Raw genomic sequence first — 288,358 nt, forward strand, 5'->3', positions numbered from 1 at the left:
GTGGTATCAGGATATTTCACTTTTCTTAATTGTCCTCCTCTTTAGACAGAAGGGGAGAATGACTTTTGCCACTTCTTCAAGTGACACTCTTAGCAATGATAATATCCCAACATACAGGGATATCATGTTATTGAAAGTTCTTTGCTCCCACCTCTTCCAGAGTGGATTGTGCCCACCATTTCTAAACTCTGCCAAAATCCTTTTGGATACTAATTGTTATAGGGCAAATAATGGAGAGTTCCTAGTGCAGACAGCACTAGGGAAATAAGGTCAGAGCCAAAAGCTGTTCTGCTCTCTGTGGGCACACTGGTGTGACAATGGGAAGCAGGGTAACCAGGTCAGTGCCAGAAAACCAGCCTGATGACCACCTCTCCTACCAGGGTCTGGAGCTGGATCCTTGTGGTGCTATCATGGTGCCAAGGGCCTGGGTCAGGGGAGCCATGGAGCCAAAGTAAATATTTTAGCAAAGGCTGATGAGCACAGACTGCCTCTGTAACATCACAGGCTCCTCAGAAATTTGAGTGCTAAGACCTTTAGCTTTTTTCACTTCTGCCATAACAAAAAAGTTTGCTCAGGTGACCTCTTTCTTTCCTCTCTCTTTTCCCTCATCCCTTTTCTTTCAATCTTTCTTTTTTCCCCCCTTAGCTCCCAAATCACCATTATTAATTACTTACAAGGGATAAAAATGAAGATGAGAAATGGAAACAAGTTTTCTTGTTTCTTTTACTTTTCACATTCAGTTTCACTTTGGACTGGGGCACAAGGTAAACAACAGGCTTTGTGTCCTTGCTCTTGCAGTCAGTGCAGAGGACGTGCCAGCCATGGTGGCAGAGGAGAAGGTGGTGATAAAGCACAGCTCAATTGAGCCTGGATGTTGCTTCTCTAGATCTCTCTTCCTTTTGGCTCCCCAGTCTTCTTGCACAGAAGAGTAGGTCTGGCTTCTGCTTCCCAGCCAGCTGAAATGCCACAGGATGTGGCTTCTCATTTTTGCCTCTCTAGCCCTTTGGGAACAAAACCTTCATGTTCCAAGTACAGGCATTTCGGAGAGGAGGCACAGGCAGATTTCCCCACGCTCGCCTCTCTGTTTCCCCCCTTTGACCAAGCAGCACTGCACTGGGTTCTTTTCACAGCTTCTTGCTTAAGTTAACTGCCACAGGTTTACCTATCACTTGCCTTCTTTTCATTTCAAATTACTCACAGACTAAGACATACCTTTTAGTTCAAACCCCAGGAGTCCTCCTATTTTATAGTAAGTAGACACATGGTTATATTTCAGACTGCAGTTTTTAGAGGTCTGGAAACAAACATTTGGCTTTTCTCAATGCCAAGCTGCTTAATAACCTGTTATAGCCTACACCTACTAATGCTCTCAGACATTATGCCCCTTCATAGATGCTTTTTTCCCTGGCATGCCTTCTTGAGGTTGATTTTAAAAATTTTTTATTTTAGGCTTAGCAGATAAAAAGTGCAAGACCTTTTTTTGCAAGTAGCCACTTGAAACTTTCCACTTCAGCTTGTTATTGCCCAATTGCTAGGAATCTTATTTCCTGTTGTGTTTTTCTCTTTGTTGCCATTTGGTTTTGGGTACTTCCTGAGTTATGGTGTCTTCTCACAATAGCAGCAGACGTCAGCATGGCTTTTCTTGTGGCACAGACTGTATAGAGCAAAGCAGTATTGCCCACTGTGCCCATTCCTATGAGCTGGCAGTGCAACATGCAATTCCTTTAGTGCACAAAAGGTAAAGACAGGCTGATTTTCATGAGAGGAGCCTGATGGAACCTGTGTGTAGCTGTTGTGCAGTGGGCTTTACTGGTAGAATCAAGTGCATTTCAGAGATTGCAGCAAGATTAATTCCCACCCTTTTATGGGTGGGCAAACCAAAGCATACATAAAAGTTATTCAGCAGATCGGGTGCTGAACTGAGAATAAAACCAGAATATAACTCTCCAGCCTCTCAGACCTGTGGCTTTTCCTTCCCATGAGAGGAGAGGGTTCATGCACAAGCTTAATTAAAAATGCCAAAAAACTATGCCTTGACTAGGCTATTTCATGGCAACTAATGTTGGCATCTGTTGATTTCTTTCCAAGGCCCACACAGCAAATAGAGAGAAAGTAGAAAGGATTGGAATGTAATATTATTCCTCATCTAAACCCCAGGCCCCCATCTTACTGTGTTTTGATGCCTGTGCTTGAGCTGGTCACCAAGGGCAGGGAGGGTAGGTTATTCTTTTCCTCTTTACAGCAGCTAATACTGTTCTCACTTCTCCTCTCAGCCCTCCTTCCTTTAGCCTGCCAGTACTGCTGAACACTGCAGCTACTGATGCAGTTTTCACAATGAATACCCCAGTTACTCTGTAATATTTTCATCCAGACCATATTTTTCCTAGTTTATTTTTGCCAAGGTCACATGAAACACTGTTAAAGCCCTCAGCAAAGTCAAGGTTTTTGTGCTCGCCTGGTCTTTCTACAAGGTCTTTGTCACAGAAAGAAACACACTTCATTGGATCTGTTCATGTCAGATGAGGGTGGGATTTTAACTACTACCTCCCAAACACTGGGTAGATGCTCTCACATGGTTTGTCAGTTTTGTTTTCTCTGAATTGAAGTTTAACAAAGCAACCCATAATTCTGACTCCTCCCTTTCCCCTTTTCTAAGATGGTCATTGTCTCATTGTCTTTACAACTCTTCTGGAAACATCCTGGTCCTGCACAAGCTGTCAGGTGCCACATCTGATGGCTCTGAGGGTTTTTCTAAATTCTTCTGGATTTAATCCAACTAAAAGTTATATAGCTTATCTATTTTTGATAAATATGATCTTTATTAACTCTAACCTGAGGTTAAATATTACTGATATTACTGGTATTAATTTTGTTGACTGCCTGATCTGTAGTGGTTTTTTAAGAGACACTGAAGCAAAAGAAGCAACATTAAACACTTCCTTGCTTAGTAGTGTTTAATAAGAGATTGCAATGCCTCTGAATAGATCTGTTCATCACTTGTTTTCCTTTTACTAATATTTTATAAATGCAAGATTTAACATGTTTTTTTTTCTCTGTTAGTTGTATGTTACTTTCTGCCATGGCCTCTCAGATTTTCATCTCTGTACATCTGTACCATCATTGCTTGTAATTTTTATCTCTTTTTCCAGAATCTACATGCGTCCTCTCTGTGGAGGAGGTTGCTGAAGAACCATAAGATTTAGTCTCTTTGTCCATGCCATTTATGCATTATGGATGTTTGTGAGTTAGATGTGCTTTGTTTAAGGACTGGAGGCTCCTATGAACTTTTTACCTCACAGGAGATGAATCATTTTCATTTGATTTTGTATTCAACAACTTATTTTGCTCTTCCCACTTTTTCTTGTTCTAAGACTCTGAGACTTTATAGTTTGCTCCTTCTCTACCAATTTCCTTTCTTGCTTTCTGTTTCACTGCATTTCACTACTGTCAGCATCAAATACTCCTCTCAGTGATTTGAGAGATTTTGCATCTACAGTATTTCTTCTTGCATATGGCTGAACAACCTGTGGAGCAGCCTGTGCTCTTGTGTCAGCTCATTCCTTGCTTCCCCTGATTACAACAGGTAACCACTGTCATGTTTCAGTTTGGCTAAAGTTTCATAATTTGGTTTCTAAATTGTTTTCTTATGGCCTGAATTCACCCCAACCTTCTCTGCCCTCTCTGTCAGATCTTATTCCAATTTGCCAGCCACACTGAGGAGTTAAAATGCTTGTTTTACAAAATCCCTCAGGGAAGAGAGCAGCAAAGAAAACTCACAAATGGCGGATGTGTGTGTAGTGGAGGGTTGTGAAAATCAGTATAGCAAAGTTAACTTCAAGGCCAGCCTGTTTCTGAAGTGAAGTCAGTAAAGTGAAGACAGAGCTGATAGAAGTTTCTTGTTAAGACCCCATTTTGCCCTTGAGTGAAAAGGATGAAGACATTGACTCAGTCACATCCTCCTTGCCAGCAGTGTTCTGCAGTATTGGCTGAAACAATTGTTTTCATCTCATAGAAGTCCAACAAGTAATGAAACTTTAATCCTTCTGTTTCCTAAGCAGAACATCATGTGTTCTTTATTTTAATTGGATTGAGGCCATGCTGATACTTCATTAGTACAACTGTGAGCCTTACATAAATTCTTGTACGTAAGTTCTGATCTCCTGAATGGTATTTCAGCTCTGTGGTCCTGTGCCTGTGTGTGCCTGCTGTATTATTCTGTCAAAAATCCTACCTAATGTGTTAGGCAAATATGTATTTTTGACATGTACTTTTGTTATCAGATGAAGATGGGTGGAGGAAAACCATAAGGTTCAGAATGTTCCCAGTATCTGATCATAGAATTCTTTGGGTTGAAAGGGACTTTTTAAAGATCATAAAGTCCAATGCTCCTGCATTGAGAAGGGGCATCTTCATCAACATCAGGTTGTTTTGAGCCCTAAAAGGATCTGTTTGTTCCATGATCTTCCCAGGCACAGAGGTGAGGCTGACAGTTCACAGGATCTCCCTTTCTACTCTTTTTTAAGACGGGTGCAATGTTTCCCTTTTTCACCTGGGACTTCCCCTGACAGCCATGACTTTTCAGATATCATGGGGAGTGGCTTGACAACCACATCCACCAGGTCCCCTTGGGACTTTGGGATGCATCTTGTCAGGTCCCATAGACTTAGGCATGTTTCAGCTGGTTCTTCAGGTGGTCTCAAACCTGATCATCTCTCACAGTGCGAGGGACTTTGCTCCCTCGGTCCCTGCCTTGCTCCACTCAAGAGGTGTGGGAAGAGTGATGAGGCAAAAAATGGAGCACCTTGTCTGTTGTTCTCAGTTTGCCAGTCATGTTCATCAGACATAGTACAATTTTTTTACTCTTTTCTGGCAGATATACCTATGGAAGCCCTTCTTAGTATTCTTTGGGTCCCTTGCCAAGTTCAGCTCCAAGCACACCTTGGCTTTGCTGACCCCATCTCTACACAAGCAATATCCCTCTGTTCTTCCCAGGATACCTCTCCCTGTTTGCACTGGCTGTGCATTTCCTTCTTGCCCTTTTACTTTGACTACCAGGTCTTGAATCATCCATGAGTCAAGACCTTTCTGATTTCTCATGTTTGGTGATCGAGAATTCTTGTGCTCTGTGGAAAGGGTTCTTAAAGGCCTGTCAGTTCTGCTCTGCTCCTTTGTCCCCAAGGGCACTTTCCAGGGGGTCTTATTGAACTTAGAAAGCAAAACTTGGGAATTTTGCTTTCCTAAAATTCAGTGGCCTGACATTACTCTGCCTGACCCATATTTCTGAGGACTGTGAACTCCACCAATGCAGGATCACTGCAGCCCAGGCTGACTCCAGTCTTGACGTCACTGATTAGATCACTTATGCTGGTGAATAACAGGTCTGGTATCGCATCTCCTTTGGCAGGGATGTCTATTACCTGGCTTGTCTGGCTTAAGAATTTACTCTCAATGCATTCCAAGACCTTCCTGGATCACCCACAGCTTGCTCTGCTACTTTTCCAGCAGATGCCATTTGTTGAAGTCCCCCAGCAGGATGATAGCTCTGATCATGACTTTAAGTTTCTCTTCTGGATGCTAGGGGTTTATAAGGTGCAAACTATGTGAATAACTTAATAGATGGAGAAAATCCAGCCCCCAAACCAGTTTGTAAGAATTGATGCTTAGAGGGTAGAGAAACTCTCAGAAATAGTGTTGTTGTGTTTGCTTATCACTGTGCATGCAGTTCAACCTGTTCAGTTTCCAACAGAAATTGAACAGCCACCTGCTGGCACATGAGAGTTTGAACCTCAAATTAACTCTGAAGTGAGAACAGATTTTGTAGTTCTGTATGAAAAGTTTGTTAATTTTATAATTAATCCTGACTCTCTGTAAAAGAAAATGAACATTCTTTAACTATTGTTGACAGACCAACAGGAGCTCAGGTTTTCATCACTAGAATTATGACTCTTCCAGGAGTAGCAGCAATCCTTATTACAGCTGGATGCTGCCCATTGCAGTGAGTTCCTTGTCACTGACCGCAGTTCCCTCGAGCTGGGATGAGAGAGGAGAAACTAGTTATTAAAAAAAAAACCAAAACAACCACTAAAAAACCAAAAAACGGAGAAAAGCAAATTAATGATGAAAAGCCCCTGTGTTCCCCCAGTCCAAGCAGTACAGGCCGGGCTGTGCAGGCTCCGCGCGGTGCCGAGGCCGCCATCTGCAGGCGCTGGGCTGGGGCCGGCCCGCGGGCCCCTCACACCGCGGCACGGCCGGGCCCGGCTCCCTCGGGCCCTGCTCCGGCCACCGGAGCGCCACACGGCCATCGCAGGACAGGCACAGGGCACTCGCAGCCCGGACAACCGAACCACCCCTGAGCTGCATCCAAAGCAGCGAGGGAGAGAGGGGATTGTGCCGCTTTGCTCTGCTGTGGTGAGAGCCCAGCTGCAGCCGTGTCCAGCTCTGAGCTCCCCAGGACGGACGGGACAGCAGCCGGTGGGAGCTGTCCGGGGACGAGCCCCTGTCCTGTGAGGAAAGGCTGAGAGAATTGGGGTTTTTCAACCTGGACAAGAGAAGGCTCTGAAGTGACCTAATTCTGGCGTTCCAGTACCTGAGGGGAGCCTACAGGAAAGATGGAGAGGGATTTTTATGATAGCACATAGTAACAGGGCAAGGGGGAATGACTGCAAACTAAAAGAGAGTAGGTTTAGTTTAGATACTAGGAAAAAAAATTACTGTGAGAGTGATGAGGCACAGGAACAGGTTGTCCAGAGGAGCTGTGGATGCCCCGTCCCTGCCAGTGTTCAAGGCCAGGCTGGACAGGGCTCTGAGCAATCTGATCTGCTGGAAGGTGTTCTTGCCCGTAGCAGTGGGGGTGGTAGTAACTCTTCTTTAAGGTCCCTTCCAACCCCCATCATCCCATGATTCTATATACTTTCATTTGTTACAAAGTGCAGACCAGGTACTGTTCAAGAGAATGTTAAATGCAATGAATTTTCATGTGTATTGATATCTAGGAACACATAAATCTTGTAGGAAACTTTACCAGGGATTTTTTTCCCCTCTAGGTTACACTAGCCTGTGACTTTCCCCCACAGGTCACTTCTCTCTTTTTTTTTTTTTTTCTCCCTTAACTTCTACTTTTGCCTGGTTTGGCAGCCAGCAGGAGCATGCAGTGTAATCCCAGGAAGAAGTGCTCTCAGTGCTGTCAGGGAGCAGATGGCAGGTAGAACTGATGTAACTGCATTCAAGGCTGGTTTCGACACCCACCATTTTAATATCTAAATAGTCATGGCACTGAGCCATATCATAAGGGCCTTTCCCACTGCATACAGGGGAAAGATTTCTATCTTGCTGGGACAGAGCAAGTCTTGCCTGGCATCTTAACCACCCACAAAAATTAGTCAGATGATAACTAGCTTGGCTTTACCCCTACTTTACAAGATTTTTTTGTGTTTCAAAAAGTAAAAAGCACCTTTCAAAACTAAAAGAAATTTCCAATACTGAAAATGTCAAAAACCCTACCTCAGTCTGTGACCTTGTCAATAATCTATTTCAGGGAGCACATCACCACCAGGTTGTTCTGATGCTCTTTCTACATCTTCCAGTCCTACTTGGTTGATGATTTTAATGGTGGAAGTGAGCTTTGTCACTGAAGGTATGAATGGGTATGACAGTCATGTGTTTCTGTTATGCACTGCTATTTTACATGTGTGGATTAACTGCAGCTGGTTGGGGTGTAAAGTGAGGCAGAACCTGGCAGATATATGAATACAAATTGTGTTTATTCTTCCTTCAAAAAAAACCTCTTGTTGCCCTCCTCAGTATCCAGACACTTGTGAAGTGCAGACATGTTTGGAGCAGTGCAGGGGCATGCAAATATGCTACCCTAAATCACATAAATTTTCCATCACCCATTCAGCATCTGTTCTTGTATTCTCAAGGTGGTTTTGTCTGATGCCCACTGCATTTGGAGAAAGCTCCTCATGCTACCCTTTTTCCTGGGCTGTGGTAAGACTCCACCTGGGGTACTGCATCCAGCTCTGGGCTCCCAGGCACAGGAGAGGCTGTTGGACCTGCTGGAATCACTCCAGGGGAGGGCTGCAAAAATTATTAAAGGGCTGAAGCACCTCTGCTATGCGGAAAGACTGAGAGAATTGGAGTTGTTCAACCTGGAGAAGAAAAGACTGGGGAGACCTTGTTGTAGTCTTTGTTTGTTTTTAAAGGGGTCTTCTAAGAGACATGGGGCCAGACTGTTTAGCAGGGCCTGTTGCAATAGGACAAGGGGTAAAGGTTTTAAACTAACAGAGGGTAGATTCTGGCTAGTTATAAGCATCCCAATTTCAGCTGGCATAGAGTTCATTTTCTTCCTAGTAGCTGGTACAGGGCTCTGTTTTGGATTTATTATGAGAACAGTGTGATACCACTGTTATTTTAGTTAATGCCAAATAGTGTGACTCTAACTCAAGGACTTGCCGGTTTCCCATGCTCTGCCAGCGAGGAGGTGCACAAGAGAGGAGGGAGCATGGCCAGGAGAGCTGATCCAAACTGGCCAAAGGGATTATTCATATCTTAAAATGTCAGGTTCAGTATAGAAACTGGGAGAAGTTGGCCTGGAGCCACCAATCACTGCTGGAGGACAGGCTGGGCATTGGTCAGCAGGTGATGGGCAGTAGTATTGTGCTTCACCTGTGTTTCTTGGGGTTTACTCCTCTCCTTTTCATTGCTATTATTAGTGTCGTTATTGTTATTATAATTGTTATTATTGTTATGTTTTGTTTTAATTCACTTATTAAATTGTTCTTATCTCAGTCTATGAGTTTTGTTTGTGTTCTGATTCCCCTCCCCACAGGGTGGGGAGCAGCTGCATGATACTAGTTTCAGGCTGGGGTTAAACCACCACAATATAAGAAAGAAATGTTTTATATTGAGAGTAATAAAACACTGGGACAGGTTCCCCAGAGAGGTGGTTAGATACTCAATCCCTGGAACATTCAGGGTTGGTTGGACAGGGCTCTGAGCAGCCCGGTTTAGTTGAAGGTATCCCTGATTATTGCAGGGGTATTGGACTAGATACTTTTAAAAAGATTCCTTCCAGTCCAAAAAATTCTATGATTAATTTAGGGTTTTTCTCTCTCCCCTGCAATCAATTTCCATGTCCCTTCACAACATTTCCTCTTTCTGATACAGAACTTTGACTAATAGTTAATTTTGCAAGCAGCCTTGCAAATGTTGCTGTCATAGAGGTTTTAAAGAAAAACTTTAGCTCATACAGTGCAGGGAAATGCACTGACTGCTGTTCTGGTCGCTGTAGCAGGGAGTGTAGTTGTAACCAGAAAAGCATTCAGAAAAATGCCACCACCAAAAAAACCCACTGAACTATTTTTATGTTTTCAGGACTTTTTTTGGTGACATGTTTCCCAGGCAGTGTCAGCCCCTCTTTCCTGACAATGCCAGCCAGCAGGAGGTTTTGGGAACAGGCTCTTTACACTCATTGTCTCACTTAAATGTTCTTTAAGTTAGATAGCAGTGGAACCCCTGACAGACTTTTTTTAAATATTAGTTTTCCTCTTGCAAACCTATGTGAGCCATCTCTCTCCTTAAACTCACATCTGCCAGGAAGCCTCTGTCCTGAAGCACTCTGCTCCCTTGGCTTGCAGTGTCTCCTGATTTCCCTGTGTTTGAGTTATTGCCATGTGTGTCCCATTTATCCCTCTTGGAGCAGAAACTGCTGGCAGATGGGCCCTGGGTACTGCAGAAAATCTCAAGCAGTGGCAAACGCTAAGAGATTGCCATTCTCTGTCTTGTTCTTTCTGTGGTCCCACCTAAGTTTACCTGCAGCACTGTCTTCCCTTAAAAAAATGCCGTAACTATTTGAAAAAGACCCTTTTTTTTGTTGATCTCCCAGTTTCATTTGTGACTCCATAACCAAACTCTCTGGGATCACCACACTGGAAATGCTGGGGTTGCAATTCAGGTGTGGCACTGGAGCCCTCTCTGTGCAGGAAAGTTTTCCAGCTTACTATATGGTAAGATAATCATGTGCCTAATGCTCTCCAGTTATAGCTGTAATGCACCTGTGCTCTTTCACATGCTGCCTGAAAACTGTAGTTTTCTTCAATATTTAACTTTAATCTTTCACTGTGAATCATAAGAGTTTCATGCTTTTTCAATCCTAAAGATTTCCCAACAAGCATAAATAAGTTCTGTACAGACATTTTGAATGCTATAAAGTTTGACTTCCTTTTCATAGTTTCTTTTAGGACTGCCTTAAAAGGGCCCTACAACACACAGGTTGAAAGAGCATTGATTTTAATCTGTCTGCATGGCACACTGTGGTGGTTTAACTGTTAGTTCAGGTCAGAGTTGATCTGGGGAAGGGGAAGAAAACTCACACAAAGTTGTGTTGCTGAAATATTTCAGGGAATAATTAATTTGAAAAAAATTGTCTATTGTCCTTACACAGTGTCAGGGAAACTGCATGATGCAAAAAATGATACTGTCATTTTCTTTATGGATAAGAAAGTGGTGATGGTGACACTTTCCATCCCTTTCAGTCAACCTAACGAGTGGCAGTGCAGTCATTTAGGTTTAAATGTAAAGTATTATTTGGCACCTAAAACCCCACCCTTTCCAACACCTAAATGCTTCATGCAGGTTCAGAACCAAACCCAGCCCTTACCAAGACTACTTCAGATTTCTGCTTAGGAGGATTAATCTTAACTACAGCTGAATGCATAGATATGTTTTTCTCAGTGTGTCTATTTTTTGGAGAAGATGACGGAACCTGTATCCAGATAATACTTTCTGCTATAATTTCTGACTTGTTCTAGATTACCCGTAAACCTTTTCTCTTCTGATACAGGGTGATATAGAATAGAGGTCCCTACACACAATTTCTAACTGAAAGCTGGGAGTGAAAGGGTGAAGAAATGCATTTGGACGTGGGTAGAGGAAAATTATTTTGTCATATGGCCTAGGAAGTAAAGAAGAAAAATATTTTGATGATGCCTGTGTTTTTTACTGATCACTTTACCTTTCACTTGCAAAGCATGAAAGAGCAGCCTCAGTCTATCTGAGTTAAACTTGACTAAACTGCACTGCCCCAGAGGAACAAAGATGTGTGTCTTGGTACTGACATTCACCATGAAATAAACCTGGGTGTCAGTTGTAAAACAGTAGATTCACTTTAGTGCCTTCTGCAGTTGTCATTAAATGTTAGCTCCACAGGAGCCCAGACAGCTCTGGCAGCTGGGAGAGGAGGATACTGTAAACTGGGGTAGGAAGAAGAAATCCAGGAGGAGTAAACATGCAGAAACATCTGGAGCATTTCAGTCAAACCAAGTTTCCCAGCTGTGGTGCGATGGCTGCATTATCCTGGTGCTTAGACACAGCTCTTTGTTTTCCCTCCTTTATCTCTGTGTGCCCTTCCTTTCCCCACCAGGAATGGCGATGGAATAATGCAGGAACTGACCTGCTTTTACACCTTGGCAGGGGAGGGCTGGGCTCCCAGTCTGGATTTCCTCCCTTTCCTGCTTCCTACAATTGGGCTCCAAACTTGCTGCAGTTCATGTCAAACTGTAAACAGAAATTATGAAAGTTAGGAAAACTATTCCCTCTGCTCCTTTTATTGTAGGAAGAGAAACCAAGGAAATGTTGGACTGTGACTTGCCCTGAATCACACAAGAAATATTAGATGAAATGGGGCATTGGCTTTTTTGTTTTTGCATTCTTCGACACTGTGAGATGCAGCAGTATGAAAAGAGATCCCTCTTTCTTCAATTAAAATAAAGGATAGAATTATGCTTGTGCTATCCTGATACGTGGTTTTTGTTTGTTTATTTTCACACTGGTTTTTAATTTCTTGCAAAAATATGCACATTAGACATTTTGGGAATGTAACAGCTTTGCCTCCCCTAGTTTTGCTAAAAGGATTTTTGCAGGGCTGGAAAATAGATGGAAGGCAGCTTGCTCAGCTCATGACTTCAGATTTGCACAACTTTAGCTTCCTCCAAATTCCCCTTACAATATATTATCTAAATTTAAGATGGCATCTTCTGGGTTGGAGAAAGACTGTGTTCCCGGCTGTTACTGCATTTGCCATCACTTTAGATGAATGTTTTTAATGTTTTTTTAGCAGAGGTGTTGTGGTCAAAGCCCTAAAGATATGTTCTGGTAAGATTCTCTTCCCTAGTTGCCTGCCTCCATGGCCTGATCTCTCTTCTCATTTTGTTTTAGACAGTGAGTCAGTCTATTGCCCAATCTGTTCACATGCTGCTATCTCTCCCTTTTGGTATAAACTGCTGCCATTCCTAACTTGACCGTGCAGTTTGACAGGGTCAGATAGAGGGGTAATCAACTCTTGGATGGAGCAGAGATAGCAGCAGGATATCGCATCCTTGTATAGGACCTCAGGACCCAAGTTACCAAGTGCTGGGAGCAACTGCAGGCTGAAAGAGAACTTGCTGCTGCCCACCAGGAGCCTGTGGGCAGACTCACCCCCTCCACATGGCTTGGCAGTGGCATTGGAACAATGGATAGGTCATCTCAGCGGCTGATCCCTGATCTTGTTAGGGCCAGGGGCAGGAAGGGCAGGGAACCCTATTGCTCTGGTGCTGTTGAGGCCATCACAGGACAGCCTGGCTCTCCCTCCAGGCACACAAACCAGTTTTGTATATGGCCCCCAAGCTGATTAGGGTTTGGGATGGGAACCCCACTGTTCCCCACTGCCTGCTTCATGTGCCCTTTCTCTGCCTCTAACTTCAATTAACCCCACTTACTGTGATGCCAGGACTGCTGGGTAATTTCCACAATGCAGGAGGTTAGACCCATCAAAAGTAAAGTCCAATCACTGTCTTCAACAAAGAAATCTTTCTTCCAGTTACTTGTCTGGTCTTGGGAAATTTCTTTAAGCAGATGCAAAACAAAACCCTCATTCAGTTGGTGTTCACACAAAGTTTTTCCATTAATGATTTACAGCAGCCTAGATTTGGGTTCCAGTTTATTAGAGATCTACCACCAAAGACCAACTTCTGCTTTTCCTGCCTTCAAGGAAGTTGAGATTTTTCTAGGTTTTAAATGCCACCTAAAATGAGCCCTCTTTAAAATACATGTTCTCTATGTGTTAAACCAGAAGCAAGAGAGAGAAGAAAACCTTTTCTTCCCCCTTTATAGGTGATCTTTAATGTCAGCACTATAAGTCTTTTGTAATTCCTTGAATTTTAAAGTGCTTTCTGAGCTAAGTTGAGTATTGTTGACTTTAGAAACAAACCAAATCAAAACACTCGGCCTTTTCCCTTGCCAGGGAGGTCTGCAATGGAGTAACCAAGAGGACTTAAATAATTATTGAATATTTGATCTTGGTATTTGAGTTGGGCAGGGGTCCATGGGGACCGAGAAGAAATCTCAGCTGCTGCTCTAGCACCTACAGCAAAGCAGTGTGCAGCAACGGGTCAACCTGGAAGTCCCTAATTTCTGAAATGCAATGAAACTATTATAATGTGACATCCATTTGCTAAGTGTTTGCTTGTGATTTATGGCTTCTGCTCTGAGAATTGCAAAAACCGTTTAAAGGGCATGCTGGCAGACCCTTGTGATTTCCACCTCTATACAAGGCCATCCAGCAATCCTTTTTCTTATTGTCAAATCAGTGTCAGCACAAGGACACTGATGCCCAAAAATGGACACAACTGAAAATTCTGAACTTACGCCGTTTGGTTTTCTCCCTGGGAGAGAGACGGGGGCAGTATTCGGCCTGTGAAAGGTGCGGGATGTCTCAGTGTGAGCCGGGTGGTGTCAGCCCTCTGCACCTGGCCCCGGCACAAACCAAGCCCCATGTCACAGCGCAGTTTTTGCCTCTTTCCTGGTGGTAATGTGTTTATAGGAGCAGGTGGCATGCTTAACAGGGAGAGGGGGGGAAAGACGACAGAAGACTGTTGAATGCATTTTTCTTTGAAAACTAGTGTTTTGTGGAAGAGTGACTTAATAAAATGTTTGTTTTGGTGGGAGGAGAAAAGGAAAGAACGAACCTCCATTCGGGAAAAAAACAACCACTCTTTTTCCTGGAGACAGAAAAGGGGGCGGGCGTCCCCGCTGTTAACTTCCAAATCCACCAGCGAAAGGTTGCTTTTTGCACACGCAGCGTGCCATCTTCTGCAGCCTTCCCGGCTGGCTCTGGAGTGATAGCTGCAGCAGGAAGGAGTTAACAAGATAAAGCAGCGAGCTCCGGAGCCGCACCTCCTCCCCGCGCGGCCAGGTGTTCCCACGCGTGGGACGCGCCGCGGCGGGACGGTGCGCCCCCGCCCGCTCCCGGGATGCGGTGCGGGCCGGGATCCTCCGTCCCAGCCCCCTCCCTGGCGGCGGCCTGAGGAGGAGGAGGAGGAGGAGGGTCGGCTCCAGCGCCTCCCCCCTTCCCCGCCTCCCTCCTCGCCGAGCGCAGCGCCCCGAGCATGGAGCCTGCCTGAGACGCTCCGTGCGCTCCGGCAGCTGCTGCGGCGGCACAACATGGAGGCGGCGGCGGCCGCGCCGCTCCCGCTGCTGCTGCTGCTGCGGCTCCTCGCCGCCTCGGTGCTGCGCTGCGAGCCGGGCTCGGCCGGGGGTAAGCTCCTCGGGGCGTCGCGGGGCCCGAGCGGGCGGGGAGGCGAGCGCCGCTGTCCCTTTTGTTGTCGGACTTGGGCAAACTTTCCCCCGCGCTGCGCCGGGAGTGCGGCGGGGAGGGGCGGGAGCGGGGCCAGGCTCCCGCGGAGGCGCAGGACACGCACATGGACGAGACGGGCCGGGAGGAGCACGGGAGGCTGCCTGCGCCAGTTCCCCCCCAAAACTATCGCTCCTCTCCCCGCTTTCCTGCAGAAAGGGTGCGCAGGAAAAGGAGGCCTCTCCTCTCTGTTCCCTCGGGACATATCCCGCTTGGGGGCGAGGCGGTTTTCCCTCAGGGGTGGCTCAGGTAAACGCACAGAGTTGCAAAAAGAGAGACAAAAGTCGCCCACCCCCCTCGCCCCCCCCCCACTCCCGTCCTTCCGCGGTCTCAGGCAGGGATTTCTGTGGAGTTTGGAGGGGTCGGTGTCGGGTGTCGCTCAAACTCTTGGCCGGGCCGGGAAGGGGGTGGGGGGAAGGCGAGTTTGCTGTGTGTGCCCTGTGTTTCCCCCCTCGCCCCGGCTCCGGTGTGGGGCTGCGGGCGGGGGTCCGGTCCGGCCCGGCCCGGCCCCGCAGGCGATGCCGGAGCTGCAGTCCGGGTGCCCCGTCCCGGGCACGGAGCCTGCCCTCCGCTTTCCCTCGGCCGTTCCGTTTCTAAGCGAGTGTGCTAATCCTTCTAAATCACAAATAGACGGAGGCGGTGCAGTGTCTGCAGCATCCGTGGGGAGTGGGACGGTGTCCGTTCCTCCTGCGTGCGCCTTCGCTCCCGACTTTTGTCTCGCCCGAGACGGGGAGCTCGGGCTGCATGTGCGAGACTTCTTGGTTTTTGCTGCTGCATGTGGTCTGCCTGGATACATCACCCCGGTGCTTGAGCAAGCCGAAGCCTGGCTGTTGCGATTTCCTGGTAGTTTAGAAAACTCGGCAGTGTGGCCAAGGCTGTCAGAACATCACCTCAGGGCCTCTTTTTATTAGGCCACCCACCTTTTCAAACCTCCTGTAATTATTAGAACTGTCATTTAGAGCAAGAGAACAGACCATATTCTGCTGGCATCGTCATTCTGTATTTTTAGTTGGAGCTCTGTGTGGGTGTGTATTATGTATTGCTTATTCTGTCTAGATTATATCAAAAAGATACCCTTCATATCGCAGGGTCCACCTTCTCCATACACGCTGCCACAGTCTTTTGAAAATGTTTCTGAAAACCTGAAATTTGACTTGTTCCTTTCTGAACACTTATGTGTGTGTTCAGATGTTCACATTCCTGTTTGACTGAATGAAGCTAATGTAGCTTTTGGGGGGGTGGAGGGTGGAAATTGACTTCTAGGGTTCTTATATGAAGACTTCTTAAAGGATTTCCTTACATTTACTTAACAGGTTCTAATAGACAAGCCCCTTTTTAAAAAAGTGATAACTTTGTATTTGGAGTTCTTAGGAAAACAAGATTTCTTGACAAAACTAAGGAATAAGTTCTAGCTTGGAGTTGGGTTTTCTTTCACCTCGTTTGAGGGACTGATTAATTTAATATAGTGTATGTTTGATATGAGCAGTCACCTTCCTTAACATGCATGGAAGAACTGGGCTACAAATGTACAGTTTTTAATAATTAGTTAAGGAGTATTAGTTACAGATCTTAACGACATTGCCTTTGTTCTGCCTACTTATTAGGAAGGTTTTGTTGTGTTGATCTGGACAGTACTTTTAAGGACAGTTCATCCGTCCTTTTAGAAGGAGCGTGGTTGTACTATGAAAGGCTCTCCATGGATTTAATTCCCTTTCTGAGAATCCCTACTCTGAAAGGAGATGCTTGACTTTTAGCTATTAAAAGTAATTTGATGTGCTTATCTTAGAAATATGTAAATGCATCTCTGCATGATTTGGGATCTGCTGGGAGCTTCTGCAGCACTACAGCTTCACTGAAGTTTGGCATGTTGTAATAGATCTTGAATACTTTGGCTGTGAAATAATTTTGCTGTACAGCTCTTAAGTTCTTGCTTTGTATGTGGTGGTGTCACGAGTGGTTTTATTTATGTGGCTTGAAATGATGGTAAACCTGTTTCAGATATGGCTTGTACTTGACTCCTTTCACTGAAAAGACATAATGATTGTTGCATTTGGTCCTTCCTTGAAGGGAGGAATTTCTTGCTCATGCAAAGTATTTAATGCTTTTTCATTTTTGTGAAAATACCATAAGTTACGGATTCTTTCTATTGCACAGTGGGTATTTCATGTGGGGGTCTTAAAATGTTCAAGTAAGTTGAGGTAATTCTTGCTTAAGAGCTGTCTCAAGCCAAAATTATTTTTACTTAAACTCAAAAGTGCTTGCTTAACTGTGTCTTGTCATGCACGTGAATTTCCCAAAATAGTGAGATTGTATCTTAGTTTTCTTTAATGTAACAACTCTTTGCCTGATACCAACAAACACAGGCTACAGAAAGGTGAGAAGTGTGACCCAAGGAAGTGTGATGGTTACAGATACTTGAAACTAGGGGTGCAGCACAAAATAAAAAATGCTTTTGAGCACAACCAACCCTAAAATGACTTTTAATCCATACTGTTTACATGAGATAACCTACAGCTTGGGAAACCTGTTGCTGTGGTTAAATGTAGAAGGTAGCAGGAAAAATCACTTACTAATTTTATGACAGGGAAATGTGCTGTGTAGGAGTCCTCAAATGCATTTCAGTGCCATTTCAGTCAGTCTGTCATTGATTTAGGGGGCTAGTTACTATTTTCCTAATAACTATTACTAGCGTGATGTGAGGGTCTGTCACAAATTATGGTCATAAATCCTCTTGAAATAGTGAGGAAATAATGAAAGTTCAGGCTGACTGTGAAGTTTAGGTTCATGCTTAGACTCAAGCACTGAGTCTTCTTTCTCCAGGGAAAGTTAAATAGGTTTAACTGTCTTTAGGTATGTGAACTAATTTGTTACCATTTCATTTTAAATTAAATTATTTAGATTTATTTTAAAGCACACAGAGATGCTTTCAAATCACTCATACTATAGATGCCTGAAATCTGTAGATCAGCACGACACACAAAGTCAGTACTTAGAAGAACATGAATGTATTTCATCAATACCCCAGTGTAAGTTCCACCCTTGCCTCTTGCTGCTTTACCTTAAGAATTTTTATTTTAGTTGTTTATAATGTAGTTGTTGGTAAAACAGGCTATGGGTTTTGTCCCAGCTGTAAATTTTCTCAGTCCTGCATGTTTCTGGAATAAGGCAAGCCAAGGTAACTTTTTAGCAAACAGAGATTGTTTCTGGGAACTTGTTATCCTTTAGTGTTCGGGTAAGATTTGGCAGCGTAACAAGAAATAAAGGTTACAAAACCTCTCCTGGAATATAGACACACCTGACTTACTATATAAGACTGTCTACTGTAACTCTGCTTCTGGTTAAAAATTAACCAGCCCTGTACATTTCAAAGCATTTCTCTCTCTTTTTGTCAAAACAGAAATAAATTGCACTTGGTGAATTTCAATTGGTGGTGCTTAGAAACAGCTATAATAACAAGGTTTAGTTTCATGTTAGATCAGTATTTCTTGTGAGCTTACTGCATTGTATGAAAGCAGCCTGCCATCTTGAGACTAAGGACAATAATTTGGTTTAAATTCCTTCTTAGAATGAAGAGAAATAAAGCTACCTACAATACAATCTTGCTAAGAAATCCTCTTTTTTTTTTTCCTTATGTGTGTAACCCAAGGGTTATTAGACAGTCAAAATGGTTGGCTTTTGTAAGGTCAGAATTTCTCTTGAGAGTTGATGTCGCTGGAAAAAACCCCACAGCGCTGAGAACCCTTGAAAGAAATGGATGTTATTTTCTGCTCAAGACCTCACCTCTGTGGAGAACTCAAATAAGTACCAGCCTGAACTTCAGGGAGGAGTGACAGTAGAACAGTTATCCCCCCAAGTTTGTGGCATAGGCCAGCAACAATGCAGCTCTACTGTGCACAGTGGAAAACAGCATTTTCCTTAGATTTTGAGGCATGTGGATTGTTCTTTTTTTTTGGTATTCTTTCTGACAGGACATGTCTAACAACACTGCAAGCTCACCTAGGACAGGAGCAAAGAATTAAGATGATGGCTCGGGATGCTGGCTAGGCAAACCCATGTGCTGTTTGGACACTCAAGTCTTTCTGAAGGAGGCAAAGATGTGCCATCTCCTGATAGCTCACATCTAGGACTTCTAAACTGGAAAAAGTAGTTCTGGAGAGTCCTGCTGTTAAGTTAGGCTATGGAAAAGCTCATAGAGTCAAAGGATATTTTTAGCAATTCTTGAGATTTTGTGTGGTGAAACAGTTGTGGTGAGAACAGGAAAGAAAATGGGAACTATGTCCCACAAAGTATTGTTCAGTACAGTTGTTTGTTTGGAGCTTATGGGCCAACAATTCTTCTGGTTTCTTCTCTCTCAGAAAAATTGGAATGTGGAACTTAGCAGTGTCTAATCTTTGTGGTTTCTGTTTACTAAAGATTGAAACTATCTGTTAAGCCACCCAATTCGACTGAAAAGCTCCAAAGAGTGTAAGGAATGGGTGATGGGCTGGTAAGGATGTTGAGGGTCTATGTAATAAACAAGATTTTTAATTTAGCTCTTCTTTCCTTTATTCTTGCTTGACTCACACTTTGGCTGCCAGCACAGACAGATGTAAGGTGTCATTTTGTATTGATGTTAAATCCAGGGGTGATTTTTGCAAGGATGCCAATAAATTGACACATGCTTGATTTAAATTGGTGTGTTTGCTCTGGATGATAAAAGTGTTAAAGCAATTGAAACTGCTTTCAAACCAATAAATAATTTGTGGTGTGTTAGATTAACTTAATGGAAATAGCCTACTGGGAAAAGAGCTTTCTTGACTGTAAATCAGCTACAGAATTGTCTTCATTTCACAGTATGAAGGCTTTTTGCTATTGCAATAAACAGCACTGACAGCAGATGCAGTAGTAAGTTCTTGGTGAGATTGTCAGTGGTCTGAGGAGCTCAAATGTTGGCATGTGTGTTTAAAATGTGCCTGGTTAATAATATAATAATTGTCGAATTCTGTTTGGCACTTTTACTTTTTGAAATGCTGTATGCATTTTTAGCTAATTCTGAATGATCTGCAAGCGTGGCATCTGTTATTTATCATTATACATAAGGAAACTGAGCTTCCCCACTTAAAGTTCACTTACTTTAAACAGTAACAAAAGTTGTCTTTGTGGCAGGCAGAGTTTTTGAACTCTGGTCTTCCTGTTGAGACTATAGATGTAAACCAGGTAATTGTTCAATAAATCAAGTGTGGTGTTCCTGAGCTGTCATGAAAGGTGATGCAACTGGAGAAATGAAGTTGCAAGTGTGTTAGGGTAACTCTCCCCTCTATTATGGAAAATAGAAAGATGGGAAGTATATTTCTGGTTTTTATTTGGTTACACAAAGGTCTTGATTTTCATGTTTTTCTCATGAATTCTTGTTGAAGGGCATATGGTGTTCTGTGAAAGTGCAGTGTTTTTAATTTGGTAGTTCTGTCCTTACAAGACACCTGTTGGCTTGAGTTTTGTCTAAGAGGGAGAGAAATTACTGAGTTACTTATCTTGACATCTCTTCATGTGGCTTAGAATTTGATAACATTTTGTAATGGTGGTTCTCTCTTGCCCTTATTTAAATGCCATGACTGTACATTTTGTTTACATCACCATGTTGCATTAAATGTGATGCTTTATACATTTTTTAGTACAGGTTTTTGGAAGTGACTCGTTTCACATGATTGCTAAGATGATAAATTAACCCTGGGGGAATTCTTGATCCTCAGCCTTCAAGAATTAGACTGGAGGTAGGAGAGGGCAGTCAGTAGAGACAGAAGCTTGACCCCCCTTTCTGTGGTGTTTTCAAGAGTAAAGCAAGGCCAGAGAGTGTGTGTGAGTGTTGTCTGCCTTGTGCTTCTGCACCTCTGGGCAGATGAGGAGTAGGAGTGGATTGAATGAACCTGCCTAGTGAACTCTGGGCTTTGGGAATCAAATACTGTTACTATTATGTGATTTTGCAGATGTTCTTTTTCTTTTCTGCTGTTTAGTGCTGGTTTTAACTAAATTAAAAAATAAAGGAGTAGAGAATCTGAGAAGGTTCAGATGATGAAAGTGTACAGTGCTGCTATAATCTATCAGTTGTTGATACATCATTTGAGAACTTCTCTGGAATTCTGTATGTATTTATGGCTTAAGCCATATAGTCCAGGGCTTGAATTAGGCACAGATTATGCTTACCAGCAGTAATACGCTTAAATTCTGGTCAATAACTTCAGCATGCCTTCTGTGGAAATTGTGATTTCAGTTTCACGGATGCTTTTTCCAGTCCTTGTACTGCTTTTCATTAATTTTGCACAAAGACATTATTTTCTGTTCTTCCAGATTAAACTTGTACTAGCTGGGCTTAAAAAGGGGAAAAATATTTAGAACACAAGAAATCTAATTAAATGGTGTGATTTGGTTGATTTTTTTTCTTTGTTATTACACAACATCATGCTGTAGAGTATGGCAATCAAGAAAGTCAAGTTGCTTCCTTTTGGCCTTGCTGTAGGAGATGAAATTTTTTTTTAGTGGACTTTCCATGATCAGAAACTGATGAGAATTACCTTGTTTGTCCTTAGTATGTGGTCCTGAAGCAAACAGCTGGGCTGTGCATGGAGTTGGTGAAGATTTCATAGGGATCCCACCATGACACATCTCTGGGGGCTTTCTGGCTTATGCCACCTGTATCTTGATTTCTTCTAGTTGGGATTTTTTTCCTTGTTTCTCAGACTTCCTAAATAACACATCCTTTAAATCTGTTCCTTCAGGTAAGACTGAAGGGTATTTTTTGTGACATTGAGTGAGTGGTCTGCCAGCTGCGTTATTGTTTTGAGGTTTTGCTGTTCCTTGCACCCGGTGGGGTGCTTGGGGACTGTGTCATGTTGTTTTCCTGCAGCCCATCATTTCTAGGGTGTTGTGAAAGCTGTGGCATGTTCCTGTGTAACCAGACTTTGTCTGCAGAGGCTGTTGAGTGTTGAAATCTGTGTGTCAAGTTTAAGAAAGTCTTCCAAGCTGATTTCTCTAGTTTTAGTTCCATAAGTGGAGCAGAAATGATACTCAAGGCAATGTGAAAGGCCTTATGTCTTTACTGTAATTATTATTGTTCAAGGTTTATTTTCAAATAATTAATAAGGGACAGTTTCTACAAGTTTTTGTGCAGATACAAAAATAAGATTTTTGGGGCAAAAAGTGATTGCTTTAGAAGGACAATTGCAAAGCCGTGGTATTTGGAAATGTTTCTGCTGCATATTTGTTTTCACAATACTGTTTTTAGTTCTGTGGTGGTTTGACCTTGTCTGGATGCCAGGTGCTCACCATAGCTGCTCTGTCTCTCCCCTTTTCGACTGGACAGGGGAGAGAAAGTTTAACAAAAGGCTCACAGGTGGAGATAAAGACAGGCAGAGATCACTCACCAATTACTGTTATGGGCAAAACAAACTCAGCTTGGGGAAATTAGTTCAACTTATTGCCCATCAAATCAGAGTAGGATAATGAGAAGTAAAACAAAATCTTAAAAATACCTATCCCCCACCCCTCCTTTCCTCCCTGGTGTATTTAATTTTATTCCTGATTTTCTTCCTCCTCCCTGCCAGCAGTGCAGGGGGACAGGGGAAGGGGCTGCAGTCGGTTCACCACGTTGTTATCTACACAATAACTTGTTTTTCCTTGTTAATTTCCCTGGGGACACTCCCACCATCACCCATGGGCCTTGGTCAGCAGCGGGTCCATGCTGGAGCTGCCTGGCATTGGCTCCATGGCACATGGGGGAAACTTCCAGCAGCTTCTCACAGAAACCACCCCTGTAGCCCCGTCTATCACCAAAACATTGCCACACCAACCCAATACAGGCTCAGTCACTTAGACCAGTGTCTTGCTGATGCCAGGGAAATATATTCTGAAATAGAGCTGTCTTTTTATCTGTGTTACATTTCATTATAGAGGAAGAGAAAAAGAGGGAGTTTGCCTCTGGGATAACAAGCTATCTCTGGTGATGACAGTGAATTACTCAAGGAAGAAAAGGAACGAGAGGGTATGAGATTTATTCTCTGTAGTATAACAAGGCAATGTCTATATAACATAACATACTTGGTATTCTTTCTTAGCACTTGAAGCTAATACAAAAGTCAGTATGCTGTTTCTTGAACTTCTCAAAGCAGCAGAACTTAAAAACCAAACCCCTAATCCTTTGTTTTATAGAAGGTGTCACCTTTGGACACTGAATCATAAATTACCCAGTGTTAGATGTGTATTGGTCCCTACTTACATTGTGCATATTGGTCCAAGAGCTTTGGAGGCTTTGTGTAACTAGTTATTTCAAATAAAGGGTCACTTACGTATTGTGTCCCTTTTAAGGCATTTTACTCATGGCCGCCAAGTTTCCGATTTTCTCTGTCACCTTTTGCTTTTGTTTTCAGTTGTTGAAAACTTTCTGGTTTTAGAAAAAGCTCAGAGTAGAGCTGTCTGCCTTATAGGAATGAATTTTGACATTAAATATGATATAAATGACACAAATAGTTTTACTTTTGCTTTAGATTTTTTCCCTGATTGCTTCCCCTGCTTGAAATTCAGCAGCCTGAAGTATGAGGTGTTAAAGCATCTATGTTTTTTTTTTCCAAAGGGAAAATGTTTTAACCTCAGAAATCTGTATTGCTGACTTACCTGGATGTGTCTATCTCAAAAGATATAGAAGCAAATTAAACTGCTGAGTTATTTGTGTTCCCGAGTGAAAGCTAAGAGGATGAAAATGCACATGGGTGGCATTTTCCATTTAGAAAGTCTGCCCAGCTGTGGATGATTAAAAAAAAAATCTATACATTATCTGCATCTTCAAAAGCTGAGTGAAAGAAATAGGCAGTTAGGGGGAATTTTTTTCTGTCTGGGTTTTAACAGTGTGTTTTTTACTGTCTGAATGTGGTAGACTATTACTTATGTTCTAAATCTCCAGTTTGCAGGTGTTCAGTGATAGAAAGGGCATACTCAGATGCAGTTACACATCTGGACTTAGTTAGGCAAGCTGCATAGTGAGAGTAGGGAGGGTGTGGCTAATGCAGGCACAATTATTGTGGAGCCTCAATATATTGGAATTGAATCACTTGCAGTCCTTCCCTGCCCCTAAAAATAAATTTGGATTTTCATCTCATCTGACCTATCTTCAACAGCCCTCCCATCCTGAGCCACAAAACCCTTGACTCAATGTCAGCTGTGGCTTTGGAACCTGCACAGGAGGAGGAGGTTTTCTGTGATGCTGTTGAAAAGGTGCACTTTTCAATAGCAAAAGCACCTTTTTGTTCCTTCTGTTAGTCTCCTTATGGTTACTAACAGAAGGAATCATCCTCCAAAGAGTGAGGAAATATTCCTCGAGGCTTTTTGAATGGAGTAACTGAATTCTTAAGGGTTCTCCTAACTTAGTTTCTGTGAACATTGTAGCTAATGGTGAAATTTAGAGAAATGATTGGAGACCAGCAGAAATGTGAGTGTTGGATATACTTGCAGTGAATAAACCATGATCTACAGGTGTTCAGTGAGAGCCACAGGCAGCTCAAGTGAGTTCTGTAGCTTGTGTAGCTACCAGACCATTCAGTTCTCCTGGAGCAGAGACAGTTGCTCCTAGTTCAGAAAAATGCTGCCCTAAGCAGAAGTAATCTTCTGCAAGGTCCTGGCTAGTTTATGGTGAAGTATTTACACAGGGAAGGTTGTGAGACTCTGGGGGGACAGGGTGGTGGTGGTGGGGAGGTTTTCCACGTGTCTGTGTGTGAGCATGTATGCCATAAGTATCTATGTTCTCACATGCTTACACATCTGGCTAACTAGTTTCTCCTGCTCTGTTTTTCCCCCTTTCATTTTAATGGCTGTGTTATTGAATAACCTCCTGTTTCTGAAAAAAAATCTCCATAAGTCAGAAAACCACAACCATACTTTTTGTGTAAACTTGAACGCCTGATATTAGCTGTTGATACAGAATTTTAAGGAGGAGAATTTCACAGTTGGCAAGTATGGGACTGGAATTCAGAATACCTGGATTTGGTTTTGGTGGTGTTACCAAAGCATGCCTTGAAGTATGTGAACTCTTAGCATTTTGAGAACAGGTGACAGTGATACAGAAATATTCCCTGAGTGCATCTTGGAGTGATTTACACAAGAAGCACCTCAGAGCCATCTTCTCCTGTGCATTTGGTTTTTAAATAACCATCTAGGAGTGAACCTGCTTTGTTTGACTCCATTGCATTGTTCTCTTGATAGCTGTTGTTCCATTAGAGCGGAATGAAGCCTCAAACTAGCAGGATGATAGGTACGGTATTCCTTAAAAGGCAGGCAATGAATATTTATTAATCAAAATTTTATGCCTGATCAGTGTTCTGCACCTAAATATTTGACCTTGCATAACCACTTTCCTTCCCTTTTGCAGTCTTTACAATTTCTGCATGCAGTATCACTTTCCTATATTGGTAGTATTTCTTCTTAACTTGAAAGCTCTTCTAGGCAGAGATCTCGTATATTGTTTTTAAAACTTTCACCTGCTTTCTTTGTGTTGTTCCCCCCTCTCCCCCAGCTGTGTGAGGAACCAAGGCTGCTTAAGGCTGAAATGTCTGTAGGTGGGTAATCTTTATTATCCAGTGGTCAAGAGAACTCTTGGGAACTTGTTAGGTTACTTCCCTAAGTAGGATGATGAAGCAGCATCGTTGAATGAAAGGCAGAAAACCAAACCCTAAGCAAAACAAAAAAGCAGCCCCAAACCACCCTTCTATTTCTGGCAGTTTGGAAAAGCTGCCTGCTGTCCCTTTAGCATGTGGCTCCACTAACACTGTCTGCCCGTGACAGAATTGGTAAAACTGGAGAAGCTGCAGCTGAGTGTGTGTTTGAGGATTGCTGCTTTTCATTCAGTCTAGGGCACAATGGAGAGAAGATGCGCATGTGGAAATACTTTGCTTGTGATCTCCATTGATGTTATCTCTCAACTTGCATGGTCCAAATTAAGGTTTTCATTGTTACCTGCAAAAGATCTAAGTGATCTAGGATTCATTTACCTTGGGTGTTAATCACCTTGACACATCTGGTCCTTCACCATCCTGTGACAGTAATTAGTTCATGGAAAAGAACTCTGGTTTCTGATTCCCAGGTTGTGGAACTCCTGGCATATGGAGATAGAGCACATCTGGTGCTGGTCCTCAGAGGCAGAACACAGCCAGCCCAGAGCTTATTGCATGTGGGGAATGATGCAAGTGACTTGTTTTCTCTGAACAATGGCTATGGGATCTTTGTGAGTGTTGGCCTCTTGCCTGTTGGGTGTTTTGGTTTTGTTGCCTTTTTTTTTCCTCAGGAAGTCTGTGTGCAATGAGGGAGGATGTGGAGTGCTGTAAGGTCTTGATACAGCTGACTTGGTCCTCCAAGCAGTCTTTGCTTCTTGACAATGGTGCTCTTATATATGCAAAATGCCTGCTTCTGCCACTGTAGGAAACACTTGGTAGATACAGGTACAGGGGTCCTGTCTTTTGTGCTTTTCTGACTCCTGGGATTCTGTGCAGTCGGTGTTGCAGGGCCAGAGCAGGTGGTTTTCTTTCTAAAGGAGATGTTCTCAAGTGTTCAACTTTGAGCAACTTACTTGGGGCCTGTTAGAATCTCCTTCCTTGTACAGATTATAAGGCTTTTGTAGGGTAACAAAATTCACTTTGAGTTAGAATATGAATTCAAAATCTAACAGCTATTCCACAATTACTTCCCCTGGGGTGCTTGTATTTTGGAATGGTTTCCCCTCAAAGATTAGTTCTGGAATACTTTATTATGGTCTTATATTCGTCTTGGTCTTGGAACTCATTTCACACTGTGTGGATTGAGAGCGCGTTACAGGCTCGTGTTACTGAATCTGAGCATCTGCTGGTCACATCTTGATGGAAACTGGTTCATTGTCACGGTTGTTTATAACATGTCACATTTCAATCCACTTGTTGATAGCCACTTAGGACCCTTTTGTCCGCAAATGGTGGTTTGTGATGGGGGAAGCCTTCCAAGAATCTGTGGGAACACTGGGTCACAAGGCAAGAGTGTCCTTCAGACACATTTGGCCCTTGATTGGCAGTGAGGCAGAGGTGGGTGGGAGGACTTGTTTGAGTGGACAAGAGGAAAAATGTTGATTTGCTTGGGAAGCCAGGTGTAGGACAGGTACACTCAACTTGAATGTACTAATGTGAGGTAGGAATTTGTTTGGTTCCTTGTAAATTCTGCTGTTCTATTTTTAAATTACTGTTAAATTCTCCAGGTGTTTAGATCCCTGACCATTAGTTGTGAGGAAGCTGCTTTACATATTCTTTCCTGCTTATTTTGAATCTGTAGCAGCAGGTTTGTTTAGTTTTAGTTTTTTGTTGTGTGGGTTGGTGGTTTTTGGGGTTTATTTTTGGGTTGGGTAGGTTTTTTTGGTGTTTTTTTTTTTTTTTTACTCATTTAAATTTTATGAATAAAACCTTGGTCTCTGTTGGAAACTACAATGACTTCAGGTGTCTCTCTGTTGATGCACAAGTGCCATTGCTGTTGCAAACCACTGTGTTGGCAGGAAGTGATGAGTGGGTCAGTAAAGATTCACAGCATCCAGGGATGATGTTCCATTACTAATGAAAAGCTTTTGCTTGTTTTCTCAAGTCTTGGGCATCAACTGGAGATTGTGAGGAGGTTGCAGGGATAAAAATATAACTTGTCAGCTGCTGTGCTCTGAATTACAGCTGCAGTGCTTTCTCCTGTGCAACTTGTCTTCTGCTATATTGTGAGGCAGAAGCAGTACACCAAATTCTACAAAAACCTCTGATTTTCTTCAGGAACTAATACTGATTTTTTTTTTCCCTTTTTAATTTGAAGTGTTTTATATGCAAGAATAGAGCAGTCAAGCACAGTGGGGAATGTTTAAATGTTATGTGCGCACACTAAAAACTGCAAAAAGAAATTTTAGCACCAGTTTGTTATTCTAAAGTCTGAATTAATGTTGGCTGTTTATAAAAGGGAATGGACTTCACAGGGTTATTTTCGTACTTAATCTTCAGCAGGACACTGGGAACAGATTATTGTGAATATTTGAGTAACTTGTGTTTGTTCAGTGTGCTTGGCAACATTTCTTTTAATGAAAATTTAGCTTTTAAGCTATTCAAATTCAATCCCAAAACTTTGGCCTTCACCAGGAAGGTAAGATGACTGGGAAGAAAAATCGGTGTGGGGTTTTTTTGCTTGGTTGTTTTTTTTTTGTTTGGGTTTTTTTGGGGGGATTTTTTTTTGCAGTTATTGATGTGTATGATGTCAGTTGTAAGATCTCTCTTGTGTATGCGACCAGAAGTGACTGTGTTTTATTATCTTTATTCAGAAAGACTTTGAAACATGGAGTGTTAATTTATTCAAAGCCTTGTCATAAATATTGCTTAATCCTGAGAGGAGAATTTTTGCTGGGATGATCCCAAAACACTGACAAATAGATGAGTGTACAGCAGATAGGCAGGCAGAGAATGCCTTCTCCCACGTTTGGCTGAGCAAGTGCCGAGTGGATGGTCAGACTCTGCTGGATCCTACAGATCTCCCAACTTCATCTCCACCTGTTGCACTTGCCAAGCAGTAATGGTTTCAAAATTCTTCCCAGTATCTGAAATGGCACAAAACTTCCTAGTTCTGACAGCTGCGGGTTCATGTAACAAAAAAAAAAGATTTCCTGAAACTTGTCTATTGACTACCTCAAAGCACATCTCTCTATATCTTTGTAAGATTGGCACTACCAGAAAAGTAGTTTGATTTTGAATTTGATTTATTTGCAGTTTATTCTTTAGGTTTTACTTATTTTTACTCAACAACTGATTCCCTTACTGCTTCTAAATACTGGAGAATAGTTGTGTGGGGCTTTTTCCCCCTCTAATACAATATATAGGCACAGATCATGCAAGTGAAGTTGCAACAATGGAATACTGTTCAGTGAAGTTACCAATTTTATATATTTTAGATCCTACTGGGAACTTTTGGTAACTGATGGTGTTGCACAAAGCCAGAATGAGATTTTTGGCAACTGGTGTAGATTAAGACAAGGCTGTGTTGGAGTGTTTTGCCCAGTGGTTTCAGTTGAAGCAGCATTCTGCTTCAGTTCTGTGCTCCTTCTAGTGACAGCACAAAAATGTGTGGCCATGTAGTAAACTAGGCCTGAAAGTAACCTGCTTGGTTGTCTTCTGTTATGTGGGATGCCTTATTCTTACTCATTGTTTTAATTATCATTTTATTGTTTTAACTTCCTTTTCCCTTAAGTTCTTCTGGCACCAGTCTCCCCCCTCCGTCAAACACATTATTAATAAATCCCTGCATCAGAGAGGAGAAAGAGGGAGACTGATCAATGACATAGACTAAAATGGGACTTAAATCAAATTTTCTCTAGTCTAATAAAACTGTGATACTGAAAGATCAAGGATTTGATGGGTCTAACATATCCAGCTTTGAAGGAAGGATGATGCCACATGTTTCAATGCAATTCACATGTTGCACAGCCTGTGACGTTGGGGGTGTTGGGAGTTCTTTTCTAAATAAAAAAAAAAATCTAAGCTCTGTGTGTTATTTTTTGCAAGTCTTTAATTGTTTGTGCTGCACCTCATTAGTGACAAGAATAGCATCTTGGAGAATCTTCTGAGCAATAAAGAAACGGAGCATGTGTTCGCATTTATAGTGTGATGTGATGTGAAGGAGGGTTAATTGTATGGATTAACTGTTCTCTGGAGTAGATAGATGTTTTCTCCTTTGATGTTGTGGTGTCCTTGGACAATTAATGCATGAGCTGAAATTTTTTGGTTTGAAAATTTCGGCTTAAGTAGCCTTTAGAAATGTTTGGTGTCATTTGATGTCAAGTCTTATTATCTCATTAGCATATATATATATGTGTGTGTGTGTATGTGTATATCTATATAAAAATGTCCTCTGCATTATGAGGTTTTATAAAGGAAACGACTTAATGCTATAATCAGTGGAAAACATTCTTGAGAGGTTTTAGATGCCCTAACTTCCTCCGAGTAAAACTTAACAAAGCTGATGTTTCTCACATGTTGATAATAACATTGGGGAAATAAAGCATCTTCTCGTTACAGAGCTTGTTAAAGCACAACAGTGAATTGGTGATAATGACTTGTAGTTACTGGCCCCTGGGTGGCTTTTATAAAGTAAGTTGGTGGTTTTGAATCTCCTTGCTGCAGAGGTGATAACATGTATTGCACAGTACTGCTCTACATTGCAAGTACTGGTCACAGCAGAGACACAAACTTCTGAATTGTCCTCGAAAGTGAGTTACTTCCTTCACCCATATGAAGTCTGTTGATATCAAGTGTGACCCATGGTAATTAATAGAAGACTGCCATAAGTAGGGAGTTCTGGATTTTAGGTCCCCTTTTTAAAGGAGAAAAAGTTTTAATTTTCATTTGCATCTTAGTTCATCTCTGTACCAGATAAGCTTCATAAAAGACTTTCCTATTTCCACTTGGTGCTACTATTGTTGCAATATTACAGTATTTTCTGCAAGGACAAGTGATGGCTGCCTTAACTCTGAGCAATTATTTAGTTACAGGAGCTGCCTAAGTTTAGTATAGAAGCAAAGGGCTTTTGTCAACTGTGCTTCGAGTTAGTGTTTGTTTGGTGTGGCTTGGGATGGTGTTCTTGTTGGTAGGTGTTTTTTTGAGGAGAAAGCAGTTTTTCATAAAAAGTGAATGCTTTTGTGGTCTAGTTTACATCTAGTTTTTAGAGAAGGTAAGTTTTTCCTCTAGTTTAACAATACTCTGGCTGTTCAGCCTTCTCTTTCAGACAGTCCATCAAAGGTTAGGTGAATGCAGACAACATGTTCAATTTTCTTGCATTTGACAAATTAAATTTAAGGTGTCTTCTGTTTGCTTTTGAAACTATTCACATAAGTCTTACATTTGGGGCATAATATATTTTTAAACAAATGTTCCATCTTCATCAGTATGTAGGAAAAAAGCCCTTCTCTTTGCATGTAAATCTGTGGGTTAAATTTGGTTTATAAGCCCCTATTGTATTATAAGAGGACAGATGTTTGTTTTGTATTTAGTCATTGTCGTTCATACCTGGAGGGAGTTACTTAAATGCAAATGCTCATTTCTTGCATGCATTTCATGTTTATTAACAAACAGTCTGCTGCACAGTCTTGGTTATAAAAATTTAAAATGCAGTTGGTACTTGACAGTGTGCTGGTGTTTGACATTTCTGGATTGGAAACATGATTTTAGGCTGTGGGTCACACATAGCTTTTTGTATTAACAGTTGTATTTTGTGGAGTTTTTAATAAGTAAAAGGATATGCACTTGTCTAATAGGGAGGATGGGATCCAAGACATTTTAACTCCAAACCAGTCTGCAACAGCTGGACATAGAAGAGATGCAGAGCTGGTTGTAATAAGCTTACTGTGCTAAAAGGCTTTCACCAGACAGAGGACAAATGGCACTGCTCCTTAGTCCAGCTGTGAGTGTGTTCAGTGCTGGGCAGAGCATTGCAGTGGTGAGTGTGTTACTTGTGCTCTGCCTCAGACTCCCAGTCTGCTGTCTGAAGGACTGCAGTATTTGTTAGTTTTTCTCAACTGTTGTGTGTGGTTGAAATGGTTGTTTGGAATACCATTCTCTGAAATGCCCTGGATGTTTTCAAGAGAGAAGCGTTCCTGTTGTGAAAGTCCTGGGTCATGTCTTCATTGCTGAAACAGGTGTTGTTACTACACTGATACTGCGATCTTGATGGGAAATTCCTGATAGAGTCAGTGCAATCCTGTGCAGCTTATGAAATCTTGGGTGAGGAGTGAGATAATGCTGCTGGCTTTCTACTTGATGTAAAATTTCCAGTTCTCCTCAGGCACCTTTACATTAAAATAACTATCTCAATGGAAAATTTACATCTTCCTCTTTAGCAATGAAGGCACAGCCAAGCAGTGCAAATGAAGGCTGGAGAAAGGCAATATGGTGCATGAAACAGAATGGTCAGATGACTCATGGCCATACATTGCTGGAGTTAGTTTTGTTATAGAATAAACAAATGCATTTTTGTCTGCCCTCCATGATACTGCTTCCTTGTGTAATGCTAACAGGCTTGTGCCCTTCCTTCTGCAGAAATCCTGTTGCTGTTTATCAAAAATCCTGTTTCTTATTTGCAGTACACCTTGTCTAGCTGCAAAGGAATTGAAGATTTGAGGTGGCTGAGATCATTCCTAAACCATTCATCGTAGTAAAATCTATGCCTTTTTTACAAAAAGGATCGCAAGGTAGCTTGAGGTATGAGAAAATACAATTTACTCTGCCTGGAAGAAAACCACAGGCTGTAGTTCTACTGTGGTCCTGATTAGCACACTGGGCTCTTGCCTTGGATGTGCTGTGGACTGCATGACCCTTAATCCTGGTCCTCTGTGGGTTTCTTTTCATTCTTTGCCTTGTGTTTGTAGACAGCAGGTTTGTCAGCTGTGACAGTCCTTCCCAGTGTGTGCCCATGGAGTCCTTCAGGGTGCAAATAACAATTCTGGTTGTAGGTGTCTCCCTAGTAGGAATGACCACAGTTCATGTTGTGTAAAATTTGTTATTGCCTGTTTTTCCCAACCTTGTTTCTCTGCAGGGACAAATTTTACTTTCTTCTGATCCCCCCTTCCCCCCCTTTATAATGAATTTCAGGTTTTATTAGACATTCATTTCCTTTCTTGTTTGGGGAAAGGCAGATATGTGTTGGGTTAGAACAATAATTGGGCTTGACTGTTTATACAGGTGGGGAGATCATGTAGAAGGAAAAGGAAGAATTAAGTCTTGAAATGACCTGGGAAGAAAACAGTGATTTTTTTTTTCTTTTTATTTCTTAGCTCTTTTGCAGTTAACCTGCTGTCAAAGCTGAGGTGCACCACCATGCTTTTTTAGTTCCTCTCCTACTTTGTGTTTCTGTAATATGAGACAATCAACAACATTGTGGCAGCTTCCCTTGCTATGCAGTGCAGACAGTTAATTTCTTATGCCACTAAGATGTTATTGAGACTCGCATGAAAATTTCAAGAGACAAATAAGGCTAACTTGAAAAATAGGTTATAATTTATTGTAGCTCTACATGGAAATATTTAAAAATCTTTAGCTTGGGAGGTTGTTCATGGCTAGGTTTATGCCTAAAGCACAGCAGACCTGTGCATACCAATGTATTCTTTTTTATAAGCACAAAACCTCTTCTAAAGCTCCTTCCCCTGAGCACTGTGTGGACAAGACACAGCAGCACAAGCGAAGGTGCTCTGCAGGTCTGTCTGCTATATTCTGTCTGCAGCTGAGCTGGGCAAAGAAGTTGCCTTATTGCTTTTTATAAAAAATCTATATGCCTTTTGAAACCAAGATCTTTTGACAGGATCAGCTCAAGGAAAGCAACTGTGTGTGCAGTCAAATGGGCAGATTTCAGGGCACCAGAACATCTGTGGTGTGGTGGGAGCCTGGGGGATGGGGAGTAACATCCCACTGGAGAGGGGCAGGAATGGGTGGCCAATTCAATCGGACAGCAGAACAAAACCCTTCTGACCCAGCCCAATGCAAAGGGCATATTTAAATCAAGATCCCTCCTAACACAGTGTAGCTGCAGTTTGATTTGAACAGTTTCTGCTTTTTTGCAGTTTTACAGCTTTCTCTTTGTGCACCATGCCAGCACTTCTTTACTATTGTTTTTAGTCTCTTTTTTGGGTTCTTCATCCTTGGTTATACACCACAGTATCAATAGGTGCATGTCACACAATTCTGCAGACACCAAGGAGAGTGACCAGTTAATAACCTTAAGATGACACAGAGCAGTAATTAGCTGTAAAAACAACAAAACAAAAACGTTAAACAGCTCCTGTGTAACTTACCTTTTAAAGCCCCAAATTTCCATTGCCTCTCAGGTTTTCTTAATTTTTAAATAATTATCTAGGCTCAAAACCTTTTCCAAAATCCAAATGAAGCATCCTGGAGCTGAATTCTAAAACGTGTTTCCTGTCTTGCGCATACAAAGGACGAGTCTATAAATTTAGGTACAGAACTAATGCAATCTGCTTTCTTTTGAATATTATCAACACTTCTCTAAATGTGGAGACTCTTTTATTCTGGAGGATTTGAGCTGACAACTGTATTTTCTGGAAATGTCCTTAAATTCTACACTGTGGAGAGAAAAATAACATAGATGATTATTTTATGTTTCTTCACCTAAGCTACCAGAAGATAATTTTTTTTTTGTAGTTCCATCAGTACAAACACTTCACAAAACTTGCATGACAAATGCTGACCTTAAAAAGATAAAAGGAGCCATAAGGAATTGATTTGGTTGCATCAATGTTCTTGGCTAAAGCAGAGTCATCTTCTGCAAGGAGTGATCTGCAAAGCTTGGAACAGGTTGTTCTGTTTATTTGCTGCCTTCGAGGTGGTCAATTAGGTATTACCAGTGATATAAGTACAAGCACAAGGTTACAGATTTCGTTATCTGAAATAACCTTTTCCACTTCATACTCTTTTTTTCCTCCTTCCTAACAAGCTCTCACAAAGCCTAAATCTTGAATATTTGACTGGAACGTAGTCTGCACAAAAAACAGAAGTTGTGTCTACAACTTGGCACGAAAACCTTCTCTTAACTTTACACCCTCTAAAGCTCAGTATCATGTAGCAGGTTCCATTTAACAAGGTGGTTTTATTTGGGAATATTCTTAACTGTTAGAAGAAAACCATGACAAATTGTGGAACCTACATTTGAGACTTGACTGCATTTTTGTTCCAATGAGTAACATTTGTCAGCAGCTGAATCCAGCACATGCTATTTCTGAGTCTCTTTTTCTGCAATTTGCAAATACAGTACATATTGTACCTTTGGTGGAAATAGAAATAAAATATCTTTTTTTCAGCTTTCTAAAGATTTGTGTTTTTTGGAGTTAACACAACATCTGGAACTGGAACTAAAAATTGGAAACAATTCAGATCAGAAACAAGCATACCTTTGTCAAGCCTGTATTTGTTTAAGTCCTGGATAAAATTTGCAAGCCAAATTTTCCGAATTATGTAGAACCACTATTTTACCCATTAAAAGTTTGGAACCCTCTTCACTGTGTAATCTACTATTATTGGCCAGACAGCTGTCTGCCAAACCAAGGAGGAATACTGAAAAAGAAAAAACAACAGAAAAGAACCTTGCTCCGATTGACATCCAGAATCTAAAAAGGGGACATAGCACTGTTTTTTTCCATTCGTGGATTGACCTGAACTGTTGTTCCCAGAAAAAGTCATGTTTAGATGTTCAAGGAAGTCACCCTCTTGTCTACATTCTTCTAAACCAGTTTATGCAGAAGTAGGACAAATCTTCAGTTTCCTCTGCAGTTTTAAAATTGTGGAGCATATCATGGGGGTGGGGGGAAATCCACGCCTCTTGCATTTAGAATAACAACAGGAAAATTGTTGCCATGTACTCTACATCACAGAATGTGAAACATCCGAGTATATTTTTTTCCTGTCACATCCCCCAACCCTATTTTTAAGCACTGCCTTCGGCACTCACCCATTTTGGCAAAGCCCAACAGTAGTATCGTGTAAGAGACAACTTCAGTGCCACTTCTGCTTATTCTAAAATCAGAAAATACCAGAAATCTCAATGGACAGGCTGTATCCCACTTTTGTGGGTACAAACAGAGTGCCATATTAATATCTCACACAGACAACAGTCGTGAGTCCTGTGTGGAATATGGTGAACATTGTTCTGGAATTGGGAGCTATTGTTGGTGAAGGTAATGGTATTAGGCAAAATGCAGGTTTGTACTTTAAAGAGTCATTAGTCAAAATGTGAAACCTCACTGACGGAACAATGACCCTGCTGTTGAAGTGAATGTGCCTGTGATAAGAATCTCTCTTTCTATGATGATATCTTGTCAGTGCTGATATCATCAGCTGCGTGATTTGGCTCAGAAAGTGGTTGTCAGAGACTTCTGAACTGAGCTTCTGGCAGAGGTAGGGGCACTGTGGGCTTTTTCACGAGAAACAGTATAAAGCAATACTTCTCTTCCTTAAGTGCAAGTAATTTGTCATTAAAGGTTACCCATACCATTAGTTTTCTTGGCCCAGGGTTATAAACTGTAAAAGCTTACAGCATCTTCTACTCTTAGGGGCAGCAGCACACATAGCATAGCTCTGTACAGCTGGAGGAGTGAACATCCAGGGCAGTAGTCTGTGATGGCTCTGCAGACGTTGCCTGGTACATCTTGAAATAGCAGGTGGTGTGTGGGAACTGTGACAGCCTTCCTTGTTTCACACTGTTCTTGATTTAACACTGAGGAGGGCTGGAGGCTGGCTGTGGTGCCAGTGGATCACCCGTGTGTGTGCGATGGGTTTCTGCTTTCCCCTTCCTCTGTTTTGACACAGTGTTGGACTCAAACATCCCAATGCAGACTTGTGAAGTGCTGCTGCCTACCTGTTCTTAGAGAAGGGAAGTTTTCACCTTTCCTGTAGAGTTTACTGTCTTCATTTAGAGTGGGATTTTCGGTGTACCTTGGGCCCTTTGACCATCATCATTGAAGTTTGATGGAAATTGTCAGTTTAAGCTCCTTTGGAGTTCAGTGCAGGTTCCAATCTCCAACCAGCACCAAGCTCAGAAGCTGACTTATAAGACTGGGGAAGGCTCAGTTTAGCAGCCATTTTCAAAGTACCAGTTTCCAGGGCTCGTTGGCGGTGTCTGTCTGTAGCCAATTCCCTAATCCCCCGTAGATCGTATATTTGTATTTAAGCTGTCACGTGCGTTGTGGTTCTTGAATAGCAAATTGCAGCAGAAGTCTCAGAAGAACAAACAAGTGGTGGTGAACAGCATGCTGCTTTTGGGAAAATCTCATGTATATTTTAACCCCTGTAAAAAGCTCAGGTGAGAACTTTCCTGAGGTCAGGAAGATGTGGGGGTTCTGACTGCAGAGATTTTATCTGCTTAACATTAGCTAGTCGGGATTGCATGAGGCTGCAATCCTCAAAACTGTTTGGCTGAACACCAGTTGTGCATAGCACAGGGAGAGATTGCCAAGAACCAGTTTTGTAACAATGTTTAGAAATTTCCTCTAACAATACAGATCAAATAAAAATTGCTTTATGATCTAGTGAATCATGTTCTTCTCTAAATGTTTAAAGTGCTTGCAAGTCTTATCCGATGAGTATCTCATTGTAAGTTGATGTGTCCCCAAATCACTGCTGATATTTTAGGTTTTGTTTAGTTTTTCAGTGAATCTTTAAATATGTTCTGTATGCGGCTTGGTGGTCCTTGTTGTGTTGTCAGCTCACATAGGCTTGGCTGTCCTTTCCAGCTGCTAAAGCTGTGCTAGAAGATGAAATATGCTGTCCTATGTAACCAATGTCAGTATTTGGTACAGCAGTACTAAGGGCAGTCTGAGAGAGCCATTGCCTGGTGCACCACGAGAGGCATTTGTGTGGTGTGCTTAATGGGTGGTCTTGGGAAAAGAGAGAGAGTTTGAGAAACACTCCTTTAAAGTGATGTGTCCACATAAACGTGGCATTGAACACATGTAGCTTGCTTCCAGGAGCTGCAGAGATGCAAGTGTACTGAATTACACACACTAAATCCACTAACTTGGCTTTTTTGACGTGTGAATTTTTTTTACTTGAAGTAGGTGATATAACAGGACAGAAGAATAATGAATAAATTCAGAGCATGTTGTTGGGTATTTTAAAAATATTTAATTGCCACCCAGCTAAGTAGAACAAATCCTAAATTTCATAATTTAGAACACCTTTGGACTTGTTCAGAGCATGCCCTTCAAGGACATACTTTGGCATCTCTTGACCAAGGGAAATGAACTAATTTCGGCCAGTGGAAATGAAATGGTATATAATCAGGGCTATATTTTGTTGTTACTGCTAACATTATTATTTAAAAATTAGGCTGCCAAACAAAACCAGTGGTCTGAAGTAACTCTCATCCTCCTAAAACCCTGTCATTATTGTGTGTGTGGGAACCCTATGCAATGTGAAAAATATAGCAAGATCTTCAAAGACTTGCCGCTTGTTTATTTAAAAAATAAAACAAAAGTAGCTCGAAGTTTATTTAACAATATTTTAACATTACTATTTGATAAAGCTACTAAATTCATCTCTTTTGGGAGGGCAACAGAAAGAGTGATGTGAGTTACTAGGAAGTTCAAAACTATTTTGTGTAAAACCTGGCATAAACACAGTCAATCCCAGACCCCCTTAATAAAGATTTTTGGGGAAGCAGTATAGGGAGTGCAGTCCACTGAACTATTTTTAATTTTATTTTTTAAAATTTTTTTTTAATTAGCTTTTGATTTCAAGACACATAAAAGAAACTGCTGTCTTGAGGCAGGAATTGACTGTACAAAAACCATACCTAAGGAATGGTTATCCAACTGCTATTAAAATTCACCTTTTGCAAGCAATTTTGTGGCTTCTGTAGTGTGCTCCAGTATCTTCAGAGCATGTTCCTCTCTGCATTGTGTCTGCATTCTCTTCCCCATCAATGAAAGCTGCAAAAGCCTAACCTGATGCAGTTCCTTCAGTGTGTCCTTTCTCCACTGGCTGAGAAAAACTGAACTTCAGCCTATTGTAAAAGTCTTTGCTGTTGGTCTGTTTTACTATATTTTTATCTCACAGCTTTCCCAGCTCCTCTTCTTGATGAGAACAAGCTTCATATGTTTTCTAAACCCACTTAAACCTTTTTTATATACTTTCTGTGGACCCTTTCCAGCTTGCTGCTGCTGGTAAACCAGATGTCCTTTAAACTTGCGTAATTTATTTACATAACCCACTTCCAAATATGTTTGTGGCTAAAGCCATGTAACTTCTTGTAGGTACATTAGTGAATGAACAGGTCTGCTTCTGCCTTAGCCTGGTAGCAGACAGATCTGAGCACTGAGATCCTGTCTGTCTTGTGGTATCCAAGATAATACTTAGCATATATAAACAAAACTTTTACCAAATATGTTTTATAATATGCGGTAGTGGCGTGGACTGGATTACTGCACACTGTTGTATGCCTCGTGTGACCATGTGAATAATTTAAAATATAGGCTGGTAAAGAGGAAAGTTTACAAAAATTACTGACTGTACACAATGTGTGTAGATGTATGATATTCTTAGTGGTCTCATCCTGAATTTCAGACCTTGTTCCTGAGTAAAATCAGATAAAATGGAAATGAATCCTCATTATTTGATAACCAGAACACCTCATGGCTTGAAAAGCAAAATTCCTGTCAAATGGATTGAACAGGAAGGGTTGGAGGAATGGGATGTAATTTGGAGAGGGAGTGTATTTTCATCTTCAAGTAGTGGTATAAACCAGCCGTCACTGAGAGGATCAGCTCACAGAGAGAAGTCTTAGCCATTCAGGAATGAAAAGCTGAGTGCATCACTGAGCCTTTTGTTGGAATATCTTCAAGTGCCTTACTTGAGCATGAGTGGCTTCACTGCAGCCCTTTGAGATAATTAATAGCAGAAGGAAGGGTATATTTGTAGCAGGAGGAATGAGTTTTACAAATTGTTGGGCTGAGATTCCTGTTCAAGTTCTTTGCTAAAGGGGAAGAAATGTGTGGGAGTGAAACCAAGGAGTTTTTTTTAGTCTTGTGCCCTAAAACTGCTACCACCTACCTCTGTGTTGGAACAAGAATATTCTGTAATTTAGGTATTACACTGGGAATTCACTTTATTTTCAATACTATGTTTTGAGGATGACAGCCATAGCCCTGTGTTCTTCAGAGGACTCCAGCTGGCAGGCTGAAACTTGGGTTGAGTACGTGCAGTTAGGACAGGAAGATCAACATTCAGTCTTATCTTCTGGTGTTGATGATTTCCCAGCACAGGAAGGACATTGACCTGCTGCAGAGTCCAGAGGAGGGCACCAAGATGATTAGAGGGATGGAGGACCACTCCCTACAAGGACAGGCAGTGAGAATTGGCATTGTTCAATATGGAGAAAAGAAGGTATTGAGTTGACCTAGCTGTACCTGTAGGGGCCTACAAGCAGGATAGATAGAGACTTTTTATGAGAACATGTAGTGATGAAATAAAGAGGAATGGCTTCAAACTGAAAGAGAATGGGCTTGGATTGGATATTAAGCAGGAATTTCTTTACTGTGAGGGTGGTGAGACCTGCAGCAGGTTGCCCAGAGAAGCTGTGGGTGCCCCATCCCTGTCAGTGTTCAAGGCCAGGCTGGATGAGGCTTTGAGAGACCTATTCAAAGGTCACCCTGCCCATGGCAGGGGGAGTTGAAAATAGCTGATCTTTAGGTCCCTTCCAACCCAGACCGTTCTGTGATCCTATGACATCCAAGGTCTAAGCCTCCATATGCTCCAGAGAGTTAGAGCTGGACAAGAGGGATCACTTTCTGTTGTAGAAGTGGTTTCTCCAATTAATTTATGGCTTAGGACCCTACTTACACAGTCTTGTTTCTGCACAGCAGCTATTTTTGAGTGTAGAGAGCTGATGCATGCTAATTCCATATCCTGCCTAAGAGTTTCCATAACATGGTGCAGCCTTGGGTGCAAAAGTTTTGACATGTTTGTTTTTTACCATCTTGCATGCCTGTGGTAGGGGTGTGTGGGGTTTTTTTGCTCTTTGGTAATAAATGTTTTTGTGGTTTGGGACATTGACTGCTGCAAGAATTATGTTATTCTCTCTGTCCAGCCATACAGATGGCTTAACCACAGAGATCTCCATTGCAATTGTCTTGTTAAGGTTTGAAATAATATTTAAAATATAAGTTGGTGCACATGCTGTAATTTTGGATGGCTATTTTCGCTTGTATGCTTATTAAAATGAGACCCTTGTTTTGTGTTGTCTGCCAGGTTCCCAAGATCCTCAGTTGCTTTTCTTAAAATCACAGTTAAACCTTTCCATGAACTTCAGCCTAGTTAACCAGTTTAAGAGCTGGTAAGTTAGGCTTTTCTCCTGTGCTATACGTAGGATTTGTATTTGTTCTGTGCTTCTGGTGCTTTCAAGGGTAGAAATCATGCATGTGCCTCAGTATTCTCATGTCTTTCTATTTTGGCTTTAAGGGGAAGGAGACAAAATGTAGGCATGTCAACAAGTATGAAGCAGTAGTATAAATATAACTTTTCAAAACTGTTGCTCAGCTTCTCTTAGAAGTGTTGCAGCATTGCAAAAAACCAACAACTGATGACAAATACACTGTTGATTATCATTCATGATCATCTTAGTATTAATATGTATGTTGAGCCCTGTCAAACTGGTTTTTAGAAAGCTGTTACTGAAACTAATAGTAAAGACCATATAGTGCATTTTTTAGTTGTTTGTTCCATATCAGTTTACTGATGCTGACAGGTACCCCTGAAGCACTTAGTAAAATTCAAGTGCTCTAAAAGGGCACAATTAAAACAATGGAAGTTGATGACTGAATTCAGAAACTGATACTGTTTGTAGTGGTGAATGAAATAAATTATACAAAAGTGTACAAATCCTCCAGTCTTAAGTTATGTCTGCACAAAACAACTTTCCTGATGCAGGTGAAACAGTTAAAACTTAGTAAATGGCCACGGACAAGGAATGAGTATTTGAAGGATCAAAGGCAAAGCTGGAAATTGAACCCTTGCTTGATTCCTACTTTGCCTGATGAGGAGTGTTTCCTTTTCTGCGGTTAATGGACTGATGAGAAGCTCTGTTTTCACACATTTATACAATAGGCTTCTGTGTAGATACTCACTTCATTGTCGAATCAAGGGTGTTTTCTGCTTAGCAGGAAAACCACAGGAAAATTGGTGGGTTTTTGCACAGAAATAATGTGTCTTTCTAGAATGAAGTGGTTTTGATCAAGTACTGCACGATCCAAGTAAGATTGTAGACTTGGTGCAAGAAGAAATTCTGTAACTTTGTGTAGTTCAGGCGCTTATCTCTTTAGACTTTATTTGAAAAATTGTTATATTTCAGAGTTTTTTTTTTTGTCTTGTCCAAAGACTGTGAACTGCAGCTATGTACAGATGTTTTAAATATTTCCTATTATGGAAAAAATATGAACTGTTCTAATTTTACTGAAAAAGAATACTTTTTTTGTGACTACATTAAAATGTCGTTTCAATTGGGTGATAATAGACTGGATATAAACAGTTTATCCTCCACATTCAGCATTCATCCTTTCACTGTTTATTCTTCTGTTTTTGCAGAATAGAAATAGTGTTTCCCTTTCCAAGCAATTTGCAGTTGTCAAGAGTATTGCTGATCAAAATAGAGCATAACATTCCGTGTTCTTCTGAGTCTCTTAACCTTCTAAACATGGAGTACCTTCTCAAGGAAGGGATATTTCCACCTGTGATACAAATAAGCTCATTAGAAGGTTAATGGTAGTCAGTTGCTGCTGCTTTTTTTGGATCTCCCCCATCCCTCTCCTCAGAAACTCCTGTTAACTTGCTTTCCAGTTTGCTTTGCCTTGTCAAGAGCTGTGCAGTAAAGAATTAAATGCATTAAGTGTAAGAGTGTTCTGTGGACCATCAAGCCTAGTTCAGGAATGAGAAGACAGCATGATTTAGGAGGAGATTGATCTTCATATTCTTGAAATGAAGTTTTGATTCTCCCTTCATGTGGGATTCAAAATAAGCTTGTACCATGTATGGATGGGATGACCTTGAATCTCTAGCATGGTTTATTGATGGCACAGGAAATTAAGTGTTTTGTCAATGCCATTTTTTGGATGTTTTTTGAGCTTTGTTTCTCATTCTCATGCCTTAAAACCTCCGTTGGTTGTAATTTTGTAGAGTATGAATATATATTTTGAATTGCTAAATTGTTGAGTTTAGTAATTTTATGAAATGAAATGCTATGTGTCTATCTTTCTAGAAACACATTTGATGTCTTAGCTGCGTCTTTCAGATTTACTGCTTATGAACTGGGAAAGCTGAGAATTTGAAAAGTTCTGTGAACTTGGGACGTCTTGGAAATTGTATTTCCAAGCTGCAAAGTTACTAAAAGCTGCAGAGTTACAAGAACTAACTTTGCCTGCTCATGAGCCATCACATTCTGACCTGAAGTGATAAATACAAGACAGTGAAAGCAGAGCATTTAAGTACTTTTCTGGCTTTTGCTTTATTTTTTTTTTTATTTATATGAGAGACAATGGCGTTCTTCAGCAACGTCAGGCAAGAATTACTGTAGAGAAACAGATCACTGGTTTTTGTTGGAGTTTGGGTATTTTTTTTGTTTGTTTGCTTGTTTGTTTGTTTTCCCAACCAGTATTGCTCTAAAAGGGCTCTGTAACCATTTAAAAAACAAAATTAATTTAAATAATATAAAATATAATAAAAATTTAAATTATAATATATATTAAATAAAATTTATTAAAATAGGCTAGTGGGGAGGAGCAGAGAAGTTTTCAGAATCAGAGTTCTGCTTCTCTTTTTGTCTTTCCCAAAGGAAGTGGGCTACTTGTTCTTTAAGGGGATCAAACCTGGTCGTTTTCAATGATCAATCAGTTTACGGGAGTGTACAGTGCAGTGAGGTTCTGACAGAGTTGCAAGCAGGGCAGTGTGATTTCCCTGCTGGGTGCTCATGGCCAGCACAATGTGGCTGCACTTCAGTCAGGACATCTCTGAAGGACAGAAGTGACAGAGAACACAGCAGTTAATGCCTTATCTGCCTGCTGCTGCCCCACTGAGTACAGCAGCGGGGAAGAAATCTGTTGAAAGGGATGGGGAGCTGGGATAATGTTGATGCTGATTGGATTAGACATTTTTCATGTCTGATCTTTAGTTAAGAAGCTGTTGAGTTCCTCTGCTGTTGATTGGACTTGATATTTCAGGTTCGTTTTTCCTTTGTAGTAGCATTAATAATGCCTTCAGCATGGAAATGTCTAGATGAAAATCCATCTATTCAGATTCCTCTAAACATGTTTTTGAGACAATATTTAAAAAAAAAAAATCTACATAGGATTTCTACAGCTTTGATATTTGTCTGGATGTAGGGCTGGTTTTGTGAGGCAGTGTGCATAACTTAAGAAGGTCTCTAATCCAAAGAATTTGTGACTTAGAGCCCTCTAACATGAAACTTCCCAAGTGCTCAAATGGTTTGATGCAGTGCCACTTAAAACAGACGTGGCAATGGGGAACCAATGAGCTGCAGAGAAGAAAACAAGCACTTGGTATTTCAGACTTTTTTTGTCTGTTTGCAATAACTAACCTGTTGGATTTTCCTCATACTATTCCTAGTGTTTTTAAAGATGACTGAGAGAAGGACTTGGCAAGTCAGCAACATTAAATAGGAGGAATACTGAGATATCATTTCTTAACAAGTAATTCTCCTCAAGCTGTATAAACTTTCTTGAGTTAAATATTGTAGAGAAAAAAGACACTACATCTTCAGTGAAACATTAATGATAACAATTGGTTCTCTTTGCTGTCCAGGATGCTCACTAGAACCACCAGGTGATGTAAATTACATCAGCATACTCTTCCTTCAAAAAGCAAAATAAAACAATCTCTTTCCTGGCTTAGGGGGAAAAAAACCCCATGGAGAATAATAATAAAAACTCTGAATTTTATGCATGTTTTTGAGTTCATCTGAAGTTGAGTTGTATATTCTGACTGCTGTCCTTGGCCTGCACATAAACATGTTAGCTGTTGTCAGGATGTGCAGAGGCACACACTCATGTAGCCAGAGCCAGAATTCACGAGACTGGCAATAGCATCTGCAGGGCTGTCAGCATTGCAGACCTGCAATTCAGACACTGTATAAACTGTCTTCTTTTTTTGAAATGTGCAGGAGAAATTCAATCTGAAAGACAATTTCAAGAAGTAACTCTTACATGTTACATACAGTAACTTGAAATTAAAACTGAAGGTAATTATATGACAGGCCTGAACCATAGGAGATATAATATATGCTGGTATTCTGTGTGTTGTTCCATGAGTAGCAAGTGATTGGACGTGTGCTGACTGTGCATTGGAGGCAGCCTGTTGGATGCAGGGGTTGCCTGTGAAGCTGGGAGGCAGCAGGTGACTGGTGTAGAGCTCCAGCAGCCACTGCCTGAGTTAGAAAAATTGGGGTGAGATTGGGGAAGCTGGGAAACCTTCCTGCTTTTGCTCTTGCTCCCTCTTTCAGCTAACAGCATTCTTCACAAACACCCCCAGCCCATGCCATTGTCTGCCTTCAAACTCTGTCTTCAATTTCTCTTGCTATGGTGCAGGAGAGAAGACAGGAGTTCTGAAACTCTGTCACAGTTTTTGCAGTTTGGGAGGGCACTTTGTAGGAGCATTTCAGGGTGTTGTGTTTAGTGCTGTTGGCTTTCAGCCTGCTGCTAAAAGGCCTCAGAGCTTGCTTTCTGCGTGTTGTTACTAATTCAGCTGGCTGAACCAAGCTTTTAAACCATGAACACTTAATTTGTTCTAATTTGTCTGTTGTTAGAACACAGACAGAAGGGGTTGTTGAAGGTATTGTTGAAAGGTCTTGATGTGAACTCCTAACTATGTGGAAGATGCTTCTCACATCTAGATAAAGAATTGGGCCTGCCCTTCCATCTCTCTTTTACACCCCTGTCTGACGTAGGGAAGGAAGAGGTTTTTAGATGCAATGACACTTGTGTCCTCCCTGCCCTGCCAGCCTGGGAGAAGAAATCCTCCAGCGCCACATCCATAGTCAGCTCTTGAACGCCTGTAGGTGCCTGCAATGCTAACGTGTTTCCCTGTTTTCCCTCTGTAGCGTCTCCCTTTCTGCTGTTCGCCAACCGGCGGGACGTCCGGCTGGTGGACGCCGGGGGCACCAAGCTGGAGTCCACCGTGGTGGTCAGCGGCCTAGAGGATGCTGCTGCCGTCGACTTCCAGTATTCACAAGGCATCGTTTTCTGGACAGATGTGAGTGAAGAAGCCATCAAGCAAACTTACATTAACCAAACTGGGAATGTGGTGCAGAATGTCATCATTTCTGGTCTGGTTTCCCCGGACGGCCTGGCGTGTGATTGGATTGGGAAAAAACTTTATTGGACGGATTCAGAGACCAATAGGATAGAAGTAGCTAATCTCAATGGAACATCTAGAAAAGTCCTCTTCTGGCAAGACCTTGATCAGCCCAGGGCAATAGCTTTGGATCCGGCTCATGGGTAAATATTAATTTGGCTTAAATGCTTAAATGGATACTGTGGTGATTTATGTTGAGTTTTTACTTCTGAAAAGAAAAGGAACACATAGCCTTTTGTTTCACTTAACTTTTTCCTGAGGTATTTTTCTCAAGATGTGTAACTGAACATATGTTTGAGCTTAAATATTTTGTGGCAAGAGATGGCAACCCAGACCTTGAGCCAAAAAGAAAAATACAGCTGGTTCTCAGGTGCCAAGCCAAATATTCGACCAGTATAATTACCTGGCTCATCCTATTGCACTTTTGAAAAGTGATTAATTTTCCAAGCATTTTATTGTGATTATTTTCTCAGTGATCTTGTTTAGTAAGTTAACTTTGATTTTATATGTGATGTCTATTTAATGTAGACAGCAACATGTGCAAGTCTGCATGTGTTGAAACAGGAATTCTCACTTGCTATGCTCTGGTAAACAAAATCAGGGTATTTTTAAGTGATGATGTTAAATAATAATGTTTGTGCCAGCAAGGGAAAGAATCAGGTGAAACTGGATTCTCAATGCTGTGAAGCGACCATGTTAAGAAGCAGTAAGAGTGCAGGCTGCATGCCTCAGTTCTTAAAAATACTTGTGTATGTGCATAGTTCCTCCCTCTTCAGTCTTCCCCAGAGTTTTGCATGTGCTGTTTGCTCTCCCTATGCACAAGCATTGCTGGTGTTGTGTCCTTTGGGCCTGGAACTTATTGCAGTGATGACTGAAGATTTGCTGTGCTAGATGGACCCTCATAAAACGAGGAAAGAGAATCAAGTGCTTTTCTCTCGTGTGCAGGGATCCATACAGGTGGGCTGGTTTGCCACTGATCTGCTGCCATTTTCACAATACTTTTTCAGAGACCACTTTATCTTCCTCTAGGGTCTACATAGGTAGGTTTCTCATCTGTAGGAAAATCTGGTATTAACTGATATTTTCACTGAGTCTGTCCTCAGACAATGATGCCGAGTTAATTCAAGGGCATCCTTGTAGGGCATTTATGAACCATAAAAATAAAGTATTTGGTGGTTTATCCTGCTCTGGAAGATGGACAGTTTCGTGAGAAACTACCTGCTTCAAGTGTGGGAGCAGTGAAGATGGAAACTAGGCAAGAGAGGGCAGCTGAAGATCACAGGTCAGCACTTCCATGCCACAGACTGGAACTGTGGTTGTTTTTGCAGTGTTTCCTGCGTAAGATTTTCCAGATGAATGTGAGGTGTTACAGGTACATTTATGATTAATACATAAAGGGTATACAAAGGCTAAATGAAACTGTGCGTACCCAAAGAAACAACATCCTCAGTTTTGTTGACACGTCAAATGCTGGAGCTGCCTGTATCCTTCAGATAATGGCTGGAAAGGTACAGCCATTACCAGTGGAAGGGGCAGTGGAGTGACTTTGTTGGGCCAAAGGACTTTTCCAGAGGGGCCCTTATCCTCCTAATCCTGCCTTCCTTGCCGGTGCCTTTAGGTGAAAGGAATTCTCCCCACAGCAAATTGTTGTATAAAGGAGTTTTAAATAAATTAACATATCAGGGTACAATCCTGTTGTACCCTGACAGCAAGTAATCTATCCAGAATTAATTAATGTTGATAAATTAGATATTGAGTTCAGTAGTGTATTTAAAGAGAGGATATGATGTTAAATTGAGTATTTCATGGTGAGGTGGATTACAGAGGGTGATATGGCACTTTGCATGAAATGCCAATGCCAGGTTTGCTTCTCCAAAGTGGATGCAGTTCCTTGCCTTTTGACTGATTCTTTAAGTGTTGAATCAGACAGGTTTGTGTGAAAAACTAATATATTAAACTTAAAATATAATTTTAAAAATCAGACATCACATATATTTGTGGAATAAAACATGCAGGTTTGCTTTTACAACCACTTCATTTCACCTGGTAGTTCTGAAATATTTCCTAGGTGCATCTGTGAAACGGTGATCATGACATTTGATTTTGGCACAGCAGGCTCTGGGGTTGAGCTCACATGTGTTCCATTTTCCAGGTATTCTCTGGGGAAGACAAGTGGGTGACAGTAGGAGAAAAGAACCATTTAGTATTTTATCTATTAGAGATTTTGTCTTTTTGTCAAAAGTTTTCAAAATCAAGTGGCTGACACTGTTCCTACAACTGTCAGAACAGTATTAGATCAGAGCACCTGAGTAAGTTTGTGGGTTTTTTTCCTGGATCATGAATTGTGATGCAGTTCAGACTAGGGTTGTTAAAACTGGTTGAGGGAATCTGTCAGTGGTTAGTCATTTGCTTTCATTTTGGAAGAATTTCCATTCCGTAGATGTGAGTTTGTCCTTTTAGCAGTTTCTACTAGAGAAATGGGGTGGGAAGCTTAGAAAATGAGGAAGAAAACTTCATTAGTCAGCTTTGGTTTCCAGAGGCAAAATGGGACAAATAAGCAGTTTGCAAGTGCTTAGCTGATAGTATTAGTACCCAAACATGAGTTTGTCTAGAATGCTCCAAATCAAACAAATCTAATCTCTCTTGAGATAATAACATTTTGTTGGGCAGAATGGTGGCATCTTCTCTTGTCTTTTAGCCTTAGTAAGGCTGTTCTGCAGAGGTGGATGGAGGACTGTGTGTTGGGGTGTTTGCAGTGGGGTGTTATGCCCAGAGTGGTGTTTGCCTAATAAGTAGATTTTATTCCACTTTGAGTGTGATTCTTCAAGCCGTAGACTAGTTTGAGAGAATGGAGAAGAACATATTGAAAATACAGTCGTCATCTCTCAGGAACACCAGAAGTGTAATGACCAAGCCTTAGGAGAGGGATGGGAGAGGGGCGAAGTTGACTTCTGGAGTTTCCTTTTGAAACCTGTTTTTCTGTGATTTCCAATTGACATTCAGGAGTATCATTTTTCAGATGTTCTGATGGGATTCCTAAGTAGTAAGTCAGATGTTGTGGTGATTTTTAAAGAGAGTTGCATCTTTTGCACATTCAGCCTATCTTCCTTTTTTAAAGGCAGTGATTATCTCATGGTTATGACTGAGAGAGATTTCTCTCCCCTAACAATCATTCAGTGCATTCCTAAAATTTCATTTTTTAAGGCAAGCTATGGGACACTTAAAGCTTATCTGTGAGTCTCTCTTCTTCCCAGAGCTAGTGAAAGTCATTCATTGTACAGGGTCTTCTGATACTCTGAAAGAGTATCATAATTCACAAGAGTTGGCTTAATATGTAATGTCATTCTTTCCCATACACATTGAAATTTTCTTGCTGAATTCACTGTATATTCTAGGAATTAAAGGAAGCAGACTATGTGGCAATCCAGTTACTCTTCCCTGACATGAAGGATAAACTAAGAAGACAGAGGACAGTACAAAACATTTTTCTATAAATTTGCTGATGCTTTGTTTTAAACATTTAGATCCCAGTCCTGCTGTAGGGTGTGTTAACCTGAATTTATATAATGGAAGACATTAGGCTAAATTCTTGGTATTGTTTGTAGAAAATCAGCATTTATGTAAATTCTTGATAGGTAGACCACTGGTGGGGGATTCAGTAGTGTTGGTGTTATTAACTTTGAGCTTGATGCTGCTGCATAAATATGTACATGTTTTCAGGATAACAGCTTCTAACAAATCTGAATTTATTGTATGTAAAGATTTTACTCAAGCTCAGCTAAAAGAGGTAGCTCAAATTCCCTGCAATGCCATGCAAAAAACTTATGTGTCATGAACATTGTCTGAAGAAGGAGGAATGTATTTGAAAAACAAATTTTTATCACGTGTCGTGGCAAGCAAACTTCACTTTCCTGAAAAGAAGTCTTCAAAAGAATGCATGAATGAGTAGCCAAAACAAATTATTTAATTCTCAGTCCTGTAGGGAAAGTCTTAGATCAGAACACCCTAGAATGTGTGTTGACAAGGGTCATTAAATCTATGACATAAAAATCTCAATGCTTGCTACCTTCTCCGTTTTACACAGGGCTCTGATTCTGAGGGTCTGTGGCATATCCATAATCCTCATATCTGATTTTTACTAAGTGCTTAGTGAAGTAGTTAGTTCACATAATGAAAGTCTACAATGTGTTAGAGATCTTTACTTTGGTTAATATAAATCTTGAATTTGTTATTACTTGTGTGATGGCTGCTGTATTGCCTTTGGAGTGAGTTTCCTGTCCAGGTCCAGGCTGTATTTTCTGTAGCTTGCCTTGCTCAGCAGACAGTAATGCTTGAGAAATCTCTGCCCCCTCTGTTTGCTGAAAGCAAAGACAGACATCTGTGAAATGTTTGTGAAATCATTATTTTAGGGAAAGATGAAAATTGCTTGCCTCAAGAAAAGGTGTGCTGTCTTGTGGTTTTTTTGGTGTGGGTATAACCACAGTCATCACTTGGTGTAGTCACTGGGGGTGTTGAATTTGCCATACCTGAGCTGGCCTGCTGACCCTGGTGGGATCTGTAGGAATGGTGTATGTGAGAGAGGAGAATGAGGACCTTTGAACTGGTTTGACTGAAGAAAAGCTGCAAACTGCTGCCTACATTTCCTCCCTCATTTTAATTCTTAAAAAGTCTTCCATGGCATGGTGTGAGGCTGTTGGGCAGAGTCAGTGCTGGTGCCAGTGGACTGACTTCATTTATGGAGCAATCTTCTCCTTTTGGAAGAGCAAAGCTTCCGGGGAAGGAAATAAGATACAGATTAGAATGCAGCAATAAGAAAAAAATTACTGAGTACTGAAAATAAATCATCTGTTTTGGCATTCTGCAGAATGGCTATTAGTTCAGAGATTAAAACAAGCCTAATCATGTCTGAACTGCATTAAGGGATTGTATGCCATAGTCTGGCTTAGCCGTTGCCTCAGGTTGCTTATGGCAAATTAGCCAAAATCTGCAAGCAGTGGCTGTCATTGACCTAAAGTATATTTGGCACCAAATAAAGGATTAGATGGTAAATGCATCAAATGGGATACTAAAAAATGGATATAGAAGGGACAGCTATCACAATTAGAAAGCTTTCAGTTCAGAGTCTAAAACTAAAAGCCTCAGACCTGCCTAGTTGCTAATCCAGTATTTGCTCAGTGTCTCAGCAAGTCCATGAACAAGACCTGGAGCTGTTGTAACTCACAACTGTGTTTATGTCAGCCCTTCAAGCTGCACTGGTGTTTGCTGATGGTTCAGCAGGACCTTGGTCCCACACAGCACCATGGCAGGTACTAAAGGTTAAGCATGTTGGCCTGCTGGGTTGGAATTATTGGGATCTGTATGAGCTGCAGCCGACTGAGGCTTCTGGTACAAATAAGGGTGAATGATGACATCTTTTAAGCAGTGTATCTTCTGGTGTTAATCTCCTTTGGAATAGTTGAGAGGAGAGGGAATACTGAAGAAAAACTTGTGACTTGCAAGTGGTGGACAAGAAAAGCAAGAAACATCCTCTGAGTAAAGAAGGTTGTGCTTTTTAGAAACCCTAACTTGTGTCTGCTTGGTTAAAATGCAGAAGATGCCCAGGTTTTGAGTGAAACTTGCTTATTGCTGCCTGAAAGCTAGAGATTACTTTATATCCTGTGTGTTTCTAGTTAGTAATTAATTGCAAGTATAAAATTATTTTGAAGCTTTTGGTTAGTTATTTGAAACTCTGTAATATATGAGTAGCATAATTATTATCTTAAAATGAAAGAAAAGTACTCAACTGTAAAATTGGTTCACAGTCATATCCAGTATCTTGGTATGGCAGTAATTTCTGGGACTTGGAAAGCTTTTGATATGTGTCTCCAAATAGCTGCAAATAGTCTCATGCATAAGAAACTTGAGGTTTTTGTGGGAATTGTTATTTAATCTAATTTTCAGATTATTGTCCTTGATGGTGGCACCCTTGCTTTAAATAGTTCATTAGTCTCTTCTGCTTATTTCTCTCCTTTCCTGCTCATAGATATGACTGTTGTTCAAAGACCTTTTGCTTCATTTGAGAGCAGACCTGCCTGTTCAGAGAAGACCTTTTGTTTCATTTGAGAGTAGACCTGCCTGTTCAGAGATGATGGAAAAAAAGTAATTTACTTCTCCCCTACTCCCCAAAATTGCATGGGAAAGAGGTGGAAATGTGTAGACTTCCTTAAAAACCCCATTGACCTCCCTCCCCTATTTGCACTCTTCTTTTGCTGCAGTTTCTGTGACTCCTCCTATCCTGAGTCCTGGACACTGATACTTCTTTGCCCTGTACACATTTAGTCTTATTACATTTGGGAATTGTATTCTTCTCTTCTAAATTTCTACACTGTTTCTTGGGGGAAGAAAAGGAGCAGCAGGATGGCTTTAGTTGTCACAGTGCCAGTGTGTGTTGCAGTGGTTTCTTGGGTGAAGTCAGGAATGTACTGGCACCAGAGAGGTGGTGGAAGCTCTTTGATTAGATGATGTCATTGGGTGCATTTTATAGCTGCATCATGTGGAGATCATGGCATACACAACACGTTGGTCTGGATGGACTGGCACTATTCTGTCATGAATGAGTTGCTTTGGTTTAACTCAAAACATGTTTCTAATTTTTTTTTTTCCATGTAAAATTAAGCATTGGTATGAGCTGAAGTAAGCCTTTTTCCACTTAATCTGCTGAGGGTGTTCTCAGGGTTTGTTTATTACTGTGTTTGAAATTACAAGGGTGCAAATGAACATGCTTAAGTTCTGTGCCTTGACAAATTCCTGTCTTTAGTTGGTGTGTATCTTTCCCTAAACATTGAGTTAAAGTGTATCAGCACAGAGAAACATGAAATGCCTTGGTTTGAGCTAATCATTTGAGCAGTTGTGAGATGGGTGGGTTAGAGAGCCGCCAGCACCTGGCTTACCCAGTTGGGTTACTGTCGTTCAGTACATTTGCTGCAACCCATCTTCCATTAAGTCAGTCTAATGTGTAGATACAATTTGTTTTGACTGTTCCAATAGGTTTTCATTCAGTGTTTCCTTATGAAGAGAGAAAGAAATCTAGGTTTAACTTCAGGTAGATGTAGTTGAGTAATGACTGGGTCTAGCTCACACGCTGATGGAGAGTTCAGCAGTTCATTCTGCTCACTTTTTCATGTGAGGATACTGAATTTTGAGTGTCTGCAGTGTGTCTTAAAATGGGTTGAATGTATTGAGATTTGGACTATTTTTCCCATTCCTAAAGTAAATCACATTTTGTGAAAGAAGGGGACCTGGGGTCAGTGGACTGCCTGTGAGACAGCCCTTGCTGTCAAGAAACCAAGAGCACTCCCGGGCTTCATCAGGAGTGCTGCCATCAGATCAGGAACCTCCCTCTCCACTCATTTCAGAGCTGGTGAAAAGGATCCTTGAAGTGCTGTGCCCAGTTCTGGCTCCTCAGCAGGAGAGAAACATGGACACGCTGCTGTGAGCTGATCACAGCGCCCCAGAGATCATTAAGGACACCTTGCCAGTGTGTGTTTTCAAAGAATAAATCAGAATAAAAGACATTGTAGGAAAACTGTAGTGGAGAAGGCTGGTTCTCAAGGGTTTTGTTTGCTTTGTACACATTTTTTGAATACAATGTGATTAGTTGTAATGATTACTTGCTATGGCATATTTTTGGGTTTGTTGTAATGATTTTGTTGAGGACATCCACGTCTCAAAATTCAGTGCTTGAAAAAAAGAAAAGAAAATAAAAAGGTAATTTGAAAAAAAAGAAAGTAATTTGCAGCTTAATGCTATGTGAGATAGACATTCTTCTGTAAACAGTTGGGGATATTTAATTTCACAGTGGAGGTTTTGTAGCTTTAAAGGTGGGATGGGGGAAGTAAGTTTTAAATGTGCAGGAATCTAAACTTCATAGCAATTTCCTGTAAACTCCTGTTTTATGCCATGGGCTTGTATAAGTTCAAGAGCATTGTTGAAATTGGAGAAGTTTGTACTGATTTATATCATCTGTACAACTGGCCCCTTTTGTGTAAGCAGGTTATGTAAGGTTTGGCAGCTGTACTGCATTTTGGGAGATGGAAAAAGTGTTTGGGCAACGTTGGCTGCTTTTTATTATGTCTGTGATACCTTCCAGCTCAGATGGCTGATTGGCTGCTCTTGGAGGGCACAATCCTGATTTCTAATCTTTGTAAAAATAATGACAAGAAACATGAAGCACTGGGAAATAAGAAATAACCTGCAGCTTTAAGACTGAGGGGAAATATGGTCTTCATTCTGGTTTTGCTCCTGCACCTGGAATTTTAAAATGAGTTAAGCAGGGGAAAGAAAACAAACCAACCAAACAAACAAAAAAACTCACCCAAAAACAAAGCCAACAAAAACCCCCACTGGGATGCAGTTTGCCAACTTCAAAATCTGTTTGTTTTTGCAAGGTGGTTTTCAGTCCCATTCTTCTGATAGGAGGGAAGCACTATTTAAGCCCTGATTCAATGTGGTAGTTTATATCCCAAAACCCAGGGCCTTGTTGGCTGCAGTTGAATTGCATTTAATTAAGTTCTGATAGAAAGCTTGGTTGTGAAGCCTGAAGCTTACATATAGAGCTGACATATTTGTAATATATGTAACACATGACATGTATGTGCTTACATATAGAGCAGTAACTGAATTTTATGTGCTCTTTAGGGTCTGGTGCTTCTGGCTGCTGGACTGGATGGACTCTTGGTGGCTGTGTGTCCATGAGGAACTATGTACATTTATACAGTTTCCATGAGAAACTAAATGTACATTTACAGCATGGCTTTGGTGGAGCTTTGGCTTCTGCTCTGCTTTGTTCCAGCTCCTTTTTTTGGTGGAGCAAAGTGGTGCAGCAGATCAGTTTGGGGACAGAATTGGTGCAAGTGCTGTGAAATTATAATTTGTTGTTAGTCTCTTTTTCTGCCTGCCTCTTCTTCCTTTCTGCCTTGGAAGTCTGGAGTTAAGGTGTAAAACCAGTGACGGGGGGGGAGACACTTAAGCATCTCTGAAGAACTAAATAAAGTAACTCACAAATTTGTCCAAAGTCTGCTTTTTGTTTAGAGCATATGTAGTGCTGCTTGGTTACTTTTTTTTAAAGGGTATTGATTTGCAATAGCTGCTTGCAAGTGAATTTTGCTCACAAGGGCTTTTTTTTCCTCTCATTAGCTCTTTAGGAATTCATGTTTTCATTTTCTTTGACAGCCTCAGTGCTGTTAGACTTTTGTTGACCTGTTGCCATGCAAGGAGGATATAAAACTCCTCAGATGCCAGTCCTAAAATGTGATCGATCTAATGTGTACAGAGATACCGGGTTTAATATTTTTAGTTTCTTACAATTGTTATGGCGTGCCCTGGCCCAGGGGTATTTAAAACTCTGGAATTTACATTTGAAAACACTACCACCACCAAGAAAATCAACCAAACAAAAAAACCTACCCAAATGCTTGCCTTAGGCTCTTCATTGTTATTCAGTGTGCATCTTTTCAGCTGGCTTCAAAAACTGGGAGGCATAATAGCACAGGTAGTGCCAGACTGAGACTCTTTGCTTAGTCTAGTTATTTTTCTGAAATGTTATCTGGGCTAAATACTGGGTTTTTTTTTTAAATGGTGAAATGGAAATGATAGGGATTGTTAATATACTGGACACCTGCAAAATAGGTTCTATTTGAAAAACAAAAAACCCCAGTCCTGAACCATCATTTGTCCCAGATGTCTTGACTGTTTGCAAGTGCTTGTTTTATACTGAGGTCAATAATAGATGTGGATTCTTGAGCATTCTTTAAAAAATAAATTCAGGAAAGCCTTCCCCCTCCCCCCCCCCGAAATAATAGTTATCACTCCAGGCTCCTGAATGAAGGTTAATTTAAATCAGGATGAATCAAAATCAGTTCCTGCATATAAACGATTAAAGTATGCAGATTGATTCCTTTCTCTGAGAAGCCACTTGGAGCTTTTTGCCATATTCCCCCCCTGCCCATAAAGCTCCAACCAAAAGTGTCTGCTTTTGTGTAGGAATTGATGCTGTAGACTGGAGGCATTTGGAAGATGGAGGCTGTAAGGCCTAATTATTATTCAGGACATTACTAAAATCTTTAATTTCTCCACTGTTTTTCCTGTATTCCTCTTTCTCTGATAAACAAGCTAGTGCAAGCAGATTCCAGTACTTTTGACAGGAGGCTAATAATTTTAATCAGATCCATGGGTTATTTCACGGATAGTTAGCCTTTTTTTTTTTCTTCATGACAAATCATAGCAAGGAGGTTTTCCCCCTGCCCCCAAAAACTCTCTTATTACTGTTCCAGTTAAGTTTACAGTGCTGGTTTAGTTAAGCTTGTGTAATTCTTTCCGTAATAACCATGGATGTTTCTTTTCTTTAGGATTTATAACTTGTACAAAAAAATGTCTGTCTTCAGGTTGCTCTGTGTTCCAGCCAGAACACTGTATTTTTACCTTAATTTGAACTAGCTTTGTCACTCAAAATAGAGGAGGGCAAAAAAAGGAAAACTTGACATTTTGTGCATTCTTGAAAATCCCTTACAAGCATGCAGTTAAAACATGACATTTTATGGCTTGTTAGAGTCTCATGTCCAGTGCTCTGTTGTGCCTTGTGCTGCAAAAAAAAAAAAATGTCAGAAGAGCCTAGATGTTAGGCTAGAGAAAGGTGGAAGGGGAGGGATGGAAAGGGCTGCCCTAGCTAATTGCAGACTCAAAGGTGAGTGACTGGCCTAGGGGGAGGTGATGAGAAATGCCTCTTTCTCTGGGCAAGCTTCACAGGTGGCTTCAGCTGGCTGGTTGCTGCTGTTCTTTGCTCCCTCTGCTTAAGCACCCCTTGCTGCAGAAACATTGGTAACACTGATTTTTTGCTAAGGTAACTGAAAGGTTTTGAGTTTTCTCATTTTTTTTCCTTGTTAGAATGCTAATGTCAACACCAGGGTGGGCACCGGAGAAGAAGTGCTTCATTTGGCAGTGATATGGTTTTAAATGGGCTCACTTAGACCACAGAACATCAGTCCTGCTGTAGGAGCAGCGTCTTACATTGATTTCCAAACTCCCAATTCAGGATCTTGATGTGTTGAGAGATCCCCAAGCCAGAGCACATTTCCTAAAATTCTTGGCAATTCAGCACCTGCTGCCTGATAAAGGACAGAAACCTCTTTGAAAAGGATGCAAAAATTGTATTTGCTTTTCTGTGGCTTGGTGTCTGCTCCTGTAATGGACCATGGGATTCTGTGGGGCACACAGAGGGAAAAAAACCTTTACCTCTTCTGGTGTTCAGTATAGTCTGAAAAGTTCACTGAGAAGATCAGCTGTGTGATACTTGAGGGATTGCAGGGACAGCCTGTTGTCAGGACAAGGTGGTGACAGGCTGTGTTGCTTTAGAAAAGTCCAACCAAGAGAGAAGTGCTTTGAAGGAAGGCTGCCTGCATTCAGATTGTTCTCCATGTTGTCTAAGTGCATCTTCATCCTGCTGACCCTTCCTTTGTGGTGCAGCTACTTTGCTAATACCACACAGTATTAAACCTTTGAGTAACATTGAGCTTGGTGCCTGCTAATGAGCTGAAATGTAGAGAAGCAATTTTCCTGTGACAAGTTTGTGAATTTGAAAGTACTAGTTTTGTACAGCAGTCTCTGTGAGGCCAAGGGTAAACACACACCACCTATGAAATTAAATGACATTATTTTTTGGGAAGAGACTCTTGAGTTGGAGCTCCTTTAATATCATAGAAAAGTCATGAGGGCTCTTTGATTTACAGATATTTTTTTTTCCTTCATCTGAATGTATTGAGAGTGCAGGCTGAAATTTTAATGGAAGGCCTGAGGACAGGAATTTTGTTCCATGATAATTTAAGGGATGTTTTCTCATCCTTTTAACCTGCTTTGAGGGTTGAATAGGACTTAGCTAGTTTTGTCTCCTTTGTTTTTTCTTTTAAGTAACTTTCATGGTCTAATTGTCTAATGGTCTAATCTCCTTTTTAGTCTGCACTCACATATTTCAATAGCCACATGATATGCCCAAAGTCACTTCTAATAGCCACGTTTTTCTTCATTCAACAGGCTATCTTTTGTCTGTCTTTATTCCTGTAGAGCTGGATGCAGGTGGTGCAAGCTGAGCAGGATCAGATGAGCTGGATCAGACAACTGATTTGACCTGACCAAAAATGAGTATTTGGCCATATCAGTTTCAGAGTGTGATTCAGCATCTGGTTGTGCAGACAGGTTTTTTAAGGCTACTTTTCTCTGTCTTTAGTTGTTTGTCAATAGCTGCTTCCTCACACAGTCTGAGTTGCCACAAATTACAGCCTGACTTGTTAAGGAAAACCAAAATGAGTGGCAATTTACATTCATAGGTTGTCCTCTGAACTGGGGCAGCTCTCAGCTACTGCTTTTCCAGGAGCTGTCAGTCTGTCCTGGTTGCTGGAGCTGAGGAAGCTTTGGAAAGGCATCTGGGGACATGACTGTGCCTCAGCCACTCTCATGTGAGCTGTGTCAGAAACCTGTGGAGTCACCTGCATATGGAGTCTTTTATTTCACCTAGAAAACTTGTTGGACCTCACACTCAGGTGTATGTGGATTGTGATACAAGTGATCAATGTCTGTCTGTCTATATCTGCATGGTTATTATATTATTATATTCCCCTCTTTAGTGGGATAAACTGCTCATGATTATATATGCTGCTGTGTAGGTGCTGTGACTGCCCTGGAGCTGGAGATCTCCCTAAATTGGGGTGGAGGATGCACATGGAGATCTGAACATTTTAAGGTTAAGTGTGTTGTGAGGGATATTTGCTGGTGATAGCTGTAGAGCTGCCTGTTCCTCCTTGGCTGAAATGATGGCCCAGCTGCGGGTAAAGCAGCTCCAGAGCCTCTGCAGTTTGCTGGGGGGAGAGCAAGATCCCGCTGCAGAGGAACATGACAGCAATTACAAATGTAGTCCCTACATCATCCCTGAAGTGTGGACAGGAGTCTCTCTCATAAAATAAAGCATAAAGCTTAAGTGTGTTTTCACAATCCACATTCATTTACTTCCTTAGTGGCTCCTACTGTGGTTGCACAGCGAGTGCTGTCTTCTCAGGGGAGCTAAGGGTCTGAGATAAGCCAGGTTATGAAACATCTGGCCAAGCATTGTGCAGGACTGAATAGATGTCTCTTTACCATGCTTTTCTGGAGCTCCAGTGTTAGGAGGGCTTAGCTCAGATGCAGCTCAGTGCTCTTGCCCAGCTGGCGCCCATCTGGAGCTCCTGTTGATCTAATACTGTGCAGGGAGCCTGGGGAGGTGATGGGTCCAGGGCACAGATCCCTGGTTATGTTTGAGAGCTCCCTCAGGGCAAAGGCTTCCTCACACAGACCCATGGCCCAAAAGGCTTTCATGGCATTGGGAAGACAGTGTGTTTCTCTGAGAACCCTGAGGCAGCTGTGTTGTGTTTGCATGTGGAACTTGCAGGCTGCGTATGTGGTGCTGGGTAATGTTTACCAGCTGTGAACTGGCTGTCCTCTTCTCATCAGACCATTTCTCTTGTAACTGTACAATCTCAGCTTTTCATGCAGATGTTGTGTGATTTGCTACACTTTGATGTGGTCCTTTCCAATTGGTACGTGCTGTTAGCCTATTGTGAGTCTATTCAGGCTACTTACATTGCCCATAGGTGGAGTGATAGGGAAACTGGGACATGGATGGGAATGGGGAAAAAAATTCCAAAAATGTAATGTCTTTCTAAGACTTCATGGATTTGTGATTTATTTTTTTGACAGAAACAGATTTCAGGACACTTGACTTTATTCTTTTTTCTCTGTGGATTTGCAAAAGGAGGTGAAGCTGTGGTCATTGCAATATAGGGTATTAACTTGTAGTAACTGACCACACAGGGATGATACTCAGTTATAAATGCTTATAACAATCAGGTACTGCTCAGCTTTGGGAGACAATGGTAAATACACAAAACTTGTGAGATGGTTTCATGAAGGACTTACTTTGTGCCCTGTGGGCCTGGAGTTTGATTTGCTTTAATAAGTGTGTAAAAGTTTTGGGAGTAAACACTGGTGTCTATACCCTGCTGTATGTAATGTACCATTGTACCATTACAGGCTTTGCAAAGAGCTGCTGTCCCTGCGTGTCCTGTGGCCTCATTTGTGTGTGTGTCTCTTTCAGATACATGTACTGGACTGACTGGGGTGAAACGCCGCGGATAGAGCGGGCAGGGATGGACAGCAGCATGCGCAAGATCATTGTTGATTCCGACATTTACTGGCCAAACGGGCTCACGATAGATCTCGACGAGCAGAAACTTTACTGGGCTGATGCAAAACTGAGTTTCATTCATAGGGCAAATCTGGATGGTTCCTTTAGGTAAGCTCTCTGGTCTATAATAAGGTGTAAGTAATTTCTCACTTTCTGTGTTCATTTTGAAATGAGACTTTTTTCCCCCTAGTAATCTAGAATAATGCAAATACTTTCCCATTTTTTAAAAATGCAATTCTTAATTGCCTTGCAAAAAATAACCTCACATACTATAAAACTGGTTTTAAGAATAAGAGTGTTTGTACCAGTATTTCACTATAGACTGTTCACAGCCTTCTTGTACAGCAGGATTCTTCTTTCTTAGGCTCTTACTTGTCTTGAAAATAGTCGGAGATGCTTATTCTTGACCCTAGACAATATTACATTTAACTTGTGACTGGGATTTTACAGTATTGTTAATTTTTTTTTTACCAACAAGAAATACACATTGAGACACCCTTGTCCATGGCCCCATCCAGAGAAGTCCTTTATGTCATGCCTATTAATTAACCAATTTTGGGTTGTTTCAAACCACAAGCACTTAGGAAGCAGATTTCCTAAAGCTTGCTGGAAAGCACAGGGTGGAATTTGTTTGGTGGCTGCTGTCCAAGTGTGCTGTTAAGTTTTGGCTTCTGTAGACATGGAGAAATGACACTTCAGGCAGGGCAGACTTAGGCATTTGAGATTGCATCTTCAGTTCTGTGCAGTGCTCAGTGGGCAGGGTGTGTTGGTCCTGAAGGATGAGTGTCACATGCAGTAAAATGTCCTGCCAAAGTAATCTCTGCAGTGTTGTCTGGCTTTGGTCTTCAGGTAGTTTTAAATGACATTTTCATGATTTCGTAACATTTTAAATGCCTGTGTCAATAAAATTGCTTTGCCTTGGTGAAAAGTTGGAGGAGCTCTATTTTTCACATTTCTGTGTAATAGAATAATATGCCTTTCCAAAAAAAAATTTTCCATGGTGTTTCTCAATTTTTTTTTTTACTGAGTTGCATTCTATGCCTGATTTTCACAGTCATAAAAGAGCAATAGCAATATTGACATCCTTTATAAAACACTCTCAAGTTCCTTTGAGAGCACTGTGTAAGAGCTGGATAATGGTGGCATTGTAGTAAGTGACAAGTATTGACTGACAGTCCAGAGTGGAGACAGGGAAAAGGCCTTTGTGGAAGGCAGAGGTAGCTCCCACTCTGGCTGCAGGTTCCTAGACAGAAGGAAAGATTTTCATATGATTCAGCATAGAGTATGTTTCTCTGATTTGGGGGAGAGTGGCAGAGTTTGAGGTTTCCAGGCTCTTTCTGGGGTTTTCATGCACATATAAATTGTACACTTTACTTGCATGTGTGTGGAAATGTTGAAGTTGTAATTGGCAAGTAAAATCTATTCTGCTCATTTTAAGGTAGAGAAAAGCCACCCAAAAGGGAGCAAGGCTTTGAATGCACTAATTCCAGCAATCTATCCAAATTACTTTGTGATAGATCAATGCCCCACCTCCCAAACAGATTTCTGTTGGACCATAAATCAAATAGTGTTTTAGTAAATAATAATGTATTTTGCATTAAGAAAAATTTGGCTCTCTTGCATATTTTACTGAGGTGCTAGAGCATGAAAATGCACACTTGAGATCAGAATATCCCTGTACAGGGTGCATTCTGGACATTCTTGATGTCTGACTGCATGCAAACTTTTAGGTATTGTCCAGCATAATAACTCTGAAAGTGTTATGGATGTTGATAAAAGGCCATGAAGATTGATCTGAATCATAACTCCTTTTAAATGAAATTTTTATTTATTCCCTTTTCCTTTTCACTGTTCAATGTTGAAACAGATGTCTGTGAGGTTGGGACTCCTGGATTCTGGTGTTAAGGTGCATTTCAGTAAGGGCTCAGACTAGATGGTAACTTCTGAAGTTGTTTCTATTCCTTAAACATGGAGCAAGTTTCACTCATCCATGGCAGTAAAGAAATCTGTGATGTTTCAAATGCTTCCACCCCTCCCATCCCAGAATCCATTCAGGATTACCTCAAAATCTAAATAAAAAGGAAATTTGCATTTCATATGGTGGATTAATGTTACTGGACCAATCTGCCTCTTAGCAAGCTTCAATTTGCACCCACATTTTCTGGAACTATTTCAAGGGATGTAATTACAGGAGAAAGGGAGACTTGATATCTAAGAATGATGGAAATAGGGGCAATACACAGTGGAAAGCAGCTGTTATGATATTAGGATACAGCCACTGCTGTTATTAGTGAAGAGGAAAGAGCAATGGTGAGAGTGGAAAGAGAAAGTGAAATTAGTATTTGTATTTATTCTATTGTGTTTTATGGTAACAAGTAGTGGTAATTAGAGAGAATTTTTGGAACAGTTTCAATTTTATCTCTAGAAGAGAAATATTATGAATAATTTTGTTTTCTCATGTATATGCTGGTACTTTTGTGCATGTCTCAGTCTGTTTTAGACTTGTCCATGTCTGAATATATATCAAGAATTTTGGGGGTGTTTTTTATTCCCTTCTACCCTGGAAAATGCAGATAATCACCTGTGCTGCTCAAAATGAAGCAGAGTCCTTTCCCTGCCAAATGTTAGCTGGTTTTTGTTTTTCCTTAAACATCTTCAGTGGAAAAAAAATGAATGCAGATTTAATAGAGTTATAAGAAAATTAAGTTCCTTATTTTCCTTCAGGATGACTCTGAGACTTCAGCTTTCTCAAAGTCATATGATGAAAAATTTTGAATAGTGCTTTGCTGTGTCTCAGCACTGGTTTGAAAGGTGTGTGCATACCTTTGTGTATACGTAAAATGCATGGGTTTGTGAAAACTGAGTACCTGAGAGTTTTGACTGAGGAATTGTCCAGTGTCTTTTCTCTGGCTTAGTAAATATCTTCAAAACTATTAAATCTAAATTTATTGCAACTGGTATAAATTTTGGGATCCTGTGAAAACATGTTAGAAATGTCATGGGTTTTGTGGCTTCCAGTTCATCTAATTCTCAGAGGTGTGGCAGTATGTAATTGGAAAACCACCTCAAATGTTTCAGATTTGTATTAATTATAAATATTTAGTTTTAGGAAAAATATAACTGACCTTTGCTCTACATTAAAAAATAATCTGGAAAATACTTCCTTCTGCTGCAAAGTTAAGAGGGGGTCATTTAATGAGACTCATAGGTCATTTCTGCTTTTTCTCCTGGAAGAAAAGACTGAGTGCAAACTGAAGTTCTGGGCAAAGATGTCATATACTGCTATAATCAGAGGAGCACTCTTTGGACCTTATTTCCTTGGAAAGTCACTTGTGTTTGGGTATTTGCATGGCTCCTGAAGTTAAGGAACTTAAGGAGTCAGTGTAGAGCCTGAATCAGATAAATTTGATGTTCTGAAACCCAATATATTTGTGTCCTTATTGCTATGAAGGGGTAAAACCTTATTTTACTTTTTTCAGACTGCTTGTCACTTTTATCACCAGGTGAATCTCTTGGTCCCCTGAATTTGTTGAAAGACGACAGTTCCTACGTGAATTTCTACAGAGCCAAATCTTTTCATGTGTGTGTGGTAACGAGTGGAAGCAATAAATTTTTTAATCCTTACTCTTTCTCCCCAAAAGGCAAAAAGTTGTTGAAGGTAGCCTCACCCACCCCTTTGCCCTGACGCTGTCTGGGGACACTCTGTACTGGACGGACTGGCAGACGCGCTCCATCCACGCCTGCAACAAACGCACGGGAGAGAAGAGGAGGGAGATCCTGTCTGCCCTCTACTCACCCATGGACATCCAGGTCCTGAGCCCCGACCGACAGCCCTACTGTACGTCCTGCTTGCCCCCAAACCCCTGCTTGGCTGCTGCTTCTCTGGCAGGGAAAATGTCAATCAGCAAAGTGGTCAGTGTGGAGTTTCAAAGTTCTGCACACTTGTCAAGGGGTTGGTTGCTGAAGGTAGAAGTGCTTGAATCCTGTGCCTTGCTTTGAGTATTCCGGCCCCAATTGGTGTGAACTCACTCACTGCCCCAGCTGGCAGCAAAATCCAGTGCAGTATTCAGTGACTTGTTTTGGTTTGGAATATTTGAACGAGGATGATACCAACTTACCTGGCATCTTTTTAATGCCATTGCTTTAAAGACATCTGTAAGAAATGCTTATTATTACTTTTTTTTTTTTAAATAATTAAAATTGCCACAAAAGATATAATGTTCATGTTGTACTTATAAGTGCCATTTTTGCAGTCCAAACTAGATCGTGGTTATCTTCAATACATATCAAATAGTTTGTGCACATCTTAGTATGGAAGGATTTTAGTTTTGAACTTTCATGTAGACACACGTGCCTCTATTTTTCTATACATTCTCTGGTGCTACTTCAAAGGAAGTAGAGTATTGAAAATTGAGTAGAGCTGCATGTATTTTGTATGTTCACGTGATTCGATGTGGCAGCTGGTTTTGGAGTTTTTTAAGATTTGAGAATGGGACTTAAAATCAGTGTTGTGAAATGTATAGAATTGAGTAGCTCTGGGAAGAATCAAGTCTTGTCCAGAGGAAATACTCTTGCCATTTGGACTGGCTTCTTTCTTTATGCCAGCTGTAAAATCTGCTTCCCTAAAGATAGTATTTGTTATTCCAATGAAGTTAATAGGATGTGAGTAAACAGGCCTGAAAGTAAGCAAAAGGAGTTTGGAGCTCATCCTGGGGATGGAACATGTGCAAGTTTTCCTTGAGGTTGCTGGGTATGCACACCACCCTGGTCTATCTCACAGCTCCAGATAAGAGTTTGTCTGTGCTGAATTCTTGTCATTGCTTTTAGCTCCAGGAATGTCCCAGCCTTGGGTCATAGTATTTGAGTCAGTCACAAAGAAAATAGAGCACACAGAGAAAGAGCATATGCTGAAAATAGCTCAGATGCCATTGACTTCATTAAGATCAGGCTTGGATTCCTTCCTTACCAGTTTGGTTTTTTTTTCCTGTGAGTGTCAGTGGAAGTAACAAAAGTCAAATTAGCCAGACACTTTGCGCTTTTATATTAAAGTAGTTCAGATGATGATTGAAACTACAGTTCTGCAGAAATCTTGAAAAAGTTGCAAGTATTTTTTATAAAGGGCAATATTTATCCATAATTACCTATTCATATGGTTTCATGTCTTGCTGCCATTTTTTTCCCCATTAAAGGAGGAAGGAGCGGTCAGTTGTCATGTGTCCATCCTTGTCCTGTACATGCAACAGTAGGAATTTGTAATGTAGGAATTGTACAAATTCTTGTTTTCTTTCATAGAACTGATTGTCCCATCAGTTGCATACATCTCAATTTAGGTGCCCCTAGAGTTAAGATGCTGGGGAGGGGGGGAAATCAAGCATTTCATATTGTGATTCCTCTGTTTTTTAGCACTAAAGCTTATGCCAGTCATTTGGGGTCTGTAATTTCTCCCTCAAGGAGAAAACAGAGCTTATGGGCTTCTAGAAAACTTAGACTAAATCTGCTTTGTTTCTTGAAGTTCACACTCCATGTGAGGAAAACAACGGTGGATGCTCCCATCTGTGCCTGCTGTCTCCAAGGGACCCCTTCTACAGCTGTGCCTGTCCCACTGGTGTGCAGCTGGAGGATGATGGCAGGACGTGCAAAGCAGGTAGGAACTTGGCTTTTTTCTACAGTCACAGTGTTGCTGTGGTTTGGGTTCACTGCTTCAGAGCTGATCCTTGAATAATTGAGTTGAAAGGAGCTGCCTGATAAACTGAAATGTTATTTTGCATACAAACCTCCCACTAAGCTACCAAAGACAGAGGTTTTTATGAACTAAAGTAATCCCTTGTAGTCGAAATCAGAGATTTTTGCCTGTGTTTAGGGCTGACAGTTCTCTGGATTTTATTAGAAGTTAATGTAGGACATCTTTCCATTTGGACAGTTGAGAAACTTCTGCTCCCTCCCATTTATTCTCCAGAACAGGTCTGTGATAAAGCAGTAGGGGCCGAGTTGTTAACTGAGAAAATACTGCTCTAGATGGTGTCCCTGAGAAGTAGGAGAGGGTTGTGTGTCACCAATAAAAAGCTGTTTAGAGAAGAAGAGCTAGGGCATGTCTTTTAATCGAACAGTGTAACTAGATGCATATTTTGTATTCACAGGTTGAATGAGCCTTGTGGTATACTTTGAAATCTTATTTTTTTCACTGATTGATAAGTCTTTTTTAAAGATGCATCTTAGAAAAGCAGGCAACTAACACTGATGTGGTGATAGAACATAGGAGGGAAGGTTTTGGCGAGTGTTCTGCTGACTCTGCTGCCTGTCTCCAGTGTGCTTTTGAGTCTAGTCAAGTAATATAATAATTTTCTGATGTGGTTTGATTCCTCTGTGTACTAGAGCACGCATAAGAGATGCCTTTCAATTGTGAACCAGAAGCACAATTTGAACACTGAATCTCCAGGGTTTAAGGGCCGGTTTTATTCGCTCATCCTACTCTAATTGAAAGGCTTATAAGGTAGTTTTGCAGCTGCTAAGAGACTTTTCCCTTTACTCCTTCCAGCTTTGGAAACTTTCCCTTTCACAGCTTTTAAAAACCCCTCACTGAATGCTCAGGACAACCTTTTAGAGGTTCATATTGACCTCATGTTTCTGGCAGTGGGAATGAAGGTCAGCCTGCTTTTGGCATGTTGGCAGATAGCACAAGTAGGACCAACTGCTTATACTGTGCTTTCACCTTTCCATTGTCAGGCCAGACAGTTTGCCAAGGGTTTTCTGTCAAAGGAGGGCAAAAAAGTGGGATGAGAACAGGAAATCTGGTTTTGCATAAGAATGTAGCTTTTTCGTTCAGTTTTATGGATTATTTCTTTCCCAAGCTCCACATCTTTTGTTGCCCTGTCTGCCTTATGCCAACATCCATGTGCTTCTCTTTCCCATCTTGCTAATTAACTCCTTGGTTGCAAGGAGCTGACTTTTTGTTCTCCACACGAGCCCTTTGTAGTGGCGATGTAGCAGGAGCTGCAGACCCACGGGTGCTGACCACCTCTTCACTTTGTTCCCCTTGGCTTGGGCAGAGGTGCAAAAGCGCAGAGTCACTTGGGCATATGAGCTGCTTTGATTTCAGGCTGCTAAGTGAATCTCACAAAAGCTGCTGGGGGTTTACCTGCAGAAGGGAAAAGCATTCTATTCTCAAAATCCCTGTCCACATGGGGAGTTTACTGGTGCAAATGTAAATATACAGAATGTTATTTCTGTATATGTCTATCAGAAAGAATTCTTGAGCAGAAAAGCCCTGGGGTGCTTAGGTGATTTTTAGCTCTCTTGAATATTGAAGTAAACATACATTGGTAATGTTCAGATGAGAGCACTCTGTAGCTCTTTACAAATGGTAAAAGGCCTAGGTAATTAACAAAAAATATGAATTCAAGGACAGGCTGTGCCAGTATTTGTCTTGCTGAGTTACATCCGTATATAATGAAACTCTGGAACTCTGGATTTTTATGCTGTGACTAAACTAATCATTGATATGCTGGAACCTTAAGTATTGTGCCTGTGTTGAAATATAGTTCATTTTCCTGTAGTTTTATACTTTTGGTGTTCGTTCTTGCTTTCTCTCTGGTTCTAAAGAGTTCCTCTAAATGATTTTTTTTAAATTGCCTTTACAGTAAATATTCATCACTAATAATGGTTGATAGATAGATAGATAGATAGATACATACATACATACATAGCAACTGGCATCAAGTGTATGTTCTCCTCTGGGAATGTGTATATCTTTTGTGGAGGTAAATAGGTAAATTTATCGTTTTGCAGACCCGTGGTGCTAGGTCTGTTTTCTTCTGTTGGCTTGAAAATGTTCTGCACTACCTTGAAGTTCCCATAAGAACAAGCAAGGGAGCTATAACTTTGGAAAGTAAATCAGATGCTCCTAGCAAAGTGAACATTCAAGCTCTGGTCTTTGAAATGACTTAGGAGGTTGTGTTGGACCACTGTGGTCTTGTTGGATGCGTCAAATACATGGTTTTAGATGGGTGTCTGAACCTAATCTTGCTGGCATAGAAGGTAATGAAGTCACAGTTTGTAAAGGCTGTCAGAGTCTGATGGTTCTGGTTGTGCTTGTGGAGAGTGGCCTACTCAGTAGGAACTGGTAACACCTTGTAACTTTCAAGAATAACTGACTAGTGAAATTTCATGTCTCCAAATGAAGCTTCAGTTCTCAGACTAGGTAGTTTTCTTGATCTGTGTTTTGTTTGGTTGTTTGTTTGTTTTGTTCATTTGTTTGAAAGCCTTTCCTTAGCTAACCTGAGCAATTGCATGAATATTTGAGAAAGGAACCAAAATTTGGTTGCAGTCATTTAGAAGGGTTGTGTAATTCTACCAGCAAATAGGCCAGTTAAAAGCAGAGCAAAAGAGGGGAAATTTCACAATCTTGGGGACCTTCTTTTAGTAATTTTGCTGATTTAGGACCATCCTGAATTTTTTCTTGCTTTCATTGCTTAAGAATCACATTTATTTTCTTTATGAACAGAATTATTTTGATTCATGAGTCTCCTGTTTGCGTGCAATGTCTTTCAAGAAGCTGTTCTTTCTCCTCTCCTGGGGTTCCCTTCCTAGGATTTAGTGAGTTCTGTGGGTCAGTGGTAGTTTGTAGTGTTGTGAGAAAGACAAATGTATTGATGGCTGTGTTGTCTCCAGCAGCAAATTATTTGCTCCATTTTTACCTGGAAGATGCTTCAGGTGATACCTGTCACCTCTTTTGAGCAGATAGACTTTCCTCATGCTTCTCATTGTGCACAGTGAATGACATGAATTTATCTGTTTCTCACTCCAGCTCCGGTGCACCTTTGGTGTAACTTGTACCACTTGAAGTGAATGTTTCCAGATAAAATGGACCTGGGTGTTTGCACCCTGTTCTGCCTGTGTGGAGCAGGTTTTTTTGCTTTACTGGGCAAAGCTGCAGTCTCAGAATACTGGATGACTCCCTCTGCTTTTTCCTTCCTTCTGTGGCTTGACCATGTGGTTCAGGTCAGTCACATTCAGGGAAGTTCAGATGTTTTTTGTGTATCTTGCCAGCTAACTGTGATTAAACCCTGATCCCAGTCTCCTGTACAGCAGCTATGTGTCTGCATCCTTCCAGGAATGAGCTGGTTTTGTAAACAGCATTCAGCAGCATGTTTCTCTTATGTTTCTGGAAAATACATAATTTCTTTCTGCTGTGTTCAGTATCACTGGCATACAGCTATCACTGCAGGCCTTCTAAAGGAATGCCAAAACCCTCATCTTTTTTCTAAGTGGATATATTTCCTGTAAGCAGTCACTTGACTTCCTGAATTCCCTCTCCCTGTTGGTTGCATTCCCAAAGGTTCTTATTCTCATTGCACATAATTTTCTGATATCATAGTATCAAGTTAGTCAAAGTATATGAACTAGAATTAGTTGGATAGCATTTTAAAACCTATTATCCAGGGCTGATACCTGCAAAATATTTTCAATATTCCACACCTCACTCTCAAAAGTCTTTACTAGCTTGGCTCTCTGGCTATGAAGCTGTAATAGGTAGGATAAACTGGGACTTAAGCTAATGTTCTTTTTTTATTCTATTTTTTTAACTTCAGCAAGGACACTCAGAGCTACACAATGTCAGAATTAGTCCAGATTCATATCATTAATTCTTGATCCATTTTACATATTTAAATTCCTCTCTAACCAAATTTAAATCTCTGTTAAGAGGAACCCTTTTTTACTTGCTTCCACATAAAAACACAAACCAAAACAAGCCAAGCCTTTCTGTGACACTGGAATCTCTTTCTTGTAGATTTAGTTTTACTCTGATTTATTGTTTTTCCATTTGTGTTGGGAAAGGTCATGATTGTGTTGTCTCTCTTGTGTTTGAAAGCAATGTGAGAGGCCTCTTGGTAAGAAGTTCTAAGGGAGGTAGGCTGAGGTATAGATGTATTTGCATGCCATACAAGGAGTAGATGACAAATGCAACATCAAGTTTGCCATAGTTTTGGAGGAATGCTTTTGATATTTTGAATTTTGCACAAAGAAGTGATGCCTGGAAGGGCAGTGCCATGTAAAGTATGTTCCTTTAATACACTGGGCATTGGCTCAGTATAGCTCTAAGCCAGGCCGTGTCTGGACGATGTTCTTGATCACAGGGTTTAGTTTTAGGTGGCTGTGCAAAGAGCAGGGAGTTGGACTCAGTAGTTAAGTAATGCAACTTGAGATATTCTGTGATTCTAAGCAGACGAAGCAAAACTGTCTCCAGGAAGGGCTATAAAAGCATAAATGATCCTCTGCCATAGCTGAAGACAAAGAATTTGGCTGCAGAAGCAACCATATCCAAATGGTGCTTCAGCTTCTGCTCACACTGATGTTATTACTGAACTCAGACCATGTGCTGGGGCACAGATTTGTGAGCTGATGCTACCCATGCAATGCCTGGTAATGAATTGCTCCTATAAGGGGCCTTTCCTAAAGGCTGTACAAAAGATATATTAGGGATAAATTCCCACAATTGCATCAGTTCTTGCTAGTTGCTTGCCTTAAAGCTGAGGTAGCTGGCAGGTGAGTCAGGTACCTGAATTCACAGTTATCTTAGTGGCTTCTTTACCACAGCAAATCTACCCTTATAGAAAAAGGGGTTTGCGCTGCTTGAGATGTGGAAATTAAACTCTTGCTGTGCATCAGCATGAGCATTCCTTAAAGCCAGCATGAGAACTGCTGCTGTATATTGAGCTTCAAGCATAATGTGAGTCAGATGTAAAAGTTACTCATTTTTAGAACCTTGTATATATTCAGTGGCAGGAGTTTGGTTGTTTTAAAGTAGTAACAAGGATAATTTCTTCCCTCTTCTGCTCCCACTCCTCAAATGTACCTCAGTTGATGGGTCCTTTGTAGAAATCTGGCTCCTTTTAGGTATCTCAGTCTAGATGTTGTAGCTAACCAGTAGCTTTTTTACAATAATATTGTCCCTGGTATGTCAGAATGTCAGTGGCCATTTGAGACATGGTACATTGACCTCAACTCAGCAGAGGCATTTCTCCAGTGGAAGGCAACTGCTCTTTGCTTGAAAATGGGAGAGTTTGGCTGTGAGTTAGTCTTGTGTGGTGTTAGAAGTTGTGGGGTTTCTGTGAGCAAGGTGTGACAGCTGCAGTTTCTCAAATCAATGTGGAAATTCTGTTCTCCCAAATGAAAACCAGAAAAAAGCCCCCACATTTTCACAACTGGAAAAGAAAATACTTGCTTCAGGTATTTGAAGAGTCAGCTACCCTTTTCTATCCTGGATCCTGTTGTTGAGGCCGTTGATCAGGGTTGGCTGCCATTCCCAGTGTCTTATTTCTCTTTGCCATTCTGCACGTTGTGAAATAGAAAACTGTTTTTGGAACCTGCTGGCTAATACTGCATAATATGTACAGTGGTTTTTTAATATGCAGGAGACGTATTGAAGAATATTGAAGGAAGAAATGCTAAGGCACTTTCTTCTCATCTCCCGTGTATTTCTGGTGCACATCATATGTTTTAAAAGTTTTGTTCCTTGGTGAGCTATCAGGAATTTATTACAGCAACAAAGCCTCCAGGCAAGACAAGCTGGCAGACAAATGCCTTCATGGTGAAGTACTTATTTCATGCCATTTAACCACCAGAGAAGGTTTCTTTGCTAGTGTGTGTTCCTGATAAATAAGAGGAGCAGTATGGATTAATCCAGACTTTCTGATGAAGCAGATCAACCACTAACTTGAGAAGAACAGCCCTTTTGAGAAAGGGAAGGGTCAGGGAGATATATTTTATTTGGGATAACTGCTGTAGAATCAGTTCTTTCAAATACCTGATAAAACTTCTGCTGACATTGTGTGAGTAACTATCTGGAGTATTCTGGCGCTTAGAAGATGCTGGAAGAGAAACTGGTGTATCAGTAGATACATTTTGATTACATTCTGTCATTGATTTGGAGCCGTATTGGGAAGCAGCACTCATGTCCTAACTTTTTTGTCATGAGATACAAAGGCAAAAAGAAAACTGTATTTTACCTTATTGCCTAGACTGGATATCTGCCTCTCCCTGTTGACAACTCTGTGATTGAAATGCAGCTGTGGAAAACCATTGGCTTTTGGTTGCAAGGTGCTTTGATTTCTTAGGTGTCTTCTGCCCTGTGCCTGGTGTTTGACTACTGTAGGGAGACATTATCCAGAAGATGGATGACTTTTTCTTCACTCCCTCTCTCCCTATTGCACTCCCAAAGGTGTACTGTAATTCCTGTGCTTATCCAGGAATTGTTGAAGTTGCAAGTTTGTAATTAAAAACTGTTCAGTAATGAGTTCCTGAGAGTTTGGGAAATCTAGAGGGAAATCTACCTCTTCTCATTCCACTCCATTTAGTGAGTGGGTTTTTTCCCTTTCATTCATGTGTAGATCTTTGTTTTGAGTCTATTTTCCCTCCCCTTGCTTTATTTAGTGTGTTATGTTGATGAGTTTATATGATTTATATGAAAAGATTGCATTATTTTCTATTCATAGCAACTTTTATGCTTCTGAATGGGGGCCACTTTGTGTAGCGACAAAATGAAATAGCCTCATATGGAAATGGCCTTATTTATAATTTCACTGGATAAAGGCCATTAGAAACATGCCATAAGGAACAAACCTGGAGGGAGTGAGGAGCATTCTTGAAGGTCTGCCACATCATCTTCTAGTTCTGTTGTCGGTGGTTTTCCTGGGCTATGGTGAATGAAACTTTCTTTTCAAGCTTTGTTGGTGCATGTTTCAAATTGATGACTACTTTCCAGGACTCTGAAACTCTGTCTAGTTAGAGCTTATTTTTGTGGTTAGGGGTTTTTTGTTTTGGTTTTGTTTTTTTTTTTCTTTTTGGTGTGTGCCTATAAAGGAAATAGTGAAGCTCTCCCTTTGCAGCTCTGTTGAGTCTCTGGGTTGAATCTGGTTTTATGCTGCAAAGAACCACACCCTGGGTCTGCGCTGAAAAGGTTTATATGTAAACTTCGTTATCTTGCATTCTCTTTGTGCTGGGAACATACACAGGCAAAGTCTCCAAGACCCAGTGATAACTGCCTAAGCTGCTGTGGCTTGACTGCTTCTTCCAGCACTGGGTGGCTGTCTCTCTGTTTTGCTGCATCAATGTGAGATTGAGACTCTCCCTATATTTGCAAACCCTAATTTCCAGCTGTTTGTATCTTTTTTGTCTGTTTTGTTTTGCTGTTTTGCTTTTTCCTTGATTGTGTCAGTTCAGAATTGAATTTTCTGGGCCTCTATCAGACTTGGCACATAGTAAATAATGCTTAAATTTCAAAGCATTGCACAGTTTTCAGTCTCAGAGAGGGCTCGTGGGGTGTAAATATTTATTTCTGTTTGTGTAAAGGATGACAGCAGTGCAAAGAAACTTAACATGTTCAAGGTCTCTTGCTGAATGGGAAACATCTGCAATTAGAAGTCAATAGAAGTGGGATTGTAGAAAACCTACTGTATATTTGTTCATTTTTAAAGTATATTAATTATCTATATTGTTGAGTTGTAATGAATTTTTTATTCTTGTCTCTGTGCATTTGAGGTGTTACTACCAAAACTCTGTTTAACAGAAACTAGGTGGTAAAATGGATGTCAGTTCCAAAGTCAGTGATTCCTTACTCTGAGCCAGTGGAGTTGTGTATCTCTAGCAGAGAAAGGTACACGTAAACTTTAAAACCTTTCTTTGTGATGAAACACCACAATCCAATCCTACCCTTTTTCTAGCAGTAGGGATTTTTGGCAGACTTTTTCTTGGCCCATCCTTCTTCCTATGGCTTGCAATGAGCTGTTATTAAGAATTCTGTGCCAAGGGATGTTAATTTTTTTTTGTTAACAAAGAGTAGAAGCTGAGAGTATGATATCCATAAGGTAACAGATTGCCCACTTAACATTTCCAACTTTCTCTTCTCTATTTTTAAAGCACACAGAGAATATACAGACCCCAGGGCAGGGTAAGACTTAGTTGCTCAAGTGCTTTGAGCTCTTTGGGTGAAAGCTGTGTGTAAGAGCAGCTTCTTTGCTTGGTACAGCAGTTGCCAGATGGCTGTGCTGACCTTTGATTCTGGCCAATACCAATGCATTTATGACTTATATTAATGCTGTTTTGAGTAAATCTTCCTAAGAGTTGTCTACTCCTCTTCAGTAACTTCTCAAACCTTTGTGCTCACAAGTATAGTACTGGGCATGTAAAACTGAATGTGTCTCACAGAAACTCCTTTCTAAACTAGAACAGGGTAACTGTGATTTCTGTCTTGCAACAGCCTTTTCTGGCAGGAACTTTACTTTTGTCCTAGTCAGCTGATTTGTGCTAATGATCTTATCAGCTGTGCAGTTTAACTAATATTCCATTTGTGGGCTTTCACTTTGGTGGCTGTGTGAATGTGTCAAAACTCTGATTTGTAGGTATTTTTTCTGGTTCAGGCAAAGTTAGAAGTCTGCTTCTATGATAGTGGAAGAAACAGGAGACAATAGCTTTTCCCTGTACCATGCAGACAGAAATGATGTAATTTATGAGTTACGTAAGTGCTCTGGTATTTCCGCTCTTTGTCACAATTGTTAGTTTTCCTTATGCTTACTTACCTTTCAATTAAATCAAGTCCTGTCTGAATGTGGCCACTCAAAACATTCTTTCAAAGAAACCTTTCCTGTTTCTATTTTGCTGGTTGCACACTCCCACTGCACGCAGCCCTTGGTTTTAAATTGCATGTGCAGTGTCCAGTTGGAGAGGACCTGGGCAGCCTTTCCCAGCCCAGCACTGTCACACAGTAAGAAGAAGCAGTCCTGTCTTCCTCTCAGACTGAAAGATAAATAAAAGCCTGGACTGGAATGCATAGTGCTGTTCATGTTGCAACTGGCTCTAGTAAGGTAACCACGGAGAAGGTATAAAAAGATTTTCCATTTATTTCTAGGTATTGCTAGAGTTTCTTTCAACTCCTTAAATATTACTGTTTTCTGAGGAGGTTGAGGAGCAAGAAGGGGATTTTACAGAGTTTTCTTGATTTATATCCAGTCAGTTTCATTGCATCATTTTTCTTTTGGTGTGAAGAGTGACTAATGTTAAACTCTTGTGCAAGGTGTTGTAGTTGTTTTGAATATTGAAAAGCTTATTAAACATCATGGTAGTGTTACCAATATTCATACAGTCCATGTTTTCTCCCAAAACCATACTCTGGCCCTCTTTTGCCATACACTGGAAGTTTGCTAGATAATTTGCTGTATTGCAGCAACCAACAAAATCCCTTGCTGTTTTGATAAATCTGTTTTGTTTATCAAGAGTGCTGAGGTAGCTGTGCTCAGACAGCCTGTAAGGGAGTTGCCTGCAGTCAAAGTACTTCTAACACACACTTTTCAGAAAGCACTTACCATTTTGTTCTTTGGAGCAGAGCTAAAACCTTTCCTGTTTTTAGAGTGTATCTGATTTTTCTCCCCACAAGTCTCGAGATTTCCAGAGTTGTTTGTAATGAGACTGAGTCTGTACATGCAGGTGCATGCTCATGCATATACATAAAACTGGGGGATGAGTCCTACAATAGGTCATTGTTCCAGCCTAATTAGCAGACAGACAAATGGGAGAGGAATAGCGTGGCCTTTTCTGGCAAAGATTAACAGAGGCAGCCACTGCAGTCCACATGTTTAGGTTGGGTGAATAAATTGGAGCATTTGTTACTGTGTTATAGATGTCTTGTTACTTGTCAAACGTGAAGTGGGCCAAGGGAAGAATAAAAAAGGGTCTTGTCAAGCTAGTGAGATGCCTGTTTGCTGCTGTCAGCTCTGATTGCAGTTAGTTTTGCAAATAGAATACAGTTGCCATTTCCAGCAGTGAAGCATGAATTTTTAATAACAAGAGCACAAACCAACCAAATCAAAGCAAGAGTGATATCCTAGCATAGATATTCAAAATACTGATTTCTGGGTATGGCAGGAAAGCACCTTGTGTAAGTGCCAAAAAAAAATGTCTCCTAACCTGTTTCTGTAGGATTTATTAATTGCAAATAGAGTTTAGAGTCTTCTTATTTGTTTTTGGGTTTTTTTTTTTGTTTGTTTTTTGTTTTTTTTTTTTTTGTAAACTCAAATGTTGTTCTGATGCCCCATCCCTGGAAGAGTTCAAGGCCAGGTTGGGTGGGATTCTGAGCCACCTGATCCAGCGGGTGGCATCCCTGCCTCTCACAGAGGGGTTGGAATTAGATGATCTTCAAGGTCCCTTCCAACCCAAACCTTTCTGTGACTGTATGTGAACCAGAACAGCTCATCAGCTCTTATGGTGATTAGATCTAATAAACATTTCTCTTGAAGGTCTGCAGAAAGCTTGAGCTGAATAGAGAAAAATAAGCAGTTCAAAATTTAAACTAGTTGAAAAAGTAAAACAATTGGAGTATGGGTATTTTAAAATGTTTTCTGAATGGAAGATTTAGATTGATCTAGTCCCTCCTGGTTTTCTATTTATGGTTTGCATAGAGAATTTCTCATAAACTTCTGCTGAAGTGTTTGGTTGACGCAATTGTGATGTTGGAATAGCTTGCATTTCCCACTCCCCTCCAAAAAGGCTTTTGTTCATTGAATGGTGTTATAAATGATCATGTTGTAACAGTTAGCAGTTATTTCTGTTGGGAATCTCTTGATCGTGTGGTTAGAGAAGTGACTGCAGTGAGAGAGGTTTTGAAGATGAAGTTAATTGAATGTATGTTACAGCACTTTAGCACTAGGTAAATAGCTGGCTGTAATGTGTTAAGAAGATTCTAGGGTGCCTAGGATAACACTGGGCAAGTCACAGCACAGCACTTCTGCAGCCTTGAAAACATTCCTACCAACATTAATAATCAAAATACCTCCATGATACAGATAAAACTAATGAGCCAGACAAGCGTGTTTGTCCAGGTTTTTAGAGAGAACCAGTGTCAAGTTCTCACCTCTTGGTGTTGTGCTCAGAGCCTGCTGCCAACTCTCTCTCTAGCAGAAATTTGTTAATGGAGTCAAATACAGTTATAACCAACTGTAATTTTAAACTGTGCTGTAATAAAAGACAGGATTTGCACCTATCAAAAGTTACCTCTGATAACAATCTATTACAGGTTTTCAAGTGGGGGTGTAACTTCGTGATACATGCTGTGGTAACATTTTCTCTGTTCTTGTGTATTTTGTTGTTCAAGGATGTAGGTGCATGTCTGTCAAGAGTCGTTTTGTGTAATATTTCACTTAATTTTAAGCATCCCTACAGAATTAACCAGGTAGCTCATTCCCCTTATTATTTCTTTTCCCCCACAAGCCTCAGTTAAAGGTATGTTAAAAAATAGAAGAAATTACCAAGAGATATCTCATTCAACTACTCACAAAATGTCCCAGTTGTCAACTGAAGATTTTCTTTTTGTTTGCTAGATCAGCAGAGAGAAGTTTTCTTCTTCCTGTTTATTTTTAGCTGTATATGTCCATGGGACAGAACTGAGGTTGGGACTGTAGCTGCAGTGGTGTTTGTTTGAAGAAAAAGTCACAGCAGCTGGACATGTCAGAAACAAATTGTTTCTTTTGATTTACAAGAAGATTTTAGTCATGTAGCTGATTCAAGGTGGCTGGGCTGTCCTGTTCCTGGTCAAAATAATACTTTGAGTGCAAGTAAGTACATGGTCTTATGCAGAGGTGAACCTATCACAGAGCTGAAGATAAATTTGAGTCTAATTATTGCTGCTGTGAGGAAGTGAAGGCTGTTTTGGTACTACTTGTGAGTTTTAGGGGGTGTTAACAGTGTCTTTCAGCCTGTTGTCTAGTCAGCATTTCTAGGCACAATCTGGGCCTTAGACTGATGATTGCTTCCTCTGAACTTGTTTACAGTGAACCAAGGTGACCCTGCAATCCCTTGTGTGAAGAGGCAAAACATATGCATTTGATTCTTATCTGTTTGTTCCCATGCAATGAGGCTTGTAATGTTGGTTATCCTAGAAATACATGTAATATTGGTAATTGCTGTGTTATCACTTGCTGGGCTTGTATTTGATGGTCCTCTGCTTCACAGTACTTGTAACTTCAGTATTAAGGTTATGATTGCAGACACATTGATATAGTAGAAATTCAGAGGTTAAGGTGGATATAAACCTGAGTGTATAAACAGCTGCCATGCTGTTCCTTGAGTATTAGCCACCTCTCTTGGACCCCTCTTCCCTCTAGGGCATGTTCCCACGAGATTGTTCCAAGGAGATGCCTGAAGAGATCAGTTATCTTTTCAGGACCTTACTCAGGATCCCGTTTCTTTGCAGGATCCTGTGCTGCACCGTGCCCTGCTCACTGCAGCCAAGGCTGCCCCCACATTCACATCCCAGCCAGTTCTTTGTTGTTAGCTAGTACAAGGTCCAGCAGCACATCTTTCCTCCATCACCTGTGTTAGAAAGTTGACATCAGTGCTCTGCGAGAGCCTCGTGCACTGTGTGTGCTCAGCTCACCCAGCAGAGATGGGGGTGGCTGGAGCCGAGCCACCCATGAGAACCACGGTGTGTGACTGGGAGGCTCCTGCCAGCTGTCTGTAAAAGACTTCATCCACTTGCTCCCCCTGATCTGGTGTCCTGGAACAAACACCCCCAGCAGTGTCACCCTGCCTGCTCTGCTCTTTAATCCTAACCCAGAAACTCTTGACTCGCTCATCATCCTCCCCGAGACAGAGGGCCATGTGTTCCAGGTGTTCTCTTAAATAAAGAGCAACTCCAACATCTCAACTGTTTTTTAAATGTACAATTGAAAACCCTTCTGTGTCTGTACAACACTTAGATGACCAGATACATCACCCTTTCCATGTTGAGTTCTGAGGCATGAATTTTTACTTTACTTGCACTAGTCTAGAAGCTAGACATAAAACTTTGTTACATGAGGTATTTGGTTCTGCTGTGGTTGCTGTGTTTCTCTTGCTTTGCTGTCATGAATGCATGGGCTTTCATTCCTCCCTTTTCTCCGGGGGGTTTTTCAGCTTTGAATTGTTGTTTCTCTCTTCTGCCTAAGCCTTCCCTCACAGTGATGCTGTCCTTACCAGACCTTGTCAGCTGATGCTGACTGGGAGAAGCATTCTTGCTGGAGCCCCTCACTGTGCCAGCACAGGTGTTTGTGGAGCTCTGCAGGTCTGGTTTTTAACTTGGGCTGATGGCTTCATTTCTACTGAGTTAGTTTTGGTTTGGACCAGCTCTTTGGTGTGGTTTGCAGCACACAACCATGGTACAAGGCCATGCTGTGCTTGCATGTGAGGCTGGGTGATACAGAAGTGAGAACAAGCAAGGAGGGAGAGCAGCACTGCTTCATCCAAGAGTTATGATGGCTTGAGGTAGTTTGAGGTGCTTAAATGATCTTAAAATACTGCTCTTTTCGATTCTTTCTGTCATTATACACTTGTGCCCTGAGCACTATTTCTTTTGAGAGCTTCTGAGATGATATATGGAGGCTAAACTCTGATTTCCAAACTCAAATCCAGCACCCATAGTGAATGTAGCTTTGGTTGTGTTGTAAAATAGATTCAACTTCTGTGTCTTCAGAATGACATAAGCATGTCAAGGTGTGAAGTATTTCAGAAGGATGTTCTCATGAGCATTTGAATTTCTGTTATTCTTAGATATGTCCCCATGATGGCCATTTTGATTCAGCCTCAGCTGTTGGGGGAAACTGGGAATTGCCACCTCCTAGTGGTGTTTGCTGGTCTGGATGAAATACAACAAATGATTTTTATTTACATTTCCAGTTTTGCAGTATTGCTAAACAATAAAGTTTCCTTGTCAGTTTTCAAAAAACCCAACATAAACTTGGTAACAGAAGCAGGAAAAACCTCACATACTTCTCTTTTTGTACTGAAGCATGCATGGGTATATGTGGGGAAACTTTATTAAGCAACTGCACATTTGCTGTCTGTCCCCTTTTTTGCATTAATAGAAGAAGCTGCCACTTCAGTGTCAGTCAACTGAAGGTCCCATTTGTCCTTGAAATGTACTCCAAGTTGTTGTTTGGCACCCTTTCCACAAGCAGGAAAACTTTTCAGTGGGGAGAAAGAATAGGGGAGAGAAAAGAACAGCAATCCTATTGCCTTAGAATTGTTTTGCGTCATCTGTGGCCAAATGATAAATACTTGCTGTGGTTGTGACTTGTTTTCTTGTTGGACTGTCTGGAGTAAATAATTAATGGAATTTGTTTACAAAATACTCCAGCCTTCTGTTAGCCCCTGTCATTTACTGCATAGGGCATGTGTGAAAACTTGTCTGGTGCACTGATAGAGCTAGTGAGACATTTGGCTGAGCAAGTCTCTATAATGTGATGAAATATTTGGACCTGCACCCACCAAATTCTATTTTTTTTAGATTCTAGAGACAGATTGCTATGGTCTGTATTAGTTTAGAAGGCTGGGAGAAATTGCCATCTAAAATACAAGCAAGTCTATATTTTCATGAAAGCTTGATGTCCTTATTTAAGGAAATCTCTTCTTGTTGCAGCGACAGTAGCAGTTCAGAGCCTGCTGTGCTCCACTGAAATTTTCACATCAGTAGCAGTGCAAATGATGCCATGAATGCTTTTTTCCTCAGGTGCTGAGGAAGTCTTGCTGCTTGCCAGAAGAACTGACTTGAGGAGGATTTCCCTGGACATGCCGGATTTCACTGACATTATTCTGCAGATAGACAACATCAGACATGCAATTGCCATTGACTATGACCCTGTGGAAGGCTACATCTACTGGACTGATGATGATGTCCGGGCAATTCGTCGGGCCTACCTCGATGGCACTGGGGCCCAGACTCTGGTGACCACGGAGATCAACCACCCAGATGGGATTGCTGTGGACTGGGTGGCCAGGAACCTGTACTGGACTGATACTGGCACGGACCGCATCGAGGTGACGCGGCTGAACGGCACATTCAGGAAGATCCTTATCTCAGAAAACCTGGATGAGCCTCGAGCCATAGTGCTCAATCCTGTCATGGGGTAAGTCTGGTGTTTACTGAGAGCCCTGTGGTTGGTCTTGGGATCCAGCTCATGGTCTCCTGAAAGTGAAAACGTGCAAGTTGCAGGATGATGACTGTGCCGTTTGTCAGATATTCAGGAAATGACTGGTTTTCCCTTGATTCATCCCTTTAATAACTGTGTACTTAAAAGGTGGCTTCTAAATATAGTGTTCCTCAATGAATCTATACATTGAGTGTTTGGTTGAATTTTCTGTTCTCTGCATCTTCAGTGTTATCCTAACTATGAAGGAATTGGGCCACTGCATATTCTCAGTAGTTTAATTTATTTACTGCTCAAACTTTATATTGTCTTCACTGATTACTGTTTAAGCTGGCTTGTTTGCTGCTGCTGGGGAAGCAAAAAGCAAATTCTTTCAAAAGCGACGAAGACCTTAACTCTTGTCCTGCTGCTGTTGCATGCATTAATTGTTTCCTTTTTTTTTCTCTTTTCTTTTTTTTTTTTGTTTTGTTTTTTTGTTTGTTTGTTTTTTTGTTATTTACAGCTACATGTATTGGACGGACTGGGGCGAAAGCCCAAAGATAGAATGTGCTTATTTGGATGGCTCAGAAAGGCGAGTTCTGGTGAATACTTCTCTTGGGTGGCCTAATGGCTTGGCACTGGATCTTGAGAAAAACAAGCTTTATTGGGGAGATGCAAAAACAGATAAAATTGAGGTGAGTAACAGAGCCATGCTTGGGTACATTTGTAGAAAACAAGTGCAGTTCTCATACGCAGCTTTGTCTTGGGTACATTTATCCATTTTTGGAGGAGTCTGCTGTTTCATTAATATTAAAATTATACTTAGCATAACAACACATATTTGAGAAGAAAGGAAATACATTCATGTGGTTGAGAAAATTTCTGCAAGAAATGGTATGTTTGTTATGCCTACATTGCTCCAAGTGTAATTTAATTGCTTGAAATCTCAGGTTTTACCTGAGGCTTTTGCAACAAATTGAGACACTCAGGTAAAATTTGTTTAAAAGATGTTTTGGCTTGTCTATGGTGCTTGGAACTGCTATCTAAAATTGCTGGATGCAAAAGACAGCGCAGGGTTCGTGTACAGGAGCCAGTGGGTATGGAGGCCCTGGAAAGCCATATTTCAGGATGTTAATGATTATGTGATGTCCAGATTTGTGGACAAGAGGTAAATTTTAATGTACCTACTGCTTTGAAAACAATATAGGCAGTCTGTGCCTGAATTTGAGGAGGGCAATTTCTACCTTGGTCATAGCCTGTGAAATCAATTGAGTTTTAATGTTGTTTGGAGTAGTAGCATAAGCAACATTTTTTGATAGACAATTTAGATAAATAGACTTTGAGGAATGACTGCTTTCTAAAGATTTTTTCCATCAGGAAGAGAGGCAACTAGACTGTCTGCCAGCTCCAGAAGTTTAACTTCAGTGTTTGGCAGTAGCTAATACTGGGTTTGATGACTACCAGAGAGATCCTGTCTCCCCTTACCTTTCAGCTTGCAGGACAGGGAACACTCCAGATGCCACCGTTCATAGCTGGGGCTGCCTTGTGTTTCATGGGGTTAAGCAATCTGTTCAGTCATTCTGTCTTATTTCACTGTCAGGCAGCAAATGCAGCAATCCTGTTTGGTTTGACATCAAAGTCTAGGAAAACCAGAGAAACCAATGTAAGGGCTTTTTATTCACTCTGTTTTTCTTTCATGCTACTCTACTGGCCCTAATATGCATGAAACCTCGCTGTATGTCGTTTGAGGTGGGGCATTTCCAGTTTCACTTGCTGCTGCAGTCATTCAGCAAAAACTCATTTTCCCTTGCTTGTGTTTTGTTGCCAAGAACATGCCATTTTAGTGGCAGCCACTGCTACTATTTAATTTATTTACTGCTCAAACTTTATATTGGTTTCACTGATTACTGTTTAAGCTGGCTTGTTTGCTGCTGCAAACAGTGATTTGTTCTGTATGTATGTATGTTGCATCCACAGCATGTCAGAAACAAAAATCAGCTGACTTCAAGTCGAGGATACATATTTATATTTCATACTGTAGTTGACCCAGCTGGTTATTGGGATTTCTCTTTTTTCCCCAATAGACACCTAAAACTACATTGAAGCATGTTACTGGATAAATTTAGTTTCTGTTATCACCTAAAACCAGCACAAATGGAATGGTAGGTAGTAAGCTGTAACTATTTTGTAGCTCATTAGGTAGCAAAAAAAAAAAAAAAAAGCTGATGATGTTTTGGGTGATTTACTCTCTTGCTACACTTAGGGAGGGAGTTCTTGCTTCATCTTAAATGATGTTCAGATTTATGCTGAGTGCTCCTGAAGGAGAAAGTCTTCAACCAAGCATTTTGCCCCTACACAGTTCAGAAAGTTGCACTCTGTATCTGCATTGTACTGCAGAAAGCAAAGAAGGTGCTGCCTTGTCTGTGCTGAAGATGGGACTCCAAATTGCTGTTAGATGGTAATTGAGAATTGCTTTCATCACATGGCATGCCTTCAGCTGCTTTCTACATAGAGCAAAACATGAGAGTGAATATAGCTAGTGCATATTGGTGTGTGTCTCTGCTTGGTATTCTGCACTGGCTTCTGGATTCTAGATCTGCAGGGAGTCATCTTACTCTCACTGGGAACGCCTGTTTGAATGTAAAGTTCTTAAACAGTGAATGAACTTTGTACAGCTTGGAAATTTGATAGGCTGGAGGCATCTGTCCTGTTTTTCCTGGACCTCAGGTCTGAAATGTCCTGTGAATGTCCCTGGGTGGGTGGGTGGGTTGGTTTCAGGGGTGATTTTGTTCAGTTCTGCTAACACACTGTGACATTACTTTTGGGTGCACTCTTCCTCAGTTAGAAAATAATCTCTGCAGACATGTGGAGGGTACACCAAGCATCACCCTGTAGCAGGAGACTGTGTTTTATTTGTGCATGGAGAACTTCACAGGGTGAAAACAGCAGTTTCCCTTTCCTGTCAAAGCCCTTTGCTAACCTTCCCATCTGCAGCATTCAACTGCCACACAAAGGGCCCAGTCACTTTGCAAGCAGTTTGCATCCTGGAGAAACCACTTGGCAAGGCTTGTCAAAATTTTGTGTGACAGGAGCCTACGGGGCTTTCGCCGCAAATTTGGCACCCTGTGGAACGCTGTTCCCAGGTTTTATTTTTTTAAATTACTTTGATAAAGAGTATGGCAGATAGAAAATAGATAGTGAATTTTGAGTCGTGTCTGTCAAAATCATGTGTTTGTCCACACAGCTTCAGCTAAAAGTAAAGGGCATGGATTAATCCAACTGAACTTTGAATTTTACTGACAGAGAAAAGTTACTTTCCAGGAACAAACAGCAGATTAATAAGGATTACAGGATTCCAGCAGAGAGAGAAGCAAAGGCCCACGTGTATAGTTTCCTAATTCTTCTTTTAAAAAATTTATGGCAAGCCAGGTTTTCCCATGTATTATTTCTTCAGTATTTGCTTAAAGTGCCTAAGGTGTAGTTGCATAATGAGCAATTATGCAATTTTCATCTGCCTGTCATTATGTATGCATTTTAGTTGAGCTTGTGCAATATTCTTGGAATAAGCATTCAGCAGACTATCCTTTCTGGCAGCTTCCCCTCATTGCCCTCTTCCCTTTCCCCTCTGTTGACAAATGTCCTTCGTTTGTTTTTTTTTTGTGAGAGATCCATAATCCCATAACTATCACATACAGTAGGGCTGTGCAAGTTTATGGGGTGTTTTAAGTGTAAGTCAGCACCAGATGATGATCATGGAGCTCACTGGAATTTCTTTCCCAGGTGCAGTTGTGTGGGCTGCCCTTGAGTTTTCAGGAAACAAGCTTTATAATTAGTGTGTTGTTGATCACATTCTGCATAAATAATGTAAAAGGCTATTTGGAACAATTTGCAACTTAAATATAGGAGTAGGGTTTGTAGAAGTCAGTTGTACTGGGGAGAAAAAATAATAATTAAACTAACTTAAAGTTGCTTTTTCTAAACAAGTCCAAATATACTTCACATATTACAATTTATTTTCCAGTTATATGACCTAAAAGATGCAGTATTTAGTTTATACATGAAACATTTTCTCATAACTGATACATTTTTGTCTGTGTTTCATTTTTCAGCAAAGGATTTTAAAAAAACTATGCAGTGTAATAAACTACTTGGAAGATACTCTGTACTGGTTTACTGAAACAGGCAAATGTTATAGGGAGAACAACGAATTTAAACTTATTGGCACATGCTAATTAGCTGTATAAATCTCAAAGCATTGTTTTTCTGTAAATGCATTTCAGAAGACCTAGTTTATACTGATATTAATATAAGTAATTCCTACACTGCATATTTTTATTAATATATGAGAACAGAAAAGTTAAATGGATGTAGAAATAAGTAATGCAGGATCCCCATAATTAAAAGAACAGAGCTACAATCTTAGATCAGTCTAAATAGACAGGTGCATTAATACAATTATTTTGTTTTATAATAGTGAGGGAGCCTTAATTTCAGTGGGATTTTTTAGAAACTTTTCACTGACATTCGATTCAGTTTAAAACTGTGGCAAAGGGTTACTAATTGAAGCTTACACTGTGGTCCTTAGATGAATAAGATATTTATCTCCTATACTTTTTACTGCATCCTGTATTTTTTATTTCTGATAAATTGGTAGATTACATCCTTTCCAGCTGCAAGTGCTTCATGTGTGAAGTGGTCTGCAGCACGTGATGTTCATGTTGAATAGCACATGTCAGAATTGGGCTGGCAAACCTCGTGCTCCTCCCTGCTGTTCACAGAGCTCTGTTCAGCTCTGTATTCCTGCAGCTCCTTTGGATGCTGCCACTTCTGGTTTTTCTGTTTGCAGTGCACTGCTCTTCTGACTGGCACTAAGCTATGCTGTTGGAGGAGTGACGTGTGCATGTGTGTGGCTGTTGGGTATGGTTTTTTTGTTGGAGATTGTCTGTGTGGTTTGTGAGCATTATATACCTCTGTGTTTTTATTAGTCTGAAGTAGCTGTCAGGCCTCTCTATTGCTCTGCCTTTAGCTTGAGGAACCAGACAGCATGAATGCTGCTGTAGGTGGATGGGGATTTTTGTTTTGCCTGAAGAGAGGTGCTCAGCAAACTTCTGTCACACTTCTGTTTGTGGCGGTGTCCAAAGAACTGCTGTATAACCAACTATCTCTTAAGCTTCTGGAGGGGTATAATCTGTACTGGAGAGCTTGAGACCAGTTTAGACCAGGAGCCACGTAGCCATTGAATGGATAGGAGGAGTCATTTGAAGGAAGGACTACCTTAAAATGTTGTTACAGGGTTCTTTTTTTACTGAAAGAGAGATATAGCACTGGAATTGTCTGCCTGGGGAGGTGGTGGAGTCACCATCCCCGGATGTGTTTAAAAAAAGGCTGGCTATGGCACTTGGTGCCATGGTTTACTTTAGGTGCTAGGGCATGGGTTGGACTCTATGATCTTGAAGGTCTTTTCCAACCTAGTGATTCTGTGAATTCTGTGACAGTTTGATAACACTGATGATCAGTTATGTTTGCTCTTCCCAGAGGGACTATGCTGGGATGGAACACAGACTTTCATGGAGGGAAGAGAGCTGTATCTTTGACTAAAACAAATTCTATTTCTACAAAATTATGTACAGCCTCACAGGGGTGTGCACCTGTAGGAAGAAGGAAACCTGGCAGCCAGGGGAAGAGGATCTTTATTCTCTCTTGTTTAAGAATCCCCACTCTCTCATCTATCTGTTGTTTGTGTTCTGCTTGCAACACCAGACTCAGATTTGGGGTCAGGAGTAAGCACCTCAGTTCAGACTCCCAGGGCTGTCCCACCTTCCTCTGCAATGAAGAATTTTCTGCTCATGCATATTTGGAATGATCTTGACTAATTTGCTGTCATAGAAATGATGTTGCAGTTTGTCCAGCCTTGTAGACACCAGTCTGTAGTGTGGAACAGAGTGCTGAGATGACACACAATGATCTGTAGTGTTCAGCAGGTCAGACTGGTGAGTGATTTCAGGTCTTAATGGCTTTTAGAGAATTGAAACTCTTCTGAGTCTATTCATGTTTCTAAACCGTAAACTGTGCTTCAGGATTTCCTGATGTGATACGACCTCTTTCTGGAACACAGAAATAAACCAGCCTCTACCTGCCAACAAACAATGCACATATCCTGTTCAGGAGCGCAGAGCCTTCCAGCTCCACTCTTCTAATTACAAGATCAGTTTGTCTGTGTTTTGCTTACTGCTTAATTAGGCATTTCAATACGTTATTTTATACCTTGCACCACATGAGCTTTGTTTATTTCTAAGAGGAGTTTTGCCAAGTGTGGGAGCTGTTGAAGAAAGTCAGATTCAGTTTCACAGAATTAGATGTTTTAGGTGAGAACAGAAGGGTCACACCTTCTGCTCTAAGCTGAGTAGAAAGGAAGTGTTCACAGAGCAGAGAGACTCATTGACCAAAGGGAAGAAGATAAATTTATGAAGGTGAATTTCCTCCTGTCCCTTTTCAGTGTTGGCTGCCAGGTGAACTTGCATCTGAGCCCTGAGCAGATGAAAGGTGTGACACTGTTGAAGAAGAAAGTGTTAATTATAAAGAACACACCCAAGCTGTGGCTGGTTCCATCCTGTGTTCAGCAGTGCTCTTGGAGATACACAAAACTTTCCATTCTTCAGCAAAATTTTCTTGAGAAAACGTTTTTCTGCTGTTCTGGATGGGATAGGATGAGGAGGGATGGTGCAGTGCCTCTGAGATGAATGATGGCCTGGACTCAATTAGTCTGGTCTTTATCACCTTTTGGCTGAAATGCAGCAGCCCAGTGGACAGGGTGTGGGGGCTTCAGTCCTCAAGGTGTGTACCATGTCTCCTTGGCAGCATGAGGTGCCATGAGCACATTCTTAATTCTTCAAGCTGACATTTCCCAGATAACTAACTACAAATCAAATTCAAGATGCCAGTTCTTTTCTTCACAGCCTAGGCCATACATATGGAAAAGGCAGCTACGTGTCTGAAGTGAAGACTGTTGTCTGGGCTACTGTTGAGCATAAATGGGTTTTCCATAATAAAGGCAAATCTTTTCTGTAGTAAAGAGAATTTTTCCTTAGAGGTTGTGCTGAGATGCTGGATTAGCCTTCTCTCTTTCCCCCTTCCCCAATTTTCAGGAACTGAAAAACATCAAGGAGTTCTGTTTCTGTGTTCCAAGTGCAAGGTTCATATTAGTTGACCTTGGTTTCAGCATCATAAATAACCAGAAATTCTCATCTGTAAAGAAGTAGAGCAAAACCCCATTGTGTAGGAGCAGTTGCAGCAGGGACTTGTCCCACCTAGGTGATGCAGGAGATAATGTGGCCTGTGTTAGTCATGTCACTTAATGCACTAGTAGAAAACTCTCAAATAATGTTTTGATTGAAAGAGATCCCTCCATGGGATGGTTTTGATCAGACATTCTCTTAAACTTTTTCATGCCCCTCTTGGTACTATATCAAATAGCTTCAAAGTGAAAAAAATGTACAGTTTAAATACTCCTTTGAGTCTTTCCACACTCAAATTTCTACCAGTATGAACTTACATTAATCTATAAAAATTTGCAGTTTATTAGAGCTACTGTTTTATTGCCATAAAACCCTCTAAATCTTCTGTAATTATCCAGGAACTCTTTTGTTTTGTACTACTCTTTTAAAGGGACAACTTAAAAAAGAAGCAACTGACAGGCAGCTTCTAAATTTGGTCTTTGTGGAGGGCTCAGAAATTACTTCTGTATGTGCAGCTTTTGCCATATTTATCGAGAGGAAATCCTGAGGATGTATTAAACTACAAAGTTGAAGAATTATTTGAGTTGTACATGTTTGGGGCTCTCCTTTCTCCCTGAAGAATTATTTTAGGCTATCTGATTCCAAATCACCCTTTTCCTCTGGCTAGGGAGGGAATTCTGCTTTACTTCCACTGCTGGGATCAGCTTCCTGTATTTAAAAGAGGGATTTTGTGTGTAGTGGCACAAAGGCTTCTGTACCTATGAAGTGTGGAAATAAGCCTCCCCTTTAAGAGAGCCAGATGTATATTCTAGCACAGAACAAGTATGTGTTTTTCCAGTTGCTTAGAAAAAGTTGGCTTCTATGGAAGTTGGAGTAACTTTGAGTTTGTCAGACTAGCAGGTTTGATAGTTGGGAGAGGTTTTAACTTGGTAACCTTCTTGAAGTTTCTGGTTATATTGTTTGCCAATAGCTATGAGTGATTTCCTTTTAATACTGTTATCTTTTATGATTTCATTTTCCTACTTTCTTCTGTATTTTCCCAAGAAAAATTGCCACTGGGCTTACCTCTAACCTACAGGGAAGGTGGTTTTTGCTGCCCAGGAGTTGAGATCTCATGAATAGTCTTATACCAGTGTTGGAAGAGACTTGTTTCTCTGATGTTTTGAAGATAGTTGTGCCATTATGCCACAGTTTGGGAATTAACTTTTCACTGAGAAAAAAGTCCTCCCCCTGCTCTTGTTTGAACCCTTTCTTGGTGTTTAGTGACCTTAGGTATGAACTTCTTTAATGAAGAATACAGAAATATTTTTGCCACAAACACAAATTCCAGCCTCCTATTTCAGCTTTGTTGGGTCCTTTTTTCAAGGCCATCTGCATTAGTGATGGTATTTCACAACACCACAGAAGATCATATTGGAATGTTCCAGATGGATTGTCTTGAGCAACTCTGGGAGGGCAGGTGATGGTACCACAGGTGCCTGTCAGCACAAATTTCTGCAATTTTTGCTTGTGAAACACATGGAACGTGGATGCTGTAAGAAACGGGGAACTTGCTGTGCTGGGCTGGCCTGGTGAGGTTCCCATGCTGCTGAAGAGCTCCCACTACAAATAAAGGTGTGGAACTTGCTTTTCATGCCACATCTTATTAGTGAAATTTTGAAAGCTGTCAGTACCATTTTTAGACTCATATCATCCTGGCCTGAGGAGAGAGAAATCTAACAGACACACATGACAGCCACCAGCAGCCTCCCCTGGTTCTCCCAAGGTTGTCTGCAGTGGTGGGAAATTTTTCTGATAAATGTCGGTAGTGTGGATGAGACCAAAGGTTTTTGTGTCTATTTATCCTTTCTAAAAATTCTTCAGTGCACTGATGGGATAGCAGTCACTCAAAAGAGGACTTCCTTTGCTTGGCTTGATTGACCAGAGTCATTCTGTGGGAAAGGATGCTAACTTATTCTAAACTGGAGGTGACCCTGGCCTTTTTGTGAGCAATAAAGACATAATAGAGGCCCAGTTAGGGTTCAGCGGAACCCCCACAGCCATCTGCACACTTCATTGGCAGAAGTGGCTTTCACTTGAACTTGCATTTGACAAGTGTTTTCTGTCTCTTTCTCATTCAGAAGGGTCCTTCAAAGCCAAGTAATTGAAATGCTTTCACCCCTCACTCCTTTTTCTCCTTCCCCCAGACTTGCTTAAATTGCAGGGCAACTGGCATTCAGTGTTAAATGAGTAAAAATGCATCCACTTCCAAAGCTCCACTTGCCTTCCTTTCCCATAGGGAAGTTTCTAAATAAAAACCCACCCTCTTTTCCACACTCTCCAGCACCAGCTTCATAAAGGAAAAGTTGGGGGAAAAAATGTTTCTGTTGCAAGACGTGTACCGTTTTTCTCCCTCCCTTTTTTTTTTTTTTTTTTTTTTTTTTCTCCTCATCAGGCTGGACTTTTTGAAATGAAACACAAATCAGGTCTCTGGAATAAAAGGTTGTGAGTATGCCTTGTGGCATTTGGAATGAGGCTATTCACTGCCTGAATGACTATAAATAGAAAGCAAGGAGCTGCGTATTTCTCAGTTCAGGCTCCCTGCAAAGAAGCGCCCTTCCCAGTTAAAGGGTGACTTTTTGAAAGGAGCCTTGTTCCTTGAGCTGAATTGAATTGCTCCAGGAATTCTTCTTCTTGCAGCTTGCATAAAAGGCGTTAATCTCTAATTTATTTCTCCTTTTAAAAGGCAGTGTACTCCATCATAAATGTATATTCTTAGCCATGTTGCCAGATATGCCTGTCATGTCTGTACAGAGTTGCATGTAAAAAAATTCTGAGTGCAGAACATTGTTCTGGGCAATTTTTGTGCCTGAAAGCCTTCTTTTTGGCTCTGGGCCAGCTGTCGGCTCCCTTTTTATCTGGTATTCATTCTTTAGTGAGAAGGCTAAATTAGCAGCACTCAGGTTTTTGTGGCTTTTTTTTTTTTTTAAGGGATCGAGGAACAGAATGGGAATTGTGATTGTTTTTTATAATAAAAGATTTGATTCTCCCCACACACTTGTGATGTTGCCGATGGTCAGAGCTCCAATGGGTTACTGTTGCAGTTCTGCGGACAATTTGTTTGGCTGATTTGGCTGTTCAAAAATGCTGATAAATCTCCCGTGTTGTGCAGTTATGTAAATGTAGTGCAATCATTTTTCTTCTGCCTCCCCTTTTCAGAAGGACTGTACTATTGAAGAAAGACACATAGTAGATGGGAGGAAAATGTTTGACAGGTTTGTGGGTTGGCAGTGTTAAAGATCCTAGCACTCAAGCTGTTGGATTGGCTTTTTTTCTCTTTTTCACCCCTCTTTCTTTTCTCCCCCCCCCCCTCCCTTTTTTTTTCTTTTTCTCCTCTCCTTTTTTCTTCCACCCTTTCCCCTTTTTTTTTTCTCCTAACACAGTGGTGTTTTGTGTGGTGTTATTTTGAAAGCTGCTTATTTTCTCCTCAGACCTTTTGTTTCACATTTTTTTCTACTTTCAAAAACTAGCAAGGGCAGCCTTTTTCATAGTCTTCTTTTCCCTGTTCATAGTTTTTAAAGAATGGGTCTATAGATTCTTTGCATTGCTCTTTCCATTACTTATGGAAACCTAGTTTTGTGAGTGGTTTTTCTCTTCCTTTGTTTAACAGAGGAATTAAAAGGTTGACAAATACCTTGTTTTTTTAAAGCCCAGCCTGTGCATGGTTTCCAGTGGTTTTTGCATTAGTGCTAATGTAAAAATGAGAGCAGCAGCAGACAGGAAATAAGGGGAGCAGTATGTCAGTGCTGTTCACATTTTTAGTAGAAGAGAAGAAAAACAGAAAAAGAAATGTGCTTTTCAGCAAGACCAGGAAAGCAGTTTTTAAGCAGTTGCCAGTCAAACTAAGGAGATAAGAGATTCTATCATATTTAATTTCTTTGAAGTTTTCTAAAGTCTAAATTTCTTAGCTTAAAACTGATGGTCAATGTCAATAGATTTTTTTTCATAGCTGGACAAATGAGTAACAAACTGCAGAGAAATATAGTCGAGTTGGTAGTTTCCTTCTCTTGATTCCAACTATTGGGACATCTTGATTCTTGGCATTTCATCATTGTCATTTTACCTTTATAAATCCCCTTGAGCAGAGCTCTTAGTTTAGAAAGACAAGTGATTGGTCAGGTTTTATTTTGCCAGTTATTCATCTAAGTTGCCTTTGAGTTCTTCACTTGACTTAAAGTTACTTTCCAGATTAAAAAAACATGCATTTTTTTCTAGATCAGATACTGCTTTGGTTTATTTCTAATTATGTTGCCAACTAATTCATGGTTATATGAAATTTTGGATCGTGTGTTTTTAAATTTATTGGTAAGATTATTTTATGTGTTTAAAAATAAAACATCATGATTTGTAAAATGGGTAGCAAGGACAGAATGCATTTTTTTCCTAGTTAAGGATCTGGTTTTATTCCTTGTTAAAATATCAAACTTTTTTGGCAAATTTAAGGCAGACGGAACTTTCCAGGAAGGACATCATTAGAACCTAGGTAGTCACTTCTGATGTAAAACTGGCCTCCTTTTTATCACATATATTAATATTTGTGTCTTATTTTGAAAACCCCTGTGCTACCACCTACCAAGTGAAGCACTGGAGAGGCCCAGGTGAGATCTGTCTCTAGGAAAGTAGAACTGGTTTTTGTTCCTCCTCCCCGGTGTTGCTCCCTACCAGGCTGGTTCAAGCAGTGAGGCTGTGGCCCAGCTACCCTGCTGTCACCTTCCCTTGCTGTAGCCTGTCCATCTGTTAAAGGCCCCAGCAGTTAACACAGTTCTGCATGGGCAAAGTCCCCGCTCAAACCCCATGCCTCTTGAGAACATCTCAGAATGGATCTTTGTTTTATCAGATAATCAGAGCTGACAAACTCCATGCCTCGGTTTCACCAATGTTTGTGATGAAAGATCTGGTGTGATTTCAGGTCTCTCTTCCCTTAGCAGTTAGTAGGGTTTTACAAATTGTGCTCAAACCATGTGGGTGGTCAGCCCTCTAATTCACCTCTCTGCTCTCATATGTGAGTGTTTCTTAACCCAGAAACCATGGCTGTTGGTCTCAACCAAATTCTCTGCTACCTGTGAACAATAAAAGTGATGTAATTGCCTTTTCCAGTGAGATAAGATATAAATAAAATATTTCTTTTATTTTAACACTGTTTTTACTGAATCCTTTTGTGTTCCTTTGGTTTTGTCTTTGCTTTACTTTTCTTCAGTCTGACCCTGTGAGGTAGCAGTACTGTTAGCTCCCATGGCTCCAGCTGTGTTCTGTAGGAGTCAGAAGGTTTCTGTGTCTTGTGTGTAAGCAACAAGACCTATTCACCCTGGCCACATCTGGAGGCATGACACTGTTGTCCGAGGTGATACAGAAAATCTTTTTTTAAGGGGTAGTCAATGTGCCTTGTATGTGTATGCAGACTCAGAAGGATCTGGAGTTAGGAAGGAATATTCCCTGTCATTTGCTGTCCTGCCTGATGTCTGCTCCTGCTCCTGTTAGCAGGGTGCAGCAGTGGGAGCTGTGCCCCTGTGTGGCAGGGTAGGTGTCATCCACTTTGCCTGGCGTGTGGGTGGGTGACATTCAGTGCCACTAGAGGGACCTCAGTGTGGAGCAGTGGGTGAATTTACCTGGACCCCAGGCTCTTAAATGGTTTTGAGATGGACATCTGTGAACCATTGGATGCCTTGGCAATTTGGCAGGTGTCAGATTTTTTTGTTGGAAGGGAAAGCAGTTGTGTTTCTCTTTTGAAAAGCAGTTCTGTGCTTTGCGCTGATAAATGGCCTTGTCATAAGGCAGCATTGGGTAATCTACATATACCTTGTTGTAACTGTGTAACCCTTTCTGAACACTCGAGTTTCTGGTGCAGGTTCATCCTCACTGGCAACAATAGGGACTACCCAAGTCTGTGGTCAGACCAGAATATTAATATTAATATTAATGGCATATTATTAAATCAAATAATTAAAAATGGTTTAAAGAGAAGCTGCAACCAGCAGCTGAATGTAGAGCCAGTACTCCCTGCATGTAGCAACATGAAGCAGGACCTGCACTGAAAGCACAAAAATGTGTCTTTGATAAAATGCAAGTGAAATGTTTGTCATGAGCGTTAAAAAGAGAATCGTTTGGGTTTGTTTGCACAGCTCTCACAAAAATAACGTCAACTAAAGCAAATTTTCAGCACCCAGCTTGTCACTGTCTGGACAGCTTGTGTAGAAACCACTGCAGCTGGGAAATCTCGTGCCTATGAATTCATGCTTAAATTGGAAGTTACTCTCAAATGCTGTGCTGTGCTTTGGAAATTTCTGCTAGTCCAAACTAGAAAAAAAGTACAAGAAATGTACATTGCCCTGCTGAATTCCTACTTAAAAATGGAAAGATCAGCCTAAGGTGTGACATTACCTTAGTGATTCAGAAATTTTGGGCACAGAAGAATGAGCAATTAATGCCAGATTCCTTGGGGAATCTTGGAGATGGCAGAGGTCAGAACCAGAACTTTCTGAAGACTCTCCCAGAGGAGTAATTGCAAGACTCCTGGGTTTGGGGCTTGGTTTTTGTTGGATTTTTTCCTTACAGGCTGGTTGTGTTTAGCAGAGGTTTAATAAGGGCCAGGCTTGAATTTGTTCCCCTAGGGAGAGACTGTATTTTGCAGCAACTTTCTAGAGCATCTTGTGAGGCTGTGAAAAATAAGTACTTCCGATTTAGAGAAGGATTAAAGTTTGCACCACCCAGTTCTACAAAGTTGAAGAGGGGCAGTGATGTTCCCTGCCTGACTTCACAGATTATTAAATTGAGGCATTAAGTGAACTGCTGGAGATGGTCAGATTTGGGTCTTGGGGCAGGTTAGGAGTGTGGAAGAAGTCGTGTCCCTCAGCCTGTGCAAGGGCCAGGAAGGACATTTGCTCAGAGCACTTGTGTTATCCTGAGAGCCCCATCACTCCTCCTTCCTTCAGTGTGAGGTGTTCCTCTGCTAGTGGGTGTTTCTGGCAGAGCTGCGCTGGGGAAAGCTTCCAGCATAAAGTAGATCCCCAGGGGACAAAAGTAGGTGGTACTTGTGCTGACTTGCTGCAAGACCTTTGGCTGAGTGTTTCAGCATCTTGTGCCCCTGTGGTGGAAGAAGGTTAGTGTTTTCCAGCTTGTTTAAGCCTTGTTAATTTAAGGTTTGTGAAATGCTACATAGATGCAAACTCTTGCCAGCAGATGAGATTTAAAACATCTTTGCAGAGTGCCCCAGCCTCTCCTTTGGTCTCTGCTCTGTGTGGTTTGACTTGCACTTTTAATGTTCTGATCTTGTGAATCCACCTTAGAGGATCCAGCAGCAGACAAATGTCAAAATTGTTCTCAGTAGAAGCATTTGCCTTTTGCTGCTGGCATGGCCACGCAGGCAAGAAAAGCAACATTGTGTTCTCCTTGTCTTTGACATTTTGCAGTCATGTCATTATGGAATGTGGGTCTGTGGGCTTTGTATGGTGCTTATGCATGAGAGTGTTTCGTTTTGGTGTGAATGTAACACCCTTGGGAAGAAGGGTGTTACACTGGCAGAACCCAGTTCTGCCTTGTCTGTCACCTGTTTGTTCCCGCTATGGAGACAGTTCACAGGGGGGAGAATCCCATGTGTTCCACAGAACCAGTGCACCTGATGTCATCCGTGTGTGGTCAAGAGCTTCTCATCCATGGTTTTTGTTGTCTTCTGCTTCTGAGATCTACAAGACAACTGTCCTTTTTTTCCCCTTTCCTTCATTTTCATGGTTATCAATTGGCTGTTGATTGTGCTACAATGTGTGAAAATCAGTGCTGGCTGTCACCATTTTTAAGAACACAGGTCATATCAGTCTGTGCCTTCATCATCTATTTTCTGGCTTTTGAAAGTTTGGATTTGTGACTGCAGTAAAGCATCCAGTAGCACAGGACAGCTTTGTCAGTGCAAAGTTCAAGTTGGTTTTGTTGGTGGATGTTCCATCTTGACAAAGAAGTTGAAAGGATAAAAGGTTGCCAGTGAGGTTCGGGAAAGGGAAGATGGCTGAGGTCAAAGATAATTTGCTGCTATGGATTGATAATAAAACACAAATCATTTAGTGATGGAGCAGCAAACAGACTTCTTAAACATGTCTTATTTCCAATGTGGAGTAGGATACTCATGCTATGAGTTAATTTCATTTTGTCCAGATTAAACTTAGTACAAATGCACATTTTTCTGTGCCAAAACAAGACGATGAGGAGGCCCTTTGCATCTGTATGCTGTTAGCATCTGTCAGGTTTGTGTCAGCACATGAGACTCCAACAGTTTATTCCAATAACATCTGGGTTCTTTCTCATCTTTGAGTTCTTGAGCAACAAATCCATTGGTGAAACAGCTCGAGAACCACTGTCTTTTTCAACCTTGGTGAATTAAAGTAAATTGACTTGAGCTTTTCCACTAGAGACCCCAGCAAAGAGTGAAATGAAATTCATTTCAATAAGTTCTCAAATATCTTCTGCTTTGGAGAGGTGAGTACTAGACAAGCCAGAAGCATCTCGCTTGTCAACTGCTCACCCTGGTATCTTTCCAAATGAGTGGGTTAAAGTTTTCACCCTAGCTTTTTGCAATTACTTTTGTGTCCATGTTGCCGCTTCTTTTGACAGCTCCTTAGAGAAGCAATGGAGTAGGCAGTGCCAGCTGTCTGGGGAGGTATAAAAGTCAGGGGGTAAAAAAGATTCTCATGTGTTGAATATGGAGTTGGAACTCCAACACAGACATTAAGATACAGGCAGTAGAAGACCATGGGAAGTCTCCTATCTATGATCAAACCAGCTTTCAGCTTCCTTTTTGAGAGGAATTTCCTCTAAGTATCTAATAGTTTGTTGCATAACAGCTGCATAGTCCAAGCATTTCCAAAACTTGAAATATTTTTTGTGTGGAAATGGCCAATTCTTTTATAAAAAGAATCAGGTTGGATGTACTGAACAAATTCACCACAGTCTTTGAGTAAATTAGTTGATTTTTTTACTCACAATTGACATGAAATTGGCAAATATAAACACTGTGATCCAAGTCAGGAAACTGTGTTATCTTTAATGTAAACAAACAAACCAACCTTCCCTATATCCAGAGAAACTTCTCAGACGATAAGCCATCAAGTCTAAATACAGTCCCAGATTTAAACAGGAAACTGATATTTTTGTAGTCACAGTGGCTGCCTCCTCCCATGTCCTCGTGCTCAAAACCCCCAAACATTTCCAATAGATGTGTGGAATGCTTGTTAAAAATGCTGTTCTTTTAAGTCAACTTGGTATCTAGGGGTAAAAATTTCATTATTTTGGTCTGTTTTGATGCTCTGTCTTGCTTTCAGCCATATTTAATAAAACCAGGGGAAGAGGTTCTCCATGAGTCTGTACCTGTACTGACACACAGGGTTCTCTGTGCATCCCTGTGTCCTGGCTTGTCGTCCTTGCTGCCAGTGAGCTGGGGACTCAGGCTCAGACATGGCCTTGAGCCATTTTCTGTAGCAGGTAAAATGTGATTGATGTGTTCAGCTGGGGCAGTGCCAGGCACACAGGTCTGGGGGTGTCTGTCTGTCCTTACCCTGTGCTCCAGAGAGGCACTGTGCCACTTCACCATGGTCACTTGCGTGGTGGGAGAATGATTCAGATGGGTCCTGTCACCCAACAGTGCTCTGAGGTTTGTTCAGGTGGTGTTTGCTGTCCCTAAAGAAAGGAGCAATTGCAGGAGCTTCCTCAGTGAGTGATTGGATGTGCTGCTCACTGGGCAGAGGAAAAGGCTTTCTCACACACCCATGAGTGCAGGGCACAGTTCTGGCACCCAGGGGCATCCGGGTTCTCCTTGTATTGTCTGTGAGCCTCTTCCTCCCAGAGTTCTGCAGTGTGGGTGATGAGAGGTCTGTAAAAGTGCATTTTCTACCAGATCTGGAGTGTTGTCACACCATTGCTCTCTCTCCCCTCTACTTTCGCCCTCATAACTTCATTCCACCAGAATATTTTAAGTAACTAAACTGGCAAAAACTTAGTATTGAATAAATATGAAGAGAGAAAGCTATAGCCCAAGCAGATCTGCTCTGAAAAGGAAGCTCTGGACAGTCCACAAAATACTCTGGAAAGGTCTACTCCCCTTGTAAATGGTGTAATTTTAAAAGATTCTCATGTTAAAAGTAAATGGTTAAATGACACTAAGAGGAATTAGTGAAGCTGAAATGATAAAAGCCCCTGCAGCTGGGAAGCAAAACTCAATTTAGAAAGACAGATTTATTTTCCAGGCTTTTGTACAGTAAGACCTGGTAGATAGTTATGCTTAAATTTACATGGCAGTAAGCTGTGTCAGAAACCTCATTTAGTGGTGAGTTTGTTTTTATTTTCCAGAACAGTTATCTCTGTTTTGGGTACTAAGTACTTGACCCTGGTGACTTGCACCGAGCTATCATTTTTCTATACTGTGGAGATGCAGTTTCATTTTTGCCTCTGGCATAAATGCCTAATTTCAAGATTAAATAATTACAATAATTTGTACATTGATTTTGAGCTTCTGACGGGAGAAAATAGTAGTGCTGCAGTTTTGTGGTCTCAGCATTCAGAATAAGGAGTAACAGGAGCCATACTTAGTCCCTTGATTAAATATTTTGTATTCCTTTTAAAAACATGTTCAGCTGACCTTTCCCTTCAACTTTATCCTTACTACCCTCTTATCCACCGTCTGTCAAGGATGTAAAACTTACATCCTTATTTTTGGTAGTTCCTGTGTGGTTTTTTAAAGATGTGTGCGTGGCAGTGTCAATCTGGAGGCAGCAGTGGCTCCTGTGACTTCACTAATGCTGCACTAACCACAGCTCCATGTGAGCCAGAGCAGTGTCTGGTGCTGTCCTGAACGTTTTCTTGCATGCAGTGTGGGGATAACTGATAGCTTTCTGTACAAAGTGTTTGGATCCATGGATGGAAAGAACTGAGAGAGAGGCTAAGCACTGTAGTTTGTGAGTGGAAAATTGACCTCTAGTTAGCCTCCCCCTTCTTCTAAGTATACACTGTGTTTTGTTTGATAGTGGAAATCTAATCCTTTGGGAAGCACAAATTCCTATAACAGCTCTGATATGTATAAATAAACCCATATTCCTCATTACAAACAACATCAAAGCAATCACAGTATGGATTAAAATACACCAGCCACCCTCCTCCATACTAATATGCAGCAATGCAGAGTTCAAATGAAGCCATTAGCAGTATCTCCAAGTATTTGGCAAAAGCAACCACACTTGTGTAGCTACGGGCGATGAAAGTCCCTACTACAGAAAGGGAGGGACAGGGGGAGTAGCCTGCATTGATCTAATTAGTCAATGGAGCACAAAGAATGTAAAATCTCATTATATATCACCAGGAAAATTTGGCTTGAGAAGTAAAGAATATGAAACTGATTTGTCCATGGGTGGGTTATTTGTGTCTTTGAATCTTCCAACAGGAAACAGGATTTCTGAGAACATCTTAGAAACGTGCACATGCACATACATGCACACACAGAGAAATATATACATACATATATATATATATATCTGTATGTATGTCTGTGTGGATGCATAGGCACATAGAGCCAGATCCTGAAACTTCTCAGCCCTTACCCAAGATGTGTTTCCATGAGACAATTCCTGATAGGGAGAAATTGAAGATTTTGAATTATTTTTTTTTAATTTGGATTGCTGATGCCAGTCACAGCCTGAAAGCACAGTGTGTAGGTGTTCCAGTGTTACTAAACCCAGACCTGGGGTTCGTCCCATTGCCCCAGGCAGTGCAGCTCTCATGCACGTAACAGATCTTCTTCCTAAAGATCTGCCTAAAAATGGGGACTTAAAATGGCTTTTTGTAGCTTGCTTTTTGCCTTATCTTTGAAGCCTTTCAGGGATTTGTGTTACGTTTTTGGAATTTCTCTGAAACCCAGAGTAACTTAAAACATTTATATTTCAATTTAGGCCAAGTTTCTGTCCCAGTCAGTGTCTCCCAAGAGCTGAAGATACAAGTTAAGTGCCAATAAAAATTACAACACATCCCCTCATCACCAAAAATTTTAAAAACTGCAGAAACAACCCCAAAACCCCACAAACCTTGCACAATACACAAGCAGCCACCCACAAAGCCCCAAAGCTAAATAGCTAACTAGACAAAACAAAAGAGGAGAGGAAGAGACACAAGCACTGAAATGAAGAGACTAGTTCAGTCTTGCAGGTGGCCAGTAGCAGGAACAAAGGAAGAAGCCATCCTACTTCTTCCTCACAGAGTAAAACACAAGGTTTGTGAGTCTCCAGAAGTTTGTAGAATCAGGAGGGGGATGGCATTTGGGGAAAATGAGTGTTAACACTGCGAGTGCGGTTAGTGATTTGACTCTTGATTGCTTATTTTTTAATAAATATTTAATGTTGGCTGTGTTCCAGCTGCATTCTGCTCTGCCCCAACCAGACTAGTTGGCTCATTTTTGTTGGCCACTTTTGCATCCGTCCACCCTGGTTCTGCTTTGATCCTTTCCCTTGAGCTCAGCTGTGACAAAAGTTCCATACCTAACTCATTTTCTACTCTGGTTGAGGGTGTAATGTGGGTTGTGGTCATGTCAGCAGTGACTTGATGAAGAGGAGAAAGATCCTGTGACCCTCAGCAGTCAAGGTGAGCACAGTCAGATCCCACAGTTTGGACTGGGTGCTGTGTGCAGTAAACCGGCGAAAAGATCTTCCTTTCTTTTCTCCCCAAAACAAGCAGCACATACCTGCTGGTCCCTCTCAGACACTGCAAACCCTCCAGGGCCCATCCTGAGCTATTTCTGAGCAGTGAACACATGTGCCATTTTCAAATAGAGTCTAAAACCAGCAAAACTTCATGTTTAAGTCCAGATCTGCACAAAGAAAAAATGTGCACCCCTACTGCTGACAGGGGCATTGAACTACCCAGGGGCTGTTGATGCTTCACAGCTACTTTGAGAATTCTCTGCTTGGTGGGGAAGGACACACTGGGACACAGAGCAGCTCCAGTGCAAGGTTTTTTCTCTTTTCTGGAACTAAATCCCTGGTTGCCATTGCCCTGTGCCTGTCCACAGATCATTTGTTTCTGAACATACAAGTCTGTTTCCTCTTTCCAAAAGTCAGGTGATTGGAATTAACTCTCAGAGTTGAAAGAGTGCTGGTTTTTCAGTCTGTGTCAGAGTAGAAGTCTGTTAGGTGGTTTTTGGCTTGCAGGTCCATTGTTCTGTCAGCAATGGTGAAGGCACTGGGAGTGCCTCAGTGGGAGATACTGCACAAGGGAAACTGATGAATTGGTATGTAGAAATGAATGACTTTGACCACTTTGACTTTATAAATAAATAAAAATAGAACATGAGCAAACTGAAAAACACATGTGCGGGTGGACATCCAAGGACCAGGCTTTTGATGAGGCAGGTCTTATCCCTGAAACACACCCTTTCATTCTCTGCTTTCCTTAAAGCCAGGAGTGCTGTGCAAGGTGTAAGATTAAAAGGTTAGCTGGAGCTAAAGCAGGAATGCTGAGCCCTTTTTGGAACAGGATTAGAATGCTTCACAAGTGTGGGGTTCTGTGATTTGAACCAAAGTCTAAACTGAACTTCAGGAAAGAAGTTGAATATTTGTGTCCATTTGCAGGCCTGCAAACTTGGTGCCATTTATAATGAAAATAAAAACCATTGGCAATTACTGAGGTTGCTAAATGAGAAATTACTGAAATACAATGCAGGGTTGGCAGGGGGCTGTGGTAAAGGATAGAGAGGGTTTCTCCACAACCCAATCATGTTTTAGCTGGTACTGGCAGCTTAATACCTAGACCCCTGCAGGTGCCACGTTTTCAAGACCTGGATCTCAGCCATTGTTCTCTGGAGCTCGACTTGACCCTTGAGTGAGAGGCTGGAGGGAATGGTTTATACTCATGAACTGTGAATGCAGCACAGTGTCTCGTTCTGAGTATCTGCTGCGCTCTTGCAGCAGACTTCTTAAATGAAAAGGCAGAAGGTAGCTAAAATAGACTGTCTAGCCTTTTTATGAGCTGCTTTGTTTTAAAGTTGGCTGTAGGAGTGAGTGGAATATTAGCTGTGGTATGTTGAGGTAGACTGCATCTTGACCACACCACTGAAAAAGTGTGCTCGAATACTTAGTACAGTTTGCAAAGACAGTGACTGCAACTACAAAATCAGATGTTGCACTTCCTTTTTTTTGTTGTTTATTCCATTGCAAAAAGTGACCTCTTAGAGGAGCAGGGCTTCTGCATTGCCCACGTGTGTACTCATAGAGGAGGTGCATGAGCCTGCAGCCACTGGGGGAAATAAGGAGTGCCATGGACAGGGATGGACAGGGCACTGGGAGCCACTGAAACCATGGCTTTGGTTGGGAAGGGCTCCCCTGCCCCCCAGTCCTGTGCTTTTTCAGTAATTCAAATGACAAGGCAGCTAACTCATTTGCTTTCATTAACCACAAGCTCTAGGAAGAACAAATTTAAAGTATGCAAGTGCTTTCCTAAAATTAATATTTAATAAGAGGAGGGTAATAATATATCTGAGGAATATTTGTTAACTAGGGGTCTCTTCTCCTGATATTTCAAAAGCTGGGTCTGATACCCATGTCTCAAACTATGATCACAAGAGTTTCCTGAACCCATGTAGTACTGAGTGAGAGAAATTTATTTGTTTTTCTCTTTGGTAACAGTTTGTTGTTGTCAAGTAGATTTTTTCATTACTATGTCAAAGTGACTTTTAGATCCAGGACATTCTTGGTGTGAAGTCCCGTGCTAGTCTGACATGTGGCATGCAGGTTTGCCCAACTACAATTCCTCAGATTTTTCTAATGTGTTACAGTGAGGTTTTTTAATTGAATGAAACTACATAGATATGACAGAATGTCTTCTGTAATCTGTGATGATACTGCAGATGCTTTTCCTCTTCCACTATTAAATATTTTGTCAAGTGTATGAAAAGGTGTGGGGCTATGAAGAGAAACAAGATTTCAGAGTGTGTTGTCACCTATTTTTACTTAAGAATATGCTCACAAAGACTATCTAGAAAGATGCAGCTTTAGGCTACATGTGGGAGACTTTACTCCCGTGGAGTAGTAATTACCTCTAGATAGGAAAACCAGACAGAAATTTTACATTGTTGACTATTCATAAGCTTTAAACAACACTTGGAAATATATCTGAAATCTAAGTTTACCCTGGAAGTCTAAGTTCTGAAGTTTAACCTGGAAAAGAAATTAGAAGTTCTGTAATTTGCCACAGTGCAGCTTTTTTCCCTTAATCTAATTATATCAATCTTAACCAAAAAAAAAGAAAAAGGAAAGAAAAAAAAAAAAGGCTTTTTTTTTTCCTCTTATGGTTATGTTTGAGACTCACTAGCATAATTATGCCAAAACCAGGGTTGAAGTTTCTTGCTTTATAAGAGCGTTGCTGTTTTCAGAGCTGGCAGATTGTCTGTTCACAATGGATTCCACATGTGCTGGAGACCACAACGTGAAGGGATTTACAGAGTACAAGTTGGAGTGCAAATAGTGGAGGTGGGAAGCCCTCATCTCCTTGTTTTTTAGTTTAAAAGGGCTTCATTAAACAGCAGTCGCACAGAATCCCAGAATGGCTGGTGCAGGAAGGGACCTCCGGAGGTCATGTCCAGCCCCCACACTCAAGCAGGGCCACCTAGAGCTGGCTGCCCAGAGCACATAACTTGTGAGCATCTCCAAGGATGGAGACTCCACAGCCTCCCTGGCCAGCCTGTGCTCTGGCTTGGTCAGTCTCACAGTGAAAAAGTATTTCCTGATGTTCAGAGGGTATCGCCTGGGTTTGAGTCTGAGTTTGTTGCCGCTGGTGCTGTCACTGGGTACTACTGACAAGTGGTGTGGCTCTGCATTTTTGACTCCTTTCCTGCAGGTGTTTACATACATTTGTGAGATTTCCCCCCGAACTTTCCCCAGGCTAAACAGACACATCTCCTTCAGCTTTTTTTTTTTCGTAAGAAAGATGTTAATCACCTTTGTAGCCTTTTGCTGTGCTCACACCAGCTCTTTGTGCTGAGGAGCGTGGAACTGGACACAGTACTGCAGGGGAACCCTCATCAGTGCTGAGCAGAGGAGGATTAGCTCCCTTGCCCTGCTGGCAGCACTCCTCCTGATGCAGCCCAGAGTGCCATCACCTTCTTGCAGCAGGGGCGCATGTTCAGCTTGGTCTCCACCAGGGCCCCCAGACCCTTCTCTGCCCAGGTGCTGTCCACCAGCACGTGCAGGTGCCTTGGCAGGGTTCCTCCCCCTCTGCAGGATATTTGGTACACTCTCTGTAGATTGCTATTGACCTTGCCACAGAAAAGGCTAAATGAAAAAGTAGTGTTCTGTGGGGTCAGGTTCTGCATGAATGCTGTGTCCAAGGGTAATCAAGCTACCTGCACTCATAAAATGTAGTGGGCATTACACCCACAAAAATAAATGAATGAATGACCAATGGATGTAGTTCTTTACCATATTTCTGTCATTTTAAGCAGTTTACACCTTTCAGTTGTTTGGAAGTCTGAAACTGGAATGCAGGAGAAGAATGTGCTGTTGTTGTGTTTCAGAGTGCCTCAGTCTTAAGTTGCTTTGCTTTACCTGGACTTTATTCACACAGCACTATAGCTGAGAGAGGACAGGACAAGTTTCAGGTTTTAATTCAAATTCTTAGTCTGTCTGGCTGTACAGCCACACAAAGGCATGTGCTGGCAGAGGAGGAAATGAGAGCAAGCTGCAAAGTTTGATGTGTAGGAGAGGTTCTTGAACTGTCTCTTCCAGTGGCTGAAAATGATCCTGAAGTTGCTGGACTATTGTGTAATAAATTTATAATCTCAGCTGTGTTAAGAGAGGCGAACAAACATTTTAAAACTTTACTGCTGGCCTCAGTTTTCTCAAGTGGGGCCAAGCATTCACCTGGGGAAAAGAAGACTTAACACTTTTTTTAGATACCTGTGGAGCAACACTGACTTTTGTAGCTTTTAATCCAAAGCAAGAGGAGAATCAAATTTAAGAGCTTTTTCCTAGGCATATCAAATAGTGTTGCACTGGTAGCAATGGGGTCCAGGAGAAACAGTTTCTTGTATTCACATAACCCTCGAGAAGCAAATAAAGAGAGCTGGGAGTCTTCATATGCATTTCTAGGGGTGCTAACTTGAGAAGAAATAATACCGTTCGAATTACCATGCTTCAGTTTTTCTTGGCTGAAAAAATCCCAAGATTCCTTTTTCTTTTTATGCAAAAGTATTTTCAGGAAATATTCTTTGATTATGTAACTGTTTTCACAGAAACAGCTTTAAACTAATTTTCCAGTACAATATGATTTCTAATATTGGGTATCTGACTTCTGAGGAGACTTCTGTGAATACCCTTGCAACATCTTTCATTTCTGCCATTGACTTCTTCTAAGCTGAGAATAGACTTGTCTCTAGTTCCTTAAAAAATGAGAAAAAAGTTTGCATTGCCTTCATTCTGTGTTACTGAGATGAACTGCTTTTTTTGTTTGTTTGTTTTGTTTTGTTTAAGCCTTAGTTCAGAATTTCAGGAATTTCATGCAGAATTTTTTTTGTGTGTGTGTGTTCTTATAGGCAGCTTACCAGTGATTCCTTAAAGCTTTTTTGTTGTCAGAAGGTCCATCAGTTTTAAATAAAGCTTGAGTATGTGTTTCTGATTAATTGACAACTTTCTGTACAAGTATTAGCAAATAGATTGATAGCACGACTGCAAGTAGTTTTGTTTGATTTTGAATATGTGATTTTATACAGCTTTAAAAAAAATCAGCAGTGTTATGCCATAGATAATGGCATGAACAAGTGCATAGTAGGGTGATGTCTTTATGTTCCAACCCTTAACATTCTATGGTTTTGAGTTGCTTTAACAGATGGAAGTTGCATCCAGGCTGGATGCTGTTGTGCTCAGAGCTGCATATGGATTTCATATTTGGTGGAGTTCCTTCAAAGACTGGAGTATTGGACAGCATTGGCTTGGCCTTTTCACCTCTTATTTCTCTCTCTCTTGAAAGTATTATGAACCAGAAATGTCATGTCCAGTCTAGAAGCAACTGTCTGCTGTTAATGTGAGTTTTGGGTTGGCATGAATCATTTCAAGCTTTCTTTCCTCTTACACTTGAGAGTTGTATTGTTTGAGGAGATGTTTGTAAGACCCTGGCAAGGAGCAGTGGGTGTAGCTGGTGATCTCCTGTGATCCCTCTCTTTCCTTTAAGAGTCTGAGTACTGCTAAAATCATATTTGACCTCAGGGGCCTTGAGGATTTCAATCTGGAGATTCTTCTCCTCCTGATTAGTATCAGAAGATAGGAAATACTTTCCTCAGATGATCATTTCTAGCCTTTCTTTCTAAGTAAGCTTTGCTTCTTGCTCCTTTCAGGACTTCCTATTAAACTACTGAGTTAGAACTTTAAAAGTACATGTGTGCTGAGGCCAAAGTCCATCTGGTCCTAGTTTCTAACTCCAACAGTGAACCAAACCAGGTATCTACAGAAGAAGAGAAGCTGGGTGTGCATATGCTATTTACCTGAATAGCTTTCTCATATTTCAATTATTTTTAAGCTCAGGGGTTTTTTCTCGACATGGCAGGGCAAAAATGGATCCATATAGTTTGGGTGCTTGAGAGATACGAGTTGAGTTGCCAGCATTTCTGCCTTTGCCCTTTATTAAAATACACTGTTGGAGGAGTGTGTTTGTGGCTCACATGAAATGCTTTATTGGTTTCATCTACTACTCCATCGCTCTTGCTCTAGCCTGAGCTGCCATGGGAGCAGCTGCTTGTCTGCTACAGAGAGAACTCCTTTAGAAATAAACATCCTTGAAAAAACAATCCAAAACAGTGAAAATGTTACTGTTTTCAGTTACTGGTGTTTCATTGTCCTTCTCTTGTAAATTCAGTCTCCTGTAGTAGCAGGTTTTCAGTTGTGCTGCACTTCAGGGAGGGAAATACTGCCATTAATTAATTACTTTTAAAATGCATATTTCCCATCCCCACCTCTTTAAAACTGAATCCTGGTTTCTGCTGATAGGTTGTTAAATGAGGATAAAAACATCAGTTTTTCCAGGTCTAGTGCCATAAATGGACATAGCAGCTAATCTAGGGTGTATTGTTTAACCTTGGCTTTCCAGTGGAATTTCTGTGCATGAGACTTGTGGTGACTTAGAGCACAAGGGATCATTGCTGTGCTCCTTGAAGCACTGTATGTGCCTAGCACGGTGTGAAGAGCTTCAAGTGACTTCAGATAATTGCGCTGTGGTGAGGCTGAGAAAAAGAATATGTTATGATTCTCCAGGGCAATGCTAAGAAGTTGAGCTCTGAGCAAGAGGTCCCACTGTGCTGGACAAAACACCAGCAGCTGAATCTCAGTTTGCTGTGGACAGAGGCTGACTGCAGGAGACCCTGCATTGTAAGGACTCTGGAGGGGGCATGACTCGACCAGTGTTTCTCAATCAATTGTGCAGGAACCTCTCATTGGCTGTGACATAAAAGATTATTTTTGAAAAAACCACTAAAATCCACCTATTTTGGAGTATGGAAACAAAAAGAATTAAAATAGCAGTAGTACATACTACACTTATCTTTGTATTTCGTTGCAAGTTAATGTTAAGCATTGTAACATTGGACAGGAGACAGGTTTTTCTTTGGAAGGATTGACAAGTATTGGTGCCACTTTCTATGTCAAGATCTATTGTTTCTGCTATTTTTGGCATCCTTTTGACTTTTTAAGAAATTCCAGTTGGCTGCTGAAATAGCTGATTGGTTTTTTGGACTCAAAAGTTTACCACAACTCTTTTTTCATATCAAGCTCATTGTGTTTCTTTTCATGCCTTTCCTCCATGTTGTACATGTACATTATAGATGTCCTTGCAGTCGCAACATCACCATGAGAAAAACAACATGATAGATATTTACATGATGTGCTATTTCCACAGACTTCTAGTGGTCTATTGAGTTGAGAAAATGTTTGAATATGGAAAGATATTGTTACTGGATTATTCTAGTCCCTTGGAAGAAATGGAAAATCAGGAGAGAAAAATTAAGATACATGAATTTTAGAAATACTCCTGTGAAAAGTTTAAATTCTTCTTCACCTTTCCCAGACCAGTTATCTAGAAGTTGGAAAGGCATATTGTTTTCGTAATGGGTGTTAGCTAAATTTCAGAGTTGCTGCATTTCCCTTTAAGCTCACAGTGGTCAGAATTTGAGAATGAAAAACTATTGAAGTTAAAATTTCCCTCAGGTGCATTAAATAAGCAACTTCTACCTAAAAATAAAACTGGAATACTAATTCAGTAGTTTCTGCATGCTTTAGGGGCTAGCCACTAGTTGCCATAAATTATTTTTGTGTTTAACTTTTCCCCCTTTTAGTAGTTTTTAAGTATGTGATTGTGTTCCTGCCTATGAGAGGTAGGTTACAGAATTGACCAGCTGTACCCTTAATCCTCTGCTATCCTCTAAGCAGAAAAATTTCTGGAAATGTCAGGCTGATGTAGTTCATGGAGAACATTATTTACTCTTAGAAGAGGCTTATAAAACATAAGCAGGTTCAAAATCACAGTCTTGTTAACACGGCCTTTCCAACAAGAAGATCATCCATCTATCAGTGTCTGCTAGAGCCTATTTCATGTGCTCGTATTTTGGAAAGTCTGTCTGAAAATGCAGTACTCTCTGTGGAGCTAAAAAATGTTGTGAAGTCCTAAGAGAACACTAGGTGTGATGGTGATTTCTTATGGAAAAATATGAACACATCACCACTGCAAATAACTGCTTCACATAGTAGTAATATGAGCACAAGGATAACAATGTGTTTTGTTTATATTATTCCCAGAGAAAAGGGGAGATCACTATAAAGTACTGCTTTTTATTCTGTAGATTTATATTCTGTTGCATTTGTCATCTTTGTAGGTGGTTGGGTTGGTTTGTGGGTTATTAACAAGTCACTCTTTTATCCCAAAGCATTGATGAAAGGTGGCTGTGTTTCAGCTGTTGGAAATATTAATGAATGGCTTACACTCAGCTGAATATAGACTGTGGTATAGACTGCTCACAGCTGTTTCACTCTTCTCTTTTTGGGGCAGGCTTCTTACCCATAGGAGTTTTCTATGTAGTTCCATTTTTCTTTGTCTTTTTCTTTCCCTGCTGACTTTCCTGTTTTCTTTTCCATTGTTCCTACCCGATCTGTCTCACAAGTTCTTTCTTGAGCTAGAGGAGGCTGGCTATGTTCACTGGAGGTGCCATTCCAGAGCCTGCTGGCGAGAATCCTTAGAAGCCATTCAGAGCAGGGTTGAGGTTGGAAGGGACCTGGAGCTCAGCTGGCCCAAGCCCTGCTCAGGCAGGGTCACCTGGAGTGGGGTGCTGGGGGCCATGACCAGATCACTTGGGAATTGCTCCAACGGTGGAGATCGCACAGTCTCCTTGAGCAGCCTGTTCCAGTTCTCAGGCACCCTCACAGCAAAAGTGCAGCTTTCCACAAGACCTGCAAGACTCACGGAGCTACAGGCCCACAACATGAGTCTCCATGAATATGCCAGTCATGTCGCTTTACTGTTGCCAAGCTGCTGTGTCTGCTCACGTAGTGATTCACCTCAGCCCAAGAATTGATTTCCATTTGACTGTATCTTTGTCTTTAGCAATCAAATAAATTTTGTTTTATCTTAGTGACTGAAATAGAGGGGTATGGTCTTAGAGGTCTCTTTGTTTTTCTGTCAAAAGATGTCCTGTGTCTGTGCTGAATAGCTGTTTTTTTCATAGATGCACCTGAAATACAGTTTGACTACATGAATCATGCTGATGGGTAGAATTTAATTGCATTGTTTTACTTTAATCTTCTTCAAAGAACCAAGAGCTTTTGAGTGTTATATTTAGAAATATTTGTAAAATCATTTTGCATACATTGCAGCAGCATCTAAAAAAAATCACACCTTACCACCTTCTTGTGTTTTTTGTGTAATTCAGTTCATTAAGGCGTTTGATGTTGATTTCACTTTGCCCACAACAGATTTTAGCTGAGCTTGGCAAAGCCTCATTAGGACATTTGTCATTGAAGTCTTGAGACTAATCAGGGGCTTTCAGTGTGTGACGCTGTTCAAGGGGAGCTTTCAGTGTTTCATGTGTAAAGCACAACACATTTAGTGTTTCATTTATCCTTTGAGATCCATTTATCACTTACAGAGAGGGAAAGAAAACCCTGAGTAGAATAAAGCCTATTCTAGTCAATTTGTGCTAAATTATAAGGATTGCACCTTAAAGTCTTCCCTTTTGTCTGAAGTCAGCAGATCTTGGTTGTCAGATATTAAAAGATGAGTTAATATGGTATTTTATTATCTTTTCTTGTCTTTCCTCCATGTTGTACATGTATGTTATAAAGGTTCTTGCAGTCCCAATATCACCAGCAGAAGAACAACATCGTAAATATTTACATGATGTGCTATTTCCACAGGCTTCTAGTGGTCTGTTGAGTTGAGAAGATATTTGAATTTGGAAAGGAGAGGGTAAAGATCTTAGTGGATTATTCCAGTCCCTTTGAAGAAATGGGAAGTGCTGATTTAATAGCAGGAGTGATGCTTTTGGCCATATGGTGGGGCCTGTTTATAGATTTTTACTTTGAATCCTCGTGGTTTCACTTGATATGCTAGAGTGGAGCTGGATCTCTGGGAAGGTGGATGGCAGCAAAATTTGAAGTAAAGGCTGTGTACATGTACCTTTATTGACCTGCATGTGACACCTCCCTGTTCAAGCTTTGCCCTGGCTCCTGCTATGATACCATCTCAGGGAGCGAGTTAGCATTTCCTGCTTGTTGCCATGAGGTAACTAGCATTTAGATGGCTCAATTGCTCTCAGCACAGAAAAATCCTCCAAATCAGAGCTGCCCTTTCTGCATCCAAGGGAAACCTGCTTGCATTTGTAGGTGTTCTGTCTGTAGTGTTAAAGAGGAATGTTTGGGAGAGAGAGAGAGCAAACATTTACTCCATCATTTTCTTAACCAAACTACAAGCTATTAAACATTTTATTGCTGTCTGATTCCACATTTTGGACCTCCTTTCCCACTGTGTTGAACAGTGTATAATTTGGGAGTGCTGCAGTAAGGTCTCACCAGTAAGGTCTCTCTTCTCTTCCCCAGGCTGAGCAACACCAACTCCCTCAGCCTTTCTTCACAGCAGAAGTCTTGCAGCCTCCTGGTGATTTTTGTGGCCCTCCTCTGAACTGGCTCTCAGTCTCTCTCGTACTGGGACCCCAGAGCTGGCTGCCGGTGCGGCCTCCCCAGAGCAGAGCAGAGAGGGAGAATCACCTCTCTCTACTGCTGGCCACCCTGCTTTGGATCCTGCCCAGGATATGAGTGACTTTCCTGGCCAGGAGCACACATGGCTGGCCCATGGAGATGTTTTTCACCCACCAGCACACCCACATCTTCACCAGGGCTGCTTTCGATCCCATCATACCCAGCCTATGTCAATGCCAGGGTTTGCCCTGACCCAGGTGCAGCATCTTGCACTTGTTGAACCTCATGAGATTCCTGAAGTTCTGCAGCTTGGTGTTGTCTACAACATCCACAGATGTGCATGGATTTCAATAAATGTGTCTGTATCCTTGGATTCAGTCTTCCCTTGTACATTTCAGTCAGCAGCTCTAGTGTTTGGATTATACTTTTACTGTTCATTTCTGTAAAAGTAGATGGAAATGTGGAAGCTTCATCCTCATCCTGCTGCTGCAGTGTTGTGAGGGAGATGCTGTTTCTAAGTGTGGCACCAGTTTGGCTCCAGCACCTGAGTATGTGTGATGAACTTTTGAACCTGCAGTATTGCCTGTGGGACTGAGAGTTCTCACTTCTAAATAAGTGAGCTTTTGGGGTTTGCCTGGACATGATGTAATGACATAATTGCAGAACCATTTGGCTTTTAACCATCGATACAGCTTTTTGTTTCTTTTTAATGTACTCCATTTATCTTAACAGAATAAAAAGATATTAATCTTCATTCTCTGCTACTCCATCAAGGAAGTTGATGGGCAGATACAAAGCTCCCTTGAAACTTGGTTTGCAGGAATGCCAGTGTTATTTTTAACTGTCTCCAGCAGGAGGCTTTTTGTCTGGAAGGAGTTCAGGGGTGTACATTGTAGCCTCTGTTCAAACTCACTGCTGTTAAAGGGCTGATTTTTGTGCAGGGCACAGGTGGGTGCAGTTGTAGCAGTGGCTGACTGCTCACCTCTGCTGTTGGGCTGGTGGCAGCTGGAAAATCCAGTGCATGTCCCTCGTGTGAATTTGCCTTGGCTGGGTGCCAGGTGCCCACCAAAGCAGCTCTGGCACTCCACTCCCCAGCAGGACAGGGCAGAGAAAATGCAATGAAAGGCTTGTGGATCAAGATAAGGACAGGGAGAGATCACTCAGCAGTTATAGGCAGTTATTTGTCATAGGCAAAACAGGCTCAGCTTGGGGAAATTACTTTCATTTATGGCTAGTCAAATCAAAATGCACACTGTTTTCACAAATCTGTAGAGTATTGTAAGGTTTTAAAGTGGAGATTTCGTTCTTAAATTTATTTGGATTTAAAATAAACTTACTGAAATGCATGCATGAACATACTGAAATCCACATGCTAGTTTAGAAAGATGTGATAATGATCATTGGTCATGTTAAAAAAATTAATTTTAGATGCTTCTGCTGTTTATTGTATATGAACAGAGCCTTACAACTCTAGTAAAATTGTGGTAAGAGTGATGGTTGATTTTGACTGCCAGAATTTAGGCATTTAATGGTTTCATACTACACTACAATAGAGTTACATGTGTTTGTAACAAAAAATAATTATTGCTCAAACAGTTAGAAATTTAAAAGTTAGATCCTTAAATCACAAGAAAGTAGAAGCACTGCATGGTGAAGGGAGCATAATCACCTACAAGGTGCAGGTTTAATATGAGTCCGAATAAACAATTTCCAAATAACAGCAAAGAGATTATTTAAAATCTCAATCACAGATCATGGAAAGGATATGCTGGGAATATCAAGAGCTACTTGCATAGCAGTAGCTATTCAAAATACAATTGATATTACTGTTTTAATTGTACCCACATTAGAGAAGGTTATTTTTTCCTTTTTCTTTTGGCATCCCACAGGTCATAAACGTCGATGGAACAATGAGGAAAACCCTCTTAGAAGACAAGCTTCCGCACATATTTGGGTTCACGCTGCTGGGGGACTACATCTACTGGACTGACTGGCAGAGAAGAAGCATTGAAAGAGTTCACAAGATAAAGGCCAGCAGAGACATCATTATTGATCAGCTGCCAGATTTAATGGGCCTTAAGGCAACGAGTGTCACCAAGGCATTTGGTAAGCATGGGCAACATAGCATGGGTCTCTAGGAGTCTTTATATGGCCTTGCTTTCGTTAAGCAGCTGTTGATCACTTGTAATGAGAATAACTGAGATCTGATGGGTTTGAAAGGAAAATGACACCTATTGTTTCTAAGGTTGGGGAAATACAGTGTTGCAAAAGAAGTTGCTTCCAGTTTTTAGTGACATAAATCTTCCTGAAAGACTACACTCTTTCAGTTTTTATGAGGATTTTATTGCTCTGTGCTACAGGAATCATTCTCACAGAAATGCTTTATTTCCTGCTGCTCTTTCCTTCCAGAGCAAAGTCCCATGATGTTAGCAGAATGCTTTTCACTGTTGGGTGGTATAGGCACAGTCAGTCACCATTGCAACACTGCCCCAAAGCATGTGGCACTTCAAATGTTAACTCTTAACATCTCAGTTGTACCTAAATCTTATCAACTAAAACTTGCCCTTAGCAAAGGTATCAGCAGCTGCATCTCCATGTCCTTCCATTGCATCTCTGAAAGGTGCAGCCTGTGTTTGAGGTCCTCCCCTGGCACTGTGCAGCAAGTGTCACAGGACCTCCTGGCTTCACTGCACCACAGATTTTGCTGCTACCAGAACGCTGGAATTTGGGCATAGCAATAAACAGATTCAGTAGTCAGCTGTTAAAATTACTGAGAAGAGTCACAATGGAGAAATGGCATCAGTCTGAAATGCGTATGCCCTAAAATAGTGAAAATGAAAAGAGCCATGGTTGAGACTGGTCTTTGAGAATTTCTTTTGTGTGTGTGGTGACATACTTAAAATACCTAAATCCTTGGCTCCAGCAGATGGAGAGAGGCACTCATGTATGTGTTGGTCCTTACTTTCCCCTACATATTCCATCCCCATCACATGAAAAAATAAGTGTGAGATTGTGTTGATCTTGTTGGAACTGCTTCTGCTAATGATTCTTCTCAGCTTTAAATTAAACAGGTGGGAAAGAACTGCGATTATCCAGCTCTTTTCTCGCCCTTTTGTGTCACTGAACATTTGTAAAAGCTGGTGGTTTCAAAGAGATACAAAGATGGAGTACTTGGTGAAAAGTAGCTAATTAATGATCTGTCTTCAGTGAACAAATTTAATCTTTGTGGAGACAAGAAAGATCTGTTTGTAGATGGTATTTGTACAATAGGAAGGATAGGTCCAGCTTTGTAATCCTGGGTAGACAGGAAGAATCCACTTGGAGTGTTTTTTTTTTTTTTTAAGAATTCCCTGCTGACAATTTATAGTGTTAACTTATTTTGGAAAATTTTACTGTGTTTTTGCTCGACCTCCTGTGCTTCCCTTTCCCTTTTACCTTCACAATGCACTAATATGTGTTTTGGTTTAGTTGTTGGGGTTTTTTTTTGGTTTTTTTAAGGAACTAATTCAATGCATTAATACCTGTTCTGGTTTGTTGTTTTGTTTATTTATTTTTTCAAAGGAACTAATTCATGCGCAGAGAACAATGGAGGCTGCAGCCATCTGTGTTTCTTTACACCCCAGGAGGCCAGGTGTGCCTGTCCCATCGGCCTTGAGCTGTTGAGTGACATGAAGACTTGCATCATTCCTGAAGCCTTCTTAGTTTTCACAAGCAGAGCAGCAATTCATAGGATTTCCCTTGAAACCAATAATAATGATGTTGCTATTCCTCTTACTGGAGTCAAGGAAGCATCTGCTCTGGATTTCGATGTCTCTGATAACAGAATCTATTGGACTGATGTTAGTTTGAAGGTATTACTGACATGTGAATTCCTTGAATATAAAGCCACAGAGCAGTTACTTTGATCTAACAAAGGTCTCTGTTACATGATCTGTCCTGCAGTTGCCAGTGTTGTCATTGAATTGCATCCAAGGAGACCCTTGGAGATGAAGACAGTTGCGTTGCTGAATGCACAGTAGGGTGACAGGCATCTTCCTGCTTCAAATAAAAACCCAGAGTGGTGTCTGCTCGTACCAAATGCCTGAATCTTGGATGCTGGATGTGTTGCATCCATATATGTATCTGCTGTAGAAAAGCTGACTTTATGTCAGAGTAGAGTAATTTAAACATTGAGCTCAGCAGCCCCCTGAGTTTTCTATCTTCTTCCAGTTTTGACTTGGAAGACAATTGTACTCAGCATTAACATTTGACAAGTGAACTTTGGATTGTTTGCTGTTAGTCTGTGGCTTCAGCTTGGCACAGAAAAAGCCAGGAAACTTGTCCAGTCTCCTCCACACTGTGTTAACTGGGGGCCCACCTGCCCCCAGTTCAACCTCAGTGTGTTCCCCAGAAAACATTTCCTGTGATGTTTGGTACACATCCAGGTGCGTGCTAAACTCAGGGTTCTGCTCTTCATCAGTGTTACTTTTGAAGTGAAATAAGTATTTGGTAGAAAATAACAGATTCACTTCACTGGAACTTAATTATTCTATTTAGACTCTTAATAGGTTTTCCAAGAGCAATCAGAGTTTCCTTGCTAGTGTGCCCAAAGCTCACTTTTGGAGCCTGCAGGGCTCAGTCAGTTGCCTTAGCCTCTCTGTTGGGACTAATGAGGGCTGTGCTTCAGAGTTAGCAGTGCTGCCTGTGCTGTGGATAGCGTTCCTTCCGGAGGAGTGCCAGTGTAATAAATTAGTGCAGTGTAGACACAGTTACTAAATAAATCTCGCACAAGCACGTGGAGAGCAGGAGTTATGGACCTCTTAACCATTTGTACTGGAAAGCACATCAGCTGCATCAGAGAGTAGATCTCAGTCCGTGCAGAACTGGAAAACATTTCACTTATTTGTTGCCTCCCAAATTTTCCAGCATACTGTATTTTCATATACATACCAGGTATCTTCCAGCACCTCTGGGTTGTCATTCCCCTTGTCCCCCACATCTAGCTGCTCAGGAGCAGGTATTATGACTTCAGAGCTCACAGTGATCTCCCTTTCCTTCAGTGCCCGCCACTTCCCTGGTCTCTGCATGCCTCTGGTTATAAGAGGACACATTTTCAAATACTACACTACGTGATTTTAGGGTTTGACATTTACCTTTAAAAGTGTAAAATGTCTCTGACCCTTACACAGCCATGTACTAAATTATTAAGAAATCAGTAGCTGAAATATTGGCAGGCATGTAGACTGCTTGCTCAGTGCTGATAAGCAAGGGTGGGTATTTGGTCCTGCAAGTTGCTATTTACCTGGAGGTAGTTTCTGTGCTGTTAGCAGTGACTTATTTATATGTGTGCAGTCCTTGCCCTATGACTTATTTGATGAGTGTCCATAACTAAAATGTAGATGGGCTCAGTAGATGTGCTCTGATGTAGACATGCTCCAGGTGACTGATTATGAGAAACAATTTAATTTAGATGCCACTGAGATGTGCTTCTGAGACATAAAACATTACAGGGAATCAAATCATTTTTTTAAACCAGCTTCTTGTGTGCAAATAGAAGAGAGGGTGAGGTGTCAAGGAAGAATTTGCAGCTACATACTTCTTTCTGGGAATAATGTCCTTTTCCGATGTCTTGGTCTGGCCATCAGAAACCACTAGCTTTCTGAAAATTCAGAAAGGTTTTTCTCCTGAGAATTTCTGTATTTTTTTGACAACAGAAATTAGTTGTTTAAAATATAACAATGACTGGGTTTTTTTGTACTAATTTCTTTTTGTACACCAATCTTCATGATCATTATTCCTTTTTATTTCACTGGGGTATCCATAAGCACTGTAACATTTTTACACCATTGTTTTCCAGACCATAAGCCGAGCTTTCATGAATGGGAGCTCTGTTGAACATGTGATTGAGTTTGGGCTAGATTATCCCGAGGGAATGGCTGTGGACTGGATGGGCAAGAACCTCTACTGGGCAGATACTGGTACCAATCGCATCGAAGTCGCCCGCCTGGATGGGCAGTACAGGCAGGTCCTTGTGTGGAAGGACCTGGACAACCCAAGGTCTCTGGCTCTTGATCCCACCAAAGGGTAAGGGACTCTGTTGTTTTTCAAAGCTTTGTGTGGGTGTTCTTGTATGTAACAAGTTGTTTGGCACAGCTCTGTTTCTTCAGAGTCTTTGAAAAGGCAGTAAACTTTCCACCATCCTATGAGTTACAATGAAAAAGTAGTAACTGTCAAAAATACTATTCTGTCTTCATGTTAAAAAAAAAGAGTATTGTGATGCTGCATGTAACCATGTGGGTTTTTTTGTTTTTTTTTTTCAAGTGCTGCAAAGAAATTTAGAAAGGCAGAGCATGCAGCTATACCTGGCTGATGTCCTGTTTTTGTTGCCCTTCTCATTGCAGATACATGTACTGGACTGAGTGGGGAGGCAAGCCCAGGATCGTCCGAGCCTACATGGATGGCACAAACAGCATCACTCTGGTGGACAAAGTGGGGCGTGCCAATGACCTCACCATTGATTATGTGGACCAAAGGCTCTACTGGACTGACTTGGACACAAGCATGATTGAGTCATCAAATATGCTGGGTAATCTAATGTTGTATTACACCAGGCAGTACAGAAACATGCACTGGCCATAGTAAAGTAATTGAATAATAGGAAATTTGAGCAGTATAACTAATAGTAAATCTCTGTGTATATTTTCTTATAAAAGGAAATGGAGAGTTAAGTGAGAGTTAAGTTATTTTGAGAAAATTTTAAAAACCCTCATAAATTAATAACCATATGATGATTTATAATGGTAGTGAGATGTCATTTCTCTCTGTTGGTGTGAAACTGTCTGTGTTGTACCAAAGCAGAGATGGCCTCCGAGTTCTCCAAGTGTTGCCTCTTGAGCAGATAATACTTAATAAAGAATCCCATGTTGCTGATTTGGAAAATGAGATTTTATTTTAAAAAGAAGAAAAATACTTTCTGCATGCCAGTCACACTCTTCATTTTATGCCATGGGAATTGTCCTTTAGTGGGTTATGCTTGTTTTTGCAGGACAAGAACGAGAAATCATAGCAGATGATCTACCTCATCCATTTGGATTAACCCAGTACAGTGACTACATCTACTGGACAGACTGGAATCTTCACAGCATAGAAAGAGCAGACAAGACCAATGGGAAGAACAGGACCCTTATTCAGGGCCATCTGGATTTTGTGATGGATATATTGGTCTTCCATTCTTCTCGTCAGGACGGCTTGAATGATTGTGTGCAGAATAATGGCCATTGTGGTCACTTGTGTCTTGCCGTCCCAAATGGATTTAGGTGTGGCTGTGCTGCTCATTACACCTTGGATCCCAACAGCAGGAACTGCAGTTGTAAGCCTTTTTGTTTGCTATTGTGTTCTTCAGTCCTTGTGGCTCCCAGGTGCTAAAGGAAAGGGGTCCCAAGTGTGTTTCAAAGGTTCTGGTTTTAAAAGTGACCTTCAAATAGGAGGACAGAGTATGGAATTTTATATCCATTTTTGTGACATGTTCTAGGCGTGGAGATTTGTATTTCAAGTCTTAGAAATGACAGCTGTCAAGTCTGGTCTTTCTTGTTTTACTAGAAGTGCTTTCTAGGTGATTCAGCTGTGTGAGTGAAGCTTTCCCACTCCTTACCTAAGTGTGTAGGTGGTGGAAAAGAAATTACCAATAAAAAATGCCTTTTTCTCTTACATGCTTGATAAAGTCGGCTAAAATAACACTCAGTAAAGCAATCTAACTCCTAAGTAGTCTGCCCAACCTGTAGATGCACTTGAAATATATCAAAGTTTGTGTTCTCCTTGCATGTGATATGAGCCTGCTAGTTGACTGGTTGTCCAATAGGAACTTAAGTTTCCAGTAAAAATGGCACATGAATAGAAAATGGGTGCATAGTAGCATATAAGGCATTTTTAACTGAATGAAAGGGTGAATTTTTGAAAGGCAGGTCTTGCAGATTTAACCTGATCTCCTTCTATAACTATAGAAAGGAACATTTCAGCTTTACAGCAAAAATCTCCAGTTATGAGTTATTTAATTTTCATTGCAAATATTAGTGTCTCTTTGTGACTTTATTCTAAATATTCTGTTTCTTCTGTGGAGATACATTTTTGGGAATTGTGCTTTCTCATGCATTCTGTTTTGGCTTGTTTCAGCCCCTGCCAGTTTCCTGCTATTTAGCCAGAAGTCTGCCATCAGCAGGATGATACCTGATGATCAGCAAAGCCCAGATATCATCCTACCTATGCATGGTCTGAGGAACGTCAAGGCTATTGATTACGATCCCTTAGATAAATTGATCTACTGGGTGGATGGGCGCCAGAACATTATAAAAAGAGCCAAAGATGATGGTACCCAGGCAAGCGTACATCTTGTATATTGTTTTGTTGCAGTCTTTTTGTGTGCTTTTACTTTATGCTTGACCTTACTCATGGATATTCTATTTATATATGAGAATTACTGAATGTTTTTAGGGTTGTGGTTTTAGGGGTTTCTAAACCATCAGGCAGGCAAACCATGCTTTCTGTGCAGTCAGTGTTCTGCCGTAAATCATCAGAGTGATGGCTGGAAATCATTGCCCATGTGTTGTCTTGCAGCCTTTCACGGTGATGAGTACCCCAAACCAAAGCCAGAACCCAGAGAAGCAGCCCCATGACCTCAGCATTGATATCTACAGCCACACCCTGTACTGGACCTGCGAGGCCACGAATTCCGTCAACGTGCACCGGCTGAGCGGCGAATCCATCGGGATGGTGCTGCGGGGCGAGCACGACCGGCCCAGGGCCATCGTGGTCAACGCGGAGCGAGGGTGAGCTCCCTGCTGCCCCTCTGTGCCTGGGAATCTTGTGCTGCATCTCTCTGTTTCTGCAAAGAAAGTTTTGAATTTTGCTCAGGGTGTAGGTAACTGCTTATCCAGTTCTGGGTTCTAAAGGTATCCAGTGTTCCCTTCCTGTTCTCTCCTTTGCCTCTGTTCTCACAGCCATGTGTGAGGCACTAACCCAGGTGGCGACAGCAAAGTAAATCCACCTTGTGCTGTTCTCTCTGTGGATGCACAGCCCTGCCACCTGATAGCAAAAACAAGAGTCTGTATCTCCTCAGAACGTGGGTCATAAATGTTTAGTCATCATAAAACAGTGATAAAGAAAGGAGCCTCGAATTTGATACAACTATTCCTGCTAATGTAGTAGTATAAAGCTTAAACACTTGAACCCCTTATGTTCTATACATTCTTAACTTAGTTCTGATGTAATGTGTATCTTAAAAACCTCTGAAATGAATTGGAGCAGGTGGGATGCACTAGAGTGATTTCCCACAGGAGGAAAATATGTTGTTTTGCTGCAAAGCAGCTTTGGTTAGATTCAACAGACGCTCTCTCTGCTTCTGGTAGTTAGTAGCTTCTTTCTTAGATGTCAAAGATGGATGGTGCTTTACTGTTCCCTTGAATAAGTGAGATGCATAAATCCCAGTTTACAGCTAAATGGCTTACCATGTGCTTGACAGATGTTGAATGACTATATTTCACAAATGTGTGGATACAGTAGTACCCAGAGACTCTGTCTGGAGTGTTTATAGGACTGGTGTTTTATACCAGTGCACTCTGCACTGTTCAGAAGCTGTTGTGGGGCGAGGGGGATTAGAGGAAAGATTCTAATCCTATTGGGACTAAGTCACTGGGATATAGTTTGTATTTATAAAAGCTTATCTGCTTTCTCCATTAAAATGGGAGTTTAGGTTTGTTGATCTCTAAAACTCTCAACTTTTCTGGTCAGGTTTTCAAGTGATTTAACGCTAAATCCGTTTCTGAATTAAAGGAGGAAAAATGAGGAAGACAGTGTGTTAAACACTGTGACTGTCTGGGAGAGCTGAATGAGTGATCTGCAACAGCTTCTGCCATGATTACAGAAATTCCTTCCTCCACCTCTCCCTTGGATGCATGTTCTGACTGCTGCCTCCCCTCCTTGTGCCATAAGGAAAGGCTGTGCAGCAATGCAGCACATGCTGTTGGAGAGTTTGCCCATGTTACTCACCACTGAAAAAATAGTGGACTCTTCCTTTAAAGAGGTCTCAGTTCATCGTGGGGGTGCACAAACCCTTTTTTCTCTGTCCATGAGGATGACAGAGACTGCTTTTGTTTGCAACTGAGCTGGCTTAGACAGATATAAAGAATTCATGGAACTAAGATGTCAGGAACATCTGTAATCTTTTCTCAAGTTTGATAGGAAATTTTACTTGCTGAGAAAGAAAGGTAACCTAGAAGGAGGGGAGGTGGTGGTTAATGGTTTTTTTTGTCAGAAAGAACTTCTGGACTTTGATTTATAGTGGGGACAGCTTTACCCAGGGAGAGTTGCAGGTCTGTGCTGGTCTCTTACAACCCTCAACTCCATGCAGGAGCAGTGCTGCTGGTGCAGCAGTGCAGAGGCACTTTATGGCATGGAGATAAATCCTACTAATTTCAGGCTGAGTGTGTCAGTTAGCAGATGTTTGGTTCTGGATCCTTGCACCTGGGAGCAGCCACCACAGCCATGCCTGTGAAACCCTTCCCACTTACAAGGTGGGTTACAAGACCCTGTGTGCAGAGGGGAGTTGCCTGTCCCTGGAGCTCACACTCAGTGGTGCTGTCTCTGTTCTCAGGTACATGTACTTCACCAACATGCAGGAGAGAGCCCCCAAGATTGAGCGTGCAGCCCTGGATGGCACAGAGAGAGAAGTGCTTTTCACAACTGGCTTGATCCGACCCGTAGCGCTGGTGGTTGACAACAAGCTTGGGAAGCTTTTCTGGGTGGATGCAGATCTGAAGCGCATTGAGAGCTGTGACCTGTCAGGTATGTGCTCTGAAGTGAAACATTTGCAGCACAGTGGTGGCATGTGCAGGACATCATTCCCTCTTTGATGCTGAGCCTGGTGACTTTCATCTCCACCGCTGCCAGTTCTGTGTAGGCAGTCACAGACAGCAATTGCTGGTGGGCTCCCATCTTTGATGTAATTAGAATAGACATGACTGTAATGATTGACACCCTCCAAGGCGGCCATTTGACTTTTGATGTGTTCTGAAAATGTTGTTAGTCATGGAACCCCTAAATAACCTCCTCTGTGCCCCTTTGTTTTTCTTAGTGGTTTGAGAAGTTGGCATACTTTTCAATCTTTCTTTCTCTGGAGCTTACAGCTTAATAAATCAAGGTAGCTTGAAAAAAACAAACAGAAGAAAGGGCAATGTTTTGTTTTTTTTCTAATCTGGGTGATAAGACAGCTCATCTGAAACAACAGTGTTACAACACAGTGGAGAGATGCCAATTCATCACAGTTTCCCCACATTAGTAATGTAAAGCATTACTCCATATACAAAGCAATAGCACCTCATGGATCTTAGAGAGCACAGTTCATCATTGACTTTTAAAAGCACTTGATAGTGCTGAAGAAGTGGAGAAATTTGCTCTGGTGAGCAGTATAGAACAGAGGATGCAGTGGCCCTGCTTTCTGTCTCATGACTTGTTCTCTCATCATCATCCATGTATCAAGGAATGAAGCCCATAAAGGAAGTGCAGAGAGAAGGGAACAAGTGTGAAGGAATAGCAGCTGGGCTGTTGTAGTGATTGGTACATGCCATGGAGAATTGAATCTCCAAATTTGGTGACTCTTGCCATGTGGTCACACCCTTCCCTTGTGTTGCAGTGAAGCAATGAACTATAACAGCAGAAGGCTGCTCACCTTTTTACAAGGGCAGTTTGCTTTTGAGCACCTAAAACTGACTCAAGGTCAGACTCTTCCAAAGAAGAGATGAAAGCAATGAAGCTGCAGATGGGAAGGTAGAGCAGCCCATGTCTTTCATCAGTTACCAGGCTGAATAGGGGAGTATTGTCAAACTGCCTGAGCAGCCACAAAATGCTCAGTCCAGGATAGGCATCAGAGAACCTACAAAAACTTGTAGGAGAAAAGATAAGAGGAAAACAAGACTTTGACCTATGAAACAAACCACATTTGTGAAGAAAATGAGCAAAAAAATTGTTTTTGAGAAAATAGTTTTCTGAGCAAAATGGGCATGTTAGGAAAAGGTTTTTAGCATAAACTAAGGCTGCTGAATAAATAGGACCAAAATTGTGTATAGCATCATTCATGCCAGTTAAACTGGTCTAGATACCCTTATTCCATTATAGACTTGTAGAGGTGACATGGTTATGGAGATTCCTGAGGTTTGCACTGTACCCTGATTAAAACAGCATCCTGCTAAATCAAGGAATAGCCTCAGATGTCCAGTGCTTAACTTTCAGAGAGGCATGAAAGAACTATAAACCCATCTAACAGTTTTCTTGACAAGGTTCTTGAATTTTTCAGTTGGAGTCAGACCAAAAGTTTCAGTTGGAGTTAGACCAAAAGTTAGACCATTCCCCCTTGTCCTCTCACTATCTGCCCATACAAAAAGTCAGTCTCCCTCTTTTTTAGAAGCTCCCTTTCAGTGTCATGAAAGGCTCCTTTGAGATCTCCCCAGAACTTTCTCTTCTCCAGGCTGAACAGCCCCAGCTCTCTCAGCCTGTTCTTATAGGAGAGGTGCTTCATCCCTCTGGTCATCTTCATGACCCTCCTCTGGAGCTGTTCTAGCAGCAAAACTGATAGCACCTGCTCATGCTTGGCTGAGCTCTGCATAATTTATGCAGCAAATTAGTTGAGTTCAGTTCTCATTGCACTTTTATTATGTGGATTCTATAATCTCATTTTGTGTAGATACTAAAAACTTACATTTTTTATATACAAGCAGACATAAGGTCGTAGTTCCAAAATTAATTATGAGAGCAGAAGCAGCACCAAGTTATGATTTTGTTTTAAATTTTAATTTTTTAAATCAAGTATATCCAGTTACACAGGCATACACAGGTCAGAATGGTTTCAGTGAATTAATAGAATAATTTGGAATATCTTCACCCTAGAAAAGAATAATAAAAGCAATAACTAAATGAGTCCAAGTGTAGGGCAGTATGCAGTAGAAGACTGCTTAAGAAGACACAAGTAATTAAAGTGAAAACTGATAATAAATGCATTTTTACTTGACCTCTTTTTTACTCACTGGTTTAAAGCAGATTTTCACACATTTTTATAAAGCAGAGAGCCTGAGCATTTGACAGTGTTCCTGTTTAGGAGCATATTGAGTCATTTAAAGTTTGGGTTTTCTGGTGGGTTACTAAATAAAAAAAGTTGGGTTTTTTAAAGAGCTTTTCTTTTTTGATCATACATCTGTGGTTGTCACATAGGCTGGGACAAGGTTTGGTACTTGCCTCTTGCTTTGCATGATGAGTATGTTCCATTTGAGTAATGGCAGTGAAAGTAAAGGGGTTGTATTTCGCTCTCACTTATATATTTACAGAAAAAAAATGTACAGCTCCATGTGCGAGTGCACTGTGAAACCTTTGGCCCAAGAGCTGAGTCTGTATCAGCTCTTTTGGGAGTGCTCACAGCTGCACACCACAGAGATGTCAATGTGGGGCTGAGCGTGGCTGGCTGACCAGCCAGGCTGTGCAGGGATGAGCTGGGTTTCACGTTGTATCTGCTTGCCCTCCAGATGTGGCATGGGTAGCTTCTATCTGAGATGACACTGAACAAGCAGAGACAGATGAAGTCAGCGACCTTGTAGCTCACTGTCTCCAAGGTTTGGTTTGGTTTTAGCTGGGACATTGCTTTGTGATGTTTTTTTAAAGAATAACTTAGAAGTTGACTGGTGTAAAACTAGTGTTTGTTTTTGATGCTCTCAGGTGCCAACCGCGTGACCCTGGAGGACTCCAACATTCTTCAGCCCATGGGACTCACCGTGCTGGGGAATCACCTGTATTGGATTGATCGTCAGCAGCAGATGATTGAGAGAGTGGAGAAAGTGAATGGGTACAAAAGGACTAGAATTCAAGGCAGGATTGCTCACCTAACGGGCATTCATGCTGTGGAGGAGCTGGATATGGAAGAGTTCTGTGAGTTTCAGTATCTGATGTCTTGGTCATTGTATCTCAAAGTTCTCATCCGGCTGGATATTGTAATAATGTTGCCCATGGGCTTCAAATAAGCCATGGAATGCTTTCAACTTCACCAGTCAGGGCTGCAGGAGAGGAGGAGAAACAAATTTCTCGTTCTTGTCGAGGGGGGCTATTGCTGCCCAGCTAGAACATGCGGTATCATGGCACGGAGTTACCTGCTTTGTGCAAGCTCACATGACACTGAATTCAGTCTAAAACCTATTTAAAATTCTGACTGTTAATTTTCTAAGTACAATCAACTAATAGTATTGGATAAAATCTAATAAGAACCAAAAGGGTTGTACTTGTCTTGTCTCCCGGTGCTTCAGACTCCCATGTAAAGGCATGTCTGCTTTGGCTCGGCACAGTGGATGATGTGAAAGCCTGCAGTGAGGGAGGCAAAATGGGGAGGAAGCTCCTACAATGAGTTGGGGATTGGGAATTTTTCTCCCAGCAGAGGTGGAGCATTTTAGCTGCCCACATCTGAAAGGGGTCATGCATGCAGGATGTTCTTTTTCTGGAGTAGTGGTCCAAATCACTGTGGTTTGGTGGAGAGTGCAGAAACCTCTTTAAGCAGTCACTCCTCAAAGTGACAACCTACAGCTCCTCCTGCCTAACAGGATTGTAAAAGAGAATACAAAATCACAAACAAAATGTGGGAGACAGAGGTCTCTGTTGCCTGTGATGAGTGGTCTTACATAGGGAGGATACATTGCTGTATAATGCTTTAATTCTCAGAAGAAATTATTCAACTCACAACAAACACTCTACGTGTCACATGCATTAGTGTCTGGGATGGCTGGAAGTATTTTTGAACTTGTGTATGTGGGTAAACTGTTACAAATCAGGTAACATAAGCATTTAAACTGTAGTATATTCTATGGGGTAATCATGACTTAGAGGTTCTTTCTTTCTTTCACAAGACCCAGCTCTTCTTCTTCTGTGCCACTTCACACATTTCACATATATTGGTATATTTCAAAAGTAATACTAACTGAAGGAAAAAGATTTTGTTTCATTCTCAGCAGTGTTAAAAAAGAAATTTGCTTTTTGCCCATGTGTTTAAGATAGGGAAAAGGAATCCTCTTTTGCAACTGAAAAATTTCTACATAGATGATTTCTGTTACAACAGGGGAGTAAATATACACAGGCACATGCAGGTATATATGCATGCACTTCTGTGAGCAACTCATGCCTGAAACACTGTATAAACTTATTAATTTCTTAAATGTAGAGAGCAGGCTGCTGAGAAGCCTGGACAGCTGGAAAACAAGTTTGGCAGAAAAATTATGATATCTATGCAATTTCTTCCCCATGTAAATTCTTGGTGCTGAGCAGTAGGAAAGAATGCACTGTTCAGCAGCATCACAAATAACACAGGCTGTAGCCCCACAGATTGCTGCAGCAGATGCTCAGCTATCAGCCTGAATAAGCAGGCAAGAGACTGAGTCTTTTGACTCTTTTGGGCTGGGGTCATCAGGTAGTGACCTCCCATCTCTGTGCCTGTTTCTTATCCACCTAGTGTTCATTAGAAAATTGTCTTTTTAGGACATCTCAGGGTAACTGATGAGGAACACAAACACGTACCTTCCTGTCTTTAAACAAAGACATACATTGTTTCTTGATGCCTACCCTAGAAATGCAGGGAGTGATCTAGGTAAGATATAAATGCATCCTTCCCAAATCTGCCTTTTCAGTTCTCTTCACCTCAGCTCCCAAATTCTTTTTAGTTGTTCTTGAAAGGTCTCCATATGATAGAATCTTAGTCTGGTTTGGATTGGAAGGCCCCTTTTGAAGGTCATCCAGTTCCAACCCCCTGCCAGGGGCTGGGACATCTTCAACTTAAACAGGTTGCTCTGTTACTATGACTGGGGGAAATTTTGTCCTTATGAAGTAATAAATCAGCTTTCAAGCATTGAACTGAAAAATCCTGCATGTATCTTCCTAATAACTTGTAGTGAAATCTTGGTTACTCAGACAGAAGTGGTTTGTGAGTAGTTTTTGATTTTCCCCTATTAAGGAATAGTTATAATTTGTTTTATGCTACATAATATTATTTTGTGTGTTTCACCAGCTGTGCATCCATGCTCCCGTGACAATGGTGGGTGTTCACACATCTGCATTGCCAAAGGGGATGGAACTCCCAGATGTTCATGCCCTGAGCACCTTGTGCTTCTGCAGAATCTCTTAACATGTGGAGGTGAGTTATATTTAACAGCACTGCTACTCAATTTGTATCAAAAATGTGGCGGCTTATGTTGCATTCCAACCCAAAATGTGGATTTACAGTTTTTCTGTATATGTTGTGCTGCATCATGTGTTGAATTAGTCTTTGGTAGTTCTACCAGATGTTTTCTGCTTGAGGTTTTGGGCACATGTGACTTCTCATTGAGCTGAATATTTTTCCTTGACCTTAAAATACTTGCATCTTCTACTGAGATTTTTATAATTGTATGATGTGACAGGTTTGTGCTTTTAACAAGTGTTTATAAGATGATGTTACAGTGCATCAACCTGTGATAACCTAGCAGCAGAAATCGTGCCTGTGATCCCCAGAGTATGAGACTCCAGTCTTTGAAATTAATTTGGCCTTGTAATGTGAAACACTGTACTGGCTACTATCAAATGCAGGCTCTATTGAGATTCTTTTTAATTAGGGTAGCTCTCTTCTTTCCACGAGGCAGACTTTTTGAAAACTTTAGCCTTCCCTTTTACCATCCTAGCATTTTTTAAAACTGTTAACATTACACTTGCAGAGGGAATTTAAAACAAAACATTGTTTCTTTTTGGGAGGCATTATACCTTAACTTGTTTGGCTCTGTTAGTCCTTTTGACTTCTTATGTATTTATTTTGCTGTGGATTTCATTTTCTGGCTGAACTCTGAACTCCCATGGGACAGTCATTTCCATGATAAACTGTTTTCTTTCCCATGACCACAACAAGTTATGTGGCTTTAGAGTAGTGGTGGTTACATGGGGAGGGCAGGGTGGATCAATCTAATTATACTTCTTGCTGTAGTGTTGTTGCACAACATGGACAGTGAGTGAGTCTCTCACATTCCACTCCTTTGGGGCTTCAGCTATAAATCTAAAAATTCAGGGGCCTCCATTTCAGTGTCTTTTTTTTTTTTTTATTCTAATCTTCCACTAAGCCTGCAACAGTTTTTAACCCATCTTGTCTGGCCTAGTGACAGCCACTACCCAGTGTTTCAAAATAGCTTAGTTGGCTAGAGAGCATTTGTCCGTGTTCTGGACATCCTTACAAGTGCTTTTGTCAAGTTTTTTAATGCAAGCTTGTTCTTGCCAAGTGCAACCACAGTGCAACATTAAATGTACCTTTAAATGCAGTAGTAGTGATCTGTCTGTTGAATTATACAAACAGCACACTTGCATCAAAATATAATTCACCTTAATGTGTGTGTCTGGCATCTTTATCTTATCTACAGCTGTCAGGTCACTGGCTACATTTGTAATTCTCATATTGCTCCTCCAAATAATCATAAATGAGGAACTTTAAAAAAATCATAATTTTTTCAAGATGCAAGCACATTTTGATTTTTATTTGCATTTTGTTTTTCAAGCTCTTGATTGCACTTTTGTCTCATTCTTGAATTTTTTCTCCCTAATGAAGAAAGGACAGCAGCACTTTAAAAACTGTTTGCATGTAATTCTAGAATTTTTAGCACCACCCTCAGGAGAAAAAATACTCATACGGATAAGAAACTTTCCTTATGCTGGGCTCTTTGTGAAGTTCCTGAGCCTGAATCTTAAGAAAAGCCCACTGGGCTTCCAGAGGAGTGTTTCCATCAGTGCCAGAGCACACCTCTAACTTGGTCATTTTCTTATAGGTAGGGCATGATGTGGTTCTCTCTTAATCCAAGTGGTGAATATCTGCTCAGAGCATTACTGGGCAACAGCAGCTGTGGGGAGGAGTGGCTGCCTCTGCTAAATGATGTCATTATGTCACAGGGGTTTGACACAGCAACTTTTCAAATTAGTGGAAATGTATGTGATTGCTGCAGGGCTGTTTGGGATGGCCCCACTTTTTGACTGTAACTAATTGCTACTGACAACAACTGAGTGGATTTGCCCATTGTGTTTCTTTCATTGATAACAATAGTGGAAAATTGTGTGCTAACTTGTCGTATGTAAGAATTTGGAGCATTTTTTGCAACAGATCCTTGACCTGGATTGTGTTTGTCTCCCGACATTCTGAAGAAAGCAGCTATGGATGCCCTATCAGAGCATAATTGTTGCATCTCTATATGGGGTTGTAGCTGCTGTCTAATGCTATCAGTGCCTCACTGCAACTTGAACAACAGTATGGATGGGAAAAGGAGTCATACCAGAGTCTTGGGGTCCATGAAAAGTCAGACTTGAAGGAAGTCCCAGCACAAGTTAAAGTGGTCTGTGTCTGTAGTGAGAGAATATAAGAATAGGGCAGGTCTGCAGTGCTTCTTACACTGCTCTCTGAACCTTCACTGACCTGCAGCCTGGAGACTTTCAAGCAACAGGGCTTAGCTTAATGTTTACTAGTCCTATAAAGATTTTTTTTTCTCCATTCATATTTTTCAATTCATAACTGACTCAGAAATTTTTTTGAAAAAACCCTGTAAAAATAATGAAACAGATACTGTAGAAGCTACATGTTGTATGTTTTAGATGTATTCATTGCCAATTAACTCAATGTGTCTGGTTTTTTAATGAAGAATTGGTCCAGCCTAATATAATTGCAGGGATTAGAATTGTTTAGAATCTGGTTTGCAATCAGAAATTGAGTATTCTTTTGTATTAATGTATATGACAGTGTCTTCCAAAAGGCGACTGTTAGCAACAAAGCAAGTATTTGTAGAGTAAGTACTTGTAGCTCCTGTCTTTAGTTCAGTGCTTGACTGCTAAAGCAAACTTCTTCTATCACCATGCATCCACTTTTTGTTATGAAGTTGGTAAAATTTCATTCCTTATGCAGAATCATGTTTTCCTCTAAGCTGGAATCTTAGTGTAGTCACAGAAGAACTCTAGGGAAAGAATAAGTTCTTTTCTTGACAAACTCTGTCATGCTTTTACTCTGTTGAAAGGGATAAGGCTGAGTATACAAATCTGATCTGTTTTCTCGTTCTCCAGAACCTCCAACTTGTTCCCCAGACCAGTTTACGTGCGCAACTGGAGAGATTGACTGCATCCCAATGGCATGGAGGTGTGATGGGTTTTCTGAGTGCGATGACCAGAGTGATGAAGACAGCTGCCCCATATGCTCTGCATCCCAGTTCCAGTGTGAGAAGGGACAGTGCATTGATGCACACTTGCGGTGTAATGGAGAAATCGACTGTCAAGATAAATCTGATGAAGCAGATTGTGATAGTAAGATCAGTTTTCCTGAACTCGTGGTTCTAACACAAGCATCCCTTTGAGATTCTAACTGTTCTTGAAATGTACAGAAACAAGTCCTTTTTGTTAAGTCACAAGTTCCTGAATACAGATAAGAAACCTAGCAGTTACTTACTTAACATTTTGTTAACATGTCAGGTGATCAACCACACTTTATTAGGTAGTGTAAGAGATTCTTGCTGATTTGATCTTAGTTTTGCCCCAGCAGGACTGATTTGAGAAAGGATTGGGAGTTACTGGGGCCAGAATTTTATTTTAGCTCCACTGAGTAAGAGGTGTAACAGCAAGCGGGGAGAACCAGCGATACACAGGCTTGCAGTTTGCCCACAGCAGTGTTCTGGCACCTACATGATCATAATATGAAACTCACTTGTTTCAGTTTTCTCAAGAGGCCCAAATGCTCCTGTGCTGTCAGTACCTGATTTTCCCTTTCTTTCCATGCAGCAATTTGTCTGCCCAACCAGTTCCGCTGTGCGAGCGGGCAGTGCATCCTCCTGAAGCAGCAGTGTGACTCCTTTCCCGACTGCATCGACGGCTCTGACGAGCTCATGTGTGGTGAGATGGCTTTTCTTGACATGCAGCTGCTGTGTTTGGGCATGTTCTGCACCCCTGGGCAGAGCCCTGGGCTTTGCAGAGCAATATTCTTTCAGGGAAGAATAGTGCAGAAGGGCCTTCAGAGCTATCCTTAGGGAAACCTGATTTGACTGTGCTCAGCACCTTGGAACTTGCAGAGCTGCTGCTAAACCCAGAGTGGCTTTTAAAAATGTGCAGCCCTATTCACTGCAATAACAGGGCCAAACTGGAGGCTAATTATGTGGAGGAGCTAACATGCAATGAACAAGTGTCCTCAAGAGACCACAAACTGGTCTCTTACAGTGCAGGTGTGAAAAGAATATATGGAGAGATGTTGAGTTTTCTGGGAAAAAATATAACTTTGAATTCTCATGGCAGTAGGTATGTGCAAGTTACAGACATGCTGATGGCAGCTGTTGTGTTAGTCCTTAAGAGAGTCTGTTATTTTGCAGTCCAAACTGGACAGTAAAATTCACTTACTTTTGCTCTTCTTGCAATTTCTGTTGTTTTGTTGTTGGGGTGACTAGAGCATGAAGTATTCAGGCAATGGGGCAGAAGGAAGGAGCGTTTAGAATCACACAAGTGGTTTAGCAAAATAGTTGAAACAAAGCATTTTAGAATAAAAGCAGATAGATGTGCTGCTCTGTCTGTAGCTCATTCTGAACAAATAGCTTGCACTGGGTTTGTGTAGAGAAATGCTGCACTTACATTGCCTATAGGACCAGCCTTAGTGGCTTGTGAAGTTTTTAATATCTTAGATTTGTCATGTTTTGAAGAACCAGTTGTCAGAAGCTGTGCCACTGCTGGGATGAGAGGAGGGTTCACAAGTTTTGGTCCAAGTTAGCCTTGTTTCTTCCTTCCATCTTCATGGTGGATACTGCAAGGAAAAGTTTATTTGTGAGTAAGAATGGTGAAAGGAGCCCTTGTTGTGAATAGAAAAAAAGGCTAAAAGAATGGAGACAGAAACTGTTGAAAATTTCAAACTGAACATGCTTCTCCCACATCTTCTTTATCTCTTTAGCTTTCACCCAGTTCCTCCAGTTTCCTGGATAATATAAGAACACTTCTTCCTCTTTTTTTGTTTCTTTTTTCTCCTTCAGTTTCTTCATGTACTTGGCAAACTTTCTTGCTGCCAAGGTAATGCAGCTGTTTCCTGTTTGCATTTTGGGTCCAGTCCTGCAATTAGGTCTTAACTGGTTTAAATGTGTCTTTATGTAGACATAGGATTGTCTCCTCTGGACCTCTTGGTAGAACAGAGCATTCTGTGGCTTCCCACTTGACTGAGGGAAAGAACTCAAGTAGGGAATAAAAATGATTGCTACCTTTTAGATAAGGATCTTGCATTCAAAAGAAGCTGGGTTTAACCAAAATGAGAATTGTGTGTTTTAAAATAGCTAATTTGGGAACATGTTTTAATTTTGGCTTTGCTTTTTTTTTTCTGGTATCGTGGCTGAACTGATCTGGCTATTTGAAAATTAGGATCTTGGCTGACATAAAAGTTGTCATGCACTAGTAAGTGTGAAAAAAAGATAAAGACTTTAAGACAGAAATAAGTTCTGGATGCTGAGCTGTTAAGAGTGTATTCCTAGATCTTTGTATTTCCTTCTCCAATTTTTAGTTGTTTTTCATTCCCTTCCACTGAAGTGGAAACCAGAACCACTGGAGAAAAATGTTATGAAGTGAAGGTCTGAATCTTATATGAACCCTTTCACTTCTTACAGCTTCAACAAGGGGGAAGGGGTCTACAGTTAGAACAGAGCATGTAAAGTTTGGACAAGTTTATTTTGATTTCTTCACTTTTTGAATGTATCTATTAGTGTATGTTAAAGAATAAAATTATAAATGTGTGAGTCACATGGAAAAAATTGCTTTCCTTGAAGACCATTGCATATGGGAAAAACAGGGAGGTGTCAGGTTTATCTGTCAAGAATTTTGAATGTGTTACCCATAATCAGGGAGAGATGTGAGGTGTAGATGATCTCAAATACTGCAGCACCTTTTATTATTTAACATTCAGCTACATAAGGGGAAAAATAATGAGTAGAAAATATTTGAGATACTTTGAATTGCGTTTTCCTTCCAATTTATAAGGTAGGGTTTCTTTGAAAGCAAGTAATATTTTAGGAAGGAAACATATTCTGTTTTAAGACTTGTATTGGCTAGGAAAACATCCACTGCTTAGTATATATGGTACCTTCCCTACTGGTAAATTTTCTTGATTTTTCATGTTACTGCTAGCCCAAATGGCTTTTGAGAGGGCAGTCCTCTCTGATTAAGGACTTAATATTTATGAGTATCCTCCATCTTTGACCCATTGACTTTGGAGGGCAGGGAAGAAAAGGAAACTTTCTGTACCTTTGTTCTATCATGAGAAGTAATCCTGTTACAAGATAAATTGCTCAACAAAAAGAAGAGTACTTTGCTCATACTGCTTTATGGAGGGGAAGAGGAAGCATGAAGTCTTGTGTACTGAATCAGAGTATCTGGAGTCACAGATGCCTGAGTGTGATGCAGATGCTTTTAAGGGCACTGTGTGAATGGCTGTGTGCTGCCTGATTTGCTGAATGAGCTCCAGGACAGCAGCACGTACGCTGCTCCATGTTCAATGGCCACGTTTCATTTCCTTCTCCTCTCTTTGCAGAAAAATCAAAGCCAGCCTCAGACGAGTCGCAGCCGCACAGCAGTGCCATTGGCCCTGTCATTGGGATAATCCTGTCCCTGTTTGTCATGGGGGGGATGTACTTCGTGTGCCAGCGCGTGGTGTGCCAGCGCTACGCCGGGCCCAACAGCCCCTTCCCGCACGAGTACGTCAGCGGCACACCGCACGTCCCTCTCAATTTCATCGCTCCGGGGAGCTCTCAGCATGGCACTTTCACTGGTAAGGGTGCTTGCACCCAGTCAGCACCACTCCATTGTCTGGGTTTGGAGTTTTACACGTGATAAAGGCTGCTGGGTGTGGAGTTTTCAAAGAGCAGAAATTAGATGTTGGTCTGCTCGGTGGTTTTGGGATGAATCTGAATGAATCATTTGAATGAAATATATAAAATCTATTAGCTTTTCTTGTGCTTTAATGGCTATGGTCAGCTATTCCTGCTTAAATTATGTTACTGTGGTTATCAAGAGGTTTTTGTGGTAGGAGATAAAATTAGAGGATGAAATAATTGCAGGTGAAATCTTTGCAGAGATGTTTTAAATTGGACTTCACACTAAAGCTTTTCTAATTAAAGCGAGTATCAGTGGTTTTCATCTGTACTTCTGTAGGTGCTAAACCAAGCTGTCATTCTGATTCTCATCCATATTTGTTAGCTTTTTCTAATCCATATTGTTGTGACAAATTACAACAGCTGAAAATCTTATTATTTATGCTAATTCTAAAGAAAATACAGGTTTCTAATACGATGGCATTTCCAAGAAGGATATATAATCATGAATGATGATTACAAATACTTACTCTGCTTGTAATAAATATTTCCTGCATTTGAAAAAAACAAAATTCTGAAAACCTCCCAGACTTAACTCTTACATTAGCACTGAATAATCTGACAGGAAGAAGCTGAAAATTAATTGCCTGAGTTAAGAGTATATTAAAGTAAAGCAGATTGGAGAATGATGTCTTCCATTTTCCTCTAACTCAGGTTTCCTTCCTTTTGTCTCTGCTGATTTGCAATTTTCACTGTGATAATTTTTAACAAAAATATTTCAGTTTTGCAGTTTTTCATTTACTTGCAATTGAATTTTTTGCAATGGAAATGGAAACTTTGGAGGTCTCAAGCTTGGTTTTTTTGGGGGCCTCGTATAATGGGGTTTGTTTTGCAACTGCCTAAGTTTGTTTAATTGGAAAATTTCTTCTTTAATTTGGGTGAGCAGTTTGGATCAGCTGTTCTGAAAATTCCTTTCCCAGCAGTGTGATAGTAGGTTGTGAGTTCAGTGCTGCAGTGAGACAGTAGGTGTGAGGGTGAAATGTTTTCTTTACAAAAAGTGTCTGTCTGTTCCTTGTAATCCTGAAATTTTTACATAAAGCACTCTTCCCAAGGTGTGACAACCATTAACATTGCATGGGTTTGCAAAGCTAGGAATTTGGTTTCTGTTTGGCATTGACAGATAACACTGTGGTTTATCTAACCTTGTCTTCCTCTCTGTTTCAATGCAGGCATCTCTTGTGGAAAGTCCATGATTAGCTCCATGAGTCTCATGGGAGGAAGCAGTGGTGCCCCATTGTATGACAGAAACCATGTTACTGGAGCATCTTCAAGCAGCTCATCCAGCACTAAAGCCACTTTCTATCCACAGGTATGTCTGGGAAATACACCAGTGAATTGGGTATCTCCTGCTTCTGAAGAAAGGAAAGGTGAAATTTTGTGCTTACTAAGTAGATGTTAACAACTGTTAACAACTCTTGGGTGGTACTGTTTATGATATGCAGGCCCATTTTGACACTCACAAACTTCACAAAAGGGCTTTGTTGTAGTCCATCAGGATTATACAGTGCTCTGTGATGTCCAAAATGTTTTGTTATCGGAATGATACTCAGCTGGTTTGTCCCTGGATACTTCTGTTTTTCCCTTGGAGATGCCACCTCCTTTGTTAACTCTGGTGGCCATGGCCCAATGACATTTTGCACTGCCTAATGCTGCAGGGACACATGGAATAAAAAGGCAAGCAAAAATGAAAGGGGACTGGAATACAAACATGTATGAAATAAACTTGCTGTTTAGATCAAGTGTCGATTGTAGATTTAGAAAACCAAGTGCATGCACTGGGGGAAAATACTGGTACAGCAGGGTGAGGCAGAGGTTACTTTGCATTTTTTCAGCTATAATTTAGCTCCATTTCTGACTTTTGAGTGTTAAAAGTGACAGAATTCTTGTCCCCATATCACAGTTTCACAAATTCCGACATGTATATTCAGAATGGAAGGAGTCCTCTCTGAATATCTAGGAGAGACATACAAAGGTTCCTGTTTGTCAGCATATTTTGTCATGAGTTTTTTTTTCCCATTGTGCTTCTGAGCAATACATCCATTGGATTTTAGGTACACACAAGAAGCTGCCAGAGTTGATCTGCGAGCTGTGGAGGGGATTTTTGTGTAACATTGAATCAGGAGCCCACACACTGTGTGGGTATACCTGCATTTATGTTTACACGTAAGCTGTTATGGTCTGTGTGGGCATTTTGATTGATGGCATTTTGGCCATTTACAAAGGTACTTTCTCTCCCTTTAAGAAGGGCAAAAAAGGAAAAGAGAGGCTTGTGAGCTTATCTGTTGGTAAGGTAAAATTGGGTACATACCTCTTGCATTGTGAGGCCATCAAGAAGCAGATGAAGTCAGGAACTCAGCAGCCCTCTTAATTTAGCTTGTCTCATGCATCACCAGTGTCTCTGTAATGTGCTGAACAATTTCATGCTAGACCTGATTGATGTGTCAGTACCACGCTAAAAAGGATGAACTGAAAAAACACTTACTTAAGTAAAGCTTGAAAGAGAAAAGAAGCCCAAGAGCTGATCTGCCTGTGTGATTCTATGGGATCTGTGTCGGCCAAAAGATCAACTCTCCCGTTTGACTTCTGGCCAAAGTTAATCTGACTGTTGCTGGGAATTCTTTTTCCACACTTTGCTGTGTCTGCCAGGGCCTGCAGGGATGATACCACTATTTCCTTCATGAAAAGCATGCTGGGTTCTTAGAAGGAAGCTATTGCAAGGGCTTTGTTGCATTGAGGTACTGCTTAATCCAAATGTTCTGGTGAGTTCTGCGTGGTAGCTAATTACCCAGCTTTATGATAATAACCAAAAGGATAGATCTGAGCATCTTCATTTTCTTGGCTTTTTTGGTTTGTTTAACACATCGTAGTGGTACTGAGAGGTGCTCCAGTGAATAGAGACTGGGAAAGAATCGGTGTCAATGAAGTTATGCCATTTACATACCTGAGAATCTGGCTACAGGCGTCCTGGCTGACACTGTTCGCTGTATTTAGTCTCAACATGAAGTGCTACTGATGCAGCTCAGAGTGTCAATAGGAGTGAACCCACAAGTAGCATGCAGTGCTCCTCCAAGAAGGAAGATTTCTGAAAGATGGCCTTGGGGTCATTACTCATCATGCCCCAGCTGGCAAAGGTTGTCTCCCTTTGCGTGAATCTGGGGACAGGGCTTGTCAGTATAAGTAACAGTGAGCTCAGCTCAAAGGCCAGAAATCACTTTGCTGGATGCTGCACAGTGAAGACCCAGACAATGATCTCCACTCAGTGACTTTAGAGTGTTTTTGTGGGAGAGGAGCAGAGGCAGAGGAGGGATGGTCAATGGGGCAGGCCATGAGTTGGCCGAATGCCCAGGGCAGGCAGTGTACAAGATATGCACATCAGTAGCAAGGCTCAATCAACAGCAATGATGTAATTTTCCACCCTGGAAAAGATAAAGTGCTCTTCTTAGGTTTAGGCCAATGCCCTAATGGCTGTGTCAGAGGTTCAACTTCCTGATGGTGGAAGAATCCTAAATAATTGTGAAGCCTGCTAAGCTTTTTCTTGTGTGAAGGCTACCAGTAACCTGTGAGTGTGTAAGCACTCGTAGCTGAGCCATGTGTGTGTGTATGCTGTCTATATGCACACATAGACAGGCTATAAATATTTTTTAGCTCATAGGCTTTTTGCACTGTGAACTCTGCCAAAATGATATGTTTACAGAACCAGAGTGTAAATGAAGTGTTCAGGAAAGGATGGAGTTTTATTAGTTATAGTAGAGGAACTTGGCTTCCTGACCCTAGTATTGACTGGGGACATTTTATGGTCTGGGAGTGGAACATATTTTATTTCCAATAGCATCTGCTGAGGATGCTATCAGTCCTTATGTCCAAGGAAGTGCACTCAGATTCAACCAAACTGGGTCTCATTTCCAGCTTTATTCCAGCCTTCCAGCATAATAACAGATGTGGCAAGGAAGAAAATTCCCTGTACTGAGAACTTTGAAGGCCTGCACAGTACCTAAGTCCAAAGTCTTGTAATGAACATCTGTGATCTTTAAAAATGCATTAACACATCCAAGCAGCTAGGAGAGCAAACTAGAATAAGGATGAATGACATGGTGAAGGCATCAATACGATTTTCAATCTAAATAAAACTGTATAATTAACCCAAAATTTCACACTTTTTTTCCCTGTTGTTTCTAGATTTTGAACCCTCCACCTTCCCCAGCTACCGATCGCTCCTTATACAATGCAGAGATGTTTTATTCCTCAAACATTCCTTCAAACACAAGATCTTACAGGTACAGTTCAGATAAAAAGGTTTGCTAAATCTTCTATTTATCTGCCTTTAGTTCTGTATCTTGTTCAGACTTCACTTAAAAATCTCTTCCTCTCTTAATAAATGACCATTCAAATTATGTACATTATATTGCTATGTAACAGTCCACGAGCATCCCTGTTAGTGTTTTCTGCTCATTCTCTTATCTTAAAACTCTTTCATGAGTAAATCTATTTGTTAGTGACTGGGTTAAGTGGTCATAGTGGTCTCCTCTGGTAGGTTAGGGGCTGGAAGAATGTGCCGCTGGCTGAGGGTAGTTGTGCCATTTAAAATTGAAGAACAGTTGAAAAACAAGAAGTTCAGGTACTTGTTGGATCTCTCTGAGAGTCTGAATTAAGGCTCACATAGTATTAATGAGCAGGCATCTTGGCTGAACACACAGAGCTGTTCAATCTCTTTATTTTTTCCTTCTTTACCCCCCAGATTGCAACTAATGCATGTGCTTTTGTCTTTTTTGGTTTCCTGCAGGCCGTACCTGATACGAGGGATAGCTCCACCCACAACCCCGTGCAGCACAGATGTCTGTGACAGTGACTACACCACGAGTCGATGGAAGGCCAACAAATACTACATAGATTTAAATTCAGACTCAGACCCTTACCCCCCTCCTCCCACACCTCGCAGTCAGTACATGTCGGCAGAAGAGAGCTGCCCTCCGTCTCCTGCCACGGAACGAAGCTATTTTCACCTCTACCCCCCTCCACCCTCTCCTTGTACAGACTCTTCATGACCTCAACAGAAGGAACTTTTCCTGTAAATATTTTAAAATATGAACAGATTTAAAATATATATTTTATGATTTAAAAATAAATCTGGGTGGGAATTAAACAAAACTAAATGTGAATAAAAATGGGTGGGAGGGGTGGGGCTGTGAAAAATTGTACAGAGGAAGAATATTTATAAAATTGATTTTTTTAACTTAATTTCCATTCTTTTGTGCCATATTTGCCTTTTTGAAGTCATGTAAATGACTCAGTCTCCAAAGGATTTGGGGAGGGAATGTTGAAACTTTCTGCATTTTTAAGCCACGTTTTTACAAGCAAAAAGTGTATGTAGTTCTTTTGTTAATGTGAGACAAGAAAACTAAGTGGCTTGTGGGAGGAAGGTCATTTAAAGAAAGATGCAGGCTTATTCCTAGAGAAAAAAAAAACATTTAAATACAATTGTTCGTATCATCCCTGCCCCACCAGTGGAAGAAAACATGCAGGATCACAACCCTTAGATGCTCCTGTTTGCAAATGAGCTGAAGCTTCCCAGCAGAGCTTGAGGGCCAAGACCTGAATTTCAAACCTCCCTCTCCATCTGCTCAGCATTGACCTGAAAGAACACTTCTCTTGGCCAAACCTTCCAGGTTAACTGAACCCACAGGCATCACGTCCTACCTCATGGCAGAGGCACTCTGCACATGGCAAATTCTGTAACTGATTCAGGCTAAATAAGATCAGTCCTAAAAAACTTGGTTTAGGCCCAACCAGTTCCCCGCCAGACTGGGTGGATGGTAGCAGAAGCAGTTGTACTGACCTGTGGGTGACAGCAAGGGTCAAGTTTGAAGTGGTATTTAAGCTAAGAGAAAGGCCCAACAAACTGCAGATTTGCTCAGAGTCACCATTTAAATAGTGATGCAACCAAGCTCCTTCATCCTTCCCTATGAAGCTTTGGTGACTGTCTGGGAAGAAGTTGTAATGGTCAGCTGCTTCTTAAAACACAGCGCAAGTTTTCTTTTTCCTCAGAAGTCCTGTAATCACTGTGCCAGGTTTCTGAGGTGCTCAGCCGTGCTGACTTGATCAGAGAATTGCTTCATCTGTTAATATTCATTTTCCAAAGTGGAACAAAATGGTCACTTGTATTCAAATGAGGAAAGTTGTTTGAGTTTCAACTGGTGTTTGTAGAAAAATGGTATCTGCATAGCTCAAAAGAACAAAAAATCAGTTTAGCCATCTCATAAAAATTTGCCACACTATTCAGATTTAGAAATAGGTAGAGAAAAGACAAATATTACTTTTCTATTCATGTTGATATAAAAATGATTAACTTGTACAAACTGCTCAGGACATCAAGATCAACAAAGTGCTTGTTTCCATTCCTACAAAAAAATTAGAGAATGGGGGAGCTAGAATTATTCTCTTTCAAATTTGGAAGACAAATTTTTGTTTTAATTGCTCTTTCTCTGTATCAGAAAGGAATTGGGTATTGTATGGCACTTTATAAATTCAGCACTGGTGATGATAATGTGAGTGCCTGCTTGGGACATCTGAGGGAAGTCCTGAATATGCAAACTTGCACCTGTTTCTGCAGCTGCTCAGTAACAGATGTGTTGGGCCTTCAACAGCTTTAATATTGATGTCAACAATGAACATTTTTTTCTTGTTTGAACTAAAATTGTACTTGGCTTTGGGTCTTTTTAGCAAGTTATTTGAGAGCACATCAGAGGAACGCTATAACTCCAGGAGAGAGGTCTTTGTTGTGGTGGTGGAAGGGCTGGGACCACAGTGTTCTGATCCACTTGGTGTTTTCAGATTTATTAGTCCAGATCTGTTCTTCCTGTCTGCATAGTTCAAGAATAGGATTTGTGCTGTCACTGGTGTGTTACTAAAACTCCTAAAGTAGCTTTTACTACCTTCATGTCTAAATTTTTACTTGAGAGATTAAGCACAAAGAGGATGTGCTTTTTTTCATAGAGAAGATTACAGAAATGGAGTTGAAGAATGAGTTCTTTCCTCATCCCCTATCAACATTAGCAATTTTATACTATGCTGTGATGGGCAAGGTCATAGTTTGTTACTCTTGGTGTGACTTAGCCAATCTCTGAACTGATGGTTTGGTGAAAGAAAGCAATTCTCGTGTCGTCATGTTTCAACTATCTAAATTAGGAATATACATCCCCAGGATATTTTATGTGCCACATGAGTTGTATAAAAGAGTATTTGTTCTGCATTACAGCAGTTGGTAGTCCAATTTCATATCATACATCATTTTCTGCTTGATAACTATTCACTATTTATAATGAATTCATTAGTTGTTTCATGTCATAGTTCTAGCTTAGAGATATACCACATTAATTTTCCTCTATTCCTGTGATTACAGAGGAATGAATGCAGAATTACTCAATTTTTTTTTCATGAAACCACTGATCTTTTTTAAGAGCCGTAACTATTAGAATCCTAACCACTTCATCTGAAGATTTGTATCCTATTAGAAACATTGGAATCGAGTTCAAGAAAATTAGCATTTTTACTGAGAGCTGAACTACCTAAAGAGTCACATTCTTTTGGAGCTTAGGTCTTAAGAAGGAAGGAAGCATTTGCTGGATTGGGTGAATTAAGTGTACATTTTTATTTTAGTTGAACATTCATAGCTTCTTGCTGCTGATATTTGCTGAGAAATTGCCTTCTCTGAGGCACTTGAATTTTGGTGATGAAAATCAATACACTGCTCCATATTACTGACACTAAAAGCCTTTTCCAAAAAAAACTTTGTATACAAATTTAGCATCTTAACATTTAAATACTAAATATTATTTTTGATTGCTGTGGACTATATACTTTAAAAGGAATACTGCACTCCAGGTGTTAGAAAAGACCAGGAAGAAAATCTGAGCAATAGGAACTACTTTTTTCCAGAATATCCCCACTGTGTTCTTAGTAGTTTCCATCCTGTGAACTTTCAGGCTAAAACGTAGAAAATAGGTGCTGTTTTCTTCTAGATAAGGATGGGAGTAGGATGCAGGGAATTAGAGAGTGCATATGAGAAATTCTGGCAGTTCAGGGATGAATAGGAGATGTGGAGGGGAAAGTTGCCTTTTGGTGAGGCTTAAGCATGGTTTTAATAACTCAGAAGTTTTCTGTGAGAAAGCTGACAGAAGTATTTTAAGAGTTCTACCCTAGGAACCTGCAGAGGGGGTACATGTGATTCAGCTACCTGTGTGAGCTTGTGAGTACTTGAATCAGTGTTTTCAACCACTACTTTCCAAGCCCATTGTGACTGCATTTTAGCACTTGAAACAGCTCAGGATGTAATAAGGAATGGTGTCTGGAGAGCAGCCAGTAATGGGCAGATGATATGGCTGGTTCTGTGTTAGGTGTAAAGGAAAGATGGCCCAGCAGAGAGCCCCTTACCTGTCCTGCAGTGCTGCCATGACAGCAGCCACTTGGGTCCTGCCTCCTGTAGAATTTGTCCCATCTGCAGGGCAGGTGTAGCAGCAGTGTGAGGCTGTAAGGTAAACTGACAAGTAATCATCTTTGACAGTCAAGGATTCCTTCATTTCAAGGAACAGTTTTTGAAATTATAGCTTCACTCAAGCTATACTGGTCTATAGCCACTGCACCTTTAAATTTTAATAACTAGAGATAGTGAATTTGTTCTGGATGAATCAAAGGAAACTTCATGAGTACTATCCCAGCTGCCTTACTTAGATTTCTTACTCAGATTTCTTCTGTCTGGACAGATCACTAGAGTGCACTTAGGCTAAGATTAAGCTAAATCCATATGTATGACAAATAATAATTTCTTCAGGATAGTGTTATAGTACAAAATGCTCTGTGTCTAAAAATGAGATTATGCCATTATCAGCATATTCTAAAGAGGAAGGCAGAAATGAGTGGGAAACAAAATTCTTTTGGAAAAATTGAATTGATTTTCAGTAATAAGCCTTCATTTCTGTGGTTTGCAAAGGTACAGGCACTTCCCTAAAAGTTCTGATTCCTTTCAAAGTAACAACAAAATTCCCTGTTCCCTCAATACCTGTTTTACAGACCTAGGATGGGCTTTCTGGAAATCTCCAGGCTTGTTTACCCTAGATCTGTTTTCCACCTGGTATCTAGAATGTCATGTGCAAGGTCCAGGGCTCATGATGTTCTCTCCATTTTTATGCCAACTGGTGCCTTTGGATTCTGGGGCTTTTGACATTCTGACGCTGTGTGCACAGCAGTGGAAATGGATTTGGAAGCAGGAGCACTCAAGTAAGAGCTGGTAACTGTGGGCTGATGTCACTCCTTGGTGGCCTGCAGGGTCAGATCCCTTTGCTGGGAGGGCTCTTGTGCTGCCCTTCCTCAGAGCCTCTCCAGCATGTTGTGCTACTTCACAAGTGTGCTCAGTTAAACATCACTAAAGTTGTGTGTCCTGTTGGCCTCAAGCATTTTTGGAAGCCGATCTCTTCTGTAATTTTGTTGGGGTTTATGTTGAGTCAGTCCAAATGAGTAACTGTGTTGGGAAATGAAAACAGAAGGCAAGCATGTTCCCAATAATTAGTACCATGCCTGGCACAGAGCCCTGAACTGGAAGCAGCATATTTGCTGTTACAGTGCTGAAGGAGATTTTGTAAAGGTCCATGCTTGGAGAAAGCCTTAGACAAGCCACAGTCAAAGATAACTGTTTCCAGCTCAGTCATTTTGTGGTTGTTGTGTGTTGGGACTCAATTGTGAATTATAAGTAGAATCCTCCTTGTAAGTTTGCCTTGTCTATAAGAGATTCATGGAAGGCTGAATCCTACACTCAGAGAGGGGTCTGCTGTTTCTGCTGCTGTTCCCTTAGGTACTGCAACACCTTCTGTTCACCACTGTATATAAAAATCCATTTCTACAGAAGTTGTAAGTTTAGCTAAACAGCTTAAGGTATTTACTACACATGAAAATAAATATTTAATAGGCATAGATGTTTTCAACTCTGTTAGGTCTTCTGCCTCTCCTTCCTGAGAACTTACTCTAGATTTTCTAAAGGGTGATTTTCTTTCATTTGTTTATTTTGAGATTGGCCAGCTATGCTGTGGGCTTTTTCACATAAAATCATACTCCCTGTAAGGAAATAAAGGAAAAATTTATTTTAAGTCAATGTTAAGCCTGCTGATAGGAATGATGGAAACCAGTCTGATATGTCTTCTGCATTCCACAACAAAATCCTTCAAAATGCCGTGTCCTGACATGCTGGCAGTGCTCCCAACCACCTGTGACAAGCTGCAACATCCTGGCTGTTCCAGCATGAACCACAGCCCCTGTGCAGCCCACCTCTGGAGCCAGGGCTGGGTCCTCACCAGCCAACACAGAATCCTGGTGGAGAGAAGATCACAATGACAGTTCCTAAACGGGTCGGTTTATATCGACAAAAACACGCAGAGGATGTGCTTAGAAGGGCTTGTCAGAGGAGAAAAGCAAGTTTGACAGCTCCGGTGGCAGACTAATTCAGCGCCATTGACACCTCTGGAAAGCGAGTGCTCCCACTGATGCACCTTTCTGTAGATAAGAATGGGGCCGCTCTGGTGACAGCATTCCTGGCTGGCTGCTTGAGAAAAGGAGCCACATTCCTGTTTGGTTTGTACCGAGATCCTGCAGCCTGGAAGTAGTTGTACATGGAATTCATCAGCCTGTGGAGGTAAAACCAAATGTTGAAAGCAGGAGGACAGCTGTGGAAATCTGGGGGTATCATAAACACAACTCTAACCCAGACTGCTTTCCTACTCACCTACTTGTATGGCAATTGCTGCTATTGTAAATGTACAGGAATATACAAAGAGTACCAAGAAATTTTATATAACCCACACATAATCTTTTTATATTTATATTAAATTGTGTATTCTGCAAACAGCCTAATAATTACAGCTTTATATGTGTATCATTTTGTAGCATTTCTTACCTCAAAAGACAACCAAACCCAATATTTCAGTGCCTTGTGTATTTTAAACAGATTAACATATAAACTGGGGGGAAAATGTAGATTGTACTCGGCTGGTTTTAACAAAGCTTTGTATTACTGTTAGGGTTCTCTTCAGTTAAAATACATACAGCCACAACAGTCAGTGGGACTAACTGAAAGTTTTCCATTTTGGAGGTTTTTTTAGAGCATGCATGTTTTGAATTTGTAATATATTGGAGTTTCTCTCAAATGCATTCTTTCAAGTTAAAGTTAACTTTGATTTATATATTCATATCTATTTCAACAGACATCCCAATACCTGTCAAAAATACATAGCATTTAAAAAATAATGCCAGTAACTGATATTTACATGTTTGGGGATTAAATTAATGCTGTTTTCAGCACGTCACAATTTTCGTTGGCGCCATAAAATCTTTATTGTGTTACGGAAAGTCTTTACCAATTATTTTTCCAAGCATGGCCTTCTAACACACAAATGACTTGGTAATACTGTTGTGAAAAAATCTTTGGGGCTGTCATCACTTCAGACCATTGTATGTTAACAATTTTCTGGTCATGAAACTGCAATGTTTCTTTATGTTAACAAAACCAAAGGCTTGTTTGAAGTAACTGGTATTTTGTATAAATATTTGTACAGATAACAGACTCTGCTTTTGTACTATAGATTATGTGGATTTTGTTTTATAATAAATGCTTTAAAAAGAAATGCTTAGCAGCTGTTTTATGAGCAAAGCTGTTTCATCACCTAGAGTAGAGACAACCAGCCAGTATCACAACTGTTTTAGAGACTGTTTAAGATAAGGACAGTGCTGTCTCCTTGGCTTTAATTTTAAAATGTGCAACAACAGTGAGAGCTGGAAAGCAAATCACCTTTAGAATTAGAGCTGTTAGCTACAGAACTTACCACAAGTTTGTCAGCAACATGATGTTACAAAAATTGTTACACTATATAGGAACAATCTCAATTGTTCTGACTAGGCCAGATTTGGTGTGTTTCTTTTTAAATTTTATTATATCTGTTAAATGGATGCTATAGGATGTCAAAGTAAAATTTTAAATAGTGACTTCTCTTTTTTTTTTTATGGGGAACATACTTGAAAACTAGTTCTATTGAGTCTAGTTTTGTCTTGATTTGTGCAGTCAATATTGGTGGTCTCAGATTTGTGAGATTTAACCTAGAAGTCAAAATGATTTTTAGTGGAGATACCCCTTCCCCTGCATGCCAGTTAGATGGGACTCAGACTGAAGTGTTCCTGAGCAGTCATCAGCAGTCATGGTCAAGTCCAGTTCTGTTCCTTCTGATTTTTCCAGGCTAGAGAAAAAAATAGAGCATACACATTCAGAGACCTGCTTGTTTCCTACAAATTTCTTCCAGGTTTTGCATTATACTGAACCAGAAAATGTTGAAAGATTTTTCCTCTTAGTCACATTATCATTGCTAATAATGCTTTAATAGAAATGGAGTCTGGAGCAGCCATATGATGACAGCCTACACCTAGTGATTTATACCATCACTGATTTGGATGGATTTGTAGCTTGAAGGAAAATGACAATTCTGAACTTCTGCTGCTCTGCTCAGCCTGGAACAGGCCTTCCATCATCCTATTGTGTCAGAAAAGTTGGACCAAATTACCCAGAAGTACAGAAAGATTTTTAGGGTTTCATATGACACGAAGCAGAACAGCCCCACTCTTCTTTCTGGACCTCCTGGCTGGATCTAGGCTTTCTCTCCTGTAAGATGCACAAGGTCCTCTTGGAGTGGACTCTGTCTGACACTGGCTGGTGGCAGGGAGGTGTCTGATACACACAATAATACAGATATTTTTATATCTGTATTAGCATACAGCATACAGACTCCTCCAGTGCCTTAATCCCAGATGTTCCTTGAAACCAGAGGACACAGTATTTTCTTTTTGCTCCAGAAAAGCTTGCTCACCTGTCTGAATGGTGAGCTTATATTCCCACCTTACACTCCCACAGCTTACAGATTTCTTAATGTTGTAATTGAGAAATAAAGCTCTGATACATCATTTGTCTGAACAGAATCTGAATACATTCCCAGGGCTGTACCTGTGGTCACAGGGAAGAGTGTCCAATTCCAAATCCACCTGATCTGTACGAAATTGCCCCAGCTGTTACTGTCTGTGGTGGGGCAGAGCAAAGTGTTTGGCTGATTTAGTGCAGCATCATTGAGGATTGAACTGAATAACCGTGTCTGGATGTGCCAGGAAGTGGCTAAAGTGGTTGAAATACATTCTGCCACAGCATGGGTGGCTCACAGCTGCGCTCAAGAACAGCCTGGTCCTGACCTATTCAGCTCCATGGGTCTCCTTCCATGGTTTATGCCAGCCTCAAAGCCTCCATACACATGGTGGTTGCTCCAAAAGACAAAGTAACTAATGCGCTTCCTTTCTCCTCCCTTCTCCAAGCTTTTATTGCTGAGCTGACATTGTGTCACACAGAATATATCCCTTTGGTCAGTGTGGGGGGCATCCCCTCCCAAGATCCTGGCCATCCCCCAACCTAGTGGTGAGGAGTTACTGCTGGAGACAGCACTGGTGCTGTGGGAGCGCTGCTGAGGAGCAGCCAAAACACAGGGTGTTACAACAATGCAAAGCACAGCACCATGAGAGCCCACCTGGCAACATGAGCTCCAACACAGTGAGCCAGCTGTGCCCACACGCTGCCAAAAACCCATGTAGAGTTTTATGGGGAGGAGTTGGTGTGAAACAAATGCTTTTTAGGACAGATATGTTGCTTTTCACCCACCTGTGCTCTGAGGGGTTTAATGCAGGTTGCCCTTTGAGTGAAAGGCTAGGGAATGGTGGGGCAGCCTTTGAGGCCGTGGGTGGTGCTGCAGAGAGCAGGGTGGAGGGAAGGCAGCGCATGCTGTGTGGGTTCTGCAGGAGCAGCGCTGCAGCAGGGAAGGCAGCGCATGCTGTGTGGGTTCTGCAGGAGCAGCGCTGCAGCAGGAAGGCAGCGCATGCTGTGTGGGTTCTGCAGGAGCAGCGCTGCAGCAGGAAGGCAGCGCATGCTGTGTGGGTTCTGCAGGAGCAGCGCTGCAGCAGGAAGGCAGCGAATGCTGTGTGGGTTCTGCAGGAGCAGCGCTGCAGCAGGAAGGCAGCGCATGCTGTGTGGGTTCTGCAGGAGCAGCGCTGCAGCAGGAAGGCAGCGAATGCTGTGTGGGTTCTGCAGGAGCAGCGCTGCAGCAGGAAGGCAGCGAATGCTGTGTGGGTTCTGCAGGAGCAGCGCTGCAGCAGGAAGGCAGCGAATGCTGTGTGGGTTCTGCAGGAGCAGCGCTGCAGCAGGAAGGCAGCGCATGCTGTGTGGGTTCTGCAGGAGCAGCGTTGCAGCAGGAAGGCAGCGAATGCTGTGTGGGTTCTGCAGGAGCAGCGCTGCAGCAGGAAGGCAGCGCATGCTGTGTGGGTTCTGCAGGAGCAGCGCTGCAGCAGGAAGGCAGCGCATGCTGTGTGGGTTCTGCAGGAGCAGTGCTGCAGCAGGGAAGGCAGCGCATGCTGTGTGGGTTCTGCAGGAGCAGCGCTGCAGCAGGCTGCCCACATCCCTGCTGACAGCACACAGCCTTCCTCTGAGGAGGGCAGGTGGTTGCTGGAATCTGCTCAGAAAGCACAGGTAGAAAGAGGATTGGTGTGCACAGGAGCCAATGCTGTTGTGGTTTTAGGCATCACAAAAAGACACTTGTCTATAATTAGGACTGGAGACAAAGGTAGCATCTGAGAAGTGGAGGCTTGATGAGCCAGGCTAATTGCTGGACTCTGAGCATATTGAAGAAATGAAGGGAGGATTGTAACTGCAAGGAGTATTGCCAGATCAGCTGGCTAAGATCACAGCCACAGTGAAGATTAGGACAAGGAATTTACTTGGGTCTGCCCAGTTTATGTTTTGATGGATTCTTCACAGAACACAACAGCTGGAAGAGGCATGGCAAAGGCAGGATAACGTCTTGAATTTCCTTGTGCAATTAGAGACTAGTCCCTTGTCTGTAATTAACATGAATAGTAAATAGGCTTGAAGCTGGAGTGGCTTTTGGAATAGAAAAATATCAACAGTTTACATATATTCTGGACAGCCTGCAAAGACAGGATCTGGGCTTGTCCTAATTGGGGTTAATGCCTTCTGTTACAGTTTCCCAAAGGCAAAGCTACTTTGGCAATAAATCTGATTTAAGGGCTAGCAACAGTTTTGTCAATCTATTACTTGGGGAGCAATGTTTGTTACTGAACTTGGCATGGCCTAGAGGGGTATAAGAAAGATTCATGAGAACAGGGACAATGCTTTCCATTGTATTTTAATTTGGCTTACCAGGCTATTGTTACAGGTTTAATTAGGACAATTCTTAGGCAATTTCTCTCATAGCTATCTGAATTCCTTCTAGGTTGTAAGGATACAGATTTAGTGCTTATGCCTATTTTACTGTAGTCATTGTACACAGGCAGCCACTAAAAATGAGAACAGAATTGGGCATCAGGCTTCAAAGGTTTGTCAATTCCAATGCTATACATAGCCTGCAGCATTTGGAAGGGTTGATATCCTCAGCTTCTCTTTCCTGTTGTAGGTGGTTGTACCAAAAGCCAGGTGCTGGGAACAACAGGGTGGCAAGTGTTCATTAGCTGGATTCCCTGCATCCAGACCAGACAGAAATGCTCAGGTAGAGGCAAGCTCATGAGCTGAGGTGTTGTCCTGATTTAGGAATGGGACTCTCCAAGCCAGTGCCCCCACCAAGACAGCAACAATAGTGTAACAAAAGTGTAAAAAAGTGAACAAAGAGGGGGTGATTTACATGCACAATGCTCGCCTATGATGATGGAAGGCTTTCTTCTGCCTGCCACACTTTTCCCTAACTGGAAAAGAAGTAAGGGAAAAACAGAAAAAGGAAAAAAAGTTCCCTTCCCATTCAGTTCCCATTCCTTCTTGTTAGTGCCTGATATGCTACAGGAGCCAGCAATAAACTGAATCCCAGGTGTTTTACATTTCTCAACATGAATAATAAGCTTAGCCCTTACAGGAAGGTTAATAAGTAATCCTGGCAGGTATGTGAGTATTTAATGGATTTCAGTCCTCATTCTCACCCCTTTCCTCTGCAGTTTGGTTGCTCTATCCATGAAACACTGAAGTCTAAAGTTAGAGGCAAGGTAAGCAAGTGGTAAGAGGACCTTTTTGTTACACGGGGTTCCTGGGAACAATGTTACCTGGGGAATGAATGCTGCGTGTGAACAAACTCAGGAAGAATTAAACAGGGTTCAGGGAAGTGCCAAGTTTAAGAATCTAAAATGTAGAAAGCTGACTGCTGTATCTGTACAGGATGAAGCAGCACAAGTCAAATGAAAGCAGAATGAGAACACACTTGTCTTTACTTGTAAACTTGCTTGGAGGACCAGAGCTGAAAAATCAAGAATTGGTGATGAATGAGATTGAGGAATATGTGCATCCTGTCCTAAACTGGACCTTGTGAGAGATTCTGTGTTTTGTCTCATTTTACAAGTTGGTATCTTGTTTCCATCTAGAACTGAGGGTAGGTTTTGTTAACTGAGCACTTGAAGAGTCTAGTTTATTTCCAGATCCTGCTGGATTTCTAGAGATGCAGCCAACAAGCAAACATTTAGAACCCCATCTTCAGTCTTGTTCCAGAAGAATTTCTCAAAGGTTTGGCCTTGTAAAGACAGTAGCAGGTGTAGGGACAAAATCTTCTCAGTCTTACAACAGAGGATTGGATTTCATTGCCATGAGTGTATTTAAGGTTGGGGAAGAAATACCTGAAGAAGCACAGGGCGGCTTTTCAGCTTGTTCACAAAAAAAAAAAAAAAAAAAAAAAGTGGGGGGAGAGGGCAGATGTCAAAAGAACAATGTCTTCCAATTTTGCTGAGAGGGTTTTTTTTTTTTTTTCTGGCTAGAGAAAAGTAAATGGCAGTCATTTTTAAAGGAATTTTCACTTCCTTCATATGTTCTGTGTCATTTGAGGTTGTTTAAAGCACTTTAAATTACAGTATATTTTGAAGGCGGACTAGTGTTTTCAAATTTATTTACTTATTTTAATTGGAGAGATGTGAGGGATGTTCTACTCTCACATTTTTATGTCAACCACTTCTGATTTTTGGAACCTCTCAAATTATATGCAGCCTCCCCAGTGCCCAATACAGCGGGACAATTACTGCCCTTATCCTCCTGGCCACATCTGACATTTATGGGGACACATCCATGTTAAAGTATACATTAATACTTCAGAGCTTAGTACTGAGCAAAGCCACAAGGTGGCACAGTCATCTGCTCTGAACAGTTGCTCACCAAACTTCATTTCCCAAAGTTAACACGGCTCCAGAGCTTCCCTTCTGGGGGAGAAAAAAGAAAGAAAATAATGTCCTTATAGCACTTGTTTGCAGAAACACCTGCATTTGTCGAGGGCATAGCAAAGATTTAGCAAAACCAGGTAAAAGCAGAGCAGGAAAGGGAATCATCAGCATATCTGTCATTTTCTCTTTTCTTCTTGCCAGCCATGGGGTAAGTGCAGACCCTTGGAGCTACTTTTGTTTGCTGACTCAGTGTTGTTTGACAGTAGGTGGAAATAATTTCTCTCATGTAGACTGTTTTGTCTTTGTCCTGGTTTAGGGCAAGTTTGGGAGAGAACAAGAAATAACTTTTCTCTAATAAAAAATATGCCAGTGCCCAACCTGTGCACAGACATCCTGGTCCTTTGGGCTAGAACAGCCAGTGTTTACTTCTGAAAGGAAAGACACCCAGCAATGATGCATCTCTGCTTGGTGTTAAAAAGTTCTGACAACTGATCCTTTAGGTGTTGCTGAAAATAGCGATTTGTCTATACACATATAGACACACACATTTTCTTCCCTGTCCCTCACTTCTGTACTGTCCCTCTTTGGAAGTTATGTTTATAAAATTGCTATGTGTATTATATCTCTCTAGATAGATATTTATGATTTCTACATATGCTTAGATATGAGTGCTTGGGAACCCTGACGAATTAACTATTCTTGACTCTGTTGAATTGAAATCAACCCCAGGAAATATGCCAAGCCAGATTCTCATGTAAAAAATGTACACTTATTCCCTGTTCATCACTTCTGTACTGTCCCTTCTTTGAGCTTTGCTCCATGCCACAGGCTTAAATGGCTGTGCTGAGCCTCCTGTCCTTTGTGAAGCCTTTGTTCTGGGGGCAGATCAAACCTCAGGGACACAAGAATGGTTCTCTAGGGTCCCAAGGCTGCTGCAGGGGCTGGCAGAGCTGGAAAGAGCCAGGCTCAGGGCTGGGTGCTTGCAAATAAGGTGTCCAAGCAAAGCCTGCTCCAAACTGTGCTATATATCAGTGGCAGAAGTTCAGAGTTTAATTCAACAAGAATGAGATCAAACTTCTAGAACTGCTTTGCTTTTCCTCTCCAGAGGGCAGAGATTTATTTTGGGTGGCCTTTCTCTCTGTAGTTGATGAAATACCTGGAGCATTCCTCCTCCTTGCACGGGAGATCAGAAGTTTGAAATATCTGTCAACTCACACCCTGTACATGAGGCATATGGGATTTCAGCAGCTGATGACCTAAATGAGAACATGTGAGTAGTTAGAACTCAGTGTCTACTCCTGGCCCCGCTGTGAATTCCTTCCGTACATTGTGTGGGCTTGCACCACTGAACTTCACCAAATGTCTAAAATGCTGCAGCAGTGTGTCAGCATGGGCATATTATATTCTCAGTCCCTGCCACAGGCTGAGGTGCCTGAGCACCCTCATCTGGGCTGCTGCAAGGGGAAGCACTCACTTCCCCTCCTGTAGGACCATCACTAGCAAGAAGAGGTAGGACTGCCCCAGGAGAATGGATCTGTTTTGTGACAGCTCGAAGTTAAGGTGAAAAAATTAGTGAAAGGGCATCTCCACTGCATTATTTTTTCCCCAATCACTGTGCATCTTCCCCTGCCCTGCCAGAGTCTGACAGAGCAATTATATTCTTGATCAAAACATGCCACCTGCTGTTTGTCAGAAGGGAGACATGGATAGTCAATAAAGCCAGTGCATCAACTAGCCAAACTGGAAATGTATTTGCATTGCAAAACCAATCAAAAGTCCTGGGTGCCACAGGTTAGAGTCTCATCTTGGCCACCATACAAAAATCACCTGGCAACCCTGCACTCTTAGAATCATAGAATCATTAAGGTTGGAAATGATCTGCAAGTAATAGACTTTAACCATTAGCACAGAACTACTGTGTTCACCACTAAACCTTATCCCAAACTGCTGCATCCACAGGCCTTCTGACCTCTTCCAGGGATGGTGATTCCAGCCCTTGCCTGGGCAGCTTGTTCCAATGCCTTCACTCTGTCAGTGAAGACATTTTTCCCAACATTCAGTCTAAACCTTCCCGGTTGCAGCTTGAAGCAGTTTCCTCTTGTTCTGTCACTTGTTACTTGGGAGAAGACATCAACTCCCACCTTGTGACAACCTCTCTAGACTGATAAGATCCTCTTGAGCCTCCTTTCTCCAGGCTCAGCTGCTTTCTCCCCCTCAGCTGCTCCTCAGAAGACTTGTGTTCCAGACCCTTCTCCAGCTTTGTCACCCTTCTCTGGACTCACTCCAGTGCCTCAATGTCTTTCCTGCAGTGAGGGGCCCAAAACTGAACTCAGGATTCAAATTGTGACCTCACCAGTGCCGAGTACAGATCCTTTCCCTAGTCCTGCTAACCACACTGTTTCTGGTGGCCAAGGATGCCATTGGCCTTCTTGGCCACCTGGGCACTGCTGGTTCATGTAGTTTCCCAGATCCTCCTTCCAACCTTCTCTATCTGGGCATCCCAGTTGCTGACTGCAGTCAGCTGGGAGCCCCCTGGTTCACCAGGACAGCTGGCAAATGGTTGGTTGGAAGTGGCTTGGCAAACTCTTCCAGCAGCTCCCTCAGTGCCCTTGGGTGGATCCTATCAGGGCTAATAGCCTTGTGTATGTCTAGGTGTGTAGCAGGTCATTGATCTGCTCTCCTGAATTATGAGGGCTTCATTCTGCTCCCCATCTCTGCCAGCTCAGAGGGCTGGGTACCTGGAGAACAACTGATCTTGTTATTAAAGACTGAGGCAAAGAAGGCATTAAGTAGCACAGCCTTTTCCACATCCTTTGTCACTGCTGATCTGCAATTCTGCAAATGCTGTGGGCCAGCAAGGCCAGAGCCTGGACAACCCTGCAGATTACTGCCTTCCATCCAGAGCCAAAGCACGCAATTGGCCCTGCCTAACACAGCCACAGTGCAAGCAAATACCCCTGCTGCCTCCAGCTGAAAGTTCCTAACACGGGGCAAGGAAGGGTCTAGCCAGGACAGCAAAACTGCTGGTGAAGCAGATTACCGGGCAACACCCAATATCTGCTTCATAAGTGCAGTGATAACAGAGGAGGCCCCTGGGAGGAACCACTGCCTCTGTGAAAGGGAACATTCCCAATGGAGACACCATAACATGCTTTAACTTTTGGTCAGCCTTGAAGTGGTTGGGTGGCTGTGAGAAGGAGGTGTGGTGTCCTGGGACTTTTCAGCTGGTACCTGGGCCTGGATGCTTTTGGGATGCTGTTGAGCTGACTTTCTGTAGCACAGAGGCAGAACTGCAGCTCTCTTTGATGTTGTGTATGCAGTCCTGCCCCAGCAATGCCTCCTCCATTGTCTGCCTGTTGCTGCAGAGCCATCCCCACGGTCCTAAAGGAGCCTGCAGGACAGCCACAGGTCCTGGAGGGGACCATGTGCTCTGCAGAGAGGGAGGGAGGGAAGAAGGGGTTAAAGGACAGAGGGAGGGACGGCTACATTAGCAGATGTCCAGGGCTGAAAAGTAGGTCACCTATTTCTGCCTCGGGGGGGTGATTGAAAATCGACACTACCTCAATGCACAAACAAAGCCGAGTAATACAGCAAGGAATGAGCCTTAGAAGCCTGTCAGAAATCCTCCAAGTACACACACAGCTCTTCTAACACACCATACAGTGCTATTAATTGAGACTAATTTTAAAAATATATTTTTACACACATAAACGTATATACAATCACACAAGAGGAGGGGCTAATGAAAAAAATGTAATGAAAAACCAAATAAAAGCAGAATTTATGTTATTATCCATGTGCAAGGCTTGGACAGATGTTCCAGGTTTTTTTTAGCAGCCTTATGGACATTATTTAGCCCTAGACTCTCAAGGCTAAGTACTAGCTCTGATTGATGCCTTTGTGAGTCCTTGTAAAAAAGACACTTCTGAGCTTGTGGTCCTCAGTGTGCCTGTGTCTCTCTTAGCATGAAAAGTTTCCAGAGCATGACTGAAGCAGGTCAGGTGGTCTCTGCAAGGCAATCCCTTCCTCAGATGTTGAAATTACAGGAACAGCTAATTGCAATCACCTACACTTTTCAGGAACCTAATCGCATGCTGTGAGGGCAAGAAGGTCAGGACAGATGGGATGAGAAGGAGATCAGATACAGGAAATTAGGTGGGTTTCTCCAGTCAGGTCAGGGTAGAGTCATTAAGTATTTATATTCTCTAATTTATTTTAAAAAAAAAATGATGGATGTAAAATCAGCCCTAGCACATAATGACATAATGATCACTCCTGACAGCAAGAATAAAAGCTATTGGATTCATTGAAACACAAAAGATCTTTCAGGTACTAAAAAAACAATGGACTCTTATTATTTTGTATAATTTGTTCAGAAAACAGAATATTTCTGAACTTTTATTGATTTTTAAATGCCTTAATGAGAAACTTCTGAAATACTTAAAATGCTGCAGAAAACATATGGGTGGGGGCTTATCTGTTTGGGGTATCACAGTTACCAGGCACTCTTCAGAGCTCTCTGGTGTGGGATGGTCTAAGCACAGTTTAAGAACTCTTCATTGATGTCCTATTTCTTTCACACCAACAGTAAAATAACTTTTTGGAAAGAACCTGTCAGATAGAATCCTCAAACACGATGAATTAAATCAGCTATCTAAAATCCAGACTTGGAGGGGAACTCAGGGAGTGTTACACATTTGCTAGTCAAGTCCTTGGTGAGATCAATTGAGTTTGAAGATATTTGTTCTCAGGCAGGGGCTGAAGAACTACCCTTGCATTCTGACATCTGTCTTGACCCATCCTAAGGTTAGTTCAAGCTCTCTTCAGCCTGGATATGGCATCCTCAGTGTGCCTGTGCCACGTTCCTAATTTAAAAAGGCTTAAAAAGGATTGTCAAGTGGGTCTTGAGATCTCTGCAAGGCGTTTCCTATCTTAGAGATGGGAACTACCTGCCGAGGTAATTGCACTTACTCAGACTTTTTAGGAGCCTAATCCCTTTGACAGGCACTCCTCATCTTTGCATACGTATTCCACACCAAGAGGGCAGCAGGTCAGGACAGATCAAAGAGAATGGGGCTGAGATAAAGCATCTAAATTTTCCTTGAAGTACTGTGAAGGTTATTTTTCCACCTTGTTTTTTTTTTTTTTTTTTTGCTCATTTAGTCATTGGAGTTCTCAAAAGATGGGTCAGCTGATCATACTGGTCCTTCCCGGCACTGAGACAGGGAAACATCTTCCTTTGTTGTTTCCTACCCAATGGAACAACAGGTTAAAACCAGTTTGGCTCTGTATTTCAAGGTTGCAGTACTTAAGCTATGTACAAGTTTTCATCTTGACCAGTTTGGGGGAATGATACACCCTTTTTCATGGTGGAGTTGAAGGCAAAGAAAGAAAAGAGAAAGGAAAAGCTTAAAGCAAAAATAGCCTGTGACTGCTGCTTATGACATGCACCTGATTAGATGACTGTGTTCACAAGTTTGCCTGGGTAATCCAGCCTGTTTCTATCATCTCCTTTGGTCCCTTGCTACCATTTCACAGAAACTCAGCAGTTACCAGGCAGCTGTATCATGGCTGGTTGGGAAATGACACAATATATGCACTTTGCACGCTTGAAAAGCACCTTAATTTCCCTAGGAGAAGTACCATGAAGGTAATTTCTCTAACTTGTTTTTCCTCTGTGCTAGTTTAATCAGCTTAGCTATTAAAAGATAACATGGGCTTAGGACTATCATTAGACCAGAGTGGTCATGTGGTTATGCTGGTAATTAGTGCTGTTGCTGAACAGTGTGACATTTTTTTAATAGGTAACTACATAATAAAACCAGTACCTAGTGCACAACTAATGAAGCAAGAGAAAAAGGAACACTCTCTCTCCTGGGATCTGTATTCAAGTACTTGTCTAGCAGCTTTCTTCTCTCTTTTCTCCTCTGTCATATTAGTATCTCTATCAAAAGCATTTAAGTGCTTGAAATGGGATTAAGACACTGCAGTCTAAAATTGCAGCCCTGAAATCCTCCTGCTCAGCTGCACTGTAAGCTTTAAGGTATCAAAAAATCCCTGGGAATGGCCTGAGAGGGTCAGACAGGTGACATCTGAATCATGGTGCAGAAGCACTGTATCATTTGCCCTGAGTCCCCAGGAGTTCAGTTTGGACAGGATGGTCAGCATCCCAAATCCTAGCCCTACTTGCAGCATACTGGACTCTTTACAGCTTAAGAGTCCTTAGGTATGTTTTCTTTTGAAGCACAGCCAGAGAGAAAAGAAATGGAGATGGGTGCTCCTTTTATACAACAGTCTTAATGAGACTGTGATATAGCTCCCTTTGGCATGGCAATTTCAACCTGCACCTCCCAAATGTACCAGATTACAAACTCTCCTGGGGTGGGAAGGTGCTGCCAGGCCCCTGCCAGGTCAGTTAGGAGCAGAGAAGGATGAGCAGTGCTGTACACCAGTCATCCAAGACAATTTCTCTGCACCTGCACTGGGTGCTGCACGTGTATGTTGTTTAATGGATATTAAATTAAATTCTGCTCACCTTTATGCCTAGACTTGGCTTTCAGCCTCAGATGCTTGTTGGAAACTACACATTATTTCTTCTGCTTACAGTACACACTCTGTTTTATTACTAGGGCATCAGAGCATAGTTTGGCTCTGATGTTAATAACTGATGTACCCAGGTCTTCCCCTGTTCCCCATGATTCCTAAGTGTTATGTTTGGATGGGAGATAACCTCCAACCCTTTTATCTGGACAAAATAACCAAAAGGCTCAAGGGAAAGCACCTTGCATATATGTGGGGACAGTGGTAGCACCAGGACCTAATGTTTAGGATCATTAGGCTTCCACTTCTTCACCCATTTTCCCATGTAATAAGGTTTATGAAGTTTCCAACAAATTATGTAAAATTGCCTTTTGACCATGCCCTCACCAATCACTGTTTCCTCTGCTCTTTAAGAGAATGGATGGGAAGAAATGGGTGCTTTGCCCATACTGCTGGCACATCTTGCCAACCTTCAGCATCCTCCTAGAAAAAGAGAGGATCCATCCCAAGAGGGATGGGGTTGGTTAGTCAGGACAGCTTTCCTGTGCAGCCACACAGCAGGCTGCCATTCCTGCATGCTGGGCCCACACTGTGCACTTTGCTGGCAGGTCAGCGAAGTTAACAGGTTGTATCTGCTTCTTGCTGCCAGGTGATATGCCATTGATTGATAGTGCTGGGCAGGTGGGAGAAAAGGATGACAACACTGATATACGGTCTCCCATGGAGATGGAAGGGGGCTGGCCAAAGCTCTCAAGTGAAAACAAAATGGGTTGGTGCCAAAACCTCCCTCCATGCCTGTGTTCTTTCCAGCAGGGCCACAGGCATGGTGTGGAGATCCAACCCTACTCCCCAGCAGCTTTGCCTTAGAAATGCTAATAGGATCAATGCTTGAAATGAGATTAGAAAACTGAACTTGAACATTTTGTTTCAACTAAATGGATCAGCTTGTGAGTCTGGTGCAGCCAAACATCCATGTTGACCCTCAGGAGCATAACCATGAAGTTATTGTTCAGAAATTCCCCTTCTCTCTTAAAGCTACTTAATTTTCGCAATTTTAATAAGATGTTGAGCTAAACATAAAATCATTAAAATTCTTTAATAGGCTTTATTCTCTCCTGAACTATAAGATGAACAATGGATTTTATAAGGGCTATGTTTAAACCAGAGGAGTTTCTGGCTTGGCTGACCTTATTCTACAAATATTCTTTCAGTGTTAACAGAGATGGGACTCTTGTGCAAGGCATGCAATTGTCCCTCTTTTTCTGTGTCTGTTTCCTACATGTAACGTGTCAGTGCTCAGAAAAGTGAACCTCAACCAGATTAAAAGAGGTTAAGCTATGACTTCATTTTATGCCTGAGCTGACTGAACAGCCAGATATCACCACTGGGGAGGTTCAGCTCCAGACCTGTGTGCAGGTGTTCCCATTGCCTTGCAGGCACTGGTGCTTCCCTGTGCGTGTGGGAAACCCAAGTCTGCAAGCTGGGTAAACTGGAAACAAACAACCCCTCATAGGGTCCCTCAGCTGCCCTGGGGGCACAAAGGAAAGACGATGTGTTGGTAGGAACAGGACTATGGTTGTCTTGGCAGAGCTGAAGCAGAAACAAGCCTCACATGCTCATGGTCTGACATTATGGTAAGAGCATTAGCAGCTAATGGTGAAATGCTGCTGAAAGGCTTCAGTCCTGCCTGCCCTCCTCTGCTGTCACATCCAGCAATTGCAGAGCCACAGGACAAGCTGGCTTGGCAAGCTGTGCCACTCTTGGGAAAACAAGTTTGTTCTCCAAGGTGTGGCAGAGCTGCTGAGTCACAGCAAGCCCTAAGAAAGGCTTTCCCTGGCACCAGCAGGGAGCCCACCAGAGCCCACCAGCTCCTGGAGGGAGCACAGCTATGGCTGAGGGTTAGAGCTGCACACTGAGGAAACATGCTCAGCATCCTTTGATGGAGTGACAGTGACTGAGAAGGCTGATTATTTGTAATTTTTTTATTTGCCTATCACTTTATGCTGAGGAAGTGGCTTCCTCAAGGGAGTAGAGGAATTAATCAGAAGCACTGTCTCTCAAAGTGCCACAGGCAGCAGCCATCACCAGGATACTGACACTTGAAACCCTAGCCTAGTGATTTAGTAAAACACCATCAAGCTTCAGGTCCATTGCCTAAAAGTTAGAGTTCCCCTGCCAGCAATAAAATACTACAGTCACCTGAAGCAGGCTAGGTTTTTGTTTGTGATTTGCCTGTAATCACAGGCACAGGAATGGTGCGGAGATCTTCAGATTTGTACATAACTCCCAGGGATAAAGGACTGGGCTTTCACTCTTTTGCCTCTGGTTCAGCTTACTGTGTGATGTTGGGCAAGCCTCATTACCTCCCCACGTCCCCCAGCTGTTCAGTAGTGTTTTGAGATTCTCTTTGTAGACATTAAGTGTTTCTGCTTTGAGGTACTAGTGCCCTGGCATTAGCAACTTAATGGGTAATGGCAGTTCCACCTGGACAGTTGCAGTTTTAAAAAATAATTACACAAAATCAAGATTTAGAAATATATTGATAGGAAATCTCTAAGATAAAAACAGGGCCTATGAAGTCCCAAACTTTTCTGGAATTGTGATGGTGGTGATAGGACCCTTGAAAATCAGATATGTGCCAGTGCAAATACTATCCTGTTTCTTCTGAGTTGAGATGCGTCCCTATTTGCCAGGGCATGTTTGCTCAAAATATAGGATGTGTCCACAGCAGCACAGTTTAACACTTAGTTATCTGTGAGAACATGCTTAATATTTACAGGAACTATACTAGGTCCCTAACTATTTTACTGTTGCAGCTGTTCTACACCAAGCTATTAATCCCCTCTCCAGATACCAATTTGGTGCTTGTTATATTATACATATGTGTGGATATATATATTTTATAATCTTATTATCCCTTTAACAACCCTGCTCTTCCTGAGGATGATATTTAACATGGTACACTCATCCATCCATTGTTTAGACCCATTCTTTCCTGTTAAATCTCTACTCACAATTTCCAGCGTCTTTCCTACACACTGTCATTGACAGCACAAGTAGAACTGCCTCTACACACTTTATATTGTGAAATCTCCATTTATTGTATGTAGTGGTGGTACTCTCTGCTGGAACATCCAAGTGGCATGACATAAACAAAACCACCCCACAAAAAAAACAGACACAGTGAAAGGAAAGAAAACAAAAAGAAGACAGCCAAAATAAATGTGGAACAAATACAGTCTAGAGAGCTTTCTGGACTGACCATCAGTTGAAATGATGAATAAACAAACAATGTCCTATTTCATGTCGATTGTTTTGAGGATAATCCTTTTTCCTTTTTTCTTTTTTTTTGTACACTTTACTAAATAAATGTGCTTGCATGAAAAAGAAAGCAAAACCCAGGCTGTACACTCAGAGACCTAACTGTGTAACTCTGTGCAGTGGATATCAGCAAATTCATTTCATGCTGCTGTTTTTACCATGTGTCTGTGACACATTGAGATCACATGTATCCATAACTGCTGCAGCTCCACTGACTTATTCAGGCAGAATGAGACGATCATGTGTCTGTGCTGGCAGCCAACAATATCCTATTAACAGAAACAACCCACCAGGCTCACAGCTTGGGGAGGGCTTCTGTTCACAGGGGTTGTGTAAAACAGGGATGTTTTACTGAGCAGTAATATACTGATATACTGAAGGGGGGCGAGCACAAGCACAGCCCTTAGTAGGATAAAGGCATGCTGCAACTCAGTCTTTGGGAGAAGCAGTAAAGCCCGCAGAGAGGACAGGAGCTAAAGCTTGGTCAACTGGTAGGAAAGACACAGAAACACAAAGAAAGCTGACATTGTGGCCAGCTTTTTATGCATTAAGCATTATGAAACCAAGCACCTGAGCAGCTGGCAAGAGTTTCCTGGACAAAGCACAAAGGCCCGGCCACATTAGCCTGTTTGCAGCTATTGTAAATCCGGTAGCTACCTCTTCCTTAGAAGCAAGTGTCTTAACCTATCTTTCTGTATTTAGAGAAACCCCAAGAAGCCTATATGCTGTTCTGAAATCTTGAACAGAATTGTGAAGATATGGAGTCCCTCTCATCTGACAAGGACACACACAGAAAGGTAAGTAAAGGCTGTAAATCGTTTACACTGCTATTACACTGTCCCTTTGTCCAAACCCCAAGATGTTTTATGTAGAGACGCTCCCATTAGCACCTTATTCTTGTAGACCAAGGTTTGAGCCCATTTCTAGCTTGGCTCACTGAAAAAGGTGCTGCTTTCTGCAGCACACCCTCAATATTTGTCTTTTTGTAATATCACAAGCTTTGTCTTAATGGGAGCAGACCTGCTGATTGTTTTCCAGTAGGATGGACAGCTGTACTGAGCTTAACTTTGTCAGATGAGCATGTGAGAGATGTGAAGATGCATTATTCACAGTGGAGTTGCTTTATCCTAGACTGCTGATTTAAAAAAATATATTGTTTCCTCTCCCTTTGCTACATGAAATCAACACAGTGCTACCCTTCAGTTTTCATGTCCTCTACATGAGAGGCCTTTAAGAACTACCCTAATGCTAAACTATCATTTCAGTTCTGTTGTTTCTTTCTCCAATGTAACTAAATAAAATAGTGAGTCCTTGCCTTAAGTAGCCCATGCCCTCTTAACAAGAAACCAGTCAAAACCACATTGAAACCTGACAAAACCCCATCGAAACCAAGTAAAAGCCCACCAAAACCAGACAAAACCTGTGGACAGCAGGCAAGGCAGGTACCTGATGGTAACCTGCCGCCCACAGGCGATGTGCTGCTGGCCTCAGCTGGGTGGTGTCCAACAGGGACACGGATGTCATCCTGGCAGTGACATTCTGAAACCAGGAGGCTGCCCTGAGGGGCCAAGGGGCTCGAGCCAGAGGGGTCACTACCTTTTTGGGCAGAGGTGATTCGGGGAGCTTTGTGAGGGAAGGCCAAAAGCATCCTGGACAGCCAAAATTGTTCATGCCTTTAAGACACAGGGTGCTCAACATGCACCGTGGGTGTTGTGGAGTACAAGGTGCCTGTTTGGGGGTGTGCCACCTGAGCTTTCCAGCAGAGGCAAGGTGGGTATCCTGTGCCGCTTGTGGGGCACAAGGTGCCTGTTTGGGGGTGTGCCACCTGAGCTTTCCAGCAGGGGCCCTTGCCCACCGTGCCCAGCCGAGCAGGGCTGCAGAGCAGCAGCCACAGGTGGCAGACAGAGAGCGTTGCCAAGGCTGAGGCACAGCACCCGCCCTGGATCTCACACACGTTCATTCCGGAGTGCTTTGGGCTGCATCAGGAATTGTGTGGCCACAGGACCAGGGCAGTGATTGTCCCCCTGTACTGGCCACTGGTGAGGCCACACCTTGAGTGCTGTGTCCATTTCTGGGCCCCTCACTGCAGGAAGGACATTGAGGTGCTGGAGTGAATGCACAGAAGGGCAGTGGAGAAGGGTCTGGAGCACAAGTCCTGTGAGCAGCTGAGGGAGCTGGGGCTCTTCAGCCTGGGGAAAAGGAGGCTCAGGGGTGACCTTAGCACTCTCTACAACTGCCTGGGAGGAGGCTGGAGCCAGGTGGGGCTTGGCCTCTTCTCCCAGCCAGCAAGCAGGATAGAAGGGAATAGCCTGAAGTTGCACCAGAGGAGGTTTAGATTGGACACGAGGAAAAATGTCTTCACTTTAGAAATTGTCATGAATTAAGAACAGGCTTCCCAAGAAGCGGTGCAATCAACATCCCTTAAAGTATTCAAAAGGCAGGTGGAATTTGGGGACTTGGTTTAGTGATGAGCAAGGCGGTGTTGCTGGTTGACGCCTTGACTACCTTAAAGTAGGTCACTTCTAACCTTAACGATCCTATGGTTTTCTAAAACACACTCTGCCGCATCTTAGGCGGCGTTGGAGGCCTGACGGGCACGGGCACCTGCAGGAACAGGCGAGTCCCGCCGCTGCACCAGGCGGGCACCGCCGGCCCGCGCACCCAGGCGGGCGCTTCGACGCCGAGGGAGGCCCCGGCCCCCCCGCGGCCCCTCGCGCGCCGCCGCCCTGTTGTCAGGCAGTTTGGCGCCCGCGCGCGCCCCGGGGGCGTGGCCCCGCGCGCTGGCCAATGGCGAGGCGCGGCGGGTGAAGCTGCGGGACGGACGCCGCCGCTGGCTCCCGCCCCACCCCGCCGCGGCCTCCGAGCACATCAGCTCCGGATTGGACAGAAGGGGTTTATTTTTAAAAGGAATCGGCTTTCTCTATTGGCCGAGGGAGACGCCCGTCAGCGTGACGTTGCCTTGTTGCTAGGCTGGGAAGGTGGGAATCGAGGTGCACCCGCCCCATACGCTGATTGGCCAACCGGAAGCCGATAGACCGCCGCCGTCCGCGTCCCACCCTGTCGCAGTCGCGCAGCCGGGTGACTGACATTGGCCAGACGACCAATGAGAGGCCGAGCTCTGCACAGCGCCCAATAGGAAGGGGCGATCCGGGGAGAAGGGCGGTGCCGGGACGAGGTGATTGGCAGGTGGGCGGAGGCAGAGGAGGGCTCGCCGGAGCCGCCATGTCCGCCATCTTGAAGCGTCGGTGATGGTGGCGAGCGGAGGTTTTCCCGCCTGAGCGGAGGCACCCGGGGCCTGTGGCGGGGGACGCGCTGCCGAGGTACGGCCCGGACGGCGCCGTGATCTCCGCCCCGCCGCTTCCACGAGAGCAGCGCTCCGGCGGCGGCTCCTCCGCGGCGGCGCGGGCCTGGCGGCCGCTCCCGGCCGTGCGGGGGCTCCGGGCGCTGCTCGGGCGGCTCCGGGCCGGGGCCGGCGGTGCGCGGCCTCCCGCAGCCGCAGCGCGGGGCCCGGGGCGGGCGGGGCCGGGGCGGGCGGGGAGGCCGGGCCGTGCGGCGGAGCCCTCCGCGCCTGCCCCTCTTGTGGCCCGGGCAGCCGCGCGGGGCTCTCGCTGGGGCTGCTCGGCAAGGCGGCTTCTCGGAACTGTAATGCTTTGGGAGCGTAGCAGTGTTTGGGTGAGCTTTAACTGCTGGTAAATGCGTTTGGCAAAATCTCGCTCAGAACCTGCCAGTTTTTCTGGTTTTGGTTTTTGTTGGTTGCTAAGAACTTTCCAAAGTGTAAGAGGGAATTAAGTGTTTTAGTCTACTTAGCGTCATACGAGACTATCTTGTATGACATAAGTGCAATTGAGGGTAAAGATCATTTCTGTCAGCATAAATGTTGTTTAAGTCAGAACAGTGGGATACTTTGAATGGGTGTGTTGCTATTTTAAAAAAGTGTTCTGAGTGGAGAGAACTTAGGAGTAGGTGGATAGCTTTTGAAAGGAATCCTTTGAGATGTTGACAACTTAAAAATGAAAGATTATGTTACTTACTGGTGGTGCTATTACTTAGGTTTTGAACGTCCTTCAGTGGAATGAGTCTAAGTGTACTCTTAACAGCGCAGTGTGTTTTTGGATTGCACAAATACCTGTGTGGCTTTATTCTGGGATGCTGAAAGATGGGAAGTGTCTCTGTTTCAGTGTTCCAGAAAGATTGCTGAAGTTATTTGAACTGAAAGGTCTATTTCCAGTGCAAGACATTCAGATAAGACTCCGGTTACATAGCTCTGTGTTGTTTATGTTTATCGTAGCAAGACATGGATTAACTGAAGCTTGCAAGAGTTTATTATAAAAGTAGAAAATAACACTGCAGAATTACCTTTCAATTTGTGAGTTGTTAATGAGACACCATGCAAAAGTGATAACCAGTTTACATGTTTTTCTTGACAGTTTGTATTTTGAAGTACGTTTTTAGGTTCACTTAAATTACTTCTTTTGTCCATCTATGATATTATTTGAACGTTAGAGATTCTTCTTATTTGCTTTCTGTTTGAAAAGCAGAATGTATAGGCATTGAATCCTGCACTGTCTGGAGTTACTAAAGGGATTTATTTTCTGAAACTACTTGGAAATACTGTTTTGGCCAGAAGGACTGTTGATGAGGTCTGTTTACAGTGACAAGGAAAACATTGAGTGGAGTGAAAGGTGTAGTTTAGAAATTCCAGAAAAGCAACCTGTTTAACAGGAATAACTTTAAGTAGGGTAGTGCATTACAGCTTCTTTACAAGCCAGTTACATTTGTATGTAAACTGCTGTAAGCATCACAGCTTTGGGTTTTTCAAAAATACAATTCAAGTAGCTGCTATTCCCTCATGGAATTAAAGATATTGAGTAGTTCATGTGTCTCTTCACAATACTGCCTGCAAACTGCTCACTTCTGCTGAGTTGCTGAAGTGAGTAAAAGTGACTTTCCCCTTTGGAACGCTTCTGTCTTGCACTTAAGGGAGGTGATGCTATGGCCTGTGTACCACTCAGAGATTCAGATGGTATTCCAAGAGTGGAATTCAAGTGAATTAGTAGATGGAACCTGAATTTAGCAGTATTGGAGCAGAAATTTGTCAATGTAGCTTTAGTATTGACAGATGTTTAGAGAGTGAACTCTGTTATGGCTCAACATCTTTGCTTATTTACTCAGCTTAAGCTTGACATGCATGTACTGTGAAATGCTAAAGAGCTGGCTCAAAACCAGCCAGTCAGGAGGTTGGGACAGTCAGAAGGAGAAATGTGTTGAAGAAGTGTCTGGTCCCCTCTCCTTTCTGTCCATCAATGTCCTGTTTTGTCCGAGTGCTTAAAAAGCCTTGAAGTGTGTACTTAACTCCACAGTTAAAGATGGAAGCTAAAAAACGATTTATTGCAGTATGGTTGCAAAGAGAGTGCTTCAGTACACAACATCTTTGTAGGTGGGAGACTTTTGTGTTCAGTTTTCTTGGGTAACTGAGTTAATTTATGGCCTGTGGAAAACCATGGTTTTTGTGCTTGGCCAGAAAGGTGCTGGTATGAGCACAGGGATCTCTTTCTGTGGTAAGCTAGGATGGCTTCAGCACACTGGGTGCCCTCTAGATTGGACTTCTGTGGTAGCACCTTCACCTGTGCTCCCTGAGCTTGCTGTGCACTGCCCTGTGTCACATGCCAGGTGTAGCAATGCTGTGTTAGCTCAGCATCTCACACCCAGGTTCTAGAAGACCACATGTCTGGTGGGGTTGTCCTAAGAGCAAGATGTAGAGCCGTTGTTTTTGGCAAAACTTTTCACAATAATCAAACAAGTATGAGTAAATGAGAGACAATATGTTGCTTGTGTCTTGTTATTTTGGTAAGTTGGAGGAAGAGAGCAAAGAACTTGAGAAACTAGTGATCCTGGTATTTTTTGGAGTGGGAAGCAAGTCTGAAAGATCAAGGAGAAGATGCACAGAGAACATGAACATCATGCTGAAAGCTCTGCATAGCATGTTTAATTGTTTAATTGTTTCTGTAGCGTGTCAGGGTGCCAGCATCTGTTTTAGAAACCATATGCTACTAAGCAACTGAAGTAAAATATTTTTCTACTCTTGGATATTATATGTAGCTTTATAGCTAGTTTGGGACACTTCTCAGGAAGTGGAATAGACTGACTTGAAAAGATTGGGAGGACATGTGGTTTAAGCTTGCCTGTTTACGGAATAGCTCTTCACATAATATTGGCAAAAATTTTGTTGGTGTGAAGTACAAGACTTTTTGTGACCCTTGATATTATTCAATAGCTTACATAGCATGCCAAGAAGCACGTTTGAAATGGTATCTGTGATTTGGAATAGGTGAAAAAGTTCCTGCCTCACCCTTTGACTTTTTTTTTCTTCTTCCTGTTCATACAGTCATCCCTTAATTCTATTAAATGGATGTATCTTTTCCTCCTAAACTTGAAATGCTCAGTGTCAAAATCTGTGGGATCTGTTGCATGCCAGCTGTGGAAAAGAGTAGCAAAAGCACCTTAGCATACAACCCCATGGACCAGTGAAGCTGTAACACTCCTCTGGAGGGGAGATTGATGTTGGTAGGCCTGGAGGCACAATGACAGAGAAGAGTGCCTGGGAAATGCAAAGTGGGGATTTGATTAATGAAGGGAAGGAGAGTAAAAAAGGAGAATAAAAAAATGTATGTGTGCACAAGCAGAAATTGCCCAGTGGTGAGATTTGAGGATGGGTTAGTTTCCTTGAAAGATTCTTAAAATTTTATCTGATTTCATTTTGCTAGAGATGGCTCCAAACATTTATGCAGTTTAAGTTGTATCTGTGAGGAGGTGGAGTACGTGGCCTGGTGGTCTCTTCCCTGTGTCCACTGGCCCTTCTTGAAAATGAGCACAGGAGCACTATAGGCCTACTCTTGTCACCTGTGCCGAAAGATGCTTTTTAATGTGGAGAAATCTCTAAAGCCCTTTTAGGATGCCCAGGCCTGTCCTAGGTGAGGCTTAAGAGATGGCCATATGATTTCCAGTTTGGTAATAAAGCACAGTGGGGATGGAGGCTGAAAACTTAAAATTTTTTAGTAAAAAGTAGTTTCTGAGTTAAATATGTTCTAGAATAGCTATTTCAGTACTCAGAGCATTCTGATTATTACAGAAGTGAATCACAGGCTTCCCACCCCTGTTACACAGTGGGAGAGTTTCCTTCTTGAGTGACCATTGACAGGATTTCTAACCGCATACCAGTATATAAAATAAGATTTTGTTGTACAAATTTAACTTCTGCTGTGGGTTTTTGAAGGGAATCCCATTATTTCCTAAACTATTCAGTAAAAGTACAAGATGCTCCTTTAGAGGGGCAAAGCCCAAGACTAATCCTCAGTTGTAGTGCATATTTCTCTCTTGTGGGAGTAACCTAATTGATAGATTAAAAGCTTCAAGTAGTGCTTTATGCAGTGGCTGTAGGCAGTGCTAGTGCAGGTGTGATTGCATTTTCCATTGCATTGTTTGAGCCTTTGTTGGAGCAGAAAACAAGGGAGTAGCAGATCCTCTCAAGGCTTGTCTTGCTACAAGTTGATATTATTTGAGTTCTGTTTGCATTGTGAAAGGAGTGTAAGGCACTGCCTCCACAGGGTGGATTTCTGCATCTTTGTAGCAGAGTGCTTATACAGCTAGTGATTCTTACAGAAATGGTGAAAATAAAATGCTATTTGCTTTTTTTATAAGTGTAGTGGAAACCAAGTCTTGTGTTTCCAATATTCTTAGTATAGTTTAGTGGGGGGAAAAAGGGGTTTTGTGTGTGTGGGTTTCTTTTTTTTGTATGTGTTTTTTTGTTTTTTGGGGTTTTTTTCCCAATTACTCTTAAGTTTCATAAGGCAAAATCATAGGTTAGGTATTGGTGACAAAACTCATTCTTTCTGTGATTTGCAGAGGTAGAGCTCTCCATATTCTGTTCTTGCTTACCATGTACCTACTGCTCAGACTAGTTACCAATCTTAAGAGTTCAGCTGTAAACTCTAAAGTTTACAGTTTAGAGTAAAGTCTGCTTTGAACTGCAGAATTTGAGTTCAGGTTATTTCTTCTGCTACTGTCTTGACAGACTTGCTGGATGTCCATGTAACTGAAAGCTAAGTCTTGTAGAAAATAATAAGTAGTAGGTTACATTTGACAACTTCAGCTCTTGTCACCAAACTTCTTGGAGAAGGATGGAAAGTTTAGAGACAGCTAAAACAAAGCTGTGGTGGTGGCAGGAACAGACGCACTGTTTTCGTAAGGGGGTTCCTACCAGGAATTTAAGGTCCATGTCAGTGTTGGTCTAGATGGAAGTGCCCCTAGGAGTTGCAGCAGCTCAGGGTGTTTGTTCCCATCGGCCATGCTTGTCTGTCTCTGTTCTTTCTGGCTCCTACAAAGGAGGAGTTGGTCACTGCTCGTGCAGCTCTGAGGGGTGATGACATGTAGGAGTCTTTTCCTGTCTGTGAGGGACAGCTGTGGAAGGTACAGTGAGCTGGCTGTGCAGTATCAGTTCTTCCTGTTGGCTGTGACAAGCAAACATCCATCAAAGGATCCTTCTCTGTGTGTTCTTGATGGTGGGCTCTTTGTTACAGCTTTAATCCAAATCCAAATAGCAGAAAATTGTTCACTGAACTCTGTTTAGTGAAATCTGTTTGATAAAAGAGATGGTAAAGGTAACATTAATGAGAGATCTGCATTTCTTAATGACCAACATAAAAAACTAAATGTGTCTTTTCAGACTGCTTGCATGTGCTCTAAGGGCTAATGCTCTCTTCTAGAGGCACAATATAAAAGTTTATACATTTTTCTGATACAAATAATAAGTGATTGAAGACTGAACTTCTCAACCCATTAATGCTTGATTACTTTAGTTACTCAGTAGTTGTGCCAGGTGCAGTTGTCTTAATATGACTTCAGTCATAGATTGGCACATACTTACACATACTGTGTCTGCCTCATCCTGTATGCCCTCCTGCTGTACTTAAATATAACTTATTTTGAGAACAAAAACCAAAGAACTTTAGCATAGCTGAACTGAGTACCAGCTACACTTGGCTTTGATGCTCTGCTTCAAAAATGCAAATTTATAATTTGCAAAAATGCAAGTTATAACTATAAATTAATCCCTAATGCCTTGGTTACTGACTAGGGAATTTAGTTTCCCAGATTGGAATTGGAGAGATAGGATATTGAAGGCAGACAAGAATAATTCAGAATCTTTTATGTATGAGAGTGTCTGTGGAAAAAAGATTCAAAGTCTGAAAAACCCATGGGATTTATGTATTTACTTATTTATATATATTTTTTTTTTTAATAGGAAACACCTGCAGATGTTTTTCACTATGGGAAACTGGATGCCTTTTAGGGCATAACAGAAAGCAATGATGGTAATATTTGTACAAGATTTTTGTTCTTTGAAATGCACTGGTCCAGTCTTCCCCTCTTCTGGATTTGGGAATTATGAAGTTTAACTTGTATTCCTAGCTGTAAGGCTGGAGGTTAGAATACAGTGGGGTTGGGGTTTTTTACCTCCCTTATTGAAGTTGTAGCCCCATGCAGCCAGGAATGAATTATTTACAGAGACAATAAAAATTTGTAATGTGGTGCTGATCTCATCCTCATTAGAAGAAGGCTTTATAGGTTATCCAAATGTGTAATTAAAAAAAAAATATTGTAGGTAGTGAACATTGAGTGAAACCACCTAAGAGGTCTTGTTATAGACTTCAAGGCATTTCAGAGTAAGTTAATTTCTGTGCCACTTGGCATTGCCACTTTTTGGAATGGTAATAAGACTGTCTTGACAAAAGTTGGTGTGGAACCCTAAATGTTACTGAAAAGAATAGAAGACTTAAATTCGGGTCTTAAGTAAATTATTTCTAAGTCTGTCTCTCAGCAGGGTATTTTTCTTAAGGGCTTTATCATGTAATGCTGTAATAAATACCATTTTAAATTCCGAGCTTGCATTTTAAATAGCTTGGTTTCTTTGAAACTTTATGCTTTAAATCCCTTGAGTAGGCGTAGGGCAGAGAAGTATCACTGTAGTTTTGTGTAACTATAACCTATCAGTGCTGTTTTCAGTCTTGCTTTGGGATTAGTTTTAACAGTGTGTGTTCAGTAATTCTTAGTAAAGTAACACTTGGTGAGAGTCGAGGCACTTGTTGCAGCAGGAGAAAACTGTTGGCAGATAGATTGGTAGTTAAGAGAAAGAACTTGTAGGAAGGAATGGATGCTGCAAATACCGTGGTGAGTTACTGTGTGTTGGCCCTCTCTTGAAAGGGACAAAGAAAATGAAAGAGAAAACAGCCAGTTGAAGGAAGGGTCATTTCAGAAGGACGCTGTGTCCCTTAACTGTGACATATTGCTTGAATGGCTTTTTTAAACTCTGTTTGCAAGTACATACTAGTGCCCTTATGGCACTGCTCAGCTGATGGTCACTTCAGTGTAAAAATGTAGAGTAGTCACCCTTTGGAAACAGTATTATTAACAACTGCTGCTAAATCTTTGAGACAGACTTGCCCCATAGTTGCCACCTGCAACTGCAGTAGAATTCTGAAAGGCACCCAGATCTGCTCCTCTCATGTGTTTGAGTCTTAATTCAAGAAGCATTGAAATGGAATTTAAAAAATATTATTTTGAAAATCACAGAGAAAATAGTAGGTTTGGATCTTTTTTTAATGGAAATTGAGCTTTTTTTTCATTAAATTAGGGTGAGTGTTGTACTTGGAAGAAGGTGTCTTACTCTGTTAGGCAGTCTTAATTTTTGTACTGTTGTCCAACAAAATAGAAGAGTTCCATGGGGAAGGCATTGGTTCTGTTCACTTGAGACACCAGAGGCACCTGTGCCTAAAAAATGTGTGATTGCTCTGTGTGTGTGATTTGTAAAAGGACAGTGTGGCAAAACTCAGCTTCTGGAATCTCCAAAATATAAATTGTCTGTGGGAGTGGGAAATGGGAAAGAAAGATGGCATTAGCTTGATAGCCACTTCAGGCTTCACTGGGAAGGCTTTTTGCACTGAAGTTTCATGGCTTTGGTGAGTTTCTACTTTCTTTTCTGAAACATATTTTTGCATGTACCTAAATAAAAATGACGGTAATTTATTAAACTTATGTAGGTGAGAACTGGTGAAATCTTCCCATTCAAAGGATTATTTTCTTAGTTTTCTAAGATGAGTCTCAGAAAAGTCAAGCTGGTCATGCTTTTTTAAAGCTTGTTGTTTAAGTGACAACAGTTACTGGACAGTTGTCTTTGTAGCACTCTGTATTACAGAAGGAGGATATTGAGTCACTGTTCAGCTGTCTTAGTCTTTGAGTGATAAATTAATCTCACTGTTCAGCATCCAGTAGTTAATTGACATTTCATTTGTGTTAGAATATTTTTCTTTTCTAAGTACTTAGCTTCATCCTCAGGATATCTGCAGAGGTCTTGTGTAGGCTGCTTTCCCTGAATGTATAGAGTATGTTCTGTGAGGAAATAGGGTTCTTGTTTGGTTAAAGGATCAAATAAAGCTGTAAGATTGGCACCAGGCTGGGGAGATTCCAGGTGGCACTAAAGCATTTTGGTGAATGCAGATACCAAAATCTAGAGAAGTGAATATGCTAAAGTAGCATCACTCCCTGTGTATCTAGATGCTGCTTCTGTGTTTTATTTCTCTTGCTTGGCATTGGAAGAACTTTTCTACTAGAAAAGTTTCTTCATTGGAAGAACTTTCTACTAGAAAAATTCTACTGGGAAGAACTTTTCTACAATCCTAGGGATTGTACTGTTAAACTTGAAAATGCTGCTGTTGTAGAAAAAAGTATAGGTGGGGCTTAAGCTCTTTGGGTAATCAAGTCAATTTAGTAGTCTTTGCCCATGAGCAAATCAAAATAAAAGTGCTTAAATTAAAGATTAAAAGAAGAAATATCTTCAGCTTTTCTGTTCACGATGTTGGATTTGAACTTGAAGAGTGTTAGGGATTCTAACTCTCATTCTGAAAAGCAAAACATGCTTATGATATTGTCATTAAGGGAATATTTAGCTTCTGTGTGCATTTAGGGTGGGTTGAATAGTTCTGTCAGTTTTTTCAGGATATGGTAGCATTTCTTGATATCCTAATTGAAAGAACTTGTGAACTTGCAGCTGTCAAAACTTACTTTAATGGCTTTGTAAAGCTTAGTATGAGGAAAACCAGGGAATTACTCTTGCCCATAGCATTTAACTAGTGCAGTTCATGTAACTTACCATGAAAATGCAGGTTACCTGAACAGCAGGTCCCAGAAATCTTGAATGAAAGTGAAGAATTAAGCAAGAAGTTACAAATTGCTTTGGATTTAATTTTGAAGTTGCTGTCTTCATGTGAGAGTTCACTCCAGTTGTGGCAGCAGCTGTAGCTGGCTGGAGCTTCAGGGGATAAAACATTGATGTGCTCCTAGAAGCTGCTGACTTCCATTTCTGGACTGCAAATGGTCTTTAAGTATTCTTTTTAACAGGACTGGGATTTTGCATGAAAAAAATAAAGCAAATAATAGATGTGAATGCACTGTTGATACAGAAAGAACACTGGCGTCCTGGTTAGAAGTTGCTGAAGTAGCTTTCTTTTACCTCCATGTATTTTTCATGTGCCTCAAAATCAGATTTATGTCCAACTTTCAAGGTCTAATCCACAAGGGGAATAGGAGGATGAACTTGAAAAAAAAATCCAAACTCATGCTGTCTTTGAACTAATACAGTGAATAAAATAAAACACATGCTTATAAAAGAAACCTCTGGTAAAATTCATGCCTTTCAACTTAAGGCTGTGTCCTTAAGTTACAGTAGTTGTTTCTAAAATGTTTAAACAAAAAAGTTTACTGTTAAAGCAGTGAGTCAGTGTTACTGGGTTTTTGCATTTCCAGAGTAGCAGTACAGGAATTCAGGACTCATTTACACTTGCACATTATCAACTGGTTGAGACAACAGTAGAACTGATGCTGAATTGTCCAAATTCAGCATCACCCATCTTATTTATTGGATTCAGGAGAGCTTTTACTCTGTCATCCTGAGCAGACTTGAGGTGATATAATATAGGGCAAAGATGGAAGAGTCAGATCCTGTTTGCACTGTCCCTAGTGGTGTGTTCCCTCTTCCTTGGCTGCACTGGCCCTGGTGATTGGTAGACATTTTGAGTTGTTCCATCCCATGGACATGGCAGAAAAACTCTTCTCCCTTCTTATTCCTGCACTGGCCAATTTTGGAGTAGGGTTTTTCATTTGGGAATGTCTTGGCAGCGGTTTCATCACTGTTGGGGAGCCAACAGAGGGTGACTGCACAGCAAGGGGTAGAACAAAGCTGCTTTGCATAAGCTCTTTTAGTATCCTGAAGCCCTCCTTTGAGACACCATGAGGAATTTCAGTCCTTATCCTCATTCTGAGTGTGGATGGTGACGTTTCAGCATAGAAATGTATCCTCTAAGCAAGGTGTTAGGAACTGATAGCCAAAGCATTCAAAGTTTAAGCTCTGACCTAAGTGAGATGCTTAGTAGTGTTTAAAAATTGCCCTAGTTGTCATGAAGATTTTTCTATAAACTTCATTAGTTCATAGATGAGACTAGTTCAGATGCACCTTTGTCTTGGCCCTTCAGCTCTCACCTCTACCGAATTGATGGTTGTGGACAACACTTTCATTTCAAGTTTCTTTGAGAACCGTGTGTCCAAGGGGTTACTTAAAAGCTTTTGGGAAGAGATGTTCCTGATTGTGTGGTAACACATGAGTGTTGTAAGGAGGAGTGCACATTACTTTGATTTTTCTCACCTGACATCTGGAGAGGTGTGGTAGGGAGCAGTGCTGAGTCTTCAGTTACAATTTCACAGCGCTCTGCTGGGATGTTACATTAAACACTTTTGTGTGGCTGGCCTGTAATTTCACTGGGGGATCTTTCTGGGTCAGTAAGCCAGTGGAAGAAGGGAAAAGATTCTGCTGTTTTGTGCTTCATCTGCTTTTCACATGTGTTGGATAAAAGTTCTTGGACATTTTTTGGCCTAGAGAGGTGATAGAGCTAAACCATCCTGTGTCCTGTGCTTCCCTTTATTAATTGTAGTCCAGGCCCTTACATTTGCGAAGAGGTGCTGGTGTTCTGCTAGTGGTTTTGTCAAGCTTATGTAACAACTTTATTTCAGATATATGAAGTTATATAAGTTAATGCATGCAGAGCAGCACTATTCAGGAGCTTGCAGTTCTTGCACTTTTTTACCAGGATGCACAAATGTTACATTGGTTCCTATTAATAGAGACACTTGTTTCATTTCAGCCTTTGGGCCAATAGAGGTGCATGGGAACAGTTTTAGAAACAGACATGGCCCAGTTCATGCAGCATTAATAAAATTAGTTTAGTCATCTTCATGGCAACTGGTCACATAGTGGTTAACTTCTCTTATCTAAAAATGTGTGAATAAAGTTAGGCACTACTTAAAACAGAATTTTCCATGCTATTGCATTTCCTGTGAAGATGGATCCTACCCTGAGTAGTTGTGCCTTATTTTATTTTCTGGATATATCACGTGAAACATGAACATGGGTGTGGTCCTGGTTGTGATGAGTTCTCATAGTTCTGTGTTTGAATGTAATCCATCTGTACACATGCCAATAACTCCATCCTGCCTTTGCGTGTTACCTCAGGTCTAAGGTTTTAACCTTCCATCATTGGATACTTCTTCATGACAGAGCTGTATTAACTTGGCTGAACTATTGCTGAATGTAAGCCAGCTGGATGTAGGAAAGTCAAATTTAAATAAACTTGATCTTCATCCAGTCAAGGGATTCTTTTTTAAAATTGTTTTTGAAAGAACTCCTGCGGGTTTTTGGGGGTGGGGGTTTGTCCCTTTTTTCATAATGCAGTGTCTAATCTGTCCTGCAGAGAGGAACAGTCTGAGGTAATAAACCATATGTACCAGGAAGTGTAAGTCAGTCTTTAGACCAACCTCTACACTCCTGTAGATTCTGAGGTGGACTGAAAAAGTCCTCATGGACCAGAGCAGGGTTCTGCTGGCACACCCTTTACAGGGTATGCTATAATACACACACTCCAAGTGTCTTGCTATTTTTGATCACACTGGTGTCTCTAATTTACTATGTAATCCTACTGCATTGAATTCAGAATCCAAGGGTATTTAGACACTGAAGTCTTCAAACAGAAAGCAGAGGAGAGAAATAACAAAGGTGTCCTTGTAAGGGGAGTAATAATAGTGGTTTTCATTTGGATAGTGCCACTAGCAATTGAAATCTGTGGATCTTAAGAATGTGAAACTCTTCTGATAGTGCACTAAGCTAAGCAGGCTTCTTACTTTGTTTCCACATAACTGAAGTGATGTTCTCTCCCTTTTTGGAGCTCTGTTTTGGAACATAGGTGCACTTTTGAAATGCAGAAGCAATAATCTAGAAAACTTCAGTGAAGTAAACTGAGTCCAGAAAATTTGTTTACTTTTTCTGCTCCAGTTCATCACTTGACTCACAGGGTATTGGCAAGTCTGTCAGGCATGGAGACCTGAAGGTCTGCAGGTGAAAAAATGCATTTAAGAGACCTATAAGAGAATTATGGTCAGTGTATTACACTGAGCTTCAGTTCAAGTGTATGTTGGTTGCTAAAATAACCTGGGAAATAATTTTAAGGTACTTTCCAACCCAAGGTATTCTTTGAATCTGTGACCTTTAGGGTGACACAGGCCATCTGTTGAATCACCTGCAAAGATCAAAAGCCAACTTTGGCCACACAGCTCCTTATCTTTAACATGGAAGGTGTAAAATTAAATCATTCTTCTCTTTGGCAGAATACTTGAAATGCTATTGAGGTGAATAGTTTGGGTTTTTTAGCTGAAGATGCCAAATACTGGGTAGTCACTGACATGAGTTAATAAACATGCCACTAATTTTGCTACCCTTCTTAGTTGCTAGTACTTTATTTTCCATAAACACTATTACCCCTGTTCCCAGAAGAAACCAAAGTATTTCAGTGTTGCTTGAAACCTGTGTTAAAAAGCAAAATCAAAAAGCACCTCAAAGTGCTGGGAGGTGAATTTTTGTTTTAGAAATTCTTTCTGTAACTACTACAGACAGCTAATTGGGAAGAAAAATCAGTTTGCAGGGTACTTTTTTTTGCCTGGGTAGTGTTGACCAGAGCACGGACAGGTAAGTGTCAGTCTGAAGCCTGTTAAGGGTACCTAATAGGGCTCATTAATTCTTCCAGTGTAAAGCAAAGTAATATTAAACTATCAAAAGTGAGATTTTCATAATGGTGACTGAATGCTGTCTTAATTCAGGTTGTTACTTTGGAAGCCTGGACGTGGTCTGTGTTGGTTTTTTTTTGAAGATGGCCTGTTTTCAGATGGAAACTAGCTGAATTCTTTATAGTCTTGTGCCAACATAACTGGCATTCTTAATGCTTCTTAGTTTATTTCTGTGCAGGTTTGTGCATAAATGACATTAATATAAGGAAATAGTTATGAAGGCAGGAAAAAACCTGCTGCAGAAAGCTCTAGTAATGGGAATTTCAGATCTTCCAGATCTGATGTTACTTTATGGGAAATTGCTAATAGGTTTTTTTTAAGTCTGGAATTGTGTTAGATTTCAGTGAATTGCAGATGATAAAGTTTCATTTCAGTGAGAGAAAGTTTCTTCCTTTGACTCTCAAAAATGGAGGGAAATGTTAAAATTGGTTTAAAAGTAAATAGGTATTTCAGATGACATGCTGCTTTTCATTTTATTTTCAGTGTATGTTCTGTTGAACTGACACTTTTCTTCCTAGCAAGTTGTTTCTTTCCTCTGTTCATGTGTTATATTTGTTGCAAAACAGTCCTTAGTATTTATGCAGTTGTCAAGCTATTGAATAGAACCTATTAACAATATTAAATTATACAATTTTTTTTTTGTCGTTGTAGGAAGAAATCTGCTTCATCTAATTCAATGCTAATTCAGTCCTGCTAATCTGCTAGTACTGTAGATTGAAAGATTTTTTTGCTGTTGCCAGGATACCCTGTAATGGGCAAGAAGTCTGAGAGAATACAAAACGTTCTGATTTTTTAACTTTTAAAAACTTTTGTGTTTTAACAGGTAAGAAACTATTAAACTTCACATACAGCAGTAGATTTAGCTTCTGCATCTATAAAGCCTTATCCTAAAGCATTCTGAAACCACTTAAATTTTAAGGTTTTCATATCCTTGATGTCCACTAAAATCACCTGATTTTATAGGTTCACATTTATCACTTTCTAAGCTGCAGTTCCTTCTTCAGTTCAGGCTTTGTGGCCATGCCTTCCCTTTTCTTGCAGCTTTTTTCTGACTACTTTCTAGCTGGCTGATTCTAACTTTGTCTTTTAACCTACCCTGCTCTTGCACTGTCTTTTTTTCACCCTGCTTTGGGGGAGAAATCAATCAGGGGTGTTCCAGACACACAGTTGTGAATATTCTGTTTGTTTTACCGTGTTTTGCTTTTGTGCCAGGAAGTGTGTCTGCTGCCCAACCTTTTTGAAAGAGTTTCAAAGCAAATGTGTTCATGAATTGACATACAGTAGGTATGAGTGATGCTTATAGATTGTTATGCTGAAGTAATACTGTCTTCTGCAACTGAATTTTTTGGTACTAAACTTCATGTTTCAGCGCAAAAGTGTCTTCTGGGTAGTTATGCATTGTTGAGCTAGCACTTTATATTTTATGGAATCATGTGCATTTCTTAGTGCAATAATATCTTTATTTTCATTTTGAAGCTAATGGGAAGAATTTGGAATAGGAAAAATTTAACTGAATTTTGTGACCAGTGGATATTTTAAATTTGTAATTGGCAGTTGATGTGAAATGACTAGAAAAAGATTAATCTTCTCTACTTGGGCAGGGGAGATTAGTGTCTTAATTTGTAATTATTGCAGGTAATTAAGATCTTTATTAGCACTTGTGGTTTGAGATAGTGTAGGAATTGATGAGGATATAGTTGTTGCTTGGTATGAAATTGCTCCTGTAAATTCACTGCAGACTGTAGATTTCACCTGATTTTTGTACCTCTGTTGAACAGTTATGACCTCTTCAGTTTTGGGGGATTGGTGTCTTGGAGTAAACTTGAACCAGTTTGGATTTATTTACACACTTCATGTCAAAGCTATAGATTGTTGGGGCTTTCATTCACAAGGGGGGTGTATATGCACATGATATGTGTGTGTATATATATATGATTAATTAGATAAAAAATGATAGGATGACAGAGTAGTTAGGGTTGGAAGGAACCTCTGGAGATCATCTAGTTCAAGGCAGGGTCACCTAGAGCAGGTGGCACAGGAGCATAATCAGGTGGAGTTTGATTGTCTCCAGACCTCCCTGGGCAGCCTGTTCCAGTGCTCTGACACCCTCAGTGTAAAGAAGTTCTTCCTTGTGTGGAGGTGCAATTTCTTGTCATTTAGTTTGTGGCCATTGCTCCTTATCCTGTTGCTGGGCACCATGGAAAACAGTCCAGCACCATCATCTGGGCACCCAGCTTAGATATTTGTATGCAACAATGAGATGCCCTCTCAGTCTTTTCTTCTCTGGACCAAAGAGGCCCAGCTCCCACAGTCTCTGCTCATAAGTGATGCTCCAGACCTCAAGTCCATCATTGTGGCCTCTGCTGGACCCCTTTCCAGTAGCTCCTTTTCTTGCTTGAACCGTGGAGACTAAATTGGCCATAGCACTCCTCTCCAGATGTGGCCTCCCTAGGGCTGACTAGAGGGGCAGGATCAGCTCCCTCCACCTGCTGGCCACACTTCCCGATGCACCCTAGGATACCATTGTCCCTCCTGGCCTCAAGGGTACACTGCTGACTCATCCACACATGTTTTTATAGTTCTCATCTAGATAGGTGTGCAGCTGGGATTGATAAAGAAGGGAAAAAGTGATTTCACTTCACTTCTTAACTGTTCTGTAGCAATAGCAGGCTCCTCCTTCTCATGTCTGATGGGGGAGTGGAAGTCCCTGCTTAATAACTTGCCTCAGTAGGAGGTGGCACATTGTTCAGGAGCATGTTAGGAGATCACTGTCTTCATCCAGTTTTCTGGCATGTTTTTCTCACAGTCAGGGAGAGACTGCCACATGGCATCTCCTTCATTTCTCTCAGGAGGATGTAGTTACCTGTGAAGGTACAGTAGTAGTTAGTAGAGGAGCATACCTGCTGTGAATGAGTGTAGTGTCTGGCAGGAATCCTGTCACGACATCAGGAGGCTGCTGTGGCAGCAGTGTATGTGGCCAGCTGTGGCTGTCCTGGGAGCTGGGGAGGCTTAGGTAGACTGAGGTTGTCTTTTTGGGGATCACTCCCCTGTTCCTGCTGCTCCTTGGGCACAGGGACTGCCCCAGGCCTCCCCTCTTGTGTCCAAGCTCCAGCCTGCTCTCCATCCTGTGTCTGGGCTCCCCTGTATGGGACAGGGGCAGCAGCAAGGCCAGAGATCCCTGGTACCTCCCACTCTGCATCCCCTGTGCCCAGCAGTGGCTGAGGAGGGGGTGAAGCATCCAGAAATCTTGCTGTAAGGAATGAAGTGCAGCCAGCCTGCACGAATCTCCCAGCCTTCCACGAAGGAATTGTTGGTTGATTTTGTTTCATTTTTAGTATCTCTTCTCTTTTGTTACACTCAAGGACTAGGAAGGAGTGTGCATGGTATTAAAAGTATGTATTAAACTGTTGAGGTAGAGGTGTTTCTCTTTTCTCTTCTGTTTAATTCCTATTAATTTCAAACCATTTATTCATTCCTTCCTCCACAGAGTTTCTTTGAAACTTCACTAGCTTATAATAAAGTAATGAAGTATTTCTTTTTCACTAGGTCTCAGGTTTGTGACGTGAATAGGCTGTTCTGACACTGAAGAAACAGCTGTGTGTTACTTTGTATTCACTTAAAACTTGTATTCTATGTCAAATTGATCTTACGTTTTGTTTAAGAAATGTAGCAACTCTACCATGAAAGTTTATTACTGCTTTTATTTTTTTTTTTTTGTGATTGCTGGGTGTAATTGTAAAGTACTGTAATTAAATCCAGGGATTTTGAGCACCAACTTACATCTTTCTAGCTAATAGTACTCAGTGAACCTCACTGCTCTGATTGAAAAGAAATTTATTCCAAATAGGTTAGGACAGGCAGTTGTAGACAGCAAGTTTACAATGGGTGATGCTCTGCTGAGTACAACAGGCAGTTTAAAAAATAGAACTAGAGTGTCTTCTCTCATTTTTGTTCACTGGTTATTCTCTTCAGCTCTAATTTTTTTCAGAGGTGCATTCATGCTTAGTTTTGTTTTGAACAGATAGTTCACTTTCAGTGTCAAAATAAGCACTTTATAAAGGCTGGGACAGTGTCTTATTACTATCCATTGACTGGAGAAATGGACCCCCTCCCCTAAACTGGAACCTCACTGAACATGCCTAGATAGTAACTAGGTGAGGTTAATGTGAAGCTGGCAGAGGGGCATGCTTAGCGTTTGAAATAAATTTCTTAATATGTTTAAAGGTCTTAGAAGATAATATCCCAAAATTTTTCATGATAAAAGCTTAATAAATTATCTTCATTATTGCTTTATTCTTCCTTAAACTTACCTACCTATTTGGTTTTTAGGATCAAGGGATTCTTTGCATTGGAAATGCTTTTATCATTAAGAAGTGCAAGACCATTCTAAAATCAAGGGCTCCTTTGATGGTTGCTCTCCTTGCATCCAACAACTAGCTTGGCTTTTGCTAGTTGCTGCACAGAAATTATAAATTCTGTTTTGCTGAAGTAGGCTGCATCCCTTAAGATGTGTTTCAATTGTGGAAATGTTTGTTGTTGCAAAAGTAACTAATTTTCTTTTCCATTTGTGTACTTGAACTCTATAGTAAGAAAATACAGTAGTGCACAAAGAGAAGTGACAAATTCTGAGGTTTTTTTATAATTCAGTAATTGTTACAACTCTACATGTAGCATTTATCAGAATTTCACATACTACAGACTCTTCAGCTTGACACTGAGAGTTTCTCTAGCTTGAAAAATGAAACTGGGCATTGCAGTAAAATCTGTGAAATTCCTGCCTAACACTCTGTGTATATGCCTTTGACATCTATGTAGTTATCAGGTAAAGAGCTTTCAGCTGGCTACTGAAATCCTTCTGGTTTTACTTCTGCACTGGTCTAGATGCCCATGTCTGTTTGGAGCTGCCAATACTCACTTTTATATGGAAATCTGAGGAACTCAGTTGGAAGGAACTCAATGTAAAACACCCTTCTCATGTTTGTTTAACCTAAGTTTGATGCTTAAAAGTTCAACTCAAAGGAACAGCTTACTTTAGTTTTCTTATTTACTGAAAAGACTTCTGGATGCCTTCAAGACTTGTTAGTCTGTTTTGTAAAAGGTTCAGTTTAGGAGACATTGTCCAAAATTAAACTGTATGCTTCTCTGACTGGAATTCACATCTTACTCTGGCAACTTGAAAACACCAATGTGTCTGCTCAGGAAAGGTGTGTGACAGCTGCCATCACTTGAAGCTACAGAGAAACTTTGTGATACAACTGTTACCAACTTTTTTTGATGGAAATGCCACTTAAGCACTTAACCTCCAAAAAGAACCACTCATTAGTTACTGTTAAAAATACTTGTGTGGTTTTCTTTCCCTGTAACAGACAGAAGATTTAATTTTCCTTCTTGATCTGAAAAGATTGTTTCCAAGCATTATTTCTTCCATTTAGCACATAATTAAAGTGAGAATTTAAGTAACCTGTATGCCAGCAGTTGAAAGCAGGCTTTCTTTGCTTTGTTGGACTTTTTTCCTTTTCATATTTAAGTCAAGACTTTATTACATGGAATGCTATTCAACATTCATTCAGAGAAGAATCTGTTAACAATATTAATTAAGAAAACAAAGCAATATTTTTATGGATATTAGATGTTACTCAGAATCTTGAATTGTCGTAAGTTGAACTTGCTGATCAAGTTCATGTAAACTTTAGTAAGTACTGTTTAATGAACTGGATGTCAGTCTTGCTTACTGGAAGCTTTCAGATATTATAGAAAACTAACATGTTACAAAAGACAGTCAAATACATACAGCATCTTTACCAACTTTAACACATTTTGTCTTTCCACATGTGAGTTTTTAACATCGTCTTGGATTATTGTGCTTCTTGCAGTTTCTAATCTTGAGCATGTCTCGTATTTGGAAGTCTTTTCTATCTTGCATTAAGTCCGAATGTCTTTTTCTGCTCTGGCTGAAAGTGATGTGACATTGGTTACATCCCATTGATTACAACCCATTTGATCCATTGAGTTTTTTATAAATTTGCAGGTAGTGAAGTTTTGGAAGGAGCACACTTGTGAGTTTTGGACAGAAGGCCTAATGCCAGCTCTGTTAAAGGCACTGAAATTTGAAAAAGCGTGGTGATGATTCAGAATTAGTAGATTTTGGGAGGGAGGGTAGAACAGTAGGCTTTGAGAAAAATAGCAATCACATGTTTTGATTTTAAAACTTCCAATCAAAACTATGGTAGGCTGATTCTAGATTCCTGTCAGTAATAACACCTGAGAAAATTCTCTTCTCTTCAGGGTTCCTTGAGTTTCCTTTGGCGCAGTTTATGTTGTTTATTTTTCCTTATTTCAAAGGACCTGGGCTCCTGTTGAGAAGTGATGGAATAATCTGTGGCCGGCACCTGAGATATTGAGGGAGCAGCCCCTAAAGGAGCTTGCCTGGGAGACAGTTTGTGAAATAACGCAGTAACATGTTTGCAGTAGTACGCCTCTTTTTTTGTTATTGCTCTTTTCCATTGCTGAATTTCTCTTGAAATAACTGACTGAGAAATACACTGAAGCTATGAAATGAGCGTTAATCACCTCAGAGGTATTCACATCTCAAATTTGCATTGATAGTGGTTACTTATGAGCATGGTACTTTAATTGGGGCAAGGGGAGGGATTTGATCTACTTTCTAGAGGTTTAAAAATCCCAATCAAAAAATATCCTCTGGCTTTAATAATGCACTGTTTTCACTTCCGTACAGTAAGTTTGTGTGTAGCTTGCATTACCCACAAGCTAGTGTTTTCCACAACTGTATAAGTTGATTTAAGCTAATTTGTAAGATCAGGTGTGTTAAACCCTGCTTGAAAGTTTACTAATACTTCTAGTACAAAATAGGGCTTTTTCTGCTTCCTAATAATTTAATACTTGCATGGGATGTTAGATTAGTACCAGTACTGCAGTCAGATAAATCTGTACATTGTCTGATTGGTTTTGTTTGAATCCTATATCTTTATGAACAGAAAGCTATATCATCTAGGTCCAGTTATGAATGTTACAACTTCTGAAAAAAGGTCAAGCAGAGTAAGGTGATCAGTATGTAGTGGTTAAAGCAACAATTAAACCCTTCAGAGCAATTAAAACATCTCCATAATGAGTATAACAAGCTTTATAGTATTTAGACTGAATACTGAAAATCTTGCCAGTGGAAAGATTGTGCACACAAAAGTTTTGCTATATCCTTGAGGTTGTTTTTGTTTCCAAACTGCTCAATTACTAAATTTGATACAATGCTGTTCCAAGTAGCTGTAGTGTGCATGCTGAATCAATTTCAACTTGGAAGTAGGTGCTTAAATGCTGTCTCTTAGTAGCAAAAGAATTGGGTATTTCTATTCTATATTTATGGGGTGTTTTGAGTGTATGACAACAGCACAGTTAGATTATTGCCTTTAAGCTTGCTCCTGTATACAGCCTACAGTTTACAGAAGTGTCCTTGCCAAAGTAATACTGTTCACTGAAATTCCCTGCCTTAACTACATGTCCTCACAGCTGATATTGCTAATGCACAGCAGTAACTCAGTAACTAATATATTGATTTGATCTTTCACATTTGGAAAATACTTACTAAAAGAGCAAAAGGAGTCTCTTTCTTAAAGTGTGCTGCTCAAAACTACTGCTTTCAGTTGTAAGGAAAGGAAAGTGTTTCTTACTGTGTTCTAGTATCTCTTTTCAGTCCAATTAAAATCTGCATTCTTATAAACCCAGTTAATACTGAGTCAGAGGTCAAATGTCATGTAAAAGCCCTGTTTTCAGGGCTGGAGGGAAATGAAGTGTTTGTATGGATCTTAATGAGAAGTGAAAGCAAGAATTTAGTGGGTCTGTTGTAGACTGAAATACTCTTTTCTGATAGCACAGTTGTCTCAGTAGCAGCTGTTCAAAAGGTGGCTTAGAGAAACAGAATTAATATAGAGGTGCCAAAGCATTTTGTAGGAAAAGGTGAAGTTGTTCATTCTTATAGCGCTGTTACAGCCTCTTTGAGTGTTTCAGTGGCTGGGGCCATTGCCCTTGACATGTTTGTGTAACACACCTTGGCCTTTGATATTCTCCTCTGTCAAGTGTGTGGACGCAGGGACAATTAGTGTAGTGTTGAAATTAGCTCCTGCATTCTGAATCGTGCTTCCTGCAAGCTAAAATTCTTTTAATTCCTCTACCTTTATAGATGTTTTCTTCAGTGGTGGGGGTGGTATTTCAGTGCAGTTATTCTCTGTCCATTTCATCTTCACCCAGCTCAATTAATTGCTGAGCTAATAGTTCTGAATCTCTGACTCAATGCATAGATTAAAAGCAAGGAATGGGAAAAGCAAATTTCATACCTTTTTCTTTAATGCAAATTGGCATGTTCCTTTTATGGAAGTAAAACCCTGCCTGACTCTTACCTTTGGATGTTAGAATAATGGCTACTGCTGATATACTGCTGTTCTTCTTACCCAGACCAGCATGTTTTGGAAATTTGATCTCCATTCGTCATCGCACATAGATACACTTCTGGAGAGAGAAGATGTAACACTGAAGGAATTGATGGATGAAGAGGATGTTCTACAGGAGTGCAAGGCTCAGAATCGCAAACTTATAGAGTTTCTGCTGAAGTCAGAATGTTTGGAAGACTTAGTTTCATTTATTATTGAAGAGCCACCTCAAGACATGGATGAAAAAATTCGATATAAGTAGGAAAACTTTTGGTGTTGGGGGATATTTGGAAGGTGGAAAGAGGACTAAATAAATCTAGTTAATTTGCTAGTGTGAATCCCTGTGTGCTGGTGCATAGTACAGTATTGGTGTGTTTTAGATTAAGTATGTTTTCAAGAGGCTTCACAGAACTTCTAAGTAAATCATTCTAATATATGCATAGTTTTCTAATGGAAGCCTCTTACTCATAAATGCTTCCAAAACCGGTTCATGTCCAAAGGAGTTGCTAAAAAAACCCTTTTTGGGTAGTATAACTCTGTGGTTAGCTTTGTTTTGTTTATTTGTAAGATGTTTTGAAGATGCCTCTTAGAAGATTTGTGATAATCCTGGAACAATGTCCTTAGGGTCCCAGTGCTGATGTTTTCCTTTCCAGGGTATGGCCATGACTTCTTGCTTGCTGAGAAGGTTCATGCTCAAAATCCATCTAGCAATTTGTAGAAAAGCGCTTCTACTGCTTTTGGCCTATTTTAGTGTCTGTACAGAAAGGTGCTCTTTTTCTTAAAATAGTGTGTTAAAATAATGTGAAATAAGTTACACTGTTAGTTGCAGAACTTCGCCATTTCTGAAAAACCAAGTCTCCTGTAAATGTTTCTGGTAGAGTTGGAAATTAAAGCAATAAGAAGTCAGTACTTGGAAGAGATGGATTTAACAATAGATCTTGAAATGAAAGCTTGCTCTTTGCTTTTTCAGCTTCCCTACTGGTGTTCTATTGCTACTGAAGATTGAAGTAGTGCCCTTCTTAAATGAAAACAGATCTTATAGACTGAATGTGCAGTTCTGTTAGTTTGTGTTAGTTTGCTACTTTATTATAGACCAAGCCTGCTTGAAAATTTAGTCATATGCATTACCAGGTTCTGAATTCAGAGCTGCAGGTATGAGAGTTCCAAAGTATGAGTGATGGATAATTTTTTCTTTTCCCCAGATACCCAAACATATCATGTGAGCTGCTTACATCAGATGTCTCACAGATTAATGATAGGTTGGGAGAAGAAGAATCCTTACTCCTGAAACTGTACAGCTTCCTCTTAAATGAATCTCCTCTAAACCCTCTACTGGCCAGTTTCTTCAGCAAGGTGTTAAGTATTCTTATCAGCAGAAAACCAGAACAGGTAACTATTTGCAAACTCACCAGTTTTACAAGTGCTCTGATAAAGCTGTGGTACTCAGCAATTCTGCTTTAAGATACACAATTGAGGGATAGCAGCAGAGTCAAAAGGGGGCATTCAGGTTCCACCCTAGCTGAATACACCTTTTCATTATGCACATGATTAAAAAATACGCTTGGAAGAGTAGGATGTATTTGATTCAGATTTGCCTGAGCTATTTATGCAATCAGTGTGTGAGTGCCTACCTTTTGGCTTAGCTCAGTGTTTTACATGATCATATTTGCATTTATTGCTGTTAAAAGCAAAAGTAAATTACTTGAATCAGTGATAGTGATTCTGACTTGGTGTGAAGAATTATTTAGAACAAGGAGAGAAACATTTGAAGTCCTTGTTCAGAAGTGCTATTGTACTCACTGTATGTGGCTCAATACTGCAAACATCTGCAATGATGACTCTCAAACCTGAGGTATTGTTTGTTTTAAGAGTTTTGCTCGGTTGAGCTTTGCCCATTAAGCAGAGGTGAGACTGATGGATATCAAAAAGAAAGCCTGACTCTGCTTTGGATTATAAGTAGGTTATGGTCAGCAAGTTGGGTTTGAGAGGAGACCCAGGACATGCTGCATGTAGTATGGATCTGCCCTGTGCCTGGGTTTTGTTTTATCTTGTGTTGTACTGCAGGCTTTAAGTGACAGAAGTGTTTAAGAAGTTGTCCTCTCTTTTGTGAGTTTGATAGGAGAGTGAAGTGAAAAGTGATTGGTGTAATTTATCATGTAAAATATATGAAGCAAATATAAGCTTGCTTTTTCATTTCCAGATTGTAGATTTTTTAAAGAGGAAGCATGATTTTGTAGACCTCATTATTAAGCACATAGGGACCTCTGCTATCATGGACTTGTTGCTCAGGCTACTGACTTGCATAGAACCTCCACAGCCCCGGCAAGAAGTGCTAAATGTGAGTAAAATATCGCAGAACTTTTGTCTGACATGTGTGAACTCGAAGCTGGCTTAACTTCTCCTGGCTTTGCTAAGTTTATTTCTTGAATATGCTGAAACTAGATGTGTGGGGTTTTGTTTGTTTGTGTTTTTTGTTTGTTTGTTCTTGGTTTTGGGTGTTTTTTTGAGCTGCCAATATTTTTCCAGTAAAACCCCACTGCTGCTGGGGACAACTTAGAACCTGGGTGGCTGATCTGTTCCCCAGTCTTTGGTATCTAACTTACATCTGACAAATGCATTTTTAAAATTGTTTTATACCTTACCAAACACACTTTGGCATCAAAGTTTGTTGACATTAACCTAAGATTTTTTTTTCCTGTGACTAAGAAATGCTGATTTTACTTTTTCTTTTTTCTGAATTACTGTTAGTCCTTATTTAGAAGTATTGACATTATGACTTGTGGCAGATGTCCAAGGCTACTTTCAATTTCATGAGTTCATTTAATTAATTCACTTGGGAAAAATTCTTATTAACATCCACAAACATTTTTGCAGTGGCTGAATGAGGAGAGAATTATCCAACGGCTTGTGGAAATCGTACACCCATCTCAAGATGAAGATGTAAGTACTGCTCTTGCCTTAGACAGAGGCAAGACAGAGTTAGAGAATAAAGTGGGTGTTTATTAAAGGCCTTTCACAGATACACCTTGGGCAGTGCAGGAGCCTCACAGAGGCTACACCCAAGGTGGACAGGAGTTTTCTCAGACAGATGTAAGTTTGGTCTATTTGCATATCAGAGGTCAATTGTCCAATTATAGCTTCAGGTAATGAAATCCCATTGCTCTGATTTGCTTCTCCCCCCAGTTCATTTTTGTTTATACTTTTCAGGCCTGAGGCTGTGATGGTAGCCCTGGTTCTCAGACCTGGAAGGATTTTGTCTGACCAAACTGTGAAGAGAACTTACTAACACTCTATATGAAGTTCAGTTATACACTAATGCAGTACAGGATCTGAAAAATATAAAAGCTAAAATTTAGGCATCACTGGCACCCCCCTGGGTCTCTCTGTTCAGCTGTATGACATGCTGTTAGAACTTTTAGTTTTACTGTTTTCTGCATGCTTTTTTCTGTAAGCTGATTTCTGTATTAAGTGTGGTTATTTGAGGAAGGTTATGTGGTTTTGTCCACCTCCCTGCCCCCTTTTTGAGATCCATATCAAAGCCTTAGGCATACTTGAAGTTGTTGGAAGATTCAGCTCTCATGTTTTGCCACCTTAATGTTGGAAATAGATTCTTGCCTCATGCTTCAAGATTTTTTTTTTGTTTTGTTAAGGGTCAATTAGGACATAAAGCTAACTGCCTGAATGTTTTATGGGTAGGGGAGCTCTTGTTAGTGTTGAAATTTTCACCTTTTTAAACTGAAGAATTAGAGTCCAGCATGTTATTATTCTTGTAGTTCAAAGTGCTGTTTTCTGTTTCAGAGGCATTCAAATGCATCACAGTCACTCTGTGAAATTATTCGTCTAAGCAGAGACCAGATGCTACAAGTACAGAACAGTTCAGAACCAGATCCACTGCTTGCAAGTTTAGAGAAGTAAGTTGGTTTGAATTTTTGATTTTATTCTCACTTTGTAAGAAACTACTTTTTAACTTTTGACCTTGAAAGCCTTCAGAAATGGCAAGCTCTTTTCAGGTTAATTTTCTTGGCTACCTGTCTTTTGTTTGTCTAATGAAAAATAACTTGGCAAGTGAGCAGAGGACACCTGGAGGATTTTCTAGTGGGGAGTGTAGAAGAGAAGTTGTCTCATTAAATTATTTTCTATGCTGCCCAATTGAATGGTATCTTATGTGTGGAGGTCAGCTTGATACTGTGCAGACTAAATATGGGAAACTTCAGCTTTGTTCTGTTGCTTGTTTTAAGTTAATCTAACTTTATGTTTCTGCCAGAAAAGATTCTCCTGTATTTAGTTTTCCCTTTTTTAATGTGGGCAAGTGGGAGTTATTTCTGCTAACAACTGTATCCTGAAGTGGTTTCATTTGTTACCAATGCTTTTCTTTTCAGACAAGAAATCATAGAGCAGCTCCTGTCTAATATTTTTCATAAAGAAAAAAATGAATCTGCAATTGTCAGTGCAATCCAAATCCTATTGACCTTACTTGAGACAAGACGACAGACGTAAGTGTTATTATTTCACTTGCTTTATGCCTGCAGTAGCAAATGCCTTCCTTGTGCTTGTGACCAAACCACTTCTGTGACCTGTTGTAGCTGAAGGAGTAAAAATGCAAATCAGGTGATTGGTTGGCATTACTACACTTTCACCAAATGACTGCTCTTTCTGCAGCTTTTTCTACTGTGAGTACCAATAGACAGATCAGATTAAATACATTTCATCACTTGATTTCTGGGTACAGGGAATAGAATAAATAGATGTAGTGCAGTGACAGAATATTGACTTTTCAAAAGTTACTTGTAGTATTTTTGCAACTTAATTTGGAGAAAACTGCTGAACAGATCTCTCTGGTACATTCAACTTAACGTTGTTTCACATAGACAAATGTGCTTTATCTGCTTCAATAAAACAAATTAAAATGTATTTTTTAATCTCAAAACTATTTTGGGGATTTCAAGCACAATAAACCTAGAAATGCCAGGGCTAGTGTTTGAGAAAATCTCTTGTTCAACCATTATGTCACACTTAATTTTTATGTGTGTGTAACCCTAGGTTTTTACATTTTTTACATCTTTGTTATTTTCACATTCTTTCAGAACTGTTACATATCTCAGAGATGTTTTACAACTAGTTTTGGTACTAATTATCAAATTTTGCTTATGTGCATTTTAGATTTGAAGGTCATATAGAGATCTGTCCTCCAGGCATGAGCAATTCCACATATTCTGTCAACAAAAGTGTTTTAGAAGCCATAAAAGCACGACTTTCATCCTTCCATGAGCTCCTACTTGAGCCTCCAAAAGTAAGTGAAATCTTGTGTTAACAAATTAATTGAAGCAAAACTTAACCACATGTCTGTTTTAGGCAGATTATAATAAACAAAACCCAGTCTGACGACTTTCAGGCAAGCACCCAGCCTACTTTCTAGCCTGTTGTGAGCTTTGGCTCAGGCCAGCAGTAATAATGAACAGCAATGCTTTGTGCTTTTCCAGCACAAACTTGGTTTAATTAGCAAAATAACCTTGAAGCAGGGTTTCTTCCTAAAAGCAACAAAAAGAGATTTGCTGTATATTTTGTACTTGAAAATCCAGTCTGGATAGGAAATATGGACTATAGATGCTGCAGTTGTTTGGAGCTTTGGAATGGCTCACATTAGGCTCATGCAATTCTCTTGACTTTCCCAGGACCCAAGTAGATGAGATCCATGTCATATCTCTGCACCCTAGGCATGTTAAATTCCTTGGGCTTTTTAACTGATTTAAGCAATTTAACTCTGTCATGCTCTTGCCAAAGATAAAAAGAATGTATAAATACGGGGTTTACCTGTGATCCATTTGTATTTTCTACTTACATTTTCACTAGCAGAATTTCAGTTGGAGCACTGCACCCTGAACTGGGTGCTGCAGATTTTAACAGAGAACTGAACGTGAAATTGTTTTTAAATATATGAAGGTAGGGTTGCTGAGGCATTATAATGTATTTATACTGTCCACCTAGCTGTTCTGTGCACATTGTAGTAATGCAGAATTTAGCTAGACTGAGTGAGAATTATTTCTAGGGAACTATCTTGTAATTCCTGTCAAGGATGAGTAGGCTTCATCTACTTTGAGATCCTGTCTGTAGTTAGCAATCACTTTTTTACTGAGTTGTAGCTTTCATGTGACTGGTTTTAGTGTTTCCTGTCTGTGGAATTAAAATAAGCTACAGTATTTGGAATTAAAAATAGGGGATTTTTGCAGGATGAAGGTAAGACAGTTGCTTAAGGACTAAATGTATCTATTTTTAAGCACTACCCAGCTATTGTATGTAGAAATGATAAGCTGAATTTTGAGAAGGTCTTTTAAGGGATTTATGTATTAAACTTTTTTTTTTCAGAAAAGTGTCATGAAGACAACCTGGGGTGTACTGGATCCACCTGTAGGAAACACACGTTTAAATGTGATTAGATTAATATCTAGCCTTTTACAGACAAATACAAGCAGTGTGAATCAGGAGCTTATAGAACTTAACAGCATAGGAGTCATACTGGTAAGAACTTTATGCTGTCTTCATTTTTATGGATTGCTGTTAAGATCTTGTTTGCTTTTTCTGACTCTGCAGATAATTTTCCAGTCTAACTTATTTTCCAGCCTAACTTTTCAGCACCTTTGTATTGTGGTGTCTATTGCTTGGTTTAAGAACTTTTAATACTGGATTTTACTGTTAATCTGTCTGAATCAAGTGTGTCCTTCTGACCACTTTAATGATTCTTACTTGCTGCACCTTCATAAATACATGAAGTGTTTTTCTTAATAAGCTTATTTTCAACTGGATGTTCTTGAGTTTTCAGCCATGTTCAAGGCTTCATTTCTATTTTCATTTTTTCCCTAAGTTGTTCCCTAAAGGCCCCTTTTTCTCACTTAATATATATTATGAAATGGTATCTCAGCAGTGTCCTGTAAAGGAACAGTTATGCTTGGTTGCTTGGTAGCTTGTACTCCTTCAGACTTCAAAGCAAGGTGGTGTACAGCAAACTCAGTTACCTAACTCATTGCTCTTTGCTGATGTAAACATGTACTTTGAGTACTTCCTACCTCATACTTCCACTGTAGCAGATGTATTCTTTGTGTTTCAGTTCACCCAAGAAATCCAAATATTGGTTGATTAAAAAATAACTTGAAATAACGTGGAACTTAAGCTAGTTACTGAATAACAGTATGTAAACTTCTCAGTTGGCAGTTGCAAGCCTAAAGTGTAAATACCTTCTCTTCCCTGCTTTTAGTCCAAAACCCCTTTTTCCTGTGACTGATTATTATAGTGTGATTCAAATGTTTCCATCTCAAATTTTCTTCACAGTTGGGTTTGCAGACAGGTACTAACTTTTATACAAGTAGCTGACTTCACTGTAGCTGCAGTTTTTCCTAGATCCATTGTCTAAGAGAGCATACACACTATGAATGCTTGCATGTTCTTGTAAATAGATTATTTTGTGAACTGTATTCAGAGAGGTTTGAACACTTTCCTGTTGCAGGTTTTACAGAAGGAAAAAGGTAATTGTAGCCATGGAAACCTCAGTGCTTCATGCCGTTTGCTGAAACAGCACGTGTTTCACTGGGCAGACTTGACTTAAGAAAAGTTATGGGTGAATGTCGTTAGGACTGAAGAGAGATTGAAGACCTTTAGCTGTACTTTGAATGAGACTAAAATTGTTCAATACTGTTCCAATCACTGCACATATTTCCAGAACTCACTGCATTTTACCAGTGACACCAATCATTTGAATTTTGCAGTGAGTAGCCAAAATAGCTAGGTTTGACAAAAATCTTACTTGTGTTTAAGAGAAAAAAATGTGGAGAAACAGGAACTTGACTAAATGGATGCTGTTTATTACAGCCTTAGTATTTGTCTTGTACTTTGCCAATAATCTTAAACTGTTTCTAGATTACCTGAGATGGTGGATGATGGGTTTGAAACAGGTAGATACAATTTCATAAGGAATCTCACTGAAGTGAGGAGCACATTTATAAAAGAGTATTATACATACTAAGAAGTTAAGTGAACTCAGAAAAGTCAAGGACTTCTAAGGTCATAAAGAACATTTCTGGGCTGCAGCTGGGAGAAGGAATGTAAGTAGGGAGCATTATTTCTCCCTGTCTTCATAGTCTGAAAGTGCATTACTTGTGACTTATGACATAAATTCAGTTAGTTGCATTCTTGTTCTGATCCAGTGTAGTACTCCTTGGATTCAGAAAATAGCAAGCACAGAAGTTACTGGTTTTGTAGGTCACAAACTTTTTCTTGTGCAGTAATACGTAGTGTAAAATGTAAAAGATTTCTTCCAGTGTAGACATTAAAGTGATTAGATAGGTGAGACTGTTGGTTATGTTTAATGAAAAGGACTTGGTTTGTGTAAACCTTGGTGAATTTGTTTTTCAGGACATGTTTTTTAAGTATACGTGGAATAACTTTTTGCATACTCAAGTAGAAATCTGTATTGCATTGATTCTTGCGAGTCCTCTTGAAAACACGGAAAATGGCACAATTACAGATCAGGATTCCAGTGGAGACAATCTCTTACTGAAGCATGTAAGTTGTGTTTTACAAGTCTGAATTTTCCTGTTTTCATGCAGTTAATTTTTTCATAAAATGCACCCCTTTCTACTTAATGTATAGAATGAAAAAAAGTCTTTCTGGTTTTACTTAAAATGTTAGTTCAGTTACTTAAAATGTTAGCTCAGTGTGTTAAACCTGAAACTGCCCATAGAGAAGTTTTGGGGTTTTTTTGCTGCAAAGTGAGCATGGTGAAGAGCTGGAAGTATTCATTTTCTCTGAAGTTCTTCCTATTTTAAGGCTTAAAATCGCTATTTCAGTAGCTTTATGCTGCTACCACAACTCAGCACATAGAAAGAGGTGTAGAATTAATACAGGTTTAGCTTTTAGATTTCAGGCTAAGATCTGACTGCTGGAGTTTCAACCCTTTAATGAAAGTATGTATCCTGAACGTGAAATTAATAGTCTTGCAGACTTTAGTATCAACTGTAAAATGCATAAATAGTGTTACATTTTGCTGCTGCTAAGCATATTTTGCTTTTTTGACAGCTCTTCCTTAAGTGCCAATTAATAGAAAGAATACTTGAAGCATGGGAGATGAATGAGAAGAAACAGTGAGTAATTAGTTCCCTCATTTCCTGCAATTGTCTAAATAAGACTTGAGTTGTGAAATGAACTTATAACCAATTCAGAAGTGATCTAGCCAGTTCTAAAATCACTTATATGTTAATATTTGAGTTAAAGCTTTCTCTTGTACTTTTTGGTAGCATTCTAATTCTTTTTCCTGTGGCCATTTGGGAGCACAAGAGTTGTCATTCTTGCCATGTATAAGATATTGCTATGATCTTTAAAGTTTACCCATGTTCAAGTAAAAAAATAAACATGCTGTAAGTTTTGAGGGGATAGGAGATACTTACCCCCCAGTAAGCAGTTGGGAATTACTTGTGAACACATCAAAGCATATCACATACTGGGGAGCATCAGACTCCTAAATAGTAAAAGTGAATTCCTCAGCAATAGAATACCTTCTAAAATTATGTATTTGAAAGGATGTAAGCTTCAAGCAACTAATATAGTATATTAGAAACTGGTTTTGTAGCAGGAGAAAAAATTCCTCAGTTGTCACCTTAGGTGGTGAAATGTTCTCATGAAGGCCAAATAATTTTAGCTCTAGAGGTACTGAACAGTAAATGTTAGTTCTGACCTGTCAAAATACTGAATTTACTGGCTGGGGTAGTGCTGCTAGTTTGATGGAATTCCACTTATGAAAACATTCATATCTGAAGTGAATCAGATAGTAAATATATGGCTAATGTAGCTGACCTGGAAATAAGGATGATGAAGAGGGGGATAATAGAAAAAGGAATATGCTAAATTTAACTGTAGAAAACATACTCTCCTGAATGTCTTCCATTTTATATCAATTCTCCTGAGGTTATAGAGAATTGCCAACTTCCCTGGCAGTTAGATTCTCGTAGGAGAGAAATATGTAAAGTTTTCTCTGTAATTCCCACCTAAAACTTAAGTTTTACTGGGATAAGACTGTTCTTAATCCAGTGCTTACCATGTGAATGATTTAATTAAATATTTAGTCTCATGTTTGGGAATATTAATGAAGAAAATAATGTTTCAAAGCTTAGGTAGTGCTTTTATCTGGAAACAAACTTACAGTGAATTCACTCCTTTATCCAGTTTTGTAGAGATGTGCCTCCAGCTGTAAAAGATAAAGCTTTAAGGGTACTTTTAGCTTAGCTGTTTCAGGAAATGGGTATTTTTTTAGTCCATTTGTATTCTGTCACTTAATGTTATTTCAAGCAGCTCTAGAAGCTTAAGGGTGACTGCTTTCTGCTGGTAAAAATCTGACATAGTAAAAGTGGTTTGGTTTGCTGGGAATAATAAGCATTTGCTAACAAAAGATACAGTTGTATTCCAGACTTTCTGGCTAGGCAATGTCAAGTCAGTCTAGTTTGTCAAATAGAAGTGCTCTGTGTAATATCCTGTGTTAGAAACTATAACCTTTGCTGTTATCATGTGCTGCTTATTTTGAATGTGCTTGTTACCTAAGCAAGCTGTAAACACTGTGGTAGTTTATTCGTGATATCTTGCATAGACATAACATAATTTCAGTTACCTCATATGTTAGATGATGATAGTGGAAAATAAAATCATGTGATCTGTGTTCGCATAACATAAGGTATTTCATGAATTGCTGTCACTTTACAAAGATTTCAGTCATGGGACATTTGTCTAGCTGGGTGAGGGGGTCTTTCTTGGTTCTTGTTTAAAACACAAAACCATAAATTGATGCAGCAAAAGTTTGGTTGGCTTGCAGCCAAATGCTAGAGAATCTGTTCAAGCTGGATCTCTCATGATTGCTATTTGGTCAGATTTAGAATGGTTCCAACTGGCAGTAGGTGTTCAGAGCACTACTCTAACATCTGGTAATTCCTGTTTGTGCAGAGCAGTTCTGTGCAAAATATTTAAATGGCTTTGTAGTTTTAGCTTTGGTAGGCATGCAAATGTTGTTCCTAAATTTCAGGAAAGCAATGACCCTAACTTAAATGGGTATGCTAAGAAGCCCTGAAATAGTAAAGCATACTTAAGAATTCTTTTTCCCTTTTGATCATGGACTGAAAGCTCTGAGGGAATATTTGGTGGTTTGGAGTTTTGCAAAATACTCTCAGCAAAAAGAATTTCCTAAAAACTCTGAATCAGTTGCTAATTCTGTCATTATTTTGCTAATGCATTTTGATTATTTGGTGTGCATTTTGCTTTCCACACACACACGCACACACACAAAAGCAGTACAAACACTTGTACGTGCTTTTTGGTACTTCATGCGCTTGTTAAGTCTTCTGAACTGGCTCAGTGAAGTCAAACTAGTTGATCCCCTAAATTCTTAAATATTTTTGTGAACCTGTGGTTTTAGGATGCAAGTCTAACTTAAGAACCCCAGTTTGTTGTCTTGCGTGCCACCTTGACTCTGGCGGTGTTCTCCAAGAGCCTACGGCATCGGAGTTGCTCTGAGTGCAGCAGATGAACTCTTGGTCTCTTGCAGGGCTGAAGGAGGAAGAAGACATGGCTACATGGGTCACCTGACAAGGATAGCAAACTGCATTGTGCACAGCACAGATAAGGGGCCAAACAGCACACTAGTCCAGCAGCTCATCAAAGGTATTCATTCATCCTGGCTTTATCTTCAGGGCTTTCATTATTAAATGCTGAGGATATTAAGCAAACTTAAATTAGAAGGCAGCTGTTGGATTAAGTAAGAAAAGTACTGGATTACTTCTGAAGTATTGCATTTAAGGCAGTCATCCATAAACAAATGTTTAAGTATTTTCATTTCAAACAGTGTTAAAGCTCCCTGAAATAGATCCAAAGAGGTACTGACCTGTTTAATTTGGACTTGTTTGCTAGATGGAGTTACATTTATGGATTTAGGAGGATGTATATTTTCTTACCAGTATTTTTGGTAGAGCAGAAAAAATATTTGAAAATTAAGTGATGCTTCATTGTTGATAGTTTCTAATTGGTTTGGTGTTTTGTTTCCTGTGCTAGAACTTCCAGAGGAGGTGAGAGAGCGATGGGAAACATTCTGCACAAACTCTTTAGGAGAAACCAACAAGAGGAATACAGTGGATCTGGTAAGTAGCGATGGGTAAGGGATGAAAATGACTGCTGCTTTACTTGGACAGTTTCTTTGTGTCATCAGCACTGCCAGTCTTCCAAAATCTAGTGTACTTTTAAGGAGTCCCTCTAGTTGCTGAGTTATGGAACTGATAATTCTTTAGTTTACTTTTCAACTAAAGCCATATCATTAATATTTGTGCAGGCATAATGCAGATGATCAGCTTGTAATAGCTAACTGGCTCATTACCTGGTGTAGCTAATGCCAGGCAATCTGCAAAGATGAGGATTTCTTTACCTCTTCAAGGTCATGTCCTTGAAAACTCCAGTGTGCTTGAGAGTATGAACTGAAAGTGCAGGAGCTGGTGTTGATTGCTTTCTCTATAGGATGTAAATTACCCAGTACAAGTTTAAGACAAGACTGCTACTTGCACTCCACTGCCTGTGTGACTGACCTTGCTTAAGTAACTTTGCTCACTGTTGTGCACCTGCCACATTTCTTCTGCATGCAGTTGTAGCGATTACACTTTTGGAAAAACACTTAACTCAAGTAGAAGAGGTTTGTGTAATCATGTTAAAAATAGTCTAAGAGCAATCACTTGAAGACTTCAGTAAGCAGAGGCAGTTTCCAATGTCAACAGATGAATTTGTGGATTTTATTTCACCTGATTTCTCCAGGAATGAGTGCTTTGTGTGTGGCTTCATTAACTTCTGCTAGTCTTCTGTTATTTGGACTGTAATTAATTGTTGAATTCGCTATTTCAACATAAATATTAACTGGAGCAGGGTGTTAACAGGTGTCAATAGAAGCAATAGGAAGTTCATCTGAAACTGTGCAACTTGTGAACAGGACTAAAAGATGTACATAAGGCATTTTTTTCTTGAGCCTGTGAATGCAAAGAAGTTTGTAGGGCTTGCAGATGAATGTTATTTTTCTTCTTGGTAGAAACTATGTCTTGGTCAAGACCAAAAGAAGGATCATGTAAAGAGGAAGAATTTTAGGCTTATGAAAAATGGCACTAATTGGCTCTTTAGATACATAATCATGTGCTTGGAGGTACTTGATGTACTTGGAAGTACAGTAAAACTGAATTGAAAACTTACCTCCAAACTCTGCAGTTTTCAATAGGATAGAAAGACAACGCATTAAAACAATTTCTTTTATCTGAAACAAACAGGTGCATTATCTACTATGCCAATGACCCAATTTATTTGTCTAGGTTACTACCTGCCACATTCATTCTTCCAGTGATGATGAAATAGACTTTAAAGAAACTGGGTTCTCACAGGATTCTTCTTTGCAGCAGGTGAGTTGAATTCTTTTAACAGCTTAAGTTGGTCTTTCTGTAAAAGTAAATTAAGTACTTTTTTAAAAAGCAGTGGAACTTTTATTTTCTCTCACAAGCAAATATAAATCTAGAAAGTTTAAATTAAAACCTAGACATGTGTGTATGCACACAACTGTGTCTTACCAGACTCAAAAGCATCTCTTTGAATTCTTTTGCTGGTAGTGAAAGAGTGGGAGCCTTGTGGCACAAGATTGCCAATAGATCACTTAGATGGAATCAGATGGTTTAGATGCATTATTTGTCGGGGTTACTAACCAAAATCTTTCAGATCACACTAACAGCTGTGTAGTAACTACCTAATCTAATATTGGCTTTGGTGTTTTATGCATTTTCTATCGTTTTTATAATAAGTAATTGCTTGTCTAAGTTTGAATTGTGGGTGGTGGCTCAGTCTTAAAGAATCTGATGCATTTTTATCTGATTAAGTGCTTTTGTACCTATAAGGTGCACCTGTACAAAAACGTGATAAGTTGGGTGCTATCTTTAGCAGCTTTAGTGAGAAAGTAAGATCTTCTAATGTCTCTGTGCTTTTCATGCATCCCCTTAGTGACCTGCTGTGCCTAGGCAATCCCAGCAGTTCCAGGTAGTTAATCTGGAGAAATGCAGATGGTCCAGTGCTGCTTCTTTCAAGTTTGTCTTGCTGTATACCTCCTCCTTTTATATATATTTTCTTTTTCCTTCAATTTTCATAATGCCTTAATCTAAACTTGGGGTTTTTTGATCGTACTTTTGTTTTCTTTCCATATTCACTTTGTTCAACTTTACCACCATACTGTGTCCCCTCAGCTACCTGGGCAAGAAACCAAGAGTTGACATGACAGCTTTATTTCCTAGAGTATCTTGGCGTTGGCTGACTTTACACATGGAAATAACATTATAAAAGTCCCTAGAGGATGTGTAGTAATTGATAATTTAATGATAGTCCTGGAAAATAAGAGACAAAAGCTATTGTTAGAGACAGATGATGCCCACATGTACCTTTGTGTATATACTGATCTGCTGGCCGTTGACACTCCTCTTTATTTAAAAAACCAGCACAGTTGTGTCAGTGACTGCACTGAGATGTAAAATGCTCAATTGTTTCATTCTTCTAATATTTAATAGATGCTGCTGGTGTGTGTGCCTGAGACTGATTTTGCTAGTGATACCTGCATAATAAATATGCAACTATGCTTTGGTATCTATATATAGTTTACTTTTCTGGTTCTTACTATTTATAACTTCATGTTATTTTGAGCAAAGACAGCTTTTTCTTTTATATAGTGTTGTTTCTCTGTTTCTTTGGGGTGAATTTGGAAAGGTGCTGGTTAATGTTAACAAATTTAACTTTACTGAAAGCTGTTAGATTGGCTTTCAAATCAGTAAATGTGAGTAGGGTTGTAATTGATGCTGCCTTTCAAAATTCAGAGGTTAAGACAAATCCTTTTCCTGTCCTTTTATTTTAGTTTAGATAGACTTTTATTTCTTTGAAGCAAAATGGGCAAATAGATTTTAGAGTATTAGTAGAATCATTATATCACTGTCGTTGGTCCTGGGGTTGCCAGGCCTTTTCTGATTATCAGATGCAACAAATGACGTCCAATTTTATTGACCAGTTTGGCTTCAACGATGAGAAGTTTGCTGATCAAGATGACATTGGCAAGTGAGTATAACACTACACTGAATTTGGCTATAGTCTTGTGTGTTTTCTGTCTGTGTTTTTGCCTGTGGTTTTGCTGGTGATAAGTACAAGCATTTACTAATGTGAAGCAGTTGCCAATCAGTCCTGTCTATTTGTGCTATCTGTGTGCATTGAAAGAAGCTTCCCTGAACAGAGGGAAGCAGCAGCTTCTCTTCTTTTTCTAATCTTCTGGTTATACCAATGTTGAGAAGACTGTGCTTGTGAACTGAGTTATAATAAAATACTGAGGTATAACTCTACTTTTTACAGACAGCTGTGGCTCTCTGTTGACCTAACATTGTTTGGGTCACTTTCACTTCCTGTCTGTCTCAAAGTGGGTTTTTTCCCCAACTGATGACCAGATGAATAGCTCTACTTGTGAGTTTTCCTGGAAAGGATGACAGGAACAGCATGTGTCTGAGTGTATTTTTCTGTAGGGGAGAGTAAGGAAGGGCATTGTAAATCTACCTTTGTTTATAAGTTCGAGGCAGTTAAGACTCATTTCTGCAAATAGTGTTAGTGGAAGAGCAAGTGAGAACAGTCTTGGTGAGGTTAAAAAACCCCAAACTAAACAAAAACCAGCACACAACAGAAAACACCCCTCAGAAAAGCTGGTATCTTTCTTTGTAAGTAAATGGATGCATTAAAGGGAAAAGGGGAGAATAGGGATTCTTGCAGATGGTAAAGTTTATTATTGTTTTTATAAGATTTCATCATTTGGGATGCCAGAACATGCAGGTAGGAATAAAAAGCATTACTTCAAGATGGTTTTTAGAAGGGTGTTTTTATAATAATCTCAGTGCTCTTCTATAAGACATGTTTAGTAAGTGATGTCTGACTGAAGCTTGTGTCTTCCATACAAGAAGCATTGCTGCTTTTTTGCACCACAGAACCTGCTGAGATTAGAGATTAAGATATGATAGATAAAGTAACACAAAATGCTCCTTAACTTTGTTAGAAGCAGGTGGATTTTGGGAAGGATGGGAATTGGAATTCCTTTAAGTTCATGCCTTTGGAAGTCTGTTCTCTTGGTAGAAAGAAGATGACTACTTACTTAAAGAGGTCTCAGGACTTGTGGCAGGTACACTGATGATGTACTCAGGAGTTGAATTAAGTTGAGGAGAAGTTACTTTAAAGTTATGCCTTCTGTGCAAGAATCAATCACACTCTAAGTTACCTGCATAGCATCATGCAGTAATACAGTCACTCTCACAACTTAGGTTCCTTTAGGCCACTTATCTTTTTTCTTACTTGGGAATGCAATAAATATTAGAAGGAGGAGTCATGTGTGCTCTCCTGAATGCACTCATGGCTAAACAAAGAACATATGAACTCTTGTGATATGTAACGATGTGTCAAGCCTAATATATAGTGTTATGTTTGGGAAAATATTTCAGTGATTGGTTAAAAAAATATTTGTGATGTTCTTTTGTTAAGAAACAGAACTTGATAGTATTTTTCTTTTTGTTCCTTCCTGTTGAAAAGGTCCTTTGATAGAAGGATGAAATCAGTTAACACTTATAAGAACTGCAGGTGTAGATGTTTACAGGATTGTGAAGTATATCATGGTAGAGCATGGTCAGGTTAAGCATTCTCTAGGTCTAGATTTTATCCAGTGCGTAGCTATACAGTATTTGAGATTTGGGTATACAATTTCAGTTATACTTGTTGCATACACCTAACTCTAGATGGCAGTGTTCTTTGTTTTTGTTAAAAATATTTAATGGTTAAAAAAAATCACAGGAATGCCAGGTCTCCTTGGTGTGTAATTTTGAGTGCTTTGTGTTGGAGACTGTCTTTTCTCTTCTATTTTTAGATTATTGGAATATAAGAAACCAAACAGAAATTAAATGTCTTCATGTCACAATAGAAAGTCCTGTTTTATTGAGTACATTTCTTTTTTCTTGTAGTGTTTCTTTTGATCGGGTTTCAGACATCAACTTTACCCTCAATACAAATGAAAGTGTAAGTATGTGTTCCAGTATTATCAGAAAAATTACTGTCTTTTAAGCTTTGGCATGACCTCAAAGTTTTGGCAATGGTTATATTTATTCCTTTTATGTGGAAATCACTGGAAAATAATTACCCTGCTTTATTCTCATATCATGAGATTTGCTAATTGGAAGACACTATTGTTCTTTCTGATCAGTATTAAGCAGATTTGCTTCTAATTTGTATAACTGGGCTTAGATCTGATTTGTGCATATTGTGCACTTGTGTTTTATGATTAGAAGCTATTTAAATCTTCAGTGAGATAGGAAAGTAAGGACAGAGTCTCTGAACCTCAATATTATTTGTTGGTTGAGCTAAAATGACCCCCCACTACAGAAAATAAAGCTAGAGTACTTGGTGCTCTGGTTGTCTGCAAAGTTCTTTGGGGTCACTCCCACATCCCATTTTTAAACATGATGGAAACTCCTAAGTGCTCTTTGGTCCACTCAGCTTGTTACAAGCCAAGTAAAACAAGCAGCACTGTGTATTTTCTTGACAAGCTTTAAATTGAGACATTCTGGTTTTCTGCTGCTTTTAGAGAAACGCTTTGGATTCTCTTCAAAATAGGAATTTTCAAGATGTTTACTAATGTAATATGGATTTTTTACTTATGCTGTATTTAGGGCAATATAGCCTTGTTTGAGGCATGCTGTAAGGAGCGGATACAGCAGTTTGATGATGGTGGCTCTGATGAAGAAGACATTTGGGAAGAAAAACATATTGCATTTGCACCGGAGTCCCAGAGGCGTTCCAGGTGAGAAGGGTGTTTCTCATCCAGACAGCAGTGTAGTGAGCATGCAGTAATACACCTGTCCTCTGGTTCAGTCTGTCTATTAGTGCAGACTGTCCAGCATAACTAGGTATTTCCATTCTGTGGAGAAATGAGTGAGCATGTGGCGCTAGTGATTTGTTTTCCAGCCATAATTTGCAAAAGGTGCACTTTGGCTTTCATAGCTTGTTGATTTTGGTTTTTTCCCCCCTGCTGTATATTCTTTCCTTCTGCTTTTAAACTGGCCTGGCTGTCCTTGCTTTGGACAGGGCAGCCCAGCTCCACACCTCTATTAGACCTTGCTGTCCTCACTACAGTACCAATATGGCTGTGAACAAAGGAAAATGCATTGAGTGGAAGGAGCACCTAAGCCCCAAAACTCAGGGCTGTGCAGCCTCCCTCAATATCCACTGAAAGCCTCTTCATGTGATCAAGTGAGAAATCCTAAACCTTGTTTCTTTGAGAGAGGAATGAGGGGAATACTAAGAGCTAAAAATTATACCTCAAGTAATCTGTCAGAAATAATTGTAATTTACTCTAGCCTGCAACTCTGCAGTATTTCATTGTGCCCAGGGTGTTACACTAAAACCAGGATGTAAACTCTCTCTCTGTATTTGTAGCTCGGGCAGTACAGACAGTGAAGAAAGTACAGATTCTGAAGAGGAGGATGGAACTAAACAAGACTTGTTTGAATCCCACACCAATACAGAGGACAAAATGGAAGTAGACTTAAGTGAACGTACGTTTTTCTGGTGCTTTGGGTTATAGGAAATTGTTAGATCTAGCAGCCTGATTTTGTAGGAGTTTCCTTGTTGACTGCTTTTATTCCAACTGTCTTAGTCTTTCTCACTTGCCACAGAGCATGCACATATTGAGAAGTTTGAATTCCTTACATGTCTTAAATTATTTACTCTCTTTAAAATTCCTATTTCTACCCTTCAAGAGTTAAAAAAGGAGGAGTAGTCAGAAAGGGGAGGATTAAATGCTTGTTTATTAATATTGAGTGACTACAAAACTCTGATATGTTACTATCCAAACCCAAAAGATGGTCCTTTTACTGGAAGCCTTTCAGGCCAGCTTTTTGTCTAACAATGTTCTTTTAGAAGACTTCCCCTCTGAAGATCGGTGAACTTGCATTGTTCTGGTTTCAAATGTGAGTGAAAGATACACATCAGGAGATTCTTATGTGGAATCTTAAATGATGTCATAGGTTGAAAAGTTTTCCCATTCAAGTCAGACTAAACTGGCTTTTGTTAAACTGGCAATGTCTGTAGGTAAAAGCCCTGTGTTTATCTAGACTGTAAGGAATTAAATTAGAAGGAAAAGTTAAGGGTTTTCTTTTCTTTTGTCAGATTGGTGTCGTTGGCATCTGTGTGTCAAACAAGTTTTGATCCATGTGGGTCTCCTCCCATATCTGCCTGGGTTGGAATTTCTAATTGCTAGTCAGAGCTTCCTTTTCAGCCTGTTTTTTTGTATGTAAGTGTTAATGAAAAACATGTTTCCCTTGAGTAGGTGAAATTTTTTGAATGGACCTATCCTAAATTAGATGCTGTTCACAGCTGCTCCCAAATTTACAATATCAATAAATATTTTAAGTTGTAAAAAGCCTTAAACTTTTCTGAAATTTAGCAGTGGTCTTAGTGCATGAGAAATTATTTGAAGAAATTGAAGAAGGGGAAAAACTTTTGTGGTTTTCATTTTTATAGAAATTAGTTTGAAATATGGTAACAAATATTGAGGTTAATTTAAAGGATAAATCAGGACTGTACTTGTGATTGAAAGTGTTTTATTAGTTTTGTTTTCAGATAAACTTTTTTTTTTAGCAGAGTGCTGTGAATTACTGATCTTAAAATTCTGCCTTACTAGCAGAATTTTCCTTTTAGGGAATACACTAATTTTTTAACAGGATGTACGGGATTTTTCTGCATGTGCTTTCAAGTCTAGTTATGAATCTTGCTTCTCTTTATGAAATGTACATAGAGGGAATCAGTGTTAGGCATATGTGCACTCATGTTCTTTATAGAAATTTGTTCCTAATGACCCTGGTGATGGTTTTTCAGCGCCTAACTGGTCAGCAAACTTTGATGTACCCATGGAGACTGCACATGGTGCCAGTCTGGATTCTGTTGGCTCTGCTGTATGGAGTACTGAAGCACCTGTGCCAGCTAAAGAAACTGGCTGGGCTTCCTTTTCTGACTTCTCATCCTCTTTGAGGTAAGAATGTCACTTATTCAGGGTGAGTTTGGTTTTCTTGGGGTGTTGCTCTCTGCACAAGCCTGTGGTGCTGGTGTATGTAAAGTGTCTGAAGAATGTTGTGTGTTCCAGCAGCATGTGTCTGTGTGATCTCCCTTTCCAGGTTGAGTGGGTACTAGTGTTTTGGGCTTTTAAAATTTCATATTGTTATGCAGCTGTGATAAATAGGTCAGGTAGTTCTGCATGATTTTGAGAACACACAAGATAATGCTGTTCTTTTTTTGGATTGAACTCTACACTCTACTGAAGTCTTTTGTATGTACCTAATTACTTAGATGTAAATTTTGAGTTGCCAAATATTGATAGTCAGGAACTAATTCCTTCTCATATTGGAAGACTTTGCTTTTTATACACTTTTTTTTGACTTTCTGTCTGGGCATCAAAACAGCTCAGATATAAAAGTATGATTTTTTCTTCCAACATAAAATTGTGTTGTTTCATGATTGAGGCAGGTAAATTGATAATCAAATTAAGGGCCTAGAAAATGAAGACTTGAGTTGCCACATTACTGGATAGAAGATACATTCTGTAAATGGTGACGTGTTTTTCCAGTGGCCAAATCTTGTCATCTGAGTTCCTTTAAAATGAAAAACTTGTAGCTGTACTGTATATAAAATTAAGTAGTGAAATCACTTTTGTAGTGCTTCATGACTGCACTGGCAGTTTCAACAGAGAACTATCAAATTGGAAAAATGCATTTAGCAAAACAGTAAAAAATATTTGGAAACATTGCAAGGAGCTGGTGATTACCTGGATGCCTTAGTTACCAGGGACATACCCACTAGTACCTGTAATGTAACAAAATGAAGTGAAAATGAGATTACCATCTAACACGCTCAGCTCAGTTCTGGTGCATTTTGCATTACTAAACTTCTATTTAGCATTTTTTTCCAGCACTCTTAGAACAAACATGCTTAATTCAGTTTCAGTATAGTTCTAGGCCTTACAGCTTTCGTAGAGAACTAATACTGCCTTAAGAACGCCTCATTTTGCTACTCAGAGATGTTTCTGAAGTTTTTTTTAAATTCTATTTGAAGCTCAAAAGACTCCTTAAGAAGCAGTTCTCCTGTGGAAATGGAAACAAACACAGATCCAGGTGATCCATTGAGTGCAAATGCAACTACTCATACAACACAGCTAGAGAGTAAGTAAACTTTGCTGCATTTCCAAATGCTAATAGCTTCATCATAGGAGTTGCACCTAAGAAAAATCTCCATGGACTTCAAAATTTTAGATTTAGACTCCTCTCTGGCTCTGCTGCTGTTCTGATGGTTATTAAAAGTAACTTTTCAAAGAATTTTTAAACTATTTAAACTAGTTTCCAGTTTAAAACAAGAGCCAGTGTTACTGATTCAGCTAAAAAGTTTGCACATCATGAAGAGAAAAGCATTACAAAGATACAGAGTTTGTAAGTTTGTTCTGTTAGGGAATCTTCTCACTTGTGTCAGCATTTAGCTGAGCTGATGCCCAAAAGGAATGGTAGCCTCCAGTCTTGATCTGTGGGGCACTAGGCCAGTAGCCTCAGTGTGTGCAGATTTCTCCTTCCTGCTCATTCCTTTCTAAAGCCACCTTCACTGTGCATGCCCTAATGGTTTGTTCTATGTGTATGAACTGGTGAAAGGACAAAAATATTTTTATGAGCTTTTTCTGTATCTGTTATTACCAGAGAGCGCAAGAAGTGCGGGTGAGAAGTCCAGGCATCCCAAAGATTTGTCAGTACTCAGAAGCTTAAAGTCAAATTTGTGCTGTGTAGACTTGTCATGAATTTGACTGTACAGAAAAATAATTGGTCACCATAATCCTACTAAGACCTTGTTTAGGCAAAACTGTTGCACTAACCACTGTCAGTCAAAACTAAAAAAGCGACAACTGTGGCTTTTCCTTAAACCATCTGTAAGTAATACTGATGCTTTCTGTGCAGCACTTGCAGAAGGATGACATTCTCTGTAAGGAAGAATTCAGTATGCAAAGCTGCAAGAATACCGTTCTTGATGTATTGGCTTATGTGCTTGTGCATGAGATAAAAACATAACCAGCCATATGCTAAATTGCTTCTATTTCTGCTTGCAGCCCCAGCAAGTGTTGCTATGGAGGCCAGCTCAGATGGGGAGGATGATGTGGAAAATGCAGACAAGGTAACTGAGACAGTCATGAATGGCAGCATGAAGGAGACACTGAGCCTAACTGTAGATGCTAAAACTGAAACTGCTGTTTTCAAAAGGTAAGGATGCCTGTTTATTGCCTTCCCACCATGTAAATAGAACTGTGTTGATGGAACACTGTATCATCAAAGAGAGGTTAAGTGATAATTCCTGAGGCATACTAGAAACCTTTCAAAGTAATTGTTTTGAAATTTGACTTCTAGTTAGTTACTATAACATGTGACTTTACTTATCAAACCTTAGTTTCAGTGCAAGGTTATAGCACAGGACTGACTCAGCTTTTGTCTCTGATGCAAAATTGTGCATTTTTCATGTACAGTTCTTTTAACATTGCACATCAAAGTGAAACTTCTAAAATTTTGCACAGAATTCCTAGATTTGGATTGGAATTTCATTCCTCTCATCCAGGAGGATGGAAGCAGAAGTTGAAGGCCAGCAAGGCACTGCTTTTGAGTGTAGCTCATCAGACACTTGGGGTGATCACTGCTGGTGGTATGCACAAAGATGTTAAATCTCTTCTGGACTACAGGTGGCACATGGAATTCTGGAATAACTGGAAGAACAACTTCTTAATTTTGCTGTCTTCTGATACAAAGATTCAGGAATAAGTGTCTTGCAACATGGTCAAATTGAATATTATATCAACACTGTCATCCTTTTATGAGAATAAAGCACATTTCAGTGTTGTCTACTCCATGCCATCTACTAAGATATTGTGAGCTCAGATTTAATGATGAAGTCCTTTTCATTTAGTATTATGTGCTTTTGTTTAATATTTATGTAGGGAATCAGAGGCTACAAACAATGTGACATGCCAAAATTTTGCTTTTATTGAAGCTGACGTGTTCTGGCTCCACCCTGATGTTGACAAATTGGAACACACTGCTAGAGCATTTTGACATGCAACCCTCTTCTCATTCTTCTAGAACAACTTTCTAGTATCTGTCCCTATTCTAGCTTTAAATACTAAAAGGAAATTGTCAGTATGTCTTGGAAATTTCTTTAAAAAACCAACCCCTTGTCAATTCCAGTATTAGAAACTTTTCCAGTGTTACTCCTTACACTGCCTGTAGTTTAAATTAAATTACTTCATTAGAAGTAGTAGGAGATAATTCCTGAACTATCCAAAATGAGCAGACCTTGAAAACCAAGCAGCTTTCCACCACTCTTTATTCCATCCTTTTGGTTGTCCGAGTGACTTAACTTCTGATGGTTTTTCAGCACAGAGGAGAGGGGATTTGTGACTGCACAGTGCTTCTAAATCAAATGGTATTGATACAGGAGTGAACCACAGCACTTTAGAGAGGTGTTGGGACTCTGTGCACATTGATGTCACATGAAGCCATCCATAGTGCATTGCTGATGTAGTAAATGATGTGTCTGCTCTCCAGTTTTGTTGTCTTTTGCACAATGCTTTTACATGGTCTTCACTCTTTGATGTTCACAAATTTGGTTTAGTTATCCATTGTGTCTTTGAACTTCTCCTTAAACTAGTTTAGCTCACATGCACTTTCAGGTTGTGTGACTTGTGATACTGGTGCAAAAACTAACATGAGGAGGCAGCACCTGGTGACAGTTCCTGCCTGCCTTCATGGAGTTACCTGCTAGAACTGTAGTTAAAAAGACCTGGAGGTGCAAAGGGATGCAATATCATAGAATTGCCCCAGTCAGAAGAGACCTTGAAAGTTTATCTGGTCCAATCTTTTATGGGAAACGGAGCCCAGATGAGATTATCAGGCGCTCTGGCCTATTGTATATTGAAAAGTTCTTGGATCTTGATTTGAAAGGGAAATGTCAAAGGAAGATACAAGGGGGCTCAAAGATGAGGTTTTAAATGTAGAGACTGTTCTACTCTGATAGACATGTGCAGCTTCATAGTGCTGCATTTAAAAAAATGCTCAAGTGGCATTTTTTTAAACCAGCTTGCTGGGAGAAGGTCTAAAGTAAGGGATAGTTAGAGTAGTGAGGAGAAGTCCTACTCGAGCCTATTTGCCTTTCAAAGTGGATGCTTCCAGACTTCAGCTTTATCTAGGTTTCTGTCAATAGAAAATTGATGGTGTTGAAGTCAACATTGAGGGGATTTATAAGTGCCGTAGTGAATTTGTGGAAAGCTGCAAAGGACAAAAATGTGATTTCTGAACTTAGTTCAGAGTGGAGAACAAGTAGGAAGAATGCCAGCAGAGACTGCCTCTTTAAAAAATAAAAAAAACCAAGGACATCACTTTCGATGGTGATGGTGACAAGTATTTTATTTGGAAGGAATGCAAAGAGTATCAAGGCAAATGAGATGGGGAGATTAGATGGGGAAAACTTGATGAGAGATTGCAATGCAAAAGACAGTATTTTTGCAGGCTCTGCAGGATAGAAGGAGAAAAGAGAAGGATTCATTGAAATTTAAAGGATCCATGGAAAGGAGAACTGTGAGAATAGGAAGAAAACCAGCAGAGGAGATTGGCACTTCTTGAATAAATAGATTTGTTGCTACAGAGGTATAAGATTGTTTGTCTACTTCAGAGCTACTTTATAACTATCTCTTGCAGGTATATATACTCAAATTTGTATTTTAGTTTGCTCATAATGGTGTGATTGAGGTGGAAGAGGGTGGAATAGAGAGACAGAAAAGTTTGGGTTTAGAGGCAAACCAGAAGATTTGTTCACTAATGACTTTTGAGGCTGCCTGGTTACATGGTACTGTCTTACATAGTGTGAGTGTACAGCTTTTTCACTAAACTTTGTTTTTGTCTACAAGAAGCAGTTTGTGAAGTAGATTGGGCTGCAGTCTTTGTACCCCATAAACCATACATAGTATTCACTGTGGAGTTACTAGGGAGTTTATTATGTAAGATACTGATGAGTTAATGATTTTGCTGGTATGTTTCATGGACAGACTTTATTAATGCCAATTTCTGAGGGAATCTTGAATTTCTTTTATACTTCCTTCCATTTTTGCATTCTTCTGGCTTCAGAGTGTTGAAATCCTATCGGTATGTATAGTAAAGGCTCGTGATTGTTATCACTTCAGGCATCACACACATTCCTTTTTTCCATTCTGATCTTATTTGCAATCACTGTGTTTCCTGCCCTTTTATCCAGTCAAGTTTTAATGGATGTAAGCACCAGTGCATCATTAGGTGTTTGTGAAGTCTAGAGCCATGTGCTTGATCTTCATATTGCAATCATAACTTAAAATCCATGTGCATGTGAAATATGGACCCGTCTCAGTTTTCTCCTGTTGCCTGAAATTCCCTGTAAATAAGCTTCACATACATTAAATAGTGACTTACTTTTGTTTTGTTTTGTTTTTTAAGTGAGGAAGGAAAATTGACTACCTCGCAGGATCCTTCTTGTAAATATGTAGTAGAAGAGAATACAGAGGTTGCAGAAGAGGTCCCTTCAAGTCTTCAGCCTACTAACAGCAGTCCAGAACAAAGGTAACTGTATTCAAGGATGCTTTTAATTCTCTAAATAGCAGTTTGTGTGCTTTTCTAACAGGCTTAATCTAAAGAGATTGAGTTTAGCTCAGTCTAAAAATGTGCTTGCTTTTATTTTAATAAATTCTCCCAAGTTGGATTTTCAGTTGTTTCGAAGACTCTTGAGTCATGAAAGGTGTATTTTTCTTGCAGGGAGTTGTAAATATCCCATTCTGTTCTGTGACAGTGTTACCAAGTTAGAATAGTGAATTGATGCACAGAACTCTACTGTGTGTTCTCATTGTACTCTAGATAGATTAAAATATGTGTGTTTGACAAATTTAGATTCTGTTTTTTAAGATTTATGAGCCAGTAGTTAACTAGCTCCTTTCTTCTAACTTCCTGCTCTGCATAAATCTCAAACTTGATCAAGAAGGGGATTCCAATCAGAAAAAACAACCCTGTATACCTCAAGTGGGAGACCCAAAAACTCTTTCACAGTGTCTCCTGGAGATGCTGTCTTTATCAAGACAACAATATTTTTTTAAATGTTGATAAGTATTATATTGTAGGGAAAAAGTCCTTGGGTGCTTGGTTATCTTTTGAGTAAAAATGTTTGTCTGAACCAACGGAGGGTTCTCAGAGCTAGCAGTTTGCTAGTTTGCCTTTAAGTTGTGGGAAATCTCAAGGAACTCCTTTCACTGAATCCTGCTGGCTTCAGCAAAGCTCAGAACTTTCTCTAAAGGTGGCTGTTGCAGTAGATCCTCATAAGCACAGGATTAATACCAAGATAAACCTAATGGTGCTTTTGGGGCTCCATGTATGTATGACTAGTGGAAGGAGTCCCCTAGGTAGGTCTCTGGCTGGTGCCTAGCAGGAGTCATCTCTGCTAGGAGCCCTGTTCTGTCATGGACTTTTTTCTTGGACAGTTAATGAGTGAGTGATGGTTGTGCAGACTGTCACACTTCCTGTCCCTGCAGCATTTGTTTCTTACCTTCCAGGTTTCTCTAAAAAGTGTTTGCTTTTATCTAGTGCTGTCTGTCTTTTCTCTAATGTTTACATATGTTTTTTAAAAAGTGTTTTTAGAGCTTAGCAGCCAAAGACTTAGCTAGGGGGCTTCTGCTGGTCATGTGCATGTAGAGCACGGACCCCAGAGTGGCTTCTCTGTGATGTCCACCATCAGAGAACAGGAGTTACAGGTAACTTTCCTCATCTGTAGTTTCAAGCAGTATTTGCATTCTTGTAGAGAATCTTCAAATGTATTCCACAGACTTGGAACTGAATGGAAGTTGGGATTTTTTTTGCCTCTGTTGCTTGCATATTTTTGATGTCCTCATGCATTGGTTTGATCTCTTTATGCCAGTCCAGAGCAACTGAGCCCATGTTTACACTCAACTTTTATCTAGAAATATATATACTGTTGCTGTTTTCACTCTTGTAGGTTTGCTCTCCATTTTCCTCCGTACTTCATGAACATTTCATCCTAATGGACTGACATTCAAAGTATTTGTGAAAGGCTCTTTGTAGATTAGATTAATAACTAAAGCAATTTTTTAAGATGCTGTTGTTTTTTCCTGTTGTGTCCTAGCTGCTGGCTTTCCAGTGCAACCTTAAATACTCCTGGTATCACATTTTGCCTCAGAATAAGATTTGGATAAGTATCAGAAATGTGCTCCTTATTAGTAATTCTGAATACCACGTCTCTGGAGATCACTTATTAGATCAGTTAATGAAGGCCACACATTCTTCAGTGGTGTGCTCAGTTAATTGAGTGCTATGCCTAATTAGGAAATAAGGACTCCAGAAATGCTGGACTGCAGAGGATAATTGGGATGAGCATGTTATTAACACATGTTTCCTTCTTTCACTTCATGGGTTTTGCTGCACAGGATCCAGGGTTCTTAGTTTTTGGTTTGGTTTTTATTGCACCTGCTTGAATTTGCTTTGATCTTTTTTGTATGCTTACATCTCTTTTTTTGGCCTCTTAGGACTGATCAACACACCCATTTAGGAGAGGCATCTGTTAATGGCCCTGTATGATATGTGATGTCTACTGCCTTGGCTGAAGAGAAAGAACTGATGTCCAGGTGTTTGAGTATTTCTGAGGATATCATCTAGACCCTGTTGAAGCCAGTCACTGCTGCACTAATTTCGCAAGGAATCAGGACCAGCAACATTTATATTCTAGATTTTAAGACATTGTACAGAAATTCATAAGTGTAAAAATATTGCACATTGAGAAATACCAATAATTTTTGCGTATGTTTATATTGTATTGTTCTAAATAACGGGGGGCCTGTGAAATAAGATCCTGCTACCCATGTAATGATGACAGTAGTGTTACTATAGTTAAAATGGCTGTAAGAATAGTTTTATAAAAAAGTGAATACAAAAATCTAATGTATTTGAGACATAACTATTTGACAATTAGTGTGACCAAAGTATTTAGCAGTTTTCTTACATTTTTCACCTTGTAAAAAAGAAAAAGAAAATTCATGTTTTTTCTGAAACTGAAATGCCCTATAAATGTTATTTTGGTTGGTTTAGCTTTCAAAAGTGATTTAAATAAGAATTTTTTGGTGTTCAACATTTTACAACAGGTTTTTTAATTGGTAATTGTTTTCTGTATTGTTCTAAACAGATCAAAAAATGTAAGTCTATTGGTAGAGATTTTAAGTATTTATTGCAACAGCTTAGTTGACAAATTGATGTTACTGTAAAGCCATATGTTCTGTTAAGTCTAGTTTGCTTGAAACAATACCTTCCAGGTGAAACACTAGAATATTTGGAGTGCACATGGCTTGTTGTGTTTAAGTGGTTCACCTGCCTTTAAACAGTTCACCAAGATTTAGTTTAATACCAAGCATCATACAATGGAACATTTCAGAACAATCTGCGTATTTAAAACGCTATAATCCTTTTAGACAAGTCAAGTAAAAGAAATGCTCATGCTGCTAATGTAATTACAGTACCTGCATTTTAAAAGTAAATAGTGTTTTTAATACAAATTTTGGCAGCAGAGCATGTTAATTGGTAATTTCACTGTACTGATCTGTGTGAGGCTTTCATTTGTATGTTCTGAACCAGTTTTTTCACAGCTGGTTTATGTATATATATAGTGATTATGGAAACTAATTCTGTGTAATTTATAATTTTCTATGTCAGTGTAAAATTCCAACAGCCTTCTCAAACAAACAGAAGCAATATACTGTATATTGCCACATTGTCTGGTGAAAGGGTTAAAATACTCCTGCACTTTTAGACGCAAAACCATTTTTGTTTCTGTAATAGTCATATTCATTTATTTTTTACATCATTTGTTTTCCTGACCAGTATTTAAAGCCAAAAGGATATTCTAAACAATGGCCAATGATTTCTTTTAGAAGGCGTCCCAAACAACGTGCCTAAACATTACATTGCATACAGAAATAAAAAACCCACATGTATGTCACTGCCCTTATTGCTTTCTCTTTTGCATTTTTGGCAAGGTTCAGTGCACTTGTCCTGAGAAGTTTTTGCCAAGTGATCAGTTGTGTGAAAATGAAGGGGTAAAACCACAATATCATAGGTGGAATTGGTAACTATAACGAACTTTTATTTGTACTTTATAAATTATGGAATCCAGTCAGTTTCTAAGTTTTCTTTATCAGTTCAGAATTACTTTCAGATCAGCTTGACCAAAACCATTTTGTGTGTTAGCTTTAAGGTTGGCACCTGTCCTTTTGTCACTTTGATCTGTCACTGAACAAGCAGGTTTGGAAACAAAACTGCTCATTTTGACACATGAATTGGAGTCAAGTACAAGTTCCAAATTCAGGCAAACAGCAAGTTGGTTTGCATAAGTTTGATGCTTGTAAGGAGAAAAACTTGTGTCCTTTCCAGTGGAACTGTTTGTCCCTTGCTAAAATGTTGATTTATTTAGCTCTGTGGCCATGAAAACTGGAGAACACAGTAGATGAAATTGCATCTGGGCCCTGTTGCCTTCATTTCAGCAGTCTTGTACTTGTCCTTCTGTTCGCAAGCTGTCATATCAGTCCACTGTTCTGAGGACGTGTAGGGTCTGTTTTGCCCACTCACTCTATTACTTGCACAAGGAATCCAGAACTTGAAAGCACTGGAGGTGTGTTTGGGATGGGGAGGGAGGGTCTGTGTGTGGGTGTAAACACACCTCTTCTGCCATCCTTCATCAACACTGCTGTTGATCTGCTGCTCACATAGCCTTACAAAGGTTTGAACATACTGCAAGAATCCTGAATGGCTGTTACCCAGCCTGTTTAATCAGATTGGACTTTCATGCAATGGAATTTGAGTCTTCTTGAGAAAAAGATATTTTAATACATTTGCAGCATGGACTGAAGTCTAATACCTTTGTACAGGTTTGAAATCCTCCAGTGTTTTTAGCAGCAACTAGGATGAAATGAGCTTGCTTTGAAGGGCTTGTCCACTGCCACATTCCACAGTGGTTTTTTGAAATGGCTAAAGGCTCAGTCACTTGAAACTGAGGAATAATGATGTTGGTTGATGTCAATGGGCAGTGGATTTACCCCTTAGGATTTCTCTGGAAAAGGATTTTTACTCAAACAAGAGTATGTTTCAAAAGTGGCTAGACCAGTAATATCTGTAGTAGCTCATTGCTTCTTCCCATCTGGCAGAGTGGATGAATCATGCCTTCTTGACCAGTGAAACCATTAGTTTCAAGTGTAAGCCCTGAATTAGTTTTATAGCAAGACTGTTCCATTTAAGTAAAAGCATAAGTCATCATCCTCACTAACATTACTATTAATTCACCAAAAAGATAACAGGACAGTGGAAACAATCTCATTATGATGTTGTACATGGAATCCTGTGTGACCATGCTCTTGAGTGAAGTCTACATTTTTGCACCTATTAAACCTTGTATCTACCTCTTGAAAACAGTGACTTCTGTGTTGTCATCTGCATACTTCTGTGGAAACTTACAGTGACATTCATTCTTTGTGTGAAATCCATTGAGGAGACCTGTGAGGAAGATGAATCCGATTCTTACTGTCATTCATGATAAGCTTACTTTTCTGTTTAAAATTTAAAGCATTAATTTCCTTGGAGATTTTGTTTTCTGGCATATGTCTCATACAGTTATATCAGGAAGTACTTACTGTATATAACTGGCTCTATTAATAGACTTAATCACCTCTGACTGTCTCAGAATAAATAGTGCTTTCTCTAGTGTAGTGTAAGTGCTTTGAGTTTCATTATGAAAGTGTCTGTATTGTTTTCCAAACCAGGATGGAAAATGGCTGTTATTGTGGCAGCAAAATGTCCTTTATTGGTAAAGGTTTTAACATCTGTATTTTAGCTTCTGCATCTTACTTGCTAGCAAGGTAAGGATTTGGCATCTTCCTGTTCCATTATTGTTTGAGTATGTAAGGTTACAGCATGAAAGGAGATTAAGTTAATAAAATGAAAATAAAAAATATTCTTACTGTAAAGATAGATGCATTTTTCTGTCTCCTTTAGGTAGAAGAGTTCATGACATTTTTTGGACTTGCTCAGACCAGGTTCTGTTACTTGTTTCAAATTGTGATTTGCCCTGTGTTTAGTCTTGGTTAATGACTTGGATGTAATCACACTTCTAATGATATCCAAGGGGAATCTGTGTACTTCTTACTCTGCTGCCACAAGCTAAAGCACTGAGACCCAAATTTACCTTGTGTTTGGCTCATAGCATCTTTTAGAATTTCTCTTTTAGATGAGCCTGAGCTTAGCATTTGCCTACTTTTTGTTGGAGAGGGGAACTTTTTCTGTATTTGTCTTCTCTAAGTCACTAAATACCTTGCAAAATGAGGGGGGATTCCCTTAACTTTCTGGCCATAGCTTAAATACTGTAATTCTGATTCTTGGGCCTCTTTCTGGATTTGAGTTGCGTATGGTGTGGGTGCTTTCCCGTGGTTGGTGTTTTCTGAGTCTTAAATCATTATTCTGAAGGCTGATCTTGCCATCCAGCCATCCAGAGTAAGAAGGCTACACCTTGCCTAGCTGTGGATGTATAGATTTTGTTGCTCATGTCCCATGAGATAGAATGCTTACCCATTTGCACAGGGGAAGTTTATGTGCTTGTCTCACGACTTTGATCTGTAGATGACATTTAGGTAGATGGGTGTTTGGTTCTGAAGGATGTAACAGACATTTTTTCAGATGGAACCTGGACCTGTTAGGAATCAGTTAGGTCTGCTTTTAAACTCCACTGTATGCCACACTTATGTCTTTCTTACCTGGGAATGGTTCTTCTATTCTCCTTATCTACACCAATTATCTGTCAAAGGTTGTCACAATTTCACCTTGGGTAATGCACTAGCCTGGCTTTTTTGCAAGAGCACTGAAGCCTGACTGCAGATGATGCAAATAAAACCTGCTTTTCCTTACACCAAACAATTGAATGTTTGGGAAATCCCTCAGCTATTTTTTCAAATGAAAGAAAAAAAATGTTGACTGTCTTTCACTGCTTCTCATATCAGACAAGATTGCTAAAATAAGCTAAGTCTGCCAAAACTCAAGTGACCTTGTTTCTGTTGTTAGGAGTTCTCCAAAGCACCTTTCCTCCTATATCTTCGATGAAATACTTGTTAATGCTCTACTTGTTAAGCTGGGCTGTTTTTCATTAGTTACTGCTAAACTTACAATTCTGAGATGTGCTTTCAGATGAGAAGGGCTCTGCTTTGGAGTAAGCCATGGAGAACTGTGCATATTAACAAACAAGGCAGCAACAAGGAACTGTGAGATATTTGTGAGAATGTGGGGCCCTATTGTTTCTCTTTAGTCCCTTCAGAATAAAAGAGCTTGAAAAGATAAAAGGACTGACAAAATGTGCCACTTTTCTTTTTAATGCTAGTACTTTGCTTGTCTAGTTTGATCTACTTCAGAGACAAATCTCTGAACTTGGAAAGTGATGGGTAATTTCCTGGTGAGTAAATTGTTTCAAGCTTTAATTACACGATTCACATGGAATTCATACTTATTTTTATGTACAAGCACTGAAGATAATTTTTAACGGAACTATTTAAATAAATCTCTCTAGATTCACACCTGTGTGCATGCACATCAGTATGTAGGACACATTCTCTTAACATGACTGGTGCAGTGCCCATGGTGCATTTCCAGAGTGTGCAGAACTGCAGAATACCAGGAAGAACAAAGAGGTACTTGTGCACAGGTTCCAGCCCATTCTAAAGCATTTCAGACTTGTGTCTGCATGGGCAGACATTGTCAGTGGTCTCTGGCCAGCCTGAAGGTGTCTTGATGGGAGGAGGAACTGGTGCCTCTGGTGTCAGGCAAGCTTCAGCTTTTGTCAGATGATTTCTCTGATGCTCTCTTAGTCCAGCTACCTGATATATTTGAGCCTGTGGTAAGGCAGATCCAACTGGGAGTCTCTTAAAATCTCAATGACAATCTAGAATGGAGTAAATCAGGAAGAACTTGGATTGTAAAACTAAGTGCAGGGCAAGGGTTATGCTAACAAGAGTTTGTACATGTGCATGCTTGGTACTCTTCCATCTGAGCTGTTCTCCAATATCCTTTTTTGCTCATATGAGAAGGTATGAACTATGTGTTAAATGACTAACCAGTTCCTTCCGGGAGAGGAGTAGATGCTACTTCTGGGTACATTTTTGTGCCAAGTGTCTGAGAAGGAATCAAGAAAGAGATGGTGGTGTAGTGTGATACTTGTACAGAAACAAGATCATCTAGTCACCCTAAAACATGTATTTGGAGCCAGAAGTCTTTGTGTTCATAAGTGTGCAAAAAGGCTATAGGCAGGCAACACTCAAATGGAAAGCTAATTGCTTTTAAGTGTCAAGATACTGGCTTGAAAGATAAAGCAGGGAACTAGCAAAGCTCTGATTGCAGGGGAAGGCTGTTTGAGTCATTAATCTCAGCCAAGGCCTCGTTTCACTTTTTGGTCATTGCAGCGCCTCAGTGAGCTAGAAGAAGATGAAATCTTTCTGTCTGGCTGTCTGCCTGTGGAATAATGGATTGCTCTAAACAAGAATCCTCAAATGGCCTTGGGTTCGTGGGAGAATTCTTTTTCATGACGGTGATGCCAGTGGCAATGTTATTCATGAAGGGAAAAGACTGAAGTTGTGAGTTGCAGTGGGAGAAGAAATTACACACTAATGAAATCCTCTGAATAAGTTGTGTAATGAAGTCAGAATTGATACTCATGGTGTGGCTGTGTGTTATGTAGTGACATCTGGCCCTCTGGAATGTGAAGATTCGGAAACTTGAATAATTGCTGCTGCTAGACAACATACAAATGTTTTGTGTTAACTTCAGTTGTCTTATGAAACCTTTCTCTGTCTAAACTTGCTGACAGAACTGTGAATTTATTCTTCATTTACTCATAAAAGATATGATTGATAATATGACAGGTTTGAAAGAGTAGCTAGTTAATTTTTAAGATTATTTTTGTGACTATCATATGTCCAGCCATATGTGTCATCAAGGTATTCCAAAGACACTTAGGTGACTGTAGGACTTTGTATGGCCTCTGGACTTTTGATTTGCTCCAGCTTTGACACAAAGCGGTATTTCGCTGCTGGAATACTGCTGTCTCTGACAATCTTCATTGTATGTTTTTATGAGAAAAAAGCTTTTTTGAACCTCAGAGCAAGAATGACTTGTTTATAAACAGTCGATTGACTTGATGTGTGCTACAAGCCTCTAAGAATGTTTTAGAAACTCGGAAATAAGTATAAGCATTTCTGTTAGCTACAGATTTTCTGTTGAGGAGAAATAAAGGTAATGAGGCTGACTGCTAAGCTGACAGGCATTTATTTGGTGTTCAGTTTACTGAATGTGTCTGAGAATCACTCTGCTGCTGCCATAGCAGCTTCTGTGGTGGCTGAGGGTGGAACGGATGAAGTCCTACAGTAATAATATTTGAACCTTGAAACAAACTGCTCTTAGTCTAAAAAGCAAAGGAGAGAGCAGAAGCCATGTCAGTATTTCCCAATGCTTTTCACTAGAAGAGGTTTGTATCCTTTTTCTCCAAATGTTTTATCAGGATAATTTCTTATAGGAATAAAAGAAAAGGAACCAGTGCTAGAAATGGTATTTTGTTTTGTTTTTGTTGTGGGGGTTTTTTTTGTTTGTTTGTTTGTTTTTTGGGGGTTTTTTTTAACAGTCAAAGGATGAAAAAAACAGGGTGTCAGATAAATGTTTGCAGGTTTTGAATTATTTACAGGAAGTTCTTCCTTACTTTCCATTAATAATTCCTGGCAGTATTACATTGGTCGTTCTCTTTTGCCTGATGTCTCATGGAAGATTTCACAGAACTATTTGGGTTTGTGGGAAGATAGAATGAACAGTTATGAGGACTGCAAAAATCACATACTAGAGACATAGGTGTTCATGAAGTAAAAGTTCTTCTTTCATGGATGTTACAAGTTAAATAGATGTGATGGCAGCTAACTAAAAGCGGAAAGAGGTAATTTACAATATCCAAATCTTTGTAACAAAGACTAGAATTTCACTTCATTCTAGATCAGCTTGAAATCTGGCTCTGTCTCATGTGCTCTGTGGAAAGCTCAGTTGACTTCATACAGCATAAATTAAGATTGTTGATGCCTAAATTCTTACTCTATTTCTCCTTCCTGCGCTCACTTATTTCTTGAGATATAACAAAATGCTAGAAATCCAAATAGGATGTATTTTTCCTCTATGGGAGACTGAAAATAAGTAAAACTTACCAAAATTATACTTACTGAGATGCTGAAATCAGGGAAGAATATGAAACAAAGAATCAGGAGAAGAAATTGAAGAAGTCAAATGCTAAAAAAAGAAGAAAAAAATTTGAAGCAAAGTGAAATCAGTAAAATGGAGTGAGATGATATGAATTTCAGTGAGGTTTTGTACTGTTCAATTTGCTTAGATAGTAATAGCCAGTTCTTCAAAACCTTCTGAACTGCGCAAGTTCAGGCAAGTTGCCATACAATGAGAAGGGAAAACCTGACTACTCATTCCACCCTTGGCATTTTTTCCCCTATGATGTATTTCTACACACATTATAAGGATTTAAGAGATTCTAGATCAGTTTCTGTAATATATTTTACTACTGTCAGTATCTTTAAAGGAAGACATTTGTTTAGTTAAAAGATCCAAACTTATTTGTAATAGGTTAGTACTGTTAAATAAAAACATGAATGCTTAAGTGTTTTGAGATCAAAGCTTTTGTTACTTTCATCAAGTTTTAGAGCTATTTACAACTTGAGATAATCAGTAGTAGTGGTATGTTCTCCAACAGCTGTTAATGTGATATTGAAAGATGCAGCCATCCTTCCAAAACCAGGACAGGGAAAAAAATGACCCCTTTTCAAAATTTGAGCACACACGGTAAACAGCATAGTGAAACTCCTCAATTGCACATCACTCTGCAATCACTAATATAAATCTGACTGTTGTGCCTGTGAAAGTATAAGGAAGAAAAAGATGAACAATTTTGTCTTAGAAGAATTTTTAAAAAATTCTTAATGAAGTATACCAGAATAATCTTACTAACTCCATAATTAAAAGAAAACAAAAACTCAGCAGTCTTGGCTGTAGTACTGAAGTACTGCCAGGGAATTTATAATGCTCCCCATGTGTTGAAATTTAAAAGGTCTGACAAGTCATTAAACCGAGATGTGGTCAGAACTGGGCATTTCTGTATTGGTGAAAAATTTTCTGCACAAAACATTTGAACAGTGATCAGGATAACTTTTGGTGAATGCTTGGTGTGTGGCTGGCATCAGCAAACATTATTAGTCGGTGTGAGGATAACATCTAATACCTGGATTGTCTATATTCATCTGTTAATACTTTGTCATATTTATTTAGTCTGAGAGAAGTGACTTCACTAATTTTTATGTTTGAGAAGGCAGCATTCCTGAGCTGCAAGAAGTACATCCTGAGTGATCCTCCAGAGGAACCTGTTTCTTCAGTGGTTATCAGGAAAGCCTAGGGGAATATGTGTCATGTGTAATGAGGTAATTACATTAACTAAGACTGGGTGATACAGGCAGTCCTTTCTGTAACTCAAACACTTTGAGTTTTCTCTCCCTAGAATGTTCTTTACTCCCATTCCTCCAAATAGATTGATTTCATGTTGGGGAAGGCAAAAGAAAGACCTTCATAATTATATTTTCAATTTTCCTGCTTCCTAGTCACCAGAACATTAGGTACAAATAAAATGTAAGTGATATTCTTTAGCACTGAGCAGCACTTACATAAGAAGCAGTGTGCTGCATTTCTCTCTCAGGTAGGTTAACTTGCCCCTTACTGCTCTACTTATCTGTCAGGCTGGTGGCTAACTTTGTAGAATGTGAAATCCAAAGTAGGGGCTAGAACCTTGAAGCTTTCAGACTGAGAAGGGTAACAAGATGAAACAGTGACTAGAAAAATTTAAAGGAATTAAGTAACTATCCCATGGCACCTCAAAGTAGCACAGACAAATCAAGTGCCTCAGATGCATATGAATTCTGATCAGTAATTAAAAAAAAAAAATTAAATCTGTTTTGTTTCTATTGTTAGGATTAGCTTTGAAGGTCACAACCCCATTTATAATACTGAATCTCACAGTTGTGAAGCACAACTTCCCTTTAACTTTCTATGTTTGCCAAAAAGATTGCATTTATCTGCTTATTTTCTAATTTTATTCCTTATTACCACTTATGCTTACTAGTTATTAGCTTAGTCTCCTTAATGCCCCATAAAAATAGGACCTATTTTATGGTTTTCCACTCCTCTAGTACAAAGTGGTATTAGTCAACCAAAACCAGTTACTCTTTATTCTGCCCTTGACAGGCAGCACTGATGCCAGAGGAGTTTTGACCCTCTTGAAGGCAAATACAGCAAATACACCACTGGATTAACCATGCAGAGTATCCACCCAAACCCCCTGAAAGCAAACATGAGAAACTTAAACCTTTTCCTGTCATTGCAGTGTCTCCTTTGCTTACAGACTAAGTAGTTTCTCTTGATAATCAGTCTCAACATCATTTTTGTGGTTGCATCATATTTGATCATGTGCACTCTCTTTGTCTTTTCAATCCTAGTGAACTCCTGTAACAGAGAGCATCTGAACTTGGGTCCTGAAGTCTTCAGTCATAAAACATTCTCACTAACCACCTGTGCCCAGTCCCTCACAAGACCAGGAGTCTTGGCTGTGCATTCTGGACAGTGTTTGTAAGTAACTGAGTTCACCATATTGGATAGGAAGAGTGAACTACTGTTTAGTGGTGCTGCTGAGCTGGAAAAACAAATGCTGAGTACTCTTGGGTATACATGGGTAAAACCTTGGGGTTTTTTATAGATATTTCACAGAGGTAGATTACTGATTCTGTGTGCCCAAGCAAACAGGATTACTGTTTCCTAAAATACAAGTACTGCTGTCATTACAAAGGCTCTGGGAGCTTGCAAAGTTATCCAAGCTGTCAAAAATAAAAAAAAAAACCAAAACTCTGCAGTCATTGGACTTGTCATGGCTTAACCCCAGCCAGCAACTAAATACCATGCAGCTGCTCACTCACATAGGTAAAAATAAGCCATATGATAACTGTCCTCTGAGCTCACAAACAAGTTGTTTGAATAATTTTAAAAAGATATAATGAAGTTGATGCTGTCATCTGATAAAATGAAAGTTAATACCTGCAGTTCTAGATGTGATTTCAAATGTGTATTCTATCTTCTTGTGGGATCTCTCAAAAACCCAACAATATGAAACCATTTATGGTTTACATAAGCAAAAACAATCCAAAAAATTGAAGCTGATTCAAAACTGGATGTTTAAAAGTTATTTAAAAGTACAATTTAAGTTATATTGTGAAACTTAAGTACAATTAAGTTATATTGTGAAACTTATATGAAAGAGTGCTGATCCCATCATCATATTAACCACAGAGCTGGATCACAGTGATGCCTATGAGTGTAATCATGTCAAATTCAAAATTTATGAGGATTTTTGTGAGTACATCTGGAACGAAGTCTTAGAAAATGAAAAATTATGAAAAAAGGTCATGAGCTGATCAGACTCTGAAATGGGATAAAAAAAAGAAATTGCAATCAGCTGGGTATCATTCTGAATAATGGACATAGAACTGAAATCTGAAGTGGAAAATGTCAGGTAAATTTCTGTAAAAAACAAGAAAAAGAGGTATCACTAGGGCTGTTCATAGAGCACATGTTCTCTTTACTCTCCTCGAGGTGCCTCTCTGTGTAAGTTGGGGTAGGTTGCTTGGTTGCTTTGCCTTTGCTGATCCTGGGGTGACAGGATAGCTCTGCATCCTTACATGTGAGCCATAAGGTTGAACATCAATTAAACATAGATCAGTACATCCAAGCAGCTGGACAAAAGCAAACTAAGAACTGTAGCAAACAGATTGATGCATGAAATATTTATTCAGCACAGGAAAAAAAACCTCAGCTAGAGAACTGGAGAACACTTCTGTGTTTCTAGAAAAATGTACCCATTTGGACAGAGAACTTAGAAAGCTTTGCAAGTTGGAGATGTCTAGTAAATGTAACTCGTGAAAAACACTTGTATGAATTCTTGGATAATTTTGGTCTCTAAAACTCCATTTTCAGCCCCCTGATTCTTGATAATTTAATATTTACCTTTCTGGATAGACACAGAAAATAATTATTGTTCTATTTACAGCTAAGAGTTACTGTGTGGTGCAAAAAATTGTCTTCTTGATAATGATTGCTTGCTAATTTCCAAAGCAAATACAGAATGGATCTTTTGACTCATCCATTTTATGAGAAATACAGTGTGCAGTCTAAATTGAGAAAATGAATGTTCTGTTGCAAATAATCTATGTTCTGTTGTAGGGAGTATCAGACTATATGCAAAAGAAGGAAAGTTCAGATTTGCTAATGTAACTGAAATCAAGCACTTTTTTCAGACTAAATTACTTTAGGCTGAAGGCTTCATATCTTATTCTCTACTACGCAGTTCTTTCTTTGAAAAAAGAAAATCAACTTTTTTGTCATCTATTGTAGTAAAAGAATCTCTGATTTAATATTGGGAAGAACACCAATGCAGGCAACAGACAAGTGATTTAAAACAGATGCGAAATTCCCTCTGTGTAGAAAATTATAGGCACTGGTGATGACATTAGATGCATATGACTAATCACAGTTAATGCTTGCTGTTGCCAATTAGCTTTATTAGCACAAGCAATTTGAGCACAGCATGACATTACTTTAATTACTGTAAGCAGCTTGTTCATTTATTGAGCAGTATGCATTTAGAAAAGGGGTATTCTATCTGCAAATTAATCATAACCCTCTTTGTCATTAGAATTTCAGGAACACTGAGGAAAAAGACTTTACCATGCAAACAGAAAAAAATAGGTGATGAAAGTCTGGCAGTCATTTTAGTATTTTACTACTATTCTACTTTTTTATAAAAAGACAAAAGCTATTGTGTGATTTCTGTCTGAAAGCTAGACATGAGTGAGACAAAATTACTACCATTAGAGTTAAGACAAGACATTATGACCATCAGGTGGTAGCAATGCAGAAAAAATCTTTTAAAAGTGTACAGGAAAAATAAGGCTAAAGATATCTTGGACAGAAAAGCCCCAGTCCAGACTCCAAGCAGCATGAGAAGCTTATTTTCTCCTTTTCATATCAATGAAGATACATTTGTTATCTGTGACATAGGTAAAAATTTGCATATCAGAATACAGTCTTCAGAGGGTGGAGGATGCATAATTTCATTAGGAAAAGGCAAAGAGTCATTGTGCAATTATGTTCTCAAAATTGCTGTAGCAAATAAAACAGAGCTGCATTATGAGCTGACTGCATTGGCACCACCCCACTGGCTCACAAAACTATTGCAGAAATGAAAATCATGATGTTGTGGAAGCACGAATTCAAAATAAGATTTATTTTTCTTTGTAGTTTCTCCTAAGACTTTAGAATATCTCAGAAATTTATATTTCTTAATTCAGAAAATAACAGATTCAAGAGATAGAACACGCCTCTCCTATATTTTATTCCTGTAAACATTTGAACTTGGATCTGGTATCATGTTCTCCATGATTTACAATAACTACTTGCAATCCTTCTTTTAATCCTCCTGTCTTAAATCTTCTTTTGGACAAGATATTCACTGTTCAAAAATTAATGTAGAGAGGTCTTAAAGAGAGTCCTTATCAGTTTTTGGCTTTTGTTCTGCTGTCATTCTGTTCATCCACAGGTCCTGCAGAAGCAGGACTGCTAGAGGAACTAAAAATATCTTTGGCTTGTGCTGTGTGGAAGAGGTTGCACTGAGATGTGCAAGTGTCAGGCTGGATGGAGCTTTGAGCTCCATCTTATCTATTGGAAGGTGTCCATGCTCACACTAGGGGAGTTGGAGCAAGGTGCTCATTAAAGGTCCTTTCCAAACCATTCTGTGAGTTACAGGCTCATTCTACAGTGGTGTGAAGGATCTCCTTGGGACCCACTGCCTCCTTTTGCATGAATGTCAGCACATTTCGGGTTACAAAGTGCAGGAAATCAGGTAGAAATGAGAGGGCTCAGTACTGGTGCCAAAGTTTGTTGACTTTTACATCCCAAGATATTATTTAAAAAGGTATTTCTCAATGTGTACCAACAACATTTTAATTTCCTAAGATTTAGGGCACCTGAAGGGGATCTGAATCTAAATCCTTACTTATTCAGTACAGAGTAAAGATGAACCTCTATGACAGGAATATGCCTGTGACAGAATAGGCAAAGTTTGAAAATATGTATAGGTAATGGAAAAGCCCCCAGGCAGGGGAATAAATGAAAAATTACAGAAAGGGAAATATATCCAGCAAAAAATGAAAGGTGTATGGTAAGGGCAGTTTTAAGGGAAAGGCTGCCATACAGCATGGAGGGAAGTCAAGACCATATAAGCTGCACAAGATCTGCAGCAGGCAGTCAAGTACATGGAGAGCTTCATAGCTGGCACCCACTGCAAGGCAAAAAGCTGCAGCTTGACTGCCTGCTGGGGCTGTGCTCAGCACTGGGCACACACTGGGAGAGGAGGAGCTCCTGTGGCTGGGTTCCCAAATGAGCTGTTCCCTGTGCCTGCACTCATCAACATCTCATAATACTCATTGCATGAATGCACCACAGATTTCTGTGCTGTGTTCAAAGGCCAGTCTGGGTAATTATAGCTTATCCCCATTTTCCTGTTTTCACTCAGATGTGGTTGTTGGTAGCCTAACAAAGATGTACATGAAATTATGTGCTTTTATTCATGCACTGCGTCGCAGTGAATGTCATGGTTGGAAAAGCAACACCAGTGAATGCAATTTATTAACAGTATTGTTAAGGCTGGAAAAGACCCCTAAGATGATCAGGTCCATCTGTTCACTCAGCACTACTAAAGCAGGTCCCCAAGTGCCACCTTCATATATTTTTTGAATGTTTCCAGGAGACATGTTTCTACTACTTCCCTAGGTAGCTGTGGGTAAAAAACAAAGTTCAGTAAGAGGGCATTTTTGTGTTGGCTGTGGTTCACCAGGGACAAACTGTCTGCACACCTTAGGAGCAGAAACACAGAGGGAGCTTTGTGTACCATGACAAGGGAGATGTGGAACGGGGGATAGAGTGGCACTGAGGTGTTGTGGTCATGCTCTGTTGAAAACAATGCAGCAAACGGGAACTAAGCCACAGCAATGATCCCAACAGTAACTGAAACTGGAAAATACATATTCATTTTCATTACCCTATATATGCTAATAACTAAAGACTTATTTGTCTTAAAAATCTCCTAAGGAGGGGAAAGTGAGGATGAATGGGAGATTGTTATGATGGATGTCATTCCAAAGTAAAATTTAGGGGAGGAACAGTAATCTTATGTTTTTTTCTTAAATCTGACTGTAGCAGTTTTGAATTGCATGAATTATAAATGCTTGATGAGTGTTATAAGGTAAAGCTACTTAAAGATACTTCCTAAAAAAGGTTGGATATAGTTTGGACTTTTTTAGTCCCATCTCAACTAAGTGTGGAGCTGCAAAGAATATGCACCACAAATTTACAAAAACATCATCTTTCATTCAAGTGGATGCAAAGAAGCTAATTAGAATTCACAGGTAATCAAATAATATATTAAGGTATCCTAATACAGAGTTAGAACCTTAAATTTAGGAATTTATTTTTTTAAATCTATTTAAACATGGCTTAATAAGGAAGTTTGGAGGTTAACACCTCCCCATACTGCATTTGCTGTAAAGGTAAGGCTTATTTGAAAAGAAGTGATTGATGTATGGCTGGGAGAAGGTTCTGCACCCCAAGGAGTGTTAATGCAGTCTTCAGCCAAGGCCTGGAGCTTTGTGAGCAGTTTCATTGCCAGGGTGGGGTTGCAGAGTGGTGAAGGAGAACTTCAGAACAAACAGAAGGGAAACAAAAAGGCAGAGGAGGAAAACTCAATATGGAGAGTATCCAATGAATCAGACTGAGCGGTAAGGCAGTGTCCAGAAAACAGTGATCAGGATGCATGGAAGTGCAGAACAACAAACGTAATTCACATTGCTTACAGTGGGATTATTTTGCAAATGAGAGGGCTATTTTGCTATTTAGTATTTTCTGAATATTCTATGAATTAGTACTTTGTTTTAAAAATGCTGTCCTGAGGAAAGATTAATCTGCTTCTTAATAGCCCAGAATGACTCACAAGGCTTCATGGTTGACACCAATTGCATTTTAAAGGTCTTAGTTTACAAAAGTCTAATAAAAAATATTCTAGACCTCTCTAAATGTTGAAATGTCTTTCAAAGCATTAAAATTTCCCTAAATATCACATATATTTTTGAAATAGGAGTTAATGCAGAAATAAAATGCTAATAAAATAAGCAAGCTACCCATAAATATATACAGAATGAGTCAATTTCATTTATATAAACCATGAATGTAATTTTTTAACTGTAGGCCACACAGTGAAAACTGACAGACAAATGTGATGCTCTTTAAAGAAACTAAGAGGAAGATCTCTGTGGTGACAGAAATCATAGAAAATTATCTAGCTATTTCTAATATCTGTGGTTCATATGAGAAAAAAACAGAACTGCCATTTCAAAGGATAAACTTTTTCTTAGTTTTCAAAAATGATGGTAAATACATTTAAAAAGTATTATGCACACAGTATCTATAGGACCTTTGCAATAGAAGAAACTTGCTCTTATATGTGTTGTGCTCTTTTATGCACAACCTTTCAGCATTTTTTTTCATTAACTGACTTTTTCTTACCTGGGTTACAAGTGAAAAAGGAAAAGCACATTTTAACTAGCACAGCTTGAAATTTGGAACCACATTTATGAATAGAAAAAATAAAATTAATTTTTCAACTTAGTGGTTAGGGGGTTTATTTTATTAACAAACCAGTTTTCTTCATTTTGAAGTCTGTAACAGAAAAAGGATTAATCAGAAGTGATATCCTTCAGGATCACTTGGCAAAGGTATAGCTTATTTTCTCATTTTCATTTCGCTTGCATGGTAAAGAATTAAGATAGGAAAAACATGTCCTTTTGATTGGTGTCTAATCAAAGACACTGTGCCATTTAACAGATGGGACAGTGATCCTTCTTCCATTCTGTTCTTCCTCTTGAAGCATTTATTTTTCCCCGTGGAAATCTGGAATGACCTAATTCAAAGCAGAGGCATCTTGGTTTATGTGAGAGGAGCAAAGGAAGAGGGGGTGTCTCATTTTCCCCTGTGGGAAGGGGAAGGGAAGTTCTCCAATCACTCAGAAGATGTCTGCTGCTAAATAAGGCAGAGAAGGGACTTGTTTTGTTTCCCCACAGCACACAGAGAAATCTTGCAGCCACTGATGCTTCAAGTTTAGCTCTTAAAATACAAACAGCAACTCTTTACCAGCTGTTTGCCTGTGGGACTCCAGATACCATTTTAATGTTAACACAAAAACTTGAAAGATTATAAGACAAATTGTGACAACATTCTTTTCAAATTTATGATTTCATCTTATTTCTCCACATTCAGCTGAAGCCCAGTTTCAGCTCAGCATTGAATTCATGTGTGAGGATAAATGCTTGCTCACAGAACATGCAGAATGTACCTCCTGTCACAGTTGACTGCTGTACTGCTCCTGCTGACAAGGGCCCAGAATACCAGTTGCCAACGCAAAGTTCTGAAAGGAGCTACATCTACATGACATAAACAAATTTGCTGACAAAGTCAGTGAGGAACCCAGAATAGAGAGGCTGCCACCCCAATCAGATACTAAAAATATTGATATATATATAGAAAATATATTGGAGGGACTGGTCCCAGCTGGGCCCTCTCCTGGCTTCTTGTGCACTCCCATGGGAAGCAGAGAAAGCCTTGGTGCTGTCCAGGCTCTTCAGCAACAGCTGAAACACTGGTGTGCTTTAAAACATATGCGCTGCTGTGAAGAAAATTAAATCTATCCCAGCCCAAACCAGTGCACCTGCAAAGGTAAAGTCAGTGGAGCACAAAAGTCTTCCCCTTACAAACAAGCATGGTATTCTCATTTTCCAGAAAGTAACTAGAGTTGGCATGTTGTTTTCACTACTGGCTAAGTAAATAATTTCCATGTCCACCCTGCAGGGTATTTGCATAAGAAATTGCTATTCAAGGTGGCGTATTTGAAAGACAACAAGCCAGTGGAGTTCAGAAAAGGATACATCTCATCCTGAAGCACACAGTTATCTCGAGATGGATTTGCACCCTAAGTTCCAGTGTTGAAGCAGTCTCTTTAGTGGAGCTGAGGTAACTGACCAGCTCAGCACAGCTGCCTAAAGGTAGGTGGGCAAAATTAATTTTACTCCTGTTTAAATGTCTTTTTCTATAGCCTAAAGAGATGTTTGCAAGTAAAAAGACAACTTTATCCCTTCTTACCTAGCCCGAATCCACCTTTCTTCATCTACCTGTTGTTCCTAATTCAAAATACCAGATACAACCTTTAAAATTCTCAGTATTTTAAAACCTTCTATTGGCAAAACACTCTTCTTGCCACAGAATATCATCTTGCACCTGAGTTGTCTGTCAAAACCTGTAGTTGTTCAATATTAGGGCTTTGATTATGAAACATTTCCTTATAACCTTCACCAGAGTGTGTATTTACTAACTTCCAAAGATTAGAAAAAGTCATTTTGGTTAGCCAAAGACAGGGAAAAGCAAAAGCCTCTTTTATGCATGTGTGCATATCTTGCCCAACAGTGGGGACAAAGCTTTAGACCACCCATCTTCATTTATTTGTGAGCACGTGGGTCATGCCAGACTCTGCAGCTACTGATATGAATTCTTTTTGCAATGATATATTAATGATACCCAGGACACAAAGAAAAACCAACTGCAAAAAGAATAAGCATAATTATTCCTGGTTTTATCATGCTGGGAAAGTCTACATAGATACAAATGTTTATTACAGAAACCTTTATGAAATTTCTGTAGATTTCTAATGAAGAACAGGTAAACTATTTTCACAGTTTATCATACTTCTTGGTTTTTCAGTGTCTACAAAGCTTATTAGGTAAATATTATTAAATTATTCAAGAAAACTAGTAAGGTACCTGCCTGACAGGCATATTTCTGATTTTTTTTTTCTGTTTTATTTAATTTGCTTTATTCAGTTATTTAGGGAAAATTGAGCCTGTAAATTTTCAGTAATAATTGAACTACTGTGCTGAAAGAAGGAAAGAGATAAAGAAAAAATAAACACACAGAAGTAATTTAAAGAAAAACTACCCTTTATTTTTTACCTCAGCATTTGTACATTTAGAGAATTAAATTTTGAGGTGAATAATTAACTACTTCTACTATTTGTAAAAAGGGAAGTATAATCTTTCAGTGAAGATTGACTTATAAAGTCAGGCATTAGTGGCTGAAGTTCTGAAGAACAAACCTTTAATCTGTACTTAAAGGCTTCTAGGTAATATAGGCAAGGATGTTTTTTGGTTTTTTTTAAATAAAGAGGCATTTACATCATCAATCTTTAGAATCTAACCAAGACTCTCAATACAAGTTCTTAGCTGCTTGTGTTTTTGTGCTTTCAGCAGAGAAAGAAATTGCTAACAAATACTCAGAATCCCTTTCTTGAGACCTCACTGATCCCTAATTTAGGTACTTCTACACCTGAACTGCAATAATGTCTTCATGAACCTATAAATACTTTGAAATGGTAGTCCCAAAAGAGGTATGAAGCATTCTTATTTTAGGAGTTTTTTTTGCAAATTAATAAAATATCATTGACTAAGATGGTAATAATTTTACTCTGAGTTGCAACATACAAAAGTATTCCAATGGGGGTGACTTGGTAAGTAGTAGATTCAATATTTTTGCCTTATACATGTTTACATGTGTAAACAAAAGAAATTAAAAATTATCTGCTGGGTCAAACTCTCTAAAAACAATCCCAAGACCTTCTGATGACCTTCTTACACTGATAATAAAGAAGTGAAAGTTGATTTAAAATACACTCATAGAACAGTACTTCTAAACTTCACAATCCTGCTGAAGTAATGATTCAACCAAGTAATGATTTTCTGTACTTGAAAAATAAAATAAATATTTCTTTCCCTCATGTAAAAACAAAATATCCCCAGGTAACTTAGGAAACACAGAATGAAGACAACAACCAGAAATAAGGTAACATGTTCCTCTGTAAGTGCTTCACATTTATTCCTTTTTATCCATAAAAAAGACATTAAAGAATTAAATGGGTGTGGATGGGGAAAACAGAAAGAATAAAATGCAGGCTTTATCTGGATTTACTTGGTAATACATAATAAACTTGTGTGGTACTTCCAAAGATGGCAATTCAAAGGACTCAATGAGATATTGCTTTTTTTTTTTTTTTTTTTTATTTGAAGAGCTTGCAACTATTTTCTAGTAGTTAATAGAAATCTCCAGCTTTCACTGAAAACAAATGAGTCATCTTCTTCTGGAAGTTCAAGGCCTTTGAAGTAATATCGGAAAAGACTGTATATAGTAAACATATCTTTTCCTTGGATAGAAGTGGGAGGAAACACTCAATTTGAAGCCTGCAAATTCATGTTTGGCTACTAGCAGCAACAGATAGTTTTGAAAATGGCCTAGAATCAAGATGCTCATATATTACAGCAGTGCTCATTCACTAGGATAAAGCTCTAACATTGCTCCGATACCTCAGAAATTTTCCACTTTATAAATATGCCAAACTCAGAGCATACAGGCCAAGTAGCTCTGCAAGCAGCCAAATTAAGCCTCTCCTTGATCAAATATTGTGTTAGGTCCATCCACATCTAGGATATCCTGTGCTTTGTCTTTTGACAGGATAGGTAGAACAAAATCAATTCCTGAGTTTGTCTTGCAAACCAGGCCTTCGGGTGGGAGCTTGTTACTTTTTTTTTTAGCTTACTTTCTTTTTTTGTGTGTACTGAGAAGTCTCCAAAGTGGTTTTTATTGGAGTGTTTTGGCAGCAGTAGCAACTACCTCTCTGAAATGCCAGTACACCAACACACAGCACAGGGAAAAACCAGGCAGAACTAGAGATCTGTGTGCACATCCTCTGCAGTCACAGAGACCTGGTGGGAGAGCTCACATGACTGGAATGCTGTCATGGATGGCTACATCCGTTTTAGGAAAGACAGGCCAGCAATGTGCAGTGCTGGAACTGCTCTTTATGTGAGAGAGCAGCTGGGATGTATGGAGCTCTGCCTCGGGCTGGGTGAAGAACCGGACAAGAGCTTACAGGTAGGAAGGCAACACGTAAGGGACAACATGGGCGACACAGATTCTGCGGGTGTTTGTTATAGGCCGCCCTGCCAGGAAGGGGAAGTCAATGAGGAATTCTCCAGTCAGCTGGGAGGAGCCTCACAGTCACAGGCTCTGGTGCTCATGGGGAACTTCAGCCACCCCGATCTCTGCTGGAGAAACAACTTGTGGGCAGACAGGAGCCCAGGAGGGCTGCAGAGCACTGATGGTAACACGGGTTTTGACACAGGTGGTGGAGGAGCCATTGAGGAGAGGTGTGCTGCTGGACCTTGTACTGACAAACAAGGAAGGACTGGCTGGGGAATCACAGAATCATAAAATCATAGAATCACTAAGGTTGGGAATGACCTCAAGGTTCAAGTCCAGCCATTAACCGTGTCAATGTTGAGGTCAGCCTTGGCCACAGTGCCATGGACTACAGGATCCAGCGTGGAGGAAGCCAGGCAATAAATAGGATCACAACCCTTGACTTCAGGAGAGATACCTTTGGCCTCCTCAAAAATTTACGTGGAGGAATCCCATGGGGTAGGGATCTAGAAGGTAAGGATGTCCAAGAGAGCTGGTTAATGCTCAAGCATCACTTCCTCCAACCTCAAGACTGGTGCATCCCTATGAATAAGAAATCACACAAAGCAGTGCAAGAGACCCACGTGGATGAGCAAAGAACTTCTGGTAAAACCCAAAATGAAGAAGAAAGTTTACAAAATGCTGAAAAAGGGACAGGCTGTGTGCAAGGAATATAGGAACGTTGTCAGAGTATGCAGAGATGTGATGGGGAACTCTCAGATCCACTTGGAACTGGGAAAAGGGATGTCAAGGACACGAGAAAGGTATTCCACCCCATTTTCTCTAACCTGTTTTCAAATTACACAGTGAGCCTATAAGATAGAATGGTTTGTTTTTTATTACAGCAGAAAAAGACTAACTGGGTGCACTTACAGGACGATAATGAAGGCTGCAAAGTCTACAGGACGATAATGAAGGCTGCAAATAATATCATCCTGCAAAGTCTATTTTGTGCTTTAACCAAATAAAAACCAGTAACAAACAAGATACAAAAGTGTATTTTGTAGCTGAATATCTATCTTATAACGTACTGCCAGTTTTTTTTTTTACACTTCAATTAACTTAATATAAAAATACTTTTGGAAAATATTTTATGTAAATATAATTCTGGAGCTCCTTTTTTAATTACTGTGAACACATTTCGAGTCTGAAATGCCTACTTGTGAGGCTTTTTGTATTATAAGTTTGCAACATACTTGCTAATGAAGCAGCTGGCATGGTATTCTGTTAAAAAATAAGAGCCATGAAAGCACTGACCTGCTTTCCTGTGGCTTCTCATTTTAGTACACATAATTTGGTAAAGCACTTATTGTCGTTTAGCTCAGGTTGGAATGGGCCTCAAAAAATCATCCCTTGTTTAGCACCCTGACCACTTGACTTTAAAACCTCCATGATGGGGACTCCACTAAGGCCCTGGGATATTGATTGTTTTCACTGTAAAAAATTCCTCTCATATCAAAATGAAACCTCTCTGAGTACAGCTTGTGCCCTTTGCTTGTTGTCCTCTCTGTGTGTGTCCTTGTGAAGAGAGAGAATTCATGCTTTTTGTGGCTGCCTTTTGGGAGCTGGAAAACTATGATGAGATTCTCTTGAGCCTCCTCTTCTCCAGGGTGAAAAGAGCTAACTCCTCAGGTCTTTCCCCACAGAACAGTTCTCCAGCTCTTTGATCACCTTTGTGGTCCTCCTTTGAGCCCTCTCCAATGTCTGTATGTCTTTTTTGAATGGTGCATACCAGGACTGGGCACAGTACTGCAGGTGTGGCCTGACAAGTGCTGACTGGACTGGGATGATCACAGCTCTATCTCTGTTAGTTGTGCTCCATGGATGCAGCCCAGGATCCAATCTGCCTTCCTTGCAGCAGCAGCCCACTCTGGGCTCGTGTTATCTTGTCCACCAGGGTTTCCAGGTCCCTTTCAGCAAGGCTTCTCCTCAGACAGATGGATTCTAGCCTGTCCTAGGAACTTTGGTTATGCCATCCCAGAGGCACAGCCTTGCACTTGTCTTTGTTAAGCTTCATACTGTTCTTTCTATCCCACTCTTCCAGCCTGGCCAGCTCTCCCTGCAGGATAATGTACAGGGTCATTATCTTGTAACCCTTCTGACATGTTCAATGCACCACCCAGTTTGGTGCCACCCCCAGATTTGGTGAAGGTTTTGGGATTTTCAATCCCATCATCCAGACCATTGAGGGGGATGTTAAACGGCGTGCAGCTCTATAGGGATTGGGTAGGCAGGCGTTCCTCCTGAGGTCTTGCAGGAGCAGAAACTCCCTCGTGTTTGGGTGTGAGCTCCCCCTGAAGCTGATTAAAGGAGGAGGAAGTCATCAGTGAGGGAGGAATTACAAGGAAAACTAAGCCAAGAACCAGCCTCCTTCAGGTAAGCATCAGAATTCAGAGTTTGGTAAAGGAGCCTCTGCAGCTATGAATCCTGAGTCAGCCCTTTGAGCCAGGGGCTCCCACTTGGACTCAGGAGAGTCAGAGAAGCTGAGCTCTAATTCTAGCAGGAGCTGAGTGCCAAGCTCAGCCTTTACAGAGCTGAGATATTTAAAGCTGTGCTTGCTTCTGAGAGAGGCAGTGCCTCTGACCCATCCTTAGACAGGGAGGGGGCAAGAGCTCACCATGAGTATTTAATATGATTTGGCCTTATTTTTAAAATATTTTTTCTTGATCTTGAGCCTTCAGAAGACTCTGCTAAGTTATAGTAAATTTCTCTATTTAGGGTGGAAACACTGATCTCAAATATTTGAAATTGTTTCCAATGCAGAAAAGACAGCAATGTAAGCTACTGGTGTCACTGCATTTTAGTGATCACCTGGTAAATATTGAATAGGATTCAAATTAGGCATCTTGGAACTTCTGCAACCAATCATTCCCAGTTAGCTGGATGATGTCACTCCTCCAATAAAGAATTTACTTTCTGTAATGTTATTGTTTCACTGAATTACTCATATATGGGAGACATTTTTTTCTGGTAATTTATCTCCCAAGCTTAGAATTCATTACAATTGCTCATATAATATTAGAGGTTTTGTGGACATGCCTGAGAAGGGTCTTAAACAATATGTTTACACTTGATGCTGCCTGAGAAGTAGGAAAAAAACTCACTCATTTTTTGTGCAGATGGACATCACTGTGACTGCAGTGATTTCTAATATTTGATTTTAATATTCATTGGTGAGTTGGTGAAAACAACCCTATTAGACAACTTCAACGCAGAAATAGCAGACATGCTTTTTCCTGCTTCATTCATTATCTCTCAGTAATCTCAACTGTGAAGGGAGTCAGACTCCAGACCCTTTGAAAATATAATGCAAAATCCACTTTTATTCAATGTTTTTCCTACTATACAAGATAGCCAATTCTGTGTGGCTTATGTTTTTGCTAATTAAAATTTAAATGGTCCATCCTACCTCATCAATTGTATAAAAGAGACATTTTTATTATTAAAGACATGGTAGAATCCTTACGATTTACTGTTTGTTCTCAAAACTAAATCTCCTGTGACAAAAATGCAATAATTTTGTTTCCCAAATCCAATGTTTCAATACTGTCATTCATTTAATCCATATTATAATTTCCTTAAAAATTCTAAGCTTTTTGCCCTGGCTGCCAACAGTATTCTTCCCTGTTTTCCTCTGGATTATTTTTGAAATGCAGTCACAATCACATCTATGAAATTACATATACATCTTGCTGTGTGAGACAGTCAATCCTGTCTGTCATGTATCACTTCAGAGACACCAGAGACAGTTTTGTTATCAATACTTATTGTTCCATTGACTTGAGTGAATTTAGATGAGCTTCATTGTGAGTTTATCTGATGATGGACCTCTGGTGAGGATTAGGCATAACCTATCAGCTACTGCAAATTGCATTTAGCCTTTGCAATTAGGCAGACATTAAATAAATTACTGGAGGAATTGGTTCACTGAAGGGTCTCCTCAATGGAAACAAGCTGTGCAGTCACTGAGATGGCCATCAGTCAAGCTAAGCTAGGAAAGGCAGGCTTCAGACTAATGCTCGTCTTTTTTGTCTCTGGGCAGTGAGATTTAAAATTTCTATGGAATAAAAAAAGACTAATAGCATTCTTGAGAAAGAAAATTGTGGGAATGAGAACATCAATTGTAGGAATGACTGATAAAATTATTTAATTGACACTAACATAAAGATGGATTTAGACAAAAAAGTCAGATGGGCAAGTGATGGATTAAGCTTTTCAGTATACAAAAAGGCTTTTTTTGCATCTGACTCTAGTGGAGATGAGGAGATCATTTCACTCTAATTTGACAGGAAGGTGCAAGTACTGTGGATGGAAAATCAGAATAAAAACTGCACGTTCAAAAACATTTCAAATACCATTTACAGGAACATCAAAAATAAAATTAGTCAAAGCTCACAGAATTAACACATTTTTGTAACATTTATTGAATGCAAAATTGGAACATCTCTTGATATAACTTCTGTGGGTTTTTTTTCAAATAACATAACAAAAAGAAAACATTTTGTGCACAAAGAAGCTTCATGTTCCAAAAATTACTTAGTGGAAGTTAACATCTGAAAGCTAAGGGATTTCAGTCAAAAATGCACTTTTGATAAGGTAAAGGACAATATCACTTTGCAGAAATTATATTGCTTTTTCCCCCATATCTATCTAATTTGAATTGTGAGGATCATGCAATAGCTGAGAGAACACCTTCAGCAAATGATAAAAAGTACCAAATAAAATCTGCAAAGCTGAGCTTCCCATGTATGTACATCAGCATTTAAGAATTGCATAAAATAAACTTCATCCCAGCAGTTTGTGCTCAGAGACCGAAAGACAAGGCTAAACTATTACAACCCTACTGCACCCAACAAAAGAGGGCAGGAAATGGAAATACAAGACACAGCTTCTGCTTCTAGTTTGGGTAGTGAACATTATGCTATATTAAAGTAAAAAAAAAGTTTAAACGAGTGAATGATAAAAGTGTTGTTCAAAAGTTTGCAGGGACTCTTTAGCAGTTTCTAGAAAAGGAGCTGTAAGTAGAACTTACTCTGTGCACCGTCTGTCTGTGATGTTTTCTCATTGAAAGAGAAATGAACTTGAGGGACTCGCAGAGAATAAACTGATTAGTTGTAGAGAAAGTACAATTTGGTAGGGAGGAAAAATGGAACCAATACGGGAATCTCTGCTTTGTAATTCAGTTTTACACATCCCGATGCCAGCAGCAACCACAGCTAAGGTGAGTGAACTGGTGAAACTCCGCTGCTTGTAAATGCACAGACCGGAGCTGGTCTAGTCGCTGGAGAGAGCTGGATCCCTGGCTTTTATATTTAACCCCGAAAGAAATGCTGTCAGCCACAGAGCGGCAGGAGGGACAGACTCCAGCGCTCCTCTGCTGGTGCCGGACACCGGGCACCGCTCACAGGGATGGCAGGGGGCTGTGGGTGAGCGCCGGGAGCTGCAGCGCTCGGCAGCAGGGCAGGGCAGGGCAGAGCGGTTCTTTCTCTCAGGTACCTTCTCCCAGGCACCCTCCCGTGCCCGGGTCTTTGAGCAGCGATGTGCACTCCCTGGTCCCCCCTTGTGTCTCCGAGCAGTGATGTGCACTCCCTGTCCCTCTCTGTCCCCGCTGTCCCCCTCGGCCCCGGGCACAGGGCAGGCTGACGGCTCCGCCGCAGCTCCCGCTCCCCGCGCCGCGCTCCCAGGTGCCTCTAATTGGATTGCGGTAATTTCTGCCCTTCCTAGAGCGGCGGGGAAGGGCCCGGGGGAGGCGGGGGGAGCTGTGGGCGGCTCTCGGCTCTCGGCTCCCGGCGCGGCCGCTCCGCTGCCCATAAAGCGCGGCGGGAGCGCGGCGGGGCCGCGGCCATGCAGTGAGAGCCCGCCGAGGGACCAGCCCCGCTCCGGCCTCGCCACGGCAGCTCTGCGAGGGACAGACCCCCAGCTCAAGGTACCCCGGCCCTTCTCCCGGCGGGAACCGGGCTGCCCGGCCCTGGAGCCGCTCCGCCCGCGCCCCGGGACGGGCCGAGCTGCGGTTCAACCCCGTGCGGTTTCTTGCAGATGCAGAGGTGCACCGGAGTCCTGTTCCTGTCTCTAATCCTTTGTGCCGCCCTCTCGGAAACACTCGGGCTGGTTTTCTCAGTAAGTATCCGTGTCTCAGCGAGCGAGGGACCGCCGCGAACCTCCCACGGATGCGCACTGTTCTTAGATGCAGGGGTTGTAAAGGAGACAGCACTCAAAACCATTTCGGGCTATAAACAGTTTGCCTCTTTCCCCCCCTCCCCCCCAGCTAAGAATTTCGAGATTTTAAGAATGTCGAGATTTTGAATACTAGCATTCTTGTAAAAAAATTACTATAACTAAGAATGTCTAGTTGCTAGACCGAAATGGAATGGGTGTCCCACCTGCCTCCGAAAAGGTGATGTACGTATGGACTTTTTTATGAAGAGGCTGTCATGTAAATCCAAGCAATAAAAAGAAGCATTGCTATTTGCTAACATGGCTATGAGGTGGCAAAATATAAACTTCTAGTATAAAGTTGAAATTTCTGCTTCCAAAGTGTGACTTGCAGTCATCACTTATGTGGAGTGAAACACTCAAACCACATGGATGTCAATAGCAACACTATCGACTTAGGCAGGGAAGGGGCAAGAGCTCGCCATGAATATTTACTTCAATATGATTTGCTTTACTTTTTAAATTTTTTTTTTTCTTGATTTTGAGCTTTCAGAAGACTCTTTCTGCTAAGAGAATGTCCTTTTTTGTGTAGGTCATGCAATAACATACTTGTGGTTTTTCCTTTAAGGCAAAAGACAAAAGGGGTTGGACTTTGAATAGTGCTGGTTATCTACTTGGGCCACGTAAGTGAAGCAATTCTTTTTTCATTATTTCAAAATGCAAAAATTGTGTTATTCACTTCTCTGAATACAGCAGTTTTTTCTAAGCCTGCAAGACTGAACAGACTCATTTGGGAAAACACTTGCTTACATGCCTGTCATAGAACCGAGTTGTCTTAGACCACAGCTGTTCTTTTCTAAAGAAGTGTGATGGGAGGCCTTATGTCCAGAAACACATCTGCTCACATTTGGTGCTTCTGAACTGTAATTTTCATATGACAAATACATCACCACCAGAAGTGTTAAAAAATCTTACAGCATCATAGATGTCAAGGGCAGAATGACAAAATGTGTACTTCTCCATGAATTTCAGATTTCACCCCTAAATCTTCTTACAAACTTTCACTACTTGACTTTATAAGACTAATTTTTTTTTTAATTAAAGCAAAATAAATTAAAACAGTAACTTGCAAACTCAAGACTATTAGCAGCTCACTATGTGTAAAATCAATATACAAGGTGTTCAAAATACAGGGTACTGGTTTACAGATGTAGGTAATAAATTCAGGTTTTAAGAAAAGAAATGCAGAACTAAGCTTTTCCAAATATTTGTCCTTTTGCCATTTATTCTGGTGAATGTGGCAAAATTCATCACCAGTGTTTCTATATTTTCAGTCTCAGTAGCACATAGACAAATACTACACATACTTACTCTGACATTTTTCATTCTTTTTAGCTAACAATAAGGATACATAAAAAAGAAGTTTAATGCATCTTAATTGTATTAACTGGTTCTGTAAATGCCTGGAAGTATATTTGCCCAAAGCACATCTAAGCAAATTGGAAAAAATACTGTGGGGAAATGATCTTGTCAAAGAGTTCTATTTTACATCTAGGATTGGATAGTAGGGATCATCCTTTGTTGCAGGTTATGTTCGTCAGCTTTTACTGAGGTCATATTGATAAGCAGCAGGTCATATTGATAAGCTTTTACTGACTTAAATAACTCCTCTGATTTTTAATTTATTTATCAGATGCAGTAGATAACCACAGATCTTTTAATGACAAGCATGGTTTCACTGGTAAACGTGAAACACCACCTGAAGAGGATATTAAAGCAGGTAATGAAATCTGGAAACAAGCATTTTAAATTTGTTTTTTATGTTAAGTAATTTATTTACTATTGAATTTACTACTGAAATTACTGTTGAATTTATTGAATAATTTACTATGGAACTGACTATTTGGATACAAAGCTATTTCTGTATTTCAACAGAAATCCTAATAAACATATGAAAGGAAGAAAAATGACATTTGGCCACTCAATGTGATCTTCGTATGTCATAGATTACAATATCTAAGTGATTAGGAAAATGTACCATAATTTTGTTACTCTAAATGTGTAATAGGTCATATTGTTTTGGAAAAACTTTGGTTTTTTTCTCTTTTCATATGTTAAAGTAAGTAAGTATTTCAAATGTCACTGTAGCCACTCCAGAATTAATTGGTTTTTGGCAAAGAAGAGAGTCCATAAAGGTGTATTTCAGTAATGAAGGCTGTAGAAAATACAAACTCCCAAGATTTCCTATGGTTAAGCAAGGTGGCTTATCTTCATTAAAAGACTGAGAACCTGGTCACAACTGAAGTCAAAATGCTCAGATGTTTCATGTGCCAGAATTTAGTAAATGGCAATGAAAACGGTGCAGCCTTGTTGTGGATTTGTCATCCAAAGCTGGGCCTCTAAAATACAAATATATGTCTAGACTCCCTTATGAAGAGAGGCTGACAATTTTTAGGCTTTATTTTGAACACCTATTTCAGGATAAGGCGCAGAAACTTCTAGAAAAACCTGTTTTATCTCCTGAGGAGAAACGAAACCTGCTGCAGACATCTCAAGCGAGCTGGGATGAATCTCATCCTTAGGCTGACAAAAGGGACCACAGTCCTTACTGAGTGCATTTATCACTGCAATAGTGGGGGCAAAACAGAGGGTTTGGAGCCTATTTTAAATAACACCCAGAACAGTGCAAATGGAGTTAACACTAAATAAGTTCATAAATAAAGGACATGTGCTTAATTACAATCTCATACATACATACTTCATAAAGAGAAGAGAAACATTAATGCATTTCTTAATTTTTAACACCCTCTGAAGACTGTCTGTTCAGTTCTGGCACAGCTACACAGTGGGGCTTTGGGGTTTGTGTGTGTAGTATTTTTTTTTTGTGCTGTGCTTTAAGTGGGGTTTTTTTGTTTGTTTTTTTAAGGAAAAGAATCCAACCCTACTGTTTCAAATACCAGAGTTAAAACAATATATGGCTGGTAAAAGCCAATGTAAAAGTAAAGGATTTGTAATCCAGCAGTAGAGATCACATTGCAACATGGTGCCATTTGTGCATATCCCAGGTCCCTTACAGGAATATGAACTTATGGGTTTATGGAATTCTCTTCCTGGGTGCTGTTGAGCCTCCACAATTGCAGATAAACGCAACCAAACTTGACAGGGTGAGACTTCAAAATTACACAGCTGCCTCTGTTATGAACTTCATTCTCTTCCCTCACCAAATATTTCTTTGAAGCTGAAGTTTATTACAGATTTCTACAATTACAGAGTTCCTACCCAAAGGAGATTTAAATATGTATATATCTAATGCATAAGAAATGCATAAGGTAATCAGTATATTAACTGAAAATGAAGGCTTTCTCCTGATTATTTGCAAAAGCCCCTTGTAAGGCAATATATGCACATATTATTTTATTAATGTGAAAGAATTTCTGCAAAGGACTGTGCTCTCCTTGAAGCAATACTGCAAAATTCAAAAGCCCTCCAGATAACCTACAAAAATTAGTAAGCTGTATTAGGGACTGAACATTAGGTCCAGGAAAAACAAAAATACAATAATCTATGAGCATAATTGGTCAAATCTTCAAGTTGCAAGATCATAATGGTTTGTTTACTGAAATCTGCAAGTTATCCACTATGCAGAATTAAGGTAAATAGCAGAGCAATACATAAGTACGATATTTCCAAGTTATGGAGGAAAAATATTTATCCAATAAATTTCACATGGATAAAAAAAGTCTTGAAAAAATGTGACCAATATAATAATAACAAAATTCATAACAGGTTAGGTGGGAATAAAAGCTAAGGAAAAATTCAAATTAAAGAGTATTATTAATGCAAATAATATCTTTGTGTGAGTTCAAAGGCTGGAAGACAAGATTTTTAGGTGCAAACATATTAAATGCATTCTTAAATGCTTATTCTCGTTTCACCAGAAACCTTTGTGTCCCTTGCAACTCTCATCAATGTTCTAAATTTGTGCTACAGAGCTCAGTCTGCCTTCTGACCCATCTGATAATGTTTTCAGTGATGTAATAATGGACTGTTGGTTCTGGTACCCACATCTGTGTGCAGAGAGTTAAACATCTTGGGGAAATTACTTAACATTCGTTCTTAATAGACAGCAGTTCTCCATCCTCCTAAAAATAGCAAGGTGTCTTCCTCCAACTCCTGGCTGATGTTTTTTTCTCTCATTTACAGATGCAGAAAGAATCCTTCTCAAAAGTGCAATAACAAGCCCCCATTAGGCCATTAAAACAGCATCCAAAAGCTATTTTCACAAGCTCGAAGACAAGTGTATTGGATTAGATACCTATGTGAAAACAGCTTTCTGGGCTTGTAGAAAAACACCCAGGCCTAGGTTTTGGGCCACAAATCACTTCTACATAATTTGAAAGGCTTATTTGGAACAAAGTCAGGCTACATGAATGAACTTTTAACTGTTCAGTAAGGCTGATGAATTTGTTTGCTAAGTTTGAAATTTAACCCATTCCTGCAGGCTCAGGTGGAGACAAGAGAGAGAGCTGGGGACAGAGGATAATTCTCTTCTGCAAGAGATCTCTTAAGGCCTAGAGACCACAACCATCAAGGTGTCAAAGCAGCTGCCATGCAGCAATGGCATACAAAGCTGGGTGATTTTGATTCTGAGAATTGCAGTTACCTATCATATAGGGGCTTTGCCCTCCCATGAAAGGAGGTTTTCCAGCAAGGATTTTAAGGAAAAAGGAATTTCAGATAGTTTTGGTGGTTTTTTCCCCTCCTCAGAGTACTCATTAACTTAACCACAGAATCTCATATGATGTGTTTGAACCATGTTAACTGTGAGTAACAGGCAGCTTGTTTCACAGGGAGCCTTGGGAGACCCCTGGCTGATGAAAACATTGTGCGCACAGTAATTGAATTTTTGACCTACTTGCATCTGAAAGGTTAGTGAATAACTTTTACTCTTTCACAGTTTCTGGTAAGAAATTTGCTGAGGAGGCAAGACTATGCCTAAGGTACAAATCTGCAGCAGATTTAAATGTGCAAGACTTGCAACAACACCTCTGGCATCACTCTCATGCACAGAGCTCAGGTGATCCTGAAAAATTGCAGCCCAGTGCAGATCTGATGCAGCAGAGTTCTGATACCATCCTGAAAAATTGCAGCTCAGTGCAGATCTGACATTGCAGAGTTCTGATACCATCCCATCACTTGTTAGTGCCAAAAGAAACACATTTCTCTTTTTGCATGTATTCTACAATAAAGTTGCAAGACAAAATTGCAACAATGCTGAGCTGAACGTTGGCAAAGAGCTCAGACTGCTCTGGAGTAAAAGCTCTGTACAGCCTCACAGTTGTGATGAGAGTTGTAATGCTGAGCTCACAGCTGGCTCTGTAAGAATGGTAACTTTACTATGGAATTTATCTCCTTCTGAGTTTTCATTCATTTTGCTTTAAAAAAGCCTAAACAAACACAATATTCAGCTTTTAAAAACCTCTTCAGCTTTTCTAAAACTGTCTACAAAATGTATGAAGCCATTGTAGATTGCTGCAAAGAAACCAACAGGTAGAAAAAGGTTATTCTACTTCAAACGTTCGAGGATTTTTTCTGTCTCAAAAGGAGACAATTCAATAAATCAGTAACTTCCATGTTCTTACTCTTGTGTACAACAAATTATAAGCAACTTTGTGGCAAGTCTATGCTGTGGGACTGTGTGTACATTTGTGCTTTAATTTCTTTATTAAAAGAGACTTTCAACAGATCAGTTCATTTTCTGCATACCTGGGATGCTTTTTACTCATTGTTCTCTGAATTATTTGTATCTACCCAAGGAAAATAATTCTCATTACTGAAAATGTGAACCCAGTGTTTATTGAATTGAGTTTGCATTTGAAAACAAAACCTCTGTATAGCTAGTCCTAAGGGCCTGAAATAATTCAAGCACATATTTGAAGCAGATTATTAGCATATGTATTTACTGTGGACAAAGTAGCTGTTTGCTGTACCACTGTGAAGAAAGAGCCCAAAACTCTCCTTTACTCTGCTGTGTGAGCCTAGGAATTAAAATCAATATTTGGACACAGCAAAAAAGGGGTAAAATAACCTCAATCACACACCTTCTGCATAGGCTAAAAGCTGCTAAATCAGACAAGAAAATAAAAAGCATCTCACAGAAATACAAATTACTTCTTCCCTGCAACAAATGAGCTTAAAAGGCTCCCTTCTTATGATGGTAATGACAAACAGTTGTTTTTATTCAGAAAAGGTGGTGTTATTACCATGTCCTCATGAAAAACAAAAAATTAATCTGCAGATCTGCTTTTTGCAGACATAGTTCTTGTAGTCTCAGGTTGCAATAGACACAGAATGTTGTCACATATTATCTCTTAACAATATTTATTGGAAAGGCTTAGTACAAACTCTTACACAAACCCACATCTGTAAATTAAGCAGGTGAATACCATATTTTTTAATGATAGAAATCCTTCAACAAATTTGCTTCAATGAAACCTTACTGCATTAAATACATTGGTTTAGAGATGTTCCTTGGTGGGGGAAGGGGGAAAAGCCTCACTCATGGGATTCAGATTCAGGCAATAGTGATCCAGATTAGATATACATTTTAATCTGCATGAAAAAGGCAATGTTTTTACTGCTAAGAAGTACCTTGGTAATAACTAAAAGGGGCCTTCATCTTTTTCTCTTGGAAATTATTCCCTCCAGCTTTAAGTGCTTCTCATAAAGAGCAACATGTAGAATGGCAGCTGTAATTGGATAATATTAAGTCTTATGAGATGCTGGGATCCAGAAATATCAATTGACATAATAAAATTAATATAATTGTTGTTCTGTCACTGCTGTTTCTAAAATGTTGGAATTGTATCAGGAAGATATTATTGACATTTGAAAGAAAAAAACCTCAGTATTTTATAAATTAAAATATGACAAGTTCAAAGATTTGTCTTTTATAATTGAGAAAAATATTACTAACATTATATATTACTGAAACTGGATTTCATTACTTAATTGCTAAGATAAATATGCGTATTTACATATGTGTTAATTACCTTTCTTTCCTGTTTTTCAGAGGTGGGAGCACTTGACAAGCTACCTACACCAGAGGAAATGAACCAGTCTTGAAAAATTCATTTTTATTTCGTTGCAGTGTAGATTTAGACTGAATTCTAAACAAAAGACCAAAATGACCTGAAGTTAAGAAGTATGGTTTGCATTTATTTGATAAATGGTAAACAGCATTCTGCCCTCTGGTTGGTTTGTTGGATTAGTTTTTGCTTTTTTTTTTTTTTGTTCCATCCCTCTCCTGCAATGTCATTGTGTATGATTTTGCTTTGGTAATTTTTTTCTGTACGTAAATGATAAAATAAAAATAAAGAGCAAGGAAGTTGTTTCATTTTAAAATTATGTACATACCAGCACACAATGCACAGAAAGCATGGGGTAAATTGTAAGATTACACTGCTTCTCTACTCTGCAATATTAGAGCAGAATAAAACATATACACTGTATATTGGGTACTTTAAATAACAGAAAAACAACTTCAGAGTGCTGCCATGCAGAATCATTTTAAGTCCCAGATCTGTCTATACCTCTGTGCTTCAAGGAAACATTACTCCCTGTTCCTATTTTCACAGATGTGACATAAACTCCTGTTCACAATAAATTTCACATTATTCACCTGTACTCCATTGGCTGGAACATACCTTGATGCAATGCAGATTTAAGTGTTCTGCGCAGGTTTACACAAATCCTTTGTGTAGGATTCCATGTCATTGAGACATGGGGCTGCAATCTTAATGAAGAAAAGCTCCTGGCTGCTACCAGATTAAAAATATACTTGGTGAGCTGCTTCATTCTGAGTCCAGCAAAGCATTTGGGTCCATGTTTAATCCATGCAAAACAGCTTTGATGTGCTGGACCAGGATGCTAGGCCTGCACACAATAAATGTCAGATCAAGACTGAGGAAAGGTTTGAGAGGTTACAGAACCTTAGAAAGGTTTTTCATACTCAGATGACTTTCAGCCTCTGCACAGTGCAATGAAATATCATCCTTTCACAATGCTGACGTGCACTGGAGTGCACAGACTGACAGAAATTTTGCAGACCTTTATTATCTGATCTGTTTTTCACTTTTAGCATAGCAGAATTCTAAAAGCCAAGGCACCATTGTGTGCTTTGTACCCAGCCAGGCATGCCACCCTGTCACTCAGGCTGTGCTCCTCCTGTGATAATCACTCAGCCTCTGATCTCATGTCTCATGTTTTCACTTTCCAAAGTGTCAAAATATACTTCATCCCAGACCCAGTGAGCTTCTGAGCAAACCCTTCACACTATGTTTTACTGGATTTCTCTTTGTTTTTTCAGAGCAACGAAAGAAGTATACACTGCTAATATACATGCTGCTAGTTCAACATTATTTGGCAAATTTGTGGGCTTTCCAAAATGTGAAAAAGGAATAGAGGGAAATTTAACCTCTGTACATTAGTATAGCTCAGTAAGCCCAAACTCTCATTTCCTCTAATAAGGTCCACACTTCTCACATAACCTTGAAATAACCTCACTAAAATTAAGAGGTTTTCTTTTCATTGACTTCCATGGACTTTGGCTCATTGACTGCTAAAATCCAGGATCTATTTGAAGAACTCAGAAGTAATCCATCTCTGGCAAAGCAGCTTAATCTATGATCAAATAAAAGGAATTTCATTTTAGCATTGAATTTCTTTCCTTTTCAAAAAGAATAAGAAATTAGAAATAATGGGATAGAATTAGAAAGAGTTATTACTTTGATCCAATTAGTATACCTTCAGCTCCTTAGAGTTGGAGTCATCCTGTTAGAATGGTCATTCAAAATTCTGAAATTTGAGACTATTTGAAACAGTGGAAAACTCATAGGATCAGGAAGATTTACAGCACTGTCTAAGCAGGGAGGCTCACAAGGTTTGACATTGTGCTGCACTGTAATACATATATATTATAGAAACCAGATTATTATAAACTACCAAAAGCAGTCCACATACTTTCATTTAATAATTTCTGCATTCAAACACATATTGATAATATTCTGAAATAGAGACAGGTAAAATTTTCACCTTGTTTTTTCACCCTTGTAATGCCTCTTATCTTTGCAAATATGAAGGGGGGAAACCACAGTAAGGAGTTCTTCTGGATCAATTTTTCTGGATCAATTTCACAATTTCAGTAACATTATTATTTTATTAACACTCAGTTTATTTAAATTATGTCTTAAATCACTTCCTCTCAAACAAAAGTTCTGAAAATATTTGGAGTAATATCTCCATGATGAACCTCTTGGACAAACACCTGATAAAAATGTCCAATGTCCTTTAATCCACAATTTGAAAACAATAAGTTTCAGTGGGGCAAATGGACAATAAAAGAATCCTGCATTTCAGTAGAAAATAAGAATTAAAAAATCCCATTTCACATCTCATAGTATCATTTATTGCTTCTTTGCATATATTCTATTCCATTGTTGTGTAGGATTAGCTCAAATTTATATTTACACTACAGAAAAAAGCCAAATAAAAACCCCAAAAGCATAAACATTTCTTGTAATGTTTGCCAGTGATATGAAATTACCCTTCATGCAAATTTAACTCTGACAATGAACAGAAGGCTTGCATGATGCTGAATGGCTGGACAATAAAATGGAAGATGAGATTAAATGCTGATGCAAGCAAATTACATACGCAGAGAAAAACAACTCTAATTTTACATACACATGCTGATGCTCCAAATTATGCCGGGAAATACAACTCAGACTCATTGGACACGGTCCTCTAAAAATGTTCTTTTAAACCTCAACAGTGGATAGAAAGCCAAAGGGAATAGTGGGAATCACAATGAAAATATACCATTCCCAATTTTGATACCAACAGCAGTTCTGGAGAACTTTTTCACTGCAGAAAAAAGAATCACTGTCAGGGCAGAAAAAACACAGGGAAAAGTGAGAAATATTTTCACAGTGATTTTCATACACAGAGAAACTAAATAGGTGGGACATGAGAATCTTAAATGTTGTGCTAAAAGTGCTTTTTCTTGTAACCCAAGATATAATGATGAAATGCCAAATGATGAGAAAATTATCAAGTAACACTTTTAAACTCCACACCCAGAAAAACCCAGAAGGCTTTTCCATACATCTCCTGATGAAATTGTGGCACAGGGCTTTGTGGAAGCCATAGGTTCTGAAATAGTTATATGCATGGAAGAAAAGTCCTTCAAGTTCTAAATGTTTAATTAATTTTTTCAGACCAAATTAGGGACATGAGAGCACAGAGTTATAAAACAACCCTTAGAACCTGATCCAGGGATTAATTAAACAGGACTCCTTCAGCTGCACAGCGTTTGATGCCAGTTTACAACAGAAACATGGAATTCAGATATATTTGGCTAAAAATTCTGGAGAACTACTGAATTCTGATCACTACCTATAACAAAGAACCCTATAATTTTGTACAATGTTTCACCTACCTGCCTGGTAGTCTCATTAAGCCTTGTTTGAATGCAAATCAGTTCAGCATAAAAGGGAGAATTTCTGGTGGCACAGCTGGCACAGAAGAGTCTATTCAGACTAGGAAGCCACCAGGGAGCTACAGGATACTTGTATTTTCCCACCTGTCTGCTCATGGAAAGGTCAGACTGCAACATTAGCATAGAAAAATTAGGTAGGACTCAGAGCACTGAGGATGTTTGATGGGGCCTGATGTTGGGGTTGCCAGAATCCTGTTTCCAGGTTTGATGTTACCAGGGTTCAAACCACAGCTCCTTTTGCCTGAGGCCAGAGAGAAGCTGGGTGTGAGTCCATTCACAAAGGACTCTGACACATCCTCAAGTTCTCTTTTGTGTTTCCAAAGAGATGAGGAGACATGATATGAGATAGCATGTGAAGAAACACATTAATAACTCCCCAAAAAAGTGGCAAAAGTATTCTAAAATTATTTCAGGATATGTGACACAAAATGGAAGCAAGTTAGAGAAGTATTTTGCAGTTTGTCCAGAATGCAGATTACCCCAGGAATTTTCTAACTTTAAAAGGGTTAAAAGAAAGTTTAGACTCAAGTGTTATTAGCAGAACAATTTTTCACAGAGTACATTAATGGTGCAGTACTTCTGTCACTATTTTGTGTTCCATCACTTATTTTTAAATAAATGCAAATGCTAATTCTGATACCTAATTGTATGAGGACAGAGTGTGACCCAGCCGTAGAAAACTACACCTCACTGATCCCTTTACTACCCAGATTCAGGAGCTGGGTGTACAAATAGCAAGTTGTTAGGATTTTTATTGCCTACAGCACTGGACATTTGTCAATGCATGTGCCACACACAGAACCTCCCAGAGGTGAGCTGTGAAAAGCCAGAGCTGAACTGAAAATGAGAATTATTTTATCGCCTTGCTTGTAAGGGAGCAAAAACAGTATAGAATAAAATAATTCCCTAAAACTTTATCAAATTCCCTTGAGATTCCCCTTATGCATTTCTAATTTAATTGATCTCCACAGATTATTTTCTAATTAAGTATATATAAACTATACAGCCTTTCTGAGTGCTAGGAGACATGAGTCTCCTACAGAATGTCTGCCAGGGGAGAAATTCTAAAATACCTGTTACCATTCAGATTGGATTTTTTTTCGTTTCTGAAATAAATGTTGCCTATGTATCACTCACCAACACAAATGGAATTAATTCAGAATGTAATGCTTCTATAATTTCCCCTTCAAAATGTTCATATTGCATTTCATTGAAATTATTCCATTCCATTAAAAATCATTCTACTGGAAAATAATTGATCAGATTTATGCACATCATGGCTATTATTTACATTTATCAATATCAAAGCTAGCATTTCTTGACAAAATCTAAAACTGATGCTTTAATTATTTACATGAATATAAGCTCCTATGTCTTACTTTAGGAGTATTCTCTGCTCACTATTTATTCAGATGACAGCACAGGGGAATCACACTCTGCTTCCCTAAGATCTTTCTGCAATTTGATTATGTTACCTGATTCTTCTCCATCTTCTGATCTAAAAGATAGTAGATTTAGGAATCATTAGCTTTCTGATGGTTTTCATATCTATTATTCTCTGCAGCAATTAAAAGTAAAGTAATAAAGTATTCTACTTAAAGTATTGTCCAAAGGTTTCTCTGAGAATTTGATGCATCTTTTCTGCAAATCAGAGTTTGAGGACACTTGGATTAACTGCTGCCAGGGCTCTCCTGGGCACTCTGGGCTCTGCAAATGAAGAGGGCAGTTCTGAAAAATGAAATTTGCATCTGCTCCTGCTAGCAGAGCGTGGGTGCTGGCTCTGAATCCAGACCAACCTTTTAAATGAGACATTTGGATTTCCTCCTTCAATTCAAGCAGAATGAACCCAGGCCCTAAGGCTTAGAGATCCAGTAGAAGCAGACAGGAAAAATAACCATGTTTTTACAGCTAAATGTTACATTTTCATACCATTTTTCAAAATAATGTTTTGCAAATTATCCCGGCATTGCTTTCCTGCTGATTACCCACTTAGCCACTGTTTAAAAATAAAGCTCATAAAATACAACATGTAAGGGCTAAATCCTGACCTATGAAACTAACTGCAGTGGTACTGTTGACCTTGAAAGTACATTTATTTATATTAGCTGTGGTTTGACCTCATCCAGTGCAGCAATGTTATTAAAAGAAATTAATTTCAACAAATCTCAGACCTTACATTAAAAATGAAATTTCAGAAATAAAACTAAAATAATCGTTATTCCATCAACAATACTCCTCCTTTTCACCTGCTGCAAGGCATGTTGTTCATTAATTCCACCTGTCAATTTGTGCTATCAGAACCATCCACTGATTCTAGCCAATAAAGAGGGTGTACTCTATTTGTCCATTATTTATTTCATATCTGTGAAATTTTAATTAATAACACTTTTTTCCCCAAAATATTTATATTTTTCTTTGCTGTCTAGTCCATTTTTATTTGAATTCCTTTTGGAGTGCACATTATATAGGGTATTTTATTGTTCACCAGAGCCCTCAACCATCTGTTTAATTAGGCATAATAATTTTGTCATGTTAATCATTATTTTTATATTCTCCTCCCCATTCTAGCTATGTTTTAGCATAAAATATAGTCATTATCAAAAATTAATATTTATGACAGTGTTTATAAGCCAGATATTGCTGACTGGATAAAGGGAAGAAGATGTAACTTGTTTTTTTCCTTCTGTCTTTAGTAGTAGCTATTAAGCATAAGCATTGTTCTTCACCTCAGCCAGACAGAAAGGAGGCTTTTCTTTGTGGGGAAAAAAACTTAATCTTTTTCACAACACTACCTTTTGTGAATTCATAGTGGAGTCACATCTGTTGATGGACTTGGGATACATTCTTCAGAAGAATTAAAGCAATAAAGGATTTTAATGCTTTATTTTCAAGAATGAGTTGAGAACTGTTTTTGGAGGTGTTATTTTAAGATCTAGAAACACATTTGATTGGATCTATTAAACTGTTCAAGCAAGTCAAGTGTTGAATTGCCAACGAGATTTGAAATTTTAAATAGTTACATGCAATATGAACCATTATTAAAGCAGGAACTTATGTGCTGTTAAAAATCTGACTTTATACACCTCTTAATCTTTGGATGCCAAAATAAATGCCCTCTCTAGGTGAAAGCATGGAGAACACCAATAACTTACGCTATCAAAGTTTTGTCTGTGTTACTATTGGTTTACCTATTCCCCAGCAAAAATGTGATGTTATCCAGCAAATAAAATGAACTCACCAAAAACCTTTCAGGAAAGTGTCAAGGCAGGCCCAGAGCAAGGTGTTTGCAGGTTCTGGGGCACACAGCACAGGAGAGCCAGGGCTGGGAGCCACAGCCAGGCAGGGGTGGCTGTGCTGAGCCTCTGCCTGGGCCCCCGCACGGGCAGCAGGCTGGGTGAGGCAGGCAACACCTCAATCTCCTCTGAAATATTACAGCTCTTTGGCACCACAGTGCTTAAAACTGTCCTAGGGACTTGCACCGCCTTCTGAAAACCTTACCCTTGTGCTATCCACACGGGGAAAATTTTTGCAGAACTTTGAATTTCTGTTAGGATTAATAATCCTTAAATAACATAAAAAGCTGAAATTAAAGCCTGCAGCAGGAAGGACCTTCCTTTAGAAGAAGGAAACTATGAATATAAAGATGAACACTGAATGTACATTTAAGTTCTGAAAAGAGCCAGGAAACTGGGTTTGGTTGTGGCACTTCTCTCCTGAGCTCCCTGTGTTATGCACCAGAAAAATCACAACCAGAGGGGACAGGCACACTGTATTCCGGGGCTCATCTACTCAGTTGTGCCTTTTCTACCAAGCACTTACTTTGTTGACCATGAACATGATGAGAATAATTTTTCCCTTTGCTGTTACTAAAGCAGTAAGTTTCAGAAGAGTTACTGTGCCCTGTCTCACAACCCTGTTGGACTTTTTTTCCTAAAGGTAAAAAACCGCAACTTGCTAAACTTTGGTAAGGGTTTCCAGAAGAGAAGTTTCAGATATTTGGAGGATCAAGGTTTACAGCTTTCATTGTTTTTTTCTTTCAATTTAAAATATTATGCAGAACATGTTAGCACTGCTTGTCCTTAATGCTTTAGTTCTCTAGTTTTTGCGCATGCAGGGGAAAGAAAAGATAAAGCAGAAAAGGTTGACAATTTAGAAGGCTGCAATGCACCCCAGCACTATTCTTCTGAGTGCAATAGATGGCTTAAATAGCCACAAGGTGGTAATAGTGCTCTTCATGGAAAAGCTCAGGCAACAGGGTTAACTCTATGGAGACGCCTGATTTTCTGAGAATGATGATTACAAAGAGCCTTTGGAAACGAGGAAGTGAAAATTTCCAGCAGAACACTGTGTGATGGTTGAGAGGGAAATGCCCTGGCTCAGTGATACCCACTGCCAGTAAACTGGGATTTAAAAATGCTCTGCAGGAGCACGACAAACATTGAGAACATCATGGGAGTAAAGTCAGGTGACAAAATCCACAGGAGTCGTGCAGTGGCTGTCTGGGTAAATTGCCAAAGTTTTAGTGAGAAATAACAGGGAAAAAGTACTGATAAGTTTTGCATTAGAAATAAGTAAGCTTATAGCTTCTTCTGATTTGAGCTGAGGTAGAGTTAGTTTTCTTCCCAGAGGCTGAGGCTGTGCTTTGAATTTCTGCTGAACACAAGGGTTGATAATATAGAGCTGTTTTTGTTATTGCTGAGCTTAAAAGTGATTTAAAAGCACACGAAAAAAATCCTGTATATATATATATATCTATCTATCTAAACGTATTTATCTTTATACATCTGTTTTATGTAAGCCAAACCTATTGACTTAGAGAGTAATCAATTTGGATATTTGGGCTAATAGACAGTGTATCAGTCCAAGGCATAATCCAATTGTCTGATCATTCACATAAATCAATGGAAACATTGCTGATTTAGAACACTGTTCTAAAACATACCTTATGTCTGTGGACTCCAAGGAACACCCTGGTGTTAAAGTTGCATGGAAAAAAATTTCCAGATGATGGATGTGTGCTATTTTCATGCAGAATAAAGACTGTGACACATGCAAAGTGACACTTCAGTTTCTAATCCCACAGCTCAGCAATTATTATGTGGGCAACCAATTTCATTACAAGGTTTTACTTACTCTAAGATGATACTTGAAGAACATTATTGCAATGCAATCAAAAATTTATTTCACATCATTTCACAAGGGATCTGTAATTCTTCTTGTGTTACACTTAAACCCTGCTAGCCATGGCAGACTTTACAGCACAGTGTTCTACACAGGCTGAAACAAAAGGAAAATTAGGAATTTAAATTTTACCATCACTTCTGGGCCCAGACTTTTAAATCATCCCATAAAGTAAAGTCAAGTCAAGGCACTATTCCCACAACTAGATACTACCTCCACTAAAAGTTTAAAATCAGGCCTTTTATCCTTGACCAAATGAAGAAGAAGGACTGCATCAATTGCCTGTGATGTTAGATTATTGAATCATGTGAGTAATAGTTCACTCATCTTCTGGCTGTCTAATCCATGGCCAGTGAATGCTCTTCATGCACCCTTCACCAAAAGGACTCAACTCACAAATTGCTGCCCATTTGTGAGGGAGCTCATTTATTCCGAAGAAACAGACTTTGCAATGATGTGACTTTTATGCTTGTCATCTCTGTTAAATGTAACTAGTCACTGGAAAAAAAAGTAAATCACACTACCTTGACCCACAGCAATTTTCTTTTGTCTTGGTACAAAGAGATTCTCACTTAAGCATATAACAGGAGAGCATTTAGTCTGCTTTATCAAACAGGGTTTTCTTTTCTTCCTCCTCGTTAAAAAGACCTTGCATAAGTTCCTTCTCTTCAATCATATTTTTAAAAAAAGTTTTAATTACAATTTTTTTAAACCCTTTTTTCCCTCTTGTGACTTCCCTGACCCATTCAAAGATCTTGGCTTTAACCACTCTCAGGTTTACAATACCTCTTTCTGTGGAAGAGGTAACAATGGCCTTCAAGCCTGTAAAGAGGGAGAAACCAGACTGCCTATGGGGTGTCCAGCACTTGGATTTGAGCTCCATGACTAGTTCTCAGAACAAGGACCTCTCATTCTCAGAATGATATTGTTTATTCTTGCTGCAGTGCCAGCTGCAGCAAGAATAAGCAATGTTTAGGCAGGGCAAGGCAGAGGCAGACATTAGCACTGGGCAGTGAGCATACAGAATTGCACAGCATGGATTCGCTCAGGGATGGTACACACCAAAAACTCCTTAGCCCACCAAATCCAGCCCTTTGCTTTTTGTGACAGTGAGCTTACAGAAGCCCTGTGCTTGTCAATAAGACAGAGCTGCTCACATGATGAGAAATAAGAAATGTTCAGCATAAGTAAGTTTTTAGTAGAATGAGCTACACAGATTTATAATACTGTTACTTTGCTAAACTTTACTTGCTCAGCAGGAGCAATGTGATTTGCTCAAACCTTAGGCTGCAAACTGTGAGGATATCTCTAGGTGTGAGGATATCACAGCTAGATGTGTTTTCAGCCGGAGTAGAGCAAATTTTCTTACTAACTTTCCCACTATCTGGTACAGTGCTGTGTTTTGGTTTTAGTGTGAGAAGGAAATTGGCTACACCCTTATCTTTTGGTTGTTGCTAAGTAATGTTTATCTTGAGTCCAGGGCTTTTTTAGTTTCCCATGCTCTACCAGCAAGCAGGTGCACCAGAAGGACAAACAGGAAGATAAGGGAGCTGTAACCATCAGCAGGAGCTGCAACTTGACAAGAACAGAACAGGGTAGGGCTTGCCTGCATGAGCCCAGAGAAAAAAAATCCAACAAGGTGTTAAAAGACCCCAGACCAAAAATTGCCATTGCACCAAGAGTTGCATGCAAAGTGCTTGAAGAGCAGAGGAGGGGTGTGTACATGAGTTAGAAGGGTATAATTGCCTTAATTATTACTTTGTTCTGGGTCCCTCTGCAGGAGCACCCAACTTGAGCTGACCTGATGCTGTACCATGCTGTTAAATGATTTATTTTTTTAAATCCAGTGCCTGGGATTCTGCTCCTGGGGACCCAGGGTCAAATCCATAAAAGGAGGAAGTGCAAAAGGACTCAGGTCACAGCAGGTAAAGCTCTGTGGTGGTCTGTGTGCAACTGCTCAGGTAGAGGCTTCTCCTTTAACATAAATGTTATTCCTCACTCTGTCTACATGTATTCAAATTAGGCTACCTGGAAAAGGTTAAATCAAACAACAGCTCTGTGGAGTTCATTGGGGATGCAGCATTTCTGACAGAGATTAAAGAGTACTCTTGGCTCTTTCCTTATAAAAGCATATTCTGTATGGTAAATGCCTCATCTTTCTTCTGTGCAGTGAATACATTGGTATTGTGCCACATTATGTTATTAGAATTCTCATTGTCCTGAAATGCTCATCCCAATAGCAATGCTGTGAAATAGCTAGTTCACAGAAACCAATTTAAAAAGTTGTGTCTTCCTTTGTCATAACCCATCTGATGTTCCTTCTGTATCCATCACAGTAACATAATCAACCCCTTTTCAATCCAGCATTAAGAGTATCAAAAGGGAATTAACCTAAAGAAGATTTTATGAGTGGTTATTGAGGAAAATCCTGCCAATTCTGTGTAATAATTAGATTATCATTAGTGTGTGGGATGGATTTAAATGAGATTAAATTTTAATATATTATCAAACCGTGACTGAAATGACCTACGGGAGCTTGTTTGGACAAGTTGTTACAGATCACTACAGTTTGCTTAAAAAAAGACAGGAAAGAAAAAAAAAAGTTCTTTTCTTCATTTTCAGAACTTCAGCTGGATAACACTTCTGTGGGAAATAATTTGGGAAGAAGATATTCCTGTATTTCCCTCACCTTTGGTATTTTCTCTGTTGCTAGGCTTGCTGAGAAATAAAAATGTAAGCTGTGCTGAGTTTCACTTGCTGCAGTTAAGACATAGAAAGTGATCCCATTTTCACTATTTACAGTGTCACCTTGCACATCAGCACACAACATCCTTCAAACACATGGGGAATGCCTGACATTTAGTCAACTTCTGTGTTGTGGTTCTTTTCTTTCAGGTACAGATTATGTCCAGATCTCCTGGGGTCAACTACCATTAACTACTCTGATACAATGGAGCCTGGCACACAATCACAAAAGTAGCTTAGTGTCTTACACCTAATTTTCACAAACTCATCTGCACACAAACACTGTGAGACAAAAATCTGGGAAGGACCAAGACTGTCTGAACTGAGATTTTATGATCTTCTCATATTTTAAAATTTTATTTTATGATCTTCAGCTGTTTTACAGGTTAAATGCTCGGGCAGTATTTGAATGACAGAAGGGAGTGCCAGCAGATGCCACAGAATGGTAAGATTAGCACACAGATAAATCCTGTCTATCTTTTTTCTTATGTTTCTGCCTGTAGCCAAGCTTTCAAAACCAGACAAACATAATTAATTACCTGTTCTTTTACCAGGAAACAGAACGATGCACCTTGTTGCAGGGTTTAAAACACCAGTTCTGAGGCCTTTTAAGGCTACCAAGTAAGTAGGTAGTTTATTTTTTACAGATACTTAAAAGAACCTAAATGGTATGCAGTCTTCTTCTTATATCAGAGCATATAACAAGATGCTTATATTATTATATTTACTGAAAAAAGACAAGTACTTGTGAGTAATGATTGAGTGGAATGTGAAGTTTGGTGCTGCTTGACAACAGAATGTCACTGAGTAGGCAGCCCTTCCACAAATATCTTTGAAACCAAGACATTTGAATTAATAAGTCACTTAAAGAACAGAGAATGCTACACCTACTTCAGATATTATTCAGGTGGCATTTGCTCTAGAGACTGTGGATTATATCTGACCTACTGCTGACTTTTAAGATTTATGTATAATATCTCAGGAGTGATTTCAAGGAGTGAGTGATGATCCAGGAGTCACCCCTGTCATACTCTATATCCTCTGGTTTTTCAAAAGTTAGTCAGTCTTGCCTAAGAAGTTTTATTCTAGATTGAGACATTACTACAATGATCTTGGAGCAGTTCAACTTGAAATCAAAATACTTTGAGGATGTATATACATCAGTCCTGAGGTGAATTTAACCAGCCATGGGATTATTTTCAAAGCAGGATCATCTTAGGCTAAATTGAGATGTCAATAATGCCATATTCCAGTTGCTTCTTTCTCACTGGGACACTGAATGCCAGCATAAGGAGTAAATGATTCTTCCACAGTTGTCCCAGGTGTCAGAAAAACTTTAAGGAATTGCAGCAAGTGATAATCTTCTCCACACTTTTGAATCATCTGTGCTGGCAGAAAACCAACAGCAGGCAGTCCAATACCTGTTACCTTCAACTGGGTGCTGTGTTGATGGAATAGTTTTCCTGAATTGTTTGTTTCTTGCTCTCATTATTACTAGATGGCAGGAGATATGCCTCTGATAAGGCTGTATGATATTAAAAGCTTATTCTGGAGGATCTCTGCTTTTCAAAAGCAATTTTAAAAGAAAATCTCTACATAATTTACCAGTATACAAGCTACATATCCATTGCTTTTTATCACATGAAAAGTAAAATACTTTTCTGATGGTGTAAGTAGTTCTAACTACATGGGATTATTCACACAAAGAGAATCCATTCCTTGGTATGGTATGCTGACTGAAATCTACAGGATAACAGAGAGAGGTCAGGATTTTTCAAAGGGGTCTGAATTATTCTGTCTCTGCTGCCAGTGCCAACCTGAATTCTCTAAGAGTGTAATTCACTAACCACCCCGTGCTGCTCTCTCTTCAAAACCAGTGGTATTCTAAGAATTCAGTTATTTGTTGGAAACAAAACCCCCGCCAAGTTAGAAGTTTTGTGATTTTCCTGTGTATCTGAAGTAGAGAAAAGGCTGACAACAGTTTAATGCATTCCCCACATCCAAAAGAACAGCAGCAGGATGGCAGCAGAAAACAGAAAGAGCCCTGACATGATAAGGATGCTGTGAAGCAGTGTAAATATCACAGAATCAAAGAATGATTTGGGATTCATCTCCTGGTATGGAGCTAGATAAATAGATGCTTTCAAGGCTTAGCAAGAACAACACTCCAGGCCTGTAAGATAAACAGCTGTGTGTCTGCAGCAGCTGCTGTGCAGATGTAGGACCCAAACCAAACACCTGCTTATGTCAGAGGAAACTTCTTGTTCCCAGTGCAGCAATAATAGGTTAGGAAAATTATTCATAGATACCAAGCACTGCTCTCTGCAGAATGCCCAGGAAATATTTGCATTGTTGGGTTTCTTCTGATTTGGGCTTTGTATAAAAAACCTGAGTTCAACACCAAGGAAAGTTCTGAACATCAAAAGAAGATTTACAGTACAATATACACAGATAAGCTGCTTTTAATAAAATAAAGCTTTCCTGATGTTTGCTGCAAACCTCTCCTCACGCTGACAATCAATAATTTAAAAAGTCAACTGAATGTAACTATTGTGAAGTCGCAGTGTAAGTACCTTTAAAGACCAGAAAGTGTTAAATCAATTTGTTCCAGGATGAAACTTCATTTTATTTCATTAAAGTTACATCTGAGAGTGATGAAAGCTAAAGGCTTACTAATATGGCTCATCTTTTCTCCTCCTTACATTATGCATGAGACAGTATAGGTAAATGAAAATCTTATAGCTGTCCATATAATTTCCAAAATTGTGTGGGGGAAGCACCAGTATTCAAAATACCATATAAATACGTCTTTGCCATCCTCAGAGAGCTTCCTTCCAAAACCTGTCATGGATGCAACAATATTCATCCAACTGCATGGTTACATTTAGCTTCCCTCTGTCCCTGGGCCTGTCACTCTCACACGCTTGGCTGCTAAAGGGAGTGAGGTGTCTCCATGTAAACTCTGTCTTTGTGCTCACCTGGCACAGCAGGTGAAAACTACCTTCTACAGCACAAAATGTTCCCACATGGGATCACATTGGCTTTAGAAATGTACCTCTGCAGAGCTTCCTGCTGTGGCTACTGCCCACTGTCCCCAGGGCTGTAGGTATGCAACAGAAAAACACAGTCTTAGCTTCCATAATTTGTCATCCTGCAAAAATTGTTTTTGAAGATGTTGCTCTGATCTCCAGAGATTTCTAATTTGTAAACATTTTAAAAGAATCACTTCTTTCACCATGAATATTCCTAACAGATGTAAACTATATACAACAGTTGCTAAGATACTTGCATAAAAGGAATTTAGCTGAACCTGACACATTCTCATATTCTGCTGTGTCAATTGAAAAATCAATATTTAGTTGCTAGGATTTACCTTAGTAGTCAAAACAATTCTGAGCACCACGTTAATCCCATGAGTTTTGCATATGACACATTGCAAGATGTGTTCCACAGCTGAACATTTCTTCTCTACTTGAGGGCTATCAGCATTTCAACCATGGCACATTGATACTACAGAAAGTAAAATCTGCAAGGAGCACTTCTCTCATGCAACAGGCTCTCATCAGCCCCCAGCCAAACAAAAACTGCTGCTCTCTCATGACCTGGTGGATCTCTCTGTCAGTGAATTTTCACACTGCACAATGTCTCTGAAGAGATTCATTTTTCAATATCCCTCCTAGAATATTTAAGTTTTTATACTTAGCTACAGTTACAGGGAATGGCCTGTCTGCTCTCCCCCAGCTGTTATATTAAACTTCTAATATTGTATTATAGCAAATGTCAAATGTCAAGTTTCCCTCAAAGACATAAAAAAAGATGAAAATTAAAATAAAAATAAAATGCTATTGCACACAGTCTAATTAGAATCTGACCCTAGCATTCAGGTGGTTTGCCATCAAATTAAAAAATTAATACACATTTATTTTGTATAAATATTTAACCATATGACTTTCTCTGGAACATCTGGAGCCGAGAAAATTGCACTTTTTCATAATAAAATCTACTTCAAAGACAGACATATTTCAAACACTTTCAAAGTACAGAACACAAACTCATTCATGTATTTCAAATACATTTCCTCCACACTTGTTAAGGCATCTACATGTAAAAGATCTTTTTTCCCCCCCCTTTCCAGACTAAGATTTTATAGCTTCAAACTCTTATTTTGTTTCCATGCTCCCTTCAAATATGAAAACTTCTCCTACGCCGCATCAATAATGTAATTATACCTTAATGTTTCTCTTGTTACAAAGAATTGAAGCATTACACTGCCTTTTCCCAGCTCCCTTGCTAGGACAGAATACAGAGGGATGTGTTTTTAGCTACAGTAATTACCTTAATTTTGTAGGAACATAAGATTGCTGTGTAATCGGCTATTACTAATGCAATTACTCTGAAGAAATGGCTCACAAAGAGATGTGTCAGGGGTGCTTCTACATCAGCACAGATTGAAGTAATTTAATAATGAGTCACATTTGGTCTCTGAAGTGGGTAATACTGAATGGCAAATATCCACTCTGTAATGAAGATTTATGAAAGCATTATTTTGGCATGTAGTTACAGGACAGCTACTGGGTTTTGCAAATTAACTGTACACCTCTTCTCTTTCCAAACATGTAATTTATGTTCTAGTTGAGACCCCAGCTGGGCTCCAGGTGCCTTGCTGTGAGGTACTTGGTCAGGACCTGGTATTCCTTTAGAAGCCCAAGTCAGAGCTTGCTGAGGTAAATGGAGAGGCTTTGGCTGAGTTATGGACTCAGAGATGACAGACTACAGGAAAACAAGGCGGAGGTAGGGGCCTGTCATCCCACTTCCAAGAGTCCTGACTTAAGAAGGCTCTTGACAACATGACTGCCTTTATTATTCAGCATTCACTCCAATATTTTCCTGAGACAAAGCCATGGAAATTCAGTGAGTATCTCAAGCCCAGCCAGAAGGATGTGACACAGTGTAAAAGTGAACTCAGGTCTTTAAAGTCCCTCTTTAGCTCCTCAGCCACACACCACATCATTTCTGTCTGTAGTGTGCAAATAACTAGTACATTTTAAAACTTATTAGCACATCTCCAAAGGCCAGACATAGCTCAATTAGTTATTGACTATGATTGCAAAAAACCACCATAGTGAGTAAGCACCATAAAAATACCACAGCAGGTCGCCACACTGCAACAGCTGGAATGAAAACCATTTGGGTAAATATCAATAACTCACAAGTAGCTCCACAGAATGAGCTGACTTACCATGGCTTCACTGCAGAAACAGGAACACAAACACAGCCAGGGTAACAAACATACAAAGAGCTGTCACTACGACAGGTACACAAAGTCTTTTTTCCCCACTTTTTTTTTTTTGCTGTTCCTGCAACTGAAAAACAAACTGAAATCACCTAAACATGGGGATTAAATCTTGACAGTAGAGTTTTGTCATTCAATAAGAAATGACTGCTCCCTCTAATAGTGCAGCAGAATAGAATGAGAAGAATATAATAATTTTATATCAGTACAAAATTCATCACTTTCAGCAATATTAACTACAAAGGTATGTGTACAGAAGGCCTGGCCAGGGTTAACACAACAGACTGTGAGAAAGAATCAGATTCTGCAGATAACAGAAGCTGGCCAATGTTGGGCTACATTAATATGACACCAAAAGGAGAAAATGTCTAGATTAAAAATACTGAAAGGGAGTATCCTGAACTCCCTTTGAGTAAAGAATGAAAAGATTTACTGGGCTCACTAACAAAAGGCTAAAACAACCAAGCCAAGATGCAACCCCCAGCCCCCCAACTCTTCAAACAGCAACAAAAGGAAAACAAATCCCAAACTAAATACAAAACCTAACAAAACAGGGAGTATTCAAAGTGCAAAATGGGGGTGAGCTGCTTATTAAATAGGGAGAAAAAGGGGCACCTCAGCAGAACCTGGAGAGCACAACAGACCCCTGGTTCTGGCCACTCCAGGGCTCCAGGGCACCAACAGACCTCAGAACCTCCTTCCCCTGCTGGGCCACGGCTGCCTGTGCCAGAGGCCATCAACATCAAGTAAGTCTTCAAGTGGGCAGAACATTATTCTCAACTCTCCCATGGAGAATCATTGAAAAAAAATTAAGGAAAAAAACTCCTATATTTGTCGTTGAAAATTCTTTCATAATCATAAGGAGTGTTTGACCAATTCAAGGTAAAGCATTTAAACAGGACTATTCAATATCTCCAGGAAGACTGAATACACACTGCCTGCATTTTCCTCAGCATCGTTAGTGTTCAGTACTTAGTCGTTCTAAGAATGACATATCAATGAGGTGAAGTATTTTTTTGGATGCCATGGTGACTAGTAAAAGTCCTGAAGTATGAGATTCAGGCAAGGAAAAATGGCATCATCTACTGTCCTTCCTTCAGAATCCCCTGAATATGCCAAAACTTTGTACCACGGATTTATTGTCTCCAGGAAATCTGTTTCACAATTTTTGAAGTTCCATTTTTAAATAGTTTAGGTTCTTGTTTCACAATTTTTGGAAAGCTGTTTCACAATTTTTGAAGTTCCATTTTTAAATAGTTTAGGCTCCTGGCTCACACTATCCTCTCTGGAAGAACATTTCAGAACCTTACTCTTTGAACAGTTAAGAAAACTTCCTTTCCCTTCCAAATTTAAGTGCTATGTATCCTTTAACAACTTCTAGTCTTCTTCAATATCGATTTCCTGAATTCAGTTATGAAGAGGAAGCATGTATCTTCTCAGACTTAATTTGCCTAGACTAAATCAAACTCCTCTGTTCTCTCCATTAAAGACACATATTCCATTCTCCCATCTGTCCCAGGAGACTTTGAGGACTGCATCTGTTCCAAATCAAGTTTATTTTTCGTGAGCACAGATGACCAGAACTCTACACAGTAAACCAAATGGAGATTTCCCAGCATTTTACAAAATACTACAAACATCTTCCTTCCTCTACTAAAAATATACTTCTCAGTATTCCCTAGAACAGTATAAAGCTATTTTTTAGCTGTATGATATGACCAAGTAGTGGTAGCCAGCAGTGACCTTTTGATTCACCATTCAATTCACACATTTCTTTTTGCCTCCCCTTGCCTCAAACCCGTACAAAACTAATACAGAACTAGAAGTTATTTCTTACATCTTGCTACTTTATTCCAGCTAACACTCTTCCTAAGGTGTGTCTCATATTTCCATTTCCTTTCATGTTCTTCTGCATTCTGCTTTTTATTAAAACCTGGGCCCTTTTCATATTTACCCTTTTCTTTTCCTGTCCATATATGTCAGCTTTTCAAATGGACCATTTAGTGTTAAAAGGAGTTTCCTGTCAGAATGTGTTACATTTTTTAATAATCTCTACATTGAAAAGAAAATATTTAATCCCTAAGAATATTAAGTATAGTTGACTAAATTTGATGTCACCTGGTCTAACCAAGCAGGGACTAACTTCAAACATAAATAATAGGAAGGGCAGCTAATAGCAGCTTTCCATTTTTACATAAATATCTAATGGAGTGGATTGTGTTTTAATTCTCTGTATTATTTCTTTTAAATTTTCCCAGTGATTTTTTCCTCTTTATTATTTTCCTAACTCTTGACTAGTCAAAATTCCTCATTTTTTTCCCCATCATCATTTGAGTTCTTTTGAACTCAGTAACTTGACACTTTATATTCTGGCATTGTTCCCTCCTGTGTGCTCTCAAATAAAGATGGATCTGATGATGAGAACATGCTACATGAAATTCAGCTTTTCAAGATTTCTACGTTCATCTTGTAATGTATTTATCTTTTTCTACTCCTCCCAGTAATTTCAAATCTTATTTTTAATTTATGCTCCTCATTTTTACATTTAACTCATGCTTATGTCACTAGTCCTAACCCTAATTTCTTGTTTAGTGGTAATGATCCTACTGAAACTCAATCAATCATACTGGGAATTTTAGGAAGTGGATTTCTGTTCTGTACTGAGTAGCCTCTACTTCTAAAAGATTGCTTCTGAGTTTTTCCTGATTTATCATATGGAAAAATAAGTTTTCACTACATAATTAAGCTATATCAATTCTCCTGAATGGGTGCAGACAGGGAAAGGTTAAACAAAAAGTCTCTTACTCCACCTGCATGCAACAGTCAGATCCTGCCTCATGTCCTTGATTTATTCTCTGACTTTGGGATGCAATATATTTTCATTCAAGTAAAAAACTTTCTGAAATTAATTTTGGGGTAGAATGCTTACTTGAAAGAATAAGATTTATCATTCAGCTAACATATGACTAGTTTTAATCCAACATTCTGTAAAGGGAATGAATGACATCCCTACATTTTGTTATGTAAATATAATACAGAAGTAATGCTCAGCTTTGTTTAGGCTAAAAATAATGTCTTTTAAGTACTGCAACTAATGGAAAAAAACCCTGTATTTTTTATACTGATACCAGTGTGTATTCTACATTTTTTTTTCTTTTTTTTTTTTTTTTTATCTTTTAATCACTCAGTTTCATTAACTCAGTTGCTGTAACAATTACTGCAGTTGCAGTGGCTGCAAAAATTGCCATTGGGAAAGCAATCACAGTATTTATGATTAACCATGCAAAATAACATAAAAATATTTTAACTGGTTTAAGTTTTGAAATTTAAGCTCTACTTTTAAGCAGAATGTTCAGTTTCTACTAAAGAAAAAGGTTTGTTTCTGTGTAATTTAATCACATCCAAATCTAGACTCTGAGCTTCTCTCTATCAAATTTACATTTTGTAAAATGTACCCAGTCCATCAAAGAATCAAATCTAATTATTGTGTATACATCTCTGTGCATATTATTCATGTATGCATGCATCAGCAAGGCAGAGAAATTTCATTTTTGTAAACAGCATTTGCATTCTATGTAGGACTTTCCAAACCTGCTTCCAGATTCACTTGTTATTTTGCAAGCTCTGGATTGTATGAAGTCATCTTGAGCCGTGCACAAACTTCTGAGCTTCTGTGGCACAAATCTACATCAATTGTGGATCTTTCTGTCTCAGTATCAGATGAATAATTTTTAACACAAACATAATGTTTGTTTTAAAGCACATGTCCTCTGTTAGTCCTTTCATCTACACACTGCAATTAGTAACCCTTAAATGTTGAAACATTTTTACTTACACTTAAAGGCACTGAAATTTTGTGCAGTTATGTGGTTTCTTGGACTTTCCCCTAAAACAGCCCCTAAAACAAAAGGTAAGCTACACAGGTTTAAAAAAAAAAAAAAGAGGAAATTATTCTATAGTTTTGAAATGGTAAGTACTGTTTTTATCTTTTTTTAAATTCCTGCTACCTAACAAGTCTGCCTCTTACTTAAAAACGATCTGCAATTAAATATTCAAGGAAATAATTAGTGTTAAAAATACATATTAGATACATGCTAATTAGATTTAGAAACATCTCAATTAAGTAAGATAATGAAATGTTTTTGAGGCAAATGAACTGCACAATTGCATTGATATTAAGAAACCTGAATAAAAAGAAAAATGTGTAAAAAATCCTAATAGAAGAAAATATTCTCCTTTTTCTGTTAAAAGTCAATGTGCTTTTGTTCACCCCAAAAGAGTCTTAAAAGGGTTCTCAGAAACAACACAATCTATATAATACCAAATTTAAAAGTTCACAAGTGAAATAAATGTATTTTACTCACTGAAAACTGTATTTTTAATTCTGGTGTTACTTCTAGCACATTTTGAAACCGGACACCATTATATGCAGAAAGTATAGAGGGTCAGCTAAACTACTGCATGGACTAGAAAATACACACAATTGTTAAAAATCAAGCCTTAACAACCCATTTTAAGAGGAGGAAAAGGAGTGTATGCTGTATTTTACATTGTAAGAATACAAGTTGAATCTTGAACTTGTATTTAATTCCTTCCCATCTAAGGAAAGAGGAAAATGAAAAAAAGCAAACCAAAGGACAACCCAAAAGCTGAAGAGAATAATCCCAAGAATTTTTCAATTCCTTGTCTTAATTCTTGTACTTACTGTGAAGATGAGTAGAACAGAAAATTCTCAAGCAAATAAAAACTAAAGAGCATATTCCAGCATGCTCCCCCTCATGTTCTTCTTCCCTACCATTACAGCAAATAAATGGCAACTTGAATTTTATAGGGGAACATGACCTTTAACTTGTCTTTTTTACCCTTCTGAAGGCTTCTGACAAATAAAAGCAAACAGGCTCCACACCTGGAGCATCTGCTGAGAGACGTCCACACTCAGCACCTGCTGCTGTTGGAGCAATATCTGTGCCTGTATGGTGCTTAATGGGAAAAGGAATTGTGTTTCAAATTCTACCAAAATAAAAGACTACATAAAATTATAATAATAAATAATGAAGTAAAGCATGCAAAAATATTTTGAGGAAGTAAAATTTAGGTAAAGAAATACTTTTGTACAAGAAAACTTAAATATTTTGTTGCTGCTTAAATGAAAATGTGCTACTCCATCTAAATAGCACTAACTTTAGGACCTCAAAACCCAGGGTTTTTTTAACAACTTGATGGCATTTCAAGTTCACATAATTATCTAAATACTACTGAGACATTCCAAATCCCAAGACTAAAGAAAATCCCACAGCTCCCAAGGCTTCTCATTTATAGAGAAACAGTGTCCCTCGGTGGCAAACAAGGGTAAATGCAGAAGTATTCAGGGGCTTGTGCTAAATGGAAAGTAACCTATACTAAAACTTCCAATAATTTTAACATATCCATCACTCTTATATCCCTGGAGTGCCTAGCAATTTTCCAGTTAAAAAATAAATTAAAACAATAAGTGGTGGTGTCTCCATTATTTTTGGCTCATCTGCCCTGTTGTTGTTTAAGAGCACAAACACAAGCAGTTCCAAATTAACAATCTATGATACACTACCTGACAGTATATTATCTAGACAAATACAGAAATCTGTATATATAGAACATCAAATTATCTTGAGACAATTTTTGTTTTTATTGTACCTGATTGAAGATAATTACTTTGGTCATGATAGTCAGGAATTAGATGAACTAATTTTAGCTTCTGTGTGCCACAACTCTTTATATGAACTGTATTTGAGTACCTACTTCCAACTGGTGTATAACCTGGAATGAAAAACTGATGATTAGTTTAAATCTAATGAGATGTAATTCCAAGCACATAAAGATTTTGCTAAGAGTACCACCCATCCAAGAAATCTTCATGATCACAGACTGGAATCTGTCAAACAAACAGATCGTTGTGCATTAAGATGTTTGCTTTTCCCCCTTAATTTCTGGAAGTACCTATTAAGATCTGAAACTGTAGCTCCTCAACATGTCATTGTAACACGTAATTTCATTTATTTAGTTGTGGTTGATAAACCAAGAGTTTTCCTTTGGATGAATCAATCTTCACATAGGTTTTTCTGTTTGTTAAACAGCTGTTGAATAGAAAGTAATATGCTTTATATATATAAATAGCACTATATATATATATGTATGTAGCAGCATATCTAGATAAAACGTATATTGGGAGTTCAAGGAACTACCTTATTATTCTTGATGTGGCACTTACTAAGTGTGACTCTCCATGCTAGCACAGTACAAATTAGTCAATTTTCTCTAGCATATAATTTTGCTATCAGTTACAGCACATAATTACCACAAGGCTGGAATGATTTCTGTTGAACATCTGGATTCCTCTGCTACACTGTGCAATGCTAATAACTTGCAGCCAGACTTATAAACATTTGTAATCTGAAGAACTGCTGCCTCAGTAACAATACAGGCTGCTTCTCTTACTTCAGCCTGGAATATAAAGTTTTAATTCTTAACAGGTGTGTTTTAAAATCTACTTTAAATCCCTAACACAATAAATGTTATAATTTTTCTGCATAAATCATGTTTTTTAAAGCATGGATTATATTCAAGTGTAACACTGTGAATGGTCAATTTAATTGTCAATGGCAATTAAATTTTGCTTGTATTTCAAATAAAAATATTCCTAAAGAATGACAATGAACAGTAAAATACTCCACAGTAACAATGGCATTCAGTGTTTTCAACACTAAGAAGCATTCTTTTATTTCTAAATGGCCCTGAAGAAGTTAGGCAATAGTCACAAGCAAATATGTAAAAAAAGACTTAATCTTGGGATATATAAATGGACTGAGGATAATTGGGATTTAGTCTAAGTAAGGAAGAGTCATCTGAAACTGGACTACAAATTCAGCTGTACCATAAATAATTGTTCCAAAATGAACAACTGTGTGCTGTGGCATTTCATCACAGATGTGGTGCCATTTGCACTTACTGGAAACCAATCTATCACCTACCTTGCCAATCCAGCAACTCATTAATGGAAATTAAATCTGAGTCAGCAGCCAGGAGGGCCAACCCTGTCCTGGGGACATCAGGCACAGCATCACCAGCCAGAAAAGGGAGGGGACTGTCCTGCTCTGCACTGGGGCAGCCTCACCCCAGTGCTGGGGGCAGTTTTGGGTGCCACAATGTGATAAAAATGACACGAAGCTGTTAGAGAGTGCCCAAAGGAGGGCCATGAGGATGGTGAAGGGCCTTGAGGGGAAGCTGTGTGAGGAGCAGCTGAGGTCACTTGGTCTGTCCAGCATGGAGAAGAGAAGACTGAGGGGAGACCTCACTGCAGCCTGCACTTCTCTCCTGAAGGGAAGAGGCGAGGCAGGTGCAGGTCTCTTCTCTCTGGTGACCAGTGCCAAGACCCAAGGGAATGGCCTGAGGTTGTGTTATAGCAGGCTTAGGTTGGATATTAGAAAAAGATTTTTCACCCAGAGGTGGCTGGGCACTGGAACAGGCTCCCCAGGGAAGTGGCCACGGCACCAAACCTGACAGAGCTCAAGAAGCATCTGGATAATGCTCTCAGGGTGGAATTCCTGGGGTGTCCTGTGCTGGGCCAGGAGTTAAACTTGATGATCCGGATGGGTCTCTTCCAACTCAGCATGTTCTAAGGTTCTACAATTACAGTGTCACCTTCACAAAAGTCACACTTCTAGACTAAGCCTTGCTGCTCTCAGTACACACTTAAACCCCTGAACAGACAACTTAAAAATCCTGTTTACAAAATTCTAGTACCTTTCAGAAACATCTTTCATGAAAAGCCCAAATTCTACAACTCGTCTTGCACATACCTCAGAATTGATATTTGAATAAGAATTTTATATTTGATCAAGAATTTTAAGAGAATAATTAAGTTGTAAAGAACATCTCAGCATAGGTAGGGGCTGCTGATGTTAGAGGCAGACTTGAATCCTCAGCCCTGTTCCTTTACATAGACTGCAAATGGGAAAAAAGCCCAAACACTAATGAATCAGCTGCCCAGGGTTATTTGGTGCAGTCCCACTTGGCAGTTTGGGTTCAGGTGGCCTTAGGAGAAAACCCCTTCCTAACTGTCCTGAACTGGAATCTGAATGTGCAAGGGAAAGGCAGGAGCCAATTAGACTTGAGTCCTGAGCACCAGAAACAGGCAAAAATTCCAGATGCTATTTTGCCTTGCTCCACAATGCAGGAAATCTAAGAGCACCATTTTTCTGTGCCTCTCATTTGTGAACAGGTCAGATAGGACAGTGCTTGACAGCACCTCTCACCCCCTCTGGCACTCAGAATAAAGCCCATTTTAGACAGTCAATGGTTGGACAGATTCTTCCAATTAGCATAAAACCTTGCCTGCTTAATCAAACACAGAAGCACAAGTGTGAGGTAAACCACAGATATCACTGAGGGAAATCCAGTACCTAAAATAATGCATGTCTTCTTTATAAAAAGACAAGTCTTAATCAAGAACTCCCTTGCAGCAACAGTAAAAGATTTTGATGTCACTGCAGCATTACATTCTTGTGAAAGAAATATTACTATTCTTTTGTAAAAGACTTGCTGGGAGAAACAGTTTGGGTGTTTGATGTCTTTCAAACAAAAACATTTATTCTTACCTGTAACTGGAGATAGGAATGACATAAACACCTGAAGAAAAGAAACTTTTATTTATAATTATTTTATGTATTAAACTATTCATTTTAAAAAAGCCAAGTGACCGAACAAAAATAGTGACTTATTGATGTTAAAATGGGAAGCTACATGTATTTTCATAAGGCATATAAATGCTGTGGCCCATTCAGCATTACCTGATATTGTTGCATATTTTGAATATTATTTCTGGTTTTTTTTGTTCAGTGCACAGTTCTGTTTAGATGCATTTGCAACTATAAAAGCATCACACTTAATACCTACATTTGTGTTTTCAAAAATAAACCAACCAGACGGAAAATGAAACAAAGACAGAAACCAACTACAGCTGGGTTTTCTAGTTTCAAATTGGAATTTGTTTGAACTTGACAATTTGCTCTCCACCTGTGTGTGCTGTGCTTCCTCCTTACCTAGTGAGCAGTTCAGGAAGGTAAGCAAGCAGCATAGAAACAAGCAATCAGTTTTATTTCAATACAATTATTTTTAACCTGATCAGAATCTCACTCTAATAGCTTCAAGAAAAAGGGCAAAGGAAGGAAATATTCATATATAGTGTGACAAACTGTAAGGAAGTGAGCTGGTCACAAAGATTTTTCTAAATTTAATATAGATATTAATAAATTTAATAAATTTCATTATCTTCAACTTTCAAGAAGATTTTTCTTGAAAGGTCACAAAGATTTTTCTAAATTTAATATAGATATTAATACATTTAATAAATTTCATTATCTTCAACTTTCAAGAAAACAACTGTTTCACCTGATAGCATCTTTATTATTTGTATGACTGATCCTTCTGGAGGGAGAACGCTTGAAGCTGGAACACTGAAATTTTTATGTGGCATCATTACAGAAAAAAGAAAGTGGACACAATTTGATGGCAGACAAGGGTGAATCCACATGTTCAGCTTTTTTGGGAGATTTAATTTCTGGAACTGTTAACTGTTCATTAACACATTCCCTATTAACTAGAAGACATGTTTAAATCACTGCTAAAATAAACTGAACAGTTCACTGCTACTGTTCCTAAATGGATTTAACAGCAATGGATTCACAAGTCCTGAATTTCAAGCAACTACAGCAAGGGAGCTGGCAAGAAGATACAAAAGATATTAAACATTGTTCCAGGTAGTGGGAATTGTGAAATTTTATTTCAGTTTTTGAAGTCACAGAAGAAAGTAGAAAATAGAGACAAAGTGTTGGATGTAAATAACCAACAACAGGTGTAAAGTAACTAAACAAGATAAAAAATAATCTGCTACTTTAAATTAATACATTTTACATGAGAAAACAATTGGTACAAAGGCTGAACTAGAACCATGATTTTCAAGGTCAGGCACACACTTCCCTAGTCCCTCAAAAGCTTTAAGCCTTAAAAGAATATTCAGCTGGGAACAGTACTAATCCCAAACAATGGTACCCTGTAAATGGACTCCATGCTTTCCAAACTTCTGCCATGAAACAGCTGAAATAATAAATTTGAAAAATGCTCACTTAAGGTATATTCCACCAATTCCACACTGCCATTTCATAAACAGAAAAAATCATTATCATCCAACTTGGCTTTTAGCCACCTCCTCAACCCTAAGAAGTTTGATCTCCTAAATAATTAATCGAGAATCAATGATTCAAGGTTTTAGTATCAAATTAGCAGTTTTCCTGGAATATGAACATTTAATTTTACAATAAAATACACTGTACTAGAAGGTTCATTCAAATTTAGGTAATTTCAGTTACATTCCTATGGCTTTGAGCAAAAAAAACCCAAGCAGTTTTACTGTATGTACACAATATTGAACATCAAGATTTAAATTATTTATTAATAACCTACATTCACTGTGGATTTCTAAGATTTACATCCAAAAAGCATATTTTATTTACATGCTGCTGACATTTTAAAGAAAAAGAAATAAAATATTATCTCTTCAGGAACTATTTCTATTCCAAAATTTAAAAAGATACATTTAACACCACAAAACATTTGAAACATTTACAATAAAAAACAGCTTTCTGTGCCAATCATACTTACTCTCCAAGAATGCAAAATTGCAATAACTACAATTAGACTAGAAACACTTAAGACCTGAGAGTCAAATCTAAACTTTTTTTTTTTTTTAAAAGAAAACCCTAAAAGCTAATATGTTAATTTAAACACAGACTGGTCAGTGGTCAATTAAAAAAAAAAAAAAGCCAACACCAAAAACAGCCCCCAAAACCCCCAGTGCATTATTTCTGCAGCTCCAAAAATAGATCACTATAATATTGTTGCAGTAGCTTGGTAAGTGCCAGGTCTGCCAGATGCAGTAAGGCTTATTTCCAAGTGTCCTTTCCCACACACTGTACCCTAATCAAACAATGAGTGCCTTTGATCAGTTCCTGTGAGGGTTCCCACATTTATGTAAGCATGCAGTTGCTAAAGTATGCATCTTGGATTTTTGAGGGTTCCCACCCCAAGCATACATACACAGGTGTTTTAATAGCTAGGTCAGAGTAAAAATAAGTATGAAGAGGCATAGAAAGTTAGAGATACTGGCCAGAAAACATTCAAAGTCTAATGAGAAGTTTTATATCCACCCCAAGGGTCTTTTAAACTCAGCAGAGCTCAGGAGCATCATTCACCGTATCAGTAACCATCATGTACCTTATATAAAATAATAACAATAAAAAAATGGCTGTGCTAACAAGTACACTTTACTGCACTGCAGGATGTAAAAAGGTACCACACCTATAAAGCCCAGGGAAGAGAAGCATCATGCAGAATTTACTCCAGTTGTTAGCAGCCGTTTTATTTCTGCACTTGGAAACACCAAGCTCCTTTCTGAGTGAAAAAGCTTCCCCTCCCTCCCTGTATCCTTCAGGAACTGCTTGGCCAAGAGCACCTCCCAGGAGGGGCTGAGAAGGCCATGACTTTCCCACTCTGGAGCTACTTCCCATGGCTTCAGCAGTTTGCCCTTCTCATGCAGGTGGCTGCCAAGGCAGCAGTGGTGCCTCCAGGCAAACTGCAAACTGGCAGCCCTGCTTTGCAGACTTTCCAACAGGTTACATTCAACTCAATTAACACTTCCCAGGGCCCAGAAACCCGAGTGACCACCAATTCCACTCACCAAAACAAACACATGAATATCTGTTAATCCCAAACAAAGTTAGTCCTGCCCTTCCTAAGGACCCACCTTTGCTATCTGAGACAGAAGCATTTCGTTAGAATTTTAAACCTGACTGCACCATTTGGCAACATATTCACATCTGCTTATGCCACTCCATCCTAATTTGTAATTTGAAAACCAGATCTGCATTACTACAACCTTCCCTCTTTCACCACTGAAACAACTCCCAGCATAAGCCTTTTTCCTGGCCTAAGGATCTTTGTTTTTCTAAGGCACTTGCATGAACAAGTACACAGGTCCATTTATTTATACAGAAATAAAATCAGTGTCACAAACAGGCTTGCAAGCAGTAAGAAAAATGTGATACCTGCTAATGAGGGGACACATTGTACTATCCAATAGCTGGGTCTCTGTTTTTTTTTTTTTTTTGCTTTTCAGAAACCGTAACACTTCTACAACTTAGTGTGTTAAGGTGGTTACAGCAGGGATTTTTTGGTATGTTTTACAGAATTTACCTCTAAAAAGAAACCAAGGGAGGCAAATGGCCACAAGTTTTGTCACTCATTTACATAAAGCAGCAGATACATTGAAGAACATTCTGCTATTAATACATAGCGAATCTAACCTTTTCTAGTATTTAAGTCGGTGTGTTTTATCCCTTTGATTCTGGAAACAAGTAAACTAATTTAAAGTTAAAAAAAAAAAAGATAAAGCATATACAAATTAAGAGAAAACTGCAGAAGTTAGAATATACATGACTTCATGCATTGATACTATGCTTCCTCCCTAGAAAAAGATTTTAGAAGTCATCCTTTGTTGAAATAAGCTCTCCCACACTACTGACAAAAAAAAACCCCAAAACAAACCACAACAAAAAAGACACATTTAATATACTGCTAAGGTTTTAATAGGTGATCAAGAAGGTGCTGACTCAGTTTCTTCTCCAGCTACTCTTCAACAAACCTTGCTCTTGTTCACTGTGCAGCAGAGTCCTCATCCCACCAAGAGGAGATTGCTTGGCATCAAGCAAGCAGATCACTTGGTACAGTTTTTACTGAGGTTAAATAAAGCCATGATGTCAACCAGTGCTTTCTTGATGTTCATTCCAAAGCGATGAGAATCCTTTAAAAACAAACAAACAAAACCAAAAACCAAATACTTGTACTGTCCATCAACAGATATTTTTCAGGCAAAAGAAGAAACTTGCTAATATTTTGTAGTTTTGGAGCTTCTGGAATTCAGACATCTATTTTACCATACAACGGGAATTTTAATAAGAGAACTTTTAATGTCATACAGATTAATCCAGGTTTATGCTAGTACTGACCAATGAGTTCTTCAGTATGCATTTACTTTCCTACAGTCAGAAATAAGATCATATCCTCTTGAAATCAGATGCATGCATAGCTTTCTGCTACTTTAAAATTTGGGTTTTGATATTGTTTCTCCTACAAGATTTTGCAAAAGCTCATTTTCAGAAAGGAGTGTTCAGTGAGTGGATGACTAATGACCAAGAAGTACTGAAAGAGCAGAAAAATTATTTTTATTTGAGCTCCTATCAGAAATGCTGAATCATTTGCCATTGAAAAAAGAATTAGAAATGCAAGTAACAACTTTCTAAGTGTAAACAAAACAGGAACTTGTTCTGTTTATTCTAAGCATTAGATAGATGGTACAAGAAAGAAATTAAGATTACAAATGTAAATTATTAGCTACATTACAGGATCAACTACAATGACCTACTAATGTCAAGGGCACACACACAAAATGGCTGCCTTTTCTCTATGGACCTTTGACTCGATTGATAAGTAAAAAGAACAGAGTGAAATTTAAAGGACAAGCTAACAGGCATCTGAAGAACAATTTCAACTATGAAAAAAACAGTTGTATTTCCTAATCCTTAATGATTAACCAGAAGCACCATGATCTCCTGGACAAGTTAAGGTCAAAAGAGGAAAACTAGGTCAGCTATGTAACCCTCAATGAACTTGGCATATTCAGTAAGGTCACAAAAATATAAAGGGGAAGGATTAATTGAACTCAAAGCACAAAGCACTCAAAGCTCAAAGTCCTCCACAGCAGCAGCATATTCAACATATGACACATCTACTATCCTCTAATAATGGGTGTTATTCTAATAAATTTTTGATTAGTTATGTCTCTTAAGCACAGATTACAATTTATGGGTCAGCTTTGTTCAGCATTATTTAAACCAGGAAGCCTGAAATAGCATACATTTTATTCTGTCTTTACAGCTGCACCCTGAGACAAACCAAAACTGTAATAAGAAAAACCAAGATAAGCCCATCTTTCTGTTTAGGAGACAGAAGTGATCATTTCACCTGAGCTCCAGGGAATTACACATGTGTAAAGATGATCCTGGGCCACGTATTTTCCTTATGCTTCAAAGCATAAGTGAAATAGAATATGGTATCCTTGGTTCATGAAACTATTAAATTTATACAACTGGAGGCAAAAAACTCCAACAAAGCAGCATATATTGAGAAATAAAACCTACATTATTTATATTTTAGACAATGAGTATAATAGTTCTATAAGCACAAAGCAGAACAGATTTATGAAACCATAAGAAAGGACTGACTCTTACCGTCTCTGAACAAGATATTTTGCTGGAGACATGGAAATGGATGAAATCTTCACCCAAGATCATGTAAGAAACACCATAGCCATCATCAGCCACCTAGGGGAAGACAGAAGAGAAAAACACCTTCTAAACTTTTTCTTTCTCCTTCATTCTCAATCAACTTAAGTACAATTAAGAAGTTGTTACATTTTTTAAGATCAGTTACAATTTCCTCAAGTAAAATTTCAACTTCTATATTTAATGCAAAATTTCTGAGGATTGGCTCCACTTAAGGAGTAGTTCTAGTCTCATCTGAAGTGCATGGAATAACCACTTTCTGAATATTTATCTGTAATATTTCCCAGCTTTAATAGTTTGAAATAAAATACTTATTCAGGTATTTCTTGGTAATAGAAAGGCAATAGAAAATCCTGGTCCTTAGTAGCTATACATCTTCAATGCTTAAGCAGCAAGGAATAAATTAGTTCAGTTGTATACCTAACCAATCAGCCTCCTGGGGTCATTCTGCAGATGTAAACAAACACAGTGTAAAAGCCTTGCATGATGAAAAGTTGCCAAATGCAAGTTTTTTTCTGCCTCTACAGCAAACATGTGATTCTGAACACCTGTATCATGAGGTCTGGTCCAATTTCAACATTTACTGTGCCAAGTTTCAGTCTGATGTTTTATTCCAACTATGCCAGGTAAACACAGATTATCCTGATGTCACCCCTGTTCATGTCTTTCCTAACTCAAAGGATCTCAACCTTCCATGTCCTTGCTGCCACTGCTGCTAAGCAGTCTGACAGTCTTCTCACTCTTCTCACTGTTAGTGCTACAAAGATAAACTCCACTGAATGTTTAAAAAAACCTTTCAAAACCAACAAAAAACACATGCATAGAAAGCTGATGTACTGAATCTCTGGGCTAATTCAGCAAACCAAAGCATAGTTTTTGTTAACAAACACAAAGGAAAACAGTGTTAGAATTCCTACAGCCAAAACCTTTTTCTATTGCCTTTTGGGCATTCAGAATACTGATTTCATAATGGCTTGAGGAAGTCAGAATCTCAAGAATGAGCCATAGCTAGGCCTTCTTGATACTGCAAGTCGAATTCATTTCAACTTCAAAAACTACTGAAAGCTGTATCAGAAACATGAGTAAATAAACATCAACCATTTAACACACCCCACCTCCCATTCCCCATCTTCCAGCTTGACAAACCAGCCAAAATACACTGGACTTGTCACCCTAATTTCTGTGGGGCAAAGAGCAGTCCTGTGATACCTCTCACTGTTCCTTCAATAGAAATGCTTCTTGAAAACAGATTAATCTATTATAATAGCCCCAAAAAGGCTGCCGAAAAGGTTTTGTTGACACCAATATTCTCATCAATGACCAAGCTCAAATACCAATAAAATATCACAGCAAATAAGCAGCTTGTCAAATCTCTAGCAATACACTGGTTCCTTGAAAGTCTACAGAAGCCATAGAACATGGCTGTATTCTTGACTTGGCCACGATTCACACTTAGGAGGGCAAGCAGAACAATGTGAGCAGCTTGATCTGGAGGAATGTATGAACACATTTATTCATCAAGCAGGAAATATAAGAACAAGTGACGTATAAGCACTTTTACAAATCCCAATCTTAAAATCTAGTTTAAGTAACATTGCATTTGTCACTGTAACAACAGTCTAATCTACAGAAGATCTGGGCACAGGCAATGTGGTAAGAATCCCAATTTCCTAAGTTCTCTTTGCCTTGGAGCCCTGTACCTCATTTCATAACTGTGCATTTCCTTAGGAATAATCCCTTCTTGTAGTGGGATACCAGAAAAGGGTGATGCAGACTTTTCTAAACACAGCCACATCATGGGAAAGTATTATGTACATGCATTTAAAAGCATGAGCTGCACCTTTGATATGCAACAATGAGGGATTACAGATCTGAAATTTTTTGACTGGTGTCTTGAACGTAAAACTCTGTTTTAGTGGATACTTGTATTTAGGATACATACTGGTCCAAACCCTCCACCAGAGGACAGCATCTCCGGGTTCTTCTTCAGATCAATGTACTGCTGGGGTGTCTGACTCGTTGACAGCCTCCAAGGCTCTGACAAAACCTGTATTAGATATGAAAGAGATGCAAACAAATAGAAAACACTGGTTAAGAACTTCCAACTTTTTCAAAAACTAGTCAGGATAGCATTATAACAAGTGCAGTATTGCTTTATAAACTGTTAGAAAACACTTTATAAAGCAATATTAAGGTTAACTTCCATTTCAATGGAATGAAAAACTAAGAAGCTTTAATGAAACAGTTAAACTAGTCCTGATATAGAAATCATTCTCATATGAGGAAGTGATGTGAATTCCTCAAAGAGAATAAAACAATTTCAACAGAAATGCTACTTCAAACAAGATCACCTGGTCTACAGCCTTGTAACTTACACACAAAAGGTCTTGTTTTAACAAGACCGTAATTAGTCATATTCAAATCCCAGGAAGATCCTACATCAAGATAGAAGCTTGTAAATCTCTAACAACACATCTTGAAAGTTTGTGGAAACTGTAGAAAGTTGTTTTATTCTTGACTTAGCCACTTTTAGGAGAGCAAGCAGACAAACGTGAATAGCTTAATTTTGAGGCAAGGTGGAATACATTTTTTATTAACCAGAAAAAAGGAACAAGGGCAGTGTAATTACTTTTATAAAATCCAACCTTAAAATCTAGTTTAATTAATAATTTGTCAGAATAATTTGCAACGACATTAATGCCATATACAGCTCCTTTAACTCTTACTAACTTAAAAGGAATTGAATTTGTCAGTTCCACAGGAAAATTCTCAGAGAAAACACACAGCCTCTTCTGTACACCCTTGAAAATACACAAAGCAAAAAAAAATTTTTTTCAATAGTGACTATATATTTCCTGCAACTCTAAGTAACATGCATTATGCTAAAAAGCTCACTGAAAGCATTCTTTTAGGTCTATCAACAAATGCATACATAAAGGAAAATGAAACTAACTCAGCAATTTATCAGCAGATGTTAAACAGCACGAGCTGCAATTTTACCTTTTTTCTTAGGAAAACCAGAGCTGCACAAGTCTCTTGAGCAGATACCACAAAACACTAACTCACCAAAGGACTATTTATGGTAATGAAGAGTCACCAGTAAAGGTCACCTACTTCCTTGAGGAAAGGAGAATCTACAGCGAGGTACTTGGACACGACGTAGAGGCAGAAGAGGTGGCGGTCGATGCCTGCCCCTGTCATGGCGAGGCGGTACAAGTGCTGGTGCTTGTCAGCTGCCTGCCGGAAAAGCTTCAGCGTATTTTCCCTCTAACAAACAAAAAAAGATTAAGAAAACTCAGTTAAATTAACTACATCAAGGATGAAGGTGCAGAAACTAAGTTACAGCAATGACTCTCAAGCCTGGAGCACTTCAAGGTCAAGTACAAGACAACTGATCTCAAATAGTATCCCCTGGCTTTTCAACATCAGGTATTTAATTTCAGCTATTAGCAAGTGTCTGCTGTTACCTACTGTAAACAGCATAATGAAAACTAATCTGTATTTTAAGTGTTATCTAACCTACAATCAAACAAGACTACAGCTCAAGCTTACTACATTATTTACAGCTTCTACAGATACTGGTATTAAAGAGTTACAGAGAGCAAATCCCAACGTGATTTATGAAAACAAACTGCCAGAGCTATTTCAGAAGGCAAACTGCCAACACTGAAGGTACAGAGGTCCATGAATGCTAGTCATCAAAATCAACATATAAGAGCAACCACTTCCTTCCTGGGAATTATTCTTGCTTCCCTGTCAGAAAGGAAAGCTTAACTGGTATGAGATTAGTTGTTCTACAAATCTATGTTTGAGTTTTACAAATCACAAAAATTTTACATGTAATCACAGTTTTCTGGAGTTCAGAAGCAGGTAAATAAGAATATATTTGGGTAAGTTCTGCCATTCTTTTTTGGTAGGGCCCAGAATTTCTTCTTTTTTAACAGAAAACATGGACAATTACCTTAAGCAGCTCTTCCTTCTGAAAAAAAGCCACATCACACTAAATGCTTAAAAACTATTTGGGGACTTACATGGTTGTCTAGTGGTAACTCATGTGCCTTATGAATTATCACAGAATCATAGGTTGGCTGGGTTGGAAGGGACCTTTAAGATCATCTCATTCCAACCTCCCTGCCATGGGCAGGGATACCTTCCACAGGCCAGGTTGCTCAGAGCCCCATCCAGCCTGGCCTTGAACACTGCCAGGAATGGGGCATCCACTGCTCTCTGAGCAATCTGTTCCAGTGCCTCACCACCCTCACAGTGAAGAATTTATTCCTAATACCCAATCCAAATCCACCCTCCCAATTTTACAGGGCGCCAACACCATGAACTTACACTTTCAGTGGGGTCTTCCATGGCTCTGACAAAACGACAGGACTCCACCGTGCACGAGCGAACCGTTTCGGTCCTGCCCTCTCGGAACAGGCGTGTCATGGATGCTTCATATGTTAGAGAAAACTTTCCCATATCCTTGAAAAAGGGAAAAATAAGAACTTAAAGGTTTAGATAGACTTGGCCCCTCTTTCTTAATCAACATTCCAAGCAAAGCACACAGGCTATGAATCACTGCACAAATTAAACTCAACATTTGAGTTTTCAGTAGCCCACCATTAGCCCCCTTACCCAAAGATAATAAAGGCAAAAATAAGAATAGTAGCAGGATTTGATAAACAATAACAGAACAACCAGATTAGCAAGGAGTACTCTCTGCATTTCATATTCAACCCTCTTCAGTTTAAAAGAGAGGCTGCATGTTGCTACATTGGTCTTTTCTGACAGCACAATTGAGAAAAAGAGAACTAACAGAAGAAAATACAGATAGGGATTTCTGTTAATCCTCTTTGGGAGTGTCCATGACTACTGCATCCTGTGTGACTCTAATCTGAAAGGTAAATTTGACATTGTTTATGTGTTTATGAACACAGCTACTAGAAGTTTCCTAACTTCCTTCTAGTACAAAATGCTTAGGGGTACATCAACTAAGCAGAAGAGAAAAATTCAGAAATGTATCAATATGTGAACCATTGTAGAATTGATGTTCAACTAGTAATCTGCTTAGGGTTTGTATCAATTTGCATTGAATGTCTTTGACAACCTTGTACAAGCAGTGCAGGGTTACCCTACACAGTCACATGTTCAGTCACACACACGTTACACCCAGCCTAGGGAGGCTCCGCAGGGCAGAAACATTCTGTTCTTACCCGGTAGTGAGCGAGCTGCAGGGCAAGCTGCACAAAGGCATCAGGGCTGGTTTTCACTTTCTTTATTAGTCCTTTCCCAAAACCATCAAAACAAAATGAACAGAAGTCCACATCATCTGCTAGAGCTACAGCAGTGCTCAGAGACTTCTCAATCACTTCTTGGCACTTAAACAAACAAACAAACAAACACCTGTATGTATACAAGCATGCATTCATGGCATTTGAGAGACCTATTGAAAAAGTACAAGTATTTTTAACTGTTAAACAGGAAATGCTTGCCTTTATGCATGCCAGGAACATCATTACCTAAGTAATTTCCCTTTAGAGAAAGAAAAGATGCTATTTTTGCTAGAAAGTTAAAATTCAAAAGGGTAATAAAAATGTTTTAAGCCAGTACACATCCAAAAATAACTCATAAAACCCACCAGCATTAAAACTGTTCAGATCAGGAGAATATAAAAGAATGGCCTACAGTGACAGAATGGCATTAGCAGTATGCCTTCCAAGCTCCCATACATGCTTAATTAAATAAATCACCAGCCATTAGCTTTTTATTCAAAATTAAAATCCAAATAGGTGGTGGCAGTTTTTCTAGAAACTTGAGCAAAAAAAAAACCAACAATCAACTTGGAAAATTCAAATCTTATTAGATGAACTATGAACACAAAAAACCCCAGCTATTCTAAAGGAACTATTAGAAAAGAGTTTTTGTTGTGAAAAAACTAATGAAACCTCAGCAAGTAAATGTTTATTTTAATACAGTCACTATTTAAAAGAGGTGGCCATTTATTTTTGACATATTGCCAACCAAGAAAACTTCTAGTAAAACACTGGCATTTCCCAGTCAGAATTTTTAAAGATTAACATCAAAACCTCCTGATTTTGTAAGCAAACTGAGTAATGACTACACACAAAGTACACAACCTACAGGACCAAAAGGAATTTAGAACTGATTTATAGGTTTATCAATAATTACATAAATTATTTGACCACTGGGGAAAAGAGGCATTTCTTCCTCATACCACTAAATCTTCTGTACTTACTTCTTCTGGAATTTCCCATTGCAGTTTGGTAGGAATGGGAATATTGGGATTGGGATCTCCTCTGCAATGTCCATCTACTGAATAGCACAGTTCAAGATACTCAGTTGCCATCACATTCTGCAAAGAATGATACTTCTTCAGAATTGCAACACATTACTTACTGCCATGGAATTAGGGTTTCATTGTGAAAGCAATATAACCTATTTTCACTACACAGCAAAATAAAACACACAATCCATTTCCAAATACTGAAAACAACTGCAATGAAGCCCCCATTTTTACAAGAAGAACACCAGATGTGCACCAAACACTTATTTAATTACGCTGGTGCATTTTGCTAGATGCTACTGGTTTAATAAAAACCTTTTCAATTCAAAACCCACCTCAAACGAAGTAGAAGCAAAAAACTGAACTCAGACTTCACTACCTTTGTTCAATTAAGATTCTAGAGAATTTCTTCAAGTTTGTTATTTGTCAAAACTAATTCGTCGAGCAGTAATTTATTTCAGAGTAAGTGCAAATCCTGCAAGAACTCAATTATTTTTAAGATTTGTATCCCTTTCAAAATTGCAGTTTATTTTACATGTGCACTAGAGCTCCTGGGTGGAAAGACGCATGTTCCAAGATGAACAACACAACTTGAACAGACATAAAAGGCTTTGTCTTATAAGATATCAAGCATCCTCAATGTTAAAAAAAAAATAAAAATCAAGAATCAACAAGCCCACATACAAACACAAAGAACTACCAAAAGATTTGAATCTGCTCAATATGGAAAGAAAAAGCTTGATGATTGTCAATGATTTATTTCTAATCTCTTATTTTAATTTCATTTTCTTTTCATGTTCTCATTTCACTTACTGGTCAGAACATGACAACTATGAAATAAAGCTTAATCCATTCAATTCTAAAAACAGACAATCTGTAAAGAGCTAACAACACACAACTTTCTAGAAAATGAAATCTTGTTTCAGTAATCTTAATTCTTAGCAGAAAATGTATCAATTAATATTAAGTACAGATATATGAATTAAGCATATAATATCATTCATTAAAAGTAAAAAAAGTATCCCTCTTTCACTGAGATAGTCTACATGGCATTGTCATGTCACTCTCAAATCAGTCTGGCCTTCTTTCTTCCCTGGGTGGAGAATGCAATGAGGCTTTTTTTTGGTTCTTATACATATGGAAGCACTTCTATAACAAAACTCAGAAATTACTTGAGGGGCCAATTAGACTCAAGACCCATTTGCACAAATACATACAAAATCAAAATTAAATAACATTTTGGAAATAGTTTTAATTTATTTGAGTCACCTAACTGTTTGTAGGTTTAAGCTTCAAAATGAAAAAAAGGAAAAAAATCAAATAGGATTTCAAGAACTAAACTAAGCATATAATGAATGCAAAGCAAAATAAATTTACTGTATTCAATGCAAATAAATACAAGAGATAATGTCAACAGCATATCAGTCTGCATCTTGGCAAACAATGCTTAGACAAAAAGTAAAACTGTGTATAACTTTTTACATTTTAAAAGTAAGCATGGGAGTTTTATAGCACAAGAAAACTTAAGAGCTTTAGGAAAACGTACATACAAAAATTACAATGCCATATCAAAGAGGTAATAATCTGTGGATTTAAAACATTAAAGAAAAGGTAGCTGGGGAGGTGTATCACTATTCTGTGAAGACATCTAAGCTCACTAAAATGCTGGCCTTCAAAAACCAGCAGCTTCTTAAGTGAGGGTTTGGGATCTCTTCCAAATTCTACAGTTGCTGCAGCCATAGGCCCCAGGTCACTCCTCAGCAACGTGAATGCAAGGGACTGAAAGTCACTGCTGACCTTCAGGGCTGCTGCAAGCCCCTGCACATTATCTTCTGCATCAGCTCTTTGTGCCAAGCACCTACCTCCCACAGGTGTCCAACAATAGGAGCATCTGCCCAGGAGTGCTCTGCATTCAGACCCATTCTGCCATTTTTGAATATTATAAGAGTGAATGACTTATCAAACCACCTACAAAAGAAATCAAGATTTCTTTACAGTTTTGTACATTTCAAAAGCATTTCTGTATTGTAACCTCCTCTCTCTAAAATTCATATTCAAATCCACTAGAACCTATCCTTTTTAATATAAGGACATTTAAATAAATAGAAGTTTGAACCTCATGAAGTTCAACAAGGTTAACTACAGGGCCCTGCATCGGGGTCAAGACAATGCTCAGTTCAACAGACTGATGGATGAATGATTTGGCAGCTCTGCAGAGAAGGACTTGGGGATGGAAAGTTCATCATAAGCTGGCAAGGGGCACTTGGAGCCCAGAAAGCCAATGCTGTCTTGGGCTGCCTAAGAAGCAGCATGGCCAGAAGGGTGAGGGAGGGCATTCTGCCTCTTTACTCCCCTCTGATGGGATCCCACCTAGAGAGCTGTGTCCAGCCCTGGGGTTCTCAGCACAAGAAGGACATAGGACTGTTAGCTGGGTCAGAGGAGAGTCATGAAAATATTCCAGCAGGAGTGCTGGAATACTTCTCCCATGAAGAAAGGGTGAGTTGGGCTTGTTGTTGAGTCTGGAAAAGGCTCTGGGAACACCTTGCAGCCCTTCAATTTATAAAGGGAGCTTATTAAAAAAGCTGAGAAAGGCTTTTTGTCATGGCTCATAGTGACAGGACACAGGGCAACAGATATAAACTGAAAGAGGGTAAATTTAGATATGGTATAATGGAGAAATATTTTTTACAGTGGGCTGGTGAGACACTGGAACAGATTGTCCAGAGAAGCTGTGGATGCCCTGTCATTGCAAATGTTCAAGGTCAGGTTGTACTGGGCTCTGAGCAATCTGATGCAGTGGAAGTTGTCCCTTTCTGTTGCAAAGGGGGGTGGAACTAGATGAAGGTCCCTACTAACCCACACCCTTCTGTGATTCTGTGGAATTTATCAACTTAAAAGTCATCATAAATTCATATGTATTAGCAAATTCTAAAAAAAAGGAAGGCATTTTCCACAGTGTCAATACTGCACCTGTCATAACATTTGCCATGTATCAATGATTTTGCATATGCATCCAGTGACTTCACTGGGTCCTCCTTCCTGTACCCCTGCTCCATGTCATCCAATGTCACAAAAAATGCTGCTTTCTCAATAGCATCTAAGGACTGCTTGTTCTTTCCACGGCTAAAATAAGCCTGACGAGCCTTAGCCCATGGTACTCTGTAAAAAAAAAATTGGTTTATAGCCAGATTATATAAAATGGTCAATGTTTGATTACCGTTAAAATCACTATGAGACATTCCTCCTACTTCTGTGGAAT

General features: G+C 40.0%; 4 protein-coding genes across 9 annotated transcripts in view; 3 read left to right on the top strand and 1 right to left on the bottom strand.

The window, feature by feature from the left end:
• The first annotated feature begins 14,478 nt into the window (after nucleotides 1-14,478).
• On the top strand, nucleotides 14,479-139,268 carry LRP5 (LDL receptor related protein 5). Its single transcript, XM_054275426.1, has 23 exons — nucleotides 14,479-14,572; nucleotides 45,323-45,719; nucleotides 59,732-59,929; nucleotides 63,463-63,659; nucleotides 65,334-65,465; nucleotides 80,352-80,748; nucleotides 81,272-81,443; nucleotides 113,098-113,314; nucleotides 114,770-115,059; nucleotides 117,045-117,271; nucleotides 117,589-117,773; nucleotides 118,233-118,556; nucleotides 119,357-119,559; nucleotides 119,798-120,009; nucleotides 121,833-122,023; nucleotides 124,940-125,149; nucleotides 127,266-127,391; nucleotides 130,316-130,552; nucleotides 131,024-131,134; nucleotides 133,794-134,030; nucleotides 135,303-135,442; nucleotides 138,310-138,407; nucleotides 138,914-139,268. Exons 1-23 carry the CDS (start codon nucleotides 14,479-14,481, stop codon nucleotides 139,173-139,175), a joined length of 4,857 nt encoding a protein of 1,618 aa, XP_054131401.1. The 3' UTR covers nucleotides 139,176-139,268.
• A 25,206-nt stretch (nucleotides 139,269-164,474) lies between these two features.
• On the top strand, nucleotides 164,475-216,863 carry PPP6R3 (protein phosphatase 6 regulatory subunit 3). 6 transcript variants are annotated; one of them, XR_008483022.1, is made up of 24 exons: nucleotides 164,475-164,576; nucleotides 185,941-186,173; nucleotides 187,118-187,304; nucleotides 188,116-188,253; nucleotides 188,790-188,855; nucleotides 189,714-189,826; nucleotides 190,295-190,408; nucleotides 191,076-191,205; nucleotides 192,279-192,431; nucleotides 194,319-194,468; nucleotides 194,982-195,046; nucleotides 197,491-197,606; nucleotides 197,994-198,079; nucleotides 199,283-199,369; nucleotides 200,956-201,053; nucleotides 202,982-203,036; nucleotides 203,687-203,817; nucleotides 204,453-204,571; nucleotides 205,893-206,046; nucleotides 207,123-207,229; nucleotides 208,156-208,306; nucleotides 210,599-210,787; nucleotides 211,214-211,231; nucleotides 211,556-211,613. XR_008483022.1 is itself a non-coding variant. In XM_054276354.1 (24 exons), exons 2-24 carry the CDS (start codon nucleotides 185,947-185,949, stop codon nucleotides 213,695-213,697), a joined length of 2,640 nt encoding a protein of 879 aa, XP_054132329.1. In that variant the 5' UTR covers nucleotides 164,475-164,576; nucleotides 185,941-185,946; the 3' UTR covers nucleotides 213,698-216,863. The 6 variants fall into 6 exon arrangements, 5 of the variants coding, with proteins under 5 accessions (XP_054132329.1, XP_054132332.1, XP_054132331.1 ...); XM_054276354.1 differs by lacking the exon at nucleotides 210,599-210,787 and adding an exon at nucleotides 213,646-216,863 and having other exon boundaries at nucleotides 211,556-211,678; XM_054276357.1 differs by lacking the exon at nucleotides 210,599-210,787 and adding an exon at nucleotides 213,646-216,863 and having other exon boundaries at nucleotides 201,007-201,053; nucleotides 211,556-211,678.
• A 23,614-nt stretch (nucleotides 216,864-240,477) lies between these two features.
• On the top strand, nucleotides 240,478-247,941 carry GAL (galanin and GMAP prepropeptide). The gene is made up of 5 exons (XM_054276194.1): nucleotides 240,478-240,559; nucleotides 241,224-241,278; nucleotides 242,289-242,375; nucleotides 245,446-245,523; nucleotides 247,668-247,941. The coding sequence occupies exons 1-5, from the start codon at nucleotides 240,479-240,481 to the stop codon at nucleotides 247,718-247,720; spliced, it is 354 nt and encodes a 117-aa protein (XP_054132169.1). The 5' UTR covers nucleotide 240,478; the 3' UTR covers nucleotides 247,721-247,941.
• Nucleotides 247,942-276,046: 28,105 nt separating this feature from the next.
• CPT1A (carnitine palmitoyltransferase 1A) overlaps nucleotides 276,047-288,358 on the bottom strand; it is a 23,656-nt gene continuing 11,344 nt past the window's right edge. The window contains exons 10-18 of the mRNA XM_054276097.1: nucleotides 288,070-288,258; nucleotides 286,962-287,067; nucleotides 285,052-285,168; nucleotides 284,009-284,173; nucleotides 283,143-283,277; nucleotides 281,919-282,071; nucleotides 280,747-280,851; nucleotides 278,751-278,843; nucleotides 276,047-277,264 (exon numbers count right to left, since the gene is read on the bottom strand). Coding sequence (XP_054132072.1) covers nucleotides 277,178-277,264; nucleotides 278,751-278,843; nucleotides 280,747-280,851; nucleotides 281,919-282,071; nucleotides 283,143-283,277; nucleotides 284,009-284,173; nucleotides 285,052-285,168; nucleotides 286,962-287,067; nucleotides 288,070-288,258 — 1,150 coding nt within the window. The 3' untranslated portion in view covers nucleotides 276,047-277,177. The remainder of the gene's footprint in view (nucleotides 277,265-278,750; nucleotides 278,844-280,746; nucleotides 280,852-281,918; nucleotides 282,072-283,142; nucleotides 283,278-284,008; nucleotides 284,174-285,051; nucleotides 285,169-286,961; nucleotides 287,068-288,069; nucleotides 288,259-288,358) is intronic.

Source organism: Melozone crissalis, unplaced genomic scaffold, assembly GCF_028551555.1.
Source record: "Melozone crissalis strain CALT ecotype California unplaced genomic scaffold, PUWL_Pcris_2 ptg000018l_1, whole genome shotgun sequence".
NCBI lineage: Eukaryota > Metazoa > Chordata > Aves > Passeriformes > Passerellidae > Melozone > Melozone crissalis.

Excerpts from the sequence above, each read along its gene's own strand:
- LRP5 (XM_054275426.1), top strand. The coding sequence starts at position 14,479 with ATGGAGGCGGCGGCGGCCGCGCCGCTCCCGCTGCTGCTGCTGCTGCGG. Across the intron at positions 120,010-121,832 it reads GTGGTCAACGCGGAGCGAGG|GTACATGTACTTCACCAACA; the intron begins GTGAGCTCCCTG and ends CTCTGTTCTCAG. Across the intron at positions 138,408-138,913 it reads TCAAACACAAGATCTTACAG|GCCGTACCTGATACGAGGGA; the intron begins GTACAGTTCAGA and ends GGTTTCCTGCAG.
- PPP6R3 (XM_054276354.1), top strand. The coding sequence starts at position 185,947 with ATGTTTTGGAAATTTGATCTCCATTCGTCATCGCACATAGATACACTT. Across the intron at positions 191,206-192,278 it reads TCCTACTTGAGCCTCCAAAA|AAAAGTGTCATGAAGACAAC; the intron begins GTAAGTGAAATC and ends TTTTTTTTTCAG. Across the intron at positions 211,679-213,645 it reads AACAGCAGTCCAGAACAAAG|GACTGATCAACACACCCATT; the intron begins GTAACTGTATTC and ends TTGGCCTCTTAG.
- GAL (XM_054276194.1), top strand. The coding sequence starts at position 240,479 with ATGCAGAGGTGCACCGGAGTCCTGTTCCTGTCTCTAATCCTTTGTGCC. Across the intron at positions 240,560-241,223 it reads CACTCGGGCTGGTTTTCTCA|GCAAAAGACAAAAGGGGTTG; the intron begins GTAAGTATCCGT and ends TTTTCCTTTAAG. Across the intron at positions 245,524-247,667 it reads GACCTACTTGCATCTGAAAG|AGGTGGGAGCACTTGACAAG; the intron begins GTTAGTGAATAA and ends CCTGTTTTTCAG.